At 42.9% G+C, this 229,938-nt stretch overlaps 1 protein-coding gene across 5 annotated transcripts; it reads left to right on the top strand.

Moving 5' to 3' along the window:
* Nucleotides 1–105,554: 105,554 nt before the first annotated feature.
* On the top strand, nt 105,555–219,798 carry SERTAD2 (SERTA domain containing 2). 5 transcript variants are annotated; one of them, XM_054701646.1, is made up of 2 exons: nt 105,555–105,570; nt 214,459–219,798. In XM_054701646.1, exon 2 carries the CDS (start codon nt 214,463–214,465, stop codon nt 215,405–215,407), a length of 945 nt encoding a protein of 314 aa, XP_054557621.1. In that variant the 5' UTR covers nt 105,555–105,570; nt 214,459–214,462; the 3' UTR covers nt 215,408–219,798. The 5 variants fall into 5 exon arrangements, with proteins under 5 accessions (XP_054557621.1, XP_054557622.1, XP_054557623.1 ...); XM_054701647.1 differs by having other exon boundaries at nt 105,565–105,796; XM_054701648.1 differs by lacking the exon at nt 105,555–105,570 and adding an exon at nt 196,616–196,635.
* The last annotated feature ends 10,140 nt before the right edge of the window (nt 219,799–229,938 follow it).

The raw sequence follows: 229,938 nt of genomic DNA, 5'->3' as shown, positions 1-229,938 counted from the left end.
GGGAGGGGGAGAGGTAGGGCCAGATCAATAGTTTGGTCTTCGCCATGCCAAGACCTTTCAGAAATCAGGTGGAAGGTGAAAATGTACTCCCAAAATTGATATAGTATTGTAAATCAACAGTAAATCAATATAATTTTATTAAATAAAAAATTAACATAAGATTGCTGTAGTGAAGCAAAAAAAGAAACCAGCTGGGTATGTGTAGACAGTTTCAAGTCTGGGCTCCAGGGGCATCTCACCTTCAGATGTAAATATGAGGAGCAAGCAGATGGCATTCAAAACTGAGGGCCTGGCAAATTCCACTTAGGGAAAGTATAGAGGTAGGAGAGAGGGTGAGACGGAAGCCTCTCCAACATTTAGAGTCTGGCAGAGGAAAAGCCAGCAAAGGAGATTGAGAAGCACAACCTGTGAAGCTGGAAGAAACCTATGATTGTGATTATAAGGAAACTGAACAAAGGAAGTAGTTCAAGAAGGAGAATGAATCCGTCTACTCTTGCTGGACAACCAAAATCTCAATGACACATAACACTGCATATTTATCTTACTCCGCTGGGGGTCAGCTGGGGGTCAGCTAGACAAGGCCACCTTGGGTAGCAGCTATAAGCTACAAACGGGTGGTCTGATCCACATACACGTTCCCTGGTCACTTTTGTGCAGGCAGGCCAGATAGGGGAGGTTTTCCTGGTGATAACATTGGTACAGGTAGGCAGGTGGAAACACGAAATGCCTGCTAAGGCCTAAGCTCAGAATTGGCACATGTCACTTCCTCCTACATTCCAGGAGCCATAAGGAGTCCTGCAGCCAAGCCCAAAGGCGAAGGTCAGGTATATTCCACCTCTTGTGGGCGGGATCACAAAGCCACATAGAGAGATATGTGGACCCTGGGAGGAGTGACAAGAATCAGCAGTAATTCCATCTACGGCAGAGGGCATGGTAAAACATGTTCAGTGTTACTGGGAGGCTGGATGAAAGCAGGACCGTGAACTGTCACTGATCTGGTCAAGAGTTAGGTCATTGGCATCCTTGATCAGAACCATGAGAACAGAATGGTGAGGATAAAGCACAGGCGGATTGGGTGGAGATGAGAACGGGGAGTGAGGAAGACAAGTGTCAGTATCTAGACAATTCTCAAGAACGTTTATTCTAAAGAGGACCCGAAACATGGTGTGGTAGCCCAGAAGGAAACTAACAAGGTTAGTATGTTTTTAAATGTAGGAATATTAAATCCTGTTTCTCCTCTGTGGGAAGGGAGGAGTAGAGAGGAAGAAATTATGATGCATCCCAGAAAAGGGATACTAGTTCCAGTGAAAGGGGAAGGGGCCCTGAGCACAGTTGGAGGGGGCGCCACAGATGGGGGAGAGAGTGCAGAGCAGCGGGCATTCTGGTGGTTGTGCTGGTAGAATCAGGCAGTTAATCTGGTTGTACCTATTTTCTCTATGAAGGTTGGTCTGAGGTCAGACTGACAATGAAAGGGGAAGGGATATCGGAAATGTGCAGAGAAAGGAGAAAGTGTGAAATTGCTGCACTATGGAAAGAGGAAAGGAGTTTTCTAAGAAACTGTTGCATGATTGCCCAGCAATTTCAATGCTAATTTGAAATTTATGACTATAAATTTGAAGTGAGTCTGTCCAGAGTAGCTGGGTAATTTTCTGCAGTGCGTGCAACTGCTCAGTGGCAGGTGTGAAGTATAAACAGTTTGATTTACCCACAGCTGGCTTTTTGCCAGGTAAATGTGCTGGTGAGAGAATGAATGTAAAGAGGCTAAGAATGTTTGCAAGGAAGAGTTCGTGCTGGATCACGGGATCTCCGCTGGCTGAGGAGAGGTGGTGCTGGGGGGAATAAATAGCGGTAATAGAGCAAGAAGGCTTGGAGGCCTCAGGTGGGAGGGCTACTGGAGTGGAAGGGCTGGAGCAAGTGAGCTGGAGGGCTGGAAGGTGGTGAGATGTTAGAGATGATACAGACATTCATAGTTCCAAGGGCTGGAGTAGGGCAGGAGGCTGGGGTGGGGGCATGGATGGCTAGGACCAAGGCCATCCAAGGACTTTAGGGCCCGGGAGTTGGGTGGGTCTTTAGCATTGATGCTGAAGTCACCATGAATGGTGACAGTGCAGGACGAAGGACCCAGTGCTTCAAGAGGCAGAGAAATCATCAAGAGGCAGAGAAAGTGACCAAAAGGATAACATAGTGCCATTAACTAGAAGAGGCGAGCAGACTCTGATGACATGCATTCCAAAGAAACTGGGTAGGAGAAACAGCTTGGAAGTTTCACTGGTGAGTGAGGACATCGCCAAGCTTTGAAGCACATGGCCTAAGGGAAAGAAGAGCCTCTAGTGGAGAGGACTGTGGGTATGGCAGTGTCCTATGGGGACAGACAGGCTTCGGGAAGAAAGAAGTGAGCGTCTAGGTCTTGGAGGAGATTGAGTGCAGGCATGGGGTAGGTTGGGGCGGAGTGGGAGGGGAGTGGCTACGGGAAGTTCAGCAGCTTGGGGTAGGGGGTGGGGTGGTGAGTGGGAGGAAGGCATGATGGGATTGCTCTTCCTGGCCACTGGAGGCCCCTGGGGAGGTGTCAGGGCAGCCACACCTGGCCCCTTTCTGGAAGCTTCCCAAATTACCCTGGGGGGGGATTAGACTTCCTTTTCCAGGAACCTTTGTAACTGTGGTTTGCTCAGGTCTTGTCCACTTCCTGGGGTCTTCGGCCGGCATTCTTCTTCCATGTGGATTTCTTATTTCCTCAATTAACGAAGTTTGGACAGGAACCTCACTCGTTGGGGAACCGCGCACAAACGCTTCTGCACCCGCCCAGGTCCCACAGGGCACCTGACACAGTATGGGAGCTTAACAAATGCTTGTTGGTTGAGTTGGGTACAAAAGCGGTAATCGTTTCGCTTCGCCGCCAAGAATGGGGCCCTCCCGCTGTGGGTGGGGGGCGGGGGGCTCCTACAGCCCGAGGCCCCCACTCCGCCTGCGCCCCGGCCAGCTGCCCCGCGGCCGCCCCTCCCCCAGCAGCCGAGGGACTGGGCTGGCGGTGGATCCGAGTAACCCGACGCCTTGGCCCGCTCCCCCTCCCGACCCTGGGATCCCAGTGGCCAATGGCCGCGGCCAGAGACTCCGCCGGGAGCCGCCGGGCCCTCCTGGCGCCGTCCCGGCCGGCTTGGAGCTGGGGCACCCGCAGGCAAAGGCCTGCCGGCCTGCGCCCCGGCCTCCAGCTCGCGTCCCCGCCTCTGCTCCCCGCCCCCGAGTGCTGTGCTGCGCTGCGCGGACCCCGGGCCCTTCAGGCACAGCTTGCTCTCTGCCTCTCGCGGGGAGGCCGAAACTTATAAGCCAGGGAGCTCAGGCGATCTGCACAGGGGCGCGTGCACCAGAGGGACAAGCCAGTCCATCCCCCTACACACCCGCGCTCTGGAGGCGGGAAGCTTGGCTCTAGGCCCGGCTCGGGCGCCGTACGGCCCAGAGATCTTGGACAGTCGCGGGGGGTCTGAGGCTGTGCCCTCCTCTGTCGGTGAGGTTAGTATCTTGCCCACCTCCGAGTGCCCTGGCGTGAGGGCCTAACGAGGGGAGGGGTGTGACAGCTCTGTGTTAGAGAACTGGCAGGCCCAGGTCTCCAGGACCCGTCACCGCCAGCCCTGCAGCAGGTAACTGCGCTGCCTTCAAAGGACTTTCCTTAACTGCCCAGCAGGGGCATTTCCCCACCTCCTCTCACTCCCGGGGAGGAGCTGAGGGCAGGATTTAGTAACCCCGGGGGTCCGGGAGCTGGAGACGCGTGCACGGTTGGCAGGACAGACCGCCTATTTTTTCCCCTTTATTTTCTCCCCCTAGAGCACAGGAGTGGAGAGGAAGCCCCTCCTTACTCAAACACAGAACTTTCACACCCTTCACCTGGTTGGGCCCTCACACCTTTGCACTCAAAATGTGCCTTTTTTTCTCCCGCACCTACCTTCCAGGGGCTACAAATACTTGTGTTTTTTATCTGTGCCTTTGATCTTGGTACCTACTAGGAAATCGAAGGAGCTCTGTGTATGTGTCACCATGCGAAAAGGGTTTTAACTCTCACAGTCTCCCACACCTCCACAGCGACAGGGCTTGAGGTTTGTGGACAGATCTGGGACCCTCGGGTTCTGTGCTCGGTTTCCGTATCCTCAACAGCCTCCTGAGTGACTTACAGAACCTGCAGCGTTGGCTCATCTCCTGTCTCTGCACTGGGCTGGCAACCCTCGGGCTCCTGACCTGGGGAACATTGTCGCAACAGTGACTGCTCTCTCCTTCCTGCTTGGACTCTGGGGCCAGCAGCCCCCTCAGGTCCTCTGTCCCAGACAAATCCAGAGGCACAAAGTGATCAGATTGTGCAAGAAGGGGTGCTTAAGCTGTGAGAGGGAGAGGCATCCACAAGCCCAGGCCTAATGTTCTGCAGACTTCTTGAGTTCATTAGCTTCCAGACCTTTATCAGCCTTGCCAAGCCCTGTGTGAAAGATTGGAACAGCTGGACCTTTCTAGCAGGAAAGTGCCAGGTGCTGAACAGGTCCCAGTCTGACTTAGAAATAGTTAGAAGCTGGGGCTGTTTGAGGTTGGCATTCTTGCTTTTGCTTGGCCTAGCAGACAGGCAGGAATTGGTGGCTCTTGGAAGGCAGTGCCACCCCTAAGCCTGTGCCTGGGCTGCAGTACAGCCAAGACAAGGGCTGGGATGGAAACTACGCACCCCCTCCCTCCCGGCAGAGGACAACAAAAGGCCCCTCTGCTGGCCAAGCAGAAGGGGATGGGCTGAACAGGGAGGGCCGGGACTGTCACCCAGTCAGAGCCAGGCAACTGCAAATGAAACCCAGGCCTAGAAGGCTCAGACAGGCACTCAATCTTTTCCAGAGCCAAGAAATCCTGGCTAGAAACTTGACTACAGAGCAAGGAAAGGCACTGGGAAATACTTGAAACCAGGCGAGACCCCTGGTAATGTTGGCCTCCTGACAGACAAGGAACTGAGCCAGATACTTTTTCCCCCTGGCCTGGCCCAAACACAAAAACTGAGTTGGCCAGAGAGGACCCAGGGGAGCTGGTGGAGGAGCCAGGAGGGAGCCAGCAGGAAGAGGAAAGCCAGCAACAGCAGCGGGGTAATTTTTACCCTGCTCAGACCCAGATCTCTCCTACAGCAAGTCTGCAGGGGGTGGGGGCAGAGTTGGGGGTGGGGGTCTTCCCTTGGCTACTCTTGTGGCCAAGGTTACTCAGCCACACTAGAGTTCTCCTGAGGGGCTATGGAAACTCCAACGTGGCAGCGGGGAGTCGCCAACACCCAGTGGCTAGGCTGCCTGGCTTAGCTTCCATTTGAAGGAGCAGAGTTTGTTGGGCTGCACTGAAGGAGGGTAGCACCTCCCTCCCCACCCCAGACCCTCACTGCAGAGGGACTGACTTTGGTATCCAGAACCTCCGCTCAGTCTGCTTTTTTAAACCGCATCTTCACAGTTAGATGGTATGGTTTACAATTCATAACCCTACTAAGAAATGGCCCTTTTATTCATATGTCTTGTAATGTGTGAAGGGGGTTACTTTTTTTTTTTTTTTTTTAGTTCTAAAATTAAAGAAAATCATTCTGGGTTGAGGATGGATTCGGCATCTCAATTCTCTTTATCCTTTGCTGGATCTTGGGTGAAAAAAGGGATAAAAAGAAATATGCCACAGTACAATGACTTCCTTAAAAAAAAAAGGCTTCTTTCTGAATATAAAAGTAGAACATACTCTATAAAAAGAAATTCAGGCAAAAAGCATAAAAAAGCATAAAGAAGGAAGCAAAAAAATCACCCATAATCCCACCACCCATTGATAGGCCTTTTTGTATATTTTCCCTGTACTAGATATTATACATGCAGCTATAGATTTTTACATGAGTTAAGATGATTTACATAAGAGTGTTCTTAGCCTTCTTCTTCCCTCTGTCCACTGAAGAAAATCCTGACTTTACCTATTGGTTTTCCCCTTGCTTCTCTCACTTAGAGAGAAGAATTATTACTTGCTGAGAAGACCTAAGTTTATCTACATAATAAAGAATGCAGTGAATTAGGAAGGATGTCCAGAGAAGGGAAAGGGTTGTGAACTGGAGTTCAGTAGAGTGTTCAGATTGTAACATATTCGAGGCCCTGAAGCAGCCACAGGGCATAGAGAATCAGGAGTAGAAAGGGGGGCTTCTGGGGTGGGCTGGCGTGGCTATGACCTGGAACCCTTTTAATGTCCTTCCAGAAATGCGATTAAATATGAAATTTATTTTGTACTAATTTAAATTATGAACTAAGTCTATTAGACACTGAACCCCATGGTCTCGCCTCTCATTTATAAGGGTTATTATTTTTAAAAAATATTTTAAATTCTCTTTGTGGTTTTTTTTTTTTTTTTTTTTTTTTTGTAAAGATTTATTTATGTATTTATTTATTTGTTTGTTTGTTTGTTTATACAAGCACTGGGTACAGTCAGAAGCGCGGGAGGGTGAGAGAATTCACCAGAGCCAGAGCGGGGAGCAGAGCAGGCAGAAGGACCGAAGTACACTGCTGAGGGGAGCAGCGGGTGGCAGGAGAGGTCTGCGCACCATGTGGGACCCTCCTCTGGTGGCCGGGGAGCAGCCGGGGATCGAACCGGCGCTGCAGAGGCTGCGGGCAGCTTCACAACCCAGCGTTCAACCGCTGCGCCACCGGGGAGGCCCCTCTTTGTGTTTTTAATTAAACCTCATGGTTAAGTTAATACTTGCAGGTAGCTGCTATCTTTCTGAATGGCTGCATGGCAGTCTTTCCTTTGAATTCACCATAATTTATTTAACCCCTTTGGGTTGATGCTTATTTATGTTGTTCCATGTTCACCAGTATCATCGATCACAGAGGCTATTCCTATGTGTATATGTCTTTGCAGCCCTGCTGAAATTTCTTCCTGGGATATATATATTCCTAAAAGTGTAACTGCAGGGTCAAAAGATAAGAACATTTCAAATTTAGTGCACACTGCCAAGTTGCTCTCTGTAAAGACTGAACAGATTTATGCTGCTACCTACAGGACTGGATTCTGCTTTTGAATCTAGTGTTATTGGTAGGGAGGTCCCAGCTGACCAAGTGTGCAGAGAAGCTTTGATCCATGGTTGGGGGAGAAGGCAGGGCCTACCAGGGGAAATGGCAAGAGAACTTCATGAAAGATGGAGGTGATCACAAAGGTGACCCCAGGACTGGAGCCAGATAGGTCAGAGGACGCCACACCCTGGTCCAAGGATAGACACGCAATCAAACCAGGGAGAAGTCCCCTCTCTTGCCCACTAAGCATCGTGTGACACCAGAACTGTCCGTGGCTCCTCCTCCCACCGGTGAGGGCTGCCAGGATGAATGTGGGGCTGAGAGATGGGGACAGAACTGATGGTGGCTGAGACCTAGGATACAGTCGTGTTTGCAGCCAGCAGCATCCATGCTGTATTTGTCATTTACGTAATCCCATAAATTCCTTTTTCCTACCCCTCTCCCCAAATTGTCACTAGATTTTGTTTTTTAAGCATTAGGTTTTTTCTTTAAAAAAAAATTGAGGTAAAATTCACAAATGACATAAAATTAACCTTTAACCATTTTAAAGTTTGCAGTTCAGGGGCACTGAGTACATTTGCAATGTTGTGCAACCGTTGCCTCTACCCACTTCCAAGAAATTGTCACGACCACAAAAGGAAATTCTGCACCCATCAATCAGTCACTTCCTAGTCCCCTCGTTCCCTGAGCCTCTGGCAACTGCTCGGCTGCTTTCTCCTCTATGGCTTTACCTATTCTGGAAGTTTTGTGGAATCACACATGTGTCCAGCCTCTTTCATGGTGTGGAATGTTCAAGTATGTCATTCTTTCATAGGACTGACAATATTCCACTATATGGACATACCTACCACATTTTGTTTGTCCATCCTGTTTGGCTATTATGGATAATGCTGCTATGAACATTTTGAGTACAAGCATTTGTTTGAGTACCTGTTTGTAATTCAGTACAGTTTATACTGAATCCTGAGTCATTACAATTCTTTTATAGTTTAAGCTAATGAGAGGTAGGTTTCATTCCTGGGCAACCAAAAGTCCTGACTTCCTCAGGCCCTGAAAGTGAACCAGCGTGGCCGAAGTGGGAGCTGCGAGGGACACGTTCAGCCTGGAGAGAGTGGCAGCCCCCCCGAGCATGGGAAACAGTAGTCTCAAGTGGGAGTGCCATGTGCAGAACTGTCTCCTGTACTACAGCAGAGCTGCATTGTCTGGGAGACCCGCAGAGAAGAAGGATCTTAGAGCAGCTGCTTTGGCAACACCGTCTGTGAGAGGAAATGCTCCCTCCTTCCTCTTTTTCTTCTTCCTTCCCTTCCTGCCAACGTCTGTTTGGAGATGAACCCACAGGGTGTAATCTGAGTGGGAAAGAACATTTTCCTTTATTAATGAGAAGGGTTTGTTTCATTCCATGCCTCCCTCAGCTCTGCCAGCGATTGATTTATCCATTGTGAGGAGCCACTGGTCAGCCCCAAGGACATGTTTGAAGGTGGCCACTCACTTTCAAATATGTCTGCTCTACCCAGGCTCTAGATAAAGTGGCGCTTCTGATCCTTCGTTCCTACTGCCCACTATTCTCTGCACCCTTCATGTTTATCAGTCCATGGCGGGGGGTGGGGGGGGCGGGTTGAACCAGGACAGTTGAGGGAGGTCCACATTTCTGTTCAATCTAATTGAATGTGGACTGAAATTTTCCTCAGGGCCAGAGTGGCTTCCCCACCGCGAGGTAGAGAGAAACTCTTTTCATGTGAGTGTCTTCATGTGAGTGTGTCAGGCTGGACAAACTCCTGGGCATTGGAGGACGAGGAGCAGCCGGGCAGGGACATAGAGTGGCAGGGAGCTGGAAATAATGTGGGTTGATGACCTGAGCAGTGTGCAGCTCAGTGTGGGAGGTGCCCACGGAGGCAGGCAGCAACATAAAGGAGAACAGAAAAGTGTCATGATGGGAAATGTGGTTTTAGATCCCTCCTAGTGAATATTAACTTAGTTTAGTATGTATTTTAGAGATTTAATCAAAGCAATGTTCATCACATAGCTTAGGAACCAGGGCCTCCTGCTAATAGCCAACGCCGGTTGCCACACAATTGAGGGAGCCACTGGGGAAGCAGATCCTCCAGCCCCAGTGGGGCCTTCAGATGACAGCAGCTTCAGCTCATATTTGTCTAAAACCTCTTAAGAGACCTTGAACCAGTAACTATTAAGTTAAGTTATTCCTGAATTTCTGACCCACAGAAACAGTGCAAGATAATGAATATAGTCTGTGTTAAGCTGCCATGTTTGGGGAGAATTTATCATGCAATAGAGAACCCATACATAGGGTTTGCTGTTATTATTTCCTTGGGTTAGTATCCTGGGGAAAGAGGTGTCCTTGTCCAGTGGTGTGGTGAACATTAAAAACTGAGGGGGCTCCTGGGTTGTGGATAAAATGCAACTAAGGACCATGTGGTCAAGTTACAAAACTTCCTTTGAAGTAACAGGATTCATGTCCATCTGAAGTGTGATTCAGAAGCCAGGGGTCTCAGGGAGGAGACGCCTGGGCTGGCAGACCTCACAGGCAGGGGACTGCCAGTACTCAAGGGCAAGCATCAAATACAAGAAATGGGAGCACTTTTATCAGAACGAACAGTTCCAGCCATGGGTTTGTTGTAGAGCAACCCCGATACAAAACGGGGTGCCTGACTGTGGGTCCTCACCCGCGCGCTTAAAAGGACTTATCAATGCTCTACTGCAGGCACACGTGAAAGGTTAATAAAAGGTTTATTTACAAGGGAAGGGGAAATGAGGAAATGTACAGCTCTGGGAGAAAAGTGGGAGACAAAGTTTTAAATGAGTCCTACCCGATCCGCCGATCAGGAATCCCAAAATGGCGCTCTCAGAGTTGGCCGCCAGCCAGGAGCGGTGAAGCCAGGAGGCGAGCGATCGCGAGCCAGAGAGAGCCCAAGGCCCACGTGTTTGGTTTTTTATATCCAACCTGGCCGCCCAACTCCACCCTCAGGTCCCAGCCACCCTTCCTTGGTGGTGATGGGATTTGTCTTTCCCAATGTCTTGATGGCTTTAGTCTGGAGTGGGGGTGGGGTCCACAAAGCCTGTATGGGATTAACTCAGGACATCATTTCCCCCTAACAGGTTCATTTGAGTTTGGTCTGAGTTTCCAGCATGTAGAAACTTCCTCCTTCTCATGAAAATGCAGTAAAACCTCTACAGCTTTTCCTAGTGAATTGACTTTCCTCCCTGTCCCCAGGAGCTGGGCAGAATTGTGGAGCACGTGACAGCCACATTTCATGTGTCAATACATGCTCATATCCAAGAAGTTACCACCCCTCTCTCTTGCTACCTGAGATTCTGGGAAATCAGCTCAATGTTTAGCCTCAGGGTTTCCTTGTCACTACAGCGCTGAGCTCAGAACAGGTGGCTGCAGGCAAGTTGAAAAAGAAGATGAAGAGAACCACCCAGACCCACGGGGAAAGACCATTCTTAGGCTGAAGATTCTGGGAACTTACAGAAATCTTCTCAGGACTCACCCCTTCGAGATATCTGCTGTGTTTGGGAATATGTTGGTAGGGCTTCTTTTCTCAACTTGGCTCAATTTGAGTCTTCTTTCTTGTAAGATGTTTAATATAAGTTATGAAACAAATCAAAAATGCCTGAGTGAATAGTAAGCTAGAAGACTAATGTATTTATTTTTTGTATTCCTTGTTATTTCAAAATATTGAATTATACTTCAGTTTAACAACAAAATCATAAAAAAAAACCCTTATACTCAGATCACATTGTAACCTGTGAAATTAACCCACTACTACAAACTAGTTAATTGCCATTGCCAGTGAGGTTGCAGAGAAATGGCAGGTGCATTTGTTGCTATGGTAGCGGCATTTGATGATACTATTGGAACCATTTGGGACGGTCATTTATACTTACAAAAAATGATACAAATCATTTCCAAAGAATATTTCACCACTTTTGTCTTTTTTGCTATTTGTTTCCTTCTTTACTCATGTTGCTGCTTAGAGACAGACCTCACATTCTGCAATAGCTACCTCCCGGTAACTATAAGGGAAGGACCGCTTTTCAGTTTCCTAATGTCCCTTGGGAAGAAAATGCAGAACTTGAGTTTGAACCTTTTAAGGATCCAGATTCTTACAAGGCTTTCCTCCTCTGGCAGAGGACCATAGATAAATGAAATAAATCCAACCAATTGGTTATTTACAAGTTTTCTCTTAGCATTTGATGAAGGATACCTTTTGGATTAATCATTACTATTGACTTCCAATTTTCAGTGGAAATTGAGCATTCCCAGTCGCCGTCCAAAGGGTAAATGAAGAAAGTGACACTAAACAAATTAAATCTGGATCTCTTAGAGATAACCGCAATTTGTGTGGTAGGGAGGGCTCCTCCAGTCTCCATGGCCACCACTCATGTCCTCCCCGAGTGAACAATATCAGTGCCCAAGCTAAAGGGCCAACAGTGTGTGAATAAAGTGTTCCTAGCAGCAAATTCAGACAAGACTAGCAATGAAAGAAAAGCAAAAATGAAGTCAAAGTAAAATACTGCCAATGCTTCTATTGCAATTTGCATCACATTACCCATAATGATTTGTAATTTTACATTTAAAGCTATTATCTTTTGGCAGACATCTTGACTTTAAATACTTGTCTGTTACCCCAAGGGGCTGCGGCTAACTGTGCCTTGCATAGCACAGGAGGATCCAGAGTGAGGATACCCTCACCAGAGTGCACTATCCAGGCGGGAGTCCACCAGCCTGCGGCTGTACCTTCCTCCCTGGCATAAGGCCACCCTATGTTGGCACTAGTCACGGTCACTGCTCTGGTGACTGTCCTCCTGCCAAGGGCTTAAGCTACCAGTTTCATTCTACCCTTTCATCCACCAATTTTTGCAGAGGAAGAATGGAGCGGCTTAACTTTTTCTTCTGGTACCTCGGACTCTCTAATGGTGCACTAAAGGATGGTCTCTTGGACCCTGAAACAGGAACCTACATTTGTTTATAAACAGCAAGAAAGCGCCCGAAAGAGCTGCATGCAGAATGAAAAGTTGGGTATGTTCCAGCTAACCCTGCCCACCTTTAATTGACGAGAGACTAAGGAATGATAGGGATTATCAAAAGCACACCAGTCCTTTTTTTTCAGTCTGAAAGCTCCTTGGAGCAAATGAACTCACAGAAATTCAGTCAGAACAGAATAGGCAGACAAGGAATGGGTGGAGGCTTGTTTATCCCTGAACACATATTCTACTGATAGGTATTGACATAGTTAGAAATAGGACAATTATGTAAAGTACCTAGCCAGTGTCTGGCACACAGTAAGTGTACCAGTTAGCTCGTTCTGTTTAACAAACCATTCAACACCTAATGGCTTAAAACAAGCTCTGTTATTAAGTTCACCATTCTGCAGCTTGGCCTGTTTAGGCGGGGCTCACTCGTGCTCTGCAGTCAGCTGCCCGAGGGTCTGGGAGCCTCCTGGTCTTGGATGGCCTCAGCTGGGGCTGCCCCTCTGTGCTCCACGTGGCCCCTCGTTCTCTAGCAGGCAAGCCTAGCCTGTTCTCATGAGTTCCCAAGAGGGGTGAGCAGGCATGTTCTCTCCAGGCCTCGGCTCAGCCTGTACAAACAATATCCACTGCGTTCTACTGGGAAAAGCAAGTCACCAGGACAGAGAGTCCAGACTCACAGAGCAGAGAAACAGCCTGCTCCTCTTGGCAGGGGGGTGGGGGGAGGGGAGGGAGAGCTGCAGAGAAGTATGTGTGGCAGGAAGCAGAAGGGAGAGGTGAAGCATGGTGGCAACTTTTGCCATAGACCGCTGTTGGTGCCCGTAAATTCTGTGAATGTGTGTAGTTTTTCAACCATGTCCAAAAGGAATCATATTGGCGTGTTTGTTGGCAAACCTAGGTAGAAAAGATAGATATAAAAGCAAGTCCAAGTGAAGGGAGTCAAAGGCCAGCCCCTCTGTTAATGTGATTGCCCCCCCCAACCTCGCTCAGGCACCCCAGCCATGTGTCTCCCCCTTGACCCAACTCCACTTCCTCCTCCCCTTGATGTAAGAACCTGGCTGGGCCTCGCCCAAGACTCCAGCCCTTAGGATGGAGCATGTGCTTAAGGAGCCTTTCTCCGTCTTCTGGCTTCCAGGCCAGGGGGCCCTGTTCCTGAAGCTGCTAATCTTCTCAATGCAGTCTTTCTCAGTTTCCCCTGGATGAATGGAGCTCTGCTCTGAGAGTTGGGGACTCATTATCCTGAACTGGAGTGCTTTCATCCCTCTTATTTGGGAGTTGGTAAGTAGTTAGTAATATATGGCCGGCATCCATGAGGACATCTTGTTCCTTGTGCTGGCTGGATACTTGGAGAGAGTGTGAAGAAACCCCATTGTCTCAATGTATGTTGACTGGCTTCTGTCATTTCCAGGTGAGGCAAATCTGTTTAGAGACTTCCTTCAGGAGTAATGGAAATGATGTTATTCCTTCTTCCTTCTGATTGCTGCCACCAATGCCATTATACGCACATATGCGGTGTGCTCAGGGGACTCAATGTTCTGTTCAGCAAAGCGGACACTGTGCAGCTCCTCTTCACCCACAACCCCTCTTTCCGCAGCCAGTCCTAGCCCAGGTGCTCATACAACTCCATACTGACTGTGAGATATAGGCCAAGTCAGCCAAGTGAGACTTCTGGAAGAGCTTGTTGTCCTATCTTTAAAAAAAAGAAAAAAATGACATTTGCCCTTTTGCCCTTCCTCTTTCCTCCTTCCCGGAACATGGATGAGAAGCCAGGAAGTACAGCAACCATCTTGTGACCAAGAAGATTAAAGCCATGATGTGCGGATGGTAGAAAAATGTGACAGAGGAAGCCTAGGAACCTGTTGACTCTTGGCCCGCCACACAGCCCTACGGTTATGCAAGTTAGTGGGAGTCACTGTGGTTGGATTTTCTCTAATTTGCAGTCAAACAAAATTCCTGACTGATATATACCGAATCCCTATTAGTTTCAAAGGAAAGTGGAGTCACCGAAATATAACTGAGAAAGTTAAGTGTTTCTTACAAGAGCTGGGGTGGAGGCGAGAGCTGTAGGGGGTGAGAGGATCCACCAGAGACACAGTGGGAAGCAGAACAGTCAGACTAACTGAAATACACTGCTGAGGGGAGCAGCAGGTGAGACAGGAGAGGTCTGCTGCGCCATGTGGGTCAGCTTCCGGTTCACGCCATATGGGTATCTCCCTGGCGGGGGATTGAACTTGTGCTGCAGTGGCTGAGGATAGCTTCATAGTGCTGAGACTTAGCTCCTTGTGCCACCAGGGAGGCCCAAAGCTAAGTATTTCTTTTTTTTTTTTTTTTAAATTTATTTATTTATTCAAGCACTGGGTACAGTCAGAAGCGCGGGAGGGTAAGAGAATTTACCAGAGCCGGAGTGGGGAACAAAACTGGCAGATTGACGAAATACACTGCTGAGGGGAGTAGTGGGTACGGCAGGAGAGGTCTGCGCGCCATGTGGGACCCTCACCCGCTGGGGATCGAACCGGTGCTGCAGAGGCTGCGGGCAGCCCAGTGCTCAACCGCTGCACCACCAGGGGAGGCCCCCAAAGCTAAGTATTTCTAAAGAAGTCCCAGGAACAGACTAGTTAGAGAAATCATTGTCCATTTAAGACTTTGGATTTCTACTGCCCTTGCTTGGGAGGAAAAGAAATCAGTATCAAGGAGAGTTAGGATGCCATCACCTGATTCATAGTTTAAATTTCATTACATATGATGCCATCAGTTATTTTATGTATCACTATGAAAGAAAAAACTGTTCTTAAGACAATAACACTGGGCCTCCCCAGTGGCGCAGCAGTTGAGCTCTGGGTTGCGAAGCTGCCCGCAGTCTCTGCAGCACCAGTTTGATCCTCGGCTGCTGGACGAGGGTCCCACCTGGTGTGCAGACCTCTCCTGCCACCCGCTGCTCCCCTCAGCAGTGTACTTCGGTCCTTCTGCCTGTTCTACTCTCCGTTCTGGCTCTGGTGAATTCTCTCACCCTCCCGTGCCTCTGACTGTACCTGTTATAGGACAGGGAGAGGGGCAGCCCAAGCCCCGCAAACCTGCCCATTCTAAATGGGTTCTGCTATCCGCCGCATCAACACAAAACATATGAGACTTTAATGGGAAGGATCTTTAATAAAACTAGGAAACAATACAGGTAAGGCAAAGAGTCCAGTTTCTAAATGAAGCACCCAAAGTTACCCGTCCCCTCGTGGGTAAAAGTCCATCCATATGGGATTGGCCCAGAGCAAGGCCCCAAAGCCTGCCACAAGTCTAAAGCACCTTCCAGTGGGGACCCACAGAAAAGAGTCAGAAACAACCAAACAAGCCCGGAAGGAAAAGAGCAAAATCAACATCAAGATAAAAGCTGCCATTGTCACCTCCCCACGGGTCTCACCCACATCTGTGTCACCCCGTCCATGACCAAAAGACAAGCACAGTTTCTTCACGTGTCTCTACGCTCCATGCGCCTCCTCCAGGTCTCCTGGCTCCATCCTGCTTCCTTCCTCAGTCTCTTCTGCAGCTTCTCCTCTTCCTGCTCAGCTCCACCCTCCCTTGGGTGGGGCAGGGAACCTGGAACTTCCCCCTTTCCTGGGGACCACCCTGTTACATACCCAGTGGTTGTATAAATAAATAAATAAATCTTAAAAAAAAAAAAAAGACAATAACACTGATCATAAGATAAATTCACTCTGATTTCAGAGTTTTTATTAATATGGGGAGGGGAGGAGGGAAGACTCTTAGAAGCAGTGAGATATGGCCTGTATTTGCTTCCTTGGTTGTTGCCCACCCTCCCCGCTGGCCAGGGACCCTGTCTGCCTTGCTCTGTACTGAGTCCTCCACACCTAGAATCGGGCCCTGCATAAAGCAGGGTCCAGAAATATCTGCTATTAAATAAATGCGGGATCTAGTCTGCCTTTCCAATACCTCCCCCTTGTCACCCTGGCTGGGCCAAGCATTTCCCTTTCTCCGAGCCGCACTGCTCCATAATGTCTATCAACTGAACCTCACCGGAATAAAAGAAACGAAAACCCCACATAAATGGAAAGTGGACCCATGTTCCGCATCACCATGGCAGTGCCTCCTAGCACCTCAGATGGATACAGGGAGGCCTCCTTTTCCACTATTTCTAGAAACCCTTTTTCCCCAGGGTCCGTTTCCTCCCAAAGCTCTGGGATTAACCCTGTAGAGTCAAGCCTTTTCCAAACCCTTTGTTTGGGTTCCTAAGTACATTCCTTACAAATGGACTAGAGCCAAGGAAAGATGGAGATATTTCCTTCAAAGAAAGAAATGATGTTTGTGATGGCTCTGAATTTCTTTTTTTTTTTTTAAAGATTTATTTATTTATGCATATAAGAGCTGGGGTACAGGCCAGAGATGCGGTGGGTGAGAGGATTCACCAAAGACAGAGTGGGGAACAGAACAGGGGGATTGACCAAAGTACACTGCTGAGGGGAGTAGTGGGCAAGTCAGGAGAGGTCTGCTGCACCATATGAGTTTCTCCCCTGCCAGCTGGGATCGAACTCGTGCTGCAGTGGTTGTGGATAGCTTCATAGGTTGTGTCTTAACCCCTTGTGTCACCAGGGAGGCCTGTCTCTGAATTTCTTTCGGAAGACAACTGGCCAATGTGACATTGCCACAGAATCTCTGTAAGTAACATCAACCTGCATCTCTCCGAGAGAGAGTCTTGCATAGCCAAAATCACTGAACTGAGAGGAGTAGGGTTGTACAGTCCTTCCTGCCACTGTAGCACCTTGTTTAGAAATAATAAAGATAATAATAACTTAGACATAAGGAGTGGCAAACCCTTTGCATATATTCCTTCATTTAACCTTCAACAAGAACTTGTGAGGTTGGAAGTATCATTATCCCCATTTTGCAAGTGGAGAAACTGAGGCATGGAGCTGTTAAGTCACAGTAAGTAGCAGCCAGCTTTGAGCCCAGGTGGGGTAGCACTAGAGTGTACGGTCAACCATTATGCTCTACTGCCTTATACTGGGCACCTAGTTCATGCCAGACTCTGTACTTGGCATTAAGGCACAGACAATAACAAAGACCAGTCTGTACCCGAAAAGGGTTCATACTCCTGTGGGGAAGATATGACTGTTGGCAGTGGTGGGTACACAAAGTGTTTCAGTTACACAAAAGAATGGAAAGAAGTCCCTGTACCGTGGGCAATTAAGGAAGGCTTCAAGAGGAGGTGACTTTGATCAGGGCATTGAAGGGAAAGTAGACATTTGCTAAGTAGGCACAGGTAGGGGCAGAACCTCTCTGCAAGTGGAAGTTTCTTGGAGATTGGGCTTGGAGAGAAAGCGGAGGCTGAAGGAAGGGCTGAAAATCAGGGAGGGGGCCCTTTCTTGTCCTGGTCAGGAAACATGAGATGAATTCAAATGAATTTAAATATCAAGGAACAGGCTTGCTTAACATTTAAAAAACAGATTTATTTTACTTATTTAAGCATACAAGAGCAGGGGTATTGGCCAGAGGTGTGGGTGTGAGAGGATTCACCAGAGACAGAGCGGGGAATAGTATGGGTGGAAATTGACTGAAATACACTGCTGAGAGGGGCAGCGTGTGAGACAGGAGAGGTCTGTTGCGCCATGTGGGTCAGCTCCCTGGCAGGGCATTGAAATCATGCTGCAGTGGCTGGCAATAGCTTACTATTGCTGATTTTTAACCCCTTGCACCACCAGGGAGGCCCTTGTTTAGGATTTTAGAAAGCGCTGTCAGGTAGTTGCACAGGTGTAAGTGCCACGGGGAAAAGAGAGAACTACATCCAGGTGGACAGGGGAGTTTCACAGTCCACCACTGCGACTTTGTGAAACAGAGATGAGAAGGATGAGCAGATGTGTAGGCCAACTTTGGCTTCAGATGTAGGAGGGAATGCGCATACATGCCTACAAAACTCTCACACGAGCTGGATCGGCCTTCCATAAGTTCATGTGGAATGACAAGGGTCTCTGGCAAGGTCTGTACTCCCACTGCTAAAACACCACCATCTCCCTGAGGCCTGAAATTCCAACTGCAGAAATTATTCCTCTGGGTTAAGCACTGATATTTTCTTGCCAGAGTTTTTCTTGTTTTTTCCAAACTGGTTCTTCTACTTATTTTGTTTTAATTTCCAAAGTGACACACCCTTCTTACAGAAAAAGAAAACTTATAAAAACGTACTAGAAATGCCCTATATTTTCCTCCTAACTGTGACTGAGATTCTGAGTGTCCCTCAACACCCATTTTTGCTTCTTTTTTTTTCCTTTCTGATTTTATTCTGAGTGGCAAACTGTCTTGCTAAAAAAAAAAAAAACTCCATTTCCCAGATTTTTTTTGTAGCTAGATGGACTAGGTTCTGGCAATGATATAAGTAGAAGTGTTCTGTAGGACTCTTTTTTTTTTTAAAGATTTATTTATTTATGCATACAAGAACTGGAGTACAGGCCAGAGGTGTGGGGGGTGAGAGATTCACCAGAGACAGAGAGAGGAATATAAAAGGCAGATGAACTGAAATGCACTGCTGAGGGGAGCAGTGGGGAGGCAGGAGAGGTCTGTTGCGCCATATGGGTAACTCCCTGTCCAGGGATTGAACTCGTGTTGCAGTGGCTGCGGATAGGTTCATAGGTTGCATCTTAACCCCTTGCGCCACCAGGGAGGCACATTTTGTAGGACTCTTGATAAGGCTGCTTAAAGGGAACCTACTCATAAGAAGTGGGAGAGCTTTAGTCTTTCGTCCTTCCAACCTGTGATCCAATGTGATGTGATGACTGGAGCTTCAACAGCTATCTTGCATCAGGAGATACTCTTGAAGATGGAAGCCACAATCAAGGTGGTGATCAGCAAGCTGCCATCCCAGCCTTGGACTGCTTGCCTCTTCCGTGAGAAAGAAATACATTTCTATTATTCAAGCTGCTGTTACTTTGGGTATTCTGCCACGTGCAGTTGAACCAAATTCTGTATGACATTTCAACCACACTGTCTAAACTTTTAGAGAAACTGACTGCTCCCAAAGTGGCAGAACCATAGTTGATTGAATCATGTGTAGGTTGTGTGAAGTCAGATTCTCCCTCTTAGAAATTAGGAATTAGGTCAGAGAAACTAGTTAGTTGGTCTTAGGGCTCAATATAGAAAGTCACATAGTCAGGAGGTGCTGGGGTTGCCATTTTAGGACAGCCTCAATGGGACCGTGTACAAGCTGGTAAATGAATAAAGCCATCTTCTGAGAAAAAAGACAGAGGTAGATATAGGCAGGAGAGAAGAGAGACAATGGGTGAGAATGAGAAAGAGCTGGAGATAGTAGCTACCTGAAAAGTGCTCAGTTCCCTTGAGGACATGCCTTTCTATCTACAGCCAGGCTTGATGCAAATCAAATTTCTTAATAATAAGCCCTTAAAAAAAAAAGACACATAAACCAGCTTGCTTTCTGTTTCCTGCAATTAACAGATCGCTAACAACCTTGTACACTGTCCTGTAATTTCCTTTGTCATTTCTTTTTTTTTTTTAAGATTTATTTATTTTTGCATAGAAAAACTGGGGTACAGGCCAGAGGTATGGGAGGTGAGAGGGTTCACTAGAGACAGAACGGGAAGCAGAACAGGGAAATTGACTGAAATACACTGCTGAGGGGAGCAGCGGGCGAGTCAGGAGAGGTCTACTGCGCCATGTGGGTTGCTTCTTGGTCGGGGTTCGAACTCGTGCTACAGTGGCTGGCGATAGCTTCAAAGGGTGCGTCTTAACCCTTTGCACCACCAGGGAGGCCCTCCTTTGTCATTTCTTCAGTGGAGGAAATGAAGGCGGAAGCAGGTAGGTCCACGAGCATCAGGGGACCAGATGCTGAAGAGGGGGACAGTGGTTATGAAAAGTCAGAGACAGACTGGTTGCCCTCAGAAATGTACTTGGCCCCACATACAGGCAGATCCCTCTCATTGCCTTTGGGTTTGCAGGGGCTGGCTATAAAATCCCTTGGGTCTGAGACCTGTTCCAAAGCACAGAGATATATTAAATGCAGAAGGTGAAAAATTAGCTGGAAGTCTGATATCTTCAGACAGGATCTGCAGCCCCTACCTAAAAAATCAAGGTTCTTATACTTTGCTCTGTCTAAAACAGTGTAGAGTTTCTTTATTCTGTTGCAACAAAAACTTGCCATCCCATGATTGAGTAGTTTCTCTTACCTTCTCATATCCCAGACAATAAACTGTTAATAAGAAGAAAAGCAGCATTCTTAGTTACCTAGCAAAACAAGTGGCTTTTTCAATGGCTGACTTCTGGGAAGCCATTTGAACACCTACACCCTCTAAGAGCCTCCAAAGGCAAGTGCCAAAGCCACAGTTTTATTTACTTGAACTTATTTATACCCTTTTTCATTCCACAAGGGATCTGAGGGGGCTGCCAACTTTCCGTGTCATCAGATCAAACTCCAGACTTGTAATGAGCACTGGCTGTGTGCAAAGGGCTAGAACATAACAATGGCTAACACGAACTGAACACTTACAGCAAGCAAGGCATTATGCTAAGTGACTTACATGGATTAATTCATGTAGTCTGTGTTTCGTACAACTGACATTTCCTTTGATTGTGAATTGCACCATTATATGCTGATAAGAAAGAAAAAATCTGTCAATTAACTGGAAGCTGCAGTACCAGTCAGGATATTCTAAATTATTCTATCAAAACACAGAACTTCAGGACATGGAATCTCTGGCTAAAGAAGAAAGGTTTATGCTTCTCTGCCCTTTAATGCCAACTGCCTGCTGTTTAACTCCCCATCATTTTCACTGTGGGGTCCAGGCTCAGGGAGCCGACTATCTGGAGCTTTCCTGGCTGTTGTGGTGAGCATGGCTGCCCTTTTACGCTGCAGCCACACATGTGAAATGATACGTGTCACTTCCCTCCACACTCCATTGACCAAGGCGAGTCACATAGTCACATGGCCATCTCACTCCAGCATAGCGGTGGGGGGGGGGCGGGGACACACGTGGGCTTCTGCATAAGAAAGGGCTCTGCAGCAAAGAGTGATGCTATTTCTTACTCTCGCATCAACTTGAAGACAAGTCCTGGTTGCAGAGATATGAAAGGTAAAAAGCTGTACATCCTGTAGGCAGGTCACATAACATACCTGAGACTCCAGAGTTCAGCCTGCGTACGGCCAATTCCACCTTCCAACCGGCCAGATGGAACACCTAGAGCTGGCAGGATCTGTGAGTTTCTGGAAAGACTGTCCCCTGCGCCCGAATTGCTTTCCAGTTAGTAATCCCTTTTTAATTTTATTATTTTTTTCAAGATTTATTTTTATTTATCAATGCATAGAAGAACGGGGGTCTAGGCCAGAGGTACGAAGGCAGGGAGTGTGAGAGGATTCACCAGAGACAGAGTGCAGAGCAGAGCAGGAGGATCTACTGAGATACACTGCTTAGGGGAGCAGTGGGTGAGACAGGAGAGGTCTGCTGCGCCCTGGTCGAGGATCGAATTCATGCCCTAGTGGCTGGCGATAGCTTGATTGCACTGAGGCTTTAACCCCTGTACCACCAAGGAGGACCTTAATAATTCCTTCAAAAAAAACCCTTTCCTTTAAAATGTTTTGAACCAAGGCTGCTCAGTATGACACTGAAGAATAAGTCTCTAGTTCCCTTCAATAAAATGTCCCAGGTCAGTCAAAGGTCAAAAGGAAGATTCTCAGAGGTCAGCTGTTAGCTGTGGAGAGAAAGGCATGCACTCAGAGGCTAAGACACACTGACCCCTTCTAATATGGGGCTGACCCTGCTCATAAATGTCCCATAAAGAGATGACTATTTAGGCAGAGGCCTGGTGGGTGTGGGGTGAGTTCCAAGATGAGAGTGAACTGGCCATTGGAATGTGTGTGTGGGTGGATGGGGGAAGTGACCATGGCTTCCACTGAGTCACAGGGCTGAGTAGGGGAGGGTGACTGGGCCCCACCTGGGTGTAGCAGGAAGGAGCAAAGTCTGGAAGAGTCAGAGGCTGGGTGGGGCAGGGAAGGGGAGGAGGGCCAGCCGTTTCAGGCTGTGGCATCGGATCCCGGTGGTGGCTTGCCAACACTGCCCACTGAAACTCACCCAGGATCCAGTGGTGATCTAGAAGTCTCCTTCTGGGATGGAAATTGGGGTTGCCATGAGAACATCAAAAACCTTTGTCTGGTTTGAAATTTACCCGGCTGGGGCGTCCAATATGGATTCTGAAAAATAGAGATTTAGGGTCCTTTAGCTGCCTCTCCTCATCCTCAAATCAAGGTTGTTGAGAGTGAGCAAGTGTTCAGACATTTTAAAAACGGGAACTAAGATAAGCTGAGGCTTAGAAGGAAGAGGTGAGAATAGAATGACTGGAGGGGTATTGGGACAAAATATGAACAAGAAGTAAAGCCAGCTGTAGGATGGCATCCTGGTTCATCACTGTGTGATCTGGGTGTGCAGTCTGGCTCTGCTTTACAAAATAGAAGGCAACTACTGTGTGACAAAGAGGAAGTGTGCCTGAGGGCGGCACTGGCAGACAGCTGCGGGACCCTGCTGAGTTCTGAGGCCAGGCTTGCCTGTGGGGCCCCTGAGCCCATCAGCAGAAACCCAAGCAGCCTCCAGCGTTCCCTGGAGAGAGGCTTCAATCATGAGCTCCGCTCACTGCCCTAACCGCCATATTCACCCTTCTAGAACTACCTTTCAGCTCAGCTGGCCACTGCCTCTGCTCATGTCTAGTAGAGCCTTCTCTCCTGTCTTTCAATCCCCTGGCCTCTCCATCCTTTGGCCCACCCTTGCTGAGCAAGTGCTAATGTTCATTCCTTGGGCTCCTTTGTGAGGTTGGGGGCCTGACCTGGACTAGCTAAAGGGAGAAAAAGAGAGGAATGTGTTGGTCCTGTAGTTGTAGATGAGGCAGAAGTCTTCCTCATCAATTTTAGGGTCTGAAAATTAAACAGACATAGGCAGATTAATGGGAGAAAAGCATATACATTTATTTAACCAAAGCTTTATATGACACAGGAAACTTTATAAAGAAATGTGACCCATAAAAAACATTAATTCAAAAGCATACCTGTACCCCTATGTCTATTGCAGCACTATTTACAATAGGTAAGATATGGAGACAATCTAAATGCCCAAAAACACATGAGTGGATTAAGAAGATGTATATATACATAATGGAATACTATTCAGCAATCAAAAAAGATAAACTCATGCCATTCTCAGCAACATGGATGGAACTGGAAGAAATTATGCTCAGTGAAAAAAGTCAGAAAGAAAAAGAAAAATATCAGACGGTTTCACTTATAGAAGGAACCACTTATAGGGTTCACTTATAGGGGAACCAAATAAGGGTTCAGGGGGAAAAGACAAAACTAGCAGGCAAACTATAGTACTGAGACTTATCACAAAGGAGGCAGAGGCAGAAGGTTCAAAAAAGCAGACGGAGGAGCACAGGAGACTATGGTGATGGTTCATCAGTGATTTACTTGGTGGTGGGCATTTTATGGGGTTATACCTGAAGGGATAAATCAACGATTATACAAAAATGAAAAATGAGAGGCCTCCCTGGTGGCGCAAGGGGTTAAGACGCAACCTATGAAGCTATCCGCAGTTACTGCAGTACAAGTTCAATCCCCAGCCAGGGAGTTACCCACATGGCGCAGCAGACCTCTCCTGACTCGCCCGCTGCCAATCTGCCTGTTCTGTTCCCCTCTGTCTCTGGTGAATCCTCTCACGCCCCGCCCCACACCTCTGGCCGATACCCCAGTTCTTGTATGCATAAATAAATAAATCTTTAAAAAAAGAAAGAAAAAAAAAAGAAAAGTGATGCAAAAATAAATAAATAAATAAATAAAAATGTAACCCAAAGAAACAGATTCATGCACTTTCATGCTGGTATGATGTAGGGATGGAGGAAGGGGGAGTCATGGAGGAGTTTTATGGTTGAAGAGTATGAGGGGACTATAGTAAACCTGGGGACACTTAGTAGGGTGTGTTGTTAGGGTTCTTCTTGCATCCCTTTGTCTTCTAAGATAAGGATGCTCCTGTCCTAATCTATATCTTATAGGGATGATACCTCTCACACAAGAATTTATGACCTGTTTCAGGAGAGAAAGTGGCTTGTGTTTGTGTGTGTATATGTGTGTATGCGTGTGCACCAGGGTGACCTTTCTGATTCTTCCATTTTCTCAAACTCTTTTAGTTTAAAATATTCAATATACCATAGTGCCATACTCTGGGGTAATTTGTCCTGACCCCATCATAACCAACTGGATAAAGTCACCAAGCTAGAGCAAGCCTTGGGGAGCCCTGGCCGACTAGGGGCTTAAACTCCATTTGTCATCTACCCTCACCTGGTGTACCCCAACAGGGTTTTCTCTTTAGGTTGTCTTCCCCATCTCAAGCTGACTGCCCCCTAAGGGTGAAATGTGTGTGTGTGTTTTTTTAAGATTTATTTATTTATGCATAGAAGAGCTGGAGTGCAGACCAGAGGTGCGGGGGACCGAACAGGCAGATTGACTGAAATACACTGCTAAGGGGAGCAGCGGGCGAGACAGGAGAGGGCTGCTGTGCCATGTGTGTCCCCTCCCTGGCCAGGGATCGAACTCATGCTACAGAGTCTGAGGAGAGCTTCATAGTGCTGACACTCAACCCCTTGCGCCACCAGGGAAGTCCCTGAAATGTGATTTTGTTGCTCCCATTTTTCTCCCCTTACAACATTTTAATCAAGGGAGGCCCCTCTTCTGATCCTGGCCCAGTGGTGGAGGTGGTGAAATCCTTGAAGAGGATTTCTGAGAAGCCCAGATTAATCTTGTCTGGTCGTTTTCTAATTGTTGCAGTTGTTCATTAACCTTGATACCTCAACTTCTCCGTGAACTCCTTGAAGGGGAGTCTCTGCTGTGCTTGTTTTGGTGACCACCGATAAGCAGGCCCTTAGGAAATGTTTGCTTGCTTGTTGATTAACTCTTAAGTCAAACAAACCTGGTCAGGACCACCGGTTACTAAAAAAGAGACTTATCTATGAAGCTCAGAGCAGATCCAGATCCTTGGGATCTTTCAGATTTCCAGTAATCCAGAGTAATAAGGGGAAATCCAGAGCTCCTGTTTGTTGCTGCCACCATCAAACATAAAAAGGACCTCCCCTTGCCCAGCCCTGCCACTCTCCTAAGTCAGGGAAAGGCAGCTTCTCAGAAGGGTGGTCTCCAAGGGCCTCTCCAAAGATCCATGCTCACTTCTGTCCCCAAAGTGTATTTTTAATACACTCAAGAGGTCATAATTTGCTGTTTAGCGTGTCCATTTGAGGGGTGATAATTTCCAGGCCTTTCAGCTTTGTAATCTCCTATTTCTGACCCCAGCATCCCAGGACTACCCAGCAGCGCTTCCTTCGCTCACAGTCAGCCACCCCTCCCCACCTTCCTTGGGTCTCTCTCCTGAGAGCCAGTTTGCAGATTGAAAAGCAGGGCTGGAATGGGTCACACGCGCTCCTCAGTCTGTGACCATGTATTGATTGCTCTGTCAGTCGATAAGTATTTAGTGAGCGTCTGTTGTGTATATCGGTTATTGTGCTAGGGGCTAAGAGGACCCCTGAGAAGAGTCTGGCTGGACCCACATTCTCCACAAGCTGTGTCTACATGGGGAGACCCCTGAAGTACTGAATTGGATGACTTTGAAGGTTTTGGCGGGGGGCGATAATGTTATATGCCCATAGACTGAGCAACTGAGTTTGGGCTAGGCCTTGAGCGATGGTGGGGTCTGACTCCCTGTTATAAGGCAGATGGTGTGTATATGGGGATAGTGGGGGTGGGGTGTGTGGAAATGGAGGGTACATTCCAAGATGGGGAAAGGCAAGTAAAGTGTGAACAGGGGGAATACGAGGTGTATTCTAGGATCAAGGGGTCAATATGCCTAATTTTCATGAAGAGCAAAGGATTTCCATGCAGCAATAGATTTGGTTAGAGCAAATGAATATGTCTCATAGTGGGAATTTGAGCAGGTAAAATGCTAAAGTTGAATAATTTTCAAAATAGCATTCATGTCCCATTTGTCTACCACTGCTGGCTTTGCACTCAGCAACCATTCCCACTCCTCTTCCTAACAGAACTTCAGTTTTGCTCAAGACCTGCTTCTCCCTCATGGAGCCATGTGCTCCACAGTGGATCTGATTGGCTTTTCTTGTCAATGATTGGTTCTAGAATGAGCATGTCACCCAGTCCGGTCAATGAGATGTAGAAGGAAGTCCTTGTGTGTAAGAGCAACTCATACGAGATAGTCTTTCTTCTTACTCTGTACATTATCATGTCAGGAGGTGGCTATTTTGCTTCTAGTTTGAGGATAAAACCAACAATGAAGGTAATAAGGGAGAGAGATGGAAAGAATTTGGTTGTCTGATTATATCGTTAAGTCACTGAACCAGCTGCTCTGAAACCTGCCCTTCCTGTTATCAACATAACACATTTCTATATTATTTAAGCTCTTTGAGCCAGGTTTTTCTCTTACTTGCAGCCCAAAGCATCTTTACTACTTTCCTCCCAGTTCTTGAAATCTTTTTTTCCCCATTAAACCTACTCTGCTCTCATCAAGAGCTCCAGTTCCATGATTCTTCCTGTTTCTCCAATTCTGTCTACTTGCCTGTTTTTGTGTCCTCACTGATCCTTGCAGAGTAGTTCACCTTTATCCTTTTCTTGCCAGCCTCTCCCACCCTCATTGCCCACAGTCCCCAGCACACTTACCCACTAAGTCCCCAGGTGCGTGTCAGTCCGTCTCTACCCTCACTAGTCCTGCTCCTCGGCTCCATGAGCAAACTATTGTCCACACACATCTGGGACTGAGAGGCTTCCTGCTATTCCAGATGTTAACTGCTAAACTTAGAATTTTCCTGGGTGAACTGGGTTCGTGGAGGACCCTATCGCAGGCCCGTGAGGTTGCTGAAGGAGGTCCCTGTGAAAAGTTAGCTTAAGTGTAGCCACTTTTAAATGGGAGCAGAGCAGAGAAACTGCCCGGCTATCTTGTTTATATGGGGACGCAATTTGGACTACGCCAAATAGCAATCGTTGGCGAGCAGTTGTTTGAGAAGCCAAGAATGAGAATGTCCTGTTTGAAAGGACTGACAAAAGTAAACTTTTACCTACTTTTACCCTATGGCCCTTCATCTGACCCCTACCTCATCCTTCTTTTTCTCTTTATCAAAAAAACTCTCACTTTTGTCCCTCCTCAGGACACATATTGGGTTTCTAGTCCATCTGTTTTACCTTTAAATTACCTTTAAATTACCTCCCGAATCTTTAGGTTAACCTGCCCAAGATGCCATCACTGGCTATCCCCCTTCCCTCCGTGTGGCCCCCATCGCTGCAGGAAGCAGCCCTTGCCAGGCAGTCCTATGTGACTAACCTGGCACCATTCACCCCTTCACTGCAGTAAGGGTTTCAAATTTCCCCATAGCTCTCACTCCCTCTACAGTTGATTTCCAATGTCACAGAGAAAAGAGAGGCCGTTGGCCATAAAGCCCCTCATCCTCCTGCATTCCTACTCAGAACCCATCTCCTTTCCTGCTGCTTGGAGGAAGCCTTTCTCCATCCCAACGCCTATATCAGGAAATCCAGAGGCCATGTCCTCTGTTCCTCTTCACCTCTATCGACCATCCTCTCTCCATCCCCTCAAGAGTAGCTACCTGCAAGACAAACCTCATCTACTGTCTGTTCCCAACAGGCCCTACAGCCTGACCTCAGCCCCCCCACTGCTCTTGCCAAACACTCCAAGGACTCGTGACTGGACCTGGCTCAAGCATGCAAGGTCTGCTCAGCGTGCTTCTGTCGACACCCCCTCCTTGAAGCCTGCCCACTCCTCTTGACGTCTCTCCCCGCTACTTCTCCGCAACTTCCTCTTCTGTTTAGGGTGTCTCTTCCTGTCTGCCCTGCAATGTTGGTGTTTCTGTCTCTCCTCTCAACGGTATATGCTTGTTTCGAATGATTTCATCCATAATCATGGTTTCAACTATTGCCAAATACTGACTCCTATGACAACGTCTCAATCTGTAGCTGGGGCAAAGCCCTCTCTTCTTTGCTTTGACCTGTGCTGTTTGGTGCTGGGAAGCCATCAGTGTGATTGTTAAGACCTGTAATTTTTCAGTCAGACAGATTTAGGTTTGAGTCTCTACCATTTTGCTGTGTGACTTTGGTCAGTATCTTAAGTTCTCTGTGCTTCAGTTTCCTCAATTGCAAACCAGAGATCATAACTTACTAACCTTGTGGGATTGTTAAGATTAAATGAAATCATGCAGAGTGCTTACTTACAGTGCCTGGACCATTGTAACAATCAATACAGCTATTTTTTTTATAGCATTCAGTTGCCAAGTCGAATCTTTAATTTTTTTAAGCTTTTTTATTTCCTGAATGCTAGACACTGACTAATTCATATCATTAGTCTCTCGATGAAAAAAAAAAAAATTTAAGCAGCCACGAGGTAGCTGTTGTATTCTCTCTGTTAAATTGTCTTTTTACTGAGGCTGAGAGACAAACATCTTGTGTAAGGTCACAGCCTCCCGAGGGCCAAGCAGTCTTTGAAAAAACTGATGCCAAAGTCCTCAGTCACAACTACTCTCGACATATTTAAATCAAAAGGAGAAAATTTGTTCTCTTTTCTGTGCTCCACACTTGCTCTTCTGTTTAGAATTCCATTTTGTTGGAATGATGTCAATATTTACTTTGTCAGCAAACTTCCAGGGGAGGTAAGAGTGGTATGAGACTCTTTCCCTTTGTACCCCTTAAACTCCTTTCTAACCTATCACTGAGGCCTCATCCTCTTCCCTTGATACCCTCTGCCTTTGACCTCCTGCAAACCCTTCAGATGGTTCAATCCTGGTGTTCCTGCAGCTCCTTGCTGGAGTCAGCACCCAGAAGGACATAGCAAGTAATTGGTAAGGACTGTTGACCCAAACCCACCCTTTGCACCCCTCTTACGGTGACATTGCTAACTATCACCTATGTTCATTTCACTCCTCTAAATGTCCTTAATGCCTCCCTCCATTCCCTCCAGGGGAAAATGTTAGGGAGATTTAGGCAAAAGAGTTTTCCCATGTAACAGGGTTAAGGTCCCGTGGAGGAAAGAGATTTGCTCTGAATCTTGGTCTGAACCCAGTAGCTGTGTCCACCTCTCCCTTATCTGGGCTACCTCCTGGCCCTCCACTAGCCATTCCCATCATCCCAGGGGGCCAGTAGCAAGCAAAAGGTATTACCATAGGTTGGGGCTGGTGACCTTGCTTCCGGGCTCCGTATCCAGTTCCTCCTGCAGAAATCTGCCACACAATTGGTCCTTCATTCACATGTTTTCTGGCAGTCTCTCCTGTTTGGCTCTTCCTCCTACTGCTTTGTCCCTGGCCATCCCCCCCTCCCTCACAGCTCCAGGGGACAGTTGTCATGCTAATTGTTCCTTGGGCATTCTCCATCTGGAAGACCCTCTCTGGCTTCCCTGGGTGACTCAAACCTTTTCCTCTGCAGAGGTAAGGGCCCCCCGTGGTGGCACATGCCAGGTAATTTCTGGGATGTCACATGGCTTCGTGGGGCGTGTGGCCTAGCTGACCTCACAGCATCTCTGAGCCTGCTTTGGTTGTCTCCTAGTCTACACTGGACATGTAGAGTCAAGGAGGGAAAACACTAGAGTGGAAGGAGAGATGGCACAAAGGGTTCCTCTTGCTCCCCAGTCAATTAACTTCCCGGAAAACCATGTGAAGCAAGGGAAAGAGGGCTCCACCAGTACAGCAAAATGTCAGTATTGATCAGGGGGCCTAATAAAGTTACAGCAGTGGTGAGAGGGGGTGGGTAAGAATATTGGTGCACTCTAAAAAATTGAATAGGTGCCATACCCTCCACTCCTACTTACGTGCATTTGCCTTGGGCTCAAAGTCCCGTGGTGCTATGAACTGGACTTCCTGAATGCGGGGGAAACTGGGAGGGAGCAAGGTGAAAATAAAAAAAGAGTGGCAGGATCCTGGAGAGGAGACACATGTGAAGAGGTACTTGGAGGAGACACGTGGGTGAGACACACATGGGGAGAGACAATGGCAGCTGTTATCCTGGTTTCATGGTGGATTATATGATACATTTTGATTTTTAAGTCTCTACTCTGGTTCTCTGGAAACTGCCTACCCCTTTTCTTGTGGCTCCTTTTGAGAAGGTACCTATGACTTGTGGCAAGCTTTTGGGTCACAGCAGCATTGCTTCAGGCCAAACCTGTTTAGCTGCATATTTACCCACAAGGGTAGGGTAATGTTTAGTTTTATTAGGAATATCCTTTCTTCTCTTCTCTTTCTGTGCACACAAATTCTATTAAAGATCTTTCACACTAAGAGTATGCTTTCTTTGCCTTTGTGCATGCCAATAGCCAGACTTTTTTTTTTGAGTACACCCCCCTTAACAGTTTGGGGTCCTTGGTTATTCCTTTGTTGTGTGCTAACTCCATCTTTAGCACACCCTTCAGGGTTCTGAAATTCTAGCCCTGTTCACTGTTTTTAAGATGTTTTACATCTTTGTAAAATTAGATAATTAATATGTAAATTCTGTCCTATCTGGCAGAGATTTGACTCCTTCCCATCCCAACCTCTTGGTGGGAAATACAATTTTGTCTTCATTAGCAATTCATCTCAACATTCCTTTACTCCATGTAAATTTATGCTGTTTTGACTTTTCCTTTGAGCCAGTTATAACATTGATCTGCCTGGTTCTGACATATCATTTGAACAAAAATAATCCTTTAACATATTTTTATTTTTTCTATTTTTGTGAAGTCATTATTTGACCTTATAACAACATCATGCCTCATCATCTAGGCCCAGTTAGCCTACTGTGTGGTTTAGTTTTTGGATGAGTCTATTTAGCGAATCCAACCACAGTGACTCTCCTCTGGGTTTTTCGAGGGGGATAGTATGCTGGGAAAGGCAGCTAGGGCTGACCCAGGGCAGTTGCCCTGGGCCGCTTGCTGACTGGTATTCTCTCTCAGGGAAAAAAGTCCTACCCTTTCTGAGGAGGCCTGCTTGGTGGAGGAGATGGCCTGTCCCAAGAAGCAAGGCTTACAAGAGGCAGAGAGGACAACTGAACTGGAGCCTCCACTGGACAGCTTTCCTAGCTTTGAATTCCTTTCCTTGTCTTTTTTTCATGCATTGTTAATACATGAAAATGAGGGAGCACAAGATACATAACCCCCAAATTATGCCACTTGATATGGATTGTTTTGAACTGAAGGCAATTAGGATCCATTTGACTCGGGAAAGCTCTTTACCTCTTCCTTAATTGCCTAAAAGAAGTTTGATAGGGGCCTGTATCAGGAAGAAAGCTGCTACTATAACAGAGGTATTGCCACAAGAGGGAAGATTCCATATTCCCTCCCCCACCTGATGCAGGGTGGAGCTGAGTGTCCTGGTATTACTACTAACATAAAAACTAAGCCCCCACTTCTTGCCAACTAGGCAAGTTTGGGAGGCTTGAAAGAGTAAAGGAAGTGGGTGGGACTGCCATGGGAACTGGAAGCTGATGGTCTGATGAGCTGGTGATCTGTTATGCTGATTCAGATCATCAGGACACACCCAACACTAATCACCATAACCAATCAATGATGCCTGTGGTATAAATATAACCTCGGGACCTTTGCTGTCTGCACAGCAAGTTACTCCTGTCTTGTCTACTTCTTAGCAGTGTATTTCAGTAAATATGGCTTTTCTGTTCTCCACTCTGTCTCTGGTGAGTTCTTTCACTCCTGAATCTGAGCCTCTGCCCCATCCTTCTTGGCATCACGAAGTGGCCAGGTAGAGCTATAGGATGATTTGAGGGACACGTGGGCTGGGCACACATGTGAAGGAAGGAGGGTGCACCAGGACTTGGAGGGCACAGAAGGAGATGCAAGGAATTAATGTGGGTAAGAGGCATGTGGGGAGGGCAGCCATTATCTTGACTTGTACTTTGATTTTGTTTCTTTGGCCCCAGACTTGCTTGGCCCCTTTTGACCAACAGAAGGTGTCTTAGACTAGCGGCAAGGTTTTGGGCCTCAGTGGCCCTGCTATTTGGCCAGGCATTTGCCCCCACAAGAGGATTGGGAAACTATATACTTTCTCTTCTTTCCTCTCTATACACAAACATTCTGTTTTAATGTCTTTCACACTGAGAGTAAGCTATGTCTTCATGCTGCAGATGGCAGAACCCCTTTAGAGTGTGCAAGTCTGGGGGCCCCAGGGTGCCCATTAGTCTACTCGTTTACATTACCAGAGATAACTTTTTACACCAGAAAAATTTGTCTGCATGGCATAGCAAATGTTTGTTTACCTAAGGTTTGCTCTCTTCTTCCTGTCTTCTTCCCTTGCAAGCCCCATCATCCTTGACTCAGAATGGTATGTAAGTTTCAACTGCCCGATTGTCTTTGGGGCGCCCACATGTACAAAATTAAATTTGTTTTTCTACTGTTAATCTGTCCTTTATTACTGGGGTATCTGAGCCAAGGACTTAGATGGTAAGGGCCTTCCCTGGTGGCGCAGGCAGTTGAGTGCAGGGCTGGGAAGCTGTCCGCAGCCTCTGCAGCGCCGTTTCAATCCCGGCTGGCTGGCGAGGGTCCCACATGGCGCGGCAGACCTCTCCTGTCTCACCCGCTGCTCCCCTCAGCAGTGTGTTTCGTCAGTCTGCCTGTTCTGTTCCCCGCTCTGTCTCTGCTGAATCCTCTCACCCTCCAGCAAATCTGGCCTAAATCCCAGCTCTTGCATAAATAAATAAATAAATAAATCTTTTAACAAAAGAGAGGAAAATTACTTTTCCTCTCTGCAGAGATAACAGAAATACTTGCTTATTCTGCTCTCAGGGCAAAATCATCCTGTGTTCTTCTTGGTTCTAGGCTGGCAAATAATCAACAAGCTTCAAATTGATATGAGAAAAAAGCAAAAAAAAGTTTAATAATAATATGTATACTTACAATCACCTACGTGGCTTCAGGTGCCATCTTAAATAACTTATCAAAGACAGAAGACTTTGGGGAAGGAAGAAAGGGAAGGTCAGTTAAGGAGGTAATCAAGGAAGGTGCAGTGAACAAGAACATGAGACCATTACGCAGGTTGAAGTTTTACCTTCTCCTTCGAGGAGAGTGAAGGACATTAGGTCTTCCAGATACAATGAAGGAGCCCCTTAAGGGAGAGAGTTTCTCCTTTATACAGGTAAGAGTGCTTCACAAAAGGGCAATCTCCGTCCAGGCTTTAGACCCACTCCCATGACAGCCGACCTTTTGCAAAAAAGATGCTAATTCGAGGTGGCAGATTTTTGCCTCCTTACATCACTAAAAAGAGAGGAGAAAGGGGAGAAGAAAATGGGAGAAAATGAGGGGACCAATGGAGAAAAAATGAGAGAGAGAGAGAACAAAATAAAGAGTAGGAAATAGATAACAAGCCAGCACAGTCTGCTGGCCACCATGCTCTCCTGGCTACACAAAATGATGTAAGGACGCAGCGTTAAGTAAGCCACACAGTGATGAAGCAACAGTTTTAAGTCCCCTTCTCACTGCTGATCATGTGAAGAAGTTTGGTGCTAGTCTCTGTCCAATCCCTCTCTTAGCATTTCCTGCTTCTCACAACCAAGGGTGGGTGAACTTTCAGCTTCGAGTCCTCACCAACAGTACCCAGCTAGAATTTGCCAGGCAGGGTGCAAAAGAAATCATCGAGTACCCTCTTGGTTCTTCTAATTTGGCAAATAATCAGACCAGTATCAGACAGATTGATATGAGGGGAAAAAAAACAAAAAGAGGGAGCCTCCCTGGTGGCGCAAGGGGTTAAGATGCAGCACTAAGAAGCTATCCGCAGCCACTGCAGTGTGAGTTTGATCCCTTGCCAGGGAGCAACCCACATGGCGAAGCAGATCTCTCCTGTCTCGCACCCCTCAGCAGTGTATTTCAGTCAGTCTGCCTGTTCTGCTCCCCACTCTGTCTCTGGTGAATCCTCTCACCGCCCCCCGCCCCCAGCATCTCTGTCCTGTACCCCAGTTCTTGTATGCATAAGTAAATAAATCTTTAAAAGAAGTTTACATCTTGCATACCTGGAAGCGACAGAGCACGACTGAGCGTGACCTCACGGCTTCAGAAGCCATCTTAAATAGCTCAGCTAGGATAAGGGAGGTTGGGGGAAGAAGGGGGAGTCAGGGAGGTTACCTAGGAAGGCACAGTAAGCAAAGGCATACTTGTTTAAGTTCTGCCTTCTTCACTGAAAAGAGGTAGTGGATTAGATCTATTCGGTATAGTAAGGATCATACCCTTGCAGGGAGAAGTTCACGGGTGAACGTATTTTTCAAAAGAAACCTCCATCCAGCCTGTTGAGTCCCTCCAGTGAGATAAATCTCCTGCCAAAAAAACAATTCTTCACTCTTCTCAGGTGCAGGGGAAAAGCCCCGACCCTTCTGGGCTCTTCTTAGGCTGCACAACTAATTAACAAATAATCAGACAGGTATGCAAAGGAAAAATCAATTTAATAACATGACATATGGAGAATTTACATGGCTGTAAAATCTGCAAAGTAAAGCATGCTGGGGATATTTATTCTGTGGCTAAGGACCTGGAGCATCAGGACAGGGTGGTGGGAGCGACTTTACATGACAAGGAGAGGATGATCGCATCTCAGAGTAAGAGATGAGTGTCTCAGACAGGAAGGACAGGTTCACTGATAGACCTAGAGCTGACTGACACCCCCAAACACTCTTCTAGGTCATAGGAAGGGGGAGCAATGATTGCTTCTTTGATTAGATAAAGGGCTAATGACCAAAAAATACTAAGCTTCTCTTAGGCTCCAAGGCCTCCACTGCTCCAAACCCAAAACAATTTGTGTGCTTTAAGTAGTGGCAATAGACTTCCTGAGGCTCACAGGACCTTGGTTGACCTCTAGCACCGCATATCAACGTGACGTTTATTGGAAGAACCTATCTGGCCTTTTTGGGTTACTCAGTCCTGCACTCTCCTAGTCTACCACTGCTTTGTTTTCATTTTGTGTATTTCACGCTATTACTGTTTTTTCCTTATTTACAGTGGAGATACTAGTTTCCCATTCCTGTGAAGTTTCTCTTAAAACATTATTTTATTTGGGTTTTGGGAGTCAAGAGAAAAACAGTCAGTATAAAAAAATGTAAGTAACTATTAAGATATACAAAACTCAGGTGGCAGTACAGAAATGACTGGAATTTGGTTGGAACTGAAGTAGAGAAAAATAGAAAAAGAGTAAAGGATAAAGAAAATGCAGGGGTGGAAAGGAAACTTCTCCCATCCCTCTGGGTTTTTCTTGGGTTGGTTGAGCAATAAAATTAAGATCAGACAGTTTAGTAGGAAAGGGGAACAAATTTAATTACATCCGTATGAATAATCCACATGGATGTAGATTCTAAAGCCATTGAGGCAAAATGCAGGTATATTTTCCAAGCTAAGGAATGGAAAAGGCACCTGGGGTTTCAAGGAGTAAAAAGGGGGACCCACAAAATGAGGAGAGGGAAACTCAAATGACAATGACCAGATGCTCTGTAATCAGATGTCTGCTCTAAATTTCTCCAGAAAAGGATTATTTCCGGAAAAAATTCCAATTCTTAGCAGCATTCCCAATTTCTTTCCTTCTAGGTAGTTAAGGGAGTGGTAAAGTTTCTTATGAGCCTTTGGGGCCTCGATTGACTTCAGCTTGAAATAGCCCACATTCCAAAGTGACACGTCTTGTCTTGGGAAAGCCTGCTCTGAGCATCTTGGGGGAGGCCTAACCTTCACAAACAATGAGAGAAGTGAAACTTGGCAGGAGAGGGGGCGCGGGGGGTGGGCAGGGAGTGCTGGACACTGAGAAGGTGCGGTGAGGAAAATGGAAGGGAAGCAAGGGGACCCTGGGCTTTGGAGGCATTGCTGGTGTCTCCATCACATCCTGATCGCTCAGACAACTCGGGGAAGTTATTCCAGAAAACTGGAAGTGGTTTAGGGTGGCGCTGACCTTAAAAACGTGAAAGGGGCTCTCTGCCAAATTACCCCACAGATGAACCCTATCCCCCCTCCATCTGCCATTAAACAGCTACTTGAATAGACATCGTTTCATTTTTTTTTCCTTCATTGGTATTCATTAGATATTTTTAAATGTCTAATTGCAAGAGCTCATTCTAAGAAGCTTGAATTTTCATGCTGAGGCATGAAATTAGTGTCCAGTAACTCAGAGCCTGTCTGCCTCACTGTTTAATTTAGAGATATACTGGTTGGCACAAAGCTTCTGGTGCCAAAACATTTTTCCTTTCTGAAGCTTTCTAGCCAAACTCAGTGAAAAATAGAGCCATAAATACTCATTTCAACGACTCCCCAGGCCACAGTCACAAAGCTTTTACACTGCATTTACTCAGGACTCCCCAGCCAAAATCTTCACTCTCATTTTTCTCCCGTGTCCTTGGAGACGTCTATCCTTCCAGCACATGCCTCACGGTGGCCCCCCTTCCTCGTAGGCCATGTGACGAGATGCCAGGCTGAACCTGTGAGCATGATCTCACAGTTGTGGGCCTCCAGCTCTCTGACTTACGATGAGGCGATGCTCTAGCCAGAGGCGCGGGGCTAAGCCGTGGACTGTGGCTTTTGCTTCTGGAGGGCTTGCCACTGGGTGGGATGTCTAAGCAAGCTAATGAGTCCCTGGGTGGTGGCCGGCAAGACAGATTTACGAAGTGGATTTTTATGGGGAGAAGGGGGAGGGAGGTCTCAGATGGATATAGGGGGACAGGTGGAAGTCCAAAAGTTACAGTACTCCTCTCTCCCACCTCATGAGTTTAGCTGGATGCATTGAAAGGAGCACTGAAAAAGTGGGTGCAGGGCCTCCCTGGTGGCGCAAGGGGTTAAGCACCACACTATGAAGCAATTTGCAGTCTCTGCAGCAAGAGTTCGAATCCCGACCGGCCAGGGAGCAACGCACATGGCACAGCAGGCCTCTCCTGACTTGCCCACTGCTCCCCTCAGCAGCGTACTTAGGTCGATCTACCTGTTCTGTTCCCCACTCTGCCTCTGGTGAATCCTCTCACGCCCCGCATCTCTGGCCTGTATCCCAGCCCTTGTATGCATAAGTACATAAATCTTTTCAAAAAAAAAAAAAAGTGGGTGCTGATTTTGGTTCCAGTACTATGGCCTTAAGTGAGTACCTTGCCCCAAGGCTTCAGTTTCCCCCTCACTTATTTTACTGATTGAACCGAATGACTACAAGTGTGTTCTCCATTTGTAATATTCTTTTAATCTAGGATTTTCAAGCTCCTAAAATAAAATCACCTTATGCTCACTTTTAAGAGCATAAATCCCAAGAACATTTAGGAGGTAAGTGAGCTGCCGCTACCCTCACACACGCTTTGACTTTGGCAAAGTGGAAAAAAAAAAAAAAAAAAAAAAAAACAAAAACCCAGGTGCAGTGCCTTGGTGGAAGGTGGGTGAAGTAGCAGGGGAGCCACAGTGGTGTCTGCAGGGAACTCAAGAATCTCACACCAACATTGACACATTGTGACTGTGTCAATGGTCTCCACATTTCATGAACTTGATCTAAGAGGAGCTTAGAACAGTGGTTCTCCTCCAAGGAGCCTTTCAGGAGTCCAGACCCTCCTGCTGTGTACCTTCAGGTGCTCACAGTACTTTATTTCCTGTCATGAGAACCGCACCTCAGGCTTTCAGGGTATAAGAAATAACGTCTGGGGCCTCCCCTGGTGGCACAGCAGTTGAGGGCTGGGTTGTGAAGCTACCCGCAGCCTCTGCAGCGCTGGTTCGATCTCCGGCTGCTGGCGAGGGTCCCACACAGCGCACAGACCTCTCCTGTCGCCCGCTGCTCCCCTCAGCAGTGTATTTTGACAGTCTGCCTGTTCTGTTCCCCACTCTGGCTCTGGTTAATTCTCTCACCCTCCCACGCTTCTGACTGTATCCAGTGCTTGTATAAATAAATAAATCTTTAAAAAAAAAAAAGATGGAGACATGGGAAGAAGCAGGACAATGGGAACCATAATCAAGAAAAAATTCAGTAAAGGATGCAAACCACAGATGACTTAATTATTAGAATCAGCAGACAGGGACTCCAAAGCAACTATTGTAATCATGCAAAAAAAAAAAAAAAAAAAAAAGAAGAAGAATAAACGTCTGCCAGAATTGGTCACATGATCCTACCTAACTTTTCTGGAGAAACTGAGAAATAGTTTAACTGTGTGCCCGAAAGGAAACTGACTTTGATGACTATGTAGTAGTCTCTATAGAAGTTCTTAGACAACATCCAAATTCTTACACCAACCTTAAAAAATTTTTTAAAAGAGGGGAAAAGACCTTAAAAGGCGGGAACTTCCCTTCCCAGTCATAGGATACTACGGCTGTCCTCTGACTTGTCCATGGCCCATTTTCCCATGACTATTCATGGTGCTAATCTGAGTGTCCCTTGATTGCAATAAAGTAGCCCCTTTTCCTTCTTTGCTTCTCTAAGAGAGGGTAGTAGGACTTTCTTTTTTTTTTTTTTAAATATTTATTTATTTATGCATACAAGAACTGAGGTGTGAGCCAGTGGTGCAGGGGATGAGAGGATTCACCAGAGATAGAGTGGGGAGCAGAACAGGCAGATCTACTTAAATACATTGCTGAGGGGAGCAGTAGGTGAGATAGGAGAGGTCTGCTGCACCTCTTGGGTTAGCTCCCTGACTACCTGGGGATAGAACTCTTTCCGTAGTGCCTGGCAGTGCTTGATAGCACTGTGTTTAACCCCTGCACCACCGGGGAGGCCCAGTAGTAGTGTTACAGGACAGGGAGGGGGCACCCCAGACCCCGCAAACCTGCCTATTATAAATGGGTTCTGCCATCCGCCACATCAACACAAAACATATGAGACTTTAATGGGAAGGAAATTTAATACAACTAGGAAACAATACAGGAAAGGCAAAGAATCTAGTTTCTAAATCAAGCACCCAAAGTTACCCATCCCCTCGTGGGTAAAACTCCATCCAAATGGAATTGGCCCAGAGCAACACCCCAAAGCCTGCCACAGGTCTAAAGCATCTTCCAGTGGGGACCCACAGAAAAGGGTCAGAAACAACCAGACAAGCCTAGAAGGAAATGAGCAAAATCAAAATCAAGATAAAAGCTGCCACTGTCACCTCCCCACGGGTCTTACCCACATCTGTGTCACCCCGTCCACGACCAAAAGGCAAGCGCAGTTTCTTCATGTGTCTCTAGGCTCCATGCACCTCCTCCAGGTTTCCTTCTGGATCTCCATCCTGTTTCTTCCTTCTCAGTCTCCTTTGCAGCTTCTTCTCTCCCTGCTCAGCTCCACCCTGCATTTGGGTGGGCCAGGGAATCTGGAAACTCCCCCTTTCCTGGGGACCACCCTGTTACAGTAGGACTTTCTTAAAGAGGATATTCATTTTGCAGTGTCTTGCCCTGGGATCACAGGCAATAATGTTAACAGTACTCAGCTTTATTCAGTAAATATTGCATGCGCCATCCTAGAAGAGGAAAACCTCCAAAGGTCTGGATGACACAGGTGGGACTGAGCAACAGTGCAAGTTAACTTACTTCTTCCTTGTGGGGTTTAATTCTTAGTGTGACTGCCATTCTTCCAGGTGACAAACACTTAATTTTAGTTGATTTTGGTCCACTCTATCCTAGGTTTAGTCAAAGTTCCAAGGTAATCAGGACTAATGCCCTGGGGGTTGTTCATCTAACCACAGAGACATCTGCCATTACATCACAGTTGTTGGAGCTGACATTCCATCGGGCCCTGGGTTGCTCCTTTACACCATACCTCAAAGCACTGGTTTTCTCTGCTACCTCAACTTCACCCCCAACTTCACTAAGAACAAACACACCCTCATCTCACTTCACCTGGGGAGGCATGTGGGTAATCAAAGATGGCCACCTCTTTTCTCTGGGATTCTACTGCCAACTTTTGCCTCCCCTCAGCTTCTCTCCTCCCTTTCAGAGTCTGATCATCCTCACATGGCAGGAAGTAGGGCAATCAGTTCTGTTTTCCCATTTCTAATATTTACATACAAATTTGACGCTTCAATTATTCAAGGGTTAAATTTTTGCAGTTCAAAGGTTCTCATTTTTATCATTCCTGAGTAGCTTTGTGGCTTTTCTGCCTTATCATTCCTCTACAGAGGCAATAATGCGTCTGACTTCAAAGTGATAAGGAAAAACTACAGACTGAATAGGAGGAAGGCAAGTGACTCTAAGGAAACATACGTTGTGTAAAAAAAAAAAAAAGATTTTTAAATAAATTTCTTAAAATATTTTCCTGTCATAAAGTCGTTTAATTCTCTATGACCATCCTGCGATACAGCCATTACTGTATCTGTCTGAGGGATGAAGACACTAAGGTGTGTTCTTCAGATCTGCCTTTCCAGGAAGTTTTCTGGTACGTGGTGGGTGAGAAGAGTAAAGACCATTCTGAAGCGGGAAAAAGCTGGGAACAGGGCTTTTAAATCAGACAACACTGTCATTACTTCTGAGTTCCAACACACACTAACTGATATGAAATCTAATGAAGAAAAGTTTTAGACTTTCTTTTAAAAATACCTAAGGCACACTTGAAATGTGTAAGAAGCCTATTATTTGAAATGGATTAAACAAAAGGTTTGAGAAGAAGCCTCTTAATTAAGTTAAACTCCCTCTAGCAACCTCTTCTAGTGATTAGCTTATTAGAAAAATCCTTTTATTTACCAACAGAGCAAATGTAAAGTTTGCTTAATCTTTCAATAAATATTGATTGAGGCCATTCGAGGCTCGTGTCTAAAGAGTAATTAGGTTTTAAACTCTCTAATTTGCAGCATTCAAATTCTTTTAGCTGCTCCCTTCCCTCAACTTTTATTTTTCCTTCTAAAACTTAATGGTAAGGTTTCTTTAGTCAATAAATAGTTGAAGCAGGAGGTTTTGCATTGGAGGATGGGGCTGGGGCCCCTCAGAGGAGAAGGCAGATGAGACCAGGCTGGAGGTGCTGCGGTGGAGAGGGTGGAGGCAACGTAGCCGAGACATGTGTGAGGAATGACTGGAGCCTGCGTTGGCATGAAAGAAATGACTCCCCCTCCCCAGACCCCCTTGGGAGAACACCTGGACTGTCATAGACTACCTTTTCACTGGCCCTGTGACTGTACCTTGGTGCCCCAGGATAACCGGGCTTTCCTTATGCCCCCCCCACTCCTGCCCCTACCAGTGAGGCCATTCATGCCTTCATCTCCTAGCACCTCACAGCAGAAAAATCCGGAGAAGACTCTGCTGGCCATACCAGCAGAGATGAACTGAAGATGAGTCTGCAGGGTCTTTGGAGACAATGGGTTATCTCAGGGACAGTAGCCAAGGAGGGACATCAGTGAAACATAACTGGAGCTCTCATCTCTGAGAGAAATTATGGCGAAAGTTATTTTTGAAGATGGCAGATCTTTGCTCGGGGTTCCAAGTAACACTATTACAGAGCCTCCAGAGAACTATAGGATCTACATCTTAAGGTAGAAGAATCAGCCACCTCAGGAAGGACCCTTGCAGCTCAGAAGTCTTGCTGACATGGGACTCAGTGGTTCCTAGGACACCCACCTTTTGTTACAAAAAGACAGCAGCAGCTTCCTGTGGGTTGTGAGGAGACTGGAATCCTTCTTGGTAGAGCTTGGGGCAACCTCCACTGGCCTTTCTATCAAGATGTACCCGAGTGGAGTTGACATTGCTACCTAGCTTCCTTTTCAAACACCAGAGTCAATAATGGTCTTTTCCAGTGATTGGGCAGTTTCATAACAAAGCCTGAAGGCGACTGAAATGGGAATCAGGATTCAAATCCTGGCTTTACCGCTTTCTAGGAGTGGTGAATTGGATATTCTTCTCTCCTCCTCCTTTCATTGTGAGAGGGAGTCTTCCCCCTTTTCCCTTAATGGAGACAAGCCCCATTATTCAGTTTGACCAAGAGCTTGCAGTTAAGTGGTGCTAGGCCAAAAGATGACTTACAGCTTCTGCAAGGGTCTCTTGAAATACTTATCCTTGGGTCACTCCCTCTCAGAAAGGCCCTGTGTTGGCACTCTGGGTGCCAGTACAATTAGCATTTGTTCAGTAAAGTTGTACCTGGACATCCAGCTCAGCAGATAATTGCAGCCACAGTCAATATCTAATCACAGCTGCATGAGACCCCAAATGAGGCCCAGGTAAGTCCCAGAGAATCTTCAGCAATAATGATAAAGTATTATTTTGGGTACACAAATTGATTAGGGTATTCTTTTTTTTTTTTTTTTAAAGATTTATTTATTTATGCATACAAGAGCTGGGGTACAGGCCAGAGTTGTGGGGGGCGTGAGAGGACTCACCAGAAACAGAGTGGGGAACAGAACAGGCAGACTGACTGAAATACACCACTGAGCAGAGCAGCGGGCGAGACAGGAGAGGTCTGCTGTACCATGTGGGTTGCTCCCTGGCCAGCCGGGGATCCAGCTCATGCTGCCGAGGCTACGGATTGCTTCATAGTGCTGTACTTAACCCCTTGTGCCACCAGGGAGGCCCTGATTGGGGTATTCTTAGGTATAACCTCAGGTGAGATACCTAACCACTCAGGTTTAGCGTTATTGTGGTAAGAATGTAATAATGGTAGATGTGCCTAACACGGTACCTGACACACAGTAGGCCTTCAATAAATGCCAGGTTCCTTCCTGAACTTCTCCAGGGAATTGTGTATTCCAGATGTGAGTGAATCTTTCTCGCTCTGAACTGGACACTCAACTTTCCTCAAAAGGAATGTCTAGGATCAAATTTGAATATGTGGTTGGAGAGCACTTGATTTTTTCTTTCTGGGGCAATCTGTGACTCCATTAGGAAAAGTATCATCCCCCATGTCTGGAAAAGTATTTTTTTTTTCTTTCTTAGTTAAAGAGGTCAAGGAATGACGTCTTCACCTCCATTTTTTCTTTTTTTACAAGAAATATGCTTCCTCACACTAAAAAGTACCGGCATGAAATAAAACAACTCCCCTTCTGTTTCACAGCCAACAGCTTTTCTCCAATACACCAGCCCTGCAGAGCCACAGATTGCACAGCGGGCAGACTTTGTCGAACAGATGAACAACTGTGGCTTAATCTGTTTTGAAAAAAAAAAAAAAGTCCTGGAGCAATTGATAAACAAGAGGCTGAGGTCAGCGTGAAGGCAGAGTAAATGAGGCCAGATTGGGGAACGCTGAAACGTAAGCCTCTTTCATCCCCTGTCCTGCATTTGGACCAGTGAGCAACAGGCCTGATCTGCTGGGGAAGAACTGAGAGCCTCTTGGATTGCCTGAGTTTGCAATTATGTTTTTAATTATTATTCAAAATTCTTTTCCATTTTTATTTTATTTACTTTACATTATGTAGTTAATGTATTTATTATTTGAAATTAGTTTTTGGAAAGTTGATCAGGTTATACCATAGAAAAGTGCACAAATCTTAAGTGAGTGTTCATTACTACACCCCCTCCAAGCACCCATATCAGCAGTTCTTTAGACACTCACGCTGTCCCCCCCCACCCCAAAGGAGACTCACCATCCTGACTTAGTGCCCTGTTACTATTTTTAGCAGCCCATATACATTCATTTCTGTTCTTCTAGAGACATTTTTCACTATACAGGAATGTGGCTATGTTATTTTTTTGTACAAATGTAATAAAATGTATTTTGCACACTAGGTGGTTTATTATACAGACTGTTCTGCTTTTGGCTTTTGTCACATTTATCTTGGGGATCTTTCCATGCCAGTACATAGACAATAGCCAGGTTTCCTTAATGGTCACATAATATTCCATTGTCTGAATATACCATATTTACTTAATTTTATTAAAAGCTAAGAGGTTCTGCCCTTTAGGGGCAGCTTTTTTTTTTTAATATTCTTGAAGTATTTTTCTGTCTTTTAGATTTAAGGTGGCAAGTAGGCACAATTCTCTGGAGGTCTTAAAAAGACTACTAGTTTTGACTCCACTCTGAAATGTGTTGGGTGTGGCACCCCACCCCACTCCCTGCCCTCCAGGATGGTCTCTTACTTTATTGTCCTGTCCTGTTAGGACTCAGTTGTTCCATGTTTGACCGTGTATCCAGGAAATGAAAATAATGTCACAGACACCCCCACTTCCTTTCCTGGCAAATTGGTGTCGGGTGAAATAATCCAACTACTTTCACTCACCCCCTTCTTTCAGTCAGCTGCTTAGCTGGCACCGTCCCAGCCCAAATCTGCGGGTTTCAGAAGATGGACCTGAAAGGGCAATTCTCGACAGGACTGGCTGGAGAAACTATTGTTTGTTCTGACTGAACCAAGTCTTCCATTTCAGCCTGTCTCTTCCTCCCTCTGCCTCTTCTTTTCATTCCTCAACTCCAATGCCTGCTGTGATCTCTCCTTGCTCTGAACTGGGCTCTCAGAATCACTTAGACTTAGTGTGAGTTCAAGTCAGTGCCTTCTTTCTCCATGTGGTATTTGCCCTTTAATTGTCTTACCCACCAAAATTGTAATTATAGAACAAAAGATTTTGTCTCTTTAAGACTTTTGATTTTCTGACAGCAGGAACAAAGGTATACTTGGGCTTGGGGCAATCTCCTCACCTGGGCCCTCCTTCACTTCCAGAAACAAACCTGTCTTTCCTCAGCCCTTGGAGGACAGGTCTGGCTGGTTCAGGACCTCGGGGTGAGGTAGGAGTGTCTCAGTTTCTGTCACCTATTGCAAAAGGGCAAATGCCACCAGCCTGTGCAAATGGGGGCTGAGACTGTGCTGCAGAGACATGTTCTCCACAGGCAAGTATCGGGGACCAGGGGGAGCCCTAATTCAATGTAGGAGGGAAATCCTCAGGGATGCAAACACCAGAATCACTGGAGCCTGGATCCAGGAAAGGATCATTGGATCACCTTTTGGATCTAGCAACCACACCTCTGGGCCACAGAGAAGGTAATAACAGTAACTACCTCATAAAGTTGTAATAAAGATTAAATGAGTTGCTACACAGCCATGGTAAGCCTTCCATAAATGTAAACTCTATTATTATGTGGGGTGGCCCAGACACAGCGGCCCCAGTTCCTATTACCAGTGACCAGATGAGCTCTGTCACTGCTCCATTTCTCCTCCTCTGACTTGCCTTGATCTCCAGCTCAGCCAAGTGGACCACTTTGCCCGCCTTAGCCATTTTCCCAGTCTTCCCAGATCCATACACACCCTTTCCTCAGGCCTGCAGCCTTAGCTGAGAAGCCTTTGCTCCTTTACTCCTCCCCTGCAGAACCATCACTGCCACCCTCTCCTTTCATAGAGGGGAAGAGTCCACCACATGTCACAGAAAAATAAAAAATTTTCCCTAGTGCTTTTGTGTCTCTTTAATGCCCTGTCTTTGCATTGTCTGGTCTCCTTCTAAACTCCCAGCTCAGGTGTATCCACGCCCCGCTCCACGAAGGTGCTGAGGACAAAGCCTGGTGACAGGAGAGAAGGGTGCACATTGCTGACCCTGGGGACTCGAACATCTCTACCCAATGGCACTCATGTCTATGTGGGCAGATGGAGTAAAAGAATTCAATACTCGAGGACATGCTGCCGACTTCCTACTCTTCTAGGCATTACATTGCATTTAATCCTTCTGCATTTAATCCTCAGACAGCCATTGCTGTGGATTTTATGACTATTATGTAGATTTTCAAACTGGGGCTCAGAACAGGTACCTATCAAGATCTCATCACTACTAAGTAGCAGAAATGGGATTTGAACCCAGCTCTGCCTGACCCCAGAGTGTGTGCAAGTTAAAGAAAACGTGAGACAGTAGGACTGTAATAGTAATAACATTTTGCATTCTGTTTTATATTTGGATCAATCAGTCCAAGAAGCAATGTTTTCTACTTTTAAACTTGGCAGTATAGTGTCTTAGCAGAGGATTGCAAGCTTGGTCATGTCCACACATAGATTTGATTTTGAAATAGCCAGATTGTAGAAATTCAAAAGCAGTTTTGCTGAGACTTAACACGGCACATTTGTTTTCCCAAACTTCTGAGAGACATTCAACCATAAATAAGTCTCCCAGAGGAGAATAGATATTAGGAAGAGGGTGTTCAGGGGCACCCCACGCCCAGTTAGGGGCTCATGGAGACAAAAGCATTGACAGGAAATCCAGTGGATAGAAATTGGCACCTCGTCATGTGAGCTTCTAATACAGCTTGAGAGTTTAAGGCAAGTGGTACTAACCTTCATGGCTGACCTAGAGCTGTAACACCCAACAGCATTCTTCCATGCCCCCCCAATTTTTCTTTTTTTTAAAAAATGCATTTATTTATCCATACAAGAACTGGGGTACAGGCCAGCAGTGTTGGGGGGAGGTAAGAGGATTCACCAGAGACAGAGTGGTGAACAGAACACATGCCCCCCAACTGTCAAAGATTAATGAAACCTCTAAGTGGAGGTTCAGCCTTATCTTCAACCTGCCCCCTCAAGGTTTAAACAGTCTCCCCCGAATCATTGCAGAAACCGCTCCCTTGAGCACCATTGCCTACTGACAGCTCTTTTTCTAGAAGTAAACAAAGGGACAGCACTGGATTGTTAGTGTCCCCCTACAGGTCATGTCCACTGAGAACCTCAGGATGCAACCTAGTTTGGAAATAGGGTTTTTGCAGCTATAATAGTGAGCTGGGGTCAAACTGGACCAGGGTGGGTCCTCCATCCAATGGCTGGTGTCCTTATATGAGAAAGGAGCTTAGGACTGCACACACGTGCCATTGGAGGCAGAGATCACAGCGATGCATCGGCAAACCAAGGAGCACCGAGGCTTGCCAGAAATCACGGGCAGCTAGGAAGTGGCAAGAAAGGATTCTCCCCTGGCACCTTCAAGGGGAGCTTGACCTGGCTGACACCTTGATTGCGGACTGCTAGCCTCTAGAACCTGGACAGAACACATTTCTATGGTTCAAGCTACCTCGTTTTTGGTTATTTGTGTGGCAGCCTTAAAACTAATACAGAGACACTCACCTGACATTTTACATAAAAACCTTCATTTATATGTCTGTTCCCATGGGCTTTGCCTTATTTTGAAAGTTTTTTCTTTATTGAGGTAACATTGGTTTACAACAGTGAACATGATTTGGGGAACCAGATGTGTGTTACCATACCTAATTATTAAAAGAGGCTCCTGGGTTAAATTTTCTCAACATCTTGGGGAGGTCTATCCTTCAGCGGGAAGGGAGCACCACTGTACCCCATCATATACAGGTATCTCTTTCACATACATTGACATGCACATAGGGCTTGTGGAAAAATCCCCTAGATGAATGGCTTCATGGAAATAAGACCCATTTAAGTAAATATATATTCAGTTGTGATATTCTAGCCACATCCTGACTAGTTATTACATTTTGTGGTTGTGTTTCTCCTTCTGAGTTCTGATCCTTGGGACTGCCACTGACTTCTGCGCTCTTGCTTTTTGACTTGAATCCACTTCTTGCTGCTCATGCCCATTCTCAGACGTTGTCTTAGTAATGTGTAATCCCTCTCCCTCTCTGGCAAGGTCCCAGGCCCAGAAAACTTGCACTCTGCCTTGGCTGGGATCTCACTTATTGCAGACCCACAACTGGGAGTTAAAGATCTGTGCTGGGGCGAGGGGAGGTAGTAGCATACATGGTCGGCATCTCCTCGGAGTACACGGGACTCAGGCGGGTTCTGAAATCTGTGGGGGTGGAGCACTACTCTAGCACTGGAGTCCAGTCATCAGGGTGACCCCTTCACCTAAACAATTACTAAGTTTGGGCCAAGGTCTCCATTTCCCATGAGCAAAATCTGGTGTCCCGACAGTCTTGCAGAAAGAGGGGATGCATGTTGATAAACAAATTCACTCATCCCACAAATCTATGTTGAATACTTGCTCTCAGTCCATCTCTGCACTGGACATGGAAGGCAAAGATGAGTCAGTGAGAGAGTTCCTGCCCACCAGGAGCCCACAGCTGGTTATAATAGTTATTAGCCACATTTTCTACTTGGGCATGTAAGTCTAGAGATGTTAACTACTATACATGTCTACAAAAAGGTAAAAAAATTGTTGCTCAGAAAAGAGGGGAATACATTGTCTTTGGACCTTTAAAGGAAAAATCGACTTCCGTGTGTCTCCTTTACTATTTACACTCAATTGTCTGACAATTCTGATCACAAGATGTGTGACTTTTCCACACATCAAGCTTTCCGAGACACCAGCTGTCTGTGCTGCAATTTAACTCTATTGTAACACTACCTACCTGGAGAGAATGGATCCCACTGGTTAAGGACTCAGGCCCACAGACTGGCCGCATTGCAGATGCCACTTACTAGTCTAGGTCATCACTTGGGCTTATGACCAACAAGCTGTAGATCAGAGGTTCCCACAGTCTCCTAGGGTTTGATTAATTTGCAAGAATGGCTTATAGTACATAGGAAAATACTTACTAGATAACTGATTTATTATAAAAAGATATGTCAGGAATAGTCAGAAGATATGCACAGGACAAGTCACATGAGAAGGGATTTGGAATCCCCATGCCCTGTGAGTGTGTCACCCACTGCTTTATGACAGAGGCACAACTTATAAAATTATCCACCACTGATTTTTAAAAAAATATTTTATTTATCCATGCAAGAACTGGGGTGTAGGCCAGGGGTAGGGTGTGTGTGAGCGGGTTTACCAGAGACAGAGTTGGGAGCCCAACAGGCGGATCTACTGAAATACACTGCTGAGGGGAGCAGTGGGTGAGACAGGTCTGCTGCCCCATGTGGGTCAGCTCCTTGGCCAGAGGTAGGGGATTGGGGACCAGATCTCAAACTCATGCCACAGTGGCTGGCGGTAGCTTGATAGTGCCTGTGTCTTTAACCCCTGTGCCACTAGGGAGGCCCCCACCAGTGATTGATTTTAATCTCCAGCTTCTCTCCCCTCCACAGAGCCCAGGAAGGTGGGATGTGAAAATTCCAGCCCTCTAATCATTTGATTAGTTTTATGGGCAATCAGACCCCATCCTCAGGTAATTCGGGGGGTTTCCAAAATTTTGCCTCACTCAGGTGTGGTTGAAAAGGTTTGTTATTCACCATGAAGATGAAAAGCACAAGATATCCTTTGCACATTTATGGTTCTTTACATTTAAGAAATTCCAAAGGTTTTAGGAACTCTGTGGCAGAAACGGGGAAAGAAGACCAAGCACACATAAGCATCTTTTTAAATCACAGTATCACAGGCCCTTGCAGTGTTACATCAATGCTTTCTAACTTTGTTTATATTCAACAACCATAGTACAGTTTGAAGAAGACATTAGCCTAAAATGACCTCGATTAGTGCTAGTTTTGGAAGCTCAGGGAGATTCACCAACTCGGTACAAAAGGAGGTGAGAAAATGTAACAGATTTGTTAGTTATTCCTGGGACTATGACTTCACATTTGCAATGCTGGAAGTCGCTATAAACAAGCCTTTTATGATCACTTTAAAAAGCAGAACAGTGAGTAGTTATGTTGGAGAGACCAGTGAAAACATGAGCTGACTAATGCTATGCGAATGGGCACTTTGTGGTTTGGGATAAAATTTCCAGTGACAGCATCCCATACAGGGTCCAGGAGAATCTCCACCATGCCAGATGGATGGGAGCATGCTGAATGAATGACTCTACTGACAATGAGGACACTGATGACCAAGAGGCACGTGAAGAGTTTGAATAGATTTGTTCTGTGAAATAGGAGAGTATAAAAACAGTATTTAAAATGTAATTTGTATAAATGTACTAAAGTAAACATGTATCAAACTAAAGTCATAAAGTGAATAAGCATGTTTCATCTGTTATCACAGTTTTATCCATGTCACTAAAAATTTATATACTCGGGTTGATCAAAATATTATGGGAGGATTTCCCCACTGGAATGTTTAGGGCTGTCATATCTGGTGCCACCTTCTATTTGGGTACATGTGGAACCTCTGCGTAGTTCCACATGTCCCCAGGACTGTCAGAACCAGATAGATCAGTGTGAACTCCCCCCAAGTGTTTGCCCAAATTTCTCCATCAAACCACATTTCATAAAATCTAAGACAATGACCCCTAACCCCACTGTCCATCTATTACATTGCATTTCAACTCAGCATTTTCTGAGCCCCCAATATAATGGAATAATTGTTTTTTAAGCCTGTGTATCACTTTTTATGAGTGAAGAGACTGACTTCTCACTGAAGATTGAGGACAAAGAATAGTTTTGACTAAGGAAAGCCCTGGATTCAGGTTTTGTAGGCCATCTCCCTGTTATGCAACGTGAATTCTAGTCTCCTCTGTCTTCTTGTTTACTTCTTGTGAAGGATTAAAAAAATGCCTGTAACCTCAGTCCTAATAAGACAGCTGCAAGGAGCAAACAAACGTGCAATTTCCCTTAGTCAGCTTGAAAATATTAAAACAAGCAAACTCCATTAGTCTCTTGGGGTGACAAGATTTTGCTTTTTTCTTTATGCATTGCAGTATCATGTGCATTTCTATATGAGCATGTATTTAATTAGAAGAAACCAGAGAATATTCATTTTTTAAAAATTCACTAGTATGAGTCTATAGTATTTCAATTTCAGCTGCCAGATTTGCGTTGAAACCACCTTACATTTAATCTCATTCCTGCCTACTTATCCATGTTAAGCTAATCAAACCCTTGCTGGTGGACAATGTGTGGGGTGTTCCTCTCTCTGGAGCTACAGGCCACTCCACCCCATCTTCCCGCAAGGTGCACGGAGAATACCTCTCTGAGCTAGAGTTCACTAATTTGTAAAACGAGTAGTTGGCTTCCAAAGGAAAAAGTAAAAGGACCAAGGTTTAGGGAGACAGACATGACAGGACTCCAATCCTGACTGCTTATCCCTGTGCAAAAAGTCAAGCACTGATTTCTTCATTTGAAAGCAATCTTGAACAGATTAAATGTAAATATACTCTATAACATGAACTGGCGCATCCTATGAGTTAAACAGCAGTAATGTTTGTTTTGATAATTCTACTCATATATATATGTGTATGTGTACACACACACACAGACAGACACATATGTGAAAAGGTCTGTTTCTCTTAAAAGAAAAGCATAAAGCACAAAGCTGCAGCTCAGCTGTGCAAGCTGAACACAATAGAACAGTGTCTAGCGGTGCCTGGAAAAAAACTATTCAAACTATACAAATGTCTACATTGCTTTTATTAAGAATAATAGAGAGGTAATGACAGACTCTTCTAAATAAAAGCACAGCCCCCTAAATTGATAAAATAGGTGATAAGAACACCTTCTTATTAAAGAAAGGCACTGGACCTGCTGGGGAGGGCTTATTAAATTAAAACCAAAAACCAGTGTTCTGCCTTCTGTGCTTATCCCTTACTCACCTGTAGGCAATTTGTACCCAGTGCTCATGGTGACGATGCTAAGGAGAGAGTTGCCCTGGAGCCGGGGGCATTTCCCTTCCCCTCAAGTCAAGTGAGGGGACCCAAGAGGTGGACCCAGAGTGCTTGACATGGGTTTCTGACAATGGGGAAGGCTGAGAAGTTCAAAGGAGAGGTGCTGGCCTGTCCCTGCCCTGACGGCTGAGCGAGTGCAGGCCCTGCCGGGACAGCCTCTGTCCATCTCACCACGGCTCTCAGTGGGTCTCGTCAGCAGAATGGAAACATTGGCTTGAGTTGTTTTAAAACTTCTATGAGGTCTTTTAGCTGGAACAGATGAGGTGGGTGGGGGTAGGAAATGGCTTTTTGTGAGATGCTCCATCAACAAAAGCGGGAACAGGAGGGGGTTAAATGGCAGGTGCTGGGGCACAGACCTTGCTACTGAACACGGTGATGCCCAATCTCCTTCCCTTAAGTAACCTGAGGGGGCACTTGTGCTGCTCCACAATGACTCTGTATAACACCCCAGCAAGTAGACGGTTTGTCTTTGCTCCCTACACCATCAAGGAGCCAGTGACTGGAACAGAAGGAAGAGGAGGAACACAAGTAAAGCTGAGGTGGGTAGGCTGTCTGAGTCTGGGCAGGGAGAGAAGGTCTAAACTGTGTGAGTGAGGAATTGGCTGCGGCTGGGTCAGTTGGAGATGCTTGAGTAAAACCTGAGGAGTCTGTCCTTTTGATGTCATCTGGAGATGGGGAAACCAACACTGCAGGTGTGATAAAAACAGCCCTTTCCAGATTGCAGCCCAAGGGCCAAGCTCCACCAGCCAGAGTGACGCTCTGGGTGACCGCAGCTCTGCGTCTAGCCTCTGTCTCTCCCTCCTGGTCCAGTCAGGAAAAGCCACCCAGGATGGGGCTCTCGGCTCCAAATGTCAGCTTCCCTGCATTGATGTGTGCTATGTCTCTCCCACTAAAGTGAATGTCCTCTGAGGGCAGGAATTGTGTCTCCTCTCATCCTCAATCCTTTGCACAAAGGCCATGAAAAGCTCATTGGTGGACCTCCTTGGTGGCACAGGTGTTAAGTCTCAGCACTGCGAAGCTATCGCCAGCCACTGCAGCACCAGTACAATCCCTGGCCAGGCACAGCAGACCTCTCCTGTCTCTCCCACTGCTCCCCTCAGCAGTGTATTTCAGTCAGTCTGCCTGTTCTGTTCCCCACTCTGTCTCTGGTGAATCCTCTCAGCCCCCGCACCTCTGGCCTACACCCCAGCTCTTATTTGCATAAATAAATATATTTTTAAAAAGCTTATTATTAGAGAGGACAAGAGGCACTTGATTCCAGAGTTCAAGTGTACAGAAGATGAGTGGGGACAGAGCACAGCTATGGAGACAATGGATGCCATACCCTCTCAGCCTGGAGACTGTTACTGGAGTAGGCGTGAGAGGAGACTTCTGTCATCATCTAGAAAAATGTACTTCTCTGACTTAAAAATTCAGTTAGCAAATTAACAATTATGGTAAAAACTGGGTCTTTACAAACCCTCTATTAACTTAGAAATATCCAGTTTACTACCCACCTACTTCCCATGCATGATATTAACTGTGTTCCTGGTGACGAGCCAAGGCACCGAAGTCCTCAAGCCTGGGTTAACCAGAAAATCTCACAGCATCGGGACTGGGTATGAAGCATGCATTACCACACAGAGTCCTGAAATGGTTGTTCTCTGTCAATCCAAATAATTGATTAACCTGAACATCCCATTCCCTGATCATGTCAGATGACAAGCATCCTCTTTGTGGTCAAGCTCAGCCATGAAAGAGAGAAACAGAGGAAAAAGCTTGAGCCCCTGTTGCTCAAGCAAACACCATGCCAGATAAGTCTCTTTAGGCAGACTACAGCTGAGGAATGTTCAAGATGAAGCTTCGTGAGGAAGCTGCATAGAACACCTATCCCTTTTCTATACAGTTATAAACGCGCATCTCAGCAACTTAAGAAAATGCCTCCCGTCTCCCAAACGCCAGCTCCCCAAAAGTTTCTCAGCAGGTCACAATCAGAGTACATTGGGGAGATTGAAATAGTTACTTCAAATGTGTGAAAACACATTGTTCATGGGCAGGAGGGGGAGGAGAAAGAGATAAGTTAAAAAAAAACAAAACAGGAAAGTCCTCTCAGAGAATTAGGAAAGCCAGATCTTTTATAAGTTTCAGCTCTTTCAGGAATCCCATCTGGTTTCCATTCCTAACTCCTTGTCTTTTAACAAAGAGAATAAAGATGGTTTTAAAACTAAATGTGAGCCCTTCCAGGAAACAAGAGTTCCTCTCTTTCCTTCTTTAGCAGATTTTCTTCTGCACTAATAAAAATGGCGGGGGCCACCTTTTTTTTCCAAAAGCACACGAAGCTTCTGCATAACTCTCTTCCAAATAATTCATCTTTCCAGTGGAATCTTTCAAAGCCCCACATTTCCTGTTATTTTATACAGCTGCAATTTGTAACTGGAGCTCCTGCCCAGTGTTCCATGGGCAAGAAGCCAAATCCACTACATTTCACCTACCAACGTGCCCCCACAAATAATCCTTGACCACAAGTTAAACAGTTAGGTCCTGTTCTAGGTGAAAAGAAAAGCCTAAGGAACAAAAGACTTTAACACACTCCTGTGTTAAAATTTTAATGCATGGTCACAATATTTTATTTTCCAGTGTCAACATTTGGAAGGATCACCAAGATGCCACAATAAGACTTTTCAAAAATGAATTGCTTCTCGTGGTAAGCTAATATATCAGAGTCATAAAAATGACACCCTCTTAGCTATCTGGAAGCCCCAAACAGTGACTTGCTGTATCACACCCACCTCGTTTACATACTTGTCTATGAGCCGGAAGACCTGCTGAGGAATAAGCAGGAAGACAGAATTTGGGGGGTTGGCTGTGATCCCGATCCTCTCTCTATGCAGCCCCCTCTTCCCTCTACCCAGTCGTCTTTCCTCCATGCCCGTGGATTAGATCACTCACTGGGAATTTCTTCTATTTCAAACCCTCTCCACTCACCTTCTTACCCCCACCATACATTTCTCCCTATGATCTGACTTTTACTTTAAAAATATTGAAGCCATTGAACAGGAGCCTCCACTTCCTGCAGTCCAACTTTGCTTGCACCACTCCAGGTTTCCTCCAGTCTCTTGGGGGCTTGCTGCCCTTAGGCTAGGCTCTGTGTTCTAGGTTCCAGTCTCCCCATGCTCTGCAGAGCCTCACGCTATCCAATGTCCCCTCTCCTCTGTGGTTTCAACCCTGCCCTGACACCAGAGCCCTGGCCATCTCTATTAAACATGCTTAAGTCTCTCTCAAGATTAAAAGCAAAGAAACAAAGCCTGTCTCACCTACAACCCCTTCCTGCTATTAACCTTTCTTCTCTCCTTTGAGTGAAACTTCTTGAATGGGTTGTTCATATTCCGCTTCCTTTTCATTAGCTCCCCCCACCCCGGGCCCCTCCACCTCCCGCCCCGTTCTATCACTTTAGCTAAAATAAGTAATGAACACCGTGATAATACAGCAAAGGATTCAGTACCACCACACACACACACTACCACCACCACACACACACACACACACACACACACGCACACTGGCCTCTCTGGGACCATTTTCTCCTGAAACCCTCTTCCCTGGGCTTCCGGGACCTAAGCGCTCTTGTTTTCCTCCTACCTCTTTGCCTGCTTTCTCCTTACCACCTTTGCAAGCCCATCCTCTACAGAGCCATTAAATGTTTATTTTAGTTCCCTTTTTTTACGCTGTGTTTAATCCCTAATCCACATACTCTGCTCCAATAATCAGACTCATATATCCAGTTACCTACTCAAAATCTCCAGCTGGGTTTCTTACAGGCAAAGTTCAAACCTCAAATCAAGATCTTTCCTCCCAAGAAGGTGTAATGGGCAGCATAGGGACTATAATCAATAACATGGTATTGCAAATTTGAAAGTGGCTGTGAAAAGATGACAGACTGATGTGATGATCATTTCACAATATATATAAGTGAAAAATCATTGTTACACACCTGGAACTAAAATAAGACTGTATTTCATTACACTTCAATTAAAAAAAATCTTTCCTACAAAATTTGGTTTTCTACCTCAGCAAAATGATGCGACCATCCACTGGGTTGCTCAGGTCAGAAACCCCACATCCTTGATACCTTTCCCTATTGTCAAATCCAATCATTCCCTTAACCTTGGCAAATTTACCTCCCCAATTTCTCATATCTATTCAATTCTCTCCATTTCCATACGCACCACCAAACCCTGGATAGTGTCTGCTCTCTTCCAGACCATTGCAAGAGCTCCCTAACTGGTACCCATGTCCATTCTCCACTGTCCCTAGGCTGATTGCCACAGACCATGGCAGACTATGTGACTCTCTAGCACAGAATCCTTTAATGGTGGGACACAAACCCCACGTGCTTATCAGATTCCCTTGACTATGTTCCTCTTTTTTTCCTGATTGTTGTTCCACCCATACCTCAGCTTCCACTTTGGATCGAGATTGCATTAGCTACCGAGGGCTGACTGATGCATGCTAGAAGAGCAGGGGAGTTAGCCTTCTTAGAGAGAAACAATCATGGACAAGAGAGAGTGGGAGAATTCTAGGGAGATAAATTACTCCCTACTGTCTTCCTGTTAAGAGTTGCTCTGAAATCTTTTCCTAGAGCAATCCAGTGTGCTGAATGAACACACCTGGTAACTGACCAGCTGGGTTTTCTTTGCAGCTGCAGTTCCTGTGACCCAGCGAGCTGCGTGCTAATGTGGAACCTTGCATTTGCTCACCCCTTTCCTTGCCTCGCCTCCCCGCCTCCCAGTTTCTTCACTCTCACTGTTCTGGGCTTTCACCTCCCAGTGAAGTGTTACCACTTTAGTCTTTAACACAGGCTTTACTTCCTAAAGGTCCCAGGCAAGACAGTTAGGATAAAGAACAAAATATCTATATGGATTGATTACTGTCTATTTCTTGAGCCTCTCTCATTCCCTACTCCTTTCCCATGATTTTTCTATCTCCAGCTACAGTAGAAAGTTCTTCACTCATGTAGTGTTCTCATGCCAGAAAGTTGATCTGGAAAACTACTCCTTTCTGCCCGGCACCATGCCCTGGCTTCACCTGGCTAACTCCTTTCCCACAAGATCTCAGTTTCCCTGTCACTTCCTTCCAAAGGAAATCATAGCACTCTTTTCTCCCTCCCTCACATCTTCTAAGTTTCTTTTGCCAGGAACAGTGTCTGTCCCCTCCCCACACTAGCTATAAATTCACAGGAGCTGGAGTCTGCTTTGGCTCCCTGCTGCAACCCTAGCACTAGGGCTGTGAGCCTGCTCGACGCGTATGTACTGAATATGAACTCCTCGGATCCAACACTTTTGTTTATAAATGAAGAAGCTAAGCTCAAAGAGATTAAGGGATTCATTTAAGCTAGCTAGTCCGTGGTAGAGCTCAGTTGTACCTTCTACCTTCTTTTTAAATTAAGAATCATCTTTCTTAATTCTGAGAAAGACAGAAAAAAGACAGATGAATGAACCAGAAAAATACACACCCTTGTTCATAATAAAATAAATGCAAATTAAAATACGATGTGAAAGCTTTCTGATTGGCAAAACTCACAAAATTTGATGATTCCTCTCTTGAGGAGGACACTCAACAGGAAAGTACCTGTGTTTATGGAGTATGTAAATGCTCTTCTTTTAGTCAGGACAGTGTGGCAATAGCTATTTGATTGCAGTAGATAACAAGTCACAAGAACACAGGTTCTCTTTAAACTCAGCAGTTCAAGTTTAAGGTATTTATCTTACAGATGTATTTGCCCAAGTAGGAAATAGTGAATGCACAGTTATTCATTGTAGTATTATTTGTAATAGATCAATGTAACAGATGTAACAAAAAGATTTAATGTGCATCATTTAGGGACTGATGAAGTAAATTATGGTTTTCATACAGTGGAACATTATGTGTTATTAAAAAGGAATGAGATAGGGCCTCCCCGGTGGCGCAGAGGTTGAGTGCTGGGCTGTGAAGCTGCCCGCAGCCTCTGCAGTGCTGGTTCGATCCCCGGCCAGCGGGGGTCCCACATGGCGCACAGACCTCTCCTGCCGCACCTGCTGCTACCCTCAGTAGTGTATTTTGTCAGTCTGCCTGTTCTGCTCCCCGCTCTGGCTCTGATGAATTCTCTCACCCTCCCACGCTTCTGACTGTATCCCAGTTCTTATATAAATAAATAAATAAATAATAAATAAATCTTTAAAAAAAAAGGAGATAGTTAAATTGTATTGAATTCCATATTCCTGTATGCAATCGACTCATATTCCTATTGTAAGAATATTTCAGATTGTTATATATCCTATACCTATTTATATGTTAATATGGAACCTGCTTTATCATGTTAGGTAAAAAACCAAGGTGCACAGTAGTTATATAACATGCCATCGTTTGGGTTAAAAACAAACAAAAACTACAAATAAAACCAACTAGATTGTAAACTAAACTCAGTTAAAGCAATGATCTCGTATAGTTTGTCGTTCTTACATTGTATGGGAAATAATATTTTTAATTAATTTCAATAAGAAGAATGTTTTAAGTGGTGAAGGGGGATAGAGGGAAAAGAGACAAGTAGTCATTGATTATACTTGTTTGCCAGCTGAGGGAATTTCATCAAAGGAGAATGTGAAATTTGATAGTCGATCTGATGGTTTTAGATCCCTTGTGGATTTTTTTGTTATTCTCCATGAATTAGTTAACTATTCCATTGGGAACCGAAGAGTTGTGTGCTCTTGATTGTATTAATTTCTTTCTAACTCAACTAGAAAAATTACTAAATGAAGATTTCTGACCAAAGCTTATTCAGATCAAGTCTCTGTTATTTACATGTCCTTACTACTCGATTAACTTGATTTCTCACTCACATACCACATCAGGAAAATCAAATGAAAAGATGTTATGATTTGGCAGAGAGCTCTGCTCATACTAAAGAAACAGGTATAATTTGATTAAATCCAGGGTTTCATATTTCTGCCTGCATGGTCTTTTGGAAGACATATTACTACATAGCTTAGACCTGGGAAGTAATAACTGTGAAATCTGGCTATTGCCAAAGTAAATATCTGCCTGCTTTCCTGTCCAAATACTCAGGGTGGGTGCTTGCTGTGCCTCAGTGGGGACATTACTACTACAGAGGCACTTGATAGTATTTTTTCCCTAATTTGAAGCTTTTCTAGTTCAAGCTAGTTCTAGTATTCAGCATGTCATTACAAAAGACTTCCAGTGCGACAAAGGCCCAATGATATTTATAACTTAGAAAGCTGTTATTTTCTTATCCTGAAATCATTATATTTATTTATTTATTTATTTTTATTTTTATATTCCCCATACAATTGCAACCCCCTGATTTTGACCCCAATCCCTCCTTTCCCTGCCCCCTCCAAAGTGTGTCTCTGGTTCATAGTTGTTTGTTGATTTTGATTTTTTTCTTTCTTATAGTTATTCTTTTTCCTGGTCCCTTATTTAGGTTTTCTAGATTCCTGCTATGAGTGAGACCATCCGGTATTTTTCTTTTTCTTCTAGCTTATTTTGCTGAGCATGATCCCTTCCAGCTCCATCCATGTTGCTGCAAAATGCATGTGTTTATCTTTTTTGAATTCTGAGTAATATTCCATTGTGTATATGCATCACATCTTCTTAATCCAGTCATTTATTTTTGGGCATTTGGGTTGTTTCCAAAGCTTAGCTATTGTAAACAGTGCTGCTATAAACATAGGGGTGCAGGTGCTCTTTGGAATTAATGTTTCTGTGTCCTTTGGGTAAATACCTAGGAGTGGAATTGCTGGATCATATGAAAGCTCTATCTTTAATAGGTTGAGGAATCTCCACACAGCTTTCCATAGTGGTTGGGCCAGTTTGCACTCCCACCAACAGTGCAGGAGAGTTCCTTTCTCTCCACACCCTCGCCAACATTTGTTGTTGCTAGTTTTTTTAATATGTGCCATTCTCACTGGTGTGAGATGGCATCTCATTGTAATTTTGATTTGATTACAAGTGATGTTGAATATTTTTTCATATGCCTGTTGGCCATTTGTATTTCCTCTTTGGGGAAGTTTCTTTTTAGCTCTTCTGCCCATTTTTTGACTGGATTATTTTCTTTGTTTTTGTTGAGATTCATCAGCTCTTTGTAGATTTTTGTGATCAGTCCTTTATCGTTAGTGTTAGGTGCAAAAATTTTCTCCCAGTTGGTGGGGTTTCTCTTTGTTTTGGTTATTATCTCTTTTGCTGTGCAGAAGCTCTTTAATTTGATGTAGTCCCAGCTGTTTATCTTCGCCTTCACTATCACTGCTTTGGGTGATGTGTCTGTAAAGATGTCTTTGAGGTGCATGCCATGTAGTGTTCCGCCTATATTTCCTTCTATATATTTTATGGTTTCAGATCTTATGTCTAGTTCTTTAATCCATTTTGAGTTGGTTTTTGTGCATGGTGTGAGGTAGTAGTCAAGCTTCATTCTTTTGCATGTAGCGACCCAGTTTTCCCAGCACCATTTATTGAACAAACTTTCTTTGCTCCAGTGCATATTCTTTGCTCCTTTGTCAAAGATTAGTTGACCATAGATCTGTGAGTTTATTTCTGGGTTTTCTAATCAGTTCCATTGGTCCATGTGTCTGTTCTGGTTCCAATACCATGCAGTTTTGATTATTATGGCTTTGTAATATAGTTTGAAATCTGGGAGCGTTATGCCTCCATTCCCTTCTTTTTTTTTCAGGAGGGTTTTGGCTATTCAGGGTTTTTGGTGGCTCCATATGAATTTCATCAATATTTTTTCTATTTCTTTGAAGAATGACATTGAAATTTTGAAATTGGAATAGCATTAATTCTTCTAGATTGCTTTTGGTAGGATGGCCATTTTGATAATGTTAATTCTTCCTATCCATGAGCAGGGGATGTCTTTCCATTTCTTTGTGTCGTCTTCTATTTCTTTTAACAGTGTTTTATAGCTTTCTTTGTATAGGTCCTTTACTTCTTTTGTTAGGTTTATTCCCAAGAATTTGATTTTTTTTTGTTTCAATAATGAAAGGAATGGTTTTCTTGATTTCTTCTTCTTCAGATTTATTGTTTGTGTATAGGAAGGCTACTGATTTTTGTGCATTGATGTTGTATCCTGACACTTTACTAAACTGATTGATTAGTTTAATTAGTTTTTCTGTGGAGTTTTTGGGGTTCTCTATGTATATTACCATATCATCTGCAAAGAGTGATAGTTTGACTTCTTCCTTGCCTATTTGGATTCCTTGTATGTCTTTCTCTTGTCTTATTGCTCTGGCTAGGATTTCCAGTATTATGTTGAAAAACAGTGGTGAGAGTGGACATCCTTGTCTTGTTCCAGATCTTAATGGAAATGCTTTCAGATTTTCACCATTGAGAATGATATTGGCTGTGGGCTTGTCACAGATGGCCTTTATGATGTTGAGGTATGTTCCTTGTATCCCAAGAATTTCAAGGGCCTTTATCATAAATGGGTGTTGTACTTTGTCGAATGCTTTCTCAGCATCTATGGATATTATCATATGGTTTTTATATTTCTTTTTATTGATGTGTTGGATTACATTGATTGATTTTTGGATGTTGAACTATCTTTGTGTCCCTGGAATAAATCCTACTTGGTCGTGGTGAATTATCTTTTTTTTTTTTAAAGATTTATTTATTTTATTTATACTAGCACTGTTACAGTCAGAAGCGCAGGAGGGTGAGAGAATTCACCAGAGCCAGAGCAGGGAGCAGAACAGGCAGAGGGACCGAGGTACACTGCTGAGGGGAGCAGCGGGTGGCAGGAGGGGTCTGAGCGCCATGTGGGACCCTCACCCCGTGGCTGGGGATCGAACTGGCGCTGCAGAGGCTGCGGGCAGCTTCGCAACCCAGCGCTCAACCGCTGCGCCACCAGGGAGACCCGTGGTGAATTATCTTATGGATGCATTGTTGGATTCTGTTGGCAAGGATTTTGTTGAGGATTTTTGCATCAGTGTTCATTAGGGAGATTGGGCTGTAATTTTCTTTTTTGTGTGCTGTCTTTGTTGGGTTTTGGTATTAGTGTAATGGTGGCTTCGTAGAACGTATTTGGTAGTATTCCTTCTTTTTCAGTGTTTTGAAAGAGTTTGTGTAGGATAGCCACTAATTCACTGCTGAACATTTGGTAGAATTCATTTGTGAAGCCGTCTGGGCCTGGGCTTTTGTTTTTGGGGAGTGCTTTGATTACTACTTCAATTTCGCTGCTTATAATTGGTCTGTTTAGTTGTTCTATTTCTTCTGTGTCAAGCTTTGCATGATTATATCATTCTAGGAATTTGTCCATCTCTTCTAGGTTGTTAAATTTGTTTGTGTATGAGTGTTCATAGTAATCTCTTATTATTCTTTTGATTTCTACTGAGTCTGTTTGAAATCACTATATTAATGTCAGTGATAGTCCTTTTCACTCACCAGAATGTAATGGGCAAGGCGCTCTTTGCAGAACTAGCCTTGACCCTTTAATGTCATCTCAAATACATACACTCACTCATACATGCACTCATGCATATATACATACACACTTTGTATATATACATGCACACATTCATGCATGCATGCCTACTAGGCAGATAAGATAGAACACGGCCTTAGCTAAGGAAAGGTATAAATTGAAGGCTACATTTCCAGCCACTCTTGCCCCTGGATGTGGCTAAGCGATGATGTATAAGTGATATTATTATATAGGTCTTTCAAAGACTTAAAAGAAGCTCTTTCTCAGCCTTTTTTGGATTTGGTGGTCTGGGTTTGAATAGAGGTGGAATAAAGAGATGAGTGAGATATGGTCCCTCTCTGTGAGGCAGTTACACATCCGAGACATAAACCTGCCAGAACGCAAAAGAAAGGGAATTAATTCTGAGTAAAGGAAACCCAGAGTCTTGGCAAAGAGGATACAATAAGCTGGACTTTAGAGAAGGTCTACAGTGGATAATAATTCATATTTGTGGAGGGCGCGGCATTTTCTGAGCAGTGTGCAAAATGCTTTACAGACATTATTTCATCTGTTCTATATGACACTCCTGTGAAGACAATACTATGGTTATCCCCATTTTACAGATGAAGGAACTGAGGGGAAAAGAAGTTCAAGGACTTACTTGAGGTTACAATGTTAGAAAGGATTGAGCCAAGGTCTGACCGCAGACATTCCTGGAGTGAAGCCTGAACACAGTGCTGGGCTGCCCAGGACTGGACAGGATGGAGCGCTGGGAAGAATGGCATAGGCCACTCAGGATGATCACAGAGTCCAGCAGTGATCAGTGTAGGAAATTTGATGCAAACTGCTTGTTAAGTCGAACTTAGGCCAGTATTTCCTAAAGTATCCCAGCATATTTGGCAGAACATCAGTCTTTTGAGATGTTCTGCATGAGAAAAAAATAAAACCCTAAAATCTTACATACACAGCTATATGGGTACAGAGAAGATCTATGGTAAAGAAACACAAAATTTAACTTGAATAAAGCTAGGACTTCTCAGACACATTTGAGCACACCACCCCTTTTTATTAAACTTCACATTATAAAAAAGTACTGAATGTAAATAAAGCGGAATCTTTAAGAATATTTATTTATTTATTTATTTTTAAAGATTTATTTATTTATTAGATTTATTTTATTTATTTATACATGCACTGGGTACAGTCAGAAGCGCAAGGGTGAGAGAACTCACCAGAGCCAGAGCGGGGAGCAGAGCAGGCAGAAGGACCGAAGTACACTGCTGAGGGGAGCAGCGGGTGGCAGGGGAGGTCTGCGCGCCATGTGGGACCCTCCTCCGGGGCCGGGGAGCAGCCGGGGATGGAACCCGCGCTGCAGAGGCTGCGGGCAGCCTCGCAACCCAGAGCTCAACCGCTGTGCCACTGGGGAGGCCCAAGAATATTTATTTTTAAAAAGTGTTGCACAAAGAAATAAAAAAGAACATTAATATTCTTATCACCCAGACCAACAGCCATCACTATTGTGTCATACTTTCTACATCTATTCTCACTTTTTCCCCTTCCTTTTTTGCTGAAGTGTTTCAAGGAAATTCCAGACAAGCTAGTCTACCCTTAAATATCTTAGTGTGCATCTCCAAAAAGGGGAGGTAGTCTTAAATGAAGTTGTATTATCATACCTAACAAGATTGAAATAGTTTCTTAATGTTATTTAATATGGTTCACATTCAATGTCCCTAATTTTTAAATAATTTTTAATTAATTTTTAATCATTTTTTTCTGAATCAACACTGTATATGATTCAGAAATATAGGCCACCTCTTCAGGTGTATGTTACCACCCCCCATCCATCACCAAGGCACTCATAGTCCTCCACCACAGTCCGCAGGACCCCCTCCCATCTTTGCTCTCACCCTTACCCTCCCTCCTGGTAGCCTCAGATTTATAGTCAGATCTCCTAGAGTTTGATTTTGGTTTGGTGCTGTCTGACTCTTTGATTTCAATATTGCTGATTATCTATAAAAATCAGAGCCATCTTCTTAGTAAAGGCCATTGGAACACTCTGCTTAATTGTATTGATTCAGTTTTATAACCAAGTGCCAGTACCAAGCAAGTATTTGTCAGAAAAACACACAAAAGCTGATACTTCCTTTATAAACACTGTTAACGAGTAAAAACCCTCTTAATGATTCAGTCTGAAAAATACAGGGTGAAGTATAGATAGTTCTTCACCCTCAAAATGTCTTTTGGTTAGTGAAGAGACAAAGAATTATTATAGATCCAACAATGTCTTTTTTTTTAACTTGGCTTTCCAAACAGAAACAAAACAGAATCCTTTACCCTCCCAGGAATACGTTTTCTGAAGAATACATTTTGGGAAACTGTGATTTAGACAAAACAAGCAGTTGCTAAAAGGCTTCGAGGCTTGGCTATTCTGGTTTTTGGTAGCTATAACTTTGGGCTCTGGTTATGTAGGTTTTTCTTCTTTAAAGCCGTCACCTCCTAAAAAGAAGGGCTCTTTGCAGGACTAGCCTTGAATTAGACTGGGACTAGGTTACGAGGACTTAGCAGCCAGTCTGGGGTTGTGACGCCTGCAACATCTGTGATATCGACAAACCACACACTCACACACACATTGCACTACTGCAAGACTTAAAACAGGGAACCATGATTGTAAAGTTAAAATCTGGTCAAAGCCATCTGAAGCAAGTGACTATGTTATTCAAGATCTTTTTGAAGGAGATGAATCTAAAAGAGATGCTTCAGTACAGATATGCAAAGTGACAAGGTAATAAACCACACAGCACAACAGCAATTTAGTTTTTCTATCTTTGATAACAGCTAAAATAAACACCTCACACCAGCACACTGCCAGCAGTATCTTCTAAATTAAAGAACAGAAGAAATGATTTCATTAATTGATGCTTCAATAGCTAACTAAATATTTATATACCCCACAAGCACTGTACTCAAAATTTACAGTCGTAAAGCAGCCTGCAGCAACCAAAATATTGAGTCATAAAAACTCAAGGTTATTAACCCAAATATCTTCTTGCTTTGTATAAAACTAATTGCTAGGCCAGGGAATGCAATTTCTGAGACAATTACCAGGAATGGTGGCTTTAATGACTTTGTCTTAATGTTTTGCATAAATAAATAGTAGCTGCCTAATCCAGGACACTGCATGAGTTTCCTTCTGCAGCTCAGAGTTAATCAAACACATTTCTCACTAAGAGCTCAGGTGATTCCTTACCTAAAGTTAGAGCTGCAATTTCAGGTTTGAAATTTGTGTTCCTGAAGCAGTATACATCCTCAGGCCAACTTCAGTGTCTGATGGTACACTGTCAACCGTAAAGATATTCGAAGGAAAACGAATAGAAGTGTAAGTCATCAAACACTGAGCTTTATGTCTATTACCAAAGCCCAGTGTGATCATTTGCTGGTTTTACACTGCAAGCAGAAACCCTACTCAGTTGCTGTGTTAGCAAGGGAAGGGGTTGGTGAAGACTTTGCACTTACAGGTTATGTTTCCTGCAAGGAGCCAAGAAACCCTTTCCCTACCTATCTTAGGACATAGCCAGGCATGACCTAGTTAATTGCTGCAGGACAGGATGGACAAGCAGTCAGGACTTAGAAGCAAATATTTCTTCCAGAGTAGGCAGACTCGAGGGAGACCCAGCCAGCTGAAGGAAAGTGGGAGTTGAGCATGACATCTGGAGGGTGTATCATCAGGCAGACCTTGGTAGTGCCATCTAGCAGTCAGCATCAGGCAGTTGCACACAGAATGGTGGAAGTGCTGTAGCAGACAGCAACAGCACAACAATAGATCATCCAGGCATTGGTGATATTCAGAAGTCCAGGAAGTTGGGGAGGTAGGTTAGCAAGAGCCAGGAACCAGGTATAGGCTTTAGGGAGGATGCATAGGCAGGTATTATCAGTACAAAAACTGTACAAAACAGAGATTATCAGTACAAAACAGAGATCCAATGTGTTAGTGTATAAGGTAGGTACAACTGCTGTAACGAGGAGACCCAATAGAGCATGGGCTAAAAAATAATTTTAATCCTCTCTCATGTAAGACTGCAAAAGAAAGGACACCCACGCTACATGAGGTTATGCAGGGAGCCGGGGACCCATCTTCTGCCCATAGTTTCCATCTTAGTATCTAAGATTGTTGCATTGGTTGTCCTCTCCTCTTGTCATATCTGACTTCCCAGCACCAGGCTGGAGGTCCAGCCAGTGGGGAAGGGGAAAAAGACAGGAAGCAGGAAGCAGAAGTTACCCACATGACTTCTACTAGTTGCCAAACCTAGTCATCAGGCTACTCCTATTTGTAAGAGAAACTGGGCAAAGTGATCTCTACCTGGGTGATCATGTGCCCAGCTTAAAAAGTTTCAGCGAGGAGAGCTGGTTTTTTTCCTCCCGCCTGTGGCTGCTCTAACATGTTGCCAAAAATGTAGAGGGTTAAAACAGCGGACACCAGGCTCATTCTGGGTGGTATAGCCCTAGATGGGGGAGTTTAAATAATAGAAATGTATGTCCTTACAGTTCTCAAGGCTGAAGTCCAAAAGCAGTATCACTAGTCCAAAATCAAGGTGCTGTAAGTGCTGCAGGCCCTCTAGAAGCTGTAGGGGAGAGAGCCCTCCATGCCTCCTTCAGCTGCCTCTTGTGGCTGCTGGCACTGCTTGGTCTGTGCCTGACTCCAGACACTGCCATGTCATCTCCTCCTCTGTCTGTATGAAATCTCCCTCTGCCTACCTCTTTTTAGGATACATTGCAATTTTAGGGCTCATCCAGATATTCCAGGTCCTTAACTTAATCATACCTGTGAAAATCTTTTATCCAAATTATATAACATTTTCAAGGACTGGGAATTAAGACTTGATTTGGGGCGAGGGGGTTACAAGGTATTTTTCAGTCTTCCTCTCAATTACTGAGAGGAAGGGGAGAATGGGCTTTGCAACACCTAGCAGTCAGTGTTAGGATGCTCTGGTCAATGCAGCAAGTCTCGGCCAATGCTGAGTACAAAGAATTAGTGTTCAGATTTTCTCAGCTGGGTTTTAGATCGGTGTGGAGCCCTGGGCACGGCTGTGCCCAGGCTGGGGCGGTCAGGCAAGTAGCCCTGGCACAGGAAAAGAAGGGCCACTAAGCAAAGGAAGCAGGCAGTCTGCAGGGGTGGGGGGTGGGGGGCAGATGCAAACAGTAACATCTGCAGGGAGCAAGCTCCGCGACTGTTACTAAGGACATGCGTGAGGTTTGGGGCCAACAGTGATTTTTGAGACCTGGAAAACCCTATTTGCAGGTAATAGCCCCTTTAACCCCCACATCCCTTACTCTCATCACCCCTACCTCTCAGAATACCTAAAGAGTATAGATGTTTGTGAGCTACATCCCCTTTCACCCACTTCCCCACTCCTCCCCCCACAATAACCACCCTTGACAGCTGATCTTTCCTGACCTTATGTGTTCATAAACACAGAGAGGGGGGAATAAAGCAGCTCCTTTTTACATATATGGGATTGTGCCATACGGGGTTTTATTTATTCACTTAATATATCTAGACACTGTTGCTTGTCAATAAATATGATAATAGTAACAAAGTGTATTCTCACGCTATGTCAAGCAAGATGCTGATCACTTCACATGTTTTTCATTTCATGTCACTGTCACAACCACTTCATTAGGTAGGTACTATTATTTTCCTTTCTTAAAGATGACAGTCACAGGGAGCTTAAATGACTTTGCCCAATGTAGCAAAGTTGGTAAGCAGCATAAGTTAGGATTTGAACCCAGCTCTCTCTACCTGGAAATTAGTCCTTGCTCCAATCCTTTGCTGTCTCTGTTGTGCAGTCCCTGATAAGTCTTGTCATGCAGCTCTTCCACTGGGGACTTCGTCAGCTGTTGCACTAGATATACTTAACTTTTGCATCACCACCTCTTAGTCTTCCCTGGAAACCAAAGTGGTCTCCCTGGTTACTGGGCTGCTGGCTGTCTCATCGAGCACGTGGCTCCAGCTGCCCCAGTTGGCTTGCGCCAGAGAAGGAGCCCTCAATTCCATTCCAGTGATTGCACCTGCCCGGATCCCAACCCCCTGGCTAACCTTCTCTCTGCATTCAAATTCGTTCTCTTAAATCCTAGTGTGTTTGACCCAGCATCTGTCACCCTGCTCAGATAAGCCAGCCTGGCACCTTCTGCCCAAAAATCTATCATCATGAATGGTGGTTTTGACTCTTCCCTCGGGCTCTGGGTGGGCACTGCTCTGCTCTGCTGCTACAGCAAATAGAAAGTCTTTGTAATCGCAGCCAGCATCAACCTTTCCTCGAGGGTCCCGCCGTTAGCCTAGGGCAGGCAGCAAGGGCCTGGTGCCAGTGAAATCTCTGCCCAACCGCAGGGCCATCACCATGGTAACAGACACCATAGAGGGGCTACGTCCCCTTCTTCTCTGTCCCGATTTCCCAGGTGCTCACATTCTAAGGGACTCTAGCTGTAGGATCAGGAATGACCACTGAGCAGGTTTTCTAGGATCCCATGCAGACCAGGTGAAGGAGGAGTCAGAGTCCTCAGTGGTTTTGCAGGTTTTTATTGGGATTACCAGGTACACGGCAGGCAGGGGTGCCGGGAGGCTGGCAGGCCTCCCAGCCCCCAGCAAATCTTCACTCTGAGCTCTCCGGCCTTCTCTCTGCTTCTCTGATCTTGCTTCTCTCTCGGCTTCTTCTCTTTCGGCTTCTACTGGTGTCCCTGCGACACCGCCTTTAAAAGCCCAGTCTTAACCCAGGTTTATTCCATCTACCTAGGCCCACACCCTATTCCAGGTGCCCGCCATCAGGCATGCATTCTGGACCGCAAGGATCCATCATCTATCCTGATGGTGGGAGGGCAGAAAAGCCTGACACTTTTCCCTACCTTACACTACCCCACCCCTGCTCCCCCTTACCTACCTCTGCATCACCATAATCTCCTCTTGTGCACACACAGGTGAAATGGCTGATTATGTGGGCCCTGAGCCCAGAGTCTGCTGTCTTCCTCTCGAGAGCACGATTCTGATTGGAGATTGAGAGGCCCCCACTGCAGGTCCACACAGACCCAGATGCTGGTGGTTTCCAGCAGGGTAAGAGGAAGTCCCCTCCAGAGAAAGCTAAGCTGGTGAGCCTGATCCTGGCCTACCAGAAGCTGAAAGCTCTGTCCAGGGCAAATGGCTCCTTCTGAGATGCCAGGATAACAGTCCCAGCCACCTCAGCTCTCCTTGGTGCCGTTACTTCTGAGCCCTGCCCCTAGTCACATCAGCTGCAATGGCCATTCTGGTCTCATCAGGTTATAGTTTCCACTCCTTACCCATCTGCAACAGGAGTTTCCATAGGCCCCACCAACTTGAGAACAGAAAGCGCAAAGAAATCAAAGGGGTCACCAAAATACTGGCCGCTGAGATACCCCCGTCTCAGGATGAAGCCCAAGCAGCGGTCCCTGCTGGTTCCTCACAGGCCTGCTCTGCCCCAGGCTTACTGAATCCAGATCTCTGTGGTGGGGCTCACAAGCATTTGAACAAGACTCTGGGTAAGTATGATGCACACTCAAGCTGGAGAGCCGTGACCCGTGGCTCCCTCTTACTCTCTCTCCTGAGGTGAAACAGGTCCCCCTCCCTAACATACTGAGGTTCTCCCTGGGAAGTTGTGGTTTTTCACAAGGGTGGTGAATCCCCATCAGCTGGCCCAGATCTGTCTTGGGCTAGGAACCAAATTTCTATATTCTGTGAGGAAAGCCCACGTGTGTACCAAAGGGAAGGAGGAAGGAAACCTCAGGTGTTGCCCTGTCAGGGCTTCTTTTGTTTTAAGAGGCCGAGAAAACTAACAATGGATCTCAGACTTTTGGTAAAGGCGGCGGCACAGCTTTCCTGACTTTCTTGAAACCATCATGTGGAGAGGGTTCCCTTACTGCCAGGAAAAGGGACCTGACTCTACAGAGTCTCATGTGTACTGTTTTGTGCTGGAGTCAGACTTCTGGTAACTGCCTAGAACTCAAATGATGCTGGAGTAGGAACCACCTGAAGGGCCTGTAGGGTAAGGTAAAAGTATCAGGTTTTTCTGCCCTCCTGCCATTAGGATAGATGAGGGAACCCTGTGGTCCTGAATGCATGCCCAATGGCAGGCACCTGAAGTGGGTACATCTGGGCTGAGAGACTGAGTTTATAACGGCAGAAGCCGAGAGAAGAAGAGAAGCCGAGAGGACGCCAGAGAGCCCAGATAAGAGTGAGGATTTGCTGGGAGGACTGCCAGCCTCCCGGCCCCCCAGCACCCCTGCCTGCCATATGCCTGGTAAATCTAAATAAAAGGCCTGCAAAAGCCACTGAGGACTCTCACTCCTCCTTTACCCGGTCTGCTGGATCAGAAAACCTGCACTGGGCCCTTCCTGCCCACTACAGGGCCTTAATGGCAGTTTCTAAATATTGGACTGTACCCCAAGAATAATGGGGAAACCACGGAAGGCTTTAGGCTCAGACTTGAATGTGGGAAACAGCTGTTGCTTTCTAGCAAAGAATGGATTGGAGTGGGGCCAGGTGGGGTCAGAAAGAGCAGACGCTTCAAAACCAGTTAAGGACACAGCTGAGAGAAAATGGCAGCTCCAATTAGGGCGTTAGCCATGGTGATGGAGAGAAATGGACAGATTCTAGAGATGTACAATGTGAAAAAGGAGAAGAAAACATAGCACTTACTATATGCTAGGCGCTGTCCTAGGCACTTGATAATTAACACAATGACAACCTTGTGAGGGCACTATTATAATCCCATTTGGCAGATGAGGAAACTGAGGGAAGAGGGCAATCAGAAGTTTCTGATTGGATAAAGGTCTAAGAGAGAGGAAGAGAGGAAGGATGTAAAGGATGAGAGTCATGGGTGGACATGGATGCCACTTCTTGAAACAGGGAAGGGGGTGGGAGAAAAGCAGGTTTTGGGGGAGGAGAAAATGAGCTCTTGCTTGGGAGCAGGTTTGAGAGCTGTGGGCTCCTGCCATGGCTGCTTGTGTTCTCTTTTAAAGAAAACACTATGGGGGCCTCCCTGGTGGCAGGAGGTTGAGCGCAGCACCGTGAAGCTGTCCGGAGTCTCTGCAGTGCTGGTTCGATCCCCGCTGGCCTTGGAGCAGCCCACACGGCGAGCAGACCTCTCCTGTCTTGCCCCCTGCTCCCCTCAGCACTGTTTCGTCAGTCTGCCTGTTCTGGTGAATCCGTTCATCCTCCCGCGCATCTGGCCTGTACCCCAGCTCTTGTATGCATAAAATAAATCTTTAAAAAAAAGGAAAACACTATGATACAATTTAAACATTTATATCAGAAAGGGTTGTAATGGAAAAATATTCTGGTGTTGGAGGGAGGGGCTTTCAGTAAGGAGTATTTTCAGGGCTCTTGGGTTCTGCCTGCGCTTTGGGATTGTTATCCCTGAATCATGAAAGATAAAGCCTGTGTCTTTTCATTAGTAGCCACCACCTCAGAGCATTTAATTCTCTTGTTTTGCATGTAAAGCCACTTCTTTGGAAAAGGATTCTTCACCCAGGAGACCAGAATGAATCAAGTAAATATGTGTTTAGACAGTTTCTAAAATTCTGTAGTTTAACCCAAGAGACCAGAAAGGTTTCTGTCTCCTAGGTAAACAGCAATTAAATGGTGTATTAAAACGTATATTATGTACCCGAATGGTCACCGGGGTAATAACTTATTTTAGGAATATTTTAAAACATGTGTTCTGCCTCCCTCAGCACTGTTTCAATCCGTGCAGTAATTGTATACTTAGAACATGTGTTCTGCATAGTAAGACCCATTTTATAAACCTCTCGTTAAAGGGAACCAAACTAAAAGGCATCAGCTGCAGCCCATTTTTCAGAAGTGTTTATGCCAACCAAGCGCAGATGAGAAAAACAAAGCCATCGAGGCAAGTCGTCACGACGGACCCCCCACCCTTTGCTGTGGAAACTCAAGGGTGAGCCTCAAAGAGCAGATATCGGGGCTCACGTGGACACCTTCTGGAGTCAGTTGAAAAGATATTGAAAGGAAAGGGAGAGGGTAACAGCACAGGCACAGTTATAGCCCCAAAGAAAGAACTCGCACCCCCTGAAGAGAATGGAAAGCAGGTGTTCTCTTGGCTGGTTGGGAACTGAGAAGCCGTGGGCCAACGTCCAGCTCTGCCGGGTGTGTTGTGTTTGCCAAGGGACTGGAGCAGAAGCCAGGTGAGTTGGGCACCGGAAGGGGTGCAAACAGGAAGAGAAGCGGCAGGATGCCTGTAAGGTCAGGAAGGACCACAGTGCAGGTTTTCTGATCCAGCAGACCAGGTAAAGGAGGAGTCAGAGTCCTCAGTGGTTTTTGCAGGCTTTTATTGGGATTTACCCGGTACACAGCAGGCAGGCCTCCCAGCCCCCAGCAAGTCTTCACTCTATGTGGGCTCTCCGGCCTTCTCTGCTTCTCTCCCGGCTTCTGTTCATTCTCGGCTTCTTGGCTTCTGCTGGCGTCCCCATCGCCACCCTTATAAGCACAGTCTCAGCCCAGGTGTACCCACTTCAGGTGCCCGCCATCAGGCATGCATTCTGGATCACAGGGTTCCCTCATCTATCCTGATGGTGGGAGGGCAGAAAAGCCTGACATTTTTCCTTACCCTACAACGCCCCTAGCGACGCGTGTCCTGGGGCCCCATGGTGCGCTGTCCACACTAGCCCAGGTCTCTGAGCCTCTGGGCCCGCTCTGTTCTCAGGGAGCCTGCAGGCAGTCTCCCCAGTGTAGGGGCAGGATGGCGCAGGGCAGGATCTCTATGACCGGAGCAGACCGGTAAAGGAGAGTCCTGGAGCTCTCTGGGTGGCTTTTTCAGACTTTTATTGGCTTTTACCAGGTAAACAGTAAGCAGGAGGCTGGCAGACCTTCCAGCCCCCAGGGAATCTTCACTCCTTCTGGGCTCTCCGGCATTCTCTTGTGTTCTCATTTTCGCTCTTCTGCTTCTCTCTCTCTCTCCTGGTGATTGCATTCCCCTTATAAACCCTGTCTCTGCCCAGATGTGCCCACCTACGCATACCCACACCCTACTCTTGTTGTCCGGCATCAGGTGTGCATGTAGGACCGCAGGGATCCATCAATGCCAATGGTAGGAGGGCAGAAAAGTCTGATAATCACTTACCCTACACCCAGAAGCCTCAGTCTCTCCTTAGCGTTTGCTCAGTAGGGTTTGCGTGTTAACTCTTTCCAGCATAAAAGTGCAAAGAAACACTACATGTGAATTTTTCATTGTCTGAGAGTCTCTCTAAATCCTTGGGCATTAAGCAGACTTCTAGTGGACTCAGTGGACATGGTGGAAGGGGGAAATTAGAGCTTTCTGTGGCAGGGGGCATCACTTGTATCATAAAGGCCAATAGGAGAAAGGAACTTAGGAATCTAATATCTCCCTCAGAAGGACTGTAGGACAAAGCAGCAACGTGCGAAAGACTGGCTATGCCAGGTGAAGAAGAGCAGTTAAGAAAAGGCAAACAGGAAGGTGGAATAATGGGAAGTAGTCAAATTGAAGCAGTGACTGGAGGGGAAATTCTAAGAGGCAAAAGAAGAAAGGAAAAGGAAAATTTTCAAAGGAAGTCAGGCAGTTGTCCAATATGGGACTTCCTGGGATTGACCAAACATTTGCTTACTTTTAAGTCTACCAGCAGTGGAGACTACATTTTTTCTCTCCATATAAATAAGATAATGGTTTCTGTCAGGTGGCAGCACCCTCTTGTTTAAATGTGATATTATAACAGCTCAGAGCAGTGGCTATTATCTGGGAACTGGGGAATTCTTTTGACGTTATTTTTGGAACTAGTCCTAATCAGTTTTAAAGTATGACACAGATGCATCTTCTAATGTTTAATGTCTATAGTCATTGATGTTGTTGGATGAGGAAGGAAATGAGCTGCGTGAAATGGTCAAGTTGGTCTTGGCAAGATCTCACAGCCTTAAGAAATCACTGTGTCCTTAGAACCTGCTGCAGGTAGGCCTGCCAAGTAGCCTTGGGCTTCATAATGAGTCACATACTCATCACCATCAACACTGGCGCTGCCCAGATGTGGAAGGAGGGCTCATCCCACTTAATCATCTAAGAGTCCTCATTTGTGGAGCACATGCCATGCACAAGCAGTGCAGTGCCATAGACCTTACCTTCACGGTGATCCTTTGCTTATACTGCATCTGCCTCATTTCACAAAGGGCGAAATACAGCGTGATCTTGGCCCCATATGTGACTATAGTCTTCAGTGCTGCCTGCATAGCTCTCTACAAGTGGTGTCCTTGTTGAACTGTGCTTTATATGCTCCTTCTTTGCAGGATGCCAGCTTGCCACCTCTCCAGACTGTGTTCCCATAGGTGTAAGCAGCTCAGTAAGTTGTGGGCAAACAGATAAAAAAAGCACTAGGTGTCAGACCTAGGACGCAAGAAAGACATCCCAGCCCACTCACCTGAGTCCACCTGGTCATCTGCCATATGTCCAGCACCTTCTAGGTAATACACAGGACATAAAGGAATTCAAATGTGCAAGGAGCTCATGGCCTGTTCAGGAGATGAATCTTGAAAAGCCGGTCAACCAACCACAGCTTAACAAGCATCTGTTCAGCTCTGTGCTCAATGGACCTGTCCTGAGCTCTGGGACAGAACAGTAAACAAAACAGATGAAGATCCCTGTCCTCATGCAGCAGCTAGTCTGATGAGGTAGGAGGAAAAATAAAATTAGCACATTAAGACAGCAAGAGGGAAAAGAGCAATGTAGCAAAGGGAAACAGGAATTGATGGAGGTTTTTAGCACGTTTAAATAGGATAACCTGGGCAGGCCTCTGTGAACAGGTGATAATTGAGGAAAGGCCTGGAAAAAAAAGTGAGGGTACTAACTAGGGGAAAAGATTCTAGTGTGAGAAGATGGCAAATGCAAAGAACCTGGGACGGGAGGGTGTCAGGGACCCAGTTCAGAGAGAGAAGGATAGTTCTGACTCAGGTAGGACTTTACAGGTCATTAGAAAAACTGTGGCTTCACCAGGAAAGAAATGAGAAGTCACTGGAAGGTGTGGACTGGACGAAGATGATCATGTTAATTGTTTAATCCCCTCATTTACCACAGTGTTGAGAACAGACTGTTGTCTACAGTTCTTAGGAAGGAGAGCGAGAGGGAGGGAGTGCAGGAGAGTGAAGTTAGGAGCCTACGGAAGTTTCTAGTTTCCCAGTTCTCCTTCTCTTCTTCCTCACTATCTAATCCATCACTAAGGTTTAATAACTCTTCCTATACTCTCTTCTTGCCACTCTTTCTGCTACTTGCTTCTTGCAGAACCTCATCATCTTTCAGTGGGCGCATTGCCAAGCACCTTGAAAGTCTCCTTGACCCTCAACTCTCATTCCCCAAGCTTTCTTCCACGCCACTGCTAGTGTAATTACTTTGAAAAGAAGGCCAGATTTTGTTACTTCTCTAGACAACTTTCATGCACTAGATGCTGGGGAAATGGAAACATGATAAAGAAATGATCTCTGTCCTTGAGGAACACACCGTCCAGCAGGGGATGCACAAAAAATAATGGCCTGAAGCACCAGGGGACGTGTGCCAGCCTGGGGTGGGGCATCAAGCTCTGCAGTGAGTGCAGATGAGCCCCAGAGCAAAGCAAGTGTAACAGGACCATGTCACTTTATGCTTGGACTTTAATGGGTGAGATGTTTCCTTAGCTGGGGTAGGGTTAGGGGAGGAGCATTGAGACAGGGATAGAAAGCTGGGTTCATTAATTTTGATTCAGAAAGATAGGCTACCCTCCTGGCACTCTAGAGATTGTAGTAGATTCACATTAACCCAACTCATAATGACGGATACAAAAGTTTCAATTTGAATTTTTAAAAATATACTTTATTTTTTAGAGCCTTTGTATATTCACAACAAAACAGCACAATATACAAAAACAACTTAGTCTCCACATTCTGACTACCTCCCTTATTATCAATATCTGCCCATCAGGCTGGGATATTTGTCACAATCTGAATCTACATCAATAAATCATTAATCACTCAAAGTCCATAGCTTACACTAAAGTTCACTCTTGGTATTATATATTTTATGGGTTTAACAAGTGTATAATGGCACAATCCATCACTATATCATACAGAGCCGTTTCATTGCCCTAAAAATCCCATGTTGTGCCTATTTATCTCTCCTTCCCTCCACCGACCCCTGCTAGTCACTGCTCCTTTCACTGTCACCATAGTTTTACTTTTTCCAGAATATGACAATCATAATATTATTCAGTATGTAGTCTTATTTTCCACTTAGTAGTATGCATTTAAGGTTTTTCATGGCTCATTTCTATTTAGTACCAGATAATATTCATTGTCTTAATGTAACACAGGTTACTTATCCATTTGGTTACTGAATGGCATCTTCATTACTTCCAGGTTTGGACAATTATGAATAAAACTTCTGTAAGCATTCATGTGTAAGATTTTGTGTATGCATCATTTCTCAACTCCTTCAGGTAGCTTGCAAGTAACAAGATTTCTGCATCATATCAAAGTATGTTTAGTTTTGTAAGAAACTGCTCAGCTGTCTTCCAAAGTAACTGTACCACTTTGCATTCCCACGATCAGTGACTGAGTGTTCCTTATGCTGCACATCGTCATCAGCATTTGGTGGTGTTCACCAGAAACTTGAAATAAGAAATAGGAATTCCCTGTAAGCTAGCCATAGTAGTATTTCTGCTGATTGGCTTTTTCTCCAACATCCAAACTTACCTGTAAGACCATATGAAAATCAACAGGCTGCTGGGTAAACAGGAAGGCTGAGCAAGAGGATTTCTCTGGACACTGATGGCTGATATAGCCTCCTGGTAATCAACCTGTGCCCTCAACCTGTGCCCTCAACCTGTGCTTTGTGAGCTGAAAAAGTGATGTTACCTCTCTCTTTTCTAAGCTTCTCATTGTTTCATCAATTCTCCCACTGATTGTTAGTTTCCATACCACATGTGATCAGACCAAGGGCCATTTCTGCAATTTGGGGCAGATGCTTAATCTTTTTTGTGCTGTGGGCCTCTTTGCCTATCAATAAAGTCTATAGATCCCCTTTCTTCAATAATATTTTTTAAATGCATAAAATTAAATATGTGGGATTACAAAGGAAACAAAATATAGATACTAACATATAAGTTATGCTAAAGTGATATATGTGTTTTAGTAAAATATTAATTTACATGATCTCATGGAGGATCTAACAACTAATGTTAAAAAGAAGATGAGTATTAAAGGTATTTCAAGATACATGCAATGACCAAAACGTGATTTGAAAATATCTATTTCTAGAGATAACAGGCATAGGTACTACTATCGTTTGTTGTTTACAGTCTTAATGAAATAGAATGCTAAATTCTAATTACATATTAAGGAAAATAAATATGTAACATTTTCCCCATTCATATTTATTGATCCCCTGAATTTTGCTCATGAGCCTCCAGATTAAGAACCCCTATTTTAAATTGATGTCTAGACACATGTCTGCTTGCATGTTTTATATGGGGTTGTTTCATTTTACCCTCTCTTGTTTTCAAGTCCTTGTTTGAGGAGGGACTTCTCCATGATCCTTCTCAAACTTACCCGAGCAGATCCCTTCCTCATGATTCCTTTCCAAGCACTGTGATCTCTTTCCACAGTTACAATCCAGCATTTATTTGTATGAGTTTTTGCTTTTAAAAAATGCTAGATGTAAGTTTCCCCTAATTATACAAATATTATATGTTCATTGCAACAATTTTGAACACTACAATAAAAGGACAAGGGAAACAGTGGAATCCACCAGGCCCCTTGGATAGTCACCGTGCACATAAGTCAGGATAAGCTTGCCTCTTAGTGTGACATCTTGCACTGTGTTGGTCTCTTTCGCTAGATTGTAAGCCCTGGTTGTGGGGGGTGGGTACCTAGAAACCAGTTGGTGTTAAAGAAAAAATAAAAACTAAGGGCCCAGAGAGTGAGCACAGAATGGAAACTTTTTCTGTGACAAGAAAGCCCTTTCCAAAATCTGGGCAATGGAAGTTATAGGTGGGAAGAAAAAATGAGATCTTTCAAAAGTAAAACCCTGCTTACCATATCTGTCCCATATCAGCAAGCAACTTGGTGTTGGATTTGTCAGTTTGTCAAGCACTGGGAGGTCTGGGATGTCCATCCTAGGTTTTGGGTTTCCAGCTGCCCTCTGTGGCACTCACGTCTATCCCTGTCAGCAGGCTGGGAAGCCAGTTCAGTCTTCATCATTGGTATTGCTCTAGGAAATGCCTGCTGGTTAGCAGATGCTCAGTAAATAACTGCTAATTCTTTTTTCTAAATAATGTGTATAGTTTATTTTTTCCCTACCACTAGCCCTTCTATCCCTCAAACCCCTTTCCCCTACCCCTTCCCTCTTAACCTCAGAGACCTCACTTCATTTGTTAGTGCTCACTAGTTTTTGTAAGTATTTGACTTTGTTAAATCATCTATGGAAATATGGAATATTTATCTTTCTCATTATGACTTGCTTTACCATACACGAGTCTTTCAAATTTCCTCCATTTTGCTGTAAATGGCAACATTTCATCTTTCCTAGGGCTGAGTGGTATTCCATTGTGTAGATATACATCCTCTTCTTGATCCAATCCTCTATCAGGTTGCTCGCATGCCCTAGCTTTTGTAAATAATGCTGCAAAAAGTACAGTAGAGCCTGTAACTTTTTGAGCTGATGGTTTCGTGCTCTTCCGATAGATGCCCAGGAGTGGGACTGCTGGGTCATATGGTATTTCCATTTTTAGTTTTTAGGGTAAATCCAGATCACTTTCCAAAATGACCACACCTGCAAATCCCTCCCCCTCAACAATGTAACAGGGTTCTTCTTTCTTCTCACCCTCTCCAGCACTTGCTGTAGGGGATCTTTTCAATATGTACTATTCTCATGGGTATGAGATGGTATCTCATCATGGCTTAACCTCATCTCCATATCTTCTAGATTTTGACCAACTCCTATATTCCCTACAACATATTTTCCTCTGGTGATAATCTTTGAAATTCCCTTCTTTTCCACTTTAGCACCATCCACTTTAGGTTATCTTAAACAATAGACTTTCCTTTTTCCATCACAAGGACTTTGAACTCTCTTCATTAAGTTATTCTATGCTTCAGGGGTGATTTCATCTCATCCTTCTTTCATCTGTAGGATATAAAGAACTAACTTCACACAGGGCAACATGTAGTGAGACGTCTCTCATGGAAGTCTCCATGGAACTTCAGGGAGGCTCTTTTGCTGGCTGCTAAGAGCTGATGAGGGTAATAAAAATTAGAAGATTTTATTGTCCTTAGAGAGTCCTTTCCAGATCACTCTCCTTAACGAGAGTCTTTCCTCCCAACACACCAGGCTCTGCTTTAGCCCCTTTTCACTTTCTTCATGGACACTAATTATTGCTTTCTCTGTTGATTTGGTTTTTGTCCTTCTCCCCAACTAGAATAACAAGTCAGTGAGGGCAGAGACAGTGCATCTCCCATCCCTATATATTCATCTCCCAGAACACAGTCTTCACTCTCATCATACCTAAGGATACCTTCCCTGCTGGATCTGGGACTTTGCATGTCCATTCTCATTGCAGAAATAAACCTGCAGTGATGTCTGCCTAATACCTGCCACACTCAGTTTCCCCTGCTCCTTTTCATGAACCTTAACACTATTTCTTGGCTTTACATGTTCTTGTTGTCCATACCACTCAATTAATCACAGTTCTAATAATTTGGTGTTTTGTGCTTATGACACATTTTTGAATTCCTGAAATTTTGTGCACTTGAAGAGGTTAAAAGCTTCTAAGCAGGAGTAACAGCAAACAGTGACTATAAAGCAATGTCTCACAGCGACCATAAAACTATCTACAGTTCCTATGGTGGGTCAGCTGACTTCCCTCAACACATACCAGCCTATTCTTTAGCCTTAGACGTAATCTCTTTAGTAGTTAACATATTTAGATATAGTTTCCTTAGTAGGTAGCATGTTTCCGGCAAGTTGTACAAAGATTTACACCAAGTTACAATACTTATTGACATTGTTGTAGTTAATGTAACTACATTGTTGTTATGTTGTAGCAAAGATACATCCTATGAGTTATGCCTAAATTGCCCATCTGTGCTGGGATAGCAGTTCACCTCTGGCACATCTGGTCTAATGATTATCAGTCCCCTGTGCTCAGCTTGAACCAAAGGCAAGAGAGACTCTTGACATATATGGGGATTCTGTTTCCTCTACTAAGTGTTTCTAGAAAGAAAGGTCAGGTAATTCTCTGTAGACATGTACAATGGTTTCATGTCTTCCGTCAGATAAAGCTGGCTATTCTCTCCAGCTGTGTGAGTAGGAGAGGATAGCTAAAGGAGACTGAGTCAAATTGACCCCAACCAAAGCAGGAGGTATGTAAGAGCAGGCATGACTGATCTGTGCCCCTGGTCACACGATTAGAGAAAAGGAAGATTAAAAGGCAGGATCAGCCAAGAGTCCAGCAGAGTTCCCTGCAACAGATTCTGCCCACCCACTGTCTCCTAGGTAACCGATCCTCCAGGCCCTCTAATTCTGAGAGGGTACCAAGACAAGGGAAAGAAACAGTCCACTGAGGCAGGAAAGAAAGAGTCCAAATTATTCTGCAGTGAAGACAAGGTAGACATGAGGGCAGAGCAGGCCGGAGTTTAAAGTGGGGGAGGGCAAGGGACAAAGGGGAGGACTGTAGCAGTGACAAGCGCTGAGTTCAGTTGCCCTCTGCCTACTTAATAGTCTTCCCTGCTAGCAAGAATTATACAAGGGTTATCAAGTGGGAATAAGAGGAAACTCTTTTTAGATACTTCACTTTTCCCAGATATTTTCACTATAGGTGATCTTGGCCATGTTCCTGCTGGGCTGCAGCTGATGGAATCAGGGCCAGTCATTAGGTACCACATATTCCTGGTCTACCCCACATCACTAATGTTCTGTTATTCAAATGTATTACTATCTCATTAGAGGTTTATACGAGCTCTAGCCTCCCCCACCTCTTTTTACTTCCTGATTACCTGTGATTTTTTATCTTGTAAAGACCTCAAATAGAAAAATCTTGGAATCAGACAGTCTGTGAAATTCAAAACAGTCAGTTTTTCTGCTATACATGTAAGCTCTGGTTTAAAGATTTTTTTCCCCCTTGGGGAGAAGGTTAAAATGACAATAGCAGCAAAAAAATGAGATTTCATAGCTTTCTATGGGTTTCAATTAATATTACCTATGAAAGCACCAGCCCCCATACCATTAATTATCAAGAAATAACTATAGTAGAATGAGAAGACTAAAACACAGCTCTCTTACTCACCCTCTCTCACATATACACATACATATACACATATATGTGTATATACCCACATTTCAAATTTAATATTGAGAAGAGATTGTTATACACAGAAATATTTACTGTTTCTGAGTTATTTTATCATGGTATGATTATAAAATGTCATTTCAAAATTTATAAATGCTCAAGTAGCCTAAACAAAAGATATTTTATTTGTTGAAAAATAAAAAGTTATTTTTAATAAGACAGACAAATGGATGGACTAGTGTGGAAATCAGAAGTTAGAACTCAGGTAACTATTTTTGTGATCTGTTTAAACCAAAGAGGGGGGAAAAAGATTTCATTCACTCATTGCTAATTCGGTGGGATAGACAAACTAGGGAATTTAAGCTAAGACAGTCACATTCTGACCCAGTCTTTTTAAATTCTTGGTCTTCATTAAGCCGAAATTACTAATCTCCCTCTTATGGGCATATGAAAAACTGGATTCAATTTCAAAACCAGGTCACCACATCAATAGTTTTGAAATCAATTTTGATAATTTAATGACTGACTTCCTCCCAGTTCACCAAAGTCTTGACCTATTTATTTCTTTCATTTAGATGTAATAAAAGGCTATTCTACACTTCTAAGTAAGTTAAATGAGGATTCTTTTTTAAGTCTTTGATTATTCCACAAGAGCTAGCCAAGGTTCAGAGGCATCGTCCTCTTTGAACACCATTCATTTATTTTTTGCATAAAAGAATTGACTTTTAGAGTTAAAGGGATCTTAAAAAAAAACAAAAACTAGTCTGTATGAATCATGGATTTGGAAGTTGCAAGTGTCAGGAAACAAACTTGAACCAGATTAGCCAAAATGGAGAATCAAGTGGGGTTTGAGAGTCTTATTTAACTGCAATCAAGGCAAGATACACATGGGCCTCAGACATACCTGATCCAAATGCCACTAGAATGATCTGTCTCTGCTTTTCACTGCATGTTACCTCCCTACACTTTGGGTGGTGGAAAAAGAACTGACAGTAGGCCCAAGCCCCACTCTACCCAGAGGTGCAGATCCTCTTTGCCCAGTTCCAAGTCAACAATAGCAAGAATCTCAAGGAAGGACTCTGATTTGACCATCCCGGGTCAAGTGCCCACTCTAGACCAATCAACTATGGCAAGGGAGGTGTTGTCATGCAATAAAATGGAAGCCCAATAGTGGGAAATAAACATTTCCCAGGGGCCTCCCCTGGTGGCACAGGGGTTGAGCGCTGGGCTGCGAGGTGCAGGCTTGATCCCCGGCCACTGGTGAGGGTCCCACATGGTGCAACAGACCTCTCCTGCCACACCTGCTGCTCCCCTCAGCAGTGTATTTTGTCAGTCTGCCTGTTCTGTTTCCTGCTCTGGCTCTGGTGAATTCTCTCACCCTCCTGTGCTTCTGACTGTACCCAGTGCTTGTATAAATAAATAAATAAATCTTAAATAAATAAATAAATAGACATTTCCTAGGAGAAGGGGGGAATGATTGATAGACACCCCTTTCTCCCTAATCTACTCTGATTCATTTTACAGACATGGAAATTTAGGTTCAGAGAAACTAGTGACTTACTCAAGGTTAAAACTTGTACTTAAATCTAACTCTTCTGGCACCTAGTCAAATGCTTGACTCATTTCCCTATACTTCTCTGTTTTGTAGAATCCTCATTTCAAGTTCTTTAGCCACAGAAAAGGCAGGCGACTGGGGGTGGAATGAAGTGTGCTTAAACTTCTACCCAGTCTTTTGTTGGAATTCTAACTCCTCCAGTCTTACTATTGTCTGGTTTTGGTTTATTTTCTTATTGGGGGAATTGCTTTACTTGCTGAAGTGGGAATCTGGCTGTTGCTTTCCACTCTAATCAGTCCCACGGGACTCAGCCTATGTCAAGCCAAATCGTTTTTATGATAAAGGAGAAGACGAGAGGATTTACAATGTGCCAGGGACTATTATGAGTGCTTTGTATACATTCTCTCCTTTAACACTCACAACAGCCCTCGGAGAGAGGCATTAGTAGCATTATCATGCCCATTTTGCAGATAAGAAAAATGAGGCAGAGAGGTTGACTGACTTGTCTGAAGTCCAAAAGTTGGGAAATGATAGAGGCAGGCTTTGAATCCAGGAAGTTTGGTTTCAGAACCCTTGTCCTTAAACACTGTAATTTACTCCCTCTAACAAACACTTGAAGTCTATGGCCTCCTGCACGAAGTCCTAGTAATGTCTGGGACTCCATGGATGTCTGCTGACTTGGGGTCTCTGGGGCTACTGCCAGCCTGTCTCTGATGAAGCCTCCTCCTACTGCAACCCTACTGCTCCCCATCTTGGTTTACTCTCACTGTGGTCGGTGCTATCCTGTCTTGTCCCAGACCTGCCTAACCACTGCCCCAGATGCTGCTGCTGTGACAATTCTTGGTAATAGATCTGCCCTCTTGCTGCTGTAAAGAGCCAACTCTTCTACCCTCAGGGTCAAGGATTGCTCCCCAATCATGAGGGCAAGGTTTAGGAAGGATGCTTTTGTCCTCTCAAGGAAGCCTGTTCTCTCACGCTGATAGGTTCTCCTAAAAGGACCTAAAGCAAATTCCAAAGTGACAGAGGCAATTGTCACAGTGTCCCCTGTACAGATTTGTGCAGACCCCCACTGACACAGACCTGGCCCCTAAGGGGCAGAGAGAGAGAAGGATACTTGAACTCTCCTTCACCTCAGGATGAGTTCCCAGGTTCTTCATGGTTGGTACAGCTTTTCTCACCCTCCCTTTGTAGAGAAAGGATTATTATTTAGGTTTTGGAGCTAGAGTAAGGGTTTGCATCCAGACCTATCACTCACTGACCGCCTGACCTTGGGCAAAGAGGTTTGTAACCACTGCTGTGTGCTTTGGTTTTCTTAAGTGTAAAATGCAGATAGTAAGATTTACCTCAGAGTCTTATTGTGAAGATTAAGTGGTATACAGTGTTAAAGTTTAGCAGAGAGCCTAACATAAAATAAATTTCCACTAGTAATGATATTATCATTTTAGTCTTAACCCTGGTAGCTAGTCCTGACCTTTGGGCCCTATCTCCTTACAATTTTTGTAAGTGCATGAGGGTGCCTACAAAATTGGATGGCTCATGACCTACTTTTTCTTGATTCACCTTCAATCTTGACCCTAACTGGGGAAAAGTAGGTTTGGTAACTCAGAAAGTCAGTCAGAAGAGGTAGAAGGATAGAGAAGAGACCCCTCATCCTCAACTGGTGCTGAAAAAGACAAATTTTCCCTCTCCTCAATCAGGTGACTTCCTCTCTGGTCAGTGGAGGTCACCCCCTCCACACCCTCTATTGTGGCTGTGTCATGTTCATTTCTATCACCTATAAAAAACGTGGTTCATGACCTGTTCATACTCCACCATGGCAAAGCAGACTGCCTGTTAGAACTACAGTGCCACCCTGTCCACCCCCCAACTCTTACCTCACCTCCAGCCACTCACCTCCATTCTCACCTCCAAATATTTCAGCCACAAAAGGTATACTGTTGTTGTTAAAAGTTTAACCACTCTTAGCGTGTCCCCCGCATCGTCATTTTAGAACAGGGACCTTTCTTCAGTAGAGACTGCTTGAAACTGGCAGAAGGCTCCCGGAGGAGCCAGAGGTGAGCTGGGAGGCTCGCCCACGCCAGGCCCCTTCTGGCCTGCAGTCCGAGCCCAGAGGGGAGTGGTACCCACCGCCGGGGCAGACCAGACTCGCAGAGGAGTGTGTCCCTGCATCAGCATTTTAGAACAGGGATCTTTCTTCAGTAAAGACTACTTGAAACCGGCAGAAGGCTCCCAGAGGAGCCAGAGGTGAACTGGGAAGTTCGCCCAAGATCCCAGCCAGTACCAGCAACACAGTGTCCCAAGGAATACGGCAAATTAGAAAACAGGCAGTAGGGAGTAGAAAAACTACATGCAACCCAGCAATTCCTCAGGAAAAAAGCACACCACAAAAAGAAACCACCTACCAGATTGCAACGACAGTAATTTGGAAGAACTTCTGAGCCTTCCAGAAAGAGAATTTAAAATTGCCATGATTAAAAAACTGACAGAAGTCATAAAGGAAAACAATGATAAGGGAAAAATAATTAACGATCAGAAGAATGAAATTGAGTCCCTAAAGAGGGAAGTAAAAGAAATGCAGGAGATCAAAGAATTAATGGAGGCGCTAAAGAACTCTGGGAAAAGCAATGAAAGCAGAATAGATGAAATGGAAGAATGAATAAGTACTCTTGAAGACACAGAAATAAAAAGAACTAAAACAGAAAAGGAAAGAGAAGTACGAAGGAAAAAAAGGAAAAAGACCGAAGAATGACTTCGGGAACTATCTGACTCCATGAGGAAAGGAATCCCAGAAGGAGAGGAGAGAGATGTAGGAACAGAGAAAATATTCAAGGAAATAATTGAAGAGAACTTCCCAAACGTGAAGAAGGAGCTGAAAATTGATATACGAGAAGCAAGAACACCAAACTTCCACGACGAAAGGAAAAATACAGCAAGACATATAATAGTAAAGCTCCCAAGAATCCAAGACAAGGAAAAAATAATGAAACTGACAAGAGGGAAGAAAAAGATAACATTCAAATGAAAATCAATCAGACTGACATCAGACTTCTCTGAAGAAACCACTATGGGCAAGGAGAGAGTAGAGGGACATAGTCAACAGAGTCCAAGAAAACAGATGCCAACCAAGAATACTCTATCCCGCAAAGCTCTCCTTCCTCTATGAAGAAAGAATAAGGACCTTCCCAGACAAACAGAAACTCTGGAATTTCATTACGACTTAACCCCCACCTCAAAAAAATACTACAAGGAGTCCTAAAGCCAGAACCTCAGAGGGACAAATAACAACAAAAGAAGGCCAAAAAAAAGTTATTAAAAGAATAAATAAATAAAATCAAAGGAAAGACAAACACAATGGCAAATACAGATGCTAACATATCAATATTAACTCTAAATGTAAATGGACTAAACTCTTCAATAAAAAGACACAGAGTCACAGGCTAGACTATGAACCAGAGACACTCTATGGGGGGTGGGCGGGGAGGGGAGGGATTGGGGTCAAAATCAGGGGGTTGCAATTGTATGGGAAATATAAAAATAAAATTTATATTAAAAAAAAGTTAAACCACTCTTTCACCTAACTTTTTTTCAGGTCCCACATCTAGGAGCTATTTCTGATTTGAGTGATTGATAAAGGATTGTATTGTTACTGTGTGACTAAGGGGGGACCCAGGGACCCCGGGACCCCAAACTAGTAAGGAGCACATGCTCTAAAGGGATTCTACCGACTATATGCACAGACGCAAAGGAAGCATATGCTTAATGTGAAAAATCTTTAATAAAAGTGGTGTGCCTAGAGAAGGAAGAGAAGAGAGGCTATTCCTAATAATAATTTCCCACTAAATTCCCCCGAATTCCCTATCCCCTTACAGGCAAAGGCCCAGTCAAACAGGGCTGGCCCAAAAAAAGGGCTGCTGAGTCCCCAAAGCTTGCCACAAATCTAAAGTATCTTCTGGTGGGGAATATCAAGAAAGGGGCACAAGGGGCAGGGAGATCTGGGACAGGAGATGTAAAAATACAAATCAAGATAATGATGGCCACGTCAGCCTCCCCACAAGTCTCTTTTACCCATGTGTCTCCCCCAAGACCCTGGTGCATGTCAAACCTGGAAATGCAAGACCCTCCACAGCCCACCTGCCTTCCCTGTTAGGTAGCTTCACCTGGCTGCTCAGCTCCAGCCCCAATTCGCAATAGCTTCCCCATAAAGAAGTCCAGTTCATGGCACACTCGGACTTCTAATCCAAGGAGGCTGCATGTAAGTGGGGGGTGGGGTAATGGTACCAGTTGACTGTGCTGCAATGCTCTACTCCTTAACAGTACACTCCAGCCCAGTCTCAGAGGAAGGAAAGCGCTCACACAGGCCACAGATAGGAATAAGTAAAAAGGTGATCTTAGAGGAGTGAAAGATGTGCCCTGACTTTCAAATACTGTATGCTTAAAATTTTGCTTTTAAACAAATGGGGGTTGGAAAATCCATATTCAGAGACATAATTTAAAAATATCCCTCCTTCCACCCCCACCCCCTTTCCTGCATGCCTTTTTATAGTAACCAAGCAGCCCAGCACCCAAGACATTACAGAGGTTAGTTGATTTCTTCAGCTAAAATGGCTTGACCTATATATAAATATAAAATCCTGGCTAGCCCAGACTCCCTGAAAGTGGAACTAGGAAACATTTCCTGAGATAAAATGCCATGAAATCCTCTTGGGTTTTTCCAAGAACCCATGAGTCTTTAAGGGGACAGAACTTAAAGCGATGTAAAGGGAAAATCACGCAGCTCTGGTTACCTGTGAAAGAAGAACAAAGGAAAAGAAGGAAGTGAAGGAAGCAAATTATGAGAGATTAAATAAAATCAACACATAGAAAAAAGAAACCCAAGGAAGGAGCCAATCCAAAGGGATTGAAAGAATGTCAGGACAAGCATAGGCACATCATCCCCCACCCCATCCCACCCGAACCCCACGATATAGAAGGAGCACATTTGTAAGGAAATGGAGTAGGAGCAGGAGGCCAAAAGGTAGATGGGCAGAGGGAGGGAGAGGACCGCGCGAGGCAGGGAGATTGGGAGGGGGAGGGGTGGGGGACGAGTCAGAGACAGAGACAGAGCCGGAGCCCTGGACTGGGTCGAGGTGGAAAAACAAGCAGAGTAGGACTGGAGACTGGGTGGGGAATCCCAGAACAATCTGTTTACAAAAAGAAAGACAGGGTATGGAAATTCCACAAGTGACTTTAGAGATTCAAATCCGAAATAGAAAACGACCCAAATACACGCTCTGTGTGTATTTAACCAAGCGCTGATGTTCTATCTAGAGTAGAGGAAATTCTCCCCGGCCTTGAGCAGGCACTTTTGAGATTTTAGATTTCAACAGACCTAAATCACGTCCCACGTGGCTTCCTACCGAGCGGGGGTGGAGGGGGAGGGCGGCGCGGCGACCACGGCCCGGCCCGGCGCGGGCACCCGCGGGAGCGCTGGTGGGTGCGCGGGGCCGCCCCCTCGGAACTCCCCTCGCATTGTCTGTCCGCCCGGGAGTCTCGGCTTCCCAGGCGAGCTCAAGGGTATTGTTCTACCTTCGCCAGCAGGGGGGAGGCGGAGGGGTGGGATGTGGTAGGGTGGGGGAAGAGGCCGGGAGGCGGACGGCCGCGGCGCGCAGCTGCCACCCGCGCCGGGACACCTCAGGGCTCGGCGCCCCGCCTCTGCGCAGGGCCGTGCGCCCGGGACTGAGTCTAACGCGCCCGGGCTTGGGGTGTGCGGGGGCCACCGGCACCTCTCCCGGCACGATCCCTTTGCGTGCAGGGCTTCATCTCCTGGAGGGGGCGGGCACGCGGCCCGTGGGGTGCGGGCCGGGAGCTGGAAGCCGGGTTGGACGTCCCGGCGCTGCGCCGCGGCTCCGCGGCCGCCTGGGCGCTTCCAGCCCGGGGGAGGGACGCGGTGACGCACCGCCCGGTATTAGAACACTTCACCTTCTATTTATAGACACTCCTCCGACCGCAGACCTAGCTCGTGTAGCTCCGCTCCCCTCCTCGCTGAAGAAGGGAAAGAAAAATCAACCTATCTGGAATGGAAGAGCCTAAAACACAATAAAAAGGAAGAATTCTATGGTGTGCCTTCTTTATAATTCCAAGTACTAGTTGCAAGACGATTGCGCTCTCTTTGCCACAAGGAATTCCCCACTTTTCTGAAGCTTTAAAACCCACACTTTATTTTACATGTCTCCTAAACATGTCAAATAAATTAGTCTTTTGTAAGTTCATAATATACTCCCCAAGAATTTGCTCAAAATGGGTAAGACGCAAACTCATTGAATTCAGGGAAAGAATGTTTTTAGCTGGCTGTCTGTATTTGCTAAACTCGGCAAATTCAAAGCATAGAATTTATTTGCAAGAGGACGCATATAAAGGAAAAATAATGCACATTTGAAAACGAAAGCAAAGTTTTCTTAGTTTTTTTTTTTAATTGTGGCTTTATGCTTTTAGATGTACACTATCCTTGTAATTATAGGTGATTAAGAATAATTCTTACCTAGTCATATCAACATTTATAGTAATTAAAACGGAATTTTTTAACTGTAATTTATTTCTCATAATTTGGTTGTTTGTGCTGCAGTCAATGCTAAAGAGGAAGCCTGATGATTATCTTTCCTCTTGGTTTCTATTCAGTTTCACTTTCTAAACTCCAGAGTCAACCGAAGATATACTGTCCGTAGGTTCATAAAGAAAAGAGATATACATACACAGATACTCCTCATTTTAAAACCCATTTTAAGAGAAGCTTTAGGTTGACAACAAGAGGGAGGTACAGAGATGTCCCATAAAGTTCCTGCTCCCACACATGCATAGCGCTCCCCCATTATTAACATCACTCACCGGAATGGTATATATTCTTCGGTATGCTTTTTCCTGCAAGGATGCACTTACATGAACACATCCAAGCGTGCCACTATGTCTACCACCATAATCACCAAAGTCCATATAGTTTACATTAGGATTCACTCTTGATATTGTACATTCAATGGGTTTGGGAAAACATATGACATATATTCAGCTTCTAAAAATCCAAGGTATTTTCACTGTCTTAAAAATTCTCAGTGCTCTGTTTAGGCCTTTTTTTTTTTTTTTAAAGTCTAGCAAAACCACAGACTGGTTACCATGCAGGTAGTTCTAAGACCACAAAATGCAAGTAGAATAATATCCAATTGCCATTGTTGGTAATACCTACTCTATATAAGTAAGGGGTGCCTGTAATAACAGTATTAAGACATGGTTCTGCTGTGGAGAGCTGTACTCTAGTACTATATAAATACTTAAAGTCAAAGAATGACCACAATGTCAACTGTTAAAGTGCATTATGAAGTCCCATTTGATGGTAGAAGTCCTGTGAAAGACAAAAGTAGCAATAACCATCACAATTTGAAATACACAGGCCCTTGGACCCAGCTGTTTCTCTCTTGGGAGTTTATACTACAAATACAATACATAAGTGAAGTCTTTTCTTGCTGCAGTGTTTATACAAACAAAAGTTTAGAAACACTATAAATGTTCTACAATTATGGTACATCTATATAGTGAACTATTACATAGCCTTGAAGAAGATTAATTTAGCAACACCTTTTTGTATTGATTGGGAATTATCTTCAAGACACACTGTTAAGTGAAAAAAAGAAAGGTGCAGAAACAATATGAAATAATTATTTACATTATACAAATAATTATTTACATTATAAAGAAATATGCAAGCATGTATTAACTTACATGTAGTAGGTATGTAAATATGTATAAGAGGCTGGTAACAATGCCTTCTGGGAGGGAACTAGGAGGTTAGATTAGGAGAGAAACTTATTTTCTCTTATCTGTTCTTTTGTGTCTTTGAATTTTATTTCATGAGCACAAGTTATCAAAAACATTTTTTGAGCTAAAACACTTAAATTTCTTTCTAAATTTACCCTCATGTAAATCTCTCTCTCTCTCTAATTTATTGAAGTTCTATTGGGATTATTGTCATTTTAGAGATGTTTACTGTGATGAAACAAAACAAAACAAAAAAGGTAAGCTAAACTTTTATCCTTAGCACTCTTTTAACCTAACTCTTTGTAACTTACAAATCATCATAAAAATGCTTTGCCCAGCGGTTGCTAGAATTCTATTACTAGCATTTTTGGAGAAGGCACTCTTTGTTATTTTTTCCCTCTATTCTTATGGCATGTTATGAATGGGAGTAATGACAGAGTTAAAGGTCTATTGAATATTTATTATAAAATAATTACTATAGTTAAAGAGATTTATAACTTGTCCATTTTATTTTGCAGTAGACCATTACTTAAAACAAAGGCTGCTATCAGAATTCATATTTCTTACAAAGACTTCTTTATTGGAAATCAAATGGTTGATTTCAAGATACCATCATGAGCTAATATGCAGAGTGCTTCTGCTTCCATTGAATTTGGGGTAGATGAGGGTTGTGCACTCCTGGGTTATATCATAAATGAACCAAATTATTCATGTTTCGAATTTTATTGACAGTGTTCCTTTTTTTTCTTTGCAGTTTTTCTAATTTATGTTTTTATTTTTATGTTCCCCATACAATTGCAACCCCCTGATTTTGACCCCAATCCCTCCTTTCCCTGCCCCCCCCCCCAAAGTGTGTCTCTGGTTCATAGTTGTTGATTTTGATTTTTTTCTTTCTTATAGTTATTCTTTTTCCTGGTCCCTTATTTAGGTTTTCTAGATTCCTGTTATGAGTGAGACCATCCGGTATTTTTCTTTTTCTTTCTGGCTTATTTTGCTGAGCATAAGCCCTTCCAGCTCCATCCATGTTGCTGTAAATTGCATGTGTTTATCTTTTTTGAATGCTGAGTAATATTCCATGGTGTATATGTACCACATCTTCTTGATCCAGTCATCTATTATTGAACATTTGGGTTGTTTCCAAAGCTTAGTTATCGTAAATTGTGCTGCTATAAACATAGGGGTGCAGGTGCTCTTTGGAATTAATGTTTCTGTGTCCTTTGGGTAAATACCTAGGAGTGGAATTGCTGGATCATATGGAAGCTCTAACACCCAACACTAATGATAAAGGACTGATCACAAAAATCTACGAAGAGCTGATGAAACTCAACAAAAACAAAGAAAATAATCCAGTCAAAAAATGGGCAGAAGAGCTAAAAAGAAACTTCTCCAAGGAGGAAATACAAATGGCCAACAGGCATATGAAAAAATGTTCAATGTCACTTGCAATCAGGGAAATGCAAATCAAAACTACAATGAGATACCATCTCACACCAGTGAGAATGGCACATATTAAAAAAACTAGCAACAACAAATGTTGGCGAGGTTGTGGAGAAAAAGGAACTCTCCTGCACTGCTGGTGGGAGTGCAAACTGGTCCAACCACTATGGAAAGCTGTGTGGAGATTCTTTAGCCTACTAAAGATAGAGCTTCTTTGCAGTTTTATTGAGATAGAATATCATGTAAATTTTATGTGTACAAAGTTTTGCTTTGATTCACTTACATATTGCAAAAATGATGTTGTAGTTCTTTCTTATATAAGTTCATGTAAGTTTGTGTTGTTGTTCTTCAGTATAATAGTAGGAATGGATGTAAGATTGATGTTGCCAGGATTGTAGTTTCCTTCAGAAGACCCATTACTGATGTCTCGTGATGAAGATGATGGTAGGTGATGAGGACAAGGAATCTCTTTGAACACATGGAAATACTGAGGGTTTTAGGTGTATATGTGCTGCTAGTGTATGTAGAGCACTTTGCTAGTGTCTGACAGATAAAAAAAAAGGTTAAAAAAAGAATAATTATTAGAATGGGAGAGGTTTGTGGTAGTGTCTTGTGTTTGGGGTGGTAGGATAGGATAGCCCACAGTCCATCTTCCACTTTCTTAAGCACCATGAAGCCCTTGTGCGATGTTTCCCACCCTCAAGTACTACTAAAGTGAACCACTCTTTGATTTGTACACTATTATTTATAGAGAGCTTTCTTTTCTTTTTCTTTCTTTATTTTTGAGAAGAGGAACTGGGGTATAGGCCAGAGGTGGGGTGTATGAGTGTGTGTGTGTGTGAGAGAGAGAGAGACAGAGAGACAGACAGAGAGAGAGAGGATTCACCAGAGTGGGGAGCAGAACAGGCCGATCTACTGAAATACACTGCTGAGTAGAACAGCAGGTGAGGCAGGAGAGGTCTGCTACCCCATATGTGGGTTAGCTCCCTGGCGGGGGATGGAACTCAGGCTGTAGTGGTGATAGCGCTGATACGTAACCCCTAGGCCACCAGGGAGGCCCTATAGAGAGCTTTCTAAAACTCTCTTATTCAAGCTAACTTTGCTCTTACTCTAGCTTAATTTTGCTCTAAGCAATAATCCAGACTTTTCGGTGTTAATGATAAAAGATGATATATGATAGATAGGTATAATATGTATAAAGCCTATTATGTGTATGTTTAATATTAGAATAAAAATGGTTGTCTGTGAACCTGCTGCAAGATTCATGTAGCATGTTGACACAGTTGGGTTGCAGGAAGAAGCAATTATGATCTAATTATTTGTCCTTGATGATCCTGTCATAACTGTGCGACACTTGCCAGCTACTTCTACCCTTCTACATCCTAGATTGGGTGAGGGGTGCCTACCTGGAAGCTGGAAAGCATGATATGCAACTACAATTTATGCTGCAAGGCAGACACTTTCAGAGCAGAAAGTTTTTCCAGCTTCTGGCCATGCATGATTAGACTTGCATGGATTCATTTGTGTTTGTGATCCATATTCTGGTGTACGCTTGTATTGCTGCTGTTCTCAATTCAGAAATGACATTTTCAGATTAACATACTCCCATAGGCTATTTAAGAACAAGAATAAAGTATATGGATAGTGAAGAAATTCCTGGCAGGAGAGGGGAAGAGGTGTATTGGGGGGGGAAAGAGCCCCAGTTTAACCTATCTCAAAAAGCCTCAGGATACAGAAGAGTGAGGCTGCAGAAAATTTTACTTGGGGGAATATATTGGCCCTTATTATAACACGCATACAAGAGAATACATAAAATAAAAATGTACCCATCTAAAAAATAGTAAATTGGATACTCATGTATCTACCACACAGCTTATGAAATAAAACCTTGCATACCCCTTAAAGCCTCTGTGTGCCATTTCGAAACACATTTGCCTTCCTGGTCTCTCTCACTAACTACCTTCCTGAACTTTATTTTGCTTTATTTATGTTTGTGATGGTTACGTATGCCTCCCAGAATAACAGCATGTTTAGTTTTAGCTGCCTTTTGAACTATAAATAAATGCAATCTTTGAAGACTTGCTTTTCTCACTCAGCCTCACCCTTGTCCCTTCCTTTGTCTTCCAATTGTGAACCTCCAGCCCAGATCCCTCCTCCAGCCCAGATCCCTCTGAGGGTCTAGCCTTTATGTCCTGACCAAATTTTCTATTGATAGATTCTTTCCCCCAGAATTCATTGTGCAAATCACTATCAAATTGTCACTTTACAATGCAAAATCATACTGAAAACTATTTTCTAGAAGCCATTTCTCAGTGGCATGAGAAATGTTTACTATATATTGTTGCATTTATAAGTTTTTTTAAAAAGATTTATTTATTTATGCATACAAGAACAGGGGTGTAAGCCAGAAGCGCGAGGGGGTGGGGGTATGGGGTGAGAGGATCAACCAGAGACAGAGTGAGGTGCAGAACAGGCAGACTGACTGAAATACACTGTTGAGGGGAGCAGCAGGCAAGACAGGAGAGGTCTGCTGCGCCTTGTGGGTAGCAACCTAGCCGGCTGGGGCAGGGATCCAACTCATGCTGTAGTGGTTGGCAGTAGCTTAATAGTGCTGTTTTTAATCCCTGTGCCATCAGGGAGGCCCCATTTATAAGTTTTGTACAAATTTATATTACAAATAGCATACAGACCATCATTTTAACAGTGGCTCTCTGAGACTAGGATTATATCTAATTTTATTTTACTTTTTTCAAAGATTCATTTATTTATGCATACAAGAACGGGGTACAGGCCAGAGATGCAGGGGTTGAGAGGATTCACCAGAGACAGAGTGGGGAGCAGAACAGGCAGACTAACTGAAATACACTGCTGAGGGGAGCAGCAGACGAGTCAGGAGAGGTCTGCTGCACTATGTGGGTTGCTCCCTGGCTGGCCGGGGATCGAACTTTTGCTGCAGTGGCTGCCGTTAACGTCATGGGTTGCATCTTAACCCCTTGCACCACCAGAGAGGCCCTTTATCTAATTTTAATTAGTAGGACTTCTCTGCTTTTATTTTCTCATCTCCCAGTGATTTTTGGGGTGTGACCTGGGAAGAGGTGGATATGTGGAACTCAAGAGCAGGACACACAGAACCCCCTTTCTAGAGACATTTGTATTTAGGACTTCTGCTTTCTCTGCTCTCTTAGACCAGAGTTTCATTAGCTCAGCTAGGGCAGAGCAGTCTGGCCCCTTCATCTATCCTTCCTAACAGGGCAGCATCACTAAAGTGCCACCTGTACCGTCAGACAGGGTCCTACACACAGTAGGGTGTTTCAGCTGTGGTGTCACAAAATTCTTCATTTTATTTTGAACCTATGGTTTGTATGTGGAATCCAATGGGACAAGGAGCATGAGCAGAGGGGACACGTGAGCTGATGTCAGCTGTCCTTGCTGCCCCATGAGCATGCTCTCTGGTTGATCCACATCCTGGAGAGTTCCAGAAATTGTAAACTGGGGCCTCCCTGGTGGCACAGGGGTTAAAGACAGCGCTATCATCTGACTTTGATCCCCGGCTGGCCAGGGAGCAACCGACAAGGCGCAGCAGATCTTTCCAGCCTCACCTGCTGCTCCCCTCAGCAGTGTATTTCAGTAGATCTGCCTGTTCTGCTCCCCACTCTGTCTCTGGGCTTACACTCCAGTTCTTGTATGCATAAATGAATACATCTATTTAAAAATAGAATAAAAAATAAAGAAGATATAAACTTATTTCATTTTTGATTGAATAAGTGGGGATCCTGACAGCTCTGAGGTGCAAAGTTTTCCATTCAATCTGTTTTGAAGGCAGAAAAGGGCCAATGGCATTCTAAACAACATGAACAACCACAGAATCTTATATTCTCTTTTATACTTTTGATAATTCTCTGTATAAATCACCCACACCTGCTTGAAAATAAAGACAGAAGGAAAAGGAAAAAGAAGAGGGCACTCCACAGTCCCCTTTCCTTTCCGTGTGCTCTAACACATCGGTAAGAGGCAGGAGGGTGTTGGTAGGAATTCGTACAGTGTGCCCAATTTCAAGAAGTGAAATGAAAACAGTTTTGTGCCACGCCCCCTCAGCTCTGGTAGGAATGAAACTCTTACCTACAAGCTAGAGAAGATGAGTTGGATATTTCAGTTATTCGGCATGTGAGTTAAATGCTCTTTATTTTCATTTAAAACTGGTGTTGCATAATATAAAATGAACAATAAAATTCAGGGAAATAATTTCAATTTTTTTCTTACTTATAATGACATTACATAACAACAACAAAACCCCTAACCTGAGAAGTTGAAAGGTTGTGGGAGAAAGAGAAAAATCTTTATATTCTAGTACCTTTCACAGTACTCTTTTCTCTGGGTTCCACAAATTATATTTCTGGATCTATGGTTTATGATGCCCTGAGCTTATGAAATCTCAGGCTTTTTCTCTAAAACTATTGTCTATGTTTTGATTCTATTTTGAGACCTAGATGTCAAGAGTTGACTCTTCTTTCTTGCTAGAGCTCTGCAGGGCAATATCCACACCCTGAGGGAATGAAGGTTATAGAAATGGCAAGGAAACCACATTGGTTAATATCTCAAGGTACTAAAACTTGTATTCAAAACAAAAACAGAACAAAACCTAACAACTACAAAGTCCTTGAAAGAGAGGACTTTCTTTTGCTTGTGCTTACTACTTCGGCGCTTTCCTGTTACAAGACTTAAGAGTTGTTTGTCTTTTCCCTCTGTGTTTGTTCAATTAAATTTCAAACACTCTTTTCATCATGCTATTCCAGTTCTCAGAAACCTTCAGAGGCTCCCCATTGCCTTTTCTTATAAATTGAAACTCTCAAGCAGGCATTTAAGGTTCTCTAAGCTGGGTTCGATGTACTATCCCAATATATCTCCCCAGACTCCTTAGAACTCACTAAGTAATTTTGTTTTTTTCTTTCTTCTTCTTAAAGATTTATTTTTATTTATTTATACAAGCACTGGGTACAGTCAGAAACACGGGAGGGTGAGAGAATTCACCAGAGCCAGAGCGGGGAGCAGAGCAGGCAGAAGGACCGAAGTACACTGCTGAGGGGAGCAGTGGGCGGCAGGAGAGGTCTGCGCGCCATGTGGGACCCTCCTCTGGTGGCCGGGGAGCAGCAGGGGATCGAACCAGCACTGCAGAGGCTGCGGGCAGCTTCGCAACCTAGTGCTCAACCGCTGCGCCACCGGGGAGGCCCCTCACTAAGTAATTTTGAACAAAACGTCCAATGATTGGATCACATAGTATAGGGTAAATGGTTTTCAGGCTTTTCTGCCCTCCCACCATTAGGTTGCCCTGCCTGATGGGGCACCTGCAATTGTTACATTGTTGTAAGCAGTCTTGTTTACTTCTGTGGGCCATGGGAGGAGTACTGAGAGAGTCACCTAGAGAAGCAGAAGAAGAAGAGGCAAGAGAAAGAAGGGGAGAACCAAGCCAGAGAAGCCCAGAGTGAAGACTTGGAGGGGGGGGCTTGGAGGCTTGTGGGCCTCCTGGCCCCCTGGCACACCTGCCTGCCATGTACCTGGTTGCTGCACTACATGTAAGAGCTCAATAAAAGCCTGAGAAACCCACCGAGGGCTCCAGGACTCTCCTTTACCCTGTCTGCTTGGATCATAGGAAATTGGTATTTCTAAACAACATGAACACCAGCTCTGTGCCTTCCTACCGCCTACACATAGCTCCTAGAAGTTGCATAAACTATAGATGGACTAATCATTAGATATTTTAGGGTTAGGTTTTTGAAAAGATGCAAGCTAATACTGGGATCTAGTGATGGTGTTGCACACCCTAAATGGAGATCAAAAATGTGTGATTCTGAGGACAGTCATCTTTGCTGGATCACAATCCAGCTTCTGCAGAAATCAGGGACCCAAAACTAGTCAGAGAGATGCTGGCAGCTATTGCTCAGACCCCAAGACAGGGGTATGGGCCATGAGAACTGGGCTCAGGTAAGATCCTGCCATGTGAGGGTTACAGGGCCATGAAATCATAGCCATGAGGAAGGGTCAGAACTGAGTATACTAGTGAGGAGTCACTAAGGAACGCTCTGGGTAGTGACAGACTTTTAAGGCAGTACATTACAAGCGGGGCCATTCTTGGTGTATGTTTGTGGGAAATAAGTATCTAAGATACTTGTGGGAGAAGGGTGGAAGGTTGAGGGGAAAAGGGAGGGAGGATTCATAACCTCACAGGCCTGGGGGAAACTTCAAAAGCCATCTTATCTATTCTTTTGTCTTTAGGCTAGAAAATCCCTTAAATCTTTTCAGAAAATTATACATCTTTTCTAGACCTCTGGTAACTCCTTCACTTGTTTATCAACCCCGATTTCAGAGGGGTATTTCTGATAACAAATCCAGAACTCTACAGCTAATTATCTTTTTTCTTTTCATCCCCACCCCCTCCCGTCCATTTTGAAGGCCTTTGTGCCCACTGCTGATACTGCTTAAAGCCACAAAGTTAATATTACAATTACCATTATTATTTCACCCTCATGGTTATTATTAGCACTGACAATGCACTACGAGATGTATAAAAATACAAAAGCAAACACATTTTTAGAGTAATCTTAAAGTGTGTTTTTTTAAATCCAATAATGTTGGATGTTTCTAACTTGAAACGGGGAAGTGGGTAGCTGTGAGTAGCAGAGTGTCAAGATTGTATTCTGTTCTTCTGACAGTGGCCTGCTCCTTGAGAGCCGCTACTCATCTTCCACCAAGCCTAGAAGGGAAGCTTATAATGAGATAAATATATATTAAACGTGTAGGGGAGTAGGGAGGTGATGCCACAGGTGTAGAAAGCTTGGGGCCTGCAGACAGTCAACCTGGGGAGTTAGGGGAGGGCCTGCTTGAAAACCTGTCACAACTTCATGTGAAAACTGCAAGAAAACACTTGAGTTAGCAGTGAGTTGTAGAGGCTTTCCAGGTGGCACAAGGGGTTAAGCACCACACTATGAAGCTATCCGTGGCCTCTGCAGCCCACATTCAATCCCTGCCAGCCAGGGAGCAACCCACATGGCGCCGCAGACCTCTCCTGACTCGCCCACTGCTCCCCTCAGCAGTGTATTTCAGTCAGTCTGCCTGTTCTGCTCCCCATTCTGTCTCTGGTGAATCCTCTCACCCCCTGCATCTCTGGCCTGTACCCCAGCACTTGTATGCATAAATAAAGATATCTTAAAAAAAAAAAAAAAGTGAGTTGTAACCGAACTTTCCTTATCCTTCCCTCAAAGTGCTCCAGCTAAGAGCAGAAATGAAAAACACATTGATGTGCCTGTATGAAAGACATCCTGAGACCTGAGCTTACGTGCTCTTGCTCTGTTTCTTATCTTTTCTACTAATAAAACATTTTAAAGTTTTATCCATGTTACAAGATGTACATTTCATGCATTATTTCTAAAAGCTGCACATAATTCCACAGCATCTACTACATTTTACTTATTCATCATACTGGTGCTGCACACCAAGTGTGCCTCCAACATGCAGCTAAAACCCGCAAAGCCAGGGGAGAGGGATGAGGTTGGTGGATTCTCACCTGTGCACTTAAGAATGCAGGACAGGGCCTCCCCTGGTGGTGCAGTGGTTGAGCACTGGGCTGCAAAGCTGCCCGCAGCCTCTGCAGCGCCAGTTCAATCCCCGGCCACCGGCAAGAGTCCCACATGGCACGACAGACCTCTCTTGCCACGCCTGCTGCTCCCCTCAGCAGTGTACTTTGTCAGTCTGCCTGTTCTGCTCCCTGCTTTGGCTCTGGTGAATTTTCTCACCCTCCTGTGCTTCTGCTGTATCTAGTGCTTGTATAAATGAATAAATAAATCTTTAAAAAAAAAAAAAAGAATGCAGGACACAGCTCCAAAGCACACAAAGCGAGAAACAAAACAGTTTATTCTCCCAAAGAGTGAGGACAGGGGAGAACAGAGAGGGAGAAAAAGAGGAGAGAAAAATTATTGGCAGGCAATGTCCAGATAATCTCTGTCCTACCCCAGATAGCATCCCCGGAGCAGAGAGCAGGGTCCACACTGAAACTGCACATGGTGAGATGGTGCTGACCAAGACTGGGGGTCAGTGGGAGCCGTGTTGTGAACAAAGGTGGCTGCCTGAGTTATACAGAGGGCAAGTGGGAGCTGGCCACACAGGAAGTTCTAGCCCACAGTGGGAAAACCCAAGTGCAGGGACCAGAGCCGCACAGGTGGAGGACAAGAAGGAAAAGGAGGAAGGACAGGAGAGGGAAGAAGAGGAGGATAAGAAGCAGAGCCTGAATGGCCTGAGCGCCTTCTTTTAAAAGTTCCCATGGCTGACCTGCTCCACCCCCGGTTCCAAGCAACCTACCCGTTCCCCCAGGTTGTCAAGGGGTGGAGTCCAGAGCATCTCCCAGTGGCTTGGAGGTTTTTCCTCCAACACTGCACCTTAGGTGCTGCTTGATGAACAGCCTCCATTGTGCTTTCTAATTGCCTTATATAAGAGTTTCTGGGTGTCCCTGGTGGCACAGGCGGTTGAGCGCTGTGCTGTGAAGATGTCTGCAGCCTCTGCAGCATGGGTTCGATTTCTGGCCAGCCAGAATACCCACATGGGTGTATTTCAGTCAGTCTGCCTGTCCTGCTCCCCACCTGTCTCTGGTGAATCCTCCATCCACCCACACATCTGGCCTGTACCCCAGTTCTTGTATAAATAAATAAATAAATCTTTTTTTTTTTAAAGAGTTTCTTAGCAATGTATATTCCGAGAAATGAAACCGCTGGAACCGCTGGCCAACAGGAAGATACATTCTACATTTTACTATGTATTGCCAAATAATTCCAAAATGTTACACTAGGATGTAACTCCCCACAGCAAACCAGGAGGGTTCATGATTCTTCCCCTCCTAGCCAACTCCTAGTGTTAGCCAGTGTTCAGTTTTCCTGTTTAATGAGTGTAAAGAAGCAGCCTATTGTTTTAATATGCTTTTATCTGATTAGAAGTGAGGTGAAAGTATCTCTTCATCTACTTATTAGTCTCTCACAGTGTGTTATGCACAGTCTGCCTGTTCTGCTCTATGATTTTTTTTCTATGATTTTTTTCCTCTATGAATTCTTAGTATATTCTAGATATTAACCACTTGTTGGTTGTAGCATTTGGAAATACCTCTCAACTTTCTCTTCACTTGTCTATGATGTTGTTGAACAGAAAACTTTATTTTTTTTCATGTTTTTTCTCTTTTTTTTTGAATTTTTTTAAAAATAAATTTTATTTTTATATTCCCCGTATAATTGCAATCCCCTTATTTTGACCCCAATCCCTCCCCTCCCCGCCCCCCACCCCCCATAGAGTGTCTCTGGTTCATAACTTTTTGTTGATTTTGATTTTCACTTTCTTATAGTTATTCTTGTTCCTGGTCCCTTATTTAAGTTTTCTAGATTCCTGCTATGAGTGAGACCATCCGTTATTTTTCTTTTTTCTTTCTGGCTTATTTCACTGAGCATGATCCCTTCCAGCGCCATCCATGTTGCTGCAAATTGCATGTGTTAATCTTTTTTGAATGCTGAGTAATAGTCCATGGTGTGAACAGAAAACTTTAAATGATGTTTGTCATTCTTTGGGTTTTATGAATTATGCTTTCAGAGTCTCTAGCAAGTCTTTTTTTTATAGTAAGAGTCCACAGCTACTCTTGTATTTTAAATTTCTATTAATTGTATAGATTTACCTTTCACTTTTTAGGATTTTAATCCATTGTTTGCCTATGCATATAGTATCATGTATGGGCACAACTTTATTTTCTCCATGCTGAATCAGTTTACCCAACATTATCTAAGGAAAAAAACCTCAGTGCTAGATTGAATTATTGTTTCCCATGATAATGCCCTCCCTCCCTTTGCCACTTGATTTTACAGCACCTTCCACTATTGATATTGGACTTGGCCATGTGAATTATTTGGCCAATGGAATGTTAGAGAATATGATGGGACCAGAAGCTCCCATCAATGATTGAGTGATTTGTTCCACCTCTTGAGGTTCTGTAATTACCAGAATGAGACATGTGGTGAAGACCTGAACTTAACCTGTACCCTAGAACCAAGCCCAGCAGAATTCAGTTGAGCCCAGTCAAGTCTTGACCAGCCCAGATGAGATCAGCTGAATCTCAGTTTACACACAGACCCATGAAGGAGAAAAACAATGGCTGCCATAACCAGCCATTGGTATTTTGGAGTTGTTACATAATGATATTTTTGTAGTAATATTTGCCTATCTCAACATAATTTCACCTATACTTTTAAGTGATGTAGTTATAAGGGATGCCTATGGTATTGATGAAAGACAATTTACTTCCACTTTTTTTTTCAGGGATCACCCTGCCAGTGTATAACACAGGCCTGTGTACAAAAAGTTTAGAAAAGGAAACAATCACAAAACATGAGAAAGAAAATATATAGGAGAAAGGAACTATATATGGGAGAAAGGGGAAAAAGAAGTAAACAGGGGCTCTAAAATTTTCACAAGGAAGGAATAAATAGGAGTTCTCAAATCAAATGTTTATTTTGATATTTTAATGTTTATTTAAATCATCTGGAGTATTTGTTTTAAAAAGCAAATGTACAGGCCCAACCTACAGAGATGATGAGTCAATAGATCTTAGAGAAGACCAAGGATCTGGGTGAGCCTTAGACAACCACTTAAGAAATACAAGAAGAGGGAGAGCACAGAGGTGGAGAATGACACATGGGAGAGATTAAAGGTGTACCAGTAACAACTGACAAGGGGGCAAATTCTGCCACAAGACCCCAAGCCTAGATTTTGGAGATCCTCTGAAAAATACTAACATATATCTAGACTCAAAACCTTCTGTGCTATTAGTACCTGCTACAGTATGTGAGATAGCATCCACCAGTCATATTTACCTGAGCCATAAAATGACATCCCAGTGCAAGCAGAATAGGACTTTCTGAAGGTATCATTAACAGATTCTTAAATGTAGTACAGAACCCACATTAGAAAGGAAGCTGACTTTTCCCTGGTTGGGGTGTGGGGTGGGGGTGTGGGGAGTTTAGTTTGTTTCAATTATCATAGGGTGTCCTGCCTAAGGGAATGCTGACCACCTCCTGCAGATCACTGTGTCCTGAATGAGGACATGGGTCTCCTTGCACCGCTGAATTCCAAGGAAGTTTCAGCACACTGAGAAGCAATAAGCACACAAGCTGGGTGCTACAAGCATTCGCAGCCCAGTTCATCTTCTTAGGTGGACTCTGGACTACAGGCTGAAATCATCAGGTAAGGCTAAATCCAGAAATAGAGGAGATAAAAAGTGTTAGACTCAGTGTCACAGTTAAAGCTCAGGGGAAGGCTCTGTATCCTAAAATGACAACCCTCAAGGGAAGTCTCAATAGGACTAGAGTAAGTACTGTCTTCACTTACTACCTTTCTTCTGAATTCCAGACCACTGTGGGTTTTACTCTTATAATCATGAAAAAAGAATTTATTCTTGTCACTTCTAGATGCTAAATCAACCTTAGTCTCTCTAGTTGACTTGTCTATGGAAAATGAGTTTTGGGTAGTCCATGTAGATTTGAAAATCTCTTTTTTGAGATTTTCATGTTTGTTACATAAAAAGAAGTGGAAGAGATGGGCTACTTCGTAGGAAGCAGTTGTCGTAAATGTCAAATAATATGCAGAAATGTACCTTGTGGGAAAAACTTGGCGTTTTTTGCCAGAGCATTTGATTTTGCAAGCATCTCTATTCGGGTTTATTGTAATTGCGGCTACTTCCGAGTACAAATAAATGAGCGGAAAGGGTTAACGTCTGTAAAATGATGACTGGACAGTGGACATAAAATTGAGAAAAGCCATAGCTCCAGAGAATGAGCACTGAGATCTAATAGTGGCGCTACAGAGCGTTACCATCAGGTTACAAAGTGAGGCGGGTAAGCAGGGAAATGGGAGAGCGTGATAGCGAGCGAGGACTGGAGGACGCTTGGAGCTATATATATGAATTTTAAAGGCAAAGCCCATACAGCTTCACTCACGCCAGGCTAAGAGCCTTTTCCAGAAATTCAGTAAAGAAATGGTATGTATTCAGGAGCTGTTTCAACCTGTCCGCACTCTACAGTGACTTCCCCAGGAAACAGGCAGGCTGCGAGGCAAATGCCATAGCCCCGCCGACAGCCTCTGGCTTCCAGCTTTCTGGGATCCCAGTGCACAGCCCCGCAGGACGCCACACGGAGCTGTCTCGGAGAGCGGGCACTGCATGGACCTGGGGCAAAGTTTTGATCCGGCCCACTCCAAATCTGCCTGGCCCTCGGGAGTGGGGTTTAGCCTCCGGAACGCCGGGCGGCTCGAGGCAGAGGCTGAGCAGCGGTAGCAGCAGCAGCAGCAGCCGCAGCCAGCGCGCCGAGTAAGGAGCCAGCCTCCGCCGCCCCCCTCCCGCCGGCGCAGCGCCGGCAGCACAGCCAGTCCCTACCGCTGTCACGCCGCCAGCAGCAGGGCCCCTCCGCCACCCCACCCCCACCCCTCCGCGCTGTTATTTGCGTGACTGACCCAAACCCGCCGGGAGGGAGGACCCGGCAGCGGGAGGGCGGGGAGCGCGTGGGCCCGCCCACCCCTTCCCCTCTGGCTCGCGGAGGCCACTGCTCCTCCTCATTGGTCACACGCCGCGTCCGTCACCCCGATGGGGCGCTCGGATTGGCAGAAGGCCTACCTCAGGAGCGAGGAGGACAGAGTGACTCCGCGGGTCTCCCGCGCCTCATCTTTCCCTCCACCCCCACTTCAACGTCCACCCACCCCTCCCCACCCCCACTCCGCTTCCCCCGCCCTATTCGCGGCTGTGTCCTTAGAAGACTCATTGGGCCAGGGGCGAAGCCAGCCGTCTATCGAGCCGCGCCGTCATTGGCCAAGGCGCACGTCCGTCGCGGTGGCGGGCTTCCTCATTGGGTGGCGCTGCCCACTCCCCGCCCCCCCAGCGCCTCGCCCTCCCCGGTGCCTCCTCCCCGGCCGGCTCTTCCGAGGCCCGTGTCCCCGCCCTTCCCGCCGCAGCTCCCTGTCCAGCGGGGCGGGGACTGCTGTACGACTCTGTGAAGTCTGTGAGTCACTGCACAACCCATCAATCCAATTAAATGTCTTGAGCTCGCCGAGCAGGCGGTGCTGCCGCCGCCGCTCACCCGCGCGGCCGCCCCTGCGCGCAGCGCCCCCCGCTCCATGGCTGGCTGGCTGCGCCGGCGACGGGGTAGCCGCCTCCTCCCGCGCCCGGGCCGCTGCAACTTCCCTCCGCCGGCCGCCGCCTCCGCCCGGGGACCGCGAAGGCATGGGATAGCCCCGCAGCCACTTCCCTGTCTCCCCGCCAGCCCTCGCTCAGTGTCCCCCCTTTAAATTAAAGTCTGTCCTCCGCTCCGCGTCGCTTTCGAGATCGATTTGTCAGTCGATTTCCCCTGATCTATCTCCCTTGCCTGGGGCAGGAGGCGCGAAGGGGCCGGTGGGGTGACTGTGGGGAGGGGGCGCCACACCCCCACACGGCTCGGCTCTCGGCGTCGGCCGGACTTCCCGCGTCCCCCGCGCTCGCGACCCTCCGACTACCGTCCTGCAGCCGAGCGGCGCCCCGACGCCCCCGCCCACACTTCGCGGCCCCTCCCTCGCGGCCCCGCGCCCCGCCCCGGAGCTGGACCCCGCGCGGACTGCTCGGAAGGGTGAGTACCGCGCCGGGTTCGGGGAGATCGGGGAAATGTAACCGGTCCATTTGGGGAGAGCAGGGACCTTCATGTTGTGGGCTGGAGGCTCCTCGTCCGGCGTGGATGTGAGGTGGCGACCGCCTTCCTCCCCCGCCCCTCGACTCCTTATTCTCCAGCCTTGCTGTATTTCGAGGCATCGCCAGACTTCCACCCTCGGGGCATGATAACGTCTGTAAAACGAGTGGTAATGGAATGCTTTCTGTCTTGAGCATGCTTCGTGAGCGGTGATAGCGATGTGATCTGATAGATTCTGTGACCTGCGAAAAGTGTAAAACGACTGATGGGTACATTTCCCTCTAAATCCAAGTCAAACTTTTATTCAATAAAGGCAAAGTAAAAGGCATTTCTAATTTGAATGTGTGTGATGGAGCAACGGGAAGACAGGTTGCCTGGGGGCATGACAATATTTTTATTTTTAAATAGTTTGATGGATTCCCTTTTGAAAAGAAAATGAATTCAATATTAAAGGTTATGAAGTCTTTGAACCTGTTGGAGAAAATAAGATGGAAATCCAACTTGACACTTTATCTTTAGCTCACCTCAATTCTAGCCAGGCATTACAATACAGAATCTTAGATTTCTCAGTCATTAGGCGCAGTGTGTGTGTGTGTGTGTGTGTGTGTGTAAGGTCATAAGGATTTTTTTCCCATTTGATATCCATGTTTTGTCTACTTCATTGCTCTTAAGCAATGCCATGCTATATAGAATTTTGTAAAATTTCACTTTGGTTACTTGGTTGTGGGTAGCTCAAAAGTACACATACCTGTTCCTATGTACTTTATGAGAATGTTGCCTTTTGCATCTTTAATATTTGAGATAAAAGTAGAAATTACGAAAAATAGATACTCTGACGCCGCTTGTGAGATCTCTTGAGAATTCAGCCTATTTAAAATGTTATTTCTCTTTTTGAATCAAGTTCTGGCCTGGTTGTCCACAAAATTCAAGTAAGGCTAAACCAAATGTATTTTGGAATATTAAAGTACAGGAGAGGCCTCTTAGTTCATTCTCTTCTTCTCTTTCAGACTAACCAGAAATAAGTTGTTACTAAATTTAATTTTAAAGAATAGGCTGTTCCTGTACTGAAATCTGCCAAGTTTCTACAGAAAAGATTTCTTTTTAAAGAACAGAAATGTGTTTATGATCTGCTCAAAGTAGTAAAGTTGACTCAAATGTAAATGCTATCGTAAGGAAACGCTTGTCATAAGTCTCCAAACTTTGCAAAATGTTTCAGGAAGACTTATACAAAGCCTTCTTGAACTGTTTAATGAACTTCATGTGGACTTTCTTCATGAGTGTGAGAGTGAATTGGGAGTCTTCACAGCACAAGGAAACCATGCCTCTTGAGTTCGAAGCTCGAGGTGTCTTTTGATAGCTGTCCCACCTTGGGCAAGGTTCAAACTTGCCTGATTTCTTCTGTAAATGGGAAGGATAACTTTTCCTCAAAGGGTTGATGGAAGGATAAAGGAGAACATATGTGTCACAGAGCACTTGGTGTTAGTTGCCTCCTCATCATCACCATTTTCCTCAGAGAGGATGTCAAGTGTAGTATTTAAGAGTAAATCTCCAGAAACTGTGGGTTCAGGTTCCAGCATATACTTTTGCTATCTTTGATAGATATCAAGTTAACCTCAGGTACTTCATCTGTAGAATGGGGATAACAGGAACACCTACTTCATAGGTTATTGGAATGAATTACAATATTCAAAAATCTTGGCTAAGTGTTCAGGACGTCTTTTCAAGTTTAATTCTCTGTCATGCTCCTTGTATGTCTTGAAACATGGGTGACTATTTTTCAGAAGTAAACTTTTTGAAAAGATGAAGAATTGTCAACTAAATAAGTAGTATTTTTATCATGATGCATGTTTTATGGATTTATACATCTAAATTGGAGTTTATGTGAGTCTTTAGAAAATGTAGTTACTTATTGGATGAGTTGAGTTGATGTCTCATTTAAACTTGCACAGTAGAATATTCGTACTTTTGTTATAATTATACCTATCACACATTTGCTGGTATCTGCAATTTTCTCCTCTACTAAACAGAAAGCTCTTTGAGGATAAGAATAGTGTTTCATTCATAGTTTAATCTCTGGTGCCTAGCAGAGTACCTGGTACATAAAGAAGCTTAATGAGTGCGTGGAATGAATTAAATGTTATTCTGAAGTTGTTTATGAGTAGTTGAACAACATTATAAATGCTATTGTGGCGAATACTGTTATTTGTATTGTCGAGGTGAATTTTCACATTCTCAATTACCATCTTTGTAAATAGAGGGTAAAGGGGGGGGGATTACGGTTTAATTTGTAGTATGGAAATATTTGTCATTTGAGTATTATTTTTTAATTTAGTATATCCCTAATATCTTCCTGATATGTCCATTTTTTTATTGTAAGACTTTCTGACTCTCAAACTCTCTGGACATTATTATAACTAATATGAATTATGCACGCTAAAGTTTGAATGTCCCAAGTGATGATATAATGTTATTATCAGCTTCAGAATTAATAGTAATAAATGGAATTTATCAAACAAACACTGAAGATGAAAAGGCATCATTTCCTTAAGGAACAAAACTTTCTCTTCCCATTCAAGAGTGAAATTGTTTCTGTTGAAGAGTGTTGATAAACAATTAACTTTTGAAATAGTTGTAGTAAGTGGTGTTGTAGAAGTCATGTAGAAATTGCATAGAAGGTATATTCAATTAGTAAATAAAACACAAACTTTACTGTATACTTAATAGGCATTACACAAGGGGAAATATATTTTTTAAATAATCAAAATTGATGCGGCCTACAACCTGCTTCATTTATAGACTCATTGTGTTTTACTTGTCAATAAATCTAGTCAAATTATAAAAATATCTTTCAAGCTAACTCATGAAAGAGTTAGTTTCAGTAACAAAATCTGAATAGGAATATGCTCAGAAGTGTTACAGTGTTATGTAACATTGTTAAAAATTTTCAAATCTGTGTGGTACCTTTTATAATGTAGGTAATTTTGATCACATAATCCTTTTTTCACCAAATCATCAGTTACCTGACTTAGTTGAATGTATTGTATTTTCATTAGCTAAAACAGTTTAGAAATCTTGCTCTTTTTGTTCACATAACTTTCAAGCAGCAAATCTAAAATAAAATTTAAAAAAAATACAAGTACTTAGAAACTACACAGAAGTGTCTGGTCCACAAGATGAAAGGTCACTTACTTTTCATTTGACACATTTTAGTATGGCTTTGTCCTGTGGCGCACATCTTTCTTTCATTTAACATTTTTGTGCAGACGTTCCAGTATTTATTAGTAATTTATACATGCATATGATGTCTTCGACTTTTAAGGAAGCATTGTTTCTGATGAGTTGTTTGGAAAGAGAGCAAAGAAGGATAAAATAACTCCTAGGGCTTGCCATTTCTATCCTTTTCTAATATTAGGAAAATTAATAGCCATATACTCTGCCAATGATCAAAAGGAGAGGAAAATATATGCATTTTTTATTGACATAAACTTAGAATTAAGGTTCAGTGAATTCTAGACTGAGAGATACAACTGATGGGTATATGACCTTGAGCATGACACTTCACCTCTCCAGCTCCATGTTCTTATCCTTTCAGTGGGAAGAGAGGAGCCAGTTACCCTGCCCCCACTCAGAGGGGACTTAGTAGGGATGAGTTGTAAGTGCTTTTTAAAAGCATTGGAGGACAAAATGCAAGCAAATACAAAGTAGCATTAACATTATGAATGGATATGTATCATTATTTAAAAATGGTGCCCTTTTAAATCTTTTTTTCTGAAGGGCATTTTCCCTTTTAACTATATTTGGAGAGACTTTTCACTGGTATGTTCACAGAATGTATAGTTAGCTTTTAAAGAGGCAAGGAATTTTGGTTTAATTGAATGGGATTTTAATGTTACCACTGAGTTTTGGTATATTCTGGGTGACAGCAAATGTTGATGTAAGACAAGCTATGTATTTAGGAGGTAATACATTTTACTAAGGTAAAGCTCATGAAACTTATGCTCACACTACAAGAAAAATGTTCAAATGGATCAGATTTCATTAGAAGTATATTCAAAGAGAAAAATCAAAAATTATTTTCTATTAAGCTCTTCCTTATATGCATTCATTTTTACCTTGAATGCAGTGAAATGTACAGAATATAAAATATAGAATGGCTTGGAGAATTTCATTTATTCCAGCTGATATTTCATTTAGAAAGGCGAGTGAAAACACATGTGGGAAGGCTGTATTTTAAGAAACTAGCTTTTGCCCCTTGTCCCTAAAAATGAGTTAGGAGTTTCTTAAAGGCCAAAGCCCGGAGTTAGTATTTATCTAACTTTCTTTGAGTTCAGTTTTCCCTCTCTGGTTATTAGCAGAAGAGTTGCCACGTTGACCTCACGTTGTCAATTACTTTTTAAAGTGGAAATTAAATTCTAATTGTACTCAGAATAAGAGCTATTGAAACAAATGGATCATACAAACAAATAGTATTTATTCCAACTAATATTAAGGACAATGAACAATGATCCTCAAATGCAAGGTTTCTGAGCAGAAAGTAACTTAAAAATGTATTGTCCTTACTCGATATCTGTCTGATGGAAACTTAGAGTAGCCAATTTTCTTGTCTGCCTTCAAATTTAAAGTCCACATTGATATCATCTATAATGTTTTATGTGGTGGTATTTATCTTTTAAGTATTGAATGTTTGAGCATAAAAATGACGCCAACAGACCACCTTTTATTTAAATTTTATCTGTTTTCTTTTTTCTACAGTTGTTTAGCAGTTTACTTAATATTCCCATAAGTTTGTTTTTTCTTTTTATGCAACATCTTTCTTATTTTGTTTTATCTTCATTTCACGTTGTCTTCTTTTTCCTTGATTACCATAGGTTTTTTCTTCTACTCTTTTTGTATTTGCCTGTGTATAAAATATGGAGTAAGTTTTCAATTATTTCCACTTCTTTTGAGGCTGAGACAGAGATCTGCTATGTAGAAATCTTGCTTTGCCTTATCTTAAAAAGACAGCTCTCTGATCCTCTTTACTCAAAACTTGAGGAGCCCTCTTGTAAGTATAAATCCAAGTTTCAGCTTATGTGAGATGGTGAAAAGGGAGAACTGCGATGTGTTTATTGGAGGATATCCACAGAATTTTTGCTGTCTACATTACTTTGAAACAACTAATCCATCCAAGCTTTGTTTTGCTCAATGTCCATGCCCTGGAGGCTGTCTCAGCAGTGACCACGGCCACCTGACGGTGCTGGGGGTGGCTATCCCGGGGACATCACATTAGATGAAAAGTAGCAGCTTTGTTTTGTTCTTAACTCCTTAAAACCAGACAGAACATCAGACCATGTCTACTGTGAGGTTTTCCAGGGTTCACCATTGTTGAGTGATTAATGGTTCCTGCTGAAGTAACCATCAGCTTCATTGTCTTCCTTCCCTTCCACTCAAATGAAATGTATCACTTTGAGTTAACTTTTGTTTTGATTTTAAGAGTTCTTTTCACCCAGAAAATCAGAGTATGAAAATGAATATGTATTTTTAAACAAAGAAGATTTACATAAAGTCCTTTGAGTAAAAAGTTTTCCTAGAGACCCAAATCTGTGGATTGGGAGAGAATATTTAATAGTACCTCAAAATACCTGATATTATTCAAACATCAGTAGTAGAAAAGCTTTCAAATTTGTGAAGCAAAATGAATCCTCCTTTTGGTTTAGAAAACAGTCTACTATTGCTCTTCATTTGAATAATTCACATAAGATCAGATAAACTGTATTTTGGAGTTGATTACATGACATTTTCCAGAAATTATGCTTTATAAAATTATGCCATTGAAAGAAGCTTCACCTTTTTTCCCCCGACACCTTTGTCCCATTCTGGCATATTCAGTCATTCATTCTGGTTTTCAACAGATATTTATTGACCATTTAATGTGCCAGCTAGCTACACTTATTAGGCATATACATTATAGCAGTGAAGGAAAGAGACAAAAATACTCTGGACCTTGTAGAAATTACATTCCAAACTACTGTGGCTGGTATAGAACTTGTTATTTACTATTTGGAGTAGTTATAACTAAACATTGTGTCCAAGTAATGACCTGAAAAAAGGTAAGATTTCTTTGTGTGGATTTTGTGCCTTTGATTTGGTATTAGAGGAAAACTAAGTCCTGAAACAAGACTGTATTTGAATGGACAGTTTTCATTTACATTTGAGTTGAAATATTAAAAACTTATAATACTGCCAAATATTTTTAACAGAAATCGTGAAAACATACTCATTTATGAATGTTGGGAAGACTTACAGTGGACATGGTCTGAAGTTCCACCTAGATTTTCTTTAAACTTTTTAAATTGTTTTCCTCTATGATGGAGCCTGAAAAAAGTATGTTATACTGAAAATTGCACAATGAAAATGTCGCCATCTTAGCTATATTGCACAGCTAACAAGAAAATCTTAAACTTGCTCTGCCTAGTGTACCTAGAAACTAATTTTTTGTTTTTATGATTGTGAAAACTATGTAATTCCCTAAACAAATAAAATCCTTAGTGTTATTTCCACCTCATACATTGAAGTAGATATATTTAAATGTTTCATAGTATAAATATAATACTGTAATATATAATATAATGATTTTCATTAATTGTTTTATTTTTTATTCACAAATATTTAAGACATGCTGTAAGTGCTTCGGGGTACAGAGACATGGCAGTCCAGTTGGGGAAACAAAAGGTCCCCACAAGAAAATTAAATCTCTTGTATTAGGCACTATGGGCTTTAACTTGATGGACAGTCTGGTGTGGCCACTACAGTAAACTTAGTTGTAGGGCAAAAGGACTTATATTTTGGAGGCCTGGGTGACCTTTGTGGAAATCCATCCTTCCCTTTACATTTGGGAAGGTAACGTCCTTCTTTGTGCCTCAGATATCTTAAAGCTGAATAGTCTGCTTTCTAGCTACCGCAGCTCTCTACAGCAAGGAAGGACAGGGAAAGGAAATGGAGTACACTTCCTAAGCCATTTATTACTTATGCTACCTAGGCCCTGTACTAAGGAGAAACTCTTGGAGAGATGTAGTTAAAGTTCTTAAGGACAAAAGGTATTCCGTAAATTTGGGAAGCCTGGCATATCAATAAGGGCCTCATGGACAAGGGGAGTTCCCTGAAAAATGGGAGAAAAATGGAAAGGGGAGTTTTTTGACAGTTATGGAAGATGCACTCCTTCAGTTTAGCCTGAGGAAGCTCTGCCTGTGAGCTGGGTATGCCCTGGCCTAATGTGCCAAATTTGGGAAGTCTATATATATTGCTATTATGTGTAGGTATAACCTTTCTAAATTGGTTAGCTTTGCAATTAGCTAAAATTCCTAATGCATGTGTCTTAAAATTCTCAGACTTGATACTCTATAGCTACAGTTTTTGTTTTCATTTTCCTGGATATTGTGCAAAAGTGACAAATCCTTTTGTTTTTAGAGTGAGTTTGTTTATGTTGACTTCAATCTGAAATAGAATAACACAGTGTACGCTTGTATCTTAGATTTAAATTAGGGGGAAAATCCTTAATGTTTATTTTATCTGTTGATGAAAGTATTTGGACACGTGTGTGAACTTCTTTGTTTTTTTAAATAACATTATTTGTCAAGAGCTTCTTTTCCTAGGAACTTTATCTGTGCTAGAACCATCACACCTATTTCACTCAGAATGCCACGTTGGATAGCTATGTTCATTGTATGTATGTTAAAACATAAAGTTATACATTTTAAATATATACATTTATATGAATAAAACTTTTTTTTTCACATGCCACCTAGGTATAAGCAATCTTTCAAGAAAAAAATCCTATTATAAGAATTAGATTTTTAAAGTCTATTATTTTTATATTTTTATTTTATTTGATCATATCTACCTTTTATTCACTGCTACCCCATACCTCAGGCACACATATTTTAAGAAAATCAAATAGAACCGAGGCAGCCCATATACCAGCTGAAATTTAGACATAGAACCTTTGAGAACTTTTTCCACATGGAAGAACCACTGTATATCTTCAAGTAATTGAACAAATTGGATGGAGAATTTGGAGTTTGGACACATGTAGCCCAAGTTTGGAGAATTGGAGTTGTGTATTTTTCAAGGAATCCTTGTTTTCTTATAGTTTAACAGATTATGACTCATCCTTGGCATGAAGTAAAGAGCATGTTCTTAGTAAGATTTTTTTAAAAGAGGTTAAATGGCTTAATCCTTCTTAAATAGTGTTCCATTTCCCCCCCTCCATTTTCATAAATGAATAGATTTGTATAGGAAAGAACTAAATCTGCTCCATCCTTTTTGTCCCCATGTTCTTGATCACAGTACAGAAAGGTTAATAAATGTTTATTTAAGTGATGGTTTAGAATACTATTGTAAAACTTTTCAAACATGTAAGAATAATTCAGCAATTACCCATATTTTCTCTACCTGGATTCAGTAATTATCAACATTTTACTATATTTGCTTCCCTCCCCTTTCTCTTTATATATAATTTTTCATATCATGTGAAATTAAGTCTGTTTCAGACATCATGACTCCTTACTAGTAAATACTTAAGTGTGTACCTCCTGAGAATGAGGACTTTCTCCTAAATAACCACAATACCATTATCACACCTAAGAAAATGAATGTAAACTTGGAATGCTTTTCAAAAACTCAATTGCATTTATTGAAGGCATATGAATTCATGTTCTACTATGCATATGAAGTGAAAAACAATTCTGCAGAAAGTAAATTCTGGGCGTTCTTGCTTGAGCTATGTTTCACTCTATGCTGGCAAGTAAAACCATTCCTTTCAACATTTTTATGGGGTATATGCATTTTCCTACACAGAGTGACCCTTTCTAGCCCTAACATTATATTATTCTATCATGCGAACAAACATTTATCAAAGTTCATGCCTCAGTGTGGTTTAGTGGAAAAAGCTGTTTCCAGCCAGTACAATGTTGGTTCAAATACATGACCCGCCACTTGGCTGCTGATGACCCTGGTAAAGTTAGATTCTTGTATCAGTTGGGATGCTTTCAGAACACCATGAAGATCCCTGGGATCATCAGGAAATCTATTACTTCACAACAAATCCGGCTCCAGGGTTGGTCAGTCCTGTAGCTCAGGGTCGTGCCCGCTTTCTGCTGTGCCACACTCCTGGTGGGCTCCAGCTTCTTTGGTTCTTCCCTAACCAAGTTCTTTGGTTCTTCCCTTCTTTGATTCACACTCATGTATTATAGTATTCAGAAGAAGCCAGAACCCTCTTCACAGGAACAGACTGTCACTCTTTCTGTCTGATTGGGCACCTCTGCCCATATCTGGACCAGTAATCTGGGGTGGGGTTCTCTTCCGTAGAGGAAGGAAGGAGTGGACATTAGGTGTCTCACTAGTAGTTTCATTCTTCCTGCTTCGCCTTTTGTTTTCTTGCCACAAAATGCAAACAGTGATATCTGTCTGTGTGATCACTAACTGATAGGGAATAAAGTGTCAAACACAAAGCTGATGTTTAATAAACACTAATTCTCACTTATTCTCTCCTTTCTATCATAGAAAATTCTGTCTTCCTTGACACACACTACCACACTCATACCAGTAAGCACATGTAAGTGATGCTCCCTTAACTGGGCTCTTGCCCATCCTCTCACCTAAGTCTTTAAGGCACCACAGTGTATGTGAATTTCACAGATTGCTCAGATACCCTCCATTAACGTAAAACTTCTTGGCCCGTTTTATTTTATTTTTTTATAAGATTTATTTATTTATACAAGAACGGGGTACAGGCCAGATGTGCAGGAGGGTGAGAGTGTTCACCGGAGACAGAGCCTGGAACAGAATAGGCAGACTGACGAAATACACTGCTGAGGGGAGCAGCAGGCAAGTCAGGAGAGGTCTGCTTCGCTATATGGGATTCTCGCTGGCCAATCGGCCGGCTGGGATTGAACCAGCGCTGCAGAGGCTGCAGACAGCTTCACACCACTGCGCTCAACCGCCTGCGCCAAAATGGGGGGCGGCCCCCCATTTTATTTTTTAAAAATATATTCAACTTCCCAAAGTCAGTGAAGAGAAATTGTCAGTAGTTTGTATGTATTTATCAATATCCAGATCAAATGTGAATAAAAATTTCTTTCATTTGGGGCCTCCCTGATGGTGCAGGGGTTAAATTTCTGCGCTAACAAGCTATTGGGAGCCACTGCAGCACGAGTTCGATCCCCAGCCAGAGAGCTGACCCACATGGTGCAGCAGACCTCTCCTGACTCACCTGCTGCTCCCCTCAGCAGTGAATTTCAGAAGACCTGCCTGTTTGGCTCCCCACTTTGTCTCTGGTGAATCACCCCCAACCCCAGCACCTCTGGCCTATACCCCAGTTCTTGGGTGCATAAACAAATAAAATAATTCTTTAAAAAATTTCTTTAGTTGTACTAGCTCTACAAACAACAGCATTAAAATAGACTTCCCTCTTTATTAAAAGAAATGTACAATAGGGCCTCCCTGGTGGCGCAGCGGTTGAGCGCTGGGTTGCGAAGCTGCCTGCAGCCTCTGCAGCACCGGTTCGATCCCCGGCTGCTCCCCGGCCACCGGAGGAGGGTCCCGCATGGCGCGCAGACCCGCTGCTCCCCTCAGCAGTGTACTTCGGTCCTTCTGCCTGCTCTGCTCCCTGCTCTGGCTCTGGTGAATTCTCTCACCCTCCCGTGCTTCTGACTCTACCCAGTGCTTGTATAAATGAATAAATAAATGTTAAAAAAAAAAAAAGAAATGTACAATAACCTACGAAAACATCAGCAAAATAAAATGCTGTCTTTGAAATATAGTATCTTTTTTTGTCCAGGAAAGACCAGGTCTTTGATACTTCGGGAAAATGTAGACTTAACCATGGTAGTTTAACTACTATGGTTTCTCTAGAACTTACTTTCTTAAAAGTATTGTGTCTGATTTAGCAGCAAATGTTTTTGGGATTGTTTGGTCTCATACTCACCATGAAAAAGTCACACCCATCATGAGAAAGTCATCTTCCAAAGATGTGTTTTCCTATATATGTGAAGACGGGAGGGTCTTTGTCCAGGCATGCCCTTTTCAAAGTATGTGGAGAACGATTGTCTTGTTTTTTCCCTGGGGAATTTCTAAGGCACTCCTGAAACACCTGTGAAGTCCTGCAGAGTTGTCGGAACCCAATCACATGGGAAGATCTTGCTTTTTATTTTTTAATTTTCTTCCTAAGCAATGGGATCACTCTTGAAGGAGAGCTGTGGCTCCTTCTCGACCCCTGTAGTGTACTATTTAATTCCTGCCAGCCTCCATGGCAAGGAAATAGAAGGGTGTGCTGTCTCTCTTGACCTGGAAGATGCTGAACCTTGGCTTGTCCCTTTTCAGTTACAGTTTCTTTTTATTTATTTATTTAATTTGTTTGTTTATTTATTTATGCATCCAACAACTGGGGTATAGGTCAGAGGTGCGGGGCAGTGAGAGGATTCACCAGAAAGAGTTTGGGGCAGAACAGGCAGACGGACCGAAGACACTGCTGAGGGGAGCAGCGGGCGAGGCAGGAGAGGTCTGCTGCACTGTGTGGGTTGCTCCTTGGCCAGCCAGGAATGGAACTTGTGTTGCAGTGGCTGGTGATAGCTTGATAGTGCTGTTTTTAACTCCTGCACCACCAGGGAGGCCCTCAGTTACAGTTTCTTATTTTGTCTGTAAGTTTTAGATTTAGTGTCAACAAGCTATCTATTGATCTAGTAAGCACTGTGAATAGTTAGATTGTGAATTGTCCTAACCATAATTTAGAGCTTCTGGCATGAATTGTTTCAAGGCAGAGCAGTAGTTTTTAAGCGAACTATGTAAGTGTATGTTAATGTTTCTTATACATCTCAAATGAATGAATATTCTGTAAATGTTAAATTATGAAGCAATACAATGAAAGCAGAACTCTGAAATAAATTGCAGTTTTACTAAGGAAGCAAGAGAAAAGTTACTGTGGTAGTAATTTTAGTTACAAGAGTTAGCATTTTAGAAAAAATAAGTTTGAAATTGGGATTCTGTTTCTTCAAAATGCTGTTGGTTATTTTTTAAAAGGGTGACGTGATGATAACCAATATGAATAACTATAATAAATAATAAACTAACTATATGTGAAGCTTGTTTTTATTTGGGCAACTTTTTAATTTTAGTATATTGCAGAAAAGTTTTGTGAACAAGATTCTCTTTGCTATATAACAAATGTTTTTACTGTTTGCTTAAGGTTTGCCACCAGTGGCCCAGAGGCTGAAATGAAAAGTAAAATGGCTGTTGTTTCCCATCTAATAGCAACTTTTATTTTTATTTCCACTACCCAGTTTTAAAAAAAGAAATGAAAAGAAAGCAAAGATCAAGATCCAGAAGCTCGAAATTAAATTTAATTTCCTAACTAGAGTAAGGCTGACTTTGCTGTGATGTGAAAAGTCCTATGTAGAAAACATTTGCTCATACTTATATACTTGGCCGGGCTGATTCCTGGAAGTAATAGTCCTGTCCCTAGACTCTAATGCAGGTTGGTAAAAACAAATCAGGGCTAAGCAATTGGGACCATCTCAACTTCTTTTTCACCCCCTAACTAAGAAATGTTTTACCTGCACTTTTCCTACTTTTTGCTCTGTCTGAGAGAATGGCACAGAAGTTCAAGTGAGAGGGCCTCCCTGGTGGCGCAGCGTGTTGAGTGCTATGCTGTGAAGCTGTCTGCAGCCTCTGCAGCGAGGGTCAGATCCTGGCTGGCTGGTGAGAATCCCACATGGTGCAGCAGACCTCTCCTGTTGCACCTGCTGCTCCCCTCAGCAGTGTATTTCTGTCGTCTGCCTGTTCTGCTCCCTGCTCTGTTTCTGGTGAATTCTCTCACCCTCCCATGCCTCTGGCCTGTACCCCAGCTCTTGTATAAAAAAAAAAATCTTAAAGTAAAAAAAAAGTTCAAGTGACAGTGGGTTGGAGAGCAGTGCATTATCTGCCTTATTAATCAGTACCTATTCTCCAATGATAGAGCCATTGCTAGAGCTTTGTCTTTGTTTCTCTTGATTATCAGCTGTCATTTCTCTGTTCTCTCTGGAGCTTCTCATGGGTCGGGCCTAAAGCTGTGTGGAATGAATTCTATGGGCAGTGTGCTTTTGTCTCAAGACATTTATTATTGTCATCAATAATAATAATAGTATTATTGTTATTTTTGTCATTTTTCATAAGGAGTTCTTGTTTTGACTGAGGATTGCAGCATGAACAGCAAAAAATTGTTGCTCAGCCAAGAAAATGGTATTTATACTTATAGAACGGTTTTTGTTAAATTTCTGTAAGATCTAAATACTACAAGGAAATTTTAGGGCCATGTGTCCATTTTGCCACATTATGCTTTGTGCCATTTAGTTTGTGCATCTTTAGCTTATGTGCTTTGCGACTGTATCATGAAGCTTTGGGGAGGGGACTCTTACTGGTCAACTTGAGTTTTAGATTTTTTTTTTTATTTGCGGCTGGGAAAAAAACAAGGTTAGTTTGAGAGTATTCCTGGAATTATATTATGGTTGAAAATTTTGATTATGAGAAAATTTGTTTGTAATTAGTCATAAACTTATTTTACTTGATTATCAAGTCATGAACTCTGCTGGTAGTAAAGTCCATTTTTCCTAACTTAGCCTGAAAACCTTGCAGTAGAGGGGCTCTCCTGTCTTCTCTGCTATTCATTTCAAATATGAAAGTTGACACAGCTAGTGGTATGCTGGATTGACAGAGGTCACACGTTTGCCTTTGTTTTTTTGCAGTGTTTATGTTTCATAAGAACAATGATAAAAATGGAACCATATTCTATTTAGCCTAATTTATAATCTCTAGTAGAGACTTATAAAAAAGCCTTTGCCCCTCTTTTTTGTTTGGTTTTCAAATGACTGGACAAAGAATCTATGTTAGCAGGTGCTGGAGGAGAAGTACTTGTTACCACTCTTTGTTCATCTATGTAACCTAATATTTCATATGGTTTCTGACAACTGTTGTGGTGACCTAGGTGTCAGATCTTCTGGAGAAACTGTGACTTTTATTTTTTAATAATTGCATGAATGAAACTGTTTTTAAAAAATAAATGGATTTCCTGTTTCTTGAAATAAAGTAGAAGCCTTATCTTTGGCTCATCTTAGAGTAGCAGTTGGTAAGCTTACAGGCATTGTTGGTGTGAAAATTACTCTTTTGAAAACTTTTCAGTGCCTTTTCAGTCCAAGTTGCTGCTATTCCACCTAGGAGTATCCCTACTTCTTAACTTTGGAAAAAAAAATGATATCTACTTTGAAATATTTATCTTTTGGCTTTTTAATACTGGATGCAGGTAGAAGTGCAAACTCTATATACTATTATATGATGAGAGGAAACAGTTGGAGAAGAGTGATTGTGTCCTGTTCAGTTAGTTGCTAACATGAGACTGAGTTTTCTTTTATAAGGTATGTTTTTTTTTTCCCCAAGATTTATTTTTATTTATACAAGAACTGGGGTACAGGCCAGAGGCATGGGAAGGTGAGAGGATTCATCAGAGACAGAGTGGGGAACAGAACAGGCAGACTGACTGAAGACACTGCTGAGGAGAGCAGTGGGCAAGGCAGGAGAAGTCTGCCGCACCATGTGGGTCTCTCCCTGGCCAGCTGGGAATTGAACCTGCACTGCAGAGGCTGAGGACAGTTTCACAGTGCTGTGCTCAACCAGCTGCACCACTGGGGAGGCCTTATAAGGTATGTTTCTGAAGTTGAAGTGATTCAGCAGTCACCTGCGAGCACTAGTGCAGTGAGTTCTTGAGAGCCTTTGTGCTCCCATGGAGGCAGTTTATGAAGCGCATGCATCATGAGCCACTGTATTATGACTTTTCTAAGTTGTGGACCATAGAGAAGATGGTCCATTTTACATATAACTATAAAATGAAGTGCAGCAGATAAGCCACGAGGTGTTGAGTAGAAATGTAGACACTTGATCAGTCTAGTAGTGACTTCTTACTCTTATGTGCTCTCGTTTCTTGGTGTGCACCTATAATTATTTTGCAGAGCCCCATCAACTTGACCAAAAAGGATAACACAACAAAGTCCACATAGTAGATTTTAGAATTTTATGTAATGGGTAGAGAAAAATATCAAGTTTACAACTTATCATCAATTTGGATTCTCTCACTGTTCCTCTTGCTTATGGTTTCAGGTGACAAGTTGACATCTTTCATTTACATGAAGTATTATTTCTTTTACAAAGTTCATAAGTTTTGGATTGTTCAGGATGTGTGAAGCTCAGCTCTAGTTACTGCTCTTGTTAGTGAATAAAACTCCTGCAGGTTTCAGACACCCCTGACTGTCAGACTATGATGGCTCCTACCTGCTGCCATTATATATATTTTTTTTTTCATCATTGCTGACTTATGCATTCAAGTGTTCTTCACCACTTGAAGGAATGAAGCTGGTAACATCCATTTTCAATCCATTTTTGGCATCCTTTTTTAGCGTTCATGTTAAGGAAGAGCCCAAAGGTGGCCCTTCAAATTTCTTGATGTATTTAAGAATGTGTGACCAACATTATTTGCTGTAACTGGCCCTGGAAAAGTTGAACTGGTGCCATATTTTTCATGCTACTGTTATGTTTAACTGTAAAATGAAGGAAGTGCTAATAACACTTCCTACTTGTTTAGCATGTTTTCCTCCCCAGCTCTCAAAGGAGTTGGCCAATATTCCTAGCCCATGTTTCTATTATTTTCTAATCCCTGTAATGCAAGGTTGCCTGCTACTTTCACTCATTTTCCTTCTTTTTTCTTATGTTTTCTTAACAATTGGAAAATAATATTTGCTATTATCACCCCCATTTCTTCAATACCAAGAATAAGGGACATCCTGGCTAAGCTTTTGACCTAGGATTATACAATAATCAGTTGCAGAGCCAAAAACAGAACCCAGCATTCGTCCTCAATTTCCTTTTATGACTGAGCCACAGTTTTATTCTTTTCAGCTACACTTACAACAAAACCAAAGAAAATACATTTCCAGGCACTAAAAATATTTCCCACATCTCTTCTTCAGTATTCCAATGTTAGGATTTACACTAGATTTATTGTCTGAAGTAAAGTTTCAGTGCCAGTTATAAACATGATCTATTCCCATATTATTTTTGATCTGACTGCTGTCCCAGAAGGTGATGCATAGTTGAAGAAAGAGGATAATGAATGCAGCCCCTATTTTCTTTTTGCCCTTCTAAATTTGATTTACTATATGGTTGCTTTCTGCCAGGAAATCTCATGAATGGGCATATGTTAATAAGCCAGTTTTGTTTCCTTTACAGTAATAAACTTAACAAAACATCTCCCCAAAGTGGATTCAGTTAGAGTAGGTTAATACTTGAATGAGTACTTCCTGAACTTAAAGGAGGAAGCAATTGCGACCACTCTGAAAATGAAGTCATTCCCATAAAGCTTGGTTACTACAATCTGGATATGTTTTATGCTCTGAAATACATCTTCCATAATTCTTTTTGTTGGTGAATATTTGTAAAATTCGTGGAGAAGTTTGTAAAAACTAGACGAATAATTGATAGTTCTACTTAAAAAATGCTTTCAAAAAATCTAATTGAGGATGAAGTTTCTGAGAGTGGCAGTTTTTTTCCCTTCAGAGTAACAAAAGTGAAAGTTGCATTTTGATCAATTTTGATTAGTCTTCTTAGTGAAAACTTCAGAAACAAAGCGTGTGCTGGTGTACCCACATAGCAGCTCTCTTGTTTAAGTACCCTGGCACGTGAACCTTTGCATGTACACACATGCCACACATAAAGAGTCCATTCTTGCTCATACGCAGCCGAATGAGGCTGGCCACTGCGGTCTTCTGCTCAGTGGAAATTGGCAGCCTTTCTTCTACTGTAAACAACAGCCTGACGTCACCACTTGCAGCACTGATAGTGGGCCCACTTTAGAGATTCTCAGTTGGCTGAGATGTTGAAAGCCTGTCACTGGCTTTGGTCATCGTCAGTCACACTTGAATAAGTGCAATACAGAGAAATTCATTAATGTCAGGAACACTGGGATAACCCTTTAAAGCTTTTTTAAAAGTATTTATTCTTGAATTTTCACACGTAATCCTAACGAGAAACTTGTGTGATGAGCAGAAGAGTTATGGTTATTCCCCTTTTAGAAATGAACTGACTCAAGTCCAGAGAATTAAAGTTAATAAGTGGTAGAATGGCTGGAAATCAGGCCTTCTAAACAATGTTTTGTGGCTCTTTTCACTATATTAAATAACTTCTCTGCAATAGTAATTGTTAATTTTTCTATCCCGTTACTTCCTCTCCCATCTAAAATGTGTAGGTCAATGATTTATGTGTTTCCCCTCCCCCTAGTCAAGACATTTTTGCATTAAAATCAGATAGTCTTCTTTATTGGGACCTCCTAGACAATGAGGTAGCCCAGAGAGTTTTTTGAAAAACCTAGCATAAGTTTGCACTCACCAGCTTAATTTAATTTATAATCTAGATTTTGTTCTTCATTTGGCCTCTGAAAGCTACATAAAGTTGAGAGGATACGTGACCCCCGATTCCTTTGTGTTGTGAACTGGAGAGAAAACCCCACATGAAGGATTGTTCTTTTAGTCAGGGGTCAGAATTTTATTGGGAAGAAGGGAAATAGTTGAGCCACTCACTGGTTAAAATGTAGCCTGTGATATAAAATAGTTGTCTTTTTCATGTGCCCACTTCTAGTTTATTTTCAAGCAATTATAAAAAGTGAAAAAGAACAATTACCTTCCATGACTTATAGTTGCATAGTTTAGGAATACTTCCGGTTATAATTAACTCTTGGTTTTCTGTTTGTGACTGAGCCACTTTTTCAACGTGACGTTGAGAATAGACAGGAAGGGTGTTTACATATATGTGGGATACCCACAGTGAATTTTCTCATACCTTAACTTCTCTACTGAATGCCTCCGACTTCTACCAGCTCCCCTGATTTTGAGGTGTATGCTTAGGAAGTACAAATTAATGTTTATTTTAGCTCCAACTGCCACCCCCAAAATGTGTTAAAAGTCCTATAAAAGACAAATATGATAAAAAAAAAAGGCTGCTTTCAAAAACTGCTTTGGCATATAGTGGCACTCAAAATGAATTCTAAATGAAGCTGATTGTCAGACGTTTACTATATTGGCAGCTTCAGTAAGACCCACATCTGTACAGTAGTTAACTACAATATACCCAGGACAAATAGGGTGAGAGAAATGTATTTTATTGCATAACCTAAAATGAACCAAAAGTGTTGCTTATTTGGCACTTTATTTCACCACATGGGAAAGAAATAGGTTTCCCCTCTAAAAGACAATACTGCCAGATTTTTAGAATTACAGCAGGTTGGAAGGATCGAGGTGAAGTACATAAAATCTGATTTAGGAAAGAAAACGAGTATTTCTCTTCTTACTGTGAGTGACAAAGAATAAGGAGCAAGTAACAGCTGTCGGCTGAAACCTCTCACTTCTGTTATGCAGTGATGTCTCAAAGTCCAGGTCTGCTGTGGGATTAGAACAGCCTGTGCCGGGAGCAGCCCGGCTTCCCCAGTACTGCCCATGGGCAAAGCGCACGCAGACTTCTTCCAGGAATGGTGGCGGGGCCTCCCCAACCTGCCTTTAAGTTTTGGGGGGAAAAAAAAAGGAAGAAACCCAACTATTCCTGAAGTATTCCAGTCTGCCGCTTACCAGCAGTGGAGTTCCTCATCGTGGCAAAAGTTGCTTGTAATCGTAAACAAGTAGTAGTAAGGGCCGGCACAGATGTTAGATAACTGAAGTCGGGGTAGACTGGTGGAGAGCCAAGCCGAGCTTAGGTTTTGACTCTTAAGTAGTTACCTTGCGTTGTGTTCCAAAGTGGATATAATATGAGCAGAATTTTAGTTTTAAGCCTTCATAAAGGTGTTTTATTTGAACATTTCAGAGTTTGTTAAAAAATGCCATTTTGGCAGATTGTTGCAAATAACAGTACCACCTGGATCTGTGTGGTGTGTTGCAGTGTTGCATCACTCTAAGGAATGCTTTCCTATGTAACACCTGCAACCACCACCATCTCCTGAGGCATTGCCCTTCCCTTTAGAAGTGAGGCCACAGAACTGCGAGGTTGATGGTTTGTGAAAGGGCAGGCCCAGGGCTAGTCAGCAGCAGAGCAAGCAGCTGTGCTCCCTGACTCCTGACGCCTGCTGCAGTGTCTCTTCACCAGCCAGGAGCAAACACATTGGTAACAGACAGCTTCTGACCTCTCACCCTCCTATGTGGAGGGAGAAAACCACAGTCAGCAAATCCACTTTAGTGACTGGTTCATGTTGCTCTCAGTAAGAACGTATTTATCATCAAAGGAAAACTTCTTGATTAATAATAAAAAAAAAAGAGGAGGTTTGTTATTTCTTACTAGAATCAAAATGTCATAGAATAAGCATCTGGACCACTCAGTTTTAATATACATTTTTTAACCTAGAGCAAACCCCTTCATAAGGAAAGTGAAACTCCAGTTAATTGCAGACACTAAGGCCCATTTTCCCAGACTCAGGCCAGTGTACTCTTTCTTTTAAAAGGAACACCTCCTTAAACAGAGGTTTCACTTCGCAGCCCAGGAACTGATTCGACTCAAGATTCTAGCAGACATCCTGACATTTGCCCTGTTCAGAGCCCTGTGCTGGAACCAGCCTTGTAGGAGTGCAGGATCTCTGGTGGGGGAGACTTGATCCGGGTAAAAGGCACTCAGTGCTAAGTGTCAGACTAAACCCAAGAAAGTCACAGCTAAATTCATGGATAACCCAGATACGGTCTCAGTCCTCTGGAAACATTTATGAAGAAACCTTTTCTTATGTGTTCTTACATGACCTTCTGTTTGCATGAAAAATCACAACTGGGGCCACTTTGGAACTTTTCATCATAATGCTGCTTATTCCTATGAAGCTGAAGTATAATGATTAAAAGCAAATCAAATTGTGGTTGTTTAGCACCAGATTTCTCTTTGGGCATTGTCCCTAGATATTTTGACTGAGAAAATTATATATTACTCATGCCTTGTAATAAAAGTTCAGTTAATAACTTTTAGCAACTTGGTATGCATTTTCAAAGAGCTGATGGTGAGTGTTCACATGCTAACACCTTCCATGCGTGCTTTCTCAGAGAACCTGGAGAGCCTTTTCACAGCTCCGGATAATTTGGGCAGTCTCCAAGACAAGCTGCATTGATAAGGAATGCAGAATTGATCAGAATAGTTACAAGTTCCATTATATATAAGAGATCACTTTGCCAACAAAACCCTCATAGAATGCCTTTATAGACCTAACTTGGAGCAGAATTAAACTTGTCTTAGTGCCTACTTCCAAAGCTGAGCAAACCACATTGTGCAAATGAGTCCGTTTGTAGAGTATTCTGCACACAGTGTCCAGGTTTACTCAAAGAGTTATAAATTTCAAAGGCAAACTAGCCTCCAGGAAGGCAGTTATAGGAAGAAGCTATATGTTCTATTCTTAGAGGAAGAAAAGTTGCTCTTTAATTTATAAGTTGCAATTTCCTGGTCTCTTGGTATGGACCGTACTCATCTCTGTCAGTTCCAATTTTGGCTCTTTGGCCCTTTGGCCACCTCTCCCTTGAACCACGCTAAGCACAACTTGGTTGTAGTCAGGTGATGCTGTCCTCTCTCTGTTCTCCACCACCTAGCAACTCGAATGGGATGATTTTAAGTTAGCTTTTAAAAAATAAACAGGGGCCTCCCTGGTGGTACAAGGGGTTAAGATGAAACCTATGAAGGTTGCCGCAGCCACTGCAGCACAAGTTCGATCCTCGGCCAGGGATCTACCCACATGGTGCAGCAGATTTCTCCTGACTCGCCCGCTGTTCCCCTCAGCAATGTGTTTCAGTTGATCTGCCTGTTCTGTTCCCCACTCTGTCTCTGGTGAATCCTCTCACCCTCCAAAACTCTGGCCTGTACCCCAGTTCATGTATGTATAAATAAATAAATCTTTTTAAAAATAAATAATAAACAAATACCCCATTGATTAGGGTCTATGCAGCTCCTTTATAGCACTGTGTATCTCACTGGCTTCAAACCAGGCCAAAAACAGAGGTACAAAATTATAAGTGGTTATATACGTAAACTTTGCTGAAGAGGCTTTGGGGGCCCACCTCCATTTACCGTGCTTATCCAAAAGTATTTATTTCCGTATTGGGAAGACCAAAATTTAATTCCAGTTTTAGTCTTTTTATTTATGTGTGTGTGTGTGTGTGTGTGTATTTTAGTTGTGGCAGTTTTTCCTCTTAGGTGATTAATGGTGATGGATGGGGTAAATAGGTGAGGAGTTCCATAGGCTTTAGGGTAAGAACTTGATTCATTATTCATTGGAATTTAAATTTTCAGTGTGTCACTATCGTTTCCAAGACTCCAGGAGAGAAAAGACATTGCTTGTCTCTTTGTTTGACTGAGAAACCTATCAAACTAAGATCTGTTGACTTAAAGAATCTAAGAAAGACAGGGCCACTAAACCATAGGAGGAGCAGGTTTGTAGCTTGCCTGAACATGGCCAGAACTCTCTCCATCTTTCATCTTAGCATCTTGCTGTGTGTTTGTTTCTTTCTGTCTCATGGCAAACCATTTTCCACATGACTGGAAAATGCATGTCCACCAACAGTTTATCTTATAACTCTGTCACTGAAAAGTCCTCTGGGTGCCAAGCTAAAAAATCATAAGCAAGGAATCATCAGATCAATAGGGGTTACAATGCCCATTCCTGGGTCACTCAGCAGGGATTGGGGGTCATGGGGAAACATGATGACATGTGTGATTACCTGTGTGAGTGTGAGAGTGAGTATTTCTCAGGACAAGAACATTTCTCAGCAAGTGTACTCACTACATGGTAGATTAGTGCCTTTCAAATGTTTTGACAGAGACCCATGTAAGAAATACATTCTACTTTGGGACATATGTAATTGTCTACTTTGAGACACATTTAATTGAAAAAAAAATTTCACGGGACAATACATTTTCTGACTATGCTCAAGGCATTCTAATATTTTCTGTTACAGCCTATTGTAGTTCACTTAAAAACTGATTATAGGGCCTCCCCGGTGGCGCAGTGGTTGAGCGCTGGGTTGTGAAGCTGCCTGCAGCCTCTGCAGCACTGGTTCGATCCCTGGCCACCGGGTGAGGGTCCCACATGGTGCGCAGACCTCTCCTGCCACCCGCTGCTCCCCTCAGCAGTGTACTTCGTCCCAGCACTGGTTCGATCCCTGGCCACCGGGTGAGGGTCCCACATGGTGCGCAGACCTCTCCTGCCACCCGCTGCTCCCCTCAGCAGTGTACTTCGTCCGTCTGCCTCCTCTGCTCCCAGCTCTGACTCTAGTGAATTCACTCATCCTCCTGCACTTCTGACTGTACCCAGTGCTAGTATAAATAAATAAATTAATTTTTAAAAAACTGATTATAATTTACCTAATTGATTCCATGACTCATTAATGGATAATGAGCTGCAGTTTGAAAAATACTCTGTGGATGAGATCATGTGCAAATGGATATTTGGGCATGGATATTTACTGAGTCTTACTGAAGATCTTACATTCTAGAAAGATGCTGGGGGTCTCATAGGATGACAAATAGATGACATGAATGCCCTTTCCTGTTCTCATAATGGCCATGAAACTGCTTTTCCTATCAAGGCATGGTCTGGAGCCTGGTCCCTTCACTTTCCTGCTCACTCTTCAGTCCTTTGTAAAGTATGTAAAACAAGTGCAGTTTGCAATCAGCTGTACTTTACTCTGTTTTGGACTTAACCTTTCACTGAGAAATATTGAAACCCTGTAGATCTAGAAAATTTCCCAGCACACTTTCATTTCTGTCTTAAAACAGCTTTCTTAAAAACTTTCTGGCAGCATGAATGGCAACTGATTATTGTAATGCTGTGAAGTGATGGGTGATATTTTTACTTATTCAAGAGTCTGTTGAGAAACTAAGGTCTCTGACTTTTTCTTCTATTGAAATGTTTGAATCCCCACCCTTCTCTCTCTTCCCCTGAAGGGAGAGATTCAGTTGTAAACTCAAGAACAGTTGTGTGGTGGCTCCTGAATGAGACATAGGAAAATGCAGGGGAAAGTGGTAGAGTTCCTTACTGTAAACTGTCAGAATCCTGTAGAGATCCTCAATACTAATAAACTTGCAGTACTGTGGATCACTATGAAATGCAAAGCAATCAAGCTTCTAGAAGAAGAATATACTGGAGAATATAGAATTCAGAGCAGGAAGAGATTTCATAAGTGAGATGCAAAATGCACTGACTATAAAGAATATGATAAATTTGACTACAGTTGAGGAACTTGTGTACACAAAAAATTTTGAAAAAAAGCAGACTGGGAAAAGTATTTGGAACATGGTCACAAACAAAAGGACCCCTGCTTACAATATATAAAGAACTACTGGTTGGAATGTAAATGGGCATAACCATGTTAGGAAAAGGTTTGGTTGTTTCTAGTAAAGCTGAAGACCAGGAACCCTCTGATCTATCAGTTTTAGATTAATTTCTATCTTAGGGCAACAGTTTCTCAAACCCCTTGATCTCACTTTTTACTTGATTTCCTCTACACTTTTAAAAATTATCAAGGACCTCAAACAAATTTTGTTTATATAGATTATATACATTGATATCCACTATATTAGAAAATATAGAAAAAATAATTTATCTGTTAAAAAATTCACCATGTGTTAACATAAATAATTTATTTTTATGAAAAATAACTACATTTTACCTAAGCAAAACAATTAGCAGGAGAAGTGACATTGTTTTACACTTTTGCAGATCTGTTTAATGTCTGGCTCAATGGAAGACAGCTGGATTTTCATATCTGTTTTTGTATCCAATCTGTTGTGGTATGTTGTTTTGGTAGATGTATATGAGGAAAATGTGGCTTTCCACAGATATGTAATTGGAAAAAGGAGGAGTATTTTAACAATCTTTCAAATAATTACAGATACACTTCTCTGATACTCAAGTAAAACTTGACAAGTGGTAGCTTCTTAAAGATCAGTGGCAAGGTGAAATCTGAAACCATCTCCATAAACTTTCAATTATTCGTTACATTGAAATCTTTTAATTTGCCTTGCATATTGAATAGATTTTTACTCTTGCATGATTTTGTAACATCATAAATTGATTATTTAGACAATAGTTTGCTAGTTATGCAGATCTTTCCATTTGTCGATGCATTTCATTATACAATATTAAAATATCAGATTCTTTAACTTCGCTACTAATCTCATCAGAAAAGTGTGTAAGTATTGGGAAGCTGTCAAGTTTACAGTGGCAGATACACGTTCTCCAGAATTCTAATTTTTACTTGAAAGCCTGGATTTTGTCACTGGCACCAAAACTGTCAGTTGTTTTTCATATAAGTGATAGGCTCACTTTTTTGCCAGATACTCAAGTCTGAGTAACCATAGTCTGTCTGACTGTTATTCCTTCAGTAAAAATGGTATACCATGAAAAAAGTAGCAGCATGTCAGCTCACACAATTGCCCAAGGGTCTTTCTCTAGGCAGTCTCTGTACTTGGTATGTGGCTTTATGTGTACACACCCATTTTGTCACACAGAATATTAAAACGACATGTACTCAAGGTTAGAGATTTAGTAAAATTAATGGTTTTTACTGGTTCACCTTGGGCATTTTAACATGAACCTGGCATACTTTCTTTAACACACAGGAACGAGGAATATGACTTCTAGAACAGTTTGGTGGTCCTGCCTTTGTTCATGTTCACTTGAACCCATCCAAATAATTTAGTATTTTCCAACAGTAAAAAGGGCAGATGATATCTCAGACATGTGAGGAAAATGATTTTGACCTTGTGGCTCATCTGAAGGGTCTGGAGCTCCCTTGGGACATAGCAGTCCCACCTCACTTCCAGGAGTTGGGACCATGCTTGGAGAACTGTTGCCCTGGAGATAGCCCAGTTCTTGATATCCCTGGATACATCACGTACCTATATGCCGGGGAGTGGGAGGGGAGGGCCGTGGGCCTAGAGGAGTATACTGTAAGGGGAGGGCCTCCCGGATGCTGCCAGTGTTCTATATCTTGAGCTGTGTGGGACACCTGTTCTATAATATGTGATTCTGTTCATTTATATTTATGCACTTTTCTATATCTGTTACACTCTTTTAAGTTTTTAAACTTAGAAGTCTCATTCTCTGACTCTTAGTAGCATTGTTAGCCTCTGGTTTAGCAGTGTAAAAGGGTGTTAGGAAGGGAGGAACCAACCTTGGGATTTACTTGTTGAGCCGTTTTTGCTTTTTGGGCTGTTTCTATTATAGGTAAGGTAAGAATTCAAGTACTTCTTTTTTTTTTTTTAATTTAATAAATTTTATTTTTATATTCCCCCATACAATTGCAAACGCCCCATTCTGACCCCAATCCCTCCCCTCCCACCCCCTACCCCCCTTATGTGAGTTTCCCCCCTGACATGGGTAGGGCAGTGAAATTATGAGGAGGAAACTTTTTTCTCTTCTTTTTAAAAATTGTATTATTTTTATTGATTTGATCTGGTTTACAACACTGTGTATGATTTAGGGGAGTAGATTCTCACCTCTCCAGATGTTTGTTACCACACCCCACCCACCACCAAAGCACCAATAGTCTCCCACCGTAGTCCAGCAGACCCTTTGCTGCTTTGCTCCCATACCCTGCCCTCCCCCTCCAGTAGCCTCAATTCTTTAGTCAGTTTTCTAGGAATTATTTTGGTTTAGTTTGGTCTGTCCCTTTTTTTTCTTTATATTTTACATATGAGTGAAATCATCTGGTATTTGTCTTTCTCCTTCTGACTTGAAACTTTTTTTTTATTTTCAACTTTATATAGCATGTAGTTATTTTGAGACTTAGGAATCTGACCATAGAAGCTATCCCCATTCCTTATTTTCCAGAAGGGGAGCAAAATGAAAAGTGATATGAGTAAGGACACAAGTGGAAAATAAAACCATTTCTAACTTCCTCTGCTGTTATTAAATAACAGAACTTTGGTGACTTTGTAAATGAAATAAGAGATAGTAATAAGATTTTGGCATTATTGGGATTATCTCTTTTTTTTAGAGATTTATTTATTTATGCATACAAGAGCTGGGGTACAGGCCAGAGGTGTGGGGGAAGGGAGGGTGAGAGGATTCACCAGAGATAGAGTAGGGAACAGAAAGGCAGATCGACCGAAGTACACTGCTGAGGGGAGCAGCGGGAGAGTCAGGAGAGGTCTGCTGGGCCATGTGGGTTGCTCCCTGGCTGGCTGGGGATCTTGCTGCAGAGGCTGCAGACAGCTTCACAGGCTGCATCTTAACCCCTTGCGCCACCAGGGAGGCCCGGGATTATCTTTGTTATGGTTGTGTTTCTAGAGCACTTTCTTTAGTTGTCTCATTTTATCTCTGTAACACAGAATTAAACACAAACAGGTGGTAACCATTTCAAAGATAAGAAAGTAGAGGCACAGAAAAGATGAATAATTAACTCAGTATCAAAGCCAGGACTAGGCCAGATTTCATGACTCCGAGAATTTGTTTTTCTCAGGAAACTAGTTTAATGGTGAGGAATTCACAAATACTCAGCAAAACCTGGACACCTCTTTTAAAAAAAAAAAAAAAAAAAAAAAAGATTTATTTATTTATTTATTTATTTATTTATACAAGCACTGGGTACAGTCAGAAGCGCTGGAGGGTGAGAGAATTCACCAGAGCCAGAGCGGGGAGCAGAACAGGCAGAAGGACCGAAGTACACTGCTGAGGGGAGCAGCGGGCAGCAGGAGAGGTCTGCGCGCCATGTGGGACCCTCCTCTGGTGGCCGGGGAGCAGCCAGGGATCGAACCGGCATTGCAGAAGCTGCGGGCAGCTTCGCAACCCAGCGCTCAACCGCTGCGCCACTGGGGAGACCCAAAATCTGGACACCTCTTGCTGCAATCTGAGCTCTCCCACTTTTGCTGAGGAGCACGTGCATGATGGTGTGGCCAGTGCGTGATAGATGCCTCGACACCGTTTACATTGCTTCCTGACGTTCTGGGATGAGGAATAAGAACACTGAGAAAACCACAAAGACTAAATTAAATTTCAGTTTTGTTTGTTAAAAATTGAGTCCATTGAAGTGTGCATTCTGTGCTACTAATCATAGCCTTTTACCTGAACCCAGGTGCCATAAGCAAGAGGAGTGTTTATTCTTCATTTATTGGTTTTTCAAGGTGACTGTAGAGTAGTGGAATTGGATTGCAGCTAAAAATTGAGTAACTTTCGGATGTGTCCTATCTCTCAACAGCACCGTGCTCATGTTCGCCGGCAAACATTCATGTACTTGGGGTCTGTGCATACGAGAGTATGCGCTGAGAGAAAAGCACTGTCCTGGCTTGGGCGCAGCAGAGTAGACTGAGATCCCCAGGACTGGAGGCCATGTGGAATGTCACGCCCGTAGAACTAGCTCTGATCTAAATGGACATGGGAAGTCTTCATGAAAGTGGCTGGGAATCTCAAGCAGCGCAGTGAAGTAATTAGAGACTGAATGGAGGCTCTTGGAGTAGTTGGTCCACAGTAATCTTTTTTCTTTTTCTTAAAAGTAATATTTACCTTCGTTAAATGTTAGTACCCCTGAATAAATAAGAACATTTTGGGGTATGTAGGCCCTGTGTTTCACAACCAAGATCTGTATTCAGTCAATATTTTTCTCATTAAATCCTATTAGGATGTTATTTGTAAGACTTAGGTCTTAATCCAAGATGTTCTAATGAACTGAAACTATGATTGCATTTTTCCTAATGCCTTTCAAATGAGGCAGTCCAATAGAAGCAACCCCTGTGTTACAAATGACTGCTGCTCTCATGCCAATGTCCCTTCTAGCCAGGCCCAGACGCTGCTGCATGGCAGGCACTGGCAGTGCTCACAGGGAATCTGAGATTCAGGGTGGAGGAGGAAGGCAGGTCTGGAAACAATGGCCAGGAGAGTAGATGCTGGGGACAGAGCCAGTGTGCTGTGCTGCGTGACATTCTGCCACCTTCTTGCCCACTACTAGAGTTCTTTTTCTTATTTATCCATACTCATCAGGTGCCCCTGAACAGAGTTAATGGGTGGGGTAGCCAGGGTCTTTAACACATTGCAAAGAGGATAAGAGCATGAGCTTGGGGGACGCTTCAGATATGAAATTGAAGCATAACTTTACCTTACTTCTCAAGGCTCGTTTGTCTTCTGTATATGTGGCTACCTCCAGCATTACTCTGGGATTAAATCAGAACCTAATTACATACAGTGTACATGACCCCATGCCTAGCGTAGAATAGGTTCTCCATTGTTGGTAGTTCTTGTTGTGTATGCAGACAGCTAAAAGGTTCATTAATGATTCCTACTGTGTAAATTATTTTTATGACCATGTTTTATTCCCAATATCTGATTGCATTTTGCTCCCTGGGGGAACTGATGTTTTGAAGAGGGTGGGACAGTAAGGGACTTTGTCTTGGACGAGATGAGAAACTCGGGGAATTTAGAGCATCATAAAGGGAGATGGGGAGGGGAAGACTATAAAGTGGGAGTGGGTACATTATTCCTTCAGAAAGGGGGGAGAATTATTCTTTCTCTTCCTCAAACTCGGACTGGGTCTGTTAATACTATATCTACCTTCAGTACTGTGTCTGCCCTCTGACTGCACACTCAGTCACCCACACAGCTTTAACAAAAAAAAAAAAAAGTGCCCACTCTTGGGCCCTGGTCCCATTCTTCAAATCTGAGCCTAATCTTAGGGGGTGAGACTCTGCAGTAGCTCAGGTAACTTGATGCACTGGAGCTGCATGTGGGTTAAAGATACTTGTGAAGACTAGTTGGAAACTTGCCCGCTCCAAGTTCTAAACAAGTGGGGACTTTTTACACCCTGCAATATATACCCTGCAAATGTGTATATTCAGTCTTAACCTCACCAAAGCTGGGACTTTCATTGATTCAGCAGTCATGGGGGGGAGGAAGGGTGTTGAAGAGATGCTAGTATCAATGCTTTTATGGTGGAGAAATAAACTATGTTACTATAACTGTAAAATTCCCCAGGTATTGTGAATGCCACAATAGAGTTATAAATTAGGATGACAGATCAGAGGTGGGACAGAGTATCTCATTAGTGCCAGAAGGGAAGGCTTTGGGGAGGAAGTACAATTTGAACTGAACCTTAAAGGATGCTGGCTTTGGACAAGGAGGATGAAGAGGGGAGAGGCATTTCTGACATGGAGACTGTTGTGTGCAAACACCTGGAGATGGAAAGCCCAAGGCACATATAGGAACAATGGATGGACCTGCTGGGGAGAGAGCTGAGGAATTTGGCAAGTTCAGGCAGGTTCAGAAGAGGAGAGTGAGGTGGCGAGAGCTGTCTTTTAGGAAGCTGAATCTGATGGTACACTCAGGAGAGGACTGGAAGCGGATGTATTTTTACAGACACATGTCTTTTCTGAAGAAAAGAGGCTGTGTGAAGGAGTGAGGGAATGGTGCACGTCGAACAATGAACAATGGTGGGGGGGGGGGGACGTGGAGAGAATGGGAAACGAGGGCTGGCGGCTGGATCAGAAGAGGGGAAACTTCTCTTCCACCCGCTCTTGCCCAGCGCCTGCATGTTATTCTGCAAGATCTGTGTTGGCCCACTTCAAACCACTGTTTGGCTTCTTCCTAGACATGCAAAAGTGCAGGAAAAAAGCTGGAAAAGTTTTTTGAAAACTGCTTTTTCCCCTGAAATTGAATGTAGAATACTGGAAAACTGTTGGAGATAGGTGTTTCTGTTGCAACCCACTCATAACTGCTGATTCCTCCCAAATTATTTCTCAAAATCTGGCAGTAGAGAGACTTCTCTGGGAAACCATCTGCAGCTCTTACTTCCCTGAATCTCATTCTCCCTTTGTCAGGCATTCTTTATCTAATGGCCCAGATAAAATGAACTCTTTGGGAGAATTGGAATACGTTTCCATTTATGAGCACAGAGAAAAACTTTTATTTAGAAATAGGAAGAATTTTCTCAAGCCTGTCCACGTGGCTGCAGAACTCTTGTATTCACAATGAAGGAAGGCGTATGGGTGTGGGAGATGGAAGCACTTCTCCTGGGCTTGCGTGGAGTAGGCCTAGGCACAGAATCTAGAAAAGGGATAGCAATTTGTTATCTCCGGCTCACATAAATGTTAAGAGTGAGAAGAAAAGCTACTGTCAGTGCTGCCATAGAAATGAGACTAATTAGGCAAAACCTTACATGGTAGAAGTTATAACCAGTGGGATTAGGGGTGGGAGGTGAATTTCCCTAGGATGTTTCCTCCACTTTCAAGAAATTGAAAATTTGATATAAGACAACAGAACAACATTAAAAGCTTTTATTTTAAGAGAGAAACTAATCATACCCATCAGACTGTTTTTACTTTTGACATTTAGCTCATTCCATGTCTGCCTCTTTTTATATAAGTATAAATAATATTCATGCAGTGTGTATTTTGGAATATACACTTAAAATACAACAGTAATTTTCTTGTATTTCTTTATCATTTTTATAATAAAATTTATTTAGTATTACAAGTACCTATTTAGTTCAAGCTTCAATCATAATTTTTTCGGCAGTTCTGTAATACTGGATTATTAGATTGTTTCTTGTTTTTAGGTACTAGAGAAATACTGTCTTATGTTATTGTCTACATAGGCCTTTTTGCTTTTATTCCATTATTTCCCTAGAATAAGTTCCTAAGAGGAGATTTGTTTAGTCAAAGGGTATAATAATGGCCTTATGATGCTTGTGTCAGTTCATTTCTGGAAATGAGTTACTTTCTGCTTCTACTCAACTCTCTAATGATACTAAACCCAGAAACAATAAAACTTCCTCATTTTACCACAATTTTAGTTTAGTTTTTCAATCTCAAATTGACAAAAGCTATTATTCTCTTAAATCTAGCATCTCATAAATATACTTACACTGGCAACATAAATTAAAAATAAATTGAGGGGTCTCCCTGGTGGCGCAGGCGGTTGAGCACCGCACTGTGAAGCTGTCCGCAGGCTCCGTGGTGCTGGTTCCATCCTGGCCGACCCGGGAGCAACCTACATGGCGCAGCAGACCTCTCCTGTCTCGACCACTGCTCCCCTCAGCAGTGTATTTCAGTCATCTGCTTGTTCTGCTCCCCTTTCTGTCTCTGGTGAATCCTCTCACTCTCCCACACATCTGGCTTGTACCCCGGTTCTCGTATAAATAAATAAATCTCTCTAAAAAAAATAATAAATTCAGTTCGTGAATATATAATTATCTAAATAAGCTGTTTCCTTTATTATGTAAAACAAACCCCAAACATTATCTTCTTTTCCAATATTTCCAGAAAGTTTATATAACTAGTTTTTAAAAACTATAAATCCTTATAAACTAATTTTCTTATCTTCATAATATTTACATACCTAATGTGTCTCAGAGCTACTTTTAAAAATTTAAAGTTTGTGCATCTATATATGTATTTCTTCTGTTAATTTTAAAAAGGAAAACCCTAATTTTGTTTGAGTTATGATATCTAGATCTCAAGTATTCAATACATTTTTATGCAAGCTGTAAGTCATTTTGTGTTCAGGTGGTCTTCTTCCAAAGGGCTTATTTTCTGAGCTTCTGATATCTAGCTGTGTTAAGACTAAAATAAGCTCTGTGGCTTAGAATAGTCTTATTGCCAGTTGGTCTTTGCCACTCTCCCCTCCCCTCCCCAGCCCATCCTATTCATTACTCCCAGATTAATTTTTCTAAAACACTGCTTCCTGAAAAACCTCACTGAAAACCTTAACTGACTCCCCGTTCCTAGATGAGTTGAGTGTAAACTTTTCACCTTGGCATTTAAGACCTATGACCAAACATGTCTTTGCAGGCTTAGGAGACTTGTATGCGACTGCAGTCCCCACCCCAGTTTACCTCGTCAGAAACCTCTAGGGGTAAGGCCATTTGAAATCTCTTGCTCTTCTTCCTAAATCTCCCCATTTTAAGGTGGGGGAGTAGGGAATGAGGGTTTGGGGAGGTGTGGGGGGTGGGGAACTCTGGCCCTGGAAAAGGACAGGCTAGATTCACCTCCCAGTTTAGCTGCTTCCCTGCTCGGTGGTTTCCAGCACGCGTGCAGGCCTTCCCACACAAGCGCTCCTTCTAAAATGGGAACAAATAGTATCTTGTGAGAATAATTGCAATTCTGCATACAATAATTGGCATGAGGTAAGCATTAAACAAATACTGGCTGCTACTGTTTTATGTAATCATGTACTGAAAATCATAAGCTTAGCATTCAGGTAGATACAGTTTCAAATCCCAACCCTGTTTCTCCCCTCTCTAGCTCTTACCCAGATCACCTGATTCTTTGACGCTTAGCTTCCTCATCTACCAGTGGGTCTAACAAGGCCTCTCTTATTTAGTGTAAGATATAAAATATTAGCACATTGTCACATAGTGCACACAAAATTATAGCAACTGTTTTATGTAGCAGCTGTTCTAAACTCCGCTTTAACTACTTTTCCCATGAACTCTGTGAGATGGTCCTACTATTACCACTATTTTTACAGGTGAGGAAACTAAGATACAAAGAAGTTAAGTGACTTGCTCAAGTCATAAAGCTTGGAAGCTGTGAATTTGAACTTAGTCCTCTGACTCCAAAGCCTACTATCATCCACCTTGCAGTGTTCCTTTTTATTATTGTATTGCATTATTATTGATTTGCCATATTTCCTTTCCACCCCTGCTACCAACGCTAGCTCCCTTAGGAAGCTGGATAATTTTTCTTCACATCCCTTATAACACCTAGCAAATACCTCATCTGCAGAAGACACTTAACAAGTATAGGTTCAATTGAGCATAATAAACATACCAGTTTCTCATATCTGATCATAAGTAAACCACTCTTGGCTTTAGGCAGCTGTCTTCTGGCAGACCATCTTCCAGTCGATCAGAGGGCTCCAGTTAGCCCCCTTAGCTGCCTTCCCAGCCGCTTCCCTTTGAGTTTTAAGAGTCTGTGTCCTGAGGAAGTGGGGAGCATGGGAAGAGGAGTGTAGGATTTGGTAGGGACAAGGTCGCCTGGAAGGGAGCCCCGTTGGGTGTGCTGGAAGGTAAGAAACCAGGCCAGGAAACAGCTGTCTTGGGGGAAGACAGCTTTAGTCTCCATCTATGTTTTCTCCTATGACAACACCTGGAAGAAGCTCCCTCCTGTAGTTAACTCTATACATCTCACTGGTTTCAGAGAGACGTTGCATTCATTTCCCCCAAAGTATGATCCTGTTGAAGTTTGCTCATCCCTGGGGCCATTTCTGAGTCTGTTGTCTTTTCTCACCCTTTCCTATTCTGCCTGTATAGTGAGAGTACCAATTACATTCTCTTTTTATGCTGCTATACGTCTGTGGATTTCGTACTCCTTAAAAGACTCTGTTTTACCTTTTCCTGCAGGAAATATTTAAGTGTATATTTTCCTTTATTTTGAAAAATTGGAGATTTAATTAGAATGCCTATCTTCCTGAGGAATATAAAATCTATTACAGTTGTGATTGTTTTCTTTGATATTAAACCTTTATCAGGATCTTTGATTTTTGTTTTTATGATATTTACTACTGTCTTTTCGTATTATAAAATAACATATATTCATTGTAGAAAACCATGTAAAATTGTGGAAAAGAATAAGTCAAAAAATAAAAGTCGTGTTGTTTTCTGGTACGTAGAGACACTTTTAACATCTTGACAAGTATTCTGTTTTTTCAATGTATCCACATAGACAACATCCATGTCTTTCATACAGTCAGCATCTGACTGTATTACTGTATCTTTAGTTTATTTTATTGTGTGATTTAAGGTATTATTCTTTGCCTTGTTTTAAGAAATAATGAAATAAAGGGGACTTTGTGTAATTGCTGAGAATCAATGTTAGACATTTGTTACTGATGTATTTCTTAGGACCTTTTGTCCAGGTTCCACTTGGAAGTCTGTCCCAACAGTAAAAGTGACCAGGAATTTTGAGGTGGTTCCCTCTGTGGGTCATAGGTGCCGGCCTTCACCCTACCATTTGAGTTCTGTTACTGAAAACAAAGCTAGCTTTGGATTGTGCATGACTGTATATGGTACTTAATTCTATATGCCGTAGTTTTCCACATGCCTTGCCAAATTGCTTTCCTGACCATGACCTTGTAGTTCAGCATTTCCCCTTCCCTTTACCGGTTTCCTGCCTTTACTTTTGATCATCAGGAATTTTTTTTTTCACATGAATCCCATGGTCATAATGTAGTAGTCAGACTTACAGTCAGGAGACCCCACCCTTGGCCTCCTGGGATTCTTTGTGAAAAAATACATTTTACCATTCTATACTCAATAACTGTAATATGAAACCACAGCCCAATTTAAAAAGTATTTTCCTTCTATTTTTAATAGCAAATTTTGGAATGGGCATTTTTTCTTCATTAATCCTGGCATTGGCATCTCTCTTAAGAGGAACATTTTCAGCTCTTACCTACATGCACATGACTCCCGTATCCTGTTCAACCCTGACATTTCCCCTCTGCTCCAACTCTGTATTTCTGTGCTTTTTAGGACATTTCCAGTGAGGTATAATGTCATCATTTACACTATGTATCTTAATGTCTTGCATTCAAACCTGCGTCAACTACTTTTGTCATTCCTATGTAATCTAATACTCTTTCATTCTCCCTGAGTACTATTAGAGAAAAAACAGTAAGTGCCCAGATGCAAAATCCACAGAATTCACTCGCTTTCCTATGCGTCACCAGTATATCACATCATCAGTAGTCACTTTAAAAATATAATGAAATAAAGCCCCAATCACCATAGCAATTAAAACTATAAAATACCCAAGAAAAAAATTTAATAATGATTCTGTAAGACATATGTATTATAAAGCTATTTTTGCTGAATGACTAAATACTTAAATACGTAGAAAAACATATTGCAAGATGGGAAGATGCCAGTTCTCTCTAAAATGATCTATAGGTTCAATGCAATTGCAAAGTCCTAATGGAATTTTTTTATAGAATTTGATTAAGTTGATTCCAATGCTCCTCAAAATTTGAATAAAGAAGAAAGGATTAATCCTACTAGTTATAAACATACACTTTAATCTAGAGTAATTAAAATATTATGGCTTTGGCACAAGAAGAGACAACTAGATCAATGGAACAGAATCCAGAAAAAAGAAGACATGGAACTAAATTGAATATATAGTAAATATGTTGTTTAAAATCAGAAGGAAGTGGATGGGCTGTTCAGTAAATTGGAGAGGACAAAGAGAACATTACAAAAACCCTTGAGTGAGAGAGCATATATGGTGCATCTCTTGAAGCAAGAAATTCCCATGATGGGGGAGGAATACTAGGGGCAGCGAAGAGAGATGGTATTTTTTTTTTAAAGATTTATTTATTTATGCATACAAGAGCTGGGGCACAGGCCAAAGGTGTGGGGGGGGGTGAGAGAATTCTCCAGAGACAGAGCAGGGAACAGAACAGGCAGATTGACCGAAGTACACTGCTGAGGGGAAAAGCGGGTGAGTCAGGAGAAGTCTGCTGAGCCATGTGGGTTGCTCCCTGGCTGGCTGGGGATCGCACTCATGCTGCAGAAGCTGTGGACAGCTGCAGACAGCTTCACAGGTTGCGTCCTAACCCCTTGCCACCAGGGAGGCCCGAGAGATGGTATTAAAGAGGTAAGCATGGGTCATTCTATGCCCTTCTAAAGAGTTTGGATCTTTTATTCAAGTGCCTTTTCCACCCCAGAATTGTGAAAATATACTCCTATATTTTCTATGTTCTTTCATGGTTTCTTTTATTACATTTAGATCTTAAATTTTATCTGAGATTGGTACCATTTATTACATGAGGTAAGGCCATAACTTTCATTCTTCTTAACATAATATGCAATTAACTCCATTAACTCTGCCATCCAAATGATAATTTTAAAAACTGCTTTAATCATCAGATTTAAAATCATCAGATATCAAGTTTTTTCTAGATTTGTTTCTAACTATCCTGTTCCATAAGTCTTGTTTTTCTATTCCTCATGACAATGTAAAATGCACCACCTGAAAGACTGATCCAGATTTGCATTTGTAGAATGATCACATTGGCCATTTAGAATTCTGTCCCTGTAAAATACAGGTGAGAGATGGTCTCAGTCTAAACTGAACTAAACATATTGAGTAGAACGGCAGAAATTGGTGCTGGCTGGAATGTGTTGAGTTTAGAAAGAAGAGATGAGGTTTATGCCCAAGTTTCTGTCTTGGGAAACTGGATGGATGATGGTGGCCCTTTCACTGAGAAAGAGGAAGAGCAGCAGGTTTGAGGAGAAGCACAGAAGAGGATGAGTTCAGTCTGGAACATGTTCCATTTCAGACCCCTCAGAGGAGGAGCAGAGTTAGGCGTATGAATTTGTGGATCTGAATCTCATCTCAGATTTGGGTGGAGAAATACTCATGTGGCATCATTAGAAAGCCCACATTTAATGTTGTGGGGCTGCATGGGAGTACAGGAGAACATACAGGTGAGCAGGTGAGGGGCTGCATCTTCAGCAATGCTGTGAGGGAGAGGAAGCTCCAAAAGAGATCAAAACTGTCAGTAGCTCAAGAAATAGGGGGAGGGCCTCCCTGGTGGCACAAGGAGTTAAGATGCAATCTATGAAGCTATCAGCAGCCTCTGCAGCATGAGTTCGATCCCTGGCCGGCCAGGGGGCAACACATATGGTGCAGCAGACCTGCCCTTCTTTGCCCGCTGCTCCCCTCAGCAGTGTATTTCAGTAGACCTACCTGTTCTTCTCCCTACTCTGTCTATGGTGAATCCTCTCACCACCACCCCCACACCTCTGGCCTGTATCCCAACTCTTGTATGCATAAATAAATAAATATTTTTAAAAAAGAAATAGGGGTAAATGGAGATGGTGGAGTGTTAGGGAAGCCAGGGGAAGAGAGCATTTTTAAAAAGGATAGGATAGTTAATAGTGGACAGTCGTGCAAACGGGTGAGGAAAGCTAAGCTCTGAAAGCGTTCCGTGGATTTAGTAACAAGGAGAAGCTTGCTGTCACTGACACAGGAACCACCTGGATGCAGTGGTGGCCTAGAAATGAGTGGTGAGTTGACAGGGAATGGAAGGAGAACATAGGCAAGCAGCTTCAAGAATTCTCACTGCAGAGAGAAGAGAGTTGGTGATATGTAAGAGACTGTGTAGAACTGAATAGTTTTCTGAGTTTCTGTTTTGAAAATGGGAGAGGCCTCAACACACTTAGATGCTGATGGGAAGGACACAGAAGACAATAAATGATAGGTCTTGGTCTCCACAGTGGCTGAAATCAAGAGCCGCAACGGGGGTGGGGTGCGGAGAAAGCGCATGTGTAGATGACTGTATAGGGCTCAGGTCAAGTTAAGAGGGTTCTATTTTCTGATGGCTTCTATTTGTGAAGTAGGGGCAGTATTTCTTTTTGCTGTGAATGAGACTAGATGTGATAGAATGAGCAGTTTGAAGAAAATATAGAGTTTGAAATGCTTAAACTATGTAGAATGGAGAGAGAAGCAACTAGCACAGTGTGACAGCTGTGGACAGGTGATGTTCAGAGGGATGACATCTGTGCAAAGCGGGGGTCTGGGGCTGAAGCTTGAGTGCTTGATTAATGATAGAAATTTGGGATTGTTAGAAACCCTTAAGTCAAGAGTTGAGAGGAAATGAATGTTCGATATAGCTAATGGAATCAGAAAAAGAGACCCTAGACAATGGGAGAACTAGAAATACCCAGCAAGTGTGACGTCATGATGACCATGATTTCAGGTCGAAGGGGGCACTTGATAGAGGTAATGTTGTAGAGCTGTGAGCCTTGACCCTCAGCACGTTAGAATCACCTGAGGAGCTTTCAGCAAATACCCATGCTAACCCCAGACAATTAAACTGGAATGTAGGGTGGGGCCCTGGCATCAGAATATCTTCTTTGTAGTTGTAATTTGTAGCCAGGCTGATCACTCTGACACTGAGAGAGGGTGGGGCGAGGGAGGGGGAGAGAGAGAGAGAATATGAATGATGAAGAAGGAGAAGTGGTTAGACTTGGCAATCAGGTCGTTAGTGGCTTTTGAGAGAGTAATTTCAGTAAAGTGGTGAGACTAGATTCCAGTTTGTAGCAAAAGGGACTAGATGAGGATACAGGGTTTTGTGGTAAAAGTAATGGAGGAGAGAATTGATGCTTCATGGTCCCCACCGTTTTAGAAAGTAAGTGTTGGTAGCTACTAGAGTGAGTGTGGATCTATTTGAGACTTTTTGTAGAGCTGGGTGGGGGTTGGGGGGACCCGAACAGATGCTGTGAGGAATATGAGAGACTGCAAAATCACAGTAATGGGCCTAGATGAGCATAAATTGAATTCTGTAATTATCTGGCTTCTATTAGTCATTGTTACTAAAGTAACACACACACTATTGTGTGTGTGGTCGCGATGCATCTAAGGCAGGGGATAGGTTTTGAAGTCAGCATATAAGGCAAAAATTACATTTGATCAAATTTGCTCTTGAGGAGCCCTTCGAAAGGTGCACAGCGGGGACTGGCATTCCAGCTTCCCCGAGAGCCAGTTCTCCCCAGCAGCAGTGGGATAATCATGGATTCTTCAGTTGAGCACCAGATGAAATAGTTGCCTTGCATACAGCTAAGGTTATAGGAAAAATGTGACTCTGTACTAATACCACACTTAACTTAATTAAATACTCTTATTAAGGAGAAGTGCCTGAGTCATTAAGGAGGGGTACTTAAGTACTGAAATTGACCAAGGGCACAAAATAATTAGTTTCTCATCTCTCTCCTTCTGGGCATACAATGAATAAGAGAGAGAGAGAATTGCCTATACTATCTAAACTGTTATTTTCCTCTTTTCTTTTTTTTTAAATTGAGCACATACAATTGAATTTGAGTAAATTAAATGCATGATGAGGCACACCACACTACTGTGTTTTTATTTCTTGCTTGCCCCAAATGATCTTTGAGACTAAGAGCAGGGGCTGGTCCTGGCTCAGACATGGTGAGTTCAAATCTTGTCACTCATAATATGCGTTACTTTGGAAATATGATTTAATCTCTTTTCCTTAGATTTTCATCTATGAAGTCAGCATGAAAATATCTCCCTCTTAGGTCTGTTGTGAGGACCAAGTCAGTGTTAATACATGGAGAGCACTCTATACTATTAGAAATGATTGTTAGTTGTAGTACATGGCATGTGCTGAATCTCAGATGAGCGCTGCTCTTAGACAACAATTTACATCTCAAGGTTAGATTCACTTGAGCTTAGGCCGTGGCCCAGTAGAAGATCTTTGCCTTTAAATCAAGGACCCGGTAAAAGTGCTTCTGGCAGAATTTAGACATTATTTATGCCTCAAAGGAGTCTTTGTCAAATCTCAGGACAAAACAAATATACTAAACAAGACACAGAAACATGATCTCTGCAGCCCAGATGAATGGTCAGTATATTGGATGTAGTACATCTGTAGTAATGTAAGTTCTGTGACTTGTTTCTACTAAACCTGACAGTATTGCCAGGTAATAAAGGTAGATTAGGTGAAATGATATGATGATTTGGCCAGTTTTTAGGCCTCATGATGTTTTACAAAAATAAGAGATTTATTTTTAAAAATAACATCTTTCTTGAAAAGGGACAATGAAGTTTAATAATGTGTTAATGAACAATTAAGGGATGGCTGAAAAATGGGGTGATAAGTGAAAATAAAGAGATTTCATTGGAGAGAATGCAGAGGGCAAAGTCCACCTAAAATTAGAGAATTTTTAAGTACTAGTCTTTTTACATAGTTGGGTTTTACAGTGGTTCCTTTCAAATTTTTAGTAATCATTGGCATAGACTCATTATCACTTCTTTGATGATTATTTGTTATGTTTGCCAAGATAGTTTTTTTCCAGAATAAAACGCACAGCTCATAAACCTATATATCAAAATAGTCTGCTTAGAAAAAAATTACCACATTTTGACTCAGGAAATAATTACATTGAGCTTGTGAGCTTTTAAAAACCCTCGTACTATGTAACATTATTAACATTTCGTTAACAGAGTTTTAGAGCAACTCAAAGAATTAAAATTTAGTATCATTTACTATTTTAAAAAGTCAGAACTGGGGCCTCGGACATGGTGCAAGGGGGTAAGCACAGCACTATGAAGCTGTCAGTAGCCTTTGCAACATGAGTTCGATCCCTGGTTGCCAGGGAGCTGCCCACATGGCGCAGCAGACCTCTTCTGTCTCTCCCGCTGCTCGCCTCAGCAGTGTATTTCAGTCAGTCTGCCTGTTCTGTTCCCTGCTCTGTCTCTGGCAAATCTCCTCACCCACTGCCCCTCTGGCCTGTACCCCAGTTCTTGTATGCATAGATAAATAAATCTTAAAAAAAAAAAAGTCAGAACCATAATGAGCTGAATTAAAAATTCCTTAAGCTGTAAATTCGGCTTGGTTAGTTCCATGGCTGTCCCACAGTATTAGATTGCTAAAATCACTTATACCCTGTAAATAGAGAGTAGCAAATATTTCCTGAGTATTTTCTGTGTCAGGAACTGTTCTAAGTGCTTTACATGCATTAACTTATTTAGTCATCACACCTATGAAGCAGGTCTTATTTTGCTCAAGATTTCGTAGCTTGTATGTGGCAGAGCCGAGATTTGTACTTAGAGCACCCATTTCTACTATGGTCTGGTGCAGTGCTTACTACTATGGTAGGCTGCTTCTACCAAAATACATAAATCCTGTGATGAAGTTTAACAGGCTTGAATTCCCCATATATATTAACTTTTAAAGAAGTGGGGGGGGGGAGTTCACAATACTTAGATTTATTGTGCGGTCATGACACGTCATAGAGAAGTTTCTATAGTAAAGGTAGAATTTTTGAGAATTTAGGTACTTCAGAGTATTGCAGTCCATTGAAACAAGACTTCCAGATATAGGGGTTTAGTATGTACTGTAGTAGACTGATAGCCTGTCTTGTACTCGCTTTCTCATATCAATCTTGCCTTCTCTGTTATACCAGGCATCTCACTCATTTTTTAAGTTGATTGTATGGCTGAGGATTTGGAGGTAAGTAGCAGATAAATATGTTCGGGTTTACAGCAAGTAAGTTGCACTCCAGTGGTGTTGGACAAAAAAATTCCTTTGCATTTTGGATGTTTGCAAGTGGTGAGAATGATGCTGTGACCATCGGGACATTGATGGTCTTGTTTGTTCCCCATCACTTCTCAGTTTCCTTGCTTTCTTTCATAATTCAGAAGAGCATCATTTATAAGATAAAACTTGTTCCTTTCTGGGGATGCTTCACTTGGGCAGCTGCACTTAGCCTGTGCCTTTTTTTCCCTTGGGTCCTTGACCTCTGCAGTGCAAAAAGGAGGGGTGGTGATATTTCCTGGTAGGCCAGTTTGGTCATGTTTTAGCCTCACACTGCTGTAATAAAAAGATACAGATTCACTCAAGTCCTATATGATTACATATTACATTTAAATCTTTTGGAAATTATTCTAATTTTGTGTCTGTGCATTTTGTTATTATTTTGTCTGTTTTTAAAGATATGTTTGTGTAAGAGATCAAAACCTTAAAATTATAAATAGCTTTAGGCCCTCCACTGAGAATCCAGTTATCATTTTAATGAATAAGTTTCTAGACCTAAGCCTTCCCACCCCATGGGATAGATAGAAATAAATAGCTTTATTAAATAGTGTCATACTGCAGTTGCTGCTTTGCTGCCTGTTATTTTCAGAAATAAAACTCCTTTCCTGTCAATATAGAAGGGATCTTTTTAAATAGCAGTGTAGTATTCCATTGTGAATGAATGTATAATAATTTATTCAACAAACCATTATTACCAGACATTTGTATTATTTTTCATTTGTCCTCTTGGAAGCAATGTACTGCTGGGAACACCACTTTACTCACATCCTTGCACATTTTCTCATTTTTTTCGGCAGGATAAATTGTAGGTTTGGGCCTGCCGAGACTAGCAAAATGTACAAAAAGGTATCTTACAATGCCGCCAATTTGCACCCCTGTATCTGTGACAGTGCATGCTCCTGCCAACAGCGCCTGAGCAGTTCTGGCTGGTTGTATATCTCAGTGCCCACCATGTGTCAGGGCTTCAGCAATAAACAAAACAGAAGGGGTTTTTGTTTTCCCAGAATTTGTTGTTTGGGAATACTGGTATCTTAGGATTTTAAAATTTTTTTTAACCTTCATTTCTTTTCTTCTCATTAATTTAAATATCTTTTGCTATATATTGACTGGTATTCTTTTTATGAATTGCACATTCACTTTTTTTTGTAATTTTTTCTTATTTTCTTACTATTTTTAGATTGCTGTGTAGTCAGATCGATCTCTCTCAGGAGGCCTTCTCCACCCTAAGATCATAAAATGGTTTGCCCATTGCACTGGCCAGGATTCTTGGTTGCAAAAACAGAAACTCACTATTCTGCTTAAGCCAAAAATGCCATCAGGTGCTCACAGAATGGCCAGGAAGACTAGAAACAAGGAGTCAAGTGGACTGGGTGTCCTGACCCGACAGGCTGGAGGAGGCCAGCCTTCCCATTGCTGAACCCACTGGTGCTCAGATTATGGCATCAGGAATATGCAATCTTTTGTTTACTGTTTTACCTTTGTTATCTTGGGCCTTAGGTGTATTATCCTCAAGTGGTCATAAAGACTGCCAGAAGTGACAGTCTGACTTTTTAAATCCTCCTTAGCAGAAAGAGAGCACCTCTTTCTTAACAGTCTCTGTAAAAAGCTCGTCGTTGAATCGCATCAGAACATGTATGTATTTGAAAACCAATCTTGTGGCAAGGGGGCATGGAATGTTCTGATTGACCAGGCCACAGCCTGCGTCATCCCTTGCTCAGGGAGCTGAGTCAGGTAGGCAGGAGAAAAGGAGAGGAGATTCTCAAAGAAAAGTGGGATGCTGTTATATAAAAGGAAGAGAGGCAACAAAAGCAACAGATGTCCTCTGCAATGGTATATGACATTCTGAATAACACTAGATTCTGCATTCTTTCAGGAGAGCAGAATACCAGTTTGTAATTTATTGCTTTGGAAAGTTAAAATACCTTTTCAAAAAATTTAGAAAAAACATTAAAATTCTCATAAAGTTAAGTTTCATGCTTTATTTTTGAATCAGTTATATACAATGAGAGAAAGCTGTATAAAAAAGAAAATGATCGCTTGTTTCTCATTGTCTACATATACATGTATGGGTTGTTAAATATATACATGGGTTCTTAAAAATATAAGATTCATATGTGGTAGAGATGTACCTTTTCTAAAAACTGTTGTTGAAATCTGAGCAGTTTAGAGGTCCAGGTAGTAACACATGCTAGGAAAGCCAGAAATACAAAACTGAAAAGAAAAAAAAAAAAAATACACCCTCAACCACATGGCATGAAAAGTCACTTTGTGTTACATGGCAGTCATGCAGTGGTTCAGAACTGTTTCCCCATTTGAATCATACTTGCTAATACAGTTTCTCACATGAGTGCTGGTAACAGAAAAACAGCAAGAAACCATGAAGTATAGTAAAACAAACAAGGGTTTGAGAATCAGCCAAACTTGGTTTTCAAATCTGATGTGAAATGATGTGACCTTGAGTGTCTGAAAAATGGTGTAATACTTATTAATTTAAGGATTAAATGATGTCATTATTCAACAGGAGTGACTATTGTCACTATTATTACAATACAGAATTATTATTTTGGAGGAAAGTAGCCATTTTTTTGAAAATCAGTTGTGCCAGTTCGCCTATCAGAGGTGGTTGTGCATACAAAAGAAAGCGGGTCTATTTCCAGATTTTCCTGTGCTGTCTCAAAGCTGTGGTGAGACTGGGAGTGAGCAGGTCAAAAATTCAGAGAACAGACTAAGATATGTTCACTTGGGCTATTCCATTTTGAAGGGTCTGTGAGAAACACGGTACTTTCTGTCCATTTTTGGATGTAGGAAAAGAGGGCAGTGGCCCACAGTGCCTACTTCTTGCGCTGCGGGCTAGCACCCTGGGAACTGAATGAATTACTTCTGCTTCACCCCATCTAGCCTGCAGAGGCTGAACTCTGGGCCACACTTTAATTTGATTAACACTTTCACTTATTGATGGTCGTCTTGTTTTTATGCTTTGCAATTGAATAATTTCTACAAAGGCTTTATCCTTTGGGCAAAGCATGAATTTGTTGTCTAACTACAGCGTTTAACATCGAATGATTTTGTGACAGACCACATTTGGCATGCCTAGTTATTCAGGGAATTTTCAAAGAACCGTAGTGGGACTTTTTAGTCACACATCCTCTCTGTTCTTAGTCATCCTTCCCTTTTATGGTAGTCATTAGCAAATATCTCTCCACCTCTTCTATAATGGTTAACAGTCAGTGTAAGTTCTCTGTTGTGTTGGCTGTTTTGAGCTCTCTGTACTTAATTATGAGACAGTCAGCATATACTTGTGAAAATGTAAACTAAATATTGGTATTTTCTCCACATGGTGTCTTTTTACAGAATCGTAGTTGTTAATACACATATTAATCTATTTCAAAGTCACTAATTTAAAATTTTTTTCATGTACTTTTTTGGGTATTATCTTTTCTCTCCTCAAGTTGTACCACTTTTCTAAGTGATTAATTTCAGAGTTAAGGAACAAGACAACTGAAAGTCAGTGTGATTAGAAGTTTTAATACACAGGAAAACGGGCATTTTTATGGAAGCAACTTTTACATTGAACTACTTGATTCTGATGGCCTAATCAGAATCCATTGTTGTACAATTGCTTTCTACCTTCTTCCCTAATTCCTGGCAGATCCAATTGTTTGGGTTCCCACCTAGTCCCCTTAATTTTTAAAAACTGTGGGCTGTGCTCTTATTATAAGGGTATACCAGAAACTTTTTGTTGTTTGTTTTTTCTAAAAATTTGATAATTTTCACTCCAACACCTCGCTCTAACCCTTTTACTTTCTCTCCAAACTTACTCAATAGTGTTTCTTTTTCATGTGACTTAAAAAACAACACTAAGAGTAATAATTCAGGTATGGGAAGAATTTTGGAAAGTGTGGGTGAATGAGTCAGATTATGGGTAGCACCTTCCTCCTGATCTCCAGTGTAGTATCACCAAGTGCTCTTCTAGGCGTCTTGCAGGCCCCTGACTCAGCATATCCTGAGTTCAACTTGTCTCCCCCAACCCCATACCCCATCCCCCTTCCCTTCCTCAGTGCTCTAGCCCCTGTATGGTTTCTGTGTCCCTCCTTTTATCATCTCAACTGATACTAGAGCTCACTTCCTCACACTCTGTAGCCAATCCCCCTTGGCCTGTGGAGGGGGTGGGGCAGGGTGGGGGTTGGGGGGCTACTCACTGGGCTCACCAGCAACCTGCAGGTTCATCCATTCCCTGTGGCCTACCATACAAATAGTTTCTTTGGGCCTTAGGAGGTATCGTCTACTGGATAAAATATACGTTACCATAAAGACTGCCATAAGTGACCCCAACAGACTTATGGTTTCATTTTCTCTCACCCCCTCAGGTGCATTTTTTTTTTTGGTTATAACCTCATCAAACAAGTCTTACTACCCTAAATATACTTGGCTGTTTTATTCCTCTCACTAGCCCATTTTGTGGTTGCCTTTCCCTGTTTCTGCCAGGTGAAGTTTTTTTTTTTTTTTTCATCTTTTAAGCACAACCCAAATGTTATCTCTTCCCTGGTCCCACTAAATATAATTAATGGTGTTCCTTTTTGTCATTCCAGAGTTTAGACTTTTAACCACTATGTTGTGCTGAGACAGTAAGTCTCTATTACTCTGATGATCTACTACCTGGGTTGCGATTCCAGCTGTAGAGCAGCTTTGTAACCTTGGGTGACTATGTAAACCATCAAGTATTCTGTTTCCTTCTTTATAAAATGGACATCATAGTAGTCTCTAACTCCTGGGGTTTCCTTGAGGATTAAGCACCAAATAAAACTATTTAGTACTCAGTAAATGTTATCTTACAATGATAATTTGAACTCCTGAAATATTATTATATTGCTTCTTATAGTATGTCCTTTGTCAACTGGGTTGTAAACTCCTTGAGTAAAGGGGTTATGTCTTCTTTATTTTTGTCCAAAATCTACAGTGAGACCTGGTACTATTGGTGGTGGTGGTGGTAATAGGAATAGTAGTAGCAGTACAAGCAGTAATGGCAGTAGTAAGGGCTCTATAGATTTTCTTTGTGCCAGTCACTGTTCTAAGAACTTTATTGAGAGTATCTCAGAGGCCCTCCAAACATCCTATGAGGGAAATACTGTTATACCTTCTAACTGATAAGGAGACTGAGGCACAGAGAGGTTAGTGTACTTGTCCAAGGCTAAAAATGTAGTGTGAGGAGGAACCAGAATTTGAATCCAGGTATCCTGGCTACAGATTTCATGCTTTTCACCACCACTCTAGGCTCTGTCATAGTAGTTACTTAAAAAAAATATCTATTGGGACAAATAAATGAATGAGATTCAGATAAATAGGCCTATGAGACACTGCTGGAACATGGTCTTATTCAATGAGATATGGATGAGAAGGAAAAAATTATAAAGAGAGAGCCCAAATGAATTTTTAAAAGCACTGATAAATAGTAGTAACGCTGTAGGGGAGGTGGTAATTAATACTAGTGACCATGAGTAGCTGGTCCTTTGCAGATGCATAAAACTCTGTTTCTTAAGTTAGACTGCTTCTGGAATATAAAATGTGATTTTATAAGTCAGATTAACTCAATTTATGTCCAAATTAAAGCACATTAAAATGAAGATTTCTTTATTCCAACATGATTGAGTAATTGGTATTGATTAGTATTGCCCTACTGCCAAAAATAGCTAGAAAACTGGACAGAATGTATGAAAGAATGGTTTAAAACACTAGACAGTGGGCAGCACAGCACTATGATAATCTGCAAGAGGGAAGAGGGGTCAGCTTGGAGATCATCACAGATTTCTGCCTAACAGCACTGTGCATCACACTGTAGCTGAGCTGAGGAGAGTTAGAGATTAGAATTCAGTGAGACTGCAAAGCCTGGAATTTGTGTGAAGGGGGCGGGGTGGCGGTGGGGAGAAACTATGCAGAAAAAGAGCTTCAGACATTTGCATAGGGGTCTCTTGAGTTTGTTGCTGAATGCTGAATTAGACACACCTATAGTTAGGCTCCATGAAGCCGGGTATGTTGATGGTTCCACCATCATCAGTTTGATGATTCTTCAGGAGGACTCAGGACATGACATAATCACACTCCTCTCTAAGGTCTATTACAAAGAAAGGATACAAAGCAAAAATACAGCAAAGGGAAAGGTGTATGGGATGAAGTTTGGAAGAAATCAGGTGTGAGTTTTCAGGCATTATCTCCCAGTGGAGTCACATAGGACACACTTAATTTACCCAGCAATCATCTGTGAACAACACGTGTGGAATGTTGTCTACCAAGGAAGCTCATTAGAAACTTAGAAAATAAAAAACTTAGAAGCTTTTTATTTAGGGCTAGTCACGTAGGCACATTCTGCCGGACACATAGCAAAATTCGAGACTTTCACAAAGAAGGCAAATGTCCCACATAAACCATATTGTTTATACCACTTGGGAAACAGTGACCCACTCTTAATAGTCAGAATGCTGGAAACACTCCTGAAACCCAAGTTCCAAGATTCCAGCCAATGACTAAACTTTAGGCCTTTCAAAAGATGTCAGTCAAGTCTGCTATGTTAGCTCTTCTCTGTATGTTAGGCAAAGCACTGGGAGAAACTTGTAAACTAATGATTCCCAGGCCTCACATAGAGCATGACGTTTGATTCTGAGTAGCCAGGAGAGATACCAAAAAGGGCACATGGTGGAAATAGAACTAACCTGGAGAAAAAGCTATCCTTAAATCAGTGATTCTCAAACAGCTTGATTAAGCATTAGCTGGAGACTCTGTGTTGTCACAATGGGGAAGTACTACAGGCTTCTAAAGGGTAGAGGCCAGAAACTGCTCACCACCCTGCAATAGTGTCAGTAGTGCCAAGTGTCAGTAGTGCCAAGGTGAAAAAATTCTTCTCTAGACCCATCCTAACAGAACCTGAAAGCAAACCTAGATAGGATCAAGTTGATCTAAAAGTAACTAAAGTATTAATTGAAGTTCTAAGGGTGAAGAGGAAAAAAAATAGAAAAAGTAAAGGACAATACACCCAAATTGGACAAAAACTAAATCTACAGATTCAAGAAACTAAATGACTCTGAAGCAGAACAAAAAGAAAATCACACTAAAGTGTGTCATAACCAAATTGTTTAAAACCATCTTAAATTTCTGCTATGCGGGAGACCATCCGGTATTTTTCTTTTTCTTTCTGGCTTATTTCACTGAGCATGATCCCTTCCAGTTCTATCCATGTTGCTGCAAATGGCACGAGTTTATCTTTTTCGATTGCTGAGTAATATTCCATTGTGTGTGGTCTCACTCATAGCAGGAATTTAGAAAACCTAAATAAGGGATCAGGAAAAAGACTAATTATAATAAAGTAAAAATCAAAATCAACAGGCAACTATAAACCAGAGACACACTACCTGGAGTGGGGGCGGGGAGGAGAAGGGAGTAGGATCAAAACAAGGGTGGTGGGAATTTTATGGGGATGATAACCAAGATGAAAAGGCATACATTGTACAAATATGAAAAATGATGTAAAAATATATATACAAAAAAATCTTAAAGATGCTGAAGAAAAAAACCACAGCTAGTAAGGTGTAAATGGACAAAAAAAGAAAAAATAGTCAATGTAAAATTATATAGCAGGTCAAAATATTTTTCAAAAGTTAAGACAAAATAAAGTAGTTTCAAACTAACAAAAGTTGACAAAATTCATGACTAGCAGACTTGGACACCAAGGAAAATTTTCAGACTGAAGGGGAAAGACCCCAGATGGAAACTTAGATGTACGCAAAAGAAAAACAGAGTATTGGATGTGGTAAATACGTGGGTAAATATGAAAGTCTTTTTCTCATATAACATTAAAAAATACTTTTTAAAAAATGTCAGTTGTTTAAAGCAAACAAATGGCATTGTATCATGGGGTTTACAATTTATGTAGAGGTAAAAAATGGCATCATTAGTGCAAAATACTTCCTGTAATATATGTGCAGTTGTATAATGTTTTAACTGTATTAAGTTAAAAATGCATATAGTAAGTTCTAGTAAAGAAATAAAGAGATGGAGGGATAGCTCACACTCAAATGGAAAAGAGAAAATGTAGTAGTAAGAGATCTCCATCTAGAAGAAGGGAGGAAAAATGTACCAAAGAACAGATGAGATTGATAGAAAACAAGGAGTTGTTAGACTTAGAGCCAACCTATTCAGTAATTACATTAAGAGTTAATGGTTTCCCCGGTGGCGCAGCGGTTGAGCGCTGGGTTGCGAAGCTGCTCGCGGCCTCTGCGGCGCCGGTTCGATCCCCGGCTGCTTCCCGGCCACCGGCGGAGGATCCCACATGGCGCGCAGACCTCTCCTGCTGCCCGCTGCTCCCCTCAGCAGTGTACTTCGGTCCTTCTGCCTGCTCTGCTCCCCGCTCTGGCTCTGGTGAATTCTCTCACCCTCCCGCACTTCTGACTGTACCCAGTGCATGTATAAACCAAACAAACAAACAAAATAAATAAATAAAACATGCCTCTATAAAAAAAAAAAACAAAAAAGATTTAAAAAAAAAAAAAAAAAAGAAGTTTAAAAAAAAAAAAAAAGAGTTAATGGTTTAAACAATCAATAAATCAGACTAGATTTAAAAAAGACTCAAATGTACATACTGTCTACAAGCAGGGCCCAGTTGCAGTCCATGTACAATTATATGATCTCTATATACTTAAAATATACAGGCACAGGTAGGTTAAAAGAATAAGGGTGGGGGGGTGGGGAAGAATAGAGAAAAATAAACTATATAAATATTAATCAAAAGAAGCTATAGTGGCTATATCATTGTCAGACAAAATAAACTTCAGAATAAGAAATATTACCATGGATAAAGAGACATTTCATAACAACTATAGTAGTTTAAAAATATGTTCACAAATTGTTAGACATTCTTTTTTTTTAAGAGGTGACGCCTAATTGTTCTCCCTTTGAATGGGGGTGGAACTTGGTGACTCATGAATAGAATATGGTGGAAGTGATAAAACACTGTGTGGCTTCCAACTCGCTTGCTCTATTCAATTATTGACTCTGGAGGAATTCAGCTACCATCATCATATGGTGAGGTATGAAACCTTCAACCAAGAGCTGTGTGAGGAACCATTTTGGAACAGATATTACAGTACCAGCAAAACCTTCAGATGATTGCAGCGTCTAGCCAACAACCTAGCTCATGGGACATCCTGAGCCAGAAATCACCCAGCTAAGCTGCCTGTGTATTTCTGACTCTCAGAAACTGTTTGAGACAATAAATGTGTATTTAGTTTTCTGCTGCTGAGTTTTAGGGGAATTTGTTACAAAGTAATAGATCTAGTAGAATGACAAAAGAACTAATTATTTCGGGAAGGTATTCAAATCTTAAATCTGTATGCACTTACTATTATAACTTCAAAATACATAAAGCAAAACCTGGCAGCCGTAGATAAATCCACAATTAAGTTACTGAGACTTTAACACTCTCTACTCAGTAATTGATAGAATGGACAACAAAAAAATCAGAAAGGGATTGAGAGTCTTAAAAAATTCTATCAATCATTCCGAACTTAACTGATTTCTATAGAACACTTCACCCAGTAGTAGCAGAATGTTCATTCTTTACAAGCACACACACAATGCTCATCAAGATATGGACTATGTTCTTGGCTGTAGAAAAAGTCTCAGTAAATTTTGAAAGACTGAAATCATGGAGAATATGTCCTCTCACCCTAATGAAATCAAACTAGAAAATAATACCAGAAATATATCTGGGAAATTTCCCAAATATTGGGAAATTATACTTCTGACTTTAAAATAACAAGTGGTTAGACCTCCCTGGTGGAGCAGAGGTTAAAGACAACGCTATCAAGCTACCAGACACTGCAGCATGAGTTCAATCCCCAGCCGGCCAGTGAACAACCCACATGGAGAAGCAGACATTTCCTGCTTCGCCCGCTGCTCCCCTCAGCAGTGTATTTCAGTAGATCCGGCTGTTCTGCTCCCTATTCTCTCTGGTGAATCCTCTCACCCCTCATATCTCTGGCTTACATCCCAGTTCTTATATATATATAAATAAATCTTTAAAAACAAAATAAATAAAATAACAAGTGGTTTATAAAGAAATAAATGGGAAATTGAAAATATTTTGAACTGAATGAAAATGAAATCACAACATATCAAAATGTGGGGTGTAATGAAAGCAGTACTTATACTAAAAAAGAAAAAAGTTTCAAAAGCAGTGATTTAAGTTTCTATCTAGAGAAACTGGAAAATGAAAAGTAAATTAAACCCAAATTCAGCAGAAGGAAGTAAAGAGAAATCAATAAAATAGAAAAATAGACAAAGAATACCAAAAAATTGTGAAACCAAAAATTGGTTCTTTGCAAAGAAAAATAAAATTGATTAAATATAGTATTCCTTTCTTGCATCATTAAAACACAATACAGTACACTATTAAATGAACTTTTGAAAAACAAAAAACTGATCCTTTAACTGCTCTTTCTTTGAGATACATTGTTGTGATCTAGGTACTGAGCTACAATGAAATTTATTTAAACAAGTGTTAGTTATAAGTTTAGTTATGATCAATTGTATTTATTTTTGTTTAAACATTTCAGAAAGACTCCTTTGGAAGATGATTGATTATACTTACAGAGAAACAATCTTTGGAGGAAAAGCCCACAACTTCTATTATAAGTTCTCTACTTTGTCTTCAGTTTTGAACAAAAAACTACATAGAGCAGGCGGTAAAAAGTTTGAGATCAAGAGCAATAAAATACGTTCTAGGAAAATCCAGTTAAAGATGTTGAAAACACATGTTGGACATTTTTAGATTCAATGTGCAAAAAACGTGTTTTCATAACACAGTATTTACCACGAGGTGCTGTTTAGTACCACAAGTTATAAACAAATACCTGCAAAAAAAAATTTACAGAGCTCAAACCACCAACATATCAAATGATGGTATATAGTTTTAACAGTTGATCTCTTCAGTTATTAGACCTATTGATAAATAATCTTTGTCACTATTCGTAGTGTTACGATGGTAGAACCTCGATGAAGGCAAGGTAAATATGTATAAGAAATAATTTGCTCTTAATTAAACTGATTTCAGATATTCAGTTTTATCCAAATTGTAAGATAATAAACTTCTTAAGTGTACTGTTGAGCAAATACTGGATACTAGTCCAAGGAAAAAATAAAATCAATGAATTTCTCTTAATCTTTAGGATATTTGTACATCCTTTCTTGATTCTTCGCTCATTATTTTGTTCATTGGTTATACAGGTTTTCTGGTTGATTATAAAATTTTAGAATCAAGTAACATAATCGAGCCCCTCGTTCAGTTTCCTTTTTGCTCTTCATCTTTTGAAACACTTCACTGATTATGAGCCTTCCAGATACAGGAAGAAATACTTAAAACCAAACCAGTCAGTTCTGCCACATTCTAATAGTGGTTTTAAAAGGTTTCTTCATGTAGGGAGTGGGGGTGGAGGAAGAATATACAATGTAAAACAACTAAAAGATTTCAAGATTATAGGTGAAATTCAACTTCAAATTCTAATTTTTAGCTTCCTTTAGTCATCTCATAGTTCTCATATGCTTGCCCACCTGTTTCTCAAGAATAGTTTGTTTTTGATAAGTCTTCCTTCTGAAGTATGAATCTTCACCCCAGGCAAAAATTTTGGAGTTGATAGACTGATAGGGCTGACTCAAAGAAAAACTTTATAAGGATTCCTTTTCTGAGGGAATGTTGATGGTTTGGTTAGATAGGGCACAATGCTCAGAATTAGGAAACTGTCACTGACTGGCCCACAGAAGAGCCAGTTTTAGGGACAGGAGTATCATTCTTCCTGCCTGTTGTAAGGTTAACAGCTGCCAGGGATTCTTTACATGCTGTGAATCCCAGGGATTACGAGTGACAGAGTGAAAGTTATACCTATTATTGTTGGAAATTGTTTATGCTCTTATTTCCTATATACCTGTCCTATGTTATTCGAGTTTGTAGTACTTGACAGCTGTGCATCAGCAGTATTTCTATAGTTAAAAATAAATAGCTGTTATTTAGTATTTTCTGTAATTTTCTGTCTGCTCCCTTGTGGTAGGGTTTGTTTTTGTTTGTTTAACGCTGTATTTCTAAAATGGTGGAAATAAATACCAAGTGATTTGAATTCTAAGATTTATTGTTGCAGAGGGTGAATTCTAAAGTTGTCATGACTTATCGGAGAGATATAAAAGATGACTATGTGCATCAGGGAAATGCAAATCAAAACTACCATGAGATACCATCTTACACCAGTGAGAATGGCACATATTAAAAAAACTAGCAACAACAAATGTTGGCAAGGGTGTGGAGAAAAAGGAAATCTTCTGCACTGTTGGTGGGAGTGCAAACTGGTCCAACCACTGTGGAGAGCTGTGTGGAGATTTCTGGACCTACTAAACGTAGAGCTTCCATATGATCCAGCAATTCCACTCCTAGGTATTTACCCAAAGGACACAGAAACATCCATTCCAAAGAACACCTGCACCCCTATGTTTATAGCAGCACTGTTTACAATAGCTAAGCTTTGGAAACAACCCAAATGCCCAAAAATAGATGACTGGATCAAGAAGATGTGGTACATATATACCATGGAATATTACTCAGCATTCAAAAAAGATAAACACATGCAATTTGCAGCAACATGGATGGCACTGGAAGGGATCATGCTCAGCGAAATAAGCCAAAAAGAAAAAGAAAAATACCGGATGGTCTCACTCATAGCAGGAATCTAGAAAACTTAAATAAGGGACCAGGAAAACGAATAACTATAAGAAAGTGAAAATCAAAATCAACAAAAAACTACGAACCAGAGACACTTTTAGGGGGGCGGGGGTGGGAGGGGAGGGATTGGGGTCAGAATGGGGGGGCTGCAATTGTATGGGGAATATAAAAATAAAATTTATTATTAAAAAAAAAAAGATGACTATGTGGCCTTCTACACTCAGTTTGCTTTTCCTTTTGATTTGTTATAAGGAGTGTCCCCCTGCTCTTCAGTTCAAGTAATTTACATGTAGTTTCTTCTTTTTCACTATTATTCCCCATTATTTTCTGGGGGAGGCAGTTCTTGATTATTTCTTTACAGATCTGGCTCTTCTCTAAATTTAAAAAACAAAACAAAAAAAAAAGCATGATTTATCTAGAACCTAACTTTTCTTATAAAGTCTTACTCATTTTTTAAAAACGAGTTTTATAAAATCTGTAAATTCTTGGGCCTCCCTGGTGGCTCAAGGTGTTAAGCACTGTGCTATGAAGCAATCCACAGCCTCTGCAGCACGAGTTTGATCTCCGGCCAGCCAGGGAGAAACCCACATGGTGAGGCAGACCTCTCCTGTCTCACCCACTACTCCCCTCAGCACTGTATTTCGGTCAGTCTGCCTGTTCTGTTCCCCACTCTGTCTCTGGTGGATCCTCTCAAACCTCCCCCTCCCCCCGCATCTCTGGCCTGTACCCCAGCTCTTACATGTATAAATAAATAAATCTTAAAAAAAAAAAAAATCGGTAAATTCTCCAGAAAATAGTGGCTTTTTATCATAGTGGGTATTCGTTATTTAATGAATTAATTAAATGAATTCTTACATTTATATTTAATGCAGAATTGAGAAATGCCAGATCATAGGAGGCCCCAGAAAAGAATCAGTTAATCCCAGGAGACTAAAGACAAAGAACACACATTCCCATTGATTTTGTAATTCTACCGAGTCTGACAAAAGTGGACTCTTAGTTTTTGTGTCACATTGCATAAGAGGAGGAGTGTGAACTCCATCCATTCAGCCAAGTTGTTTACTACCTGGAATAAACCAGACCCAGGGCTGATATTGAGATGTGGTGGTTAACATTGTGAAGAAGGCACTTACCTCCCAGATTCACCAAGAAGAATGTTTCTTAGTTCTAGGCTGTTTCTTATCTACTTCCCCTTCACCCTTCTCTGTTTCTCAAGCCAGGCCTGAGATTTTCTTGTTATCATTGGAGCGCCTATCACACATAACTACTTATGTGTGCATCTTTCCCACTGTGCTTTTATTGTTGCTCCAGCACCTAGCAGAATGCTGGAACATTACTGTTGTCAATGTGTTTGTCAGTGTCGAACAATACTTCACATGCTTTTCATGCTCTGACATACAGAAAACATTGAAAAGGCATTGGCTCAAGAGTTTCCATTGCCTTGGGCCCTATGTGGCTGCCCTGCAGATTGGGGGTTCTCAGCATACCTGTCACCAGTTCAACTCTGCAATAGATGTGCCATGTGCTTTTGGAGGACTTTAGAGCTGGAGGTTACAGCTAGAGGGAAGGAGAAAAGAGCATTGACCAAGGACAAGTGTAGGACTATAGGGAGGGGGGCAGTCCTCTAAGAAAAAAGACTGAAAAGGGATATAGGAATTTTACTACCATTTGTTTGAAGGAGAATAAGCTTTGAAAAAATTCCTGTAGGTTAGCTTTGGAAGATGGGACTTTAACCTTTGAAAAAGGTCATAGTTTTTGTAAAAAATCTCTTCTTTCTACTTTCTTTCCATCCTGGCCTCTGAAAACACGAAGTGCAAAATGCAGTTGGTTGTAAAATTCTGCGAATAACTATAAGCCATTAAACTAGACACTTTGAGTGTTTAACTTGTACAGTATGTAAATTTTGTTCAATAAAGCTGTTAAAAAAAATCCTCTGCTCCTTTGAGTTTTAAGGAAATGAGTCTGGAATAAAAAAAAAGGTGGTTCTTTGTACAAGAGAGTGGTGACTCAGGGGGTTGGAGTCACCAAGATAGGCATATTGAAATCTCCATTACTTAAATATTTTTTAATCTGGAACATTTAGAAATTTGCTTGTTACTGTGAATGTTGCTCATGCATTTTATAACATATTATAGATGTCACAAGTAGAATTCAATCCCAAATTATACTGTTATCAAGATACTATTTTATTTTGGTGAAAAAGTAAGACATTCTTACAGCTGTGTAATATGGATTGCTTTGCTATGATGTCATTAATTCTAAAGGATTTAATAAAGTTAATTTTCTGGGCATTTTCAAAGACTGCTTTGCTAGTATCCACTGTGTATAACTCTAAACAAGGTTATTTCACACTCTGGATAATGTGCTTCTTTTAGTTTCACATAAATACTACCTATAGATATCTAGTTGCTATAAAAAAAATAGCAAAACCATGGAATGAAATTTATGTATGCCTTTTTAAAATTATATTTGTATTTTAGAACAGCTGTATTTGGAATTGCTGTATAAGATTACCCCAGAACTTACATATGAAAGCAACAGTTATCATTTTTTTGTGATTTTTGACATTTCTGTGGGTAAAGAACCCTGGAGCAGCCTGGATGAATGCCTGTACCTCAGGATCTCAGGGTTTCAGGCAGGACTGTGGTCTCATAGGAAGGCTCGTGTGAGGAAGACTTTCCTTCTGGGCTCACTCATGTGGTTGGTGGGCAGGGCTTAGTTCAGGCTGTTGGAATGAAGGCTCACTCCCTTGGGACCATTGGATCGAGTTCCTTGATATGAGGGCCTCTGTCTGGTGTGGCTCACACCCCGGCATTTGGTTTCCTTCAGAACAGTCAAGGAAGAGGGAGATTAAGATGAAAGCCACAGTCTTTTTATAAAACCTGATTCTGAAAATGACATCCCATTGTGTTTGTTGCATCTGTTTGTTAGAAGTGTTATTAAGTCGGCCTGTACCACAGGAAGGGAATTTCACAGGGACATTTATACCAGGAGGCGGAAATCAATGAGGATCATGTTAGAGACTGCCTACCACAACATTTTTCTCAGAGAATTCTGCTTAATATGTCTTTCAACTTAGAATTTATTTTTTATGAAGACTTATATGGTAACTCTTAAAGATATTATTGATACACAAAGATGTAATAGATAAAAGATTGGGAAACTATACACTAGAACTCATAATCACTTTCTATCTTACTGCTCCACTAACCCTTTTTACTCCACTAACCCCACTTTTGACCAGGGTGGCTTAGTACCCTTTAAAACAGCCCTTGGTAGGGGAAACAGAGTCTGGGGTTGTGGAGAACAGGCACGACCCAGAAGTGACAACTGCCACTTCAGCTCATATCCCATTTGCCACAATTTAGTCACATGGCCACATCCAGCTACAAAAAGAAGCTAGGTTTTAGGTGTTGGTTGGGCAGTAATGGGTTTAAAAAACATGTTAGTAAGGAAAGGGTGACTATATCTGGAGGAATCTAGAAGTTTCTCCCAGAGCTTTCAACAACATTAAATTCGAGATCACATGGCTGTGCATTAATGCATTTCACACAGAGGGAAGTAAAAACAATGTCTTCGTTCAGAGCCCATTACTCTTAATTTAGATAAAATTCTTATCAGTTTGCTTTTAGGACTTCCCTAACCACTGCAGTTTAGATGGAAGTGTCGTAAGAAGCAGGCAGCTTGACAGCTGCAAAAATTAAGAGCAGAATGTCTAGTAACAAATATGGACATGCAGAAGACTGAGGAAGAAACTAAGCTGGCAGTTCCTTGGAATTTGATATAAGGGCAGATAGTCCTGTGAACCTTGTAGCCCCAAGGCATTGCTCATTTAACTGCATTACCGAGTAGTAAAATACTTAAACTTAGTAATGATGATCCAGAGTCTTTCATTGTGGTTAAAAGGAAAAAAAAAAACTGTTCTAAAAGAGATAAGCTTTTATCAATTGTATGGAAAATTCATTTATATAGAACATTTTGTAAAATTATCTTGTCAAATAAGAGAAGCCCCTCTACTCAAAATACTTTTCACCTTTATCTAATTGCCCCCACATGATTTGTATAGGAAAATTCTTTCTGATTTCCATTTCTGGTGCCTAGAATTACATATTTCTTAGAGAGCTTGACATTAGCAGTTTCTTTCTCTTTAAAGAAAATTGCTATATTTACCAATCCCCAAGTTTTTCTAATTGCAAACACAGAGCAGTTATACCCCACATTAACCCCACCTTCATGTGGAGTACAGAATTTTCTGGGTACACATAGATGAGCATTGCAAGTATAGGATTGTCAAAGAGTTTTTCAGTTCTCATTTCTTAAGCCACCTGGCATCATTGCGAGTATTCCAATTCCAATTCATTAGCCTTGAGGGTTCCTATGTATTTCTCAATCTGACAAACTCTTACTCCTTTAAAACCCAGATTCATTAAAAAATAAATTGTATTGTGCATGAAAATTATGACCCATACGGGGAAGGACTGACAAATTAGGCCATCAGATTGTTGAAAGTTTGCTCTATGTTAAAAGGATGGAAAGAGAAGCCATAGACTTGGATAAAATATTTGAAAATCACCTATTTGACAGGACTAGTATTTAGAATATATAAGGAACTCTCAAAAGTCAACAGTAAGAAAAGCAAACCAACCCAATTTAAAAATTGGTGAAATGTTTCCATGACATTTCAGAATATACAGATGGCAAAAAGACAATCAACACTGTTAGATTAGGGAAATGCAAATTAAAGTCACAATGAGATACATACAGAATGGCTAAAATAAAAAATAGTCACAATACCAAATGCTGGCAAGGATGCTGAGAAACTGGATCACAGATATACTGCAATGTAAGCTGTTGCAAATGCAGATTTGTTGAAAACTAAACATGCCACTACCGCATGACTGAGCAGTTGTACACCTGAGCATCTGTTCCAGAAAAAATGAAAATTAATACAAAATCTGTGCATGAATGTTTATAGCAGCTTTGTAATAACCTCAATGGAAATCATTCAGATTTTCAATGTCATAGTTTAGCTGTGGTATATGGAGCACTACTCAGCAACAAAAGGCACCAACTATTGATCAATGCCACAGCCTGGATGAGTTATGCAAATGTGAATAACCAATCCCAGAGGGTCACACACTAGAAGATTCCCTGTTTATGATGTTCTCAGAGTGACAAAGTTACAGAAATGAGAACAGATTAGTGTGTTCCAGAGGTTGAGGAAGTGGGCATGACTATAAAAAGACACCCAGAGGGTCTGTGTGGTGATGGGAAAGTTCTCTAACTTGATGATGATGATGTTAGTATCTGTACTATAGTTTGGCAAGAGGTTGTTATCCTTGGGGGAAGCTACGTAAAGGGTACATGTATCTTTCCATGTTATTTTTTGCACCTGCATGTGCAAAAAAATACAAATGTGGAAATACAAATATCTCAAAATAAAAAGTTTAGCTAAAAATTGATGGACTCCTTAGAACCCCATTGGACCATGAATTCCATGAAGGAGGGGATCTCTGTATTTCACCAGCAGCTAGTACAGTGCCTGACTCGCAGAAGAGGCTTTAATAAATATTTGTGGGTTGGCTTAAACAAGAGACGCTGAGCATTTGCAGTTAAATGCTTGTCCCCTGAGCTGTATCCCTGATGTTGAACACTTGAATATAAGCATGTTAACACCCCAGCCTGACAGTGCATATTCACACCCAAAACTGACTGAAATGAAGGGTAGCTCTCTGCTGACCCATTCATTAAATAACTGTCTATTAAACAGCTACTTTATGGTAAGCATTCTTCTAAGTGCTGGAAAGACAACAGTGAATAAAATCAGGAGAGGGAATGTTTGCTTTCATGGAGCTTACAGTTTAACTGCAGCAGAAGACAATAACTTAACACATACATTATACAATAAGCAAGGAAGGGGTAAGTCCTATGGATAAAAAGTTAAAGCAGTGTTTAGGGCTTGAGGATATGGAAAACACTGCAGGGATGAATGGATTGCAATTTGTATTCCCTTTTTTTAAGGGAATACAAGAACTGGGGTACAGACCAGAGGTGTAGAAGGGTGAGAGGATTTACCAGAGACAGAGCAAGGGGCAGAACAGGCAGATTGACTGAAATACACTGCTGAGGAGCGGGCAAGACAGAAGAGGTGGGTATCTCCCTGTCCAGCCAGGTATTGAACCCGCACTGCAGAGGCTGTGGACAGCTTCACAGTGCTGCGTTCAACCCAGTGCGCCCCTGGGGAGGCCCGTGATTTGTATTCTTAAAGAGAATTTGGGCCTTCCCTGGTGGCACAAAGGGTTAAGATGTAACTTGTGGAGCTATCTGCATCCACTGCAGCACGAGTTTGATCCTTGGCCAGGGAGCTACCCACATGGTGCAGCAGACCTCTCCTGACTTGCCCGCTGGTCCACTCAGCAGTTGTATTTCAGTCAAACTGCCTGTTCTGTTCCCCACTCTGTCTCTGGTGAATCCTCTCACCCTCCACAACTCTGGCCTGTACCCCAGTTCTTGCATGTATAAATAAATAAATCTTTAAAAAAAAAAGAGAGAGAGAGAGAATTTAAAGCAAAGACCTGAATGCAGTAAATTAAAAACTGCATAGGTGTTTGTATGCGGGCAGAAAGAAGAGCTAGCGTCAAGGCTGTGAGGTAAAAGCCTGTCAAGCGTGTTCAAGGACTAGCTAGTGCTGGTGGGTCAAGAATTTGAGTGCAGGAGGGTAGTTTGGTGATGAAGGCAGAGAGACAATGAATGTAGAACAAGTAAAGACTTTTAAGGTGTTGTAAAGTCTTTGGCTCCTACTTTGAGTGAAATGGGAAGGCATTGAGGATTTTGAGTGGAGGCATGACGTGACCTGACCTAACATTTTTTTTTTAAAGATTTATTTATTTATTTATACAAGCACTGGGTACAGTCAGAAGCGCGGGAGGGTGAGAGAATTCACCAGAGCCAGAGCGGGGAGCAGAACAGACAGACTGAGGAAATAGACTGCCGAGGGGAGCAGCAGGTGCAGCAGGAGAGTTCTGTTGTGCCATGTGGGACCCTGGCCAGCGGCTGGGGATCTAACCAGTGCTGCAGAGGCTGCGGGCAGTTTCACAGCCCAGCGCTCAACCACTGCGCTACTGGGGAGGCCCTGACCTAACATTTTAAAAAGGATCATCCTGTCTGCTGTGTTGAGAACAGATAGTAGAGGAATAGCATAGAAGCAACAAAGAGTACTTCAGACACTATTTGGTATTCCAGACAAGAAGTGGTGGTGACTAGGAGTGGGGCAGTAGCAGCAGTCATGAGAAATTATTCATTTGTATTTAGATTTTGAAGACAGTGTCAATAGAATTTGCTGCCAGATCAGATGTGGGGTATGGAAGTACAAGGAATCAATGATAACTCAAGAGTCTTCAGAGCCGAGAACTTGGACAAATGAGGTGAGAAAAAACTGCCCAACAGAAAGCTTTGGAGGGAAATCGAGCACTGTATGTTGAATGTGAGGCATGTAAACAGAGCTGTGCAATAGGCAGTTGGATGGATATTCCACTTTGTAATTCAGAGGATGGAAATACATGTTGGAGATATAAATTTGCAAGTTGTCAACATTTAGGTGATTTTTAAAGCTAAGAAACTAGATGTGATCTGCAAAGAAGTAGTATAGTGAGAAGTCTGAAGACTGAGCTCTGGGGCCTGAAAAGATGAGGGAGAGAAACTAGCTAAGAGAGGCTCAAAAAGTGTGTCCTTTAGAGAGGGTGAAAACCAAGAGGGGGGCATCCTGCATGCCAGGTGAAAAAAGTCTTTCCTGGAGGAGAGGGAGTGGCTAGCTGATCAACTGTGTAGTCAAGTAAGGTAAGGACTGAGAACTGACCACTATATATGGCAATGTGGAGGCAACAACAGGTAACCTCCACACCTCAGAGAGGAGGGCTTTGAGTCATTAAATCTCTGACTCATTGCAAGGACAAAATTAAGTTTCAGAGATTTCTTTTGAAAAACCAACTTTTTGGTTCCTCAAAAAGTTAGAGAGTTACCATATGATCCAGCAATCCCACTTCTAGCTATATACCCAAAAGAATTGAAAGCAGGAACTCAGACAGATGCTTCTATGTGTTCACAGCAGTATTATTTGTAGTCACCAAAGGGAGAAGCAATCCAAATGCCCATCACAGACGAATGGACAAGCAAAATGTGCTATATATGTACAAAGGATAGTATTCATCCTTAAAAAGAAGAGAAATTCTAATAAACGCTACAACATAGGTGAACCTCGAAAGCACTTTTAGCGAAATAAGTCAGACACAAAAGAACAAATATTATATGGTTCTACTTATATAAGGTACCTAAAACAGTCAAATTCACAAAGGCAGAATGTAGAGTAGAGGTTACTAGAGGCTGGGGACAGGAAGGAAGGGAGAGTTATTGTTTAATTCGACTGAGTTCTGTTGGGAACTTTTTCATCAAAGTTCTGAAAATGGATGGTGATGGCTATACAACAATATAAATGTACTTAAATGCCTCTGACTTGTGCACTTTTAAAAAAGGTTAGAATAATAAATGTAAATACCACAATGCGAAGAAAGCATAGGGTGTGGGTATAATACTACCTAAAGGAAAAGCTATTATATATATGAGTGAAATTTTAAAAAAGCAAAAGAAAAGCTATTTCTCACTTATTTCTGATCTAAGTACAAAATTTGCTTTAAGCATCATTTGTGACTTGACTTTCCTCGTAGACCCTTCGGTACGAGTTTGTCCCAGTCCTTTCTTCATGGTATAAGCCTTGGCCATTGATATTAAAGAAAATAGTAACCCCTTCTTAAAGGTCATTATCATCAGAAAGACAGGAGAAAAGTCAATCGTTAAGGAGTGATCCAACTAATAACAATTTTTGGAAAGAGTTCATCTTTAAAATCATATAGCTTTGGGGCCTCCCTGGTGGCGCAGCTGGTTGAGTGCAGCGCTGTGAAGCTGTCTGCAGCCTCTGCAGCGCCGGTTCAATTCCCAACCAGCCAGGGAGATTCCCACATATTCCTGGGTGGGAGATTCCCACCCAGACAGACCTCTCCTGCCGCACCCATTGCTCCCCTCAGCAGTGTACTTAGTCCTTCTGCCTGTTCTGCTCCCTGCTCTGTCTCTGGTGAGTTCTCTCACCCTTCCGCACCTCTGGCCTGTACCCCAGTGCTTGAATAAATAAATAAATCTTTAAAAAAAAATATGGGCCTCCCCAGTGGCGCAGCGGTTGAGCGCTGGGTTGCGAAGCTGCCCGGATCCCCGGCTGCTCCCCGGCCACCAGAGGAGGGTCCCACATGGCGTGCAGACCTCTACTGCCGCCCGCTGCTCCCCTCAGCAGTGTACTTCGGTCCTTCTGCCTGCTCTGCTCCCCACTCTGGCTCTGGTGAATTCTCTCACCCTCCCGCGCTTCTGACTGTACCCAGTGCTTGTATGTATGTATGTATCAATCAATCAATAAATAAATAAATCTTAAAAAAAATAATAAAATAAAGTCATATAGTTTTGTATCCTCTCAATTAGGAAAACCGTTTTCATAATGGTTCTCAAAAATAATGTTGTTTGCATGCACATGTAAATAAGTTTCCTCCTAAATCCAGCGTTTTTGACAATTTAGCAAAGCTGATAATGAGAAAACCTTGAATACTGGAAGGTTTTGTGGCACAGCATATTTAATAACCGTGACAACTCAAGAATTTTAAGCAGAGTCGCCTCCTTGTCTGGGATCTGTCGGCACCAGTGTGTCTCTACTGGCAAGCCCCTAAATGTACTATTTCAGCCAAAACTGTGCTAATGATGGGCTACCAAATTTTAACAAGATATTTTTAAGACTCGATATTCTCAGTATAAAAAAATTAAACCTTCTCCCATGTCTTTCAAAAGCTGCCACTCTGAAATATATGGCAAAAAAAAAAAAAAAGGTCTAAAATTGCTTTACAGTCTTGATGAAACAAAGACTGGTGTGTTGGTGTGGCTGCTGGAAGCTCCACGCTGCTTTGTATGATTTCAGAGGTGAATTTAGATGGCTGGAAGATAGATGGGTGCCAGATGCAGTTTGACATAGATTCAGGCAGCTGCTCCGAGGCTCTGTTTCATTAGCTGGTGAGTACGCCAGAGAAGCAGCAGAGCGAGGCCCCAAATGCCAAAATGACAGTGAGAACAGTGGAACAATACAATATTCAGTAAGTGATTTTAATCTCAGAGATTAAATGTCACCCAATCAGTTTCCAGGCTTTAAAATCCAATTCCTGTGAAGCCATTAGAGTGCCCAAGACTTTGTCCATTGGGGAAAAAACTTTTACTTTAAAAACTTTTATTAATTTTATTATTATTTTTTTTTTTTAGAGGCATGTTTTATTTGTTTGTTTTTTGTTTGTTTGTTTTGTTTATACATGCACTGGGTACAGTCAGAAGCGCGGGAGGGTGAGAGGATTCACCAGAGCCAGAGCGGGGAGCAGAGCAGGCAGAAGGACCGAAGCACACTGCTGAGGGGAGCAGCGGGCGGCAGGAGAGGTCTGCGCGCCATGTGGGACCCTCCTCCAGTGACCGGGGAGCAGCCGGGGATTGAACCGGCGCTGCAGAGGCTGCTGGCAGCCTCGCAACCCAGCGCTCAACCGCTGCGCCACCGGGGAGGCCCACTTTTATTAATTTTAAAACACTAAGTGTTGTAAGCCCATTTTGGTAATACACAGAGAAAAATCCTATCAACATTCACACCCACAGTAAAAGAGATGTATTAATTATTGCAACCAGGCAAATTTTCCTCAGTAAATGGACCCAGGATTGGTTTGTTCTCTCTCTTTCTTAAGATGTAAGTCTTCAGTGAGCTTCCTAGATCTCTTCCAGCTTTAAGCTCACCTTCCCCACAGGACCACACCCATTCTCCTTCAAAGACAAACCAAACCCTCAAAATAGTATGTTTATTTGCTTTTTAGCCCTTATGTCCTGTATAGCTAGCAGTGACTATGAACCCAACCACATAACTGCAAATGAAGAAAAAAAAAATACCTATAAAGAACTTTTGCTGTAACCGTTTATCGGGTCATAAGTAATTGTGAAAGGATTCCCCCTATGTGATTTCAACTCACATGTTGTCTGTACTTGAAAAGAGGAACTTTTATTTAGGGGAAAAGAGTGTTATGACCTAATCCATCAGGGACAGAAATACTTCATGTCGGGTAATTTTTTTTAAATTAAAATTAACACAAAGTAAAGAATTGATCAGACACATACATATTTGAAACTCTATCTAACCAAGTCTCTGCTTTTCTTATTTGGTCTTTAGAAGCTAACAACGTCACTTAAACCAGCTCTGAGACACTGCAGAGCATTTGTTCCCCTCATGTGAGTATGTCCTTAGCTCTCTTAACAATGAATGTCATATATGTGCTCAGAGGATAGCTCCCACTGTGTGCTAGTATGTTGTTCAGTAATGATGTGATAATATTCCTATTTTCAGTCTACAGAATGGAAAAGGTTTTAGAAATAAGCTCTAGTTAGGTGAGAAACTATGTTCAGGAGTAAGTTGTAGAGTTAATTAATGGCTCTAGGGTACCCTAATGAGTTCGACTTTATTGTGGGATTCAATGTGTTTATATCCAGTGTTCTCAGAAAGTTTCATTTCCTTGAACAAAGCTACCCATCTGTAAACTCATATCTGAAATAAAAAGAATACTATCTTTGGTGACATGGTTCTAGTTCATCCAACTCTTTGGGGCTTGTTTCATAGTATCCAAGGCTTCACCTCTCAGCCCATCTTTTCCTTCCATCCTCTCTTCTTCTTTCAGTCTAGTACTAACTGCTTAGTTAACATTCATCTAAATATGGAGACTGTTGTTCTGTATTGCACTGTACATACTATCCACAAGATCTGCAACTGCTAACCTCTTTAATAAGAGCTGAGTATTGTGTTAATAGAGTCTAGTCTGGTTCTGCATACAGAGTTTTAGTGAACCTAACTAGATTTAGATTACATTTTTTCTGGACAGTCTTTGAAAGCTTCCTATCTTCTGAATCCCTTACAGTGTCTGGGAGGAGATAGACAGTGCTTGTAACTCATTTAGCATAGTACTGAACACAGGTTTCATTCTCTAATTCTGCATTCTACATTTCTTTCCTTTATCTTAACACAGTTATTCTCTGGATAGTTTCTCATTTAACCTTGTGAGAAAAGTTAACGTGTATGGAAAGCATATGGAACTCCTCAGAGAAGAATGCTATATGATTGAGTCCAAAATGCCAATTGTGGTTATTACTATTAATTACTAACCAATACAAAGCCAGTGCAATTATTACTACAGTCATTTGACTTTTGAATTAATTTTTTGCCCCACAAGGAAATCATACATTTAAAATGCAGTCTCTTAGCTCTTATGGCAGATTCTTTATCTATACTATCTCTTCCTCCTGTTCCCTCCTTCTGGTTCTTTTTTTTTTTTTTTTAATTTTTTCTGGTGGTAAAATATACATAGCTAGCATTTAATATCTAAGCCATTTTTTAAGTGTACAGCTCAAATGGTATTAAATACAGTCATATTATTGTGCAACCATAATCATCATCCAACACCAGAACTCTTTTTGTCTTCTAAAATCAAAACTCCATACCCATTAAACAATACTTCCCTATTATTCCCTGCCACCACCTCCTGGCAACCCCCATTATACTTTCTGTCTTTATGATTCTGACTACTCTGAGTACCTCATGTAAATCGAATCACTCATTATTTATCTTTTGGTGATTGGCTTATTTAACTTAACATAAAGTCTTCAGTGTTCATTTATGTTTCATAATATTGATGAATTGCTTTCCTTTTTCAGGCTGAATAATATTCCATTGTATGTATATATCACATTTTGCTTATTATTCGTCAATAAACACTTAGGTTGCATCCATGTTTTAGCTATTGTGAATAATGCTGTTGTGAACGTGAATGTACAAATATCTCTTTGAGACCCTGCTTTCAGTTGTGTTGCACCCTGAAGTGGAATTGCTGTATCAGGTGGTAATTCTATTTTCAATTTTCTCATGATCTGCCATACTATTTTCCACAACAGCTATACCATTTTACCAACCACCAGTACACATGGTTCCCAGTTTCTCCACATCTTTGTCAATACTTATTATGACTGTTTGGTTTTTGATAGTAGTTTTCTTACTGGGTATGTGGTGGTATTTCATTGGGGTGTTGATTTGCATTACTCTCATGATTGACGAGGTTGAACATCTTTTTGTGTGTGTTGACTATTCATTTATCATCTTTGTAGTAATATCTATTCCAGTGCATTGCCCATTTTTGAATTGGGCTGTTTGTTTTTTTGTTGGGTTGTGTCTTGGAATTCTACAGGTATTCTGGATATAAATCCCTTATCAGATCTATGATTTGCATATTCTCCCTTTTTGTAGAGGGTTGCCTTTTAACTCTGATGAGAGTCTTTTGATGTACAAAATTTTGAAATTTTCACAAAGTCCAATTTGTGTATTTTTCTTTTGTTACCTGTGCCTTTGATGTTATACCCAAAAAATTGTACATTCAGTGTTATGAAGGTTTTGTTCTATGTTTTCATCTAAGAGTTTCATTCTTTTGAGTCTTACATTTAGGCCCTTTACCCATTTTGAGATAATTTTTACATATGATGTGTATGGTTACAGTATTGAATCTCTTGTTAATATATACTGTTCTTTTTTGTCTCATGACCTTTTTTTGATTTAAAGTGTATTTTGTCTGGTATTAGTATTGCCACTCTCTTTTGGTTAAATTTGTGTGGAATATCTCTTTTCATCCTTTTGCTTTCTACCTGCTTGTGTCTCTGGATCTTAAAATGAGTCATTTATAGACAGCATTTAGTTAGATCATGTGTTTTTATCCACTCTGCCAATAGTCACCTTTTTTGGGAAAGTTTAATCCATTTATATTTAAAGTAATTGCTGAGGAGAAGGGTCTTACTTTTTTTTTTGTGCTATTTATTTTCTATTTACCTGTTAACTTTATTGTCCCTCATTTCCTAAGATACTGATTTCTTTTGTTGAATTGATTTTTTAAAAAAATTTCCTTCTCGTAAAAATTTCCTCCTGTGTATGTTCCATAACTATTTTCAGTGTGGTTACCATGGGAATTGCAGTTACCATCCTAAAGTTATAATACTCTAATTTAAGTTTATACCATCATGACTTCAAGAACAGCAACTCTGCTCCTTATAGCTCCATTCCAAACCTTTCTTGTTGTTAGTGTCACAAAATTTTATCTTTATATGTAATGTATTCCCCAAACATACACTAATAATAATTTAAGTGCTTTCTTCTCTTAAATTGTGTAGAAAAGATTTGGGAATTATAAACCAAAGTTACAGTAATACCGGCTTTTACACCAATAATTGTTTTGTTTTCTTGCTTTAGTCTATTAAATTATGTACAAAACAAAAAGTGTAGTTACAAACCCTTGTAATAAACTTTTATAATTGTCATTGTATTTACTTCTGTTGGGATCGTTATTTCTCCATATGATTTTGAGTTATGGTTGAGTGCTCTTTCTTTTTACTTTATAGTTGTTCCTTGGAAGTTTCTTGTGGGGCATGCCTTGTGGTCATGAACGCCCTCAGCCTTTGTTTCTCTCCAAATGTGTTATTTTTCCCCTAGATTTTAAAGGAAAATTTTGCTAGATAAAGGATCCTTAGCCTTAGCTTTTAAGAAAGACAGGTTTTTCTTTCTTTTTGCACTTTGAATATATTTGCCCACTATCTTCTGGTCCCCAGTTTCTTTTTTTTCTTTTTCTTTGTTTTCATTTATGCATATAAGAACTGGGGTGTAGGCCAGAGATTCACCGGTGACAGCATTCACCAGAGACAGAGTGGGGAGCAGAACAGGCAGATCTACTGAGATATACCGCTTAGGGGAGCAGTGGGCAAGACAGGAGAGGTCTGCTGTGCCATGTGGGTTAGCTCCCTGGCCAGGGATGGAACTCATGCTGCAGTGGCTGGCCATAACTTGATAGCGCTGAGACATTAACCCCCAAACCACCAGGGAATCCTCTCCTTTATTTTTCTGTTGCTTTATTTTTCCTCTGACTGTATCATAGTTTCTTTGTATACCTTATGATTTTTTTGTTGTTGTTGAACACTGGACATTTGAATCTAATAATGTGATAACTAGAAGTCACAGATTATCCCCCTTGCCTAGGGATTACCTTTTTTTTTTTTTTTTAATTATTGTAGTAGGCTCTGTTCAAGGACTAGTGTGAGATGCAAAATATAAGGTGTTCTCAGGTCTTTTCTGAGCATTTCCTGGGCATGCATGCCCATATTCTTATTTTCTTCATGGATTGCAGTTGGTTTTGAATATTCTCATCTTTAATGCCTGACTCTTGAAAGGATGAAAAAAACAAAAACGAAGAGGTAGAGAGAGACACCAATTCTTTAAATCCCCTTGAAGTTACTCCAACCGGAGGGAGCTTGTCTTACGATAATGGGAGGGGAGGTGCAAGACAATGACTGTCACCTGTTTGCCTTTCTGTGGTTAGGAGCAGCAGTCAATGTACAGATCCCCAGTATTTGTAGGATAGAGTCTTTTTTTGCCTACAAATTGGGGGAAAGAATCAAGTGGTGTAAAGGTGGCCTAACTCAGAGTGAAAGCTTGTTTTTTCTACTATTTACATAAAAAAGATGGTTTCTGACTAAGAGTGCCTTTATGTAATCTTTCTTTTCTTTGGTGTCACTGCATGGGCTCATTCTCAAGTGGGAGGGTGAGTCTGATAGACGTAGATGAATATGCTCTGCTGAAGTTAAATGCGGTGTGTGATGGGGCAGAAGAGCATGAATGTGCAGCTTCCCCGCCAGTGGACATATCGCTGAGCTGCATGACTGTGGCAGCCTGGATGAATCATGGCATTTTGGGCTTTGCATGTGTCATCAACATACGTGGGTTGAAATTGCACAGAAACATAATAGTCCACTAGAAATACAAATAAAAGTAAAATGCCATTGGAATAACAGCATCATTTCATATAGCAACCAAATACTTGTAAAATTTTCGTATTTTTGTTTTTAGAACTAATGATTTTGTTTACTAGCTTAGACCATCTTAGCATTTTGTGTGGATTTATATAAGTATTTAAGATTCAGTCATAAATTTCACTCTGAGCTAACGCTGTTTATAGAAACTTAACCAGTGTGTGGGCAGATGAAAAAGATAAGATATACTTTTAAAAAATATTTAAATTTTTCTGATTCATGCTGCTTTATAAATAGATAGGTAGGTATGTAGGTAGATCGATTAATCAACATACTTATAGTTCCCATCTGAATCTGTTTTCAGAAATGTGCTTTGACAGGGTATCTTCTTCATTAGATGGTTAAGTGAAATAATATTTAAAACAACACAATTTACAAAAACTGAATTAGCAGATCTGGGTTCCAGAATGGACTTTGCTGCTTTAGTCGTTTAGGCATCTTAAGAAAATTCTCTCTGAGCCTTAGTTCCTCAAGTATGGAGAGGGAAGCAAATAGGATGATGATTTCAATATGCTTTATAATGTATAAGTAACAATTTTAAGGGTGTGGTATTGTTACTGCTTGCTCCACAGCCAGCAGATGTAGTCCATCCTTCATCCATGAAGGTGATAATGTCAAATTCAGTCTCAAACACAGATTTATTGAGCTCTTCTGATGTGTGAGAAATTCCATCACATCAGCAGAACTTACACGTAGATTTACAATAGCCGTAGTTCATACAACAACGTATCATTTATATAGCATATAGGCATCTCATACAAATGCATTTTATAGATATTTTAAATTTCTCTTTAAGCACCCAGATTTGTTTAACAAAATCTCACTCAGTAAAAATCTTCCCCCATATCATTATTGTGGGAATTATTACTAATCTTTTCTACAGAGAACATTGAACATAATACAACCTTTTCTTCATGATTCAGGGTCATTTAGATTGCTAAGATATTCTGTTGAAGTACAGGGTCTTTCAGGGCAGGGTAGTGAGGGACATGGTGCTTTTGTCCCTACGACAAGTGATCCAGCCTCACTCAATTTTTTATCAATATTTAAAAATCACCCCCTTTCTTGTTGTTAGCTTTTCTTGTTGTTAGCTTTTTCTCTCTGTGTGTGTTTTTTCTTTGCCTTTTTGCTAGAGTTATCTGCTTCTTTCTTTTAATATAATCCCTCCATCTAAAATTCCATTTACAACCTACTATTTGGGAAAAATAACCAAATGAATTAAAATTATTCTCTAAAGTGAAATAGACACTCATAAAATACATGCTAATGCACAAGGTTTGGCACATGGACCTTATTCTGCATTTATTTTTGCTTTCCTCCAGTTACTTGGTTCTGAGTAACTGGAGTCTCTCTGGATGAACTGTTCTGCCCAACACCACCATTTTTACCCTGCATTAGTTTCCGCTGATTATCGCATTGATACCTCTGTGGCGCATCACCAATTATAAAATGCTTCTGTGTATATTGTCTTCCTTGATCCTCACATAATCATGACAGATAGGCAGGAATTATATTATTTTTGTATTTTGCAAATGAAAAAGCTAAGGTATGGTTGGAGGTTATTCAGTGGATTTTAGTCAGGGATTGCAGGCGAAGCTCCTAGGAAGTTTGTTCACCCATACACGCCTGGTATATACCACTTCCATCAGTTTGGAATATACCTGGATTGGTATATACCTGGATATACCAATTCCATAAGTTTGGAAGCAAGACCCAGGTATGTCTATTTTGGAAAAAGATCCCAAACAATTCTAACATACATTGCTTTCCCTGACCCTTTCCCACATTCTACATGTGTCCTGCCTCCGCCGCCCCATCTTCTCCAACGAGGTTAAGTTTGTTTTGTTTTGTCTTGTTTTATGACCAGTAAGATGCTTTCACCTGCAGGTTATAGGAAAGCAACAAACAATGGCATTTGCCTGTGATTTGCAGTGGTCCCGTAATCAGCTGATGGAGTGGTTAAAATATTGCCTTGCCTCATCTTCATTTTACTTTAAAGGGTAAGAGCTTTTGCAAATGTTATTAAATTCGGGATCTTGAGATCGGCACGTTATCCTGAATTATTTTACTGGGCTCCCTCTAATCACAAGGACCTTTATAAGAGGGAGGCAAGAAGGTAAAAGGCAAACCGATATGGGACAACAGACACAGAGGTCAGAATGATGTGTTTTGAAGATGGAGGGAGGGGCCCTGAACCAAGGAAAGCAGGTTGCCGGTAGCAACTGGAAAAGATAAGGAAACAGACTCCCTTCAGACCTTCCCTCAGGCCTCCAGAAAGATTGCAACCAACTCAATGCTGTAGTAGACTTCTGATTTCCAGGACTGTAAGAGAATAAATTTGTGCCGTTTTAAGCCACTAAGTTTATGGTGATTTGTTACAGTAGCAATAGGAAACCAATACTGCTGGGAAGTATAAAATGCAGACTCCTGAGCCCCTCCCAGAGAGATAAAGGTTTAGCAGACTGGGTGGGTCCAGAGGTGTGTGGCTCAACTGTTCTTCAGGTGCTTCAGTGATGTGCAGACCTTGGACCTCACCTACAGAGCTACGAAAATAAGCACAAACCCACTTACTGTTCCCCTCAGATGTCTAGAAGTGGGTATGCCCAGCTTTAGTTATCAGCTCAGTGATGTCTTTGAGGACTCAGGCTCCACCTCGACCTCTGCCTTAGCCCCCTCAGTTGAACTTTGGCCTTTACACAAGATGCCTACCAAAGTCCCAGGCACCACGTGTCATACAGCCAGGGAGGAAAAAGTGTGTTCTCCGTGCTTGACTGTTTGTCCCTCACTTTTTAATCAGGGAGGGAAGTTTTTTCCCAAGGCTCTCAGCAGACTTCCCCTCCTACAGGTAAAACCCCATTGCCATCACCTCGGCCCTCCAGCAGTGTAGGAGATGGCACAGCAAGAAAACTCCAGTAATGATGCAAGATATTATCCTATCCTCCTCCTCCTCCTGGGAAACCTCTGCATCCCCCTAACAACACTTAAGTCTCATCTAGCTCGTTGCCTGCAGGCCAGGTCCTTGTGTTGTGCCTTTTAAAATAACTTTACAAGGACCTCACCTGGTGGCGCAGCGGTTGAGCACTGGGTTATGAGGCTGCCCGCAGCCTCTACATCGCCAGTTTGATCCCCGGCCACCGGTGAGGGTCCCACAAAAAAAAAAAAAAAAAGAAAAGAAAAATAACTTCACATATACCAGTGATACCTTTTGCAAAAAAAATGCATTCTCTCATTTAATCTTTAGAACATTGTGGGGTGGGTCATAGTTCTCCTTTTTCACAGTTAAGCACAAGAGATTGAGAAACATGCCCAACACTCACTAGTAGAAAACTCATAGCTCTAGGCTGCTATGCTTTACCTACCTTACCTTACCCCTCACCACCCCGGCTTCTCAGTGAATTAGTGTTAGTTGCATGTTTTCAAATACTAGAATTTTGAGGTCAAAAACTCACAGAACCACTAAACAAATCAATCATTCCAACTCACCACCACTGGAAGATTTTTGTTTTAATAGGCTCACTGGCCACTGTGTTAAGAATGCACAGTTTGAGGTAAAGAGCATTGCAGTATTTGCTTTCCCTCTGACTCCAGAGGTCTTGCACGGGCTCCTAAGACCCTCCACAGCTGGCTGCCTCTCCTTCCACTCTCCCACTCCCCTACTCTTCCCTCCCCCACCCGCATTCTGTCCTTGATCCCTCAGAGGCTCCCCACTCAGGTCATGCTTGCATTTCCTGTTCCCTTTGTTTTGAAACCTCATCCACCTCCTTTAGGTCTCTACTCAAGGCCTCTTCTCAGTGAGGTTTCTCTTAACACCTCTTCAAAATAGCACTCCCACCCCACCCACACATCACCCAACACATATTACCCATTCTCCTCTGTTTCATTTCCCCCCATAATTTCTAATACACCAGATAATTTACTAATTTATTGTGTTTTCTCTCCTTCCCCTCACTAGTATGTGAGAGACACGAAAACAGGGATTTTTATGTGCTTTGTTCACTGCCACATTCCCAACTCTTAGAACCTAGGACACAGTAGGCATTCAATGAGTATGTGTTGAATGAACGCATTATTTATGCACAACTCTGCCTAGTTCTTTGGGGTAAATTCCTAGAGATGAAATGACCACATCAGAGGATATGGGTACTTTGAAAGGTTCTTGAGGCACATGACCAAACCCTGCCTTCCCAAGATTGAATCCATTTACATGCCCATGGATGCGCTGTGCCCTTGAGTTGTTAACCAGTTTTGACTTAGCTGTAGTCAGCTTGGTATAAGCTGTGGCAATTCTATTTCTTTTTAATTCAGATTGCTTTGATTAAGTGAATTTGTGTTTGTTTTCTCAGGCGCTTCTTCCTTTGGTAATCATCAGCTTGTGCCCTGTGCCCATTTCTCTAATTTAGTTTCAGTATTTTCTAATTGAGAGTCAGTGTTTTTCTAATTGATTCGTCGTGTGATTATGAGGTCTTTGTTATCTGTGTTGCAAATTGTTTATTTTGCTATAGTCTTTCTTGATACATAATTTTAAAATATATCCCATGTTAATGTTATGGTTCTTTTGTTTTATGTTAGGAAAATCTTGTCTATCTGTAAGAGCAATTATTTATTCACCTGTAATTTTTTTCTCTTATACTTTTTTACATTTTAAGAGCTTAAAAAAAGCTTAACAACTCCCAGAAGAATAAGAAAGCAATGGCATTTCTCTGACTTCTTGGACATTTCATAGCAATTTAAAGTATTGGGAAGTAGTCTTAAGTATTTTATCAGTCTGCAAGGTATGATTTTTCTACCATTTATTCACAAGTAAGCTTTCTAATAGACTTTAAACATATATATATATATATAATTCTTTAATTAGTCTCCATTTTCAGTTAGTCTCTGTTTTATCATACTGTATGAGACAAGAATTAACGTCCATTTTTCCCCTTAAAAAATAAACTATTACACCTTCCTTTCACACTAACAAGAATGCCATCTTTAGTGTATACAAATCTTTATGCTGGGATATTTTAGATGTTTGATTGCAGATTCATTTATATTTTAATTTATAGTCATTTATGTCTGTAGGGTAAGGAAAAATGTCAGGCTTTTCTACCCTCCCGCCCTCAGGATAGATGATGGATCCTTGCGGTCCTGAATGCATGCCTGATGGCGGGCACCTGGAGTAGGGTGTGGGCATAGGTAGATGAGATTTACCTGGACTAAGACTGGGCTTTTAAGGGAGGCGTCACAGGGTCGCCAGTAGAAGCCGAAAGAGAAGCTGAGAGAGAAGCAAGAAAAGCAGAAGCTGAGAGAAGGCCCGAGAGCCCAGAGTGAAGACCTGCTGGGGGCTGGGAGGCCTGCCAGCCTACCGGTCCCCCAGTGCCCCTGCCTGCCGTGTACCTGGTAATCTAAATAAAAAACCTGCCAAAGCCACTGAGGACTCTGACTCCTCCTTTACCCAGTCTACATGGGATCAGAAAACCTGCACTGTGGTCTTCCTGACCTTACAATTGGCATAAGACGGCAAGATGATCCGTTCAGACGGGTATTGGAGCCCTCCGAAGACCTGGAGGGACTAAGGAGTAACAGATTGTGTGTGCCTGTGATGACGCTGGAGGTGTCATGGTGGTACAGGAGAGGGACAATGTCCAGGAGCACCTTGCGTGAAGGAGACTCCCAAGAGGACCAGCCAATGACCCCTGAGGCAGTAAGAATCTTTGGAGAAGAGAGGACCATGATTCAAAGCTCGCCAGTGCTGATGGCAGGGAGAGGCCTAATGGACTTGGACTAATGGACTTGGACTGATGAACTTGGACTGACAATCCCACCAGAAGGCGGAGGAATCTTGGCAAGTTAAGTTTTTGGGACCCTGGGAGGATGCTATTGTTTGTACACCCCAAGAGGAATCTGGGGGTGGCCAGTGGGCCTCAGTGGCCCAAAGCAGCCTGTGTATGCCCAGCAGCTAGGCGGAGGAGAAAAGCCAACTGAGAAGGCAAAAGCTGGTGCTGATGCTAAGTTTGGGAAGCCCTGAGTGGCTGTTAAGCACTAAGTAAGCTGAGGAAGGCCAGTGAGTCTTGTAGAATGACCTGTGGGTGATGCCCTGCTCGTTCTCCAGTGAGGGTGAGGAGCTGAGGAACCCATCCTTGGGGGATGGGTGGGGAACGTGGCTTGGGGTGGAGCCCAAGCTGAATGTAGAGTTTGTATCCAAGGATCCCCGACCCATGTGCTTGTGCAGTGGGTTGGCCTGAGTGCAGGGGTCTGCGAGTCGCATTGGTGGCTATGAAGGCCGAATGTTGGAGCGACAGCAGACAGAAACCCTGAGGGTTGGGCGATTACCCCCAAAGAGTAGAGAATCCCCAATCCAGGAGTGAGTGCATCCTGGGGGTGGATGCCATATGTGGCTTGTAGCTGAGACTACAGCCAGAGAAGGCCAGGAAGCCTGACGGCTCCTGGTATGTTACAGTAGATGCCGTGAGTGGTTCCCCTCCCTCGTATGAGCAATGCCTTCGGCAGCAGATTTGCTGGCTCATCTGCTGGTACCAATAATTGTCTTTTGCCACTAGGTTGGGGCCTGGCCTGGACTTATTTGTGTTCTGTTGTATTTTGTTGTTATATCGTGATGTATTTGCTTTTGTGGGCCATGGCTGCATTGTTTATGTTTGCTAAGAAAATTGTATATATGAACACTATATGGCAGAAAACCCTGAGGGGGTGGACTGTAGGGTAAGGAAAAATGTCAGGCTTTTCTGCCCTCCCGCCATCAGGATAGATGATGGATCCTTGCGGTCCTGAATGCATGCCTGATGGCGGGCACCTGGAGTAGGGTGTGGGCATAGGTAGATGGGATTCACCTGGGCTAAGACTGGGCTTTTAAGGGCGGCGTCATGAGGACGCGAGGAGAAGCTGAGAGAGAAGCAAGAGAAGCAGAAGCTGAAAGAAGGCCCGAGAGCCCAGAGTGAAGACCTGCTGGGGGCTGGGAGGCCTGCCAGCCTACCGGTCCCCCAGCACCCCTGCCTGCTGTGTACCTGGTAATCTAAATAAAAAACCTGCCAAAGCCACTGAGGACTCTGACTCCTCCTTTACCCGGTCTGCTGGATCATAGAAAACTTGCACTGTGTCCTTTCCTGTCCCTACAATGTTTTTCTTTACCCAGAACTTAACCCTGTAAAGTATGGGACTTTTTAATGTTTTAATGTCTTCATTTAAGTTTTTTTTCTTCTATTGGTGATTATTCTAAGTAAATTTTAGGATCATCTTGGCAACTTTGAAGAATAGATGTGGAACAAATGTCCTAAAATAAGTCTCCTGCCATTACTCCATGGAAAAATCTTATGACTCCTTAACATCTTCAGAATATAATGACCAGACCCCTTAATGTGCCATCCAAGGCCTTGATCTGTGCCCATCAACTCCTTATTCTTGTGTTCTCCTACTCCCTGCCTAGGGCTTGCACTTCACCATAACTACACCATAGCTATACTATTTCTCACCTCCTTATGTTTGCCCTGCTGCTCTGTCAGTCTTTAATGACCTTGACTAACCCCCTTTTACCTTAAAATTTGTCACCACCTCCCAGGCTGCTTCACACTGGCCAGGCCCTGTGGACACGCATGTTTCCATTGTCACTGTGTGCCATGTCTCTTTTTGCCATGCAGCCCACTGTATCATGATGACCTGCGAGCTTGGGGGGAGCCTCTCATGTTCATTTTGAATTTCCAGTACTTAGCATGCCAGGTGATGTCAGTGGATTAGAGGTGACTGTCCAAGACTAGAAATAGGGAGATGGATTGTTGCAGTCATCAAAGTGAAAGACAATCTAAGGTGTTTATGAGAGAAATGGAAAAATATTTAAGAGAGAAAATAGACAGGACTTTGTGACTGGTTGAATAGAAGGGGAAAGGAAGGAAAAATACCGTGAATCTTCTATTTCCAACTTAGATACCATCAGATCTGGATACCTTAACCACATTTAGGCATTCAGGAGGAGGGGGATATTTAGGGGAAGAGATGATTAGGGTAATTTTAAATGGCTGTGAGTTGGAGATATCTTTATGTCACCCAGTGGAGATGTCTAATAGGCAGTGGGATAGAAATTGGCTAATTATATACTTATATTGTTCAAACCAGGACCCTTTTGAGATTGAAACAGGGTGGTATTAATAATTATGCCAGGACAGCAAACATAAACTAGGAATGACCCTGGCAAACTGGGACATAGGGTATTCTTCTCTAAAGGTCAGATGTGAAGCTCAGGGAAAAGTCTGGAATGGAGTTAATGATTTGTGAATCATTAGCATATAGATACCCTGAGAAAGGGTGGGGATGCCTGGGGAGAATTTATAGGATGAGGAGAAGACAAGAGGGAGCAAAAACAAAACCACAGGAAATATGAACATTAAGATAGTGATTATCAACTGGCAAAATGTTTTCAAAACACTCACGACCCCAAGTACTCCTGAAGAATGGTATCCTAACCAGCCATCACCATCCCCCACTCACCTCCGTAATCCTCTCTGGCCCCAAATTGCAGTCTTAGGTGATTTTCTAAAAAGTTGAAAACTATAGGTTTATACGGTAGGCTGAGGAAGAGGCCAGCAAAGGAAACTACAAGTGGCCAGAGAGATAAGAAGCAGGAAACTATAGTTCAACCAAAGCTATAGAAAGAAATGGTTGGAGGTGGCCAAGAATGTCAAATGCCACATAGTCTCAGTAATATGAGAAACAGGGAGCGATCCATTAGCCTTGGCATTGAGGGGCACTGATGTTCTCTTCTGGAGGTGGTCATTTATTTGCCATGCAGAAGCCAAGCAGGAGAAGGAAGGACTTACGCTGTACCCAGAAAAGACAGGAGTAGCCCCCAGTTCTCCTGCAGCAATGAAGCGGGGAGGGTTGTTCCTTGTTTTGAATATGAAGCTAGAGAACAGTGAGTTTGTCATTTATTGAGTACAGGAAGGAGCCAGTAGAGAGGACAAGGCAAATTGTATAGGAGCAGGAAGAAATGCCAGACTGCAGTCAGAGGTAAGCTGTTTTTTGCTCAGCTGGGTTCTCTGGTCGGGAGTGCCCGTGCAGTGCAATAGTTGAACGCCACCCATCCATTCCAGTAGGAGGCACATTCACTTGGGAAACCATCATTCAGATGTCTTTCTGTTCAGTTTGTTTGGGAGGGATCTAGGTTTTTCTCCCTCTATTTTACTGCAGACTCAAGATAGGAATCCTTGAGTAAAATATAAGTTTGTCTTACTATTGCAATGATTTGCTGCAATGCCCTGGTAAAGTGCTGATAACCCCTCAATCTAGACTTATGGGTTGATATGATGAATCCTTATTGATAGAATCCCAAGCATGTTTATGTGGTATTGTATATATTAGAAAGAAAGTTTTAAACCTAGATTTGATTTCTTTTTCTTGAGAAGCACCATTAAGAAAAAAAAAAATGTTAAGTTTCAGAATAGAAACTGTTCCGTTTTCTGATCTGCACTACATAGTAAGAAGTTAATTTTAAGGTTAACTTCCTCAGAGAGAAGAAGGCAAGGAGAGCAGCTGAAGGAAAAGAAAAGTTACTGCAAAGGTCCAAACATGCTCTGAAAAGTAAAGATTTCAGGCATAATGTGCATGGAACAAAAGGCCGTTGTGAACGGTGTAAGAGAGTCGGTGAGAGTTTGTATTCTGCCCCTTTTTCTGTGGGAGTTATTTCCTGTTGTTGACTAGAGTTCTTTATTTAGAACCACCTAGCTTCAGAATGCCTGCTAGCATGCAGAAAAGTGTGTATTTAAAACATAGGCTTATTTCAAGACAATCTTTGAAAAAAAAAAAAAAAGTCACACAAGCCATGCACTGAAACAACATCAGGTTCCCCAAAGGTCAAGAGAGCATGTGGGCATTATCCCTCTGATCCCCGTATCACGAGAAACAAAATTAGAGAGAACCTAAATGCATTTGGCGTAGAAGTCAGTGGTTACCGGAACACGGAGTGAACGGTATTTCATGGGGAAAGTGTATTTCCAAGTTTGTTTGTTTCAAAATTTCACTTTTTAGTGCTCAAGCAGTTATTTGGTATATTGCAAGCAAGCAACAAGAAGGCTTCCATGCTTTTTGAGGAAGCTGTCATACTTTCTAGCATATAGAAATTAACCTAGCAGGTAAAAATGTATCTCCCTCTTCTCCCAGGTTTTAAACCAAATATTCTCTTATACTTGCCCTTTCAATAAGGCTTCCTATTAAGAACTTCAGGGTACTCTGACATCATTGAATTTTACAGTCTGTTATTAAGAGGGGAGGGAGGGAGGACAATAAACCAAAATGAGTAAAAGGAATAAAGTTACTTACTAAAATAATGGGGAATAAATAAATGCACGGAATACAACTATTGTCCTCCCCTCAGCAGTGTATTTGGTCAGTCTGCCTGTTCTGTTCCCTGCTCTGGCTCTGGTGAATTCTCTCACCCTCCAGCACTTCTGACTATACCCAATGCTTGTATAAATAAATAAATGTATCTTTAAAAAATAATAATTATTAGAAAATGTTGGGGGAAATCTTATGAAGTTCTGCTTCATGGGAACCATAAAGAAGAAATGTTTTGCAACCTGATAAAATCTAAAGCAATTAATTTGTTTATTACAACATACTTGTTTTTGTTTTATGTTTTTTAAAAAGAAATTACATATTATAGATAAAATATATACAAACCTGCATCTCCCCCAATTCCATTATCCTCCCCATTTTTACCAGAGGTAACCACTGTCCTGGGTTTTTTTTTTTTTTTATCTCTAATGGTTTTATTCTCTAATTGTATGCATAGATATTTTTAAACAATACTTAGTAATGTTTCACATGTTTAAAGATATTTTATATAAAAATATTTTATATAAGTGATATTATACCCTACATACTTTACAGCTTGCTTTATTTTATTCCACATTATGTTTTTGAGATTTAATTATGGTGCTACATGTTGCCTTTACTAATTTTTGACCATTGTAGTTTTCAAATATATCACTTTAGTCTCATCTTGATGAATGTTAAGGTTGTTTTCAATTTGTGGTATGCAGTGCTGCTACATTCTTCAGTGTCTCCATAGGGGTAAAAAACAAAGAGTTTTCCCTAGCTTCTGGACTTAGCCCCTCTCATCCAGAATCCTCCAGAGAATTAAGACCCAATAACATATAGCATCATTTGAATGTAACGAATTAACTTCTGTCCTGTTAATCTAGAATGGTTCAAGCATTGGGTTAGAGCTAGAGACAAAGTGATAACTACTCCTAAAAGTGATTGCATACATCTCTTTCTCATTCTTGAATTCTGTTGGGAGGCCTGCAGTCAGCCAAGGTGAAGGTATTCGCATCACAAAAATAAATAAATGCTACAAGTTAAGGGCTTCTTTCCTCATTCTATTCCCTTCTTCTAGCCAATTGTTTTAACTTTATGCCATCCTTGGGAAAATTGAGGAAATGGTCACTTGGATCATTTTCTGTATGGCTTGCTTTCTTATGAAATCCCAGTTGAAAAGGACTGGTGTACATGAGCAGTATGAGCATCTCCAACTTTACCAGATAATGCCAGATTATCTCCCAAGTGGTCATGCTTGCTTGTATATCCACGAGTGGTCTGGGAGAGTTCCATTTGTAACCTACCTTCTCATCAGTATTTTATATTGTCAAACTATAGTTTTTGTCAATACAGTAACTGTGAACTCTCTTTATAATTTGAATTTTTCTTATTGCTGATGAATTTGAGTATGTTTTCAAATGTTTGTTGAACATTTGACATTTGAGTTCCCACTTTTTTAAAAATTGATTTTGAAGTTATTTTTCTTTTCTTTTTTTTTTTTTTAAGATTTATTTATTTATTTATTTATTTATTTATTTATTTATTTATTTATTTATTTATTTATACAAGCACTGGGTACAGTCAGAAGCGCAGGAGGGTGAGAGAATTCACTAGAACCAGAGGGGAGAGCAGAGCAGGCAGAAGGACCTAAGTACACTGCTGAGGGGAGCAGCGGGCGGCAGGAGAGGTCTGCGCGTCATGTGGGACCCTCCTTTGGTGGCCTGGGAGCAGCCGGGGATTGAACCGGGGCTACAGAGGCTGTGGGCAGCTTTGCAACCCAGCGCTCAACCGCTGCACCACTGGGAGGCCCGAGTTCCCACTCTTAACCCATTTCCCTGTTGGGTTTGTGTGTTTTTTAAAACTGAATCAGAGGCGTTCTTAATTCTGAATACTAACTTTTTGTTAATTAGATTAATCACATCTATCATTCAGCCGTCTTCAGCTTGCTTTAGTCTTGTTTATGGTATAATTTGTTTAATAGGCATTTAATTTTTAATGTTATCAGAGTTATTGATCTTTTCTTTATGGTTTGTGCCTTGTGGGTGTTTTGTTTCTTAATAATAAAATTTTGGCAGGAAGTAGAATTCCACTCAAATGATTCAACTGAAGAGACTTTAATGAAGGGACTTTTTACAGAGATGTGACAAAAGTTGAGTCATGGAGGACCAATAACAGTAGGAAGCTGTCACTGTCCTTAGGCCTGAAGAGGTCAGGAGAGGAAATGGTACTGCTCGGACCTGAGAGTTGACACCCCGGAGAAGGAGCCCACCTGGAAGAAACTGAGATTGAAGAGAGGTGGGCACTGCCATAAAGGGGCCAAAGCAGAAAGGAGTAGGGAAGCAGTCACCTGCCTCGCTTTCTTCCAACCCATGATCTCTGCCTGGTGCCTTCCTTTGCTGAATCAAGTTGGAAGCCATTTGGCAAAGGAGTTATTTCCTCCAAGGATCAACATAAAACACAGAGCAAAGCAGAGGCAAAAAGAGAATGGATCTTAACAGACAAGCCATAGTCTAAGGCCATATTTTCTTTCTTTTTTTTTTTAAAATAATAAATTTTATTTTTATATTCCCCATACAATTGCAACCCCCCCATTCTGACCCCAATCCCTCCCCTCCCGCCCCCCACCCCCCAAAAAGTGTCTCTGGTTCATAGTTTTTTGTTGATTTTGATTTTCACTTTCTTATAGTTATTCATTTTCCTGGTCCCTTATTTAAGTTTTCTAGATTCCTGCTATGAGTGAGACCATCCGGTATTTTTCTTTTTCTTTTTGGCTTATTTCGCTGAGCATGATCCCTTCCAGCTTAAGGCCATATTTTCTTACATTATCAACTAAATGTTTTAAATTTTTTGTTTTACATATTTAGGTTTTAGCCCACCTGACATATATTTTTGGAAAAATATCAAGTCCCTAACTTTTTTTCTTACAGGTAATCAGGTGATCCTTAGGTATTGTTCTCACCAACACCACTCCTTTAATTACTACAGCTCTATAATAAATTTTAATGTCTGATAGGACACATCTCTCATATTGTCTTTCAAACTTATTACATCTATTTTTTTTGCCCTTTGCTTTTCCAGGTGCTTTCTGGAGTTGCTTACCAAGTTTCATGGGAAAAAAAAAAAGAGAGATTTAAATTGGAATTACATGTATTTCATTGAAGAGTTTGAGAGCAAATTGGTACTCAGATGTCTTAAGTAGTCTTGTTCATAAATGGTATGGCTCACCATTAATTGGATCCTTTTCATCTGATCAACTTTTGGAAAGATTTCTATTTTCTCACTTTTCATTTTTGGCTGTAATGTCTAAATAGTGATTCTAGAGTCTATATTTATAGCTGCTATTTTTTAGCACTAAAACTAAAAGCACTGAAACCTAATAGTACTAGTTTAACAGATCAAAATGGATTGAAAATGAATGTCCTACTCATTAAAATTTTTTCAAACTTTTTTAAAATAATTTGAACTTTAATTTCTTAAAAGAAACTAGAAGAAGATATACATGGTGTTTAAATTGCCAGTATTATTCCCACAAAAGGTTCTTACCTATCACTGTTCTCTTTAATGAGGCCAAATGAATCACTATAGTCAAAGTCAGGGAACTTGACATTTTTTTAAGTAATGTTTTTTCATTTGATGTGACTCTTTGACACTTTTTCCTTAAAGAATCATCTTTAGGGATGATTAAATGTATACATTGTTTGAGCAAACTCAAGATCGTAGAGAGTATATTTATTTGTAACAGAACAGAACGGCAGTGGGTGTCGATGCTATAGATGATATTCTCGTGGTATTTGCTGCTATCCACTCTCCTTTCTAAATTTGGTGCTACAGATTCAACTTCTGTTTTTAAAAAGGGAAGTTGCATAAAGCTCATTCACACGATTATTTTCTCCTTAAAGTCAGTTTTTCTGATAATTGTCCATTTAAGAAGTTTCCTATATCTCAAACAGGACTTCTCCAAGAAAGCAGCTTTTGAAACAAATATAGCTTAGCAAGGTTAAATCTTTTTGTTTGATATTTAAGGCATATTTAGTAAAATAATTGACGTATCTAATGTGATGTTGGTGTTTATCTAAGATGCTTGCTTTGGTTTCTTCCCATTTCATTCTGTGTATTTATGAAATCTTAAGCAATTTTTATTTTAAAATACAATTTTTAAAATTCAAATCAGGAACAAATATTATTCAACCAGTAGATAATTTTGAAAAAGTCTTGTCCATTCTGTCAACAGGTTTTTAAAGAACTGTTCTACATTGGAGGCTAAAAGATAGTTTGTACTATCTTTCTTAAGTGTTATCTGTCCTCCAGAAACTATTAAAAATTTAAAGTGGCAAAGTGCTAATTCATTTTTATTTGTGTATTATGTTTATGTTTAAACTGTGTTTTCTGTACAAATTTTTATTTTTTAATGATAACTCATAGCCTGAACTTAGAGGTATTTCCTTGACATCTATACACATTAAAGCTTTGAATTTTTTTAACTTTTCAAAGCAGAATTTTCATAGCTGGGACCTTGGAAAATGGCTTAAATATGTTATTTACATTCCCCAATTGCCATATTTCTCTTAAAAATTCTCTTTACTCATAGGTAATTTCAAGGTGCATAATTCCAGATAGTTTCTACAATGGATATGAGAATATATAGAGCAGAAAATAGAATTTGGTCCATCGAGCCCCATAAGTCTTTGTGCTTTTGAAACATTAGAGTAATACTCATTAAATTAGTTTTGCTGCCATCATTTTGCCAAGTTTTCCTGGGAATTAATATTGAGTGATGATATTTATAATATTGGCTTATTTTTGTATTCCATCACCAATAAGTCATTAAGGTGGTAGCAATAATTGGTCACTTGAGTCATTCATGTAAAATCACTCAAAAATTTAGATAGTCAAGTCTTTTTTTTTAATCCATTAAATATTTAATTGCTGCTCTGTTTGGGAATATGACTTAACTGAGATCTTTAATCCTTTTTTTAAAAGATTTATTTATTTATGCATACAAGAGCTGAGGTACAAGCCAGAGGCAGGGGAGTTGAGAGGATTCATCAGAGACAGCAGGGAACAGAACAGGCAGATTGACCGAAGTACACTGCTGTGGGGAGCAGCCGTCAAGACAGGAGAGATCTACTGCCCCATGTGGGTTGCTCCCTGGCCAGCCGGTGATCGAACTCATGCTGCAGAGGCTGCGGGCAGCTTCATAGGTTGTGTCTTAACCCCTTGCACCACCAGGGAGGCCTGGGACTTTTAATTCTTAAAGTAACTAGGAAGAGAAAATCTTCACAGAGAAGTACAGAATGATAGAATTATGGCACTAATTTATCTTCAGGATTGTCCCCCTAGTAGTGTAATTGTGTAGATTTACTCATAACCGTATTTTGTGAGTGCCCCTTAGTCCTTTTAACTATGTCAAAGTCAAGTGGCATATTCAGAAATGCTAAAATGTAGTCATATTATCATCCACAATGATCCCTCTAATTATGAAGGTTCCCAAATGTTCCTTAAATAATGTCTGTATATATGCGTGTGTGTTTGTGTGTGTCTGGATACACATACTCATACACTCTAAGGAAACGGTAGAGGAAACTTAGCAGGAAAGATAACCTCTTGAGTTTATGAAGCTGGTATAAACTCTTTAATATTCCTTAATGTATCCATTCGTTTATCTTTCAGTAAATAATTACTGAATGGCTACTGTGTCAGGTACTGTTCTAGAGGTTGGAGATAGAGTGAAAAACAAGAATGACATCTCATATTGTAATAAGTGAGGGGCTAAAGGGTGTTGAGTTTTATTTCTCTTTTTTTTTTGTGGTGGCTGTATATTCTGTGGGTTAAATGTGATGCCAACAAAGCCAAGGACAGGCTGGAGTTGGAGTTCTTTGTAAAAGAAATAGAATTGTTGTTCTTTAACCCCTGGTGTGGGGGTAAGGCAGTTGTATCCAGAGCTTCCCCAAAGAGCTACTCTTCCTAGTGGTCTCTGCATGTCAGCTCTCTATTCTCTGCCTGTAAACTGTCCACTCTTCTTGGGGAGTTTATACTCTCCTCAAGGCACTCAGCTGGAGCCTCCTGGCTTCCACAGAAAATTTCGATGAATGTTAAAATCTTGCTGGCTTCAGACCTTCTTTATTCCTAGGAATCAGCTTTATAAAATGAAGAGTCCAATCGGCAGATTCTGCTCTCAGCCTCTGTTCTCTTATCTGTGAGACATGGGAAGTAGTACCCCTCCTGCCTGTGACACAGGGGAGGTGTTAAGGAAAGCAAAAAATGTGAATGTGCCTGTAAATTATTTCATTTCCATACAACTGTTAGAGGAGCAGTTTACCAACTTCTTAGCTAGGTGACTTGAACCATAATGGGTAGCAAATCCCAGAGAATATAATATAGACAGGAATACTCAAGTATGTCTTCCAGATATGAAAAAATAAGTCAAAGAATATATCCTGCTTAAGAGAGCATATCGCAGTATTTGTATTTTTTGGCCTTTCTTTTAGAAATGTATAACTGTGAAGTTGGTTTTATATTCTTCCAGTTTTGAGTCCTAAAACTCTTCCATGATGACACCCCTGCTACAATCACCTATTCACATACTCATAGCTCTGGGACGGAACTAGAGAAGTCTTTGAAACCCTACTCCCCCTTTTGTGGGGTGTGGAAGCAGGGCCCATAATATCAAAGGTCGATGTCAAAAGCCTCACTGCTGGTTGTGGCTAATGATACCTGAAATCTCCTGACCAACTAACTACCTGTGCTCTTTTCCCCAGAAACAGTGCTAATCCTAAATCTATAACATAGCAGGTTAAGAAATTTAAAAGTTACTCATTAATCATAGTTGAGTGATTTATTTGTATAAGATCTTTAAACTCTTCTAGTACTGTTCATCTCACCAAGCTGATTGTCAGGGACAAGGAAGCTTTAGAAGCTGTGGGAGTTCTAATATTCATTGATGTTTTCTATGGACGCTGAGAGTACTAAGTACTTGGGTATGAACTCCCTACAAAGGGAAAGTGGTTTGCAAACAGGAAATACATAGTCAGTGTGCAGGAGGGTAGTGCTGTGTAGGGAACTGGTACAAGGGAAGACATTTCTGAGACTTCACCAGCAGTCCAAGTGGAACAGCATCTGGCAGGAAGGAGAACATAGGAGTTGTCACCAGGAGACGCCTTTATCCCCCAGCTGAGGACAGGGTGAAAGCAAAAGCTGGGGGGCCTCCCTGGTGGCACAGCAGTTGAGCGCTGGGTTGCGAAGCTGCCCGCGGCCTCTGCGGCGCCGGTTCGATCCCCGGCTGCTCCCCAGCCACCGGAGGAGTGTCCCACATGGCGCGCAGACCTCTCCTGCCGCCCGCTGCGCCCCTCAGCAGTGTCCTTCGGTCCTCCTGCCTGCTCTGCTCCCTGCTCTGGCTCTGGTGAATTCTCTCACCCTCCCGCGCTTCTGACTGTACCCAGTGCTTATATAAATAAACAAACAAACGAACAAATAAATAAATAAATCTTAAAAAAAAAAAAAAAAAAAAAGAAAGCAAAAGCTGGGGACACTAATAAGGAGGCCTGTTACACAGAAAATAGTGGCAAGTAGAATAGGAGGGAAGCTAACGCCAGACAGAAGACATCTTTAGTAATGACTAGCAGGGATGAAGCGCAAAATGCTAGAAAATGAAAAAGTTTAAAAAACATTTTCTTCAAGTACTATCATTAAGGTTTTGCTCCAAATTGGGATTTTAATATTGTCAGATTTTTAATAGAGAAAAAGGCCTATCTCTAACAGAAGAATGACTCTCTCTGGAAACATAAGAAACAATCAGTGCAAAGCAGTCCACTAACAATGTAAGGGAAGCTTTGCAAAAGCACCCCTCTGCTGGAGCTGAGATCCTGCCGTTGTAAAGTGTGACTTCAGGAGGATGCAGGAAAACAAACCCTACCAAAATAGGTGGGGAAAGAGATGGAGATGAGTTTGCGGAAGTAGATAAGTTAATTTGCTCCTTTGGTATGGTGAAATTTTAGCTTGTTGGTGCCTGAAAAGTACTGAAAGTGTCTGTGCCATCTCTTTGAGGGCATTTAGTTTTCCAAATCGTTTATCTTATGTAACATTCTTGATAATCAGTTAGATAATGTGACTTTCAAACTTATATTTTGAAGATTTATCAGTAGATCTTGAGTTATTGGTGGACGGGAAGTCCATATTCACTTAGGAAGTCTGTTTTCCATGAAAAGCTTTTTAGCTTTAGCTTTAGCCAACCGAATACAGTAAGTTTAATAACTGAGATGTTGTGAGTTTTTCAATAAGACCAATATTTCCAAGGCATGGAGATGGATGATTACTACCAGTATTTCAGATGAAACTTGAAAGATAACATAATAAAAGAGAAAGAAAAACTAAAGTTAAAACTGTTTTAAAGTGTTTATTTCTCAAATCACATAGCCACCTTGTCTTTGTGTCATTTCTTTGGTTTGGTGCCTGCTAATTAAGTGCTGAAAGTGATCTTCAGTCAGTGCATTAGTCAAGTAGGTTGTGCAAGTTGTAAGGATCCTAAGACTTTCAAGAGAAGCAGTGAAGTACATAGTAGTAGCCAGAACTACAATGTCACGTTGGAGAACTATCTCTCTGAAATTAAACTCATGAGTGTTTTTAAAAATTGCCATCATAGTTTTATACTTACACAAGCAGACTTTCTTTCCTCTCTGAACTGATGTGTTTCTGATAATAAACTGTGGAAAACTGGCCTCATTTCTTACATGTTACATGAAAGTGAGAGGGGAAAATTCTATACACTAAATCCTCAAGATAGGTTTTTGTTTTTTTTTTTTTAAGATTTATTTATTTATTTATACAAGACTCCACAGGCCAGTTGCGCGAGAGGGTGAGAGGATTCACCAGAGATAAGACAAGCGGGAAACAGAACAGGCAGACTGATGAAATACACTGCTGAGGGGAGCAGTGGGCGTGGCAGGAGAGGTCTGTTGCGCCATGTGGGACCCTCGCTGGTGGGTCGTGATCTAACTGGCACTGCAAAGGCTGCGGACAGCTTCACAGTGCGGTGCTCAACCGCCTGCGCCACCAGGGGAGGCCCAAGATAGGATTACTTTAAATGGACTTTAAAAAGAATGAAAAAGTGAAAACCAAACTTACATGTTACCTAAGTATATTCCTTGTTCATTTGCTCGGAACAAAGGGTAATTTGTAAGCAATCATGCCAATTGCATGCTGAAGGAAGCTGACTTTTAAAAGCTCCTGGAGGGCCTTTTCTTATCTTCTGGAGATGGATTTTCTGGTCTGAGCAGGGAAGGCTGTGCTGGACTGTGGAAGACTAGACCTAGGAGAGGGGACCAGTTAGCCCCTGGGTGTTGGATCATATCAGCCACTGTCACAGCTGCCACATCACGCTTTGACTTGATGGAAAATGTCAGAACCTGAAACTAGGGGAAGTGGGAATTGTCTGTGTTATATGCACTGATGAGGTGCTACCACCTTCAAAAGTGTAGAAAGGCAAAAGCCATTTCACCCCAAAACTCAGTTTGCCCTCCTAAGAAATCAATCTTATACTGAGCAAACAGTGCATTTGCTAGCAGAATCATATGTCCATTCTGGAGGCACAAAAATTGTCACTTTGGTCTTACTTTTGTGCAGGAGCACTGCTTTTGGTATCCCATTTGCTAGAAAATATCCAAGTGTCACAATAATTACACAAGTCTGCCTTGCTGCTAATTTCAACTCATGAATAACAGTTTAATTTTTTAATATATAGTCAGTAGAACCCTGGGCTTCCAATGCAGAGATATCACAGAACGAGATTGTTGCAACTTCTGTTTCAGTGGTGTTTCCTTAAAGTGAGTGCTGGAAGTATAAATGAGTGGGTGGTTAGAAAACTGTTAGTGTCTCTCTCAAAGTCATAACTCAGAAGTGAAAAATATGTTGGACTCACTGCAAAATGCCCTGCCACTCAGGCACAAACTCAGTGTGACCTGCAAAGGCCCTCACATGCTACTTTCATGATTTTGAATGCCATTATGATGAAACTTTCCAGAGATATCCACAAATAATTAGTTTGGGGCATTGGTTATACGTATAGAGAAGTCTGTATGGGATTTTAATTATACTCAGTGTTCCAGTTAAAACCTTTTTTCATTCCTTCCAAGATAAAACAATAAATATTTTTCCTCTACAAACATTTTAGCCTAGGTTTAATTTCAACAAGATGATCAATTTAATTGATAATAAATCATTAAAGAACAGTTTGACTAGGCCTCAACTTGTCTTGATGTTAACCACTTATAGTCACTTTTATGTTGGGTCTTAAAGCTTTATTATCCTTAAATACAACTAGTATAGTGGACCCTCACCTGTGATCCCAGATGACACTGATTTGAGATTATATTGGGTGTGGTAACAGCCAAAATTTTAAGGTGCCTGAATTACTTTCTGTAACATCTTTACCATGAACGCGTAATTTTTAAAAATAATTAGTAATTTTCCTAGTGCTTTAAATTAGTCACCCAGCCAGTATAAATTTACCTGCTAACTTATTGGTAAGTAGTCCGAATCAGAAACTTTCTAATGGGGACGGGGAAAGGCTGTCAACGTGAAACTTCTGGCCAGAGGACCCCTATGCGTCCAAGCCTCCTTTCCCTACCAGAGTGGGCATTGCCGGGGCCGACGCCTGGCCGCCGAGTGCGCCCCGTGGCGCAGGCGGCCAAGAGGGCTGCAGCTGGGCTCCATCCAGCTCCCAAAGTACGGTGGACTTGTGACTCCTTAAGAGTGCTGGGCCGAGGCCGTCGCGGCCAAGGGGCTTTTTCTGTCCCTGGCTCCACCTGGAGACCGCATTCTGCCAGTCGGGCAGCTCTGCGGGGCACACGTGCGTCCTACGAGGGGGGCCCTGGGGAGTGTCCCCGCGGCAGACACTGCCCCCCCCCCGGGACGGCAGCCTCTAAAGCCCCGCGGGCAGCGCGGACGCTGCGCCTCAGGGTCGGGTTTGTGCTCCCCTCCCCTGGCGGGACCCTGTGCGCCCTGCTGACCGGCCCCAAGTTGCCGAATAGCTCAGATGCTTGTCATATTTGCGGTCGCGCGACTCGCCGGGCCGCGCGCGCCGTGCACTCCGCCGCCTTTGTCGCCGGCCGCGCGTCATTTGCAGGAGTGTCCGGAGGGCGCGGGGATTGGGGGCGGTGGCGGTGGCCCTGGCGGGAGTGTCGCTTTCCTCGGCTTTTCTCTTTAAGTGTTTCCTTAAGAGAAAATAAAGGGCGCGCCGGCCCGAGCGGGGGCGTGGGCGGCGCTGCCACCCGGCGTCTCCCCGCCCCGCCGGCCCCTTCCTGCCTCCCCGGCGGCGGGGCCCAGCTCGGCGCTCCGCGCGCCTCCCGGGACCGCCGGGCGCGGGCGGGGCGGGGCGGGGCGGGGCCTGCGGGGCGGGGCGGGGCCAGCGGGGCGGGGCGGGGCCTGCGGGGGCGGGGCCTGCCGAGCCCCGGGCCCGGAGCTCGCGGGAGGCTCGCTGGCCGCACGTCACTCCTGCTCGGCGGGTGCTGGAGCACGAGCTGCCGCTGGCTCGGTCAGGGCGCCCCCTCCGCCCGCCTCCCGCTTCCTCCTCCGCCGCCTGCCGTCGCCGCCGCCGCCACCATTGTATAATGCTCGCGGCGCGCGGGCGGAGGACGGCGGAGTCGTAGCTGCGGTCTCGCCCTCTGCCCGCTCCCCGGCGCCACCCTCGGGCCCCCGGAGCGGGGACTCCGCATGGAGCGGGACTAGCGCGGGGAGTGGGCGAGGACCCTCCCGATGCGCTAGTTCCCAGGTGGAGCTGCATGTGGTGAGTTCCCGGCGCCGGCGCCGGCTGGGGGGATCCTGGGGGCGCGGGGCTCCCGGTGGATGGAGGGCGGCGCTGGGAGCCGGCCAGGGCCGGGAGAGCCCGGCGGGCGGAGGAGGGGCCCCGGCGGCCGCGAGGGTCTCGGCGCCTGGGCGAGAGGGACCTGGGCTGGAGCAGGTAGCGGGAGGAGCGCACTCTGGGCTGCGTCCCGGCCCCGGGGTCCGCGGGGCGCGGGCTGGGGACCCCCGGTGTGCGCCGGCAGCTCCGCGGGGGGAAGGGCGGGGGACCGGCCGTCGCTGGCCGGGTCAGGAGGGGTCGGGAGCGGGCGCGAGCCCCGCGGAGGGGCGGGGGGAGCGTGGGGTGTCGCTTTTCCTGCCGGGACGTGTGTGCCTGTGGTGGCGGTTGTGTTGTTGTGAACGTGCGAGACTTTTATTTTCAAGACTCGGTTGCTGGCTGCTTCACTTTTGAGTTCCGTCGCCGGGTTTGCATCCAACTTGCTATATAGCGTGTTTCTGTGAGTTTCCCTGTTTTTAGCTTAAAAACACCTCTTTTCGCCAGTGCCCCAGCGAATTGACTGTGCGTATATATGTATATTAAACGTAATGTCTCGTTGGTGTTTTAGTTAGAAATCTACAAGTCATCTTCGTGATTGAAAGGGAGGGGGGCTGCGGGGAGCCAGCTGTTCCCAAGCCCTCGACTTTGTACCATTAAGTCAGGCTGCCGTCAGAGGCCGCTGCTTGGAGAGAAAATCGCAAAGAGTTATTTTCTTGGCCATTAGTTATTTTACCTTTAGTCGTGGTAGGAATAGATTAAGAAGGGACTTGAGTTTTGGTCTTAAGTTTTACAAAAAGGTTAGATACAGTTTGTCTTGGAATAACTTTTTGCTTACAAACTGGGCCGCTTTAGGATGTTTCAGGAGGTGGAGAGTAAGTTCTTACAGGCACCCTATGGGGAAGGGCGATCAGTAGGGTGAGACATCCAGCCTCAGATTATCTCGAGCAGTTTTTATTTGAATCAAATTGGGCAGTCCCAGTCGGTCTTCAGGAAGGCAGTGTTTTCAAGAGTTGCTCATGAAATACGCTTTTTGATTTCCCAATGTATGTTAAGAAATATCCATAATGTGTGTTAACAGCCCTAGAAGTTGTCGTAGCCAATAGGATCCCTAAGGCCTTAAGTGTTCAAGGCAGCATGTTATAATTGGGGACGGCTTTCTGACAAGAGTGAAGTGGGCTCTTAGCTCCCCTCAACCCCTGGAGGACAGTCCACCTGAGAGCCTCTGGGTTGTTTTGCTGATGAGGGGGAATAGTTAGCTGCTCAGCTAACCAGAAGGCTTCTCTCACCCCGAGAGCTCCTCCCATTCCTCCCCCTTTTTATAGCAGTCTATTCTGATTTGAGTGTGCTGGGGTGTGCTGTAAGGATGAAAATACCCATTCTAAGATCCCAGCTTCTGGCACTAGCAAGAATAGCTTGTTCCTAGATGTCGCCTTTCCTCGTTCATTTTTCTTTAACTTCTCTGATTTACTTAGAAGTATTCTGTGTTAGTGTAAAATTGTTCATGTTGTTCATCAGATTTGTGACCCTTTAAAATAATTTTTACTCTTTTCCCCTCCCCCTAATCAAACTGTGCAAAGCCATGTTGCTCAGGTGAAAAATCTTATGAAATGGACTTGACAGCCTTTTAAAACACACACACATACACACACACTCTCTCTCTCTCTCTCTCTCTCTCTCTCTCACTCAGCTCTGTTACTTGCTTCTTATAAGTAGGAGAGAATACGCACATTCTATAATACTAAATAAGTGCGCCACGCGAGGTGTCCTAGGGAACAGTTTTATTGTCAGGCAAGTGTCACAACTTTTTTTTTTTAATTTAAATTTTATTTTTATATTCCCCATACAGTTACAACCCCCTTAAGTAATAGCTGCTCAGGTTCTTTAAGTTCCCTTAAAGAACTAAGAGAAAGATATTAACTCAGATTTAGAAAATCTTTAGACTCTTATTTGCTAAATTGTCCACTTTGAAAGCATTTTTATTGTGAAACTGAAATACAAATTTCATCTAGTTGACATGCACTGAATTATTAATAACAAGTGTAGTAAATGAGTAAAATAGAAGTTTTGATATTTTAAAACTCACTTGAACTTGTGTAGCAACTGAGAGCTTTGGCATTTACTGTTTTAAACAGTGCCCCAGTAGCAGAATAAGTTACAGTACTACTTTAGAAAGGCATGCGCACACAAAACAGGTTTAAAAAAGAAATGAGGAGAGGTTGAAGATACATATATATGTACATACATACATAGATTTTTTTTTCCTGTCCATAGAGTAGCATATTACAGATTATCAGTATCAAATTGTCCAAGTTTAACATCAGTCAAAGTATCTTGCATTTTGGTAATTAAGGAAGGTGAAAACTACAACAAGAAGTTGTAGTTAGAGGTTTCTTCTTTTTAAAGAACAGTAGGAAAAGCATCAAGCTTTGTTTTCTACTTCAGTTATATCTGAAAAGTCAAGATCCACTTTGTCAATATTAAATACAGATTTAACATGTAGAGATGAGTGAAGTATTTGAGAGTGTGAACTTTAATTCTCTTGTAGAATTTTTTTAAACTTCAATGCTTACAGAAATTTCTTACTTACTGTTAGGACATACTGTATAGGAGATAGCTCTCGCTGCAGTAGTATTTTGGCAAAGGGAGGGGGTGGAGAGAGTGTGTGAGAGGGAGGTATTTCTGATTACTAGGTCCAAAGATCAAGTGTATGCTAAAGGCACAGAGGGCAAGCTCCAGTTTTAAGTGAAAATGGCTTCATAATAAGAGTAACACCAGCCTACTTCGGTCTTTTCATTAATTAGCACTGCCCAGCAGAACACCAAGGCCACAGCATATGCACAAATCAAATATTTTCTGTCCATATAGTTATTCCTTAACCGACTGATAAAAATCCTACACTCTAGTACCTTCTTAGGAAGTGTATGAATATTTAATTTAGCTTTAATATTCTTGAAAGAAGCAACTACTGACAAAAGTTGGTGTGTCTTTTTAAAGAATTCTTGACTCCAATGGCCGGCACAGTTGGTATTAGAGGCAAACTTCTGCCCTCTGTGCAGATGCTGGGTACCCAGCGAACAGAGCTGTCCCCTGGAGCGCCCATCACTCATTGTGTGGAGCAGTGTCTTTCTCCATGAGCTCTGTGTGGCAGTTCATTCTTTGTATGAATCTGTGAATGGCATATGTCAGGCCAATAAGACGACATTCCTATTCTGGGTAATAAATAGACGCCTTGTTGTTGGTTTTTTTTCCTTGAAGATCATTAGACAAACAAAACATGCTTAGCTGTCAAAAATTTTTTTTTGAAATACAAATAAAAATTGCAAAATAAAAACCCCATAATACCTTTGACAACATGATTTCTAATAGGACAAAACAGATGCTTATCGTTTAAACAAGCACCACATACAGACAATGCAGACTCGGAAATTCTGGACTTTTTGTGGTCTGAGGACTCCTAATGCTGAGAAGGCTGGTGGTTCTGTCACTCGTATGAAAACTTAATTGGAAATACCTGCTGGGAATCATGGAAGCAGACACCACCATTTGATCTGTCTACTTTAGAAACCCAGAATCACATAAACTGTGTTCTGCACGCATTGCAGCTTTCAGTTCAGAATGGAGTTGGCATCTGCTCTCTTGTCTGGCCTCCTGTTATACTTGCATGCTGTGTCCAGAGCTGGCTCCAGTCTGTGAGTGGGGATGGCAGAATGAGGGGCCAGTGTGCCGGTCGTAGTGCTGTGAGGAGTGGAGTGAGCAACTCGGGGTGGGGGCTGGAGGGAGGAGAGCAGAGGACAGATCTGGAGTCACTGTGCAACTGCTATAGCAGGTCTGACTAGTTTTAGGTGCCCAAAGGCAGCTTTGTTTCTCTAGTAACTCCAGGTTGCAGCAAACCTGCGTTCCTAAAACTAAGTCATATCTGCATTGCTATCTTTTTGTCTCTTTGCAAAAACCTGTAACTTTTCAGACTTACCATTTAATAGTTCTCAGTTTTTCCCTTTCATCATCCTCATTGGTTGTTAACTGAAAAGACCCTATTCCAGGCACTTTCGTGTTTCTAAGGAGTTTCGCCTAGAGTAGTGAAGGGGAAGTGATTCTTAAGGACATTTTATATACACACTCACAACGGTGTTTACAATGGACTGTGTACTGTGTGAACCCGTTGAACAAAAGTGAAATGTATTACTTGAATATGCCACGGAAGAAATGAATAATGAAACATCACTTGCTGCAGCTCAACTTTTAGTCCCTTGCTCTCTTCTCCTCTGGCTGGCTGCTTATCAGCCCATGCCACACAGCTCCTGGAGCTTCTAGCAGGCCTTCTAGAGTACCCCACCCTTGTGTTTAGAAGAGTTGCCTAAGTTAAACTCAGAGAATCTGAAAGTCCCAAGGTCATCTCTACACCAGAGCATGTTTGCATGAAATTCGAGCCACGCTGGAGAGATAACAAGGGAGCCACTGGTCCTCCCTGGGTGGTTATCCCATTTTATAATAATACATGATACAGATTTGCTTTTCAGATTTCTTTCCCTTTTTGAGGCAGGAGCCTCCATGTAAGTACTTCTATGTCTTCCCCGCTGTCACAGAAAACTTGATCTGGCAGAGGAATTTGAGCACTGTGCTCTGCTGAAGAAGAAAAAAATTTTTTTTGCAACTATCCCTCTGTTTATCATGAACCTGGTGATGGTCTTTTCTGAACAGAGTGATTTGTAAAAATATTTTTACCGTATCCACTTTTCACCTGGTGATGATTATAGCTGTTGAACAGTAGCTGCTTTACACTTTAAAGTGTGGATTCCTCAAGTGGCACGTGCCTCTTTGCTTCCAAAGCTCCTGAAGATTGACTGGGCAAATGGAATGCTAGTGGGTAGAAGTGGGGCAGGTGGGGGAAGAGCAGGCTCCCCTTAAGGATCATTGAAGATCACTGAAGTCCAAGTGTTAAAAGGTAGCTTCCTTAGAAAATAAATATTTATTACATTCAGCGTGGTGCTCTGGTTGTTTTTATTATATTTGACTAAGTGACTTTGCGTAAAGTGCCATGGATCATTAATTATCAGTACTCAGAAGTATTTGGGAAGAACTATGTTTTATCTCAAAATAGACCCAAAGTAATTATTTTTCAGTGAATGGCTGCTGTATTTACAAAGTGTCATTTACTGCCCTCAAGTTTAGTTTGTATACTTAGTTCCTTTTTCTGCTTTGTGACTTGTTCAGCATATGATACAAAGTTTAAATTGTCTTTGCAAGAAAAACCTTGAAACCTGACCATAAATATGAGGCATCCATGGGGGCGGGAAGAGATGGGGGAGGGGTGAAGGGGAGTGAGAGGTGGGGGAAGAGCACCAGGGAATATGGTGGTGGACTATGGGTGCTTTGGTGGTGGGAGAACAGTGGTGACCACACCTGAGGGGAGAAATACACTGTCCAAAAATTACAGTAAAAAAAAAAAAATTGTCTTTGTAAAACTTTAACAACTAGCATAACTGAAATAAAATCTGTCTGCTGCTTATATGGGACAGACATGTATATAATGAAAGTTAACTTCCTCTCCTTAATGTGTCTTAAGTATATTTCTCCTATCCTGTATCTTAAATGTCTAAAACTTCATTTGTCATGTTGTAGAAATATGATAGTTTTAGGGCATCCAGATTTCTATCATGCAATACAGTGTTTAGTTTTATTCGGTAATTAAGTAAGTAAATAAAGAAATAACATTTCTCTGCTTTCCCTCTTGAGAATGCCTTTGGAAGTTAAAAGATGAAATATGTTCTGTATTTGTAAGGAATATTTTATAGCATATCTTGTTTTAAATGACTTTTTTACAGTACTAAAATATTCCACATTTGAAAACAAAGATTAAAAACTAATCATACTCTTTAAGAAACTCTTCCATAAAAATACTTCCCAGTATAGCATGCTTAATTCTGTTAGTTTTATTTGGTGGCAATTAGTTGGCCTAACCTTAAAAGCTTTTGTTAAAGCAAGACCTTTTGTTTTAACTAATGTGCACTTTTATTTTTCATAGGTTTTTTTTTGGCTAACAAATTACATTTACCTGTTTTAGTGTGACTGTTTTGTGTATTCACTGGCCTCTTAAGAAACAACAAAAAATTGTCACATTATTTTGGCAAGGCATTTTGTTTCTACCTAAGCCTTTTCCCCTTGACATTGTTTGTAAGGGGTCTCTGGTGGGAAGGGGAAAAACAAGGTATCTTTGGGGAAAAGATGCTACTAGAGGATTGAAACCAGAATCCCATCTAAGCAATTATAAATACAGGAGGAAAAAAATATTTTCATTATGTGCTGGAATGGGGGTAGGGCGCAGCTGGCTAGCTTTTACATACACATACTCTTAGGGGAAAAAATTCAAATATAAGAGTTCCTTTCCCTATGTTAATGAGACTGTAGATTCAGCATGCTAACGATGTGTCCCTAACTTAAAATCTGTATGAAGTAGCATCATAATTTAAGAGATTATAATTATATTTGTAAAAACATTGTCCATATTTACCGAATTTCCACAGAAAGTTCAGTGATAACAATTCATCTGTTATGAAGATTGTTATTGAACATACAGCATCCTAGAACCTGAACTCATAGTTTGAGTAGAATTCTAGCAAGTAGTTATACAGAACTTGTTTCATTATATCTTTGAAGTTAACTATGGTACATTTTACAATTAAATGGCTTCTCCCCAATATTCCTTAAGAGATTTTCCCAGATAACTGCCAGAACTAGCATCTGTTCAGTCTGGAGGTAATTTTTGGTTATTAAGAAAGCAATAGGATTATTGAAGATTTTTCTATACTTAGTAAAATTCTTATTGCTAACCTTGAGACTCATTGTGTACTTGGGAGTCCACTTTAGAACCACCATTGGAAGTTCTTAACTGTTGGCTTCTCCAAATCCAGGTTTTATGGTGTGGGTTTGAATGTTTGTTGCTGGATATTTGTTCTTCAGGGATCCTCCATGGATTTTAACCATGGCTTTTGAAACACCAGTGTTATATTTGAACTAATTTGAACTATAGCATAATATAATTTAGTTTGGTCATGGTGAGGCTCTCAGCTTGCTTCGCGATGTCCTGTGGAGACCAGTATTAGGGAACAACCTTGGAAATGTGTGTAGTTTGAGAGCTATGCAGGTAGAAATTGCAGCAGAGACTTCAAGGAGTGCCTCTTGCTCCGCTGCGCCCCCTTGTGGTTCAATGTGACGCGGTCTTTCCAAGCTTAAAAGGAGTTGGGACTGACACTGGGCATGCTTGTTTACATAGATCATTAATAGCATTCTTGTGCGCAAAATAACCTATCAAGTTAATATAATGGTTCTCATTGATAGTAAAGAGTTCATTGCGTTTATTTGGTTTTTTAAAAAAAATTTAAATATGTAGCGGCATATTGTATGGGTGGTGGTTTTGTTTTGTTTTGTAAACTTTTTATTATGGAAAATTCCAAACATCCACAAAAGTAAAGGGTACAACGCACCCCTTTATTCTTCAGCTTCGACAGTGACCTGTCAATATTTTGTCGATCTTGTTTCATCTCCATGACCAGTTTTATTCTGAAGTATTTTAAAGCACATTCCAGGTATCGTAACATATTGGGTACGTTTTCATGAAACTTAAGTTTAGAAACTGTATATTGTAGTCAGCCTTTTGCTTTAGGTGTGCAGTGCTTCTGGCCAGAATTCTTAGGTCAAACTAAAGAATCGTCAGCATTTTCATTGTCTTTGGAAGGTGACTTGTTTCTTGACTTCATGCAAACTAGGTTTAAAACCCTAAAATTCCCAGCTGGTGGAGGAACCAATAACACAGGATGTTAGAAACATTTTATACTACTGAACAGTTACATTCTAGAGAGCCTGTCTTCCCCCTCCCCCCAGATGTTTATTAACAAGACCATAGTCGGTTCCAAAGAAATATTTACTTGAAACATTTTCTCCCAGAATTAATCAACCATTAAAATAGTTTCTTTTCTTTTCCCAAGAGAGAATATATTTAACAGACCACCAGTGTCAGAAATTGTCTTCAGTTTAACAGAAGTATGTGAAAAGTGCTGAGAGAGAAAGTTGGGGTTCCTTTAAAGGTGGCCTTTAGAAGACACCCCCCCCCCCCAACAGTGCAAGTTGGTTTGTTGACGTTGTTGTTTCTACTTAGAGGTTGATTTTCCGGCCAAATTTCACTTCAGCTTCAGGCTCGGTCGTCTCCGTGGAAATGCAGTATCTGATCGTTCATAAACAGCGGGTGCGGGGCCTTGGGCCGCGGAGCCCGGGGCGCTGCGGGGGGGGGGGGGCGCGGGGAGCGCCGGCCGCCAGCCCCGGTGTCGGGTTACCCCTTCAGAATAGCGCCCGCGCGCAGTTAACTGGCCTCGTCCAGTGACCGGCTCCATAATTACATTGCTGATTTGCCAGGGAAGGCTTTGTCTTACTTACCAATTAGCATGGATGTTACTGGAGGGTCCTCATCCTCGATGAGCTTTGGTTTTCTAAAAAAGCTTCCCCAATTTGGGCAGCTTTAGGGGTTCTGTTACTAACCTCTGCCTTGCCTTCTGGGAGACCTTACCCTATCTGGAAATAAGCAGAGAGACTTTCTAACCCTGTTGGAATTTGCCCCCGTTTCTGCCATTCCCCTAGAGCAGAAGCTGGGGTTGGAGTCGGCACGCAGCCCTTGGACTTGCTGTGCCTGGACCTTCTCACCCTCCCGGCGGCCTCCCCTGAATTGCCACCCTGGAGTTTGGGGGGTGGCGACTGGGGCTACTCCTATTTGCTTTCTCCAGAGAGAGCATCACCGCCAGCATCACCACCTTTTCTTGGTGGCCTTTTTGCTCTCCTGGCATGTTTTGTTACTCGGAAGGGAGGGAGGGTTCTAGAAGCACAGACATGATCAGACTCTAGGTCTTGTGTGTTTTTTAAGGTGTAACATTTTTAACAGTGTAGAGTGTTAGCAAAGCGCATGAGCTCCCCACCCCCACTCCGAGGTAGGATTGGCTTTTCCTTCCTGCGGAGAGCTGCGGTGTGGCCGGGTGGGTAGCCCCTCGCGGCCTCCGCCCACGCTGCCGGTGGGGGGTGGCGTTTGGTGGGAGTCCAGGCTCTCCCTTCAGACCCCCTGGAGAGCAGGCTCCAAAATGCGCCCTAGGGCAAGTGGGGGGGGGGTAAGGAGACAGTGAGAATATCGTTTCAGAAGTTGTCCAAAATCATTTCTGGCTGACCTCTCTTGGTTTCAGAAGTCTGTCACACACACAATTAATGACACCAGAGGCACTCCTGCCATTGCCCCCAAAAGAAACTGAAAGAATGTGTGTGTTTCCACTTAAAGGGCTTTGGGGTTTAGTAGCCAGGATGTCAACATGGAGAAATAGTCTCTTTTAAGATTCGTTACACAGCTTCTCTTAACTTTTTTCTTCAAAAGGGGTAGCTCCATGAGGACAGATCATCGTTCAATATTGTTAGCATTGCTAGAAATGCCTTATTTTAGTGATTTTTAGTCATTGATGCTTCTGAATGCCTCCGCAGCCAGTGGTGGTCTCATTGGGCAGCATAACTGAAAAGATTAGAGATATGGCTTCTTAAAGCACCCTCTGAAATAGGCTTTTTTCTTGAGAGCTATTAACTAGTGTTTTTGAAACATTCTTATTAAGGCGTAGAACACATGCAGAAATGTGCCCAGATTCCAAATGTTACGGGCCAGTGACTTACCCCAAAGCAAATGCCAGTGTCCTCACTGCCCGGTGAAGATGACCAGTTCCCCAAAGCCATCTCACCCCCTCCAAGGAGTGTCCCCTCCCCTACTAGGGGCCCCGGGCCCCTAGTGCTTCCTTGTTAACCTTTTAAACAAACACTTAAGCCTGCTACACTCCAGAAAAGGGAAAACGCTGGTTTTCTAGTTGTTGTTCATTACTCCAAAAGAAATTGGAACAGGCTCTTGAAAATGTACCCAAGAAACTAACCAGTTGGGCTTTGAGGTGCTTTGAAGTAATGACTACCAGAATTCCCGCTCCACCCGGCCGTGCTGAGTGGGGAGTCCTTTCCACACCTGCCCTGGTGTCCTTTCCACGCCGCAAAGTCCACCAGGGCCAGGACCACTGCTGTCTTTTTGATCATGTGCTCACTCCCACCTTCTAGTCATTTCCTCCCTTTAGATTTTGGGACCAAGCTAGCAGTCTGAACGGCGTACCTGTTGTAGCCTTAATTCTCTGGATACTGAGTAGGATGAGGTGGAGGGTTTTCCTTCTGTCTGGAGTGATAAATCTTGCTTGGGATGAATCAGAGTAAAGCGTAATGCAGTCTTTTGCATGTTTTTTGGATCAGCATAGAGTCAGAAAGCCAGGAAGAGGGCTGTGGTGAGTCCGCAGGGAAAAGTAGTGGTTATGTTGTTATCGGTGGGGGTGACAGACGTGGTCATTAGCAAAAGTAAATTTAATATTCTAAATTTAAAAATCATGACATTGGTGGAGGACGTAGGTGCTTTGGTGGTGGGAGAGCTACGAGGTGAGCACACCTGAGAGAAATTCTGTACTGTCAAAGTATTAGCAAGGATGTATACTTGGTACTTCATCAAATAAAACAACTTAGCAAAACTAGATTGAAAAACAATTTTTTAAAAATCAAGACATTAATTTTGACAGGTAAAAATTACGTTAAAGGAGAGTGATTTTTAAATGGTTAACAAAGCTTTTTTAAATAGTTGAAAGGCACTGGGTTAAGAGGATTTCTTGTCCTTTTATAATGTTTGCATTTTTGACTTAATGCCTTAAAAAATATAAAAACTATGAAATGCTCCCCTTTTAACCCTTTGGTACTATCTCAGTTCTATTTTGGACTTTGAGCATAAAACCTCATTGCCCTTCACGCTAAGGTCACAGCAAGGAGAATCAGCCCCCATGGATAGAAGGACTGTGGGGTCTGATAATATCAGTCTGGGAAGCTGGGCTTCATCATTAAAATTGACCTGAAGACATCTGCATGGTCTTTTTTTTTTTTTTTAATCACTTACCTTTTTTTTTCCTTATTTGCTTAGACAAACAAGGAAGACCTGTGGACTCAATATTGAGTAAAGAGATTCTCAGTGTTAAAAAACTAAATGGCCAGATGGGGAAAATAGGAAACTGTGCTTCTTGAATTGAGGTTCCCAGACCAGCACCACCTGGAAACTTGTTGAAAATGAGGGTTCTTAGGCGCTTTGCCTCATTTTCTGCCTGAGAATCTTGGGGAAGGGGGGACTGGGCCCAGCATTCTGTGTCCACAAACCCTCCAGGTGAGGCTGATACTAGAGTGAAAGAAGCATTTACCAGAGAGCTCGCTGTGCACACCCTGCCACCCCTCTAACCCTGATGTCCTGGTGCATTTCCTCACCCTGGCCCCATCCGGTAAAAGGTCCAGTCTTCTCTCCCCTTTGCTGTACACTCTCTTCCAAGCACAGTTCACGCTAGGCCAAATATACACATATCTTTGTTTTGTAGTTCTTCTCTGACTGTCCCGCAGTGTCTTTTCTTGTTCTCACCATTTAACATGGGTTCATTGACTGTTGTGCCATGAGCTCGGCGAGTCAGGAACTGCCCAGTCCTAAGGATAGGGACATCAACAAAAGCCTGGGCCCTCATGGGCTTACTCCCGAGGGTTGGGAAACAGATTTTAGGAGACAATCCCACCTTAAATAGAAACTTCAAGTCCTGTCTTCAGGGTCTCCCCATCACCATCCATCATAATCTCTCAGAATCCGCAACCCCCAAGTAGTCAGGTAATATCATTTCCTGCTTCTCTGTATTTCTTCTAGCGAATCTCCTGGGGGCTTTGGTTATTTGTTACTGTTCCCAAAGCAGATTGTAGCTCTTGAGATCAGGACCTTTCCTAGGGGAAGCTAAGCAGTTGGAAGACACATTTGGTACATAGAGTTGTGTTCAGTATCAAACTTCCTGGGAAACTCCGGCAGAGAAGTTTTCTTTTATGTTGCTACCAGTGAGATTTGATCTTCATTTTTAATACTCAGTTTGCTGCAGTTAATAGTTGCTAAAATTTATGTCAAGAAAATCAGAATGTTAGGAGTTTGTTTCTCAAGGATTTTTGGAGATGGGAGATGTTTATCACACACCTTATGTAAAAGCCAATGAATATTCAATAGAAAAGTGGCTGTGGTTAGTTTTAGGGTCCTGGGTGGGCAGAAAAGGGAAGGCCACCCATCTCACTCCTCCACATTGGGAGACCCTAATCCAGCCTTGATGCAAATTGGGGAAAAGACATGGGCTTTGGTCTTGGGTGCTCACAAGCCCGAGGGAGGAAAAAGTGAGATATGCAAGCCTTGGGGTGGCCCAGGAACCAGACTTGACCCAGCCTCTTCTTTCAGTGAACCCTGGGCCCACCGTGCTTGCTTGGGTCAGTGGTCCACAGCCATGACAGGGCCTTTTTGGACAGAACAACAGACATCTACTTTCCCCTTCTTCCACCCCCCTGTTAGTTTGAGCTCCTGCTACGGCTTTGCTTTGAGCTGCAGTCTAGCAAGGCCTTTTAAAAGGTCACGTGCCTCTCCAATAGCTTGCTTGAAGAGCTATTGTTATTTTCATAGAGTGCCCGAGGAAAGAGGCTTCTTAGGAACTGGGCTGTCCCTGGCTTTGGCCAGCCTGAGCTCTTGGCCTGGAGAAATCATTCAACTCTTCTCGGGTTCTTAAGAGACTTGAGTTTGAATTGTGCCCCACTCTAGAAGGGCAAAGTCGTACAGCCGGAGAGTAGTGGGCATTCACGGCCTCAGAGTTGGGGCCTCTTCTGAATGTGGTCAGTGGTAAGACTCTTAACGATGTGCTGAGCAAACTATGGGAAAACTTTTAACTCTTTTTAAATTCATTTTTTAATTTTTAAAATTTCTAAGTGATAATATGGAGATTTAATTACGTTGTATTTTATTCCTTTCTGTGAAAAGCCGGAATTAGGGTTACAAATAGGACTGTGTGCATTTTGCAATCTTACCAGGTGTTTGATACCGGTCTTGCTTCATAAAACAAAATAGAGAAGTAAAAGCAGAGGCTGCTTTGAGACAAACTCTATCTGCACATTTGAAAACCATCCAAGACTCGCTTTGTCTGTTTCTGTTCTCTGGACTCAGCTTTGGCTTACAAGAGCCCTCCTTCCTCTTCCCCTGACAGCATTACTAACGTCTTATCAGACCTTTCCTAAATCGTTAGGATTATCACACAGCTGTGACCAACTAGAGCGTTCTAATTGGAATTGGGTGCTTCTCACATTGACTCTGAAAGTACCTCCAACAATCTCCTTCAGCTGTGGGAATGCTGCTAAATACTTCCAGTAATGCATGACCAGTTTGCTTTTTAAATATTTGAGTTCTATAGATTAAGTGATTCTTTCTAGAGAAATGGGAGTTATTGAGAAAGTCCTGTTGTTTATTCTGGCAACTAGTCTTTAAAAGATAGTTCTATATCAATGACTAAAAGAAAAGTCTACACTGTCTTGCCTGTCACTTCTCCAGAAAACCAATAACAATCCAAAATGGTTTTGAGCTACCTAGCTTGTTTTTATTTGGGTATTTGGGTTATATTTTAGAACTGTGCTTCTCAGACTTTTTGTAATAAGGGATCATCTCGTTTGTTTTTCTTAATGGACTAGTACTTCAGTAAAACATGATGCAAATAATTACTAGAAAAATGACATAAAAGTACAAAGAGGTAGAAAATAGAAGCCTCATTTTAAAAATTGCACACGAACAGTTACTCTATTAATTTTCTATAAACATTTTCTAAGTAATACAGTATCTCTGCTTACCTCCTCAGGACCTGGAACAGTTCACAGACAGCCCAACTACTGATCACACTTTGAGAAACACTGTATCAGAGTGTATGTATGTTTGTTTGTGTACACACGCACGCACTTTCAAAGTGTTGTGCTTGATCACTTTATAACATAGAATAGACTACATAGAAGCTTTGTATGAGAATTAAATGCACTCAGTAAGAAGCTCTTTGGCCAAAGTGGAATTTTGCTAGTATTTTTAAATGCTTAAATTGTAAGCAAATACTAATAGTTTAAGTGTTAATACGATTATCTGTTTCAAAAGATTATCTGCTTCAAAACAACGGTGAGGTGGTCACCGTAATGCTTTTTTTTTTTTTTAAGATTTTATTTATTTACGCATATAAGAACTGTGGTGTAGGCCAGAGGTGGGGAGGGGGGGTGAGAGGATTCACCAGAGACAGAGTGGGGAGTGTTCTGTCTGATTCCCACAGGCGGATCTACTGAAATACACTGCTGAGGGGAGGGGAGCAGCAGGCAAGACAGGAGAGGTCTGCTGCATCTTGTGGGTTAGCTTCCTGGCCTACATCTAACTCATGCCTGCAGTGGCTGGCCAAATCTTGATAGTGCTGAGACCTTAAACCCTGTGCCACCAGGGAGACCTCTCAGTTGTCATTTTTTTTTAGATTTATTTATTTATGCATACAAGAACTGGGGTACAGGCCAGAGGTACGGGGGGTGAGAGAATTCACCAGAGACAGAATGGGGAGCCTAACAGGCAGACTGACTGAAATACACTGCTGAGGGGAGCAGCAGGCAAGACAGGAGAGGTCTGCTGCACCATGTGGGTCAGCATCCCAGCAGGGGATCAAACTCGTGCTGCAGTTACTGTGGATAGCTTCATAGTGCAGACATTTCACCCCTTGCGCCACCAGGGAGGCCCATGTCACTGTAACACTTACAATGTTTAAGGTAGAAAGTGTTTTTGTTAAGTGAAAAACATGTGAAGTCTTTCCGTTAATTATGGGACTGGTCTTTGGCTCTAGTGATTGACAGCCGTGTCAGAAAATGTTTACACAATGTTTACAAAATGAGGGAGAATTTAATACAAGTAACTGCACGTTCTTTATGAGCATTAACAAACTGTCAAAGTGATTCTGACCATCAGTTGCAACTGCCTTGGTCTTTCTCTCCTGGAGACTGAGACACATGAAGGTGGTTACCCCAAGTGGGACTTGTATGCCAGACTGGCCATCAGCAAGTATGTCTGCCTCAAGAGGCAAGTGACCTCCTTAATAAAGCATTGGAAGGAAGTTCTGTAAAGTTTTATTATGGTTAGCCTATTCCTTTAGGATGAGACTCATAATTCAAAATGATAATGAAGTGTACAAGATATTGAGCCCCTTGAAAGCCAGGCTTTATTCATCCGTAGGACTCCCCAGTGCCTGGCAGACTACCAAGACTGCATAGATGTGGCGTGAGTTAACAAAGGATTGAATGAGGTGCCGTCAAAATCAGCTGAAGCAATTCAGTAAAAGGCATATCGCTTTTAAAAGAAAAATTGTGGGGGCCTCCCCAGTGGCGCAGCGGTTGAGCACTGGGTTGTGAAGCTGCCCACAGCCTCTGCAGCGCCGGTTCGATCCCCGGCTGCTCCCCGGCCACCAGAGGAGGGTCACACATGGCGCGCAGACCTCTCCTGCCGCCCGCTGCTCCCCTCAGCAGTGTACTTCATCATTCTGCCTGTTCTGCTCCCCGCTCTGGCTCTGGTGAATTCTCTCACTTTCCCTCGCCTCTGACTGTACCCAGTGCATGTATAAATAAATAAATAAATCTTTAAAAAAAAAGAAAAGAAAAATTGTGTCACTACCAAGCACTTGCTTGTACAGGAAGATACCAGAAAGAGTGAGTGACACTGAGGAGAGAATTAACAAGTGGCCGTGAGTCCGAGCCGTACAGGAGGTGAGGGAGCAAGCACCCGGCGTAGGTGAATTAGAACCTTGTCTCCTGGTCTATGCAACATTAGGACATTTTTCTTGATTAAATGATTAGAAAGTGAAGTCTGTGAGGCAAAGGTGAAGGACTTGGATTGTTGTGTTTGCATGGTAGCAGTTCTTAGAGGGAAGACCCCTCTCCAGAAGGCGTGGCCAGCAGAGGGTGTCTTTACTGGAGCCAGAGCAAGAGAGGAGACAGTTAAGCAGTTGATCATGGTGGGACAGGAGTTAAAATTCAACCCATTATCAGATGCTCAAGGTCTGAGATACAAGGTTGTTTTGAAATACAAACGTGTCTCCCAAATCACAGTAGGTATTTTGTTAAGAAGTGGCTCAAGTATCCAAACAGCAATGTGTAGAGTCAGAGCAAATTAGTCAGAGCAAATTACTTTAAAATTAATCCAGTTGCATTCAGATATAACTATGCAATGAAACTGAGGCATGGAAAAATCTGGGCTGGGAAAGCCACATTCTTCCACTGGATTCTAGATTGAAAAAGCGGCGGCAGCTCAATGACTATGGTCATTTAACGCAGGCCAAGTGCTTCGCCACATGTCACCAAACAAGCAGAAAGGTTTTTCTGCATAAAGAGGAAGGAAAAGGCGTTTTGAAAGCACAGACAGTTCTACCAACTCTACATGTTCCTCCTTCTCTAACTTGGTTCTTTTACTCTTTCAAGACGTGTTCCAGCTGTAATCTATGACACCTCTATCTGTTTAGGTCATAGCATTGTAAGTGTTTTCTTGGGCTTTAAAAATAAATCTGTTTGGGGGAGGGAAACTGAACCTGCATGATAATGTTAGGCATGCGAACCAAGCACACTAGCTGAGAAAGTCAAAATCACGGTTTCCATGGTAACGTTTAACTTGTCTGTGTCGTACACATTTCTCAAGAAATATATTCACCAGACTACCTACTCACAAAATCTGCTCCCCGGGCATACAAAGGTAGCCTTCCCAGTTCTCTCCTGTTCTAAAGGTCCCCCCCATTCATTCACCTGCTCTAACCCAGGGCAAGGGTCTGAAGTCCAAGGCCGGGCCTCTGAACCAGCATCTTTTTTATGGCAAACATGAATTTTCTTGTGATTGACTCCATTTCCTTCCTTTCTCCTTTGCAGATATATGTTGGGGAAAGGAGGAAAACGGAAGTTTGATGAGCATGAAGATGGGCTGGAAGGCAAAATTGTGTCTCCCTCTGACGGGCCATCCAAGGTGTCTTACACCTTACAGCGCCAGACTATCTTCAACATTTCCCTTATGAAACTCTACAACCACCGGCCCCTCACGGAACCCAGCTTGCAGAAGACCGTTTTAATCAACAACATGTTGAGGCGGATCCAGGAGGAGCTCAAACAGGAAGGCAGCCTGCGGCCCGTGTTCGCCCCCTCCTCGCAGCCGGCCGACGCGCTGAGCGACAGCTACCGCGAGGCGCCCCCGGCGCCCGGGCACCCCCACCCCGCGGGCGCCGCGCACCCCTGTGACCCCGGAAGCACTACGCCCCTGGAGGCCTGCCTCACCCCCGCCTCCCTGCTGGAGGCCGACGATGACACTTTTTGCACTTCCCAGGCCCTGCAGCCCGTGTGCCCCACCAAACTCTCGCCCCCAGCCCTCCCGCCGGAGAAGGACAGCTTCTCCTCCGCGCTGGACGAGATCGAGGAGCTCTGCCCCACATCTACCTCCGCCGAGGCCGCCGCGGCCGCCGAGCGCGCCAAAGGGGACGCCGCCCAGCCCGGCCTCCAGAAACACGAGGGGCTCCCGGAGGCCCGAGCCGACGACCCCAGGCTCATGGAGTCGCTTCCCGGGAATTTTGAGATCACGACGTCCACGGGGTTTCTGACAGACTTGACCTTGGACGACATCCTGTTCGCGGACATCGACACGTCCATGTATGATTTTGACCCCTGCACGTCCGCGTCAGGCACGGCCTCAAAAATGGCCCCCGTGTCGGCCGACGACCTCCTCAAGACTCTCGCCCCTTACAGCAGCCAGCCCGTCGCCCCCAGTCAGCCTTTCAAAATGGACCTCACGGAGCTGGACCACATCATGGAGGTGCTGGTGGGGTCTTAAGGCCTGGTGGCCGCCCACCCAGCCCCTGTGCTTGTCCCTGCGCCCTGACAGCTCTCCGCACTGTGCATGCACCCTTGCTTGCCTTTTTCAGAAAGAAAAGAACATTTTACAAAAGGATCACACTAGTTTTTGCTTTGAGCAGAGTTGGAGTGCCTTCATCCAAGTATGACCACTTTTAATACGCTTTTTTGAGTGGTTCCTCAGAGACCTACTACCTTGGAATAGGAAAGAAGACATTTGAAGACAATATTGCTATGTTGAATGACAAAAACAAACAGTTCAAGTGAAGCACAAGGAATAAGTTGGAAAAGCTGTAAATTGCATGTGCATATTTGTCTATTTTTTCTATAAGTTTTATTGCAAGAGGTAAAAAGAATATATATATATATATATATATTATTTAGATAATCTCAGTACCTTTTCTGGCATTTTTGCCCTGTATAGGTTGACTTGGCAATTCAGCCTTTTTAGAGGCATTAACTACTCCTCCTAAGTGTTGCATTTACATGGCTGTTTAGAAACTGCTGCCCAAATTTATTTTATATTTTTGTACAGATTCTGCAGTTTATGATATTGTTTTTCTAAAAACAAATGCTGTTTATACATATGAGATAGCTATTTTGATAGGATTTGCTCACATAGTTCCTGCAAACTTCAGATGTACAAGTTGCACTTGTACTTTTATAGAGTTGTAATGTTTTATATGTGTTTGGTGCAAAGAGAAAATTTGATCAAATCAATTTGCAATTGATGTTCCCCAAATGCAGACATGCGGTCTCTCTCTCTCTCTCTCTCTCTCTCTCTCTTTCTCTCTTTCTCTCTCTCTCTCTCTCTCTCTCTCTCTCTCTCTCTCTCTCTCTCTCTCTCTCACAGTGCTTTAAGAAAGGGCCAGGCAATATCACACCCAAATTTCACGAGCACCAACCCCTTGGCATGAACACCCACCAGCACTGTGACTTCCAAAGCCAGAGCCACGTCAACTCATCAAACTTGCGTTAAGCAGTTGGCAGGAGGTGGCCTTCGAGCTTGGGGTTTACGTGATGGTTGTCTTTAGCTCCCTCTCTTCAGGGGAAGGCTGCAGAGTACTCACTATATTTATGCCGGGTTTGTGCTTTTAATTGCTTTGTTTTTTTAACAAGACCCCAGGTCTTTCCTTTTTGGCCTGATTTTTGTGATGACCTGAAATTTTACACCCAAGCAATTTTATGAAAAGCGACTAACCTCTTCATGGAACTAAACCCTCTTGCAATGGTAGGACTTGTAAAGAAGAAAATCTCCCCCAGAAGGCGTCATCATGTTGCTCAGTTGTCTTTTCCTGCTTCCCTTCCCTGGAGCTTTTGTTCCCTCTGTTGCTAAGTGCTGCAAATGGCATCCTCAGATCACCACAGTGAGCTCGGCTCACCTCAGCCCAGCCTGGGATGCTATCTTGGAACACCCGTGGCTGGAGTTGGCCCCATGAAGTCACAGCTTCCAGTCTGGTTGCTTTCTTGAATCAACTGCTCTAACTACACTTTACAAGGCTGTTTTACCCAAATACACAGACGGGACTTTCTATGCATGTTTCTCCTCTTTCCACCCGTCCCCACCCCCAACCCCAGCCCCAGGACACTTGAGAAATAGCTTTTTATTCCTAGTGGTGTACATTTAATTTTAAAACGTTTGCGATGTATCATGCTTATTGCCGAAATTGTTTATGGCCTTTTCGTTTCAGTTCTTTCTTTCTCCCAATGGTACTTTAGCTGGTTACAACCTGTATTATTGAAATGCAGATGGCTTCTTTAGGAATAACTTTTATATTTATTTAAGAATTTTTAAATTATGGGATTTGTGTTGTTGTTGTTGTCTTTGTCGTTGGTCATTTGTCAATATTCAGTCACCAGTTCTGCTCACTTCTTGCCATGGATAAAATTGAGTCTTTCTGGCCAATCGAAAAGACAGCTTTATAAAATGGCACTTTAAACAAGCCATAGATAGTTTTATTTTTATAATGCACATGGCAAAGTAAATATATTTGTGATGAAGGAACTGCTCGTCTAAGCAAAAAAATTCATGTATGATATGATTAAATCTTCCTACATCCTAATTTGCTTTCTCCCCTCCCCCCCCCCCACTTGAATGTGTTTTGAAAGGCTGATTATCAACTCTGCAGAGCAGTGAGAAGCAGATCACATTGCACTTGTTCTCCTACAAGCAACCTCCACCCGGTGACCTCTTACTGCTAGGATACGTCATTTCCTTTGATAGGACCAGGGACCATAGAGTTGAGGTGAGGGTTGTTGTAGATGCTTCCGGTGTCGCTGTGCCTGTCCATTTTAAGAGCATCCTTTCCCTGTAGAGAGTAAGTCTGCCCAGACGCCATGCTTTTGATAACTGGAGGACCTGACGAGCTCAGCACATGCTGCACACGTCTACATGCGTGCACACACACAATAGTGTTGATTATTCCGAACAATAACAGGGTAAGGCGGTTGATTTGCCATTGTTAAAAACTGATTTACAGTAACTTAGAACAACTGTACTTTGGTTGGATTAGCTAATCATGTGTTTAAACAAATCCCATATGTTGGGCAACAGTTCAAATAAGCACAGCGAAGTGTTGCCCAAACGTGGGTCTCTGGCTCTCTCGTGTTTGGAAGGCTGGGCTTCAGAATCAAAACAAAACCCCCAGCAACAGCACGCAGATGCTTTTTTAAACTCTGGACACCCTTACCGTAAATTCTCCATAATCTAGATCTAAGGAGGAAAACACGAGAAATGAGTGGCCTGTTTCAAAAAGAACAAAACCATCAAGTGTTTGGTATCTTTGTGTCTTCATTTCCCAAAGCGATGTCCCGTCAGCGGAGGGTGTGCGCCTGCGTGAGGTCTCCGAGTCCCAGTCCGAGCGAGGCACGAGGGACGTGCGTGCAGATGCCACCTGGTAGCAGAGCCTTCCCCTTCGTGAAGGACATCGAGTGGCGTTCAGAGTCAGGCAGGCAGTGTGAGGTGCCTTCCTGAGAAAGCTCTGCTGGGTGGGACTTGGGAGAGGACAATTCTTGACAGTGGTGTGCAATGACGTGACAAGATGAGAGCAGAATAATAAGAGCTTTGAATTTGAAGTGATTTTTTTTCATAAGTTATTTATTCCTTTTTTTTTTTCTGTGTAAATATATTTATTTTACTGTGGAGCTCTAACAACATCTGGATCGTAACATGTGCAGAATGTATGGTAGGAATGTATTCTCTTGTAGGAATGTAAATCTGTATTAAAAGGGGCTGAGCCAGGCCCCTGGGTCTTCTCATCGTATGCACAGTCCACATTCATTTTTACTCTCTTCTCTAATATGGGTCTATTTGAAATATGCAAAAGGTATGGATGAGGAATGTTTCAATACCTCCAAATTTTTAAGAAAATCAAGCATCAAAGGGTTGATATTTTTAAATATTTTTTAGTAGCACTTTCTCTTTATGACAGAAGGGGCAACCACACTGACACCCTCATTCATACCAAAGGGTGAGAACTAGCCACATCCCCGCTGCACCCCAGTGTCTTTATCAATTGAGCTTTTTATCGCCATAGCCCCTTGGAGTGTCCCAGCTGCCCTGAGGTCAATCAAGGAAAATTTCTTAAATAAATAAGCTCCAAAGAGCCAAAGTATCAACTTACGGATCATTTTTAAAGCTTAAATTTATTAGCCACCTTTGTGGTAAACAATAAATTATGAATACCACAGGGCAGCCTTCTTAAATGACAGAAGTAAAAAAAAAAAATAAATGAGAGACTCTACTTTGTGCAGCGATTGTTATTCTCTCTAGGAATTGTCTTAATTTCAAAACCTTGCTGTTACAAATTGGACCTTTATACATTTGCTGAAAAGAGCATATTTAACCTGTTCTGGCTGTGACTGGTTAACTTCCTGTAACTGCCAAGGGCAGCGAGGTGTGTGCGTCTTGCTTGTGAACAATTGTTTTCAGCGCTTCTAAGAAAGTCTGAATGGGTTCTTGAAATTTAGCCAGGATCAAATGCTGTTGCAAACAAAGCCAATAAAAAATTTGGACATCCTTCAGGGATAACATGTTTGGAAGAGAAGTGCAATCCATATGAGCAAACAACCAAGATTTTGGAAAAGCTGTACATACTGAAATGTTTGGTGCATGGTTTTGAGGAGGGCTGTTGAAAAAGGAGGTGTAACCTTTCCCCCACAGACCTGAGAGCTGTGCCTTTTCTATGCAATATTACAGACGTTACATCGGAAACCAGATGGCTGTATTCACATGTAGGTTTGGGCTGTAATCTAAACAATTGGACAGATTAAATGTACATGGAAATGAGCAGTCTTACTTTTGTAGTTTTATATTATACAATAAACAGTTAAAAGATGAGAGAGGCGTCTTCGAAGTTTCCTTCTGACCAGAGTGCAACCTCGCTCACCACAGTCGGCTCGTGCAGAGGGACAGCCACATTCGTGTCTGCTGCACTCGGTGCTGATGACCTTCCTCACCTGCTTGGCCTCAGGAACACCTTTCTCCTCTGGCTCTTCCCTGCCTCTTGGGCCTTCTTGACCTAGTTCTCACCTCTCTCCCCCAAGTTTCTAGATATTTTTTCCCCCAGCTCTGCCAAACCTCCCTTGCTGGCTTTCCCGAGGTTACCTAATCCTCTCAGGACTCAGAACAAATCACCAGCTCCGGCTTCTTCCTGAGCCCTGGTTCTAGGTATCTACCACCCTTCCGCCATCTCACTCACCACATCTAAAGCGGCCTCCTTCTGTGAGGAGCTGGTCCTTCCCCTTTGGGCCTCCGACTCACCTCATCACCTCCCAGGTGTGATTCCACTGCCCACTGGGCCTGTTTTCCAGTCCAAGCCACTCTGCTCGCCAATGGCCATGCCTCCTGCCACCTCCTTCCCATCGCTCCCATGGCTTCCCAAGCACTGGCCTCTTCCACCTCACCTCTGGCTATTGCACCTGCTTCCTAACGACACTTCCTGCCTTGATCATGCCTCCAACATCCTTGATGCTGGAGTTGACATGACATTCCATAATGCCAGTGGGTCATGTGATTGTTGTACATCCTCCAACAGCCCCCCCCCCCGTCCCCCCCGACCAATTCATACAATCTGGACCCGTCCTCACAACCTCATCATTCAGAGGCTAATGGCAAGATCCCTAAGCAGCCTCCTAGCCCGTTGGACTGCCTTTGATGGAGTTATGAGATCCAGCCTCACCTGATCCAGACAGCTCTGGGCTGCCGTACCAGCCAAATACGAGAAACCTGAAAGTGAGGGTTCCATTCAGTCAGCATTGGGGAGGGGAGGGTTGGTGAGGTGTCATGGGTTAAAGTTAAACCATGTCCTCAAAGAGAAGGGGAAGTCCTAACACCCAGTACCTCAGAATGTGACCTTTATTTGGAGAAAGGACTTTATAGAAGTGGCCGCATTAAAATGAGGTTTATTAGGGTGGGCCCTAGTCCAACAAGGCTAGTGTCCTTATAAAAAGGGGAGATTCCGACCCAGACAAGTACACGGTGAGAGAACACTGTGTAAAGATGAGGGTGAAGATCAGGACGATTGTCTACCAGGCGCACCAGAGCTTGCCAGCAACGCTCCAGAGCTGGGGGGTGGGAGGGCAAGAGGTTTCTGTCTCACAGTGCTCAGAAGCCGTGCTGACACCTTCTCTGCCTGGCCTTTAGAACAATAAATTTCTGTTGTTTAAGCCACTTGGTTTGTGGAAGTTTTTATGGCAGTCCTAGCAAACTAACACAGGGGGAGAAGAACAACATGAGCTCTTTCCAGACATCCCAGCGGAGATACTCAGTAGGCAGCTAGAAATAAGTGTTGCTCGGTAGAGTGGCTTACATCTGGAATGTGAACATCCGCTATTAATTAGAGATGCAACTTTAGCAGATCACTCAATCTGTGCTTGTGAGAACAAGATCGTCATAGCTTCCTAAATCTCACTGAAAATGTTGACAGTGCAAAAATGCAAATTATGAATGTCATCAGTCCTCGCATTCCTACAACTGTGCCTAACACACAGTAGACCCTCAAAATATTTCTTGACTGAAGGAAAGCCTCTTCTTAGAGAATGAGAGAAGCAGGGACAGTCTCCCTGTCTGAATCCCAGGTGCGCTCCCATCCTGACTCTATGGGCTCCCCCATTCCTAGCACGCTTTGTGTCCTGTATTGTGCCCCCTGCTCCTGCTTACAGAAATTCTACCCACCACTCAAGGCCAAGCTCAATCCCTGTTCGTGAAGCTTCTGCACAGTGCAGGCAGAACAACCTTCTCCAGAGACCTCTGCACCTGCAAACAGCCTTTAAAAGTCCTGCATTGTCTTAGGTCTGCCGGTGCTCCTTGTGCCTCTGCTCCCCACTGCTGTTCTGAAGGGCAGGGACCCTTAATGTTCATCCTTGCCACAGGGTCAGCATCCTTCCCTGGGGCTAAATCCTGCCCACTGCCTGTTTTTGTAAGTAAAGCTTTCTTAGTATGTTTACTCATGCTTGCCTCTGACTGCTGTCCCGCTGCATTAGCACCAAGAACATAGGACTCTCCAGGTCTAACATGTTTGCTCTTTGGCCCTTAACAGATAGTTTGCTAAAGCCTGATCTTTGCAAACCGTGCAGTATGTGACTGTGGAGGTGGGACTGGGGTGGGGGGCAGGGGGGTGGAGAGCGTGTCACTGTTCCTGGGCTCAGGGGCACACATAGCCCGTGAAAGGTGAAAGCAAATGCAGCACAGGTGTGGGGATGGGGCTTCCAAGGGCACAGGCTGCCAGAAGTGGGGGTGCAAGGGCCCAGGAAGGCAGAGCAATCAGAAAGGAAGAGAGGTAAGTGCATAAGAGTGACCCACTGCAGCGTTTAAGACCTGGGAGGAGACTTTGCCCTGGATCTTCTGGTCAAAGGGCTTTTATTTGACAAATGGGAAAACAGACATGGAAAGGGAAGTGACTGCTGCCTAAGGCAAGATACAGTTCATAGCTCTGGGGTTCAGAGCTTGGAGAATAATAATCAAGCTTATCTCATGCGAAGGTGAGGATTAAAGGAAAACATGACAGAACATGACAGTTCTAGAACATGACAGAAATAATCCACACATGTTAACTCTAGCTGACATGACAGTGGCAGTGAAAATCCAGGTCTCCACTCGGCAGGGTGTTTCAGCTTGGGCCATAGAGCAAAGCTGGAGTGTCTTACGTTGAGAGCACATTCTGTGGGCACCCGCTGTTTCCTAACACCATGCTTGTGGCATCGTTGTCAGACTTTTATTTTCTGAGGACACTGTGCTCCAAGTTTGTGTGGCAGCCTGGCATCCCAGGGTCCTTATAGCCTTTACCGTTTTTGCTTTTGATGTCCTTGGGATTCTCTTCGAGAGGAATCTTTGGCCGAATCAATAGTCACAGTCCCAGGTTCACCAAGCGCTCACACACGCCAGACACCACTAACACTTGCGTGCGTGGTCTTACATACGCTCTGCCCCAACATCCCCAGGTTTATCTTACACTCCCACTTCACAGAGGAGGGAGTCAGGCTCAGAGAGGTTAGGTAACTTCTCGAAGGTCACAAGTGACAAGTGGCAGAGCCGGGATTGCGGCTGGGACTCTGACATCCACAACTCCAGCACACTCTCCTGGGGCCTGTCATTGCTCCCGGTGTCACTGGGGTCCACGGGCAGGCTAATGCCTGCGCTCTGAGCAAGGTGGGGGAGTTAGGGGACTGAAATCCAATCAGAGTGGGCCTTCCCACTCCCACTCCCCACCGCCCCATGGTAGCATTGCCCTGTGGCACAAAAGGAAAAGGATGTCTCAGTGGGGCTGGCTGTGGACCAGGAGTGGGGCAGCTCTGCAGGGCTCACGGTGCTCTTGTCTTAGCCATAAGTGACCTTGGGCCAGTCACTTTTCCTCTCAGGGCCACAGCCGTCTCCTACAAAGAAAGCAGGCAGGACTACATATGTAACAGTAATCTAGAAAGGGGAGGTTCCATGTTCCCTGCCCCACCTAAGAAAGGGTGGAGCTGTGTGGCAAGAAGCCAAAAAGGACTTGGAAAAGACTTGAAAGAGGCACGTGGAGCAGAGGCACGTGGAGCAGAGAGACGTGAAGAAGAAGACACGCTTGCTTCTCGGCCTTGGTCTTGCGCGAGGGACTTGGGGGACGTGGAAGGAGACACTTGGAAGAGACGCAGGTGAAAGACATGTGGGGAGACTGAAAACGGCAGCTGTTACCTTAGCTTGTACTGTGATTTTGCTCCTTTTGTCCCAGACTTGCCTGGCTCCTTTTGCCCCTGCCGATGTGTGGTTCCCTGGCAGAAGGCACTTTCTACTTGTGGCAAGCTTTCGGGTCTCAGTGGCTCCGCTTTGGGGATGGGTAACTTTTGGTGGTTCATTAGGAAACTATATCCTCTCCTCTCTCTGTTGCTCACTATCCTATTAAAGTTCTTTTCTATTGACAGTCTTACACACTGAGTATGTTTTGTCTTTATGCAGTGGAACCTATTTAGAGCATGTAAGAACCTATTTAGAGCATGAAGATTTGGGGGCCCCGGGGTGACCCTCAGTCTGCCCGTTAACACATACACGCCACATGCTTCAAGGGTTTGACAAAGGCTCTGGGGTGGGAGGAGAGCCAGTGGCAGCCTTCGAGGTGTCTGGGATGGTGCAGCCGTGTGCGTGACCCAGAAGGCACACACGCGGGCATTGTCCCTGTTGCTGGGAAGCCCCTTGCAGCAGGCTGGCTGCCCCAGCCCCACAGCCGGCCCAGCGGTCTCCTTCCCTACCCTCCCCCGACAGGGCAGCCAAGCTGGCAGCTGCTAGCAAGGCCTATTGTTCAGCAGTGACAAGAAATGGCTGCAGGAGCACAGACCCAGGGAAGGACTGGAGACAGAAGGGGGAGGGGCAGGAGAGCTGGAGAAATGTCTCCCGGCAGCCCCTTGGCAGGAGGCCTGGCCTGCAAGCCTGGAGAAGCTGCGGCTCACACACCTACCCAGACTTTTATTTCTCACTATCATCTCACAATGTGATTATAGGTACCACTGCATGTCATTGTTTTTGCGTATTAATGCACCAAAACAGGCTGTCTCTAGAAAATAATTTTTGGTCACTATCTCCCAGCTGAGTGCCTGAAACAGTGCCAGGTGCCGAGTGCTTTATTTATTTATTTATTTATTTTTAAAGATTTATTTTATTTAGTTATGCATACAAGAGCTTGGGGTGTAGGCCAGTGGTGTGGGGGTGAGAGGATTCACCGGAGAGAGAGTGGGGAACAGAACAGGCAGCCTGACTGAAATACATGCTGAGGGGAGCAGCGGGCGAGTCCAGAGAGGTCTGCTGTGCCATGTGGGTAGCTCCCTGGCTGGGATTGAACTCATGAACTCATGTGGCAGTGGCTGGCTATAGCTTGATAGCTTAACCCCTGCGCCACCAGGGAGGCCCCCAAGTGCTTTAGAAATGGTGTTTGGAGTAAATCCAATCCACCTGATCAAGGGGAACGTGGTGGTTTCCTAGGGCATGGAGAGGGTCTGGGGATGATGATGATCGTCTTCTACATGTGTGTAGAGTAGGAGGCAGTTCACATACATTCACTTTATTTGAATCTCAAGACCATTGTGGAGGGAAAGGCAGTGGGGGGAGGCTGTGTAAAGGGGAGAAACTGAGGCACACGGGGGCTGGAGGATGCTGGGTGGAGGTGTGGGGCAGGGACGCAGTCCCACGCTGTGGACTCCTCCTTTTTTTTCCCTTTGGACACTTCAGAGCTTAAAGAAACAGACCAGCAACATAGTTAGGAAAAAATTAGGATCAATAGCAAATTATAAGACTTGAAGTCTTACATTCCCTTGGGTTTTTGCAATACACAGTAGGCACTAAAGTCACTCAGAGATTTGATTCAACCCTTTCTCTCTGGACACTCTCCCTCCCCTGCCCCAAACAGGTACTTAGTCTCCTGGAGCTGGGGGGAGTAGTGGCCCAGGTGGGGGGCAGCCAATGCCTGTTCCAGGGTTGTTAGGCCTCATCATGACCCATGAAGCCATCAAAGTCAATCTAAAAGAAAGACACTTGCCGAGTCAACCCAGCTTGGAGACAAATCCCAAATCCAACTCCCCCCACCCCGACCAAATTGCTGCCCCTGGGCCTTGCCACTGTGGAACTTGTGCAGCCATCCTGCCCAACCACCAAGCTCCGCCCTCTACCAACCCCCCATCTCTGACCCTGGGTTAACTCCCTTCTCCCATTCGCTCTCAGGCAGTCTCTCACTGCCGCCATCTGTCCCCTCCACGACCACTTGAAAGCCAGCTTTGCTGCCACAGTGTGACCTTGGAAGCTGATGACACAGGCCTTCCTGCCCTACAGGCCCCTGCTCCTCCCACCTTTCCCTCCCCCCCTCCCCACCGCCTCCCTTCTGAGGTCTGAGCCTCCTAGTTCAGGGAGCTGGGCTTTGAGGCAGGCAGATGTGCCTGAGAGGCCCCAGGACTCAGGTTCATCGAGGTCTGCGGACCTCTGAGTCACCAGGCAAGGACCCCCAAATCCCCTCAGGACATTCACCCCACCCCCCTGCCCCCCTGAGTAACTTCATATCTGGGGCTGCCCAGTCTCCCAGCTATGGGGTAAGTTAGGGTAAGAGGGTCTCTGTTTCCAGGTTGACCTGAGTAGCTCTGACAGCAGGTCAGTCAGGTGGCCTGCAGACATGGAGGGAGAGTATAGGGCGGGACATACTGGGCCGGCTGAGTTGGGTGGGTACCAGGACCTGGGAGAGGTGATCTCTGAGGAGAAGAGTCTTAGGAGGGGGCAGGAGCCAGGGGTACTGGCAGGGGGTCGGCAGTGGAAGGCCTTGAGTCACACAAGTTGTCCACACACAGACTGTGTAGTGTGTGCAGGGGCTGCTTGGGACACCTAGTGAGAACTGATGGGTTGGAGATGAGGGTGTGTGCCCTCAGGGAGATGCGGAAGGGGAGACAACAGCCTGGAAAGCACTTTTCTGCTGGGCACTGAGGTGGGTCCACTCTGACCACCTTATCCATCCAGAAAGGATAACTGAGGCCCAGAGAAGGCAGGCAAGTTGTCCAAGGCTACATTGCTGGCAACTGGGGTCTTTGTGGGCCTATGAGCTCTGTTCTACAGGCCCTGGACCATCTGCACTGATGTCCTGGGAGCCCAGGCACAGTGTGGTGCACCCTGGAGGTGCTGCCATGCAGAAAAGCGTCGTGTGATGCCTGCCTATCTTGGGGCCGACTCATGGGAACCAGGGGCCAGGAATAGGTTCTGGCCCCCACATCCTAGCAGTCTGCATCCCCAGCCTATTAGAACCCTCCACTTGGCTCCAGGGAAGAATAGGATAGACAAGAGAGGTTCTTTGGAGACCAGAAGGACTCCTGCTCACTGAGATCGACCCTTTGTGGTCATAACAAACGAGAGGATAGAACCCTTTCCGGCGGGGAATGACCTGTGAGCATATCTCAGGGCTGGGAGTAGCAGACTGTGGCTGGGCCAGCAGCAGGTTGGGCGCCCTGGTGGTTTATTTGTTCTTTCAGTCAGTTAGCCTTTATTGGCTCCTCCCCCGGGCCCCCATCGTGGCAGATGGCACCACCACTCCCCTAACTGACCAAAACCCCTTGGCATCATTCTTGGCTCTCCTCTTCCTCCCATGCTCACTGCATCAGCAGACCCTGTTTGCTCTGCCTTCCAGATATATGCAGAGTCCACCGGCGTCTCTCTACTCCCACTGGCACTACCACCCTCTTCAGGATTATCTCACGGCCCTCCAGCTTGTCCCCCTGCTCCCATCCTTGTCTAGATAAGCAGCCAGACTGCTTTAAATATATACTATATATATACACTTTAAATATATACTATATATTTAAATACACATATACACTATATGTATATACTTTAAATATATACTGCGGCTTTAAATATATATTTAAAAATATATACTAGTTCCATGCTCCCCTAAATGTGCACATGAATTGCCTGGGGAACATGTGATTCGAATTCTGCAGATTTGAATTCAGCAGGCCCAGAGGGGCCTGAGCGCCTTCATTCCTAACCAGCTTAGGACAAGCCGTCCTAGCCGTAGCACATCGAGAAACAGGGTTCGGTTGTCACACCCTCCCTCTGAGCGCTTGCCCAGCTGTCTTGCAATGTAACCCAGTGCTTGTCATAGCCTTTGTGTCCCTGCTGCTTCTCCTACCACGTCCCCACTTCCCACTGACTTGCTTCAGCCTCACCAGCTTTCTTGTTTCCCCATCACGAATTGCTTCTAAACAAGGCCTCCAGTGCCTGGCCTAGCGGCTGGCAAGGGAGCTGCTTGCTAAAGGAGGTTGGGTGTACCCTGCCAGGGCTGGGACTCTGGGCCTGAGCAAAGCCCCCTAGCACATGCCCTCAAGCCATCTCCAGACTTGCTCCCCAGCAGAAGGAAGGGGACCTGGGCCTGGAGTCACTGCCAGTATTCCCGGACCTCTTCTCGGGCCTGCCCTGGGCACATCTCATTTGATCCCTGTCACGGTCCAGCAAAGCAGAGTCTTTACTGATGGAAGCTTAGAGTAGAACGTTTAGGATGGGAGTTTTTCACAAGATCAAAAACCAGAGGTTAGGGTAGGGATAATTAACAAGTAGTTAAAACCACTGTGGAAGTTTCCAGGAATCCGAGGTGGGGGCACAGAGGATTATCAGTTACAAAAGACCAACCCAACTCTAAGGTGATAAATTCCCAAAGGAATAAATCCCATCAAAGAGCCCTGTATATAAGGACCCCACCCTCGCCCCCTCCTGCGCCCCCTCCCCCCTTTGCCAGTAGAGCCTGTCCTTCAAGAATGCCCGCCTTTGTCTCTTTCTCTTTTTTACTGTCTGTGGCTCAACCTCTGGAGAGTCTGTTCAATTCAATCTCGGAGGACCCCAATTCATTCTCGGAGGAACCCCACATAATGAACCCCAACCACCACCTACTTCTGGTTTGAAGGTGACCTTTGCTTCTCTTTAAGACCTTACTTTCTGAAAATCAAAATCAACAAAAAACTATGAACCAGAGACACTTTTAGGGGGGCGGGGGCGGGAGGGGAGGGATTGGGGTCAGAATGGGGGGGCTTCAATTGTATGGGGAATATAAAAATAAAATTTATTATTTAAAAAAAAAGATCTTACTTTCCCTGAATTCCTCCCCCTCCCCCAGGGCCACAGCTGGAACAACCTGGTGGGCGGCTGGGAAGGAAACAGCTATCCCTGTGTCCCGCCCGCACCCCTCCCCTGCCTCCAGTCTTTTGTGCTCCGGGGCTGGGAGAACATACCCTGGCCCCTGGGCATTTGAACATACACTAGTGAGTGCTGGGAGGGTTGAGGAGAGGGAGGACAGGATCAGGCTGACTCCAGCCTAAAGGGAGGAATTCAAGCTGAGAGGTCTTGTGCTCAGTCTTGTTTGTGCTCTTAGCAAAACTGCTTGAAGGGCTTTGCTGGAGAGGGGTGATCACCTGCTGGCAGGGGGTGCTGAGGAAGGAGCTACCCAACCCAATCCTGGAGGAGAGGGACAGTAAAAATCTTTTAAAGATTATTTTTAAAGATTTTGTATTAATAGGGCCTCCCTAGTGGAGCAAGGGGTTAAGACACGCACTATCGAGCTGTCTGCAGCCACTGCAGCACAAGTGCCATCCCCTGTCAGGGAGCTGACCCACATGGCCCAGCAGACCTCTCCTGTCTCACCTGCTGCTCCCCTCAGCAGTGTATTTCAGGAGATCAGTTAGAGGGTAAAGGATGTCCTGAGCAAACCTTTCGTGTGTGCCTGAAGTTGAGTATTAACAAGTCCCTTTTAAGCGCGCCGGTGAGGACCCACAAATCAGGTAACCCATTTCATATCGGGTTGCCATGTAACAAATCCACCTATTCTGCTCCCCATTCTGTCTCTGCTGAATCCTCTCACCTCCTGCATCTCTGGCCTGCACCCCAGTTCTTGTATGCATAAATAAATAAAATCTTTTTAAAAATAAAAATTCATTACCAAATTTATTAACCATTACATGGTTATCTAGGTTTTCTTTCATGTTGACCTGTAGAAATTATAGTTTTGCATATTACATTTAAGACTATAATTGATTTTTGAGTATTTGTGTAGAGTGTAAGTTCTGTGTTCAGATTCATTTGTGTGTGTGTGTATGTGTGTGTGTGTGTGAGAATGTTCTGTTATTCTGTTAGTGGGCAGATTGAGGAGTACCATAGGACCCCCCAAACTTCTATGTCCTGAAGGAGTCTGGCCATCCGTGGACAAAAAGACAAAGCAACTCTTAATGTGAAAGAACTTTAATAGGATTAATGTACATAGTGAAAGAAGAGAAGAAAAGACAAGAATTTTCCAATAAGACACCCAAAGTTTCCCATCCTCGATAGGTAAATGCCCAACCAAACAGGGTTAGTTCCAAGTGGGCTACTGAGACCAAAAGGCTCTTTACAGGTCTAAGACAACTTATGGCAGGGAACCATAGGAAGGGGAAAATAGGGCAAAAAGAGACAGGCAAGTCTGGGACAAAAGGAGCAAAATCAAAGTACAAAGCAGGGCAACAGCGGCCATTTTCAGCCTTTCCACGTGT

This window comes from Talpa occidentalis, unplaced genomic scaffold (genome assembly GCF_014898055.3).
Source record: "Talpa occidentalis isolate TD23 unplaced genomic scaffold, MPIMG_talOcc4v2.1 talOcc4.5, whole genome shotgun sequence".
Classification (NCBI taxonomy): domain Eukaryota; kingdom Metazoa; phylum Chordata; class Mammalia; order Eulipotyphla; family Talpidae; genus Talpa; species Talpa occidentalis.
Note: the sequence above shows the minus strand (reverse complement) of the source record. Positions and strands in the feature narration are given on the sequence as shown.

What these genes read in the sequence shown, in the direction of transcription:
- SERTAD2 (XM_054701646.1), top strand. Translation starts at nt 214,463, where the DNA reads ATGTTGGGGAAAGGAGGAAAACGGAAGTTTGATGAGCATGAAGATGGG.